General features: G+C 32.3%; 7 protein-coding genes and 1 long non-coding RNA gene across 18 annotated transcripts in view; 2 read left to right on the top strand and 6 right to left on the bottom strand.

Annotated features, from left to right (window-relative positions):
• Positions 1–23,742: 23,742 nt before the first annotated feature.
• Positions 23,743–31,608, bottom strand: LOC135134137 (glycosylphosphatidylinositol anchor attachment 1 protein). Its single transcript, XM_064062753.1, has 6 exons — positions 31,414–31,608; positions 30,995–31,364; positions 30,782–30,941; positions 30,335–30,729; positions 30,068–30,281; positions 23,743–25,151 (listed from the first exon to the last, which is right to left on the bottom strand). The coding sequence occupies exons 2-6, from the start codon at positions 31,352–31,354 to the stop codon at positions 24,262–24,264; spliced, it is 2,019 nt and encodes a 672-aa protein (XP_063918823.1). The 5' UTR covers positions 31,355–31,364; positions 31,414–31,608; the 3' UTR covers positions 23,743–24,261.
• A 3,364-nt stretch (positions 31,609–34,972) lies between these two features.
• LOC135134231 (zinc finger protein PLAG1-like) lies at positions 34,973–39,010 on the bottom strand. 2 transcript variants are annotated; one of them, XM_064062860.1, is made up of 2 exons: positions 38,713–39,010; positions 34,973–37,661 (listed from the first exon to the last, which is right to left on the bottom strand). In XM_064062860.1, exon 2 carries the CDS (start codon positions 37,633–37,635, stop codon positions 36,031–36,033), a length of 1,605 nt encoding a protein of 534 aa, XP_063918930.1. In that variant the 5' UTR covers positions 37,636–37,661; positions 38,713–39,010; the 3' UTR covers positions 34,973–36,030. The 2 variants fall into 2 exon arrangements, with proteins under 2 accessions (XP_063918930.1, XP_063918931.1); XM_064062861.1 differs by lacking the exon at positions 38,713–39,010 and adding an exon at positions 38,155–38,657.
• Positions 39,011–44,722: 5,712 nt separating this feature from the next.
• On the bottom strand, positions 44,723–165,141 carry LOC135134683 (uncharacterized protein). Of its 8 annotated transcripts, none has more exons than XM_064063444.1 (12): positions 86,541–86,769; positions 72,621–72,793; positions 60,831–61,044; positions 53,324–53,418; positions 53,145–53,272; positions 52,719–53,097; positions 52,434–52,661; positions 46,548–46,768; positions 46,011–46,487; positions 45,603–45,958; positions 45,348–45,553; positions 44,723–45,298 (listed from the first exon to the last, which is right to left on the bottom strand). In XM_064063444.1, the coding sequence occupies exons 2-12, from the start codon at positions 72,684–72,686 to the stop codon at positions 45,161–45,163; spliced, it is 2,508 nt and encodes an 835-aa protein (XP_063919514.1). In that variant the 5' UTR covers positions 72,687–72,793; positions 86,541–86,769; the 3' UTR covers positions 44,723–45,160. The 8 variants fall into 8 exon arrangements, with proteins under 8 accessions (XP_063919514.1, XP_063919516.1, XP_063919515.1 ...); XM_064063446.1 differs by having other exon boundaries at positions 72,621–72,748; XM_064063445.1 differs by having other exon boundaries at positions 86,566–86,769.
• A 28,121-nt stretch (positions 165,142–193,262) lies between these two features.
• On the top strand, positions 193,263–194,315 carry LOC135134506 (uncharacterized). Its single transcript, XR_010281328.1, has 2 exons — positions 193,263–193,354; positions 193,404–194,315. It is a non-coding gene; the product is annotated as an uncharacterized LOC135134506 (long non-coding RNA).
• A 2,453-nt stretch (positions 194,316–196,768) lies between these two features.
• On the bottom strand, positions 196,769–198,332 carry LOC135133890 (exosome complex component MTR3-like). 2 transcript variants are annotated; one of them, XM_064062421.1, is made up of 2 exons: positions 198,074–198,332; positions 196,769–198,024 (listed from the first exon to the last, which is right to left on the bottom strand). In XM_064062421.1, exons 1-2 carry the CDS (start codon positions 198,234–198,236, stop codon positions 197,336–197,338), a joined length of 852 nt encoding a protein of 283 aa, XP_063918491.1. In that variant the 5' UTR covers positions 198,237–198,332; the 3' UTR covers positions 196,769–197,335. The 2 variants fall into 2 exon arrangements, with proteins under 2 accessions (XP_063918491.1, XP_063918492.1); XM_064062422.1 differs by having other exon boundaries at positions 196,769–198,012.
• Positions 198,333–198,385: 53 nt separating this feature from the next.
• LOC135133889 (uncharacterized) lies at positions 198,386–200,384 on the top strand. The gene is made up of 3 exons (XM_064062420.1): positions 198,386–198,401; positions 198,504–198,706; positions 198,757–200,384. The coding sequence occupies exon 3, from the start codon at positions 198,757–198,759 to the stop codon at positions 200,287–200,289; it is 1,533 nt and encodes a 510-aa protein (XP_063918490.1). The 5' UTR covers positions 198,386–198,401; positions 198,504–198,706; the 3' UTR covers positions 200,290–200,384.
• Positions 200,385–200,457: 73 nt separating this feature from the next.
• LOC135133888 (DNA excision repair protein ERCC-6-like) lies at positions 200,458–204,230 on the bottom strand. Its single transcript, XM_064062419.1, has 8 exons — positions 203,869–204,230; positions 203,397–203,820; positions 202,944–203,340; positions 202,410–202,893; positions 202,186–202,359; positions 201,738–202,136; positions 201,478–201,681; positions 200,458–201,424 (listed from the first exon to the last, which is right to left on the bottom strand). The coding sequence occupies exons 1-8, from the start codon at positions 203,917–203,919 to the stop codon at positions 200,522–200,524; spliced, it is 3,036 nt and encodes a 1,011-aa protein (XP_063918489.1). The 5' UTR covers positions 203,920–204,230; the 3' UTR covers positions 200,458–200,521.
• Positions 204,231–244,994: 40,764 nt separating this feature from the next.
• LOC135134741 (uncharacterized) overlaps positions 244,995–247,886 on the bottom strand; it is a 384,863-nt gene continuing 381,971 nt past the window's right edge. For both annotated transcript variants that reach the window (XM_064063549.1, XM_064063550.1), the window contains exon 7: positions 244,995–247,382. In XM_064063549.1, coding sequence (XP_063919619.1) covers positions 247,276–247,382 — 107 coding nt within the window. In that variant the 3' untranslated portion in view covers positions 244,995–247,275. The remainder of the gene's footprint in view (positions 247,383–247,886) is intronic.

Genomic DNA, 247,886 nt, shown 5'->3' with positions numbered 1-247,886 from the left:
CGATATAGATACGGTAATCATGACCAAATTACTTTAAAAATTTATCTTTCATTTAATACATAAACTGTGTAAAAATATGTTTTTATCGAATAGTTATCACAGCACTAAGAGAAGTATCCTTCAAAATGCAGTAAATATTTTAGTTAAAGCGTATCTCACTCGTTCTCATTTTTACGCCGGATATTCTATAAAATGTACGGATTTATGGCACCATTATTTGACATCGACCTGCCATAAACATAACATCAATTTTAATGGTTTCAAAAGCGCCACATGCAGCTAGGTACATAATAAACATTTTTTGTTTACAACGTTTAGTAACATTATAGTTTTGACTCATTAATTATTGCGAACAAAATTTATAGAGAGGTCTGGAATGTTCTCACTGTTTGGTTTAAACTTTCCATGTTTTATTACATTGGCTTTTAGCGTCCTCTTCGTAACATGATAGCTTTGTTTGCCTAAAAACTGACACCTCTTAATAGGAACTGCAAAAAATTTTTACAATGACGCTATTATAAAAGTTATCATGAATCCATTACAATGTGGATTTTAAGAAAATATTTTCACATGACAAATAATAATCATATTAACAACTACAATAATGACAATGACAATGATGATGGTAATGGTAATTTGTCATGAACTGGCAACTTAATATCAGAGTTAGCTTTCAAAATTTTAAGCTAAATTATCTTGTAAACATTATTCAATTTATTAACAGTCGCCTTTATTGAAATCTGACTTTCAAAATAAAGAAAATTGATCCAAGGTTACTTGGACAGAACTTCTTTGAAAATTATAAAAAAATGTTGTTTTCTGTTAACGTTTATACAGGGTTTCTATAAATGATTATAGGGTCGCAGTAGGTCATGTAAACGTGCCGCCTCTCAGTTTTGAACTGTACCAAATGCTCAAGGACCAATGACAAAGACCACACGCATCTGTATAACTGGTTGGCTAAATGCTTTATATCTTTTTGAAAAATAAAATTAATTCATTACAATAAACAGAAACAAATATATAAAAATGTTGAAAGTGTTCATCACACATGTTCAAGGCACATGTCCACTCTCTTTTTAATTTCAAAAATGTTCTGTAATCCTTTCGTCAATGCCCAACTTAATTAATCCAAAATTAAATTAAGATATGGAAAATTTACTTTTTCAAGATAATGATTATTCTCACCGGTTCATATTAATCCTCACCTATAAAAATACCTACATTTCAAATTTCATAACAATCCGTTCAAAAATACCTGAGTTATTGCTCCCGAAAATGTTACGTGGGACACCCAGTATATGAAATATTTTCAAAAGCAAACAACCCACGGAAAACAGTCTATTATTATCAGTCTACATGCTTAACTTCGATTGTTTATGTTTATACATCGAAAGAATGTCACGTAGAGAATTGTTCAATTTGAATGAGTTGTCTCTTCAAAACAGAGGACTAAAATTATTAATTAAGCCACAATGGGACACAAAGTTTTGAATATGATTATTATTATTCTTATTTGATCATAATTAAATAAAAAGTTTTCATTTTTCTAGAAAATGAGGTTCTTAATTTGATTATAGCCGGCCTAAAAAAAAGGAAAATTGTGCCTCTTGGAGAATTAAACATTTAATTTGTCAACTATTCTATTGCCATTTTGTCTGGTAACTGGTAACTTTCAAATAGCCAACCAAAATTTGCTCCTGCGGCAAGGTCAAAGGGTGTCGCTATTTTGTAAATTGGATGGGCTATAAATTTGATCAATAAAAAATTGGTCGAAGACTATAGTATAATCCGACAAATCCAGCTATTTAAAAAAATTATAAAATTTGATTTTACTATTTTCGTTTTGTGATAGCCGCCGTAAAGTAAAAATCAGAGGCATAAATAACACCCCTTGTCCTTCAGCGCCAGGTAATAGCAATCTGTAGCTCAAGTGTTTATTTATGTTTACACATCGACAGAATGCCACGTAGAAATTAGTTTGATTTGAATGAGTTTGTCTTCTCAAAACAGACTAAAATTAGTAATTAAACCAGAATCAAACAAAATGTTCTGAATATTATAATAATTCTTATTTTATCAGCTTTATGTAAAGACGTGCGTATTCTTCACATGTTCAAGAAAATGGGGTGACTCGTTCTTAATTTGACGTCATTAACATGGATAATACTAGTCACAGTACAAAAGAAAAGTAGTCATAGCGTATTACCAATGCAAGAAAAAAAAAAGTAAAAATCCAAGTTCGACAACGAACCCACGACGGCAGATCGCATTCTCCCCGACTTTACCACTAGGCTACGGAGACTGATATTCAGTGCTGGTAACATAACATTATTACACTGTGCATGTTTTGCGAAAAAAACTGAACGCGGATTCGTACACCACAAGTATAGGAGTACAACATTCAACTCATTTTAAAATACGCTTCATTGAGATGGTGTCATCAAATTTTGGTTAGGATTTAACCATCTAGATGATATTTCTAATATACATACAAAATTTTACAACAATCGGTTCAGCAGTTTCGGAGATTACGTGTCTATTTAAAAAAAGGATACATACAGACAGACAGACAGACGGACGGACAGACGGAAACGGGAGACTACTTTTTTCGCTTAAGCTCGAGAAGTAATAATTTTAATATAACATCGGATTATTTCTATCTTGAAAACCAGAACTGTTACACAAGTTTTAAAACTAATTACTTGAACTTCTGAAAATTCATCGTGAAAAATCTCAAATGAGAATTTGCTAAAAAGCACCGTTTTAACGCCGTGTAAAAAGTTTATTAATAAGCCATGTACTGAAGAGTTGACAAAGAGAATTCCGACTGCCTTTTCCTTATTTATTAGGCATATTCCATTCCATAACGGACTCGTAAAAGAACTCGAAAATTCGGTTGTTTATTGATATGAAAGCTACACCCGAATAATTAGAAATCACTGACATTAACTTATGTTTGCACATTTACAGTATTTTGAAAGTTGCTATTCGAAACCTAAATGCAACCAAATTTTATGAAAAACAACTGAAAATAAAAAAATACCATTTAGTGTTATACAACATTCAAATTTCATAGATGAATAAAATCAGATCCTGCTTGCTTTAAAATATGCATTTTTACATTCTGTGTACAAATGTGCCTTCTGCAGGAAACCGATAACTACAATCCCGAGCTCTGCTGATAACTGCAGAGAACTACAGCACGTGCAGATGTCAATACTCATTGACCACGGCCAACAAAGCGGATAAGGTTGATGAGATGATACTTGCAAACAAAAGGCTTATTATATGTGATATCTTAGCAGAGTTAAGCATTAGTTATGAATCTGGTGGAAGACTCAGGGGTTTGTGTTTAGGCACAATACAAGGCCCTTTGCGACAACAGTTGTTATTCTCCAAGAGAAGCCGCTAAAGTTCGCGATTACGGTTCATCCTTTATTACGTACTGATTTAGGTGCCCAGCCTTGTATAAAGTTTCTACGCACTTAGTGTAAACATGACATTCACTTTGCTCAAATACTTAGCACCTAATCATCTTAACGCATTAAGAAGTTCACAGAAATTTCGATTAGCTATTTCCCTTCTGGGATGTTATATATTTAGTTGCAGATTGCTTTGAAACAGTATAAAAAGAAAATTTCAATATATCCGAAACCACAGAAAAACCCGTTGAGCGTGCCTGCGAGGTCGGAACGAGGTTTGAAATTGAATATGTTATGTATGATAATGACGTTGGTAAATAATGAAAAAATGAATATGAGGAAAAAACAATATCAGATTGTAGGAAAATTGAAAATATTCATGTAAATTTGCTTTACACTGGGTACTTTAACATTATTAAATATAATAGATACGAAAAAAAAAGTTATCGGCAATTCAGATTTCCACAGCCAATATTTTTTACGTACATAAGAAGCTACTCCTTTTTGTCAAGCTTTTAAGAAGCTTTTTTAAGTTAGTGTAACATTTAGCGCATTATGTATAAGATGTAATTATGTTAATACGATCAACTATTCTATATACCTATGTTTTAATTTTTTTGTTTCATTGTTCCATTATATCTGATACACACCGAGCATCAGCACAAAAAGAAACACATTTTTCTTTTCGCACGTGATCATTGCTTTTCTTTTCAGACCATTGTACAAGTGTTAAAAAATATTCAAGATTACCTAATATAGAAGATGATGGATTGGTACCGGTGCGGTGGCATTTCATTCTGACCCTTCGAAGAAGTTTTAGTAAGAATATCATTACTATGCAAGCCAAGCCATTGACTAAGGCACATGATTGGAATTGTTGAAGGTTATTTCCGAACTTACAACATTCATCATGTAACTCCGAATAAATTCGTTTATTAACTTTCCAAAAATAGGAAAAATATGTTCATTCACTAAATTAAAAACAATGGAAGTAAAGCGGCAAATTGAAATTACTAAGCCTCACTCGGATCATTTGGTGGGTTGTTGCCTCCTCCACATCCGAAACAAGCAGCAATAAAGTGGTAGGTGTGTGTAACACCGCGTAGGACGTAGGAGGGATTTATAAAAATAATCGCTGCCCTTAAACGCGCACATTTGAAGGTCTTCATTAACTCATTTAATCACTCTCAAAAGTGTCACCGTAGTGTAAAATGTCAAGGAACTCACCTGAACTTATTGAACCTTGCATTTTACACTTATTACATGTCTTTAAATAACGGCAGGATGACTTGCCTTGATTGCTCTAATCTCTGAAATAATAAACTCTAATGAAGCGTGTAATTTTAGGATTATCAATATATTATGAGCGCTTGAAAAAGGTCTGAAAATTATACGGAAGAATACTTTAGCAAAAATGTTCTTTTTATGAACGTGTTTTATGACGCAAAGCTTTATGTGTAAGAACGTTATTACTGAAAACGTAAAATGGAGAAAATCATCGATTCAGATTAATATTGACTTGTATGGTCGTAGTGTTTATGAAGTAAATAACCATTAAAGAAGATGTTCGTTATAACAGACATCAAAACAAATTAAATCGGTTATGGTTGTTCGGATACGTTAAAGATAAGTACACACATAAAGAGATACATAAATATAAAAATAAACATTTATAGGTGCTAATTATTATAAAATAGTAGGAGTAATTCGTAAACAGCTATTTCGACGGAGTTAAACTTTTATTTATATTTAATTTAAATATAGTGTTTTTAATTTGGTGGTTCACAGCAATTTCTACGGCCAAAGTAGCAATAAATACAAAAATTAACAACTTCAAGTTGTAAACAACGACGAAAGAATAAGCTACTTGTACCCTTGCATGGTCTATTATTTTCAAAATAGATATAAAAAATTTAAGCCGATTTCTCAAATCGCTTTTCAACTGCACAGGATGCGCCCATTCAAGCAACAAATGCACCAGTAGAAAGGCAGGGAGAAATAAAGAAAACTCTATAATGCATTCAATTGTGTCTGGTCCGTACTTGCATATTCGTATCGCTGTTTCAAAGTTTCAGGAAACCTTCATTATTTAAAATTTAGGTAAGTACATTTAATCTCAATCACTTTTTCTTTTTATTAAAAAGAGTTATAACTACAAGTATTCGTATATTTAAAGCCTTAAACAATTCCAACGTATTACAGTAAACTACCTACTTATTATGTTCTGAGTAGTGGTTTAGTACGCTAAAAGTTTACAGAAACTTGCATTGAATTGTGTCAAATGCAGGGTATTAAGACCCATTAAAACTCATGGAAACACGCCACAGTACTTTAGCACTGATATTATGTCGATAAACTGTAACCGTATTTTCACTGTCTTAATTTATAAATCACCCTAAACAGTTAGAACTTTTAGTTATCTCTTATTTAAGCGATTCTTATATAACTAAAAAAAGATCATACATTACTTAAATATTTTACCACTAAAAGGTAACAAGTAAACCCGGCGCCTCCACCAAAATTATTGCCAGAAGCTTAAAGAAATATTTATTAATTTAGAAAGTGTGATTATTCTTACATAATTATGATTTTCAAATTGGTGGAAGCTTTCTAAATCACACATTTAACTTAAATATTTTGAATGGTAATAACAATAACAGTAATAGAGTACTAACTGAATACGCAATAGCTCGAGCTAATTACGTACTTCGTTATAGGTGGTAAGGTATAAAGTGCGAAATTCAATAATAATAATAATACAATAATAACAACAGCAGTAGTAGTAATTAATCAACATTTGTTATGTACATAACTGGTAATGTAAATTTGCTTCAATTATTAGTAAAAGCAATTCCTTTTTTTAATCTATTTAACTACATAAAATACAGTATTATCACGTTTGAATAAAAACAGATTAGTGGATGCATAAGCTCCCCATTAAATACATATGCAAAACAAATTAGTCTCAATTAAAGCATTTGGTTAGATTAATTGCTTGCTACACCACTACAATATGTGCCGTAATAATAATTATTAGACTGCACAATACACATTTGCCATGTACGATTACAATTTAGATATCACTGCTTTAATGAATGCAAACTTCTCATCACGTTAGTTTCTTCGTGTTAGTTAATTATTTAATTTGTATAATTGCTTTAACCTTTCCCCTGCATCGTTTTTTTTATAAGCGGCTTTAATTATTTACAATATCGGGTGTCTGGAAAATGGAGGATTAACTCTCCGCTACGCTGAACAATCAACTGGTGAGTCTGGGAAAAATAGTAAAAAAAATTCTCACATTTTGGTGGAATTATAACAATTTTAAAATTGGTTTTTCTGTTACGTTTAACGACTAAACAATACACAATAACTATAGTAATAAAACTTTTAGTTCATATTTCCAACGCCCATGACCATGTTTAATTACCATTTCAGTTAGAAAGTACAAAGATATGGTTGTGTTGTTTTTGTAATATGTAATTTGATAAAATTCCATTTGACAACAATGTTTTCATGATATAAAGCGAAGGTACACCGTGTTTCAAAATGATTTTCATCTAGTTGCCTATGGTTGCAGATTTTCATCAAGGGAAAGACAGGAGTTGAAGCGATTTCAAAGCTAACTAGATGAAAATCACTTTGAAACACCCTTTACAAATCAGCAAAAATCGAGTAGGCAGTTAAAAATGTTTGACATACCAAAAATTGTCAAAGTTTTTAGATTTGTTTATACAGGGTGTCTTAAAAAAATTAATGACTGAGTCAATTTATTTTATTGTTTAAATCAAGAATTGCATTACTGAATACTTTGAAATCTTGCAGACGTTTTGAACTCACTGTAAGCATAGTGAATTGTTAATCAAAATAAATCTGCTTATTCCCCCCAAAAAAATTGATGACGTTATCTTAAAATTTTGCCGAATAAATTCTGCCCAAAATGTGCAAAATATAATAAGTTTTTACTTGTGATTCATCATTGCATTCATATTTTTTAGTGATCAAATTAAAAACGAACCACCCCATTTTCCCGAAAATGTGAAAATACAAGTGTCTTTATTTAATAAAAATTATAATAATGACATTCTGACAATTACTACTTAATAGTTTTGATCCTCTGTTTTGAGGGGACGAACTCATTCAAATCAAACTAATTTTCACGTGACATTCTTCCGATGTATAAACATAAACACTTTCAAGTTGTTTTCCTTATCGACGATAACCTAATGACGTACCGTAATGGAGTCCAGCGAGCAATTTGGTACTTTCATTTTTCTCGATATTACATAACCCCTAGACAAGGCCGTAGCTAGGGAGAGGCTAAGCGATGCTCAGCCTCCCCTAGACCTAGACAAGTTATAATAATTAACCAAATGTGAATTACAACATTGAAAATCCAAATAAAATGTAGTGTTTTATTTATTTTCTTATAAGCGGAAGTCAGAGCAATAAAAAAGTCTGGACCGCCGGCATTGTAATCGTGTAGACTCTTGGGTATCCATGGTGTGTTATTTTGGAAGCCCATGGAGACTTTTTTTGTAAATTATTTAAAACAATTTTGGGAAACTTTGGTGTTCTATTTTTAGAAACTTCCGACCTGACCTCTTTTTGAGTTAATTTTGGCACCCCGTTTTTTTGGAAAATTTAAAACAATCTTGATGTCCTACGTAAGTATTCCTGGTCGGAAAGAATTTGAAAGTGCTTTGAAGTCTCTAGTGTCTTTTCTCATCATAATTTAATTAAATTTCTTAGAGTGTATGTCATTTGCCAAAATCGGTTTTATTTTAGCAGGTACTAGCCCCGCCCACCCTTTCTCTCTTTTCTTAGAGGGTATTTCATTTGCCAAAAGTCACTCTTATTTTAGTAAGTACGAGCCCCGTCCACCCACCCTCTCTTTTCTTAGCGGATATGTCATTAGCCAAAATCAGTTTTATCTTAGCATGTACTAGCTTTCTAAGAAAGTAAACTGTGGGTAGGCGGGGCTAGTGCTTGCCAAATAACATACCCTCTGAGAAAATAAAGGACATATGGGTGGGGCTAGTGCTTGCCAAGATAAGGCTGATGTTGTCAAATAACATTCCTTGTAAAAAAATAAAGGGCGGGTGGGTGGGGCTAATACTTGCCAAAATAAGACTAATTTTGACAAATGACTTACTCCCTAAGAAAATAAAGCGTAGGGGGCGTTGCCAATACTTGGAGAGAGAAAAATCCATTAAAGCGTAACCCACGACACACTAGAGAAGATGTTCAAAATTCTTGCCTAATGTATATAAGTAAGCTCGTAATGTTTCTAAATTTTGATCATTTTTTGTATAAGTTAAGAGAGGGAGGGTGGGTGGGCGGGGCTAATAGCTGCCAATATAAGACTGATTTTGTCAAATGATATACCCTCTACCCTTCATTTTTTTTAGAGGGTATGTCACTTGTCAATATCAGTCTCATCTTAGCAGGTACTAGCTCCACCCACCCACCCTCTCTTTTCTTAGAGGGTATATCATTTGCAAAAATCAGTTTTATCTTGGCAGCTACTAGTTCCACCCATCCACCCTCTCTTCTCTTAGACGGTATCTCATTTACCAAAATCAGTCTTATCTTAGCAGGTCTTAAACCCGCGCACCCACCCTCTCATAACTTTTACAAAAAATGATCAAAATTTAGAAACATTACGAGCTTACTTATATGCACAAGGCAGGAATTTTGAACATCTTCCCTAGTGTTTAGTTGGTTATGCTTTAATGGATTTTTCTTTTGTTCATTTTGTTTTTGTTTATAATTTATAAATGTATTATTACATTTTTTTGGGTTCATTTATTAATGAAAAATAACAGCTTGTTTTATTAATAATAATACACAACGATTAGTGACTGGTTATTATGGTTATTGTCCTACAAAAATAAAAGGTGTATTTCAGCCACCATCGTTACTGAGAAATTAGAAAGTAAACCGGAGGTATTCATGCAGTGTTGCCAATTTTACTTTTCTAATTTTTTTTTTGGGGACTCCCGAAACCCCTATACATAACGTACTGGAGAGTTAATCCGCCATTTTCCAGACACCCGGTATATATCTTCTGATATATTTAAACACTAGTAGATTAAAAACCTGGTAACTAAGTGAGTTCTTACATGAAAATATACTACAAGTGGTAAAATTTGTATTTCAAGATTGTTAACATGACGAAACATTAATTTTATGATTTTACAGAAAACAATGTATATTTCGTGAATTACCGCAAAAGTTTTTCTCAATGAATTAATTATTTATTTACTTTTATACTCGTGTTTGGAGTTCTTGAAATGGGCGTCAATTCTGTATTAAAATATAATAAATGTTTTATCCAATAAATCCTGTATTACGTTCGCTCCAGTAAGCTTATTGATAGAGAAATGCTTTGTGATTTGAATTAATTCTCATACAAATCCTTTATGAAATTACCGTACCCTGTGGAAGTTTATTGTTACGTGAAATAAAATTCACATTAAATTATTCAGGAAAAGTATTTTAATTACACCATTACGCTGGTTTCATTTTACACATGAACCAATTAAATTTTTATCTTAGTAATAAGTATGTATATTATAATTTGATTGCGCTCCTAGCTTTCATGATCATTCACATTACGTGAATATAAATCAGTGTTAACGCAGCCGTTAATGTACTTCTATAAAATAAAATTGGTTATGCATAACAATAACATAAATGGTGGTTGTAGATTTTATTCTTGATATGTCCATTTTGAATATAACATAAATTTATTTTCTCTAGTCTAATTCTACACATGTCTCTCATATTAAAAATATTAAAACACCGAAAACTCGAAAATTCGAGTTCCAAATTCCTGTAGATAAATCTGTATTAAAACATACGTGCTAAAATCTGATACGTGAATTAAAATAACATTCTTTTATTTTTTACATTACTGAAACATGACATCTCACAAAAATTAATATATATGAACAGATTTATTTGATTATCTCTGAAAAGGCTCATTAAATGTCCCGGAAATTCAAGGAACATAATAACGTTGTGATTAATGTAGACTGTAGACATCAAAATTAATGTATATTTATCCCCATAAAACGTACAAAATGTCATCTTAAAAAGTAGTTAAATACGCACCCTAAATTATTAGGAAAATCTTGTTACCATTGTCTGCTATTATGAAACTACAGGAATGATGTATGTAGGGTACGTACGGTACTGTCTTAAAAATGAACGACTTCCTCCTGCACAAAGTATTAATGTTTTTTCGCTACACAATCTCTGCAAGTACACAAGTTGAAGTTATGTTAAGATCAAATTAAACAATTTGTTAGACTCAAGACAATGAATTTATTGCTAAAATAACACCAGTGATATTTCAGAACTTTAAAGTAAATACATAAGATAAATGTTGGTGTTCGTCTAACCATATCTAATACACGAAAATTCTCGGATGGAAAGTTAAACTGTTTACACAAAGATTAGTATGCAAAATTGAACAGTGAAAAGTAAGGCTTTAATTAAAGCAACCAGTTCAGAGTTCAATTCCTTTATTCGTCGAAAAACTGTCAAGAGTGGAATACTAATTAGACCCAGATTTTTTTCACAATCAGCCGTCATCGTAGCGCGAAGATAAATTCATTCAAAAAAGACATCCTCTCTTTGATCTGAAGAAAATCAATAACAATTGCTTACCCTCTTTTATAATAAAACAAAATTTAAATTGGAGATGGAAATGTCATTTGGAAATATTTCCGTGAGATTAACGAATATCCGACAATGCAGACATGCAGAATGCACAATGTTGCAAACAGACGATGTCGAATTACACTTTAAAATGCCACAAAACTATGCCGAGTTTGAAACTGAATGGCGGATCGATCACAACAAATCGAGAGGACGAAATCGTCGGGATACCGACGCCATAATTCTGAATTTCACACTTATTACCGAACTAATGAGGATTAGCAGATGTAGCCATTATCTAATAAGTGACGTTACGTATAAAACAATGTTCCACAATGTTGTAGATTGCAAATATATCTGTACGTGTTACGTTTTCTTTTTATAAAATACACATCAAATGATATTTAGTACACAATGATATATTTGCTTTGGCAAAACAAATGCAAAAATTCAACTATCTGTCAAAGTAAGACATCTTTTTATATTACTCAACTGAAAGGGATTTTCCTAAACGAACACCTTTAAATATTTCTTTTCGTAGCCGTTCCCTGTCCGTCCCTACTTTACTTTATTGGATTATTACATTATTCTTTTTTCTGAAATAAATCCATTCTATTTTACTACTAGAAAGCTTTTCTTTTATTGGAAACTTGATTTCGTTAGTTTCAGTTTAAGCCAGAAATTGACTCACTTTTTCCTGGTACACTATTGTAGTTTCTGATTTTATTAATCTCATTTCGGAACAAAAATTTGCTCAGAAACTATTCTAATAAAACATTTTTACTCGTAATTCGTTAACAAATTGTGTACGTTAATTTTCCGGTGTTGTGTGTGGTGAAAACCGAGTTATTCTCTAAAAATAATTGCTGAAAATGTGGGCGACAAAATACTCCAATCCGAACTGTAAATAATGCATATCCGCAATAACACAAAAACGAATTTATCTTCGCCCATTTCTCATGCATTTTACATTATGTCAGTAATCAATAAATTCAGACCGAATTAACTCAGGATCAATGACACTAAACAGAAAAGTGCTAATAATAAAGATTTCTTCTTTTTAAGTAGAGAGTCACTGCATTAGATTTTTAAATGTCAACATTTTAACCTACAATTAATGTACGCCACTGTGTAATCCTAACAAATTGAAACTGAGTTTCACCCACATTGTTAATTCTAACGAACGAATCTAAAACAAGCCTCAAGAATTTTTTTCAGCGAAAAGAAATTCAGAATGTTGTTATCTCTCTTTGGTGGAGGCGGACCTTAACCTGTAATTTTTTTCAAATTTCTTTGACTCTCAAGTAACAGCCATTTTTGTTATTTTACGTTGTTTGTGAGCGTGATGAAGTCTTAATAAGTGTGCTGCAGGCATTTATGCTGAATGGTCCTTCTCCAAATTTGTTCGTCAATTATTTTCTGTTCCATACTTCTATAACACCCACTGAAAAAATTTGTAATCTTAAGATGGGTATGTCAAATCGACATCATTTGTTGATTTGTTCTTAGTGCCTTGTTCTCTCTCATTTCGACACGTTTCACCTTCTTCTAGCGGATTCTTTGCCAATATTTTTAACGTCTCGTCAAGCCTTTTAAAAAAATTACTAAGCCCCATTTATAATCGAATATTTGGATACCACCAAAAAATGTCTTTTGCAATATTTGTTTTGGAAAAAAGGTTTCAGAAGCGATAAAATCCTCCACTTTTTACATTTTGTCTTAATTTTTCGGTGTTGAAAGCAAACTGCTCAAAATCTTTCCCTACAATAACTAAAGAACTTTAAACGATATTAACTTTATTTTTTATTACAGTGTCCTCGGCAACACCGTGATTTTTTAAAGTAGACACTTAATTGCACCTACTGGTTGAATTTGTAGATTATCCAGGTCGTAATGACCCAGAAACTAAGTTTAATTACCGAGCGATAGTTTCACACCTGGGAACCTAGAACTCTCGACATTAATGTTACACGACTTATTTTAGTGACTAACATAAAATAATTAAAAAACCATTTTAACGAGATAGCGTGCTTTCCACCATCCGAGACTTTGTTAGGATTTCAGTTGTATAAAGCAAATACTATTTAATAGAAAAATCTAAATCCGGATTATTGTTAAAAAACTTCTGGGACTAAATTTTTATCCAAATAACAAACAGTTAAATCATCAAACACTGTAATTTAATAGTTTTATGGCTACGTGAACACATTTCTTTTTATTAAACAAAAGCAAAATTTATAGTTTACTTATTAGAATGTACAAAACGAATATTTTTGTAAGTTTCATTTAATAATAATTACTGAACAATGTTTAAAATGTATGTACTTATTTATACTCTAAAAATTTAATAACCTCATCGCAAAAGATTTATGAAATAAGTATTAAAAATATTCTTGGTAATTCAAAGTTGTAGACGCTGTAATATATTTTAATTTTTATTGTACTAGGAGCGATTCGACGAACGGCTATTTTCATTACCCCTAGAGTACGAAAAAGTAGGTCTCGCATTTCCGTCGGTTTGTCTGTCGACTTTTATTCAACAAATAATAATGTCCGAAACTAATGAACCGATTATTGTCAAATTTTATATGTATGGTATATTAAGAAAATCGCCACACGAAATTTATCTAGTCATCTCCACCAACAACTAAGTGACGTCATCTTAAAATTTTGTTTAATACATGCCATGTAAATGTATAAAATAACATTTTCCTCTACATGTGGTTTATGAATTTGCCTGAAAAAATTAGGCAAGTTATCAAAAAAATAAGAACAATAGTAAACTGTTCGTAGGCCGTCTCCGCTTCCTGTTCTAGGTTTTTGGTTTCTTAGATTAATGCGTTTGTGTCAACGCAAAATTAAGTCATCGATATATAGGAATTCAATCCAATGTTTTTTTATACTTTTGCGAGTGGCACCTTATTGTTTATACCGAATGACTTAAAAAAAATTAATGAATAAGGCAGTTTGTTTTATTGATTAATTCAAGAGTGGCTCACCCGATTTCCCAAAAATTTGGGAATACACTACTGTTAAAGTACTTTAGAAAGTAAAGTAAGTATAGTACATCTAGGAACTCTAAGTAGTGTTATTGTTAGTACTACACTCCACCTATCTATCCAAATTGATGTGCGTGTCCTTACTAAAATGTTGACATCAGGCGAATAGCACGATTGTTTACCTAGTACTTGTACAATGGAATACTATTTTACAATAAACTGCTTAGTTACTTTAAAAATTTAGATAAACATATTTTCAAAAAAAGGTTGAAAGGTCTATTGTTATCTAAAGTTTACTACACATTTTTTAACGAATTTCTGTCTATTGCCCTGTAATATGACGTGTACAAAAATTGTAATATGTATTTCTATGTACGAATAAATGTGTTTATTTATTTATTTATTTATTTATTTGTTTCTATATTTCTTTATTTATTTTCCTTTAATTAATATTTAAAGAGGTTCATTAAATGTTTTCTCTTGATGCTTTTATCGTATTTTCCCACTCATTCTAATAAAAACTTTAGATAATAAATGACTTAACGAAAGGAAGATCATGCGATCCATTATCTTTATTTGAACTTATATTACGTTTTATAAAGTTTCAAAAGATTTGGATAAGTTGTACTTCAGGGACGAGAGAACTTCTACCTAAATAACCTTTGATTAATTTTTGTCATTTAATAATATGCAGTAGAGGTGTATTTGTGTAAATGAAACACTGTAGGTTTTTATTTCAAAATTTATTTAACAACTTAAATAATACTGTAGATTCGAAAAAGAGAAGTGACTCTGTGTTACAGAATACAAGAACTAATAAGCCCTTATTTAAATTCAAGATTCAAGATTCAAATATATTTCCTTATATTTGGGATTCTGCTAAGGCTTAGGGCCTTTTCAGTTTTTACTTAGACCAGCGTGATCCATATAGCAATCGTATTTTCTTCCCTGGACCAGAGTTGGGTTGCTAGATTGGACTACTTTTAGCCAATTGTGCTATCTTTTAAATGTGTTGGCTACTAAATTTTGTCAAATGATGACAGGCTACTTTTTGGGCTACCTGGTTAATATACTAACTTCCGAAATTCGGCTATTTAAATAGTCACATTTTTTTTTCTTTCAATCTGGTTGTTGGAGATTTTCAGATTTGTATTTTAGTTGAGCCATAAATATCATCCCCACAGTTTCTGCGCCATGGAAACGCAAATTGCAAAAAATTGTGCAAATTGCACAAATACGGACAATGTAAAATATATCTAAGGCAGATAACCAACTGGAAAAAATGGCCTCTCAGCAGTAAAAACAAGCGTTAATTTTAAGTGCTTGTTTATACATCCGAAAAATATCACGTAGAAATTTCTTGGAGTTAAATGAGTTTGTCGTCTCAAAACAGGGGACTAAAATTATTAATTAAGTCACAGTCGAGCAGAATATTCTGAATATTATTATTATAATTCTTATTAAATAAAGACGTACGTATTCTCACTCTCGTTCTCAATATGATCAATAAAAAATTTGTTATGATGTCATAAGCATAGATAATACACAGCGCGAGAAAAAAAGAGAAAAATAGAATTCTTAGAAATAACGTCTAGCTAGTTTTATCATCCACATGATTGCCTAATATAGCACGGGCGTAACCAGGGGGAGGGTTTGGGGGTTCAAACTAGAATTATTATCTTTCACAACGGGTTATAAAATGGATCTAAAGCATTTATATGAAGCTTTAAACGATCATGAAAATTTAGAATACCACAGCTATGCTACATTATCTTGATGCACGTTTGGTACTGGCCCTGACAAAATTTAAAAACGACGCGAAATCACATTTCAATAATTTAATTTGAAAAAAAATAATTCAATAAAAAAATCGTTAAACATTGGCAACCATGTGCACGTTAGCGCTTTTTGGGTAGTTGGTAGTCCTGGTGGGGATTTTTTGTTAGAGGGTTCGCCGGGACAAGATGGCGGCTTGGTAGAGGGAGGTGAAGTCACTTTTGGTGTGTTTGTTGTGAGTGTAACCACGTAGTGAATTAGCTTGGTTAGTTAGTTGCTTTGATAGTTAATAAGAAAGAGATAGCCTTTGTTTAACGAAAATTAAACGTAACGACGACGAGGCCACAGTTTCCCTAACACGCGCAGCTAATTCTTGCGGCTTTTGAAGCGGAAAAATGTGAATTTTTAACAGACGCTAACACGTATAAATTTGATTCATTGTTTGTAAATTCACAGATCAGGTTAGGATTTTAATCGTTAACTGGTGCTAACACAGTTTAACAGAGATTAGATTTATTTAGATAAATCACTTACTAGGAGATTTCATGAAATTCACTTAGTTAGGATGAATGCTCATAGTTAAGTGTTACATTATAACACTTCTTAATTCTTCACACAAGATTGCTAATAGTTCATTTACGGCAGTTAAATTAACAAAATTCGTAATATCGTGCACTGGCGAGGGGATTATCATCATCACATTACCCAGACATCATGTTCCTGGCACCGTGAACAATTACATCACCGAGGAGTTTTCCTCGCAACGCCTGATGCATTTTGTGTCTATTTATTATGTGTTTTGCTTGGGATAAACAGTTCACGATATAAACACTCAAAACAAATTGTTTTAAATAACCAATCACTTGGATCATGGCATAATGTAACATCATATAAATTCTTTGTTTGAATTGTTGATAAAGTGTGGCATACTTGAACATAATGTAAACTCTTTGTTTGAATCGTTGATAAAGTGTGGCAAATATTACTCTCATGTAAATTTGTTAGCTTTGCAATTTTCACCTCATACAATATTTCTCTATCTCACAATTTTAACTTCAGTAATTTTCTTTGTTGTATAATTTAAATTGAACGTAAACTTTGGTACTCTGCAGTTTCTAACCTCACGTAATATTTTATCTGCACAAGTTTATTATTATAAATCTTTGCTATTTTTTTTTATATAAATATTTTGTTGAAGAATGTTTCCATCATATAAATTATCTGAAGTGCAATCTTAATATCAAATAAGAATTATTTGTTATTTAAAATTTCACAAGATTCTATGGCGAATTTAAATGTTGTTTATTGCTCTTTGAAACTTTAACACTTGTTCAGTTGTCGTTCATATCAGAGTTACTTATAAGAATAGAACATATAAATGGAGCTGAGGTTAAATAACACAGAAACACGTGGTGGAAGCGGAGTGCGCGGTTTCTAGTCGAGCTGACGGGATTTATCGTGCCATCTGCACAAAAGATGCAGGGTAGAATAGAATTCAGGGGCGGTCGAGATGACGTAACGCTGTCGGCTTCTACCCCATAGCCGGAACCCAACTGCGAGTTTGCGACCGTAACGGCCTGCTCGTCTAGGCATGTTCTTCGTGCTGGCGGGCAGTGCTTGCAATAGATAGAATCACCGTCGTGGGTAGGAGAACAGCCACGACCAGGAGCCTCAAACTGCGCTGGTGCTACAACGACCCCTATGGGTATTTTTGTTATGCTCTAGAATAAAATTGACATAGTTCGATCGCCACACTCGCGCCCATAATAACTTGTGGATTTGCATCGATTTACTTTACTTGAGATTTTGCTTTGTTTTTATTAAATTTGTGATATTCAAATATTTGCATTGATTCAGAACGTTTAATTTGATTTCATTCCAAGTCATTCAAAGTTTTTTTCTTGTGGCTGTGCACTAAGAAGGTCTTCAACCTGCGCAACTTAGTCGCAGCTTTTTTCTTTTCTTTTTGTCAGTGGAGGAATTAATGATAAATCCATAAATTTTGTGTTTTATTTAGCGATACTTTTCAAACCTTGGGGTCCACCATTTGCATCTGAACGCATCCCGACATTTTTAAAAACGCAACGTAGGGTCCCATCACAGCCAAGGCCAAATTTTGAATTTTTGAATTTTTCGCGGGCTTTCTTTTCTTTTCACACATTTCAATTTAAGGAGGGATGTTTGGGTTATCACAGCAAATATAGAAATATTAATTTAACTTAATTTTGTAATAAACACATTGGTTTCTCAAAAACTTCATTTGATCACAACTTAGGCATGAGCAACCACTTTGGGTTACTTTTTGTTCTTACATTGCTTACATTGAGACAGGAAAATCTTGCAACCCTGACGAAAGCCAATTAGTGTGTTGGGGATGATACCTTAGAGCTACTTCACATCATGCCGGTATTGCCAAACAGCATCGTCACTAGTATTAAGGATATTTATGCTGCAATGGATAATAAGAATATGGTTACATAGTTATTATTACGATCTTTCTCTAAAAAAATAAAGGTCTCGTACTGACATTCTAACTTGTAGTTCTTATAATACTTGCACTTTCCTTTATAAAAATAACTTACCAATTAAAGTAAAATTTGCAGAATCAACTTTTATGATTTATCTAAAAAACCGAATTTGTTTGATTGTACTTCATTTTCATTTATTTCGCCTCTGTTACTGAATTATTAACGATATAAATAAGGGTTTGTTTTATCATCTTTGTTATTTTGTTAATAATAACGCCATTATTCATTTTAATTTTCTTTCTGAGGTTTGAGGCTGCGTTAAAAAGTTAAAATAATGTTGGACCTCGTATTTCCCCATTACTGATAAAAGAGGCTTTTAAGTGAGGTGCCACAAGATAGGTAGACCCGTTTAAAAAAATTGATGTGGTGGGAGTAACGCCACAATGACTTACTAACTACTACGCTGCCACATAAATATACTCCAGTTTGTGTTATGTTTCCAAACGAGTGTGTTCTGTTCCTAAAACGTTTTTTCCTGTTGTCATTAAGTATTTTAAGTCTACAGTTACAATAAATGTAATAATAACAAATAATAATGTCATACATGTAGACGTGGTACATGCAAGAGGATATAATAATATCTTGATGACGACATGCAAGCATTTATTGTACCTTTGCACTATATCTGCATAGATGCAACTAGTGAATGTAAATTTGCATAACTTTGTCCTTAAGCTCTCTGCAGTGTTTTTTTTATAAATGCAGTAAAACGGAGCAACATGCTTCATCCCCTTCTAGAATTTAATAAGAATAATTCAGCATAAAATAATATCAGTCTTATTGTGTGCAAGGGGACACTTTGTATGGGAATGGCCGCTCACATTCTTGACACAAAGCGTTTCACATTCCTCCCATTCGCAAAAACTGCTTTCCTAATTTCAACTAACAGAATGCAGATTGCAGTCATCCGGGTTGCAAATGCATTCGTATTTGACCGGTCGTTTATGCATGTCTTACAGCATACTTGACGTCTAGGAATTCAGTGTTGAGAGGCTATTGTCTTCAATATGGAGTTCCGCTATTGTCAGCGATGTTTGTTTCCACCTGCTTTCACATACAAACAGACTGTTTGCCGTCGTCAACAAGACCTTCAGCAGACGGTTGTATTATTTACAAATAATTGTCTGGTGATTATTATTATTATTATTATTATTATTATACTTTGATGGAAATTCCCATCGAAGTGATTATCGTATTGCTCGTATTCCTGCAGGAACAATGCCTGGCACTAGGTGAGAATCGATATATGGGGCAATCGCAAAAACCGCCGAGCATTTCTCATAACTCACCGCGCACCAGACTATTTCACCTTTATAACTAACCTCCTCGATGTCGAAGAAAAATAGTTTTAATTTTCTCGTCCTCTCCCGAAAACCAAACATAATTTACGCTCCTTTTGTTCACTCTTCTCTATTTACATTGTACTTATGATTAATGATCAACATGAACAGTCGTGTTTCCACCCAAAATATATCGCTTAATAACGCTTTCTTTATGAACCGCAATATGGCAATTTGCATTTTTTTGGATTCTTCTAATTTCATCTAGAATAAAAAAGATCGATACTCACAACGAAGCCGCAAAAAAATTGCTTCCCGCTTTCGGAAGTGAAACCTGGCCGGTATTTTATTTAATTTTACGAGTGGCTGCTGTAATTATTTTCAATTTAGTTTTTACCCGTCCTTAAAGTAGCCTCTCCTGCTAAAATACTATATTCTAATTAGACGCTCTTTAACTGTGCTAAGATGAAAAACACGACTGCTTTAAGTGCTATTAATTACACTTAAGGTGTTAACTTCGATGTGTAATGAAGCGTCTTCAAGTCTTGAAAAATGGAAAAAAGCCTTTCAAAATTAACTATTTAGCCGATTTAATGAGCTGTAAAATCCATCTTTATAAGCTCCCAACTCCTTTACTAATTTAACAAAATATGCCGAGAATTTATATCGGGGTTTAAAAAAGGTACCTAATGATCTGCAAATTATTGACAACGTCGGCTAAATGATTAATTTTTTCTTTACCTACGTAGACCTCGCTTCCGCTTAAAACTTTCCACTTTTAAAGGTTAAAATCTAAAGAGGTAATGGCTCTACATTAATATTAACTGCCGTGAGTAGAATTAAATCGTTTATTCTATTTTAGAACCATAATCTTATTTATAAGCACCCAAATGCGGGCTTAAATTGGCCTTTTTAGCACAAATCTGTCAAAAATTGCTAAGCAACAATTGATTGTTCATTTACACTAATCAATTAATTATTCAAACACGCTTCGATATTCAACGTTTTTCTTAAGTTAGAAAAATAATATTTTATCAAATCATTACCTGACCGACTTCAAATTCTTCTAAACTTTCGTTTGAATAAAGGTTTTCCACTTCTTTAATTTACATTTTGAAAAACGAATTATCAAATAATCAACGTGGTATCCATAACAACATCAAAATAATAGCCAGCTATGTATTAAAATTCGCATCGGCACAATTCACACATTCTTGCCGAAAATACTCAATATTTCGTTAAAAATAGTTTAGAAACTAAAATAGAATAAAACGTTGTATGTACCACGTGCATAATTGTCGATTGTGGCACTCGGGAAATTAAAAGCCCTCCTTCGTCGGGCTTTAAACATTCCCTCGTGCCACAATCTCCCTGATTATGCCCTTAATACATAAATAACTATAACATACTGTTCTCATCCAACCACGAAATGACAAAATTAAAATTTAAACAACATAAATTAAAGAAATCAATGACACTGGCTGGAACAACATTTCTTTGCGCATGAATGACAGATCTAACACATGCATTGGATTATTTACCAATGACACAATAATGATTTACTAATGCAGAGTATAAAATTGGCCAGAGGTATTTGACACGAACTGTGAAAATCTAGATGCTTATGGTTAAAAATCAAGGCGGACTCATAAACCACAAGTACAGGAGTATGTTATTTTATAAAATTTAAATAGCGTTTACCTTGCAAAAAATTAAAAAATCCAAATAAAATTGATAAATTAAATAAGTATTAAATATAATACAGAATAAATGAAACTTTTGTTGCAGTACAAAGACCGCAGCGGTGAAAACTTTGTTTCGATCCGTAATGCAATAAAGACCGTCATATTCGATTTTTGACCGAAGTCCACCGTAAGCAAAACTTTTTTGTAGCGCTCGATCTCAAATAAACCAGTATTCCCAAGATTTTATTACAGATAGCCTGTTCCAATTGTTCTGTGTTAATAACAATCGCAGGTGTGTCTTTTTGTGGTAATAAATCTTACAAAGCATCGGCATGTCTCAACAAATCAAACCATAAACAAAAACAGTGAATAATGACGTTACGCAGAAAAAACTTGGAGTTCTGCGTAGGTCTGAAACAAGCGTTAGAATCATTTGAGGATTTATTTTGCTCAACATCTATTATTCGGATTGTTTGATTTCCATTTATTTTGTCTTATTGCTTCTGGAAGAAAAAATAATGATATTAAAAGAAAATGCGTGCGTTACGAAAAACGAGCGTGCGAAATTTAACAAGAAGTTAGTTTTGAAAATAATTGGACTCATATTTTTCTTTTAGCGGAAAACGAATCGTATAAAATTGGAAACTTTATTTTTTACGTGCGTGACTTTAATAATCGCAAAAATAATAATAGCGATAATAATAAGTTATAACTAGATAAAATAATTTAATCTTAATTTGTTTACAAGCTTAGGGTGGTACGTAAATTTATCCACTGTCACTATGACAATAAAATACTTAAGTACTTGATAAAGAATCTCAGACATTTATACAGATTTATCAAATTACTTAAAGGGGGCCCAAAACATATTCATATTACCCCAATTTATTTCATTACAAAATATTTATAAAATGTCTACAACAAAACCTCCATACCAACTTATATATTTTATAATAATTTTATAACATTTACACAATTTTCCAAATATTTGTACAAAATAATGTTTTGAACATTGGTAATTTGCACAACTGGTGATTCTCATTTTTAGAACATGTTTAAAATTTATTGGGCTCCCGCAGGTGTCTTACCAAGTTAAATTCTGAACGATATTGGATGAATATGAGTAGGCAGTTTTCTTATAACTCGGGTCTGATCCTCCGACGTTATATACATATTTTGCGTAATAATTGTGACAGAAACATTTTATCAACGATGGCAATTTTTGGCTCTTCATATTTTAATTAAAAAATCTGAGCCAACATATCATAAAATTTAATCAATTTTCCGACAGCGTCGTAAAAAAGCCACAATTGCTCAAACACCGTCGAAATTGAGTTATTGAGTTTTAAAATTTTTACATCCAAAATATCTTACATTTTAAATTAATAAATGGGGAATATAACAATCTACTTATGAAACAGAAAAAAATGTATCGCTTGTTTTTACTTGGGTAATAAATTGTAAAACAGAAGGTTGAAATTACATTATCGTTCGTCGCTTCTTAAATATTTTTACGTCTGAAGCGTGGCGAATTTCATGCTTTCTCTTCGTTTCTGTCTATCTGATGGCTACTAACCATGTTATCTCCAAAATTACTGAAGAAATTGTGAAGATCATCGTGCAAATGCTAAAACATTAACCAAAATTTGTCTGATTATTCCCAACAAAAATGTGGTCATATCAAATTTGGCTAAATAAATCCTGTTTCTTGTATAAAACATTGTAAACTTGTACACTTGTGGTTGATTATAATCCAGTCTGCTTATTTTTAACATGCAATTATACAAAAAAAAAAGTGTACAGTTTACTTTATAAATGGCAAAATTTGACATTTTCCAGACGCTTTAGAGTTATCTTGCACCTGGTAAATCGCTAATAAAAATGTATCTCTTCATTCAGTCCAGAAACTTGATGACGTCATCTCAGGATTTTGCAACGTGTTTCATTTGAAATGTCCACTTATATCCTGTATATTTTCTCCATACACTTCGTGTTTTTAGAATTAAGTACAAGGAAATTTGAAAAAAAATTATAAATAATGCAATTATACAGGGTGGGGCACTAAGCGCGCGCGCTTCTCGATATTTCATTATCTCGGTAGAAATAGAAAAAAGTTAGAAACTAAAGGTGTGCCAATTTTCTAGAATTTTTTAGCAAAGAAAGTGTTCAAGGTTCAATATGAAACCGTAGCTTATTTCTAACATTTGTAATTTTTAAACCTCAAGTAGCTTAAAATGGCAGGAGGATCTTTATGTGCAATTGGTTCGCGAATCGTATTTAACTAACATTATACACAATTTCACTCACTCCTTACACACACAATGAATTGTAAATTTACTAACAGTATTTTAAAATAAAAACAACTCATTTTTTACGTACGCTTTATTGGTTGATCACTATTATACATATTTTGGTGTACACTTAAATCGCTATTGTCGACCAGATGACCATCACACAAGACATTACTTAAATCAGTTTATGTTTAAATTATATTTACAAATGTATAAAAAACAAGTACCTCGTTACAAGTAAAGAGACAAATAGTAATAGATGTTACTATATGAAATTACTGACATGCTCTAGATGTATTCAATGTTTACGCGTGCTCCTACACACGCACACACAAAAAATGAAGATAGGTAAGTCTGAAAATTCAGACATTAATGGCATCGGCAGATGACGTGAAAGGCGGTAAAATTAATCTTTATAAACACCCGACTTCACTCATTTACTACTACAAGTGAAATGTGTCAAGGTTTTATAAAGTTTACTTTACACACAGTTTTGTATTTGAAACTTAATAAATCTGTTAGAAATGTTTAATGGCGCGTATAATCTCATACGTCATTCTGATAAAAGGCAAATTTTATTAAAAAAGGGGAACCTATTATACATGAAAATTAATCTAATTTTTTCTTTGGAATGTTATCCTTTGTTTGAACTTTCGCGAATGCAACAATCCAGAAACACAACCAGTTGGGTATGAAGATACTAGTAATAACACTAAACAACCAATTTCCATAAATCATCGAGTCTACTACACTGAAAACAATGGCTTGCTGCGTCGCCGCTAATCCTCTGTAAAAATTATCCTCAAATTTTTCACCCGGAAACACCACGTACGTGTACGTCAAAACAGTGGCCACCAAAACAAACAGAGGGTGAGTTAGTAACCAAATAATTTTTTTAATGGCGGCCGTCCACATCCACCGCGAAATTCCAATAATCAACGCGAAAGGAACATATATTGCACCGCAATATAATGCCAGCGAGAAATTATTCATCGAAATACAAATTAAAGTGGTGCCTAATTCTAACAGCGATAAAATATTTAACGTGGACATACTCTTTTCACATCCCTTAAAAGGAATAAAAAGCGGAATTATTAATAATACAAGGGATATAGCCGTAAAGCCGTAAAAGAGAGAAATTTCGGTTGAATAATTATATTGCCCGCCGAGAAAAGTGATTAGTTGAGGACTATTCATTATTAAAACTCCTATGACGTGAGTCATTAGGAAGACAAAGAGGATGGGAATAAAATTAATGGAATCGGGATCTAAGGGTTTGTAGGTTTTGAGCGCCACTTTATATTTTTCATCCATCTCCGCCCAAAATTTTGACATGTCGTCAGGTTTTGTGCCATTGACTTTCTCTTTTTCTTTAAGCGTCTTATTTTTAGGTTCCGGGAACTCTTTCTGGGTTTGATTTTCTTGGAGCTGGCACCACTTCGCGCAGGCCTTGATAAATAGAGCTCCGGCAATCAAGCAAATAGCTGGCATATACAGACCTAAAATCACAATTCATCACGTCGAACAGATACTCTAAACTACTTAATCACATTACTTGCAACACAGTGTTTGCATAAAAATCACACACTCATACGCACACATACACCCACACATATGTTCTATTTTTATGACAAGTGATCAAATGTATTCCTAACACAAATACATATTGTATCTCTATAGATAGTTATCTAAAAACAGAAACAACTATTAACTCCGTAAATTACAACACCTTTCAATAACATTTTATCAAGGTTATATATCTTTGTTTAACCCATTTTTTTTTTAATATAAAATTCAAATTTTCAGAATTAAGATTACAAACAAATTAATCGGTCATTTTGGGGATTTCTTCGAATTACGATCCCCGATAAATTCACACGAAACGGCAGATAATATTGCATGTAACTTCACGCACTATATGATCGAAGTTGATAATCTGGTCCTGAAGTACCTACGGGTGTTCAAACTGTATTCAGCATCGATTTGTAACATCAGCAAGGTTCATTTATTATGCAAAAACGAAACTTTTAATGACCAAGCGCATAATTTAATAGACTTTTGCAAATTAAATATTAATTAACAAATACTACGCTCTCGTTTACAAGCGCACCAAATGTAACATCAGTTGTGTTTCAAAGGCGACGAGGGTAAAATCAAACAACTTTGCATTACTTTTTTACCCAAGGGTAAAGAAGTATTAGGGTCCACCGCCGAATGGCCGCTTTCATGTGTTCTCGACGTTTCATGACTCCTTGGAAATGTAAAAATAGGTGTCCCGTTTCCTTCTAGTCTGTCGTCTATCGTCTGTGACAATATTTACTACACCTGTAATCTCCGAATTAGACTAATTGCCAAAATTTATAGGTATAACTTAGCAACATGGTGTAGACTGTAGATGGTAAAATACTAAACAAAATTTGTGTGATCATCGATCCACCAATAATTTGACGACGTTGCCTCGAAATTTTGCATGATAAATGCTATTGTAACAACAGTTTACAATTTAACTTAGAAACTACAAATCCGAATGCTTTGAAATCTTACAAACGTTTTGTTGAATAGATTATATCTAAGATATGCAAAATAATATGAGTCTGTACTTGTGATTTAATGCATCCCTATTTTTTAGTATGCCCTGTAAACAATTTAAAAAAAACTAAGGCATATTTTTTCCAGATGAAGTTATTCACTTTTTTCTAGAAATAAACTATTTAGTTTAGGTTTATCTAGCTAATGCTAACTTTTCAATTTTTTTGTGTTTTCGGTCTTTTGGGCAATAAACGTTACAGCAATAAATACATATCGGGTGATTTTTTTTATTTCTGCTCTAGTTGGCCATGATGCTTCCGTCAGCCGTTTCAATTGCACTGCTGACGTACTCGTCATAATACGCAACTAAAGCAGAAATTTAAAAAATTACACGGTATATCTAATAAATTAATGCATGTGTTGTAAGTTGTAAGTCAACATAATTCTTTGGAAGACATGAGATTTTGGTTAGTATAGCCAAAATTTCAAAGCAATCAGTACAGTAGTTTTATATCTGCCAAATTTTTAAGTAATACACCATGTAGGTAAGCAGAGAAAAATGTTGTGCCTCGGTGGGATTCGAACCTCACGCCTGTCGCTCTCCGGGCAAGCATCCTAACCACTAGACCACGAGGCCACTTATCTTTCTCTGCTTACCGACGTGTTATTGTGCCGCCACACACCATAAAAAATGTGTGCTTTTCTGAAGTTACATAGCTGATACTCGCAGCAAATGTTCCCTGTATATTTGGTAGGCTCTGATCATTATCGATAAATACGATCACATTTCCATCGGTTTAAAATACCACTCGACATTTCGGTGTATGCTTTTGATAGATTGAAGCAACAGTCAGAAATAAATAAACTTTATCGGTAAAATGGCATGATTGAATTTATCTTAAAATTCGGCACATTCGATATCGTTCACTATTTGTGTGTAATATTGCGTGTAAAGCAGCATTGACAGGTGAGAATGTGAAATTTAAAATGTTTACGTTTTTTTGCAGGCTTACCTATGTTAAAAACAATATTATAAAGTAACTACGAAAATCTAGCAAAAAATCAACTTTTCTAACTTATTCCCCCTGTCCGAATAAATAAAATTCCATAACAAGATCCTTAATTTGACGATCATACAACTTTTTCAAAATTTCTTTCAATTTTTTGTTTGTGCTTTTTGACAAAATTAAACAGTGATATCTACCTGTGAAAGTCTTAACGCTTTATTCGAGCTATACCGGGTGTATGGAAAATGGCGGATTAACTCTTCAGTACGTTATGTACGGGAGTTTTGGGAATCCCAAAAAAATAACAAAAAAAAATCTTTATCATGTAGATTACGAAAAAAACGTAATTCTGTGTATGTAAGTACAGAAGATGCTCAAAATTCCTGCCTTGTGCATATAAGTAAGCTCGTAATGTTTCCAAATTTTGATCATTTTTTGTAAAAGTTCGTCATCAGTACCTGCTAAGATAAAACTGATTTTGGCAAATGACATAGCCTCTAAGAAAAGAGAGATGATAGCTAAGATATAAATTTATTTTGGCAAATGACGTACCCTCTGAGAATTGAAAGGGTGGGTGGGCGGGGCTAGTAGGTGCTAAAATATGACTGATTTTGGCAAATGAGATCTCTCTAAAATAGAGGAAGTCAGTGCCTGCTAAAGTAAGATCAATTTTCGAAAATGACATACCCGCTAAGCAAATAGAGAACGGCTGGGCGGGGCTAGTATCTACTAAAATAAGACAGATTTTACTAAATGACGTACCCTCTAAGAAATTTAATTAATTTATTATAAGAAGACACTAGAGGTTCCAAAGCACTTGCAAATTTTTTCCAAACAGGAATATCTAGAACAGCAAGATTTGATTTAAATTTTTTCCAAAAAAAAAAAACACGGGGTCCCAAAATTAACTCAAAAACAGGTTAGGTCAGAATTTTCCAAAAATAGAACACCAAAGTTCCCTAAAATTGTTTTAAATAATTTACAAAAACAATCTCCATGGGCTCCCAAAATAAAACACCATGGGTATCCAACAGTCTCCCGAATTAAAAAAAAAACACTGCGGCACTCAAGGCTTTTTCAAATTCGTAAAAAATAAAACACTAAAATCTCAAAAGATTTTTTTCAAGTTCATCTAGCAACAAAACACCAGATTTCTGTAAATTTATCCCAAAATTTACCTAAAATTAACTTCGAACATATTAAACGTAGAGTTTTGAAACCTTTGACAATTTTTAATACGTCAAATATTTTTAACTGCTTACTCAATTTTTGCTGATTTGTACCTTCGTTTTATGTCGAGCAAACATTGTTGCCCAATGGAATTTTATTAAATTATTACAAAAACAACACAACCATATCTTTGTACATTTTAACTGAAATGGTAATTAAACAGGGTCATGGGCACGAAAAATATTAACTAAAAGTTTTATTACTAGTTATTCTGATAATGAATGAGTTTAGTTGTTAAACATAGCAAAAGAACCAATTTTAAAATCATTATAACTCCACCAAAATGTGAGAAGGATTTTTTTACTATTTTTCCCAGACTCACCACGTGATTGTTAAGAGCTTAGCGGAGAGTTAATCCCCCATTTTCCAGCCGCCCGGTATTACAAATTTATTTTACATTTAGGTTTCGAACACTTTTTCAAAAAACCGTTAACTTTACATTTTACATAATAAATTACACAAGCATTTATAACAATTTTAGGACACAACAGATAAGTTTGTAACTGATATATTTTATTCAAATTAGTTTATACTTGGAATTATGTTTTTGTTATTTTTATAATTTTTGTGTTGGTTATTCATGTAAGTAATTATTTAAATTTGTCCTGTCACTAGGGAAACCTGTTGGACAATAAAATTATTATTACTATTAAAATTATTATTATTATAAGTTCAATTTATCCGTTAAGCCAAAAAAATAAAAATTTTATTTTTATGTTACAACGAATAGATATATACGGTTAGTTGAATGATAAAAAAATAGGTCTCTTTACTTTCTAATTTTCATCTATAGCTTATCCATCTAGTTTTGCGCTACTACAATTAATCACCACTTTTTTCTGCAATCATTTAAATTTTTCTATCAATTTCAAAATATTTATCACAATATAGCTCATTACTGTTATAATCCATATTTTTTGTCTTAAATTTTCACCTTGATTAACTCCAAATTCAAAAAATGTAAAACTGGCTCAACCAGTGACCCCGTAAATATTTTTGACAGAATCAAAGATCAAATCATCTAAATTCCGTAAACCAGATGTGAATCGTTGATACATACGTAAACCAATTATAAGATATTAGTCATCAATCCATAATCAAAACTATACAGCTTAAAAATAAATCAGCTGTAGTCGACACGGGTCGCACGTGCCCAGTTCGGGTACAGTTTAGGTTGGCAATGCGGTACAGAATCTGCAACTCATTTGGTAATTTGAATGAGGTGGTGTTGGTAGCATAATTTTGTTTCCTATTACTGATTTTACTTTTCATTCATTCATAAATAATTAAGAAACTGAAAATAAGTGACTGACGGCAGCTAACAATGACACTAGTCACTATTATGTCCATGACCTCACAAATGTCACCAGAAACCATATTTACACATTACTATTGACAACACTGACATTTACACTAGTGAAATTTCAAATAATTGAAGTTATAATCTAATAAATATTACTTTTTCTTTGTAAAAACTAGTTCTCAGTAACATATCGAAAGTTTGTTTAACAGACTATAGGCTGACTACCAATTTTTCTCACATGTTGCACTTTTAATATTACAATCATAATAAAATTTCACAAAAATCTCTGATTTAGTGAAAAAAAAAAATACTTATGTGTCAATTGAGTGTTTCAAAATATTCTTACCAATTGAAATAAATCTTTCCGACGACGGTAACAAATAAAAGAAATAACTTTGATGGAAACGTTCCAAGAGATTGTTTAAACTTCGAAAAATTCCCTCAATAATGCGACCTATAACCAAAAAGCCTGCCTTATTACCACCCCTCAAGTCTGAACTTTCAAGTGTCAGTGCTTGTATCCCAAATCTGTGATACAGTCCATGATTGCCATTAGGTATCTGTAATAAAACAAAAGTAAAAAAAATATTAAACTCAGAAAAATCTAAATTACCCCAGTGGCTTGTGTTGCAACCATAGCCATTAATGTTTGGAATGAGTAGTACCAATCTCTTACTGGATTGCGTAAATTTTTATTCTGTCGATTTTTAAACGTGTGTGGCAAGCTTTCTTTCAAAAGCATCTTTGCGGCTAAATTAAATAAATCTAAGTTAGGTAGTTGCCCATTTAAGCCTTCAACTTTAATATCAACTTGAGTAAGCATGGGTTCATGCAGTTCTAGATTAATGGCAGCCTGTATAGCTCCCGCACGTCCTCGGATGGTACCGTGGTCTAAAGTAAACTCATTTCCACAGGTTACGCCATGGTAGGCTTCGAGCCATGCTTGCATACCAAGCTGCTCATGTTCAGTGATTAGAAATATGATATCTTTGGCCCAGTAATTTTGTTCTGGAATTAAAAGTTAATAATAATTAATTTATTAATTAAATAGTTGACATACTTCTTGCAAATTTTGCAAATGCTAACATTACAGCAATAGATGGGGCCGTTGTTGAATGCACACTCACAGGAGGGCGATATGGGACACTCAGTACTAAAGTTTCAGTACTTGAGCCTCTCGGTGCTCTAACTATTCCATAAACATTTTTTCCGGTGAATTTCTAGAACAAATAAGTAGTATAACGTACGTTTTTATCACTAGCAATAACATTACTTGTGCTCTTCCAAGTGGATAATGCAATGTGAAGTTATGAGTGTACGTGTACAACCCTATTTGCTTCATTTTTGCTAATAACCACGGATATGGAATTCCGTCATCATATTTCTTCATTTCATCCAAAAGTTCTTCATGGTAGAATTTTGCTGTTCCATCTTCTCGAAATTCGGATTTGACTAGACCTGGTAAAAGGGCATTTTCAGAAAAATATGTTCCTGTATTCATCGGGGTGTATGCGAGGGAGCAAAACCACCCTATTCCAGCCAAATATAGTAATGCACACAATTTTACATACAATTTTACCAGCGCCTTCGTTACCTTGCCCTGACCGGCACTTGGGTCGGTTAATAAACCCATTGTTCTAAAACTTATTTCACTATCAAAAAACGTTCTGACGACGGTTTTTACTTACTTACCAATTACACTACTAGTAATTAAAAAAAATCACACACGAGACAGTCTTTTCGTGGAGGGTCGCCCTCGCCCACTTTGTTTACAGGGACATAACCTAAATGCACAGCCTAAATGTCTGCACGTTTGACGTTTTACGCAACATTACCAGAGACTTTAAATATGTATAGACCGGATATCACCCTAAATTCTAGTGTATTTTGTTGAAGCAGTGGCGTGCACATGAAACGCCGCCATTGCTGGTCCCTTTCTGTCAATCCTCAATCCTGACCCAACTTAACCTATAACCGGAACTATCCCAGTTCTGTTTTTAAGTTTTCGTTAACAGAAGTAGCAAAGTCTGTTTGTTGGATGCTGCGTGTGGCTGGTATTTGTTGTTTTTTTATGTATGTATTTACGTTTGTTATGATAGTACTTAATAAATTAAGTAAACTTTGAACGAAAATGCCAGTAAGCTGTGCTGTACGGTGGTATCGTAATTCGAAACAAAAAAGTCGTGGCCAAAAAGGTATTTCATTTCATCGGCAACACCTTACTTTTCCAAATAAACTTGTTAAGATCGTGTTTTTATAACTTTGAACTTGTTGAGATTTTAAATTTGGCGCGATTTATATGGCGAGTGCCGACTTCAAATTTTAGTTTAGGCCACATAGCCAGTCTATACATATTTAAAGTCTCTGAACATGACCAATCATTCTAAAGCGAAAGTTACTATTTGATATTACATACCAACCTTACAGAAACTGTAAAGGATTTAAAATTAAGCGCATTGACAAGTGGCCACAACCACTGTATACAGTGCATCTTTTTAAAAGTGGCCATAGGGATTCCCATGTTAACTTATGTTTGAGTAAAGATTCAGAGCTGAAATTTTTACTGGATGTAATTTGGGTTATCTTTTGTCGATTTTATTAAAAATAATGTTTTAAATTAAAGGATATTTCTTAAAAAAAATAAAATATTTGGATATTTTTGTCGCTAATATTATAGGCAGCCATGAAAAAACAGACATTTACCTGACGTTTCTAAACTTTGATTACTCGTTCAATTACTGGTTTTTAGTGACCGAAATTCGTTAACATGCCGTAGTACACAATTAAAGAAAAAGTAGAAATGGTCACTGATGGACACATTAAAGCCTTATCGACAACAGAGAAACTCCGCAAAATTTTGCTGCAGCATTCTCACATCGTTCCATATCCGGCAAAAGCACATTTTGAAAATTTTGTGGCAGATTTATAAACAGGTTTTTTCGATCTTGGACATTAAAAACGCAATTTCAGTGAAATTATATTTTATTATCTTCATTTATGTTTGCATTCCATCATTCTGTTTCTTTTCTAAAAACTGCAATTAAGGTATTTAATGATTAAATCAAAATTATGCTGTCAAAAATGACAAGTTAAAATGATAAGTCAAAACCGTCTATGATGTACCAAACTTTTTTAATCAAATTTTTATTTTTTAAAGCACAAATTAGCAAATTACTGCAAAAAGTGGTAGTGAAAATTAAAGTAGAACCCAGTGTGGTTATTTTCTCATCTCTGGGTTTTCACTCTAACAAAAGTTAACATATTATGTTAACTTAAGTTATATGGGGTCTAAAATTTAACATGGGAATCCCTATGGCTACTTTTAAAAAAGATGCACTAAATAATAAAGTAAACAAGAACTTTTACCTTCAAACGAAACATTTTCGATGTTTTAGCTATTGTTTGCCAAAAATTGGGAAGAGGAGTGTCAACTTGTCTGTGGTCGACAAGGTCGCCTTCTACACCAGAAAAAAATTCGAAACGCACTTTCGAATTATTTGTATAATATTAAAAAATTATAAATACAGTTTTAACATAATTTAACATTGTGAGGACAACGATACAAGTCCGGATAAAATGTCAAAAAAACAGAAAACAAAACAAGTTTAAATCTAAGCCTGGGTCTAATCCACGGTCTAATCCAATGGTCTAAGCGCTTATTCTTTCAACAGCATTGAATACGTGTCCTTTATTTACTTATTTTTTTAATAGAGAACGAAAAATAGTAATAAACATTTATTTTTTCTAGTAATTAGAAATTGTGATTAAATTGTAGGTTTAGGCAACACACAATACACATTCCCTTCATATGTTACCAAAATTTAGCTAGGACGTTTAGTGCAAACTAAGATTATCTTACCAATAAAAGTGCATTTGCTTTTTAAAAAATGGACACCAGGAGGGTAAGTACTAGTTTTTGTATTTTAGTACCATATTAAAAACGTCCCTGTTATGTTTTATGGTACCATTTTTTTTTGTGAAAATACTTGTTTTTTGTGTCGACTATAAGTTCGCACCTTGCTGGACTTACATTATATTTCAATTCTGTAGTAACAGGTAAAGTTTTCGAAGTAATTAGTTTAAGAATTTAATAAGTTAACGGTTAAACAACCTGCTTTCAAAATTCGATTTGCACTGGAATTTATTAATCAAGTCAACGAAATCAGTCTGCAAGATAACGACATATTTATATTTTAGTTACTTTTCTTTTCCAAGCTGCCATAAATCTTAACTTAAATCAGTTATCAAGGAATATATTCAGTTAACAGATTCTCTTTAAAACACAACAGTTTGAGGAAGGTAAATCATCGTACGATTTGAAAAGCAGAGCGCAGGTTTTCTCACTTTGATAAATTTGAAAAATCAAGTAAATATCTCTCTTGCAGTAGTATAATATTAATAAGGATAGTGTGTTTAACAATGACGCTGGCCCTACTCTATGCTTTTCTCGGAATAGTATTATGAGTAGTGGGGAGGGGGCGTGGTTAGAAATGTTTTGTTGCGTAATTAGTGTAAGATTTTACTCTTTATCTTCCCTTTATCTCTTTAAACATCTTGTTGATGTCAGGCAAGATAAGATCATGAAGTCATCAAATGGAGAATAAACGTTTTACACTGGTTAAGTAGCAAAGGTTAATGAATATTTTTGCTAACGTAGAAACGAACCATTTCAAATTAAGTGGCTATTTAATTTAGTTTGCTACTTATTTGTATTGTAGTATTTGTCCACAAAACAAATGAAAATTATAAATGAGTTTTAAATCATTTACTATCAGAATTTCATCACTACAAAAGTATGAGCCTATATAACCATGTGCAAAATTATTATTTATTAAACTGGAAAAATCAGATGCAAAATTTATATCTAAGCATAACAAATTCTGAAGAAGTAAATTCTTAATAGAAAAAAATGTTCGTTTAATTTCCATAACTTTGGCATCTTTTATGAAAAATGTGAAGCAGTAATGGTAATGCACACACATTTTACTTTTTTCATATCAAAACACGTTTTAGTAATAGTAATACTAACAGGAAAAGTCCGCTCTGTTGTACAACTAACATTTAAGTAAGTTGTTATGACACAGAACAGCCAATACTAGTCCAGACTAGTCGTCTTTTACTTTGATTAGTTTTAGCTTTAGAACTGCACGCTTTTATAATTAGGCGGGAATTAATTTCCAAGTTCAAGTTAGCATTTTGTTATTTTAGTAAGAACAAAGTGTCCTTTGTTCGTGTTTGAAATAAAATTAAATTTGAATATATAAATAATACTATAATTTCATGTATAAAAATAAAATGTACATATTTTAAAATAGACTCATATGAATAATTATATACATGGTAAAATATATTATGTAATATACATTATGTATAAAAAAACTATATTATAACATCATACAGATAGACTTATAACTATGACTAGCTGATTGTACAGCAATGAATTGTTGCAAAATGAGGTAGATTATTTCATTAGTATCGGAAAATGTAGACTGATAGAATTAGTGTCTCATCAACTTTTTGCTAGCTTGGATATCACACCTGTTGCACAATAAATTAAATTTAATTTAGCGAAAAGTCGATGAAATGTCCAATTTTGTACTTGATCGTGTTAAGTGGTGAAAGTACTTTTTACAGAGATATGCTTGAATGGTAAAAATTTAACAATGGAAAATATCTAATCTCTTGTAACATCTAACAATAATATACAATAATTGTCAATTGTTTTCAGATGGATTTAGCACCAGCGTTGATAACTTTGGAAACAATTTAACAAATAAATATAATTTACAACACAACATATTTTTAAGTGGTTCTCAGATCAAAATTACATCTAACAAAATAATGTTGCAACAAATCGCATATTAATAGAATTTGGAAAGATTGAATAATATAAGTACACTTTTAATAGGAAAAATACTTGAAAAGAAATACAACTAATAATAACAATAATAATTTCGAAGTGATGCAAGCAGATTTCTTCCTGTTTGCTTTTGATTATGCAAATGTGTTTTCCTTGCAATTTGTTACAACAAACACTGATAAATTTAGCAAATTATATAAATATAACATTTGAATTAATATAATGTGTATAAATCTCAACAACTTTTTACTTAATTTTATTTTGGCAATATTAACACAAATAAGCTGCCTGACTTATTTACAGAGAAAACAAACAACAATAATTTATTTAAGACTAGAACATATGTGCTGAAATCGTTTTGAACAGTTACATAGCTGTGGTAACTTTTAGCAAAACAGTGAAAATATTGCCAATCAAATTTATATTAATTTCAGTTGGTAACTAGAATGTTATGGAGGAGGGGGAGGTTGGAAAGTTTGACTGAACCCTGGCAGAGGTAAATTTTTTTCTTCTGAAGGTTCTAGCAGTCTTTGTAATTCAGGATTATTTAAAACACTTTGACCTAAAATTTCCTCATCAGGGTCGGTTAAACTTTCTTCAATCATTGAACTCTCTCCTATATCCTCCAAAATGGTGCTTCCCAAGTCTTTCAGTTCTTCTTGTGAGGATGTAGAGGGCAGAAACGTCAAATTACCCTCAGAATCTGGTTCTAAAAACGGCGTTAACGGATCGAAAGGTTCTTGCTGTAATATGCTACTAACTTCCTCAAAGGACAAATCAAATTGTTCTGGATTTGAAAGACTACTTTCGGAAAACTCAGTTTTAATTTCCGGATCGGATTTAATCATCACTAACTCAGGCTTGACGATAGTTTCCGGTATCTCACTTTTAATGGCAGTTTCGATGTCTTCTGGCGGTACGTTTTTCGAATGTGACTTTTTTATGTGCCTAACTAAATGATCCTTTCGACCGAACCTTTGTGGGCAGAATTGGCATAAAAAATCGCGCATGCCTGTATGTACAACTAGATGCCGTCTTACGTCCTTTTTCGTGAAAAATTTGCGTCCGCAGTGCTCACAAGTGAATTTCTTTTCATTTGGATTCTTTACTGTTCGACTTCCGGCGTGTATTTTTAAATGGTAGAGAATCTCTTCTTTCGTTGAAAAAACACTAGAACAAATTTGACACTGCAAGCTGCCTTCCTCTGCCGCGTGGAGAGCTTGATGTTTTCGGTAGCTCATCAGAGAGGTGTACTCTTTCTTACAATCGGGTTTTTCACACACATAAACTTTCTTACTAGGACTGTGGACTTTGATGTGATTCTTTAAATGGTCCTTTCTGTGAAAAGTCCGTTCACAAACTGTACAACTAAACGGTTTGCGGTCTGAATGAATTAAAACGTGCCTAACTAACTTAAATTTTGAACTAAATGATTTCTTGCAATGTTCGCATCGAAAGGGTGATGATCCAGAATGTGTCTGTTGGTGTTTCGACAATTTATCTATGGTTGCAAAGCTCTTTTGACACACGGGACACGAATGCCCCTTTTTTTGAATTTGTGACGACTTCTTTGTTCTTTTAACGCCCATTTTCTGTTTCGATTTTTGTGTTTGTAATCCTGATGGTCCTGGTTCACTTATGCTGAGGAATGTTTTTGATTTTGGTGGCATGACCGACTGGTATAATTGCAAATTTTCTGATACGCTAGGATAATACTTGGACTGGGCAAAATAATCTTCGATATGTGCTTGTTCTAGGGCGCCCATGCTTGTTGGATAGCTTTCTTGTTTTACTACCGTTTGCGGCAATGATGGATGTACGTTGATGGCAGAAAATGTTTCGAATTGCGGTAATCTACTGATCATCCCCATTTCTGTGGTTGAAGTGCTTGGTTGCGGTAGTTGCGGAATCAAGGTACTCTCAGAGCTTGTGGCTATTGAAGTTGACGCGCTTGGTGTTGAAGTTGTTGTTTGAGGAACGCTTTCTTGGTCTGGATCCAGCTGACTTCCTTGTACTACCTTTCCGATTTTCGCCTTATCGCCTGGTGTTCCCATGGCGATACCAGTATGGGCAACATCATCTAAAACAGAACGATTTTAATAAAGCAACCTTTCCATATATCGTACAAAACATTAGTTAAGTGCATTTATGGTTTTAGCAATATTAAAAATGTCAAAAAATGTAATCTAGTTAAATGAATTGTTGATAACGCTGATAACAACATTATGATTAGCATTTTTCAAAAACATTTCCGAGAACAGACAAAAATGTCTAATAACGGTATTTCATTCTAGCCTACATTCCAGATCAACTTTTGCCATGCTTTACGCTACATGGTTAATTTTTACGACTTCCAACACCTGTACACATCTGTCAATTTTACATAGTCTCTAATCAGTACTCCACATGACCACATGGCAAAGTATTTCAAACAAATTGCAAAGAACTTTATAGAAAACATAATGTTCTTTTCCTCGTAAGCAAGGTACATGATTTGTACAACGATTTAATAAAACTTCTCTTAGATCTATATAGCTATCTCAACTACAATAAAACTGATGAATAATAGTAACCTTGGGGATGCGAAGATTATCAAGACATGTGGAAAGCCTGGAACTGTTGCTGTCCTTGAAAGTCTCATATCAAACTCAGTAATAAAAATTTCGATTTTTGCTTTGCCAAGACCGACACAGCTGCAGAAAATTGCGACTTCCTGGAAGATGCAAACTTTCTGTGGCTCTGAGCAGGTTTGGCAGATGTAACCTAACCAAACTCCAACTTTAGCCACAACTTTCACTTCAATAATTAAAATTTTTGATTTTTCTTCCATATAGGTCTAAGAATATACTAATTTGAATACGCTTGTTAGAAATAAAAGCTACGACGACGTCTGAGAAAGTGATAGGATTAATGTTGGTTTGACTTCAATATGGTAACAGGAAAATCTGTCGGTGGGGTCGCGATGGTCCATTTATTAGTAAAAAGATAAAATTTGGCTATGTGATAATAAAGCATTATCTCTGTCTCTGGAATTTAGGTCGCAAAAACGGATCTAAACCAAAAGTGTACTTTCTATTAAAATGTCAGCTGTCATTGTAGCAGCAGAAGGAAAAAATTAAATTGGTACTTACAATACTGTGTTATGTACGGCAATCACTATCCAAACACTTTGTAGGACATGAGGAACAGCTTTTTTACTATGGATATTTAATTGAACTTACACTGAATACCATTTTTCACAGTATTTTATCTCGGATTGGTCGTCGATAATGATTATCATCTGATAAAAGATTGCAACAATAGATGTCATCCATGCACTTCTATTTTATTATTGAGCAGATATTATCCGTTTCGATTTTCTCGGCGTTTTAGCCACAATTTTATTATTACGAATACACGCAATTATGTAAACACAAACGTCACTGTCAAGGAGCCATATTGAATATTTTAGTTACTTTGTCAAGGTGAATGGAATCAGATGGTTTTTAGGTTGGCAGCTGGCTTGAAATCTGGTAAAGAGAAATTTCTTTTATTAATGTTGCTTGTAGGCATTATCACTGATCCTTTTAATTAATACAATACTTTAAAATAATAATATTTCAGCAGTGTGTGATAGTGATATTTTAAATAAAAATTTGAACAAACAACCGAACGGTACATAAAATCATTTGTGTTCAAATTAATTAATGGATTTTTTAATAAGCACTTCAGCAGAGTTTCAAAGAATAAAAAACTATAATCTTTGAATTTTTATATTTTTCTGTCGTCCTGTTTTACAAATTTAATTTTTTCGCATTCTTATTTAAGGTCCAGTGTTAGTTCTTATTTGCACTATTTATTTAAAAATTACAAATTTCACGTTATCAAAATACACTCACCGGCACGAAAAACGGGCCACCCTTATTTTTTTTTAAGATCCGAAAATGTGCAAAATAAAGTACGATTTCGGTTGTAATACTTTGATGTTGTTATGCAACGCTTATTGTAATATTTTTATCCAAAAAGAACTAAAAAATATATTATTTTAATAGAAAGTGATAAAAATTCAAAAATCAAACAAAGCTGAAAAAAAACACTAAAGTTTCCAAAAAAGCAAAATCAATGATCATTGGACACACTAATGACGTCACTAACGGGTATTTCCCCCACGAACCTGTAAGATTGCTGCCATTCTCCAAGGCATCCCATGAAATAAATTATTTATTTCTTCTTGTTGGATATTCTCTCATTACTTTAAAAGCACATTCTGAAGCTCATCAAAAGTGTGGGGTGCAAGTACACTCAATTAATATGTTGGTCAAGAAACAACATCAAAAATATGCGCAGTAAAAACGTTGGAGCACTGTACTCAGAAAAATATTAGCTGGCCCGTTTTTCATGCCGGTGAGTGTAAATGAACTATAATAATTGTACTTATACACCTATACGGCACAATTCATTTCAGATAATGATATATTTTAAGAAACGTATAGTATTATTATTATTATTATAACTATAATGGTACGATTCGTTACTGTTAAAATACCGGGTGATTGTTAATAACTGAAGTAAATTTTTGCGTTGGCAACTCTGAATTCTTGGCAGCAAATGTTAGTGTGTCAGTTCACAGTTGTCACCTATGATATGAGCGCACTTGACAAATATGATGGGAAGACGGCAGCTTACTGACTGTGTCATAAATTTCAAACTGACAATCAGGTAAGCCATAATAAAATTTAGAATTGTTGTTAACTTGACAAATAAAATCACAAACTTTAATAGTCACTCGGTATACACATTAAACGAAAAAAAGTCAATGATTTTTTTAAAGTCCTGTAGTAGATAAATTAATAATATCAACACGATTGCCAATACTTTCATTGTTCTAAAAGTTGTCCACTTAAATGAAATAACTATAACATTATACTTAACTGACATCAGAATAGCGTACGATAATACTGTTTTTAGCGATTCGGCGAAAGATGATACAAATATAACACTGACTCAATTGAGTGTTTTATGTTTTGCAGCTAAATCCTAGTTGAAATTATTTTGATAGAAAAATTGAACTGTGAATTACAAAAGTACTCCGGGATTTAAACTGCAGATAAGATAAATAATACATTTTATTGAAATACCATGTACTTATGGATACCTAAAGTACTACAGATTTAAATAATATTACTTTATTTTGGCTAAATCTGCTTCAACCCTATTCCTATCTTAGGTGTATTAATGAAGAGTTGGATACATCGATAGTAAATAAGGTCTTGGTTATGGTATCCCCTAAATTCACGCAGGAACGCGAAGAGAATAATCGGCTGGTTTGGAACCTAGAATCTTCGGCGAGCGATTATGGCCTATCCCCATCACCCATCGTTCCTGAGTCCCCAGAAAGGGACAGACGTTTTCCTCCTGTAAATTCACCCCCAGTAACTATACCTGTAAAGTCCTAGCTCTAGCAGCGCCGGGGGAGCAATTGGACGTTCCAGCAGAATGGCCCTCTATGCAGTCTGCCATGTCCGTCACCACCGTTCGACGCCTCCAAAGATCCGGAGAACCCGCATGAGGCATCCGATTTCTCTCTAGTCCTCCCAGCAGAATTGAGAGAAGCGAAGAAAAGATGGCCCAAATCAGCACCTGGAAAAGACGGTGTAACAGCCAGTGCGGTAACGCGGTGCTTAGCCGTCCTGTATAACATCTTGATAGCGACCGGTTACCAACAATGGAGTGGAGAGAGATGCGCACTATTCTCATTCCAAAGCCAGGTAAGAATCGTAGGGACGCGAACAACTGGCGGCCCATTACCATCGGTGCCGCTCTCCGCTCCCCAACGTCTCCTTCACCGGGTCCTAGCCAATCGTATGTCCAACGCAGTTTTGATGAATGTGAACCAGAGGGGTTTCGTTAGAAAGGACGGCACCCTCAGATTCAACACTTTCATCCTAAGTATGGATCTAAAAAAAGCTTTTGATTCGGTATCCCACCACGCCATACTGAGTGCACTTATGAAGAAAGCTTTACCTCCTCTCCACATTAATTATATACGGGCCACTTTGACATCTTCATCCACTACGTCCCTGGTAGGTCAAGAAAATTCTGCTCCGGTTTCTGTAAAGAGAAGCGTTCGACAGGGCAATCCGATGAGCCCAATGTTATTTAATATATATCGTTTTAGAGGACCTCATCAACGAATTAACATCCACCGATCTTGGCTGCCCGTTGAATCCCGAAACCCGTTGTCCTGTTCTAACTTTTGCAGACGATGTGGTTCTTCTCGCTGAGTCTGAAAAGAATCTTCAAGAACTGGTTGACAAGTGCATCGTCTTCTTTGAGAGCAGGGGAATGGCGGTAAATCCTGCAAAGTGCTATGCGTTAATAAAAAAAAAGAGAGAAAGGGGTTCTGGTGCCCATTACTAAATCCACAATTAACGGCGGTCAACAGGTTTCACACGTTACTGACTTCAACCCGGTAAGATATCTAGGGCACGATTACGACATCAGGGACAAGTAAAACCATGTCTTACAAATTACCCCGTTTTGCTGCAACGGCTTGTAGTACTTCCATTAAAACCAGACCAAAAATTCAACGTATTAAAGACTGGCCAGGATTCAGCTTCCAGGTTCTGGATTGATCGGCGCCTCCCAGGATGGAACGCTGTTGACTGGGTAAGGGCCGTGAATCTTCGCACTTCCAACCTTTCCACCGTTGGTATCATGCCGAATTCCAAGGAACTTCGGGGATGTCGGGGCGGATGTAGCGCTGTAGAATCCTTGAGCCACATTCTTCAAGGATGTCCCGTCGCGCACGACGAACGAATTCATTGGCATGATGCTGTGGTTAAGAAGGTGGCTGCGCATTGCATTCGGCAAGGCGGGACAGAGGAAGAGCCCCACGTCAGACATTACGACGGTACCCTCTACAAACCTGACCTTGTAATTTTTCAATCCCCTTATCGAGCCGTAGTCGTTGATGCGCAAGTCAGTTGGGTGACTGGACCCTCCATGGCAGACATATGGAGTAAAAAGAAACAGGTTTATGGCAATGCAAAATTTTCGGCCGCTGCTTCTTAATATAATTTCCTAATTTACTGCAATATGAACTTACTTGAATGAAAGGAAAGGAACTAGGGAGATTTAGGAATTGGCTACGCTAACTTAATTCTAATTTAATCTAGTCTATAACTAAGACTAAAAACTGGAAATTAACCCTAACCTAATTTATTTTAACTTAATACTAACTTAGTATTATTGACCTTAAACTAGACTACCAACTACACCTATATTGTATATACATATGTACTCTTATAGAGGTTATTTATCTTAGGTTCTACACAAATTATCATTTTTAAGTTTAGACCTTATTATTTAGATAGAATTAACATCTTTTGATTGGTTTTCTGTAATACAAATATTGTTCACTTTGTAGCAAAGCCAAAAATGCTTTAATTGTAATTATATACACAATAAAGTGATGCCTAGCTGGCCGTCTTCAACATGCACAACTTCCCTTCGATATGAATAATCCCTTGCTTCTTCCTCCAAAACACCGATTGACTGAACTGTTAACCAAATGCTGTTCTTTTTGTTGCGTCAGCAATTTTGGATCTTATCAGCTAAGACCATCATTAGATTGGTCATGTCACTTTGATTCGATGTTTTCGCACCCATTGTACGTTGGTTACCCCATGAGAAACCTGCCCTACTCACGAGTCAATCACCTCAAGCTCTATTTACATAAGGGCGTAAATATCGCGAAACGCGAACGATGAAAGCCTATATTTGTATTTTTGTGTGCATGTCTATAAAGGTGTGTGGCGACACCATAATACGTAGTAGTAAGTGAAGAAAGATAAGCTCCTCCGTAGTCTAGTGGTAAGGGCACCCGCCCGGCAAGCGGTAAACGTGCGGTTCGATTTCCACCGGAGAAGCAACATTTTTCTTCGCTTACCCTGCACGTGGTTGATCTTGAATTAGTATCCAAGTTAACTTATTTAACCCTCCAAGTGCCACAAATTTTGGTTAAAACCGACATTGAAAAGTTGAATATCTCGGTTAATGCAGTCCCTAGAGCAAAAATAAGGACATATTCGTGATCCCCCGGGCCGATTTGAGAAAATTTCAGCTTTTTTGTTCGAAAGCTGGTTCGATCGGGATGGTTCTTAATTATGTTTGATGATAAAAACTTAGGCTACTTGTAAACTTTAAAGCATTAGCTTTAGCTTCCAAACGGATGAACCTATTTGGATCCGGTGTTTTTTAGTTGAAAGTTGGCTTACTCGTGATGGTTTTTAGCTATGTTTGACGATAATCATTTCAATCATTTCAAGATCATGAATTTCGATGCTATTTCTTTTGTTTGAAAGTCGGCTTATGGGGGAAAGTTCTTATTACGAGGGTGGTTTGATAAATAACTCATTTCGCATCGTCTTGAACGGGGAAAGAATAAAAAGCAGTAACTACATAATATATTGTCTTCACGTAGGCTTCCAAGAAATGACGTTTCTACAATGTCAAGTCATTCTGTCCGGAATTCTTCGTTTAGGAATTAATTGAATACCAACGTGTCGACTGATTTTTATTTCAAAAAGGAGAACATTGCAATTCGTGGTGTGATCCAGTTCTTATTTTTGGAAGGGAAAACTGCGAAAGAAATCCATGAAAAGATTATTCCTACATTGGGTGATTCATATTCTTCTTATGAAGTCATTCGCCTTTCAGTTAATGAGTTCAACCGCAGGAGTACATCTGCTGAAAACGCACAACGTTCTGGAATACCAAAAATTGTCATACCAGAAATTATTGACAAGGTTGATATGTAGTATGGTTTTGACTGACGCGTGTAGGCCAGTTAGTCGAATCTAAAGGCGTGTAAGAGAGTTCATTTTATTAATCCCCAACGTGGTTGATGAATCGACTGTATTAACCAATTTCAGACTTTTTAAGAGTTATTTTGTTGTTGTCGGGGGTTTTTAAGTATTGCACTTGTTGAAATTCTAGTGTGAATCAAGGAATAAATGAATAATGTATTTTGGGTTGCCGCTAACCACAAATCACATTCGTCATTTAGACCGAATCTGTCCGTATAATGAACTGAAAACAGTTTTGTCACTTGTGGGTTGTGGGATAAAATCTGAAAAAATTGTACGAATAAAGTTAACATTTATTTGGCTTTGGTGTCACATAAAAGTCAGTACATATCGTACAAATATAACATTATTAACAATGAATATGATATCTATAGTTACATAATATGTTCAGCAACAAAAAAATATGTCATACTCACTTTAACGATTAACGATAAAGCTAAGGTTAGGCACATATATACATTTATATTCATATTATAAAAAACTGGAATGCAGCAACTTTCATTCTTATGGTCACAACTGCACAATGAACGATGACGTAAAAATACTTCTTAAACATATAACAAAATCGACTTCTAGAAATACAAAATATTTTCATTGCAGTAAAAATGGACGTTTTCTTCTTTCAAGCTTCAAGCACCCAAATTCCGAATCACTAACATCCGTTTTATCCAAGATGAAAACGTTAAATAATTTTCTCTTTATAACAATGATCATGTTTGGCAATAATAACTTATTGTATAAAGAAACTAGAATCATCGTTCCAGTCGTCCACCACGGGCCCGAAAGAATCGTTAAAAAATTGATCAATTTCTTTGTACATGTGAAGGAGAGCTTTCTTCGAGAAGTGATGTCGCTCGTCGGGATAAACCTTAAAGCCGCGTTTTAGAAAAAAATTGCAAAATCGGCGATAAAATTACCAGCTGTTGGAAGAGAACTTCTTGATCGATAAGCGCTTTCGCAAATAACAGCGCTTGTTGTGGGGTGACAGAAGTATCTGCCGTTCCATGAACCAACAAAAATCGACGATCATTTAAATTCCCCGCTCGCATGGTGAGATCGGCGTTATCATATTCCTGGAGATGCTTCGAAGGAACTCCCAAATATTTTTCCGTGAAATAGGAATCTAAATAAAAATGTTGAAAGTGTTTTTTAGTGAAATGGTTGATACTTACTGTGATATTTCCAGTTAGTTATGGGAGAAATTCCAACAGAACAATTAATCACTTGATGGAAGTCCTGTAGTAACATCATGGTGGCAACATACCCACCGTAACCTTTACCAACAGCACAAATTTTTGTCCTGTCGATGAATTTGAAAGTGTCTCTCAAATAAGTGAGAACAGCGAGTTGGTCTTGAACTTCGACAGATCCAACTTTGTACTTAATTTCTCTTCGCATTCTTACACCCTGAAAACCAGATCCTCGAGCATCTATTTTCGCTGCAATGTAACTTCTAGTGCTAGCTAAATACCACGGCCAGGACAACTCCCACTTTTGCGAAACTGTTTGAGAGGAAGGAGACGCGTCACTGCGAAGATTGATTAATGCTTTAATTTACGCTGGGTGTTTTCAGGACTTACACTAAGAGGATTAAAGGAAATGTCACCTCTTCATATTCGCGTAACACTGGTGGCAGATACAACCTTACTTGAGCTTTGTATCCATCTTCTATTTCTACTTGGATCGTTTTGATTTGTGGTGATGATAAGTCTTTAACTTTATTCCTTAACTTGATGCTACCGTCCAAAACGGCAAGTCTTGTATTAGTGGCAGTCTCTACTAGAAAAACTACCGGAATGTTTGGTCCCAGACACTCTTGTATGTAGTATTTGTAATTTTTACTGAAGATGACGTTGTTGAAATCACAAGCGTAGTTCACGAGCAAACTGTCATTGATCATCGATTCGTTCATAAAATCCGGATAAAAGAAATAAGTAACGTTCGGATCTATTCTAGGCTGACATGTCATGCACGTCCATGGCTGAGAAGAATTCGTATCTCCTATTTTGAAAAGATGCCGAACCCCGGGGGCATTTTCGTTCGTTGCCAAAGCATATCTGAAGAGGAATCGCTTTAAAGAGACGTCTAGATAACAATATAATGGTCTTGGAGCTTACATTAGGTTTTTTTGTTCGTCCCACGCTAAAATACGGCTTAGCTCAAAAGCCCCGTGTGTTAAAGGGATCACGTTGTTATTGAAGAGTAGACAAGCATGCATGTAATGACCATTATCGCCATCCTTCACGGGTAGTCGTACCAAAGCATGATTTCCGTTACGTGAGAAGACTGGGTGGAAAATTCTCTCGGTCCACCCTATGTGTTCCTTCTCGACGTGGAACTAAAATAAGTCCGGATTAGTACGGAAGCGATAAATTAATGTCACAAATTTAGATATGCAACAAACTGGAAACAAATTATTAAAATGGAAATTGTACACCTGCTACTTTCAGGTATACTTAGATATGCTAAGTTACATAAGCATCAAAAAATTATAAATGTTTGTTCATTTTGATGTCCCTTTACTTCTCTGCTAAAATTTCTTGATTGTTAAAGCACTTTTAAAAATGCACATTTCCATAACTAATATATGTACATTTTTTTTCTGTTTACAACATAGTTTACACATAAATAATACATATGTAATCAAAAACAGTAATAATTAGTGTCAATTTTAAAATAATCCTGGTGTAAAATTTTATGCTGATATATTTTCGAAAAAAACTGTTTCGTATTAAAAAATTGGTCGAAGGTTATGTCGACAGAACTTCCTTCGCTCCTGAAGTTCAGCCCAATAAATCTCGCTCCTTTAAAAAATTATATTTTTTTGTGATTTTCATTTTCTAATAACCTCTACAAAGGAAAAACCAGTGACATAAATAACACTCTCGCAGCCTATGCGCCGTGGGGGCGCAAATTCCAAGGGGACGTGGTCCGTACGAGTGTTGACAATATGAAATATATGTAAAGGGGAAAAATGTTTTTTGAAAAATTGAAATATGTATCGAGAAATCGAACATTGAAAAACTGAAATATCGGAGTGTCGATAAATCGAGAAATTTTAAAAATCAAAAAATTAAAACATTTCAAAATCGAAAAACTGAAAAATATGAAACCGGGAAGTCAACAAACCTTTAAGTCTTGCGAACGTCATTTAAAATTAATTAAATTTTAAAGCTTTCTGGAGAACTTTTTTTCGATTATGTGGTAGTTGACTGAGAGTATGAGATACTTAGATGCTCTGTATATATGTATCTTTCAATATTTCAATAAATGACATGATAAAGGACCGAAGTTCTAAAAATATTTTAAATTTAAAATTACAAAAACTGATGATTTATTTGTATATTTATTAGACAAATTATAAAATTTGATTGTAGAAAAAAATGAAGGTGAATTATTAAAACACAATTTTAAGACAATGTACTTAGTAAATTTTTTAGTGCCTTCAAATACATAAACTCGAAATATCAAAAAATTGAAAGATCTAAAATAACAAAAATCGAAAATTGAAAAATAGAAAATTCGAAAAACTGAAAAATTCAGAAATCCAAAAATGTAAAATTTAAAATATCAAAAAATTAAAATATCTAAAAACAGAAAAATCGGTAACTTGAAAAAACGGGAAATTGATACATCAGAAATCCCAAAATTGAACATCGAAAAATTGAGAAATCGAAAAATTGAAAAATCGAGAAATCTAAACTTGGAACAATACTTATAAAAGTCAAAAAATCGAAAATTTAAAAAATAAAAAAAATGAAAAATTAAAAACCTGACAAATCGAAAAATTGAAAAACCGAAAAATTTACAAATCGAAAACTTAAAGGGGAAAAATGGATAAATTTAAAAATTGAAAAATTGAAGAATCAGAACATTGAAAAATCGTAGTGTTGAAATATCGGACAACTGAGAAATCGAAGAATAAAAAAAAAGAGGATTCGGAACTTTGAGAAATCGAAAAATTGAAAAAATGCTTAATCGAAAAACCAAAACGCCGAAAATTCAAAAAATTGAGAAACCGAAAAATTGTTAAACAACTTTGTTTTTTTGCAAGAATCTCGATATTTAGAATAAAAACTTACCACGGATTAATAAACCACAAATGAAAGAGTACGTTATTTTATAAAATTTAAATAAAATTCATTTTTGTAAAATTTGGAGGTGATGTCATTCCTAACATACATACAAAATTTGACAGCAATTGGTCCGATAGTTTCGGATATTATCTGTCTAATAAAAATCAACACAAACAGCGAACAGACAGACAAACAGACGGAAACGAAAGACCTATTTTTTCGTACTTCAGAGGTCATGAAACGCCGAGAAAACATGAAAATAGCCAGTCAGTTGCCTGGTGTAATTTGTAATTTACACCATCAAAGTTGATCGCAAATCAAAAATTTATTGAATCATTCAAATCATTGCGAGCTTTCAGAATATTTCAAAATGAATTTTAAAAATAACATAAGACTTTCCAAAAAGCTTCTTTCTTTTATATTAAAAAACCGAAAAATATAGAAATCGGGAATTCGAAAAATCAGAAAATCGATAATTTAGAAATGCTAAAATTGAAAATGGGAAAAATGAATAAATTTAAAAATTGAAAAATTGAATAAAAAAATTGAAAAATCGTAATACTCAAAAATTGGAAAATTGAGAAATCGAAAAATAAAAAAAAATGAAAAATTGAGAAATTAAAAAATTGAAACATGGAAAAATTGAAAAATCAGAAAACTGAAAGAAATAACGAAAATGGTTAAAAATCGAGAAATCGAAAAATCGAAAAGCCGAAAATTGGAAAAATTGAGAAATCGAAAAATTGTTATATATTTTGATTTTTCTTTTCCAAAAATCTCAACACGGATGCATAAACTACAAGTGGAAGAGTACGTTATTTTATAAAATTTAAATATCATTTATTATTCTATTCTGGAGAGGACGTCATTCCTAACATACATACAAAATTTGACCACAGTCGGTCCGATAATTTCGGATATTATCTGTCTAATAAAAATCGGCACAGACGGCGGAGACACAGACAGACAGACAGACGGAAACGAGAAACCCATTTTTTCGTACTCTAGGGGTCATGAAACACCGAGAAAACATGAAAATAGCCAGTTGCCTGATGTAATTTGTTATTTACACCATCAAAATTTATTGAATCTGCGAGTTTCCAAAATATTTCAAAACGAATTTAAAAAATAAGACTTTCCAAAAAACGTCTTTCTTTTACATATATTAAAAAACCGAAAAATCTAGAAATCGAGAATTTGAAAAATCGACAATCGAAAACTTGGAAATGCTTAAAATTGAAAATGGTAAAAATGAATAAATTTAAAAAGTGAAAAAATGAAGAATCAAAAAACTGAAATAACGAAAATGGTTGAAAGATCGAGAATTCGAAAAACTGAAAAGCTGAAAATTCGAATATTCAACAATCGGTCTTGTAATTTCGAATATTATCTGTTTAATAAAAATCAACACAGACGGCCGATAGACAGATAGACAGACAGACTAACAGACAAAAGCGAGAGGCCTATTTTTTCGTACTGTCTGGGTCCTGAAACGCCGAGAAAACATAAAAGTAACTAGTCGCCCAATATAATTTGTAATTTATACCATCAAAGTTCACTGCGAATCAAAAATGTATTCAACATTTTGCGAGCTTCTAGAATATTTCAAAACGAATTTAAAAAATAACATTTCTTGCCGTTTTTGTATTATATTAAAAACGCAAAAATTTTCCAAAAAATCTTCTTTTATATTATCTGTGTACTATTTTTTTTATAAAAGAAGTTCTAAAACTTGCGGATTATTTTTTTTGCTGAAGAAGTCATCATTTTATTGATAAATGCTGAATAATTTTTTTAATTAATTAATTTTTTTTATAATAGCTACGAAATATACTTATATATATGTATATAAAGTTTCTTTTTCCATTTAGTAGTTGATATCTTGAAGTGATTGTTTCACTGCTTCGTATTTTAATACCATAATATCAATTATCAAAAAATTAAAAACAACAATTTAAGAACTCAATTTTGCGCCATTATTTAAGAATAATTTCCAAAATATTAATAAACTCAAAATTAGAAATTTTTTTGGGTATAAACTTACTTCCATTCTGTACTATTTATTTTTAAAGTATTTTTAAAACTAATAGAAAATAGCAGCGCATTTCTGTTCTGAAGTAAAGAATATATAAAAAATTGTAAGTGCTTTATTTACACAATTGTATGTACTGTATGATTGAAAAAAAATCCTCTATTAGGCCATGAAATTTATTTTTCAAATAAATGTTGGCATTACAGCTTAGAGTAGGCTATGGAAATGGCGGCTTTCATTTTTGGTTTTAACATTTTCAATTTGTTGATACTGATGACATTAATAATATTTCCATAGTCTATCCTAATCTGAAAAGTTTTTGATCATCCGATATTTGAACCTTTTGATAGTTATTTGACCGTAACTTACTGTCAAACCAAACAAGGAATCCGTTATAGTTTTGCGAATATCATTTATTAAGATTCAATTTTAAAGCCTTCTGGACGACTTTTTTTCGATTATATTATTACAAATGTATATTTCAATACAAGTTTTATAAAATTACAAAAATTGATTTTTCGATTAATTTGATTAAACAAACAAAAAAATAAAGGTGCATTGTTAAAATACAATTTTATGACAATGTCATAAATTTTTCAGTGGGAGCAAATATAGAAATTTTAATGTCTAGAATGTATCCGGAATCCTGCGAAAATGGGGTGAACCATTGTTGATTTAATCAGTAAAATAAACAGATTCCTTAATTATTTTTTTTGAGACATCCTGTATAAGCGATTCTAAAAAAATATCCAAATCTGCATACATTACAATACAATAAAGGGACATATTACACTGGAAATTTCAAACGACATTTGCTTAACAAAATTTAGAGATGACGTTACTGAATTTTTAGAAGAGACGATTAACTAAATTCTGGTTAGCGACTTAACATGTCTACACTCCTTTAACAGCGTCAAAATGAACGAAAAATTTCAATTTGTAATTTCTAGGATAAATTGTAAATTCAATTTTTTCCAAGAACCCACACGGACAAAAACAAAAACGGCTGGGTTAATAAATCACAGCTATCTTCTTCTGTTTTTCACGTACATCTAAAGTTTCAGAACAGTAAATTTAGCAATTGCGAAGATAATTATCTGTCTAATAATATTGCCAACAGACGATAGATAGATAAATGAAAACGGAAGATCTACTTTTTCGTATTCTAGTGTAGCAAAAACATGAAAATTTGTATAAAAAAAAATAGTAACAGAAATTAAATTTACCACTAATAAATGAAGAGTTATAGCGTGTTGACTCAGCAGAATGACTCAGTACTGACATATACATGTCTACTTCTAATAATTTAGCCTTTGTTACGAAAAAATAAGATGTATTAGGACTTTCTGGATTGTTTTGATTCTGACTGTATCATAAATTGTCAGTAATATTAAATTTATATTTAGACTTACGCAGCTCGTTAAAGCAATTCGATAATCCCCTGTTTATCAGGTCCGCAAGATTTTTATGGGATGTGCACGTTGACAGTAAAGATAATCGAGAGAATAACCGTATAGCACAATATCTTCGCTTCAATGATAAGATTTTTTTATGGATCTGGGCTGTGGTTTATGATTGAACGACGCCTTGTGTACAAGTCAAGGGTTACGTATTATAAACCAGACCAGTGCAGATCGTTATACATGGCGTCAAGTCTTTTGTGACATGATTACCTAGGACGGTCGGTATCGATTAGTTTATTAGTTCCAGATTGTTAATTGCTTCATGAGCCACTAGCCTAAAGCTCAAACACGAACAGCATACTCGTATTTATCACGTTGCATTTTGTCATCTTTTAGAAATTACGATTTGAATTTTGCAAATTCGAAATTTTGAGTTTTATAATGTTCAAAAAACGTACAATTAGAGAAAATCGATCGCTATTTGTAACTTACATCTGTGCAGTTGTAATTATACCGTGGCTTGCATGTTAATATCACCGAGACGTTCTGATGTCGGTTTAACCAAATGATAGCTACGTTCTGCTCCCCGAGGAAACTAGCGCTAGTTATATAACTTCCAGTTTCAACACTGTTTGTCGGTTTTAATTCCACAGGGAAAAGATACTTCGGTCTGGTTAAATTGACCATCCAGACGGTAACTTCGGGGTTGGGAGTTTCCACCTATAAAATTGCTTTTTATATTGCGCAGTTTCTTCAATCTGTTTATAGATTTCTTACCGTTGGAAACCGAAACGACTTCACTTTAGGATAAGTGATTTTGGGATTATTACTTTCGTACCAAGGGTACTTGTACTCCCCCACGGCAGTGTCATTGAAAGTAATATAAAGCAAATATAAACTGTTCGGAGAGAACCAAACTGTATGCGAAGTCCTGAGTATCTCGTTCTCGTATAACCAGTCGGGGACTCCGTTATACAAAATATTTTGCTTTCCCGTATTGGTTATTCTGCAAACTAAATCCTTTTCTACTTTCGGTTTGTAGTAAATGTCGTTATTGTAGACGAATACCACCGCTGTACCATCTGGTGACCAGGACGCATATTGCAAGAAAGGAGCTTTGTCGTCCAATTCTTTCGGCGATAAAGGCTTGCGGATCCTTCAAAACAACAAATCATTTCCTGAGATAGGAATAAAATTCCTTACCTCGTTTGTATTTCGTAGATGTAATATTTGGCCAAGGTCGTGTACTTGTACATTTTCGTTACTTCGCATATAAGAAGGACATACCTCAAGTCGTTTGAAATTCTGAAATCCGCCGCGTCATATTGTCTCTGAAAATGAAATTTGTGCAGATGTACTTGCGAGGGAGCTTTAAAACTTACAAACGTTGAATTCGTCATTATTATTCTTGTTGTTAAGTTGTCGGCGTTGTATAACGTAACTCCTCCATGCTCGTCTTTATATACAAACTCGGATTCTGAAAAAGAGACGTTAATTTAGTTTCAAGATTTCTCCAGCAGCGTCATAATTCAGATAAGTCAATTGTCTGATTATACAGAATTCGGAGAACTACGACTCTGTTTTCATGCGGGAAATGTTTCTGACTGGCTGCCTTTCTTTACCCTAGAACAACTACAAATAAAAATCCACACCATCAAAACAAGGCTATAACAGGCCGAATGTCGTAGGTTTTCCGTTTATTGGATTTTTTTATCTGAATTTTTTCAATATTTCATCTTGAAAAATAAGCCCACTTATGCTGGTAACTTGAAAATATTAATCGTATGAATACGATACGAATATATACTAAATATTGCGGTTAACAATAGTGTTAAAAATGTAATAATAATAATGAATTAGTTTTATGCGAAGCGAATTAGTTCAATCGATATATCGATCGACGAATATTAATGGAAATTTTTTCTGTATTGAGTGGAAAAAAATTGGTTGTTTCGACAGAAGTTCCGTCGCTCCTGAAGTACAAATAGTACAATGAAATATATCCAGCATTTTCGAGTCGAGTTTTTTTCTTTACACAATTTTGCGATGACGTCATCAACATTTTTGCAAGAACACGTATATCAAGTTGGATTGCTGCAGTGTATAAAACTAAAAATAATAGGATTGCATTCCCAAAATTTTCTGGGAAAATGGAGTGAGCTCTTCCTGATTTAATCAATAAAATAAATTAACTCATAACCAAAGGCATAAATAACACCCCTTGTCCTTCAGCACATGGTAATAAGAATCTGAAGCTGAAGTGTTTATTTATGTTTATACATCGAAAGAATGTCACGTAGAAATTAATTTGATTTGAATGAGTTTGTCTTCTCAAAACAGGACTAAAATGATTAAACCACAATCGAACAAAATGTTCTGAATATTATAATTCTTATTTTATCATTATTATATAACGACGTACCTATTCTTCACATTTTCGAGAAAATGGGGTGACTCGTTCTTAATTTGACCAATAGAAAATTTGTGATGGCATGGATAATTATAGTCACAGCACAAAAGAAAAGTATCACAGTGTTATACCAATTCAGGAAAAAAAAAGGAAAGCGCCATGTATAGCATCGAACCCACGACGGAATGTCGTCGGTTTACCCAGAATGCCGCTGAGCCACTGCGCCATAAGCTCACATCTTTCGTGGCGGTAATATAACGCTATTATATCGTGCATTTATTTTTGCGAAAATTTGAACGGAAAAACTGAAAGCAAATTCGTGTGCTACATTTACTTCATTTTAAAATACGGTTGATTGAGATGATGTCATCAAATTGTTGGTGGAGATGATTAACCAAATTTTGGTTAGCATTTAACTATCTACATAGACGTACAAAATTTGCCAACAATCGGTTCAGCAGTTTTGGAGATTACGTGTCTAATAAAAATTGATGTAGACAGACAGACAGACTGACGGACAGAAACCTGAGACTACTTTTTTCGTATGTAGGGGTCATGAAACGTCGAGAAAATATAAATGTGATCATTCGTCCAATGGACTCGATTACTATACTTCCTTAGCCTACGCTCAGGAAGTAAAAAGAATAGTTACTCGATTAATCAACAGATAAATAATAATTGAGCCTTGCAAGAGAAATATAGAATTCGTGTCATAAAATTTGCCTTTTATAAATAATCAAAATAATTTAGGCGCTGAATGTTTTAGGTAGTATTTTTTGTTTGAAAGAAATTTAAGAACTTCGTATGATTTTGCTAGCGGAAGGTGTAAATTTTTAAATGAAAATATTTGTTTGTCAATATAATAAAAACTATAAATAAAATATTTAAACTCTTATAAAACATATATAACAGATGAAACTGCTGATTTTTAATGGAAATTTAATAGTTATTTTGGAAAAAATTAAAGAGTATATTACTTTGTTGAATACATTTCAAAATGGTAAATAAAAAATATATATACAGCCTGTTATTGAAAGGTATGTACAAAATAAAATCGGCAATTGGTCTCGAAGTATGGGTGCTAAAAGTTAAAAAAAGTTCACGTAAAAGTGTTCTCCTTTTAGAGATAAAAATTATTAAAATTTATAGCCAAATTCGTTGTACGCCTCTGATAAAAAGACCATCTTTCGTTTCTATAGCAACATTTAGTCTTGACAAAAGTTTTATTGTTACAGTTGCTAGGATTTACTAAAATTAATTAATTTTACCTATTTATCCTTCAGTAGCGTCTAAAAAGATTGGATAAGGGTTAATTTTCCCCTTAAAATTTTGATAAGACAAAATAAGTTTTTCCGACTTCTTAGACTTCGCGAAGAACTGTCCATTTTGTTGTACGTACCTTTCAATAACACCCTGTATATTTAAATTCGACGCTTTTTGTTTGCGTCGAATAAAATTTATTGAACGTATTTTCTTTCATCTAAATTGTAAAAAAATGTCAGGTTTATATCCTAAATATTACTTCCTGAGCGTAAGGTAAAGACGTATTGTACCGGGTTTATCCAACGAATGACTATTTTTATATTTCCTCGACGTTTTATAACCCGTAGAGTATGAGAAAATTGTTTTCTCGTCTGCATTTCTCTGTTTGCCGTCTGTGTGTCGATTTCTATAAGACAAATATCTATTTGACAACAATCGGTAGTTTCGAAAATTAACTATCTAGCTACTACTATCGAAACTACCGAACCGACTGTTGTCAAATTTTGTCTTTCAGGAATATCGTGTAGATGATAAATCGCTAACCAAAATTCATTCCCACCAACAATTTGATGACGTCACGTCCAAATTTTGCATGCTATTTAAATTTTATATAATAACACATTCCTGTACTTGTGGTTTATGAATCCACTTTGATTCTAGACATCCAGACTTACACTGTGTTATACAAAAATAAATAAAATTTCGCAAAATCAAATTTTACAATTTTTCGAAACCGGATTTGTTGACGTGTGCTTCAAGGGCGAGGAGCGTTCTGTTTAAATAACTTTAGATCAATCTTTTTTCTTTGATGACGATGTAGTCAGATCGGAATCTAGTACATTTATAAAAAAATTGGTCGAAAGTTGTTTCGACAGAACTTCCCTCGCTCCTGAAGTCCAGTAAAACATATCCAGCATTTTCAAGTTGAGTTTGTTCTTTACACAATGTTGTGATGACGTCATCAACATTATTGCAACGACACGTATATCAGTTTAGACTGGTGCAGTATAATACTAAAAATAACAGTATTGTGTTCCAAAATTTTCTGGGAAAATAGAGTCAGCGATTCCTGATTTAATCAATAAAATAATTGACTCATTCTTTAATTTTTTTGAGCCACCTGTTTAAGCAAATCTAAAAAATATGAATGCAGTGATAAATCACAAGTAAGAACTCATCATATTTTGCACATTTTGGATAGAATTTATTCGGCAAAATTTTGAGATGACGTCATCAATTTTTTGGAGGGGATACGTAAATATATTTTGGCTAAAAATTTCTTATGCTCTTCATAACTTTAAAATATTTGCAAGATTTCAAAGCATTCGGTTGGGCAGATTCAAAAATTGAGTTGTAAACTGTTGTAGTATAATTTTGATTTTTTCGGGTAAAAACTCAACACGGACTCATAAACTACATGTGTAGGACTATGTTATTTTACACAATTTAAAACCCATTTACTATGTATAATTTTGAAGTGACGTCATCACATTATTGGTGGGGATAATTAGACAGACAGACAGACAGACGGACAGACAGACAGACAGACAGACAGACAGACAGACGGACAGACAGACACAGAGGCAGACGGAAACGGGGACCTATTTCTTCGTACTGTAGGGGTCATGAAAGATCGAGGAAACGTAAAAATAGAGAGTCGGTCAACGGACTCGATTATAATACTTCCTTCGCTTACGCTCGGGAAGTAAAAATAAAGAAAAAAAAGGCATATTCTGAACTAGATACTTCCCATATAGTTAAATAAAACGTGATCATTAATAAGTCTGTTTAGAGACAAAGAAAATTAAATGTTCATATTTAATGAAAAGATTCTCGTATACAGTCATTACAGTCTAGCTGCCATTCTGAATTGTATTTAGGAGACACAGTTATTTTGATTTTTTCTGAAAAGAAAATCAAACTTGTTTTGAAAATTCACAGCCACGTTTGTTATAACTGCAGCAGGTATATACAGCTTATTTTACTTATGTGGGTTTATAAAAAAAATAATATTTTTGATGCCTGATATGCAATAAATAAAATGAATAAAATAAGCTGATGTATCATGTTATATGAGACTGTAGTTTCGTCGTCAATTATTGGTGCGAGGTTATTTCGGTATAACTTTCCTGGCCCTTGAAGTATAATACAACATATCCAGGTTTTCGAACACTTATGAAATTTGTTTTTGTGATTTTTATTATGATAACCCCTATAAGTTAAAATAAAGGTAAAGAAGGTGATGGCCACATTTGATCAGTAATACAAAATGTCTCATTCATAATATTTGAGTCACCCTGAAGAAGCAATTTTAAAAAATATGAAGACATTGATAAAATATCTTATAATATTTTGCATATTTTAGATAGGATTTATTAGTAAAAATTTTGGTAATGGGTGATGGGACAAACTTATAAATTTACCATTACCCATTTACCATGGTTAAAATAGCCTTAAGGCGTTTAAAATATTTCAGAGCAGTTTCAAATTTAAATTGTAAAATGTTGTTATACATACTGTGTACATATTTTGATTTATTTTTAAATCTGGATATCTATGGTACCACCTCAAGACGGATTTATAAATCGCAAATGTACGTCACTTTATAAATTTTAAATAACATTTACTATGCCAAATTTTGACGTCATCACATTGTTGATGGAGATGCTCAGACAAATTTTGGTTAGCGTTTTACAATGCTTGCTTATGTTTCTAAAATATTTATAAAATTTGACCACGATCGGTCCAGTAGTTTCGGAGAACATCCGTATAACAGAAATCATCATGGTGACAGATGACAGACGGATGGAAACGGGAGACCTAGTTTTTCGTACTCTAGGGATCATGAAACTTTGAGAAAACATAACGGGGTCCATTCGCCGAATACAATACAATACGTCCTTAGCTTATGCTCGGTAAGTAAAACGGGGAATGATCCATATTATATGGAAAAGTATCTATTTTAAAAATATGTTTATGTTCTTAGTTTTTTAGGCAGCTATATAACATGAAGTTATTTTCTTAAATAGGATATGATCCACTTGAATTATATGTACATACTTATTAAATTTTACTAGTTACAGAAAGAAGGTCTCTCATAAAATTTTGTGGACATCATTATCGTCAATCTTACTGTATAGGTGAAGCTTTTAGTCTGAATATTCTATGTCAAAATTTATTTGATCATTTTTTGTAGTAGGATCATCAGTGTGGAAGAAACGAAAAAGTACAACGTTATTGAACTATAATCCTTAAATACATTTTAGTACCTTACCAAAATTTCGAAAAGGTATGTTACGTAAGATCTGAGATAACCTTAAAAATTTCTATTTCAACAAATAAATGAGCAGACAAATTCTGATTAGCGATTTACAATTCAATTCACAGTAACTTTCTACATACATGCGCAGAGAGGTGTACAAAAATGGTTAGTACTTATTTTACAATCTTAAAATGGCTCAAGGAATTTGATGAGGAATGTTAAAAACTTGTTAAGTACTGAAATTATACCTTTAGATGTAGTGTTATGCTATTTATGCTTCAGTAATAGATAAGATTTTATTTTTAAAATTGAAGACTCAGTATTTTTTAAAGTAAGAATTTAACTGACTACGCTGAATTGCTAAATTAAATTTCATTCCAAGTACCACGACTGAACTTCAGAAACGTCTTAAGGTTATATCTTCCTGCAACTTGTAGTGATAAGGTCACCTATTAATGTAATAATTTAGTCTATATAATAACCTTTCTTAACGTTTTCCATTTGGATAATGTCAGCTCCACGAAGTAACTTCTTAAACTTAAACTTGAAGTCGAGCTTACTTCATAATTTCCAATTCCTTTGTCTATATTATAACTGCATTTTATATTATAATGTCAGTTTGGTTGTGGTTATGTTTAAAAATATTGCTTACCAAAGTCTAGAAAGGAATCGTTGGACACAAATATTTACTATTATTCTCGTACTGTTATTTTGTTTTTAGATAGCAAATAATCCAATTTCTGAATGTGGCACAAAAATCTGAACTAAATCTGTAGGATGTTTCGCTCTAGATATTTTTTACATCAAAAAATAACATAAAGTAGAATAACTTGTTAAATGTATTATTTAACAAGTTATTCATTCAATATTAGAATCAATAGTTTTTAAACACCCACTACCGAAAGTTGTTTTTAAAATAACAATAATACCTTGAAAAAAATTTTTGGTAAATTACAAAATACCAACTGGTGTCGTGACATGAACGCAAAAATGTGGATTTACAAAAGAGTTCTCATTTTAAACAAAATGTTTAGATTTTTAATACCACTGTTTTAAAATACTGTCGTAGCAAAAAATCTTATATGTAGTTGATGTATAAAAGTGTCTTTATTTCAGGTTTGCCTTCCATTCGCTAACGCTCGTTCGTGATTTAAATTTTTCATTAATCAAAAAAGTGTCTTTTTACACACTCGTTACATAAATTAGTATTATTCATTAGCATAAATGGGCATTTCTTATTAAAAAAGTTTTGTGCCTCCCGAATGGAACTAAAATAAATTGGCAAAAATATAGCGGCTGTTAAAAAAATGTATGACCCTATTTGTATCCCATCGTGATCAATTAAGTTAATACGAAAAATGAATGTCTTGTTTACTTGGGGTTTTTTACACAGACCGAAAATATCGAAGTATCGGGAGTGTCGAGGCTCGGAAATCCTTTAATAAATGAACTGAAAATTGGTCCTGACATCATTACCACTGATTGAGCATCCACAAATTTCATCCTATAAATACCACTAAAGAGAAAAATCGTGGAGATTCCCAGGCGAAACGTTTCTATAAGTAATCGATAACGTTACTACGGTAACCAGAAACTGTATGTAGGTATTTACATCATCAATCTTGGACGCAAAATAAGACAAGAATGATTAATACGTGTTTTTCTACATATTTAAAAAGTGTTATTAGTGATGGACAGGATCCGCCTGAAAGTTCCCCCTTTATAAAAAGATCAGCCGAAGGTCGCCCATCAAATTTATCGGAAAGAAATTAAGAATTTGATCGTGACGTACCCAACTGCCGACAAAATTGATAATAAATACTATCTTGACGATGGGAAAGTGCGTTATCGGGTAAACGACGCGTTTAAGTGTGATGGGCTAATGCGGTTCACCGAGCACACCGACACGGTTAATATTTGATGAAAACCCACATCATGGTGAGACCGCATTTACCTGTAAGCCAAGTCCCATTGAACCGAGCTGGAGGCGGAAGTTTGATGAAGATGTCTTCGAGAGAAGGCTTGTTGCCCTTCGTCCTAGGCCCTTCTTCAGGCGGTGACACGAGTACAATACTGAAAATGATTAGGCCAAGAACGGCAACTATGACCAGAAGAGCTATGAAGATGCCCCTCCAGTTCCTCTCGTTGGGAGAGCTGACCACCAGTTCCTGAAATGATAAAATAACAATAATATTTGCTTATGTGGAGTTTACTGATGATTTAGGTCTAGATTTACCTCGACATAGGCGTACGGAGCGGCTATTTTAACTCGGTTGCATGGCTTAGAAGTAATTTTGGCTGGTTTTTCGTCAGGCTTTGCTTTGGTTTCGACGGTCATATTATTGTCGTAAAAAAATTGTGCGGCGCAGACTTTGTATAAAAATATAATTTCTTAACGTAGTATTGCTTTGATTAACACTTGTGGGTCACATTTGTAAATGCACTTACAAAAAATACATTCCTACTTCCTATAACACTGGCAGGTTAATCTCAACAATAAGCACACTTATCATAATAAACATCGAACATATAAGACACTTATTTCTTTTAAAAAATTAGGAACAACATTTACTTTGTAACAACATCAACCGTGTTCGTATACGATTTAAAGTCGACAACATCTGTTCGTAATTCCGGTTACAGTATTTAAATCATTTACAAATTATCTGTCGATTTTTTTTCTTAGTTCGTTTGATTTGTCGGCGAAAATAACGTTACGATGCATACGAAACAACTGAAACACCCAAACTGTACGTTTAATGTAAAAGCTCCTGTGGAAAGCCAATAGAAGCCCGGTTTACAAAGGCAAAACAAACTGTTGGTAGCATAAACTAAATATTCCCGACTGTCTCTGATTTTTTTCCAAACAACCGCATCGTAACAACACGTTTGAGCTTTTCACACAAAGAAATGTTTTTTCAGGACTATAATTAATCACCGCACCTACAGAAAATTGATCACGTTTTAGTTCATTAGACGCGTGGTGGCTGTAACAGCACTCATAAATTTCCCTTCACAAAAAAAACCTTCATAACACACCTTGATACACTTCACGAGCGATTTAAATAATAATTACAATAAAGTTCTTCTCGCCCTCATTGTCGCCTTCGTTCAAACAAAATTATCTTGTATGAATAATTAAAGCGCTGTTTACATTATGCAAATGCGGCCGTCTCGGTTTGGAAATTAAACTGGAAAATGAGTGTGGTCGTTAGGGTATGTGAAAAAGAGCTCATCTCAATTCATAAAGTCGTCAGTCCTTGACTTCGTATTGAAGAGAACTTGAAATTAAACCGCTCCTAGCACGTAAGCTCTAAAACTGAAACAGAGCTTTTCAATATCGCCCTCTAATGTCTGTCGGCCAAACAAACCGGATTCAGCTTTCAACAAAAGAGGGAGCTGACTCTGACTTTAATATCCTGCATTTTCAGGGATCTGCGAAGGATCAAATCGAGAAAAATGATGTGATGCGGTTTATGGCCACTTTTTCGTGTGTTCAAACGAAATGACCGTTTAATTAAATTGAGATATCGATCGAAGGATAAAAAACAAACGATGTGGTGTAATAATTTAATGGTTAATTTTAAAGTAGAGTCTGCCTTTGATTGAATAATAATTTAATTGAATTTACTTCTATCGAACGGTATAGGGGAAACTGTGGGAAAGTGATGAATTAAGAACTTGTTTTAAGTTCCAACGTATTAATGGTTGCAGGAACAGCGTAGATTTATTAGGGGATGTACAAACATTTGGTCAGTTAAATCTCGTCGCTAAAAAGGAACGGAATTACAAAATGTTATAAAGACAATCTCACTGGGAACACCCAGGATGCTCTTTTGTCTGTGGCTTAATAACTCACCCCTGTTTTAATTTTAAAATATAAGGATTATCGTAACCTATTTTTTATTATTTAAAAATGACTCATTTAGTTTGCTTGACATTTGTAAAACAGGGAAACATAACATAGTTTGGACTGCGCATATTTACATGAAAATTAAAAGTTTGATCCTCGTGGAAAATTAATCAGTCTTAAATGACGAGTGAAAAATTGTTAGTTCATTAAATCTTAGTCCAAAAAAATTAAGTAACGTGTATTAATTTTGAAATATTTTGTTGTTGTTAACAATAAGTATGAGTGGAAAAACACACAATCTATTGATCGATTTTATTGCCAATGAACGTGAGCTTTTTTCAAAAAAAGTATTGAACAATTTATGTGACAGTTCCGGGGTGTTATAAATTCGGTCACAATTGTAAAAAATACGTAACGTTGGTATTGTCTCTTTGCCCTGCTTTCATCTACGTTTTTAATTGATTTGCACGTAATCACCGAAAAAGAGATTATACTGAGTTTGGTGTTGGAACTTCATTAATTATTATTACATTGGGGATTAAGAGCCCTGATAATGTTTGTGTACGGTGAACAGGTAAACATTTTATTCGTCGTGGAGAATAGAGGTTTATAACTTCAAAAACCGACTGGCTAGTTGACCATTTGAATTAATTTAGGCGAAATATAATACTAATTAATGAAATTCTCTGCAAATTTACAAAGATTTAAGTTAATAACGAAAGAGTAGCCATTTCATAATATTTGCTGGGTTTATGCATAATAAAATAAACAGCACGTTTTAACCATCCAACGGTCACAGATCTCTGGCGTTCCGTAAATATTTAGTTAATTTTGGAGTTGCTTTGATCGACCCCATTTAAAATCTAACTTTTTTCTACTTATTAAGATTTAAATGGAATTATTATATTTGTGATTATGTAAGTTTTTCATTTGAAGTGGTCGTAGGAAAATGTAAAAATTGCTTGATTTTTTTCATTTTTTGGGATTAGACCTAATTAAGTAGTAAAAAGTATTCGTTAAAATTTTAATTTGGTGTTCACAATTTAGTGTTGCCTTTTTTACACTGTTTAAAAGAAAAAAAATATCTGTAGCAAACACTTAAAATTTTAAAAATAAATAAAATATGAGATAGTCTATTTGCATTATGTATTTCATTTTAATTTTCTATATATATTAATTTTATTATAGTTCAGCCCAAAAGTTAATTAAATGTTTGATGAAAATGACATAAGTACAAAAAAATCAGATCTTTAATAATTATAACTCTCTCAAGGGATCAATCTCTGAGCAGTGTTCTACTTGGAACTTTTATTACTACTAATAAAAATGTATTACCAGACGAACTGACTGTTCTCAAGAGATTCTCAATTATCTGTATTTTGAAGTTTACGATGAGTAAAGCGAAACTATAACACAACTACCAAGCAAGTGCAGTTGTGCTTATTTCGGATTTCAAGAAGTTTTGCAAATGGAATTTGTCTTAATTTGAGTTTTACAGAGTGCCTGCAAAATCGGAAGTCGATTTAATAAGGAATGAGTGATGAAATTTGGAAAACACTGCAATAAGTCAAGCGATTTTCGAAACTACTGACAGCTTATTACTTAAACTTACTATATGACAGCTGTTTTTAATTACACTTTTATATGTAAAATTTTCAGCGGTTCAAGATATCGAATCAATTAGAATATAACCATTTGAACACTTGACAAAATTCTCTGAACACAGTTTTACATTTATAAAAAAAAAAAAAAAATAATAATAATAATAATATAGCAAATGAGTTACTTCGACAGAACTTGGTTGATCCACAGACCGGGGCCCGCTCAGGCCAATGTCGACTCTAAGCGTTCAAAATTTCTACGGGAAATATTATTTAGATGCTTTTATTTAGCAACATAATATCACATCTTGCATGTTTCACTCGATTTTGACATGCAACTGTTTTTTTTTTTTGTTTAACTAAAAATTAATCCTTTAATTGTGTTTGATAAAAACAAAACGTCCTAAATTAGCAACATTAGTGGAACTGTAATCATGCAATAGATTTTTTTTTGAGTGCAGTTATTTTTATGTTTTAGAAGCACTGTGTTCTATTTTATATTAATTTTTTACATACCGAAAAGTTGAAAAATTTAATTATCGAAGAAACAAAAATTTTAAAAATCGAAAAATTAAAAAAACCAGAAACTGAAAAGTTTCCGAAACAAATAATGTTGAAAAAATTCAGAAATCGAAAATTTAAAAAATCGGGAAATCTAAAAATCGAAAAGTTGAAAAACTTCAAAAACCGAAAAACTAAGATGGCAAAATTAAAAAATCGAAAAATTGAAAAATGGAAATATTGAAGAACTGAAAAATCGAGAAATCTAAAAATATAAAATTTAAAAGATTGAAAAATTAAAATATCGAAAAATTGTAAAATCGAGAAATCCAAATATGAAACAATCAAAAAAATTAAAATTGGAAAATCTAAAATTTAAAGCTGGAGTAATCGAAAAATCTAAAATTTTAAAAATTGAAAAGTTAACATATCGAAAAGTTGAAAAAATGGAAAATCTAAAGTTTAAATAACGAAAAATTAAAATCCAAAAGTAAAAAGTCGAGAAATCGAAAAACTCACAACTCGAAAAATCGAAAAGTCGAAATACTAAAAAATCCTGAAAGTCAAATATCGAAAAATTGAAAAATAGAAGAAAAATTGTAGAATGCAACAACTAAAAATTACAAAATTGAACGAAATATCCAAACAATTGGAAATTAGAAAATTGAAAAATTGAGAAATCGAAAAGTCAAAAACGCAAGGTCGAAAAATCGGAAACTTAAAAAATCGAAAAATTGAAAAATTGAAAAATCCAAAACATGAGAAATCGAAAAATTTAAGAACTGAAGAACTGAAAGATCGAAAGTTTGGGAAGTCGAGAAATGGAAATATGTATTAAAAAATTGGTCTAAAGAGTTTAGACAGTACTTCCCTCGCTGTCGGAAACTTGACGACTGCATGCCTATTGTGTTTTTTTTCTCATTACATTTTTGTAGTGGGAATTTAAAAAAAAATTGCGATGACGTCATCAACATTTTTGCAAGGACACGTATATCAGTTGGGATAGATGTAGTGTAATACTAAGAATAAAATTATTATATTCTCAAATTTTCGGGAAAATGAATTGGGTCGTTTGAATATTGATTTGTAATAATCAATAAAATAACGAAACAATTTACTCACGTATACCTACGTATCAGAGGCAACTGAAAATCGTGTATGTATAAACATTGTTAATTTAAGATGACAGGCGTAACAGCATACGTGAGAGCCAAACACAGAAACTGTAAACAAAACGACCGTCGGTTTTATTGCTTCGACTTCCGCTTATTATATAAAACATTGGGTTTTATTTTAATTCTTGACGGTGAAATTCACAATTGGTTGATTATAAACATGTCTATTTCACATTCGCGGAATCAAGTGAACGCATAAAACAAATGCAGGTCTGTAATGTTAAAGTCGATGTAAATAAGCGTGCTACCCTTATGTTTCAACCGAGTTTTTCCTTTAACAAATTTTGTGTCTACCAAATTGGGTTGGTTGGGGTGTAATACTAATAATAAGTGTTGCCTTTAATTTAATCAATAAAATAAATTGACTTCATTAATTCTTTTGAACCACCTCTTAAGAAAATCTAAAAAATATGAATGGAATGATAAATCACAAGTACAAACTCATCATATTTTTTGCATTTTAGATAGGATTTATTCAGCAAAATTTAAGGGTGACGTCATCAATTTTTTTAGGAGGGATGAACAAATACATTTTGAACAAAAGTTTACCATGCTTATAATAACTTTAAAATATTCCCAAGATTTCAAAGCATTCGGTTTTGTAATTCCTGATTAAATCGATAAAATAAATTCACGCCTTCATTAATTTTTTTGAGTCACCCTGCATATGCAAATCCAAAAATATGAATGGAATGATAAATCACAAGTACAGACTTATCATATTTTGTACATTTTAGATACGATTTATTCGGAAAACTTTTGAGCTGACGTTATCAGTTTTTTGTAGAAGATAACCAAATATATTTTGACTAAAAATTTATTATGCTCTTTATAACCTTCAAACATCTGCAAGATTTCAAAGCATTCGGTTTTGTAGTTCCTGATTAAATCAATAAAATAAATTTACGCATTCATTAATTTTTTTGAGTCACTCTGTATATGCAAATCCAAAAAATATGAATGGAGTGATAAATGACAAGTACAGGCTCATCATATTTTGTACATTTTAGATATGATTTATTCGGCAAACTTTCGAGCTGACGTCATCAAGTTTTTGGAGGGGATAAGCAAATATATTTTAACTAAACATTTATTATGCTCTTTATGACCTTAGAACATCTGCAAGATTTCAGAGCATTCGGTTTTGTAGTTCCTGATTAAATCAATAAAATATATTTACGCATTCATTAATTTTTTTGAGTCACCCTGTATATGCAAATCCAAAAAATATGAATGGAGTGATAGATCACAAGTACAGACTCATCATATTTTGTACATTTTAGATATGATTTATTCCACAAACTTTTGAGCTGACGTCATCAAGTTTTTGGAGGGGATAAGCAAATATTTTTTGAGTAAAGATTTATGATGCTCTTTATAGCCTTAAAACATCTGCAACATTTCAAAGCATTCTGGTTAGCAGATTAAAAATTAAATTTCAAAATGTTGTTTTATAATTTTGATTTTTTTTCCAAAAATCTGGACGTTTCGGGTGAAAAGTCGATTCAGAGTTGTAAACTACATGTGTAGGACTATGTTATTTTATACAATTGAAAACCCATTTACTATGTACAATTTTGAAGTGACGTCATCGCTTTAGTGGTGGGGATGATTCGACAAATTTTGGTTAGCGTTTTACCATCTACATGATATTCTTAATATAAGTACAAAATTTCACAACAATCGGTCGAGTACTTTCGGAGATTATCTGTCTAATAAAAATCCGGGACAACAGACGGACAGACGGACAGACGGACAGACGGATGGACAGACGGACAGACAGACGGAAATGGGAGACCTATTTCTTCGTCTTCTAGGGGTCATGAAAGATCGAGAAAACGTAAAAATAGAGAGTCGGCCGACGGACTCGATTACAATACTTCCTTTGCTTACGCTCGGGAAGTAAAAATAGATTAATTGAGAAGTCGGAAAACTAAAAATTCAAAAATGTCAAAATTTGAAAAATTAAAAAATATTGAAGAACTGAAAAACCAAAATGTCTAAAATTTAACACATTGAAAAATTAAAATATCGTAAAAGTCAAAAAAGGAGAAATCCAAACATCAAAAAACCAAAAAAATAAAAATTCGAAAATCTAAAATTTAAAATTCGAAAAAATGAAAAATCAATAAATCCAGAAAATTGGAAAATTGGAAAATTGGATAATTCAAAAATCGGAACATTGAAAAATCGAAAACGAAAAGTAAAAAATCGAAAAACCGACAAATCGAAATATCGAAATATCGAAAAATTCAAGAACTAAGATATCGAGAAATAGAAAAATTGAAACATCGAGAAATCAAGGAGTCGAAAAGTCGAGAAGTCGAAAAATCGAAAAATTGAGAAACCGAAATAGGCCAAAATCGAAAAATCAAAAAGTTAAAAATGGAAAAACTGATAATTCGAGAGAACAATCAGAACATCAAAACATCCGAATCTCGATAAAACGAAATCCCAAATAATTGAAAAATCGAAAATTTGAAATTCGAAAATTGAAAAATTCAAATATAGAACAACTCAAAACTCGAGAAATCGGAAAATCTAAAGTTTAACGAAAAACTGAAAATCAGAAAAGGAAAAAATCGAGAAATCAAAAAAACCCCAAGAGTCCAAAAATCATAGCATTGAAAAATCCCAAAACTGAAAGAAATATCCAAAAAATTGAGAAATTAAAAAATTGGAAGAAAAAGAATTTGTAAGCTTAAAAATTCGAAAAATTGAAAAATTAAAAACTTGAAAAATCGAAAAATTTAAGAACTGAAGAAGTGAAAGATCGAAATATTTAAAAATTGTAAAATAGAAAAGGATAAAAACTGAGAAATCGTATCATTGAAACATTGGAAAATCTAAAGTTTAACGAAAAACTGAAAATCCAAAAAAGAAAAAATCTAGAAATAAGAAAAATCCAGGAGTCCAAAAATCGAAAAGTGGAAAAGTCGAAATATTGAAAAATTCCAAAACTGAAAGAAATATCCAAAAAATTGAGAAATTAAAAAATTGGAATTTTGAGAAATCGAAAAACTAAAACAGCAAAGTCGAAAAATCGTAAACTTAAAAAATTGAAAAACAAAAACCTGAAAAATCAAAAAATTGAAGAAATAAATAAGTGAAAAATCGAAACTTTGGGAAGTCGACATATGGGAAAATAAAAAAAAAAGATTAATTCAGAAATCGGAAAACTGAAAATTTAGAGACATCAAAATTTGAAACATTGAAAAATTGAAATATTTAAAAACCGTAAAATTGAAAAGGATAAAAATTGAAATATAGAAAAATTGAGAAATCTAAAGTTGAAAAATCGAGAAATTGAAACGCCGAAAAATCTGAATAGCGTATTTATAAACCACAAGTTCAGGACTATGCTACTTTTTAACACTTAAATAACATTTATTCAACAAAATTGTAAGATGACATCATCAATTCCTGGGCCGCATGAATGGATAAATTTTGACTAACAATTTAACATGCTTCCAATAACTATAAATTGGAAAATGTTGTTGATTTTTTTCCAAAGATCTTGAAGTCTAAGGTAAAAACTCACCAAGGATTCATAAATCGTAAGTGACCAATTTTGGTGAGCGTTTTGTCATTTGATAATACAATTTGAAATGTAAATTTTGTCATTCGGGAACATCGTTAAGATGTTCAAGAACTTTGTTCACTTATTCGTTCTAAATTCCGACCAGATGGTCGAAACGGGTTAGTTCGTCGTAGCGGATGTGTAATAGATTAGTTCTATCGGCTTATAAATAAATCGCTTAGAGTCGATATTCGTCTGAGTGCGCTCTGGTCTGTAGATCAAACAAGTTCTCAGACGATGACTGATATGTTTCCAAGTTTAATTTTTTTCTCAGTACAAAAATCTTTTGACCTGTTCAAGCAATGTTTCCAAATTTCGACAGCTAATTTTTTCACGGACCTGAGTAGATGTTTTTGGGGCACACTGTATATATATAAAATAGTAATTTTTAGTTAATATGCACAAACATTTACAATAGCATTTATATTGAAAACTTCAGTGATTTTTGGATGTTTATGTAAGTTTTCCATTATTCGTTAACCCGAATATTTCCTTACAGTAATATTGATTACATGGACACCCCGTCAGATCACAGAACTTTTATCCCCAGCTTTTACATGAAAACTGTTACGATCCCTCTTGAACTTGCCAAATATTCTTTTTCTGCAGTAATCATTCTGATATTGCCTGTCTCGGGATACCACTTTCTTGTAAACTGTTTGAAAGTAAAATTCTCAATAAAAATCTGTGTAAATAAAAATTCTCGTTAGAGTGAAATAGCAGTGTTAGTCGCTCGAAGACTGAGAACCAGCTGATCAATCTAATTGTTTAATTAATACCACTTAAAATTATTTATTAATTAATGTGTGTGCTCTATAATACATTCGTCCTCTTTGCTCGTTTTCACATAATTACGCGTGTTAATTAATTAATTAGGAGGTTATTCACAAAGCTCGTTATAGCCCGTTAAGCGTTTGCAATTTATAATGCCAAGACAAATTAAACCAAGTTTGTAAATTGTTAATAGTTATCGAGCTTCGCGAAATAATTAATTATGCAGAAACTTAACTAAATCGATTTAAAAAATGCAATGAAATGCACAGAATGCATTTTACACCATAGTAATCCGACGTGCTTTATTTTTATAATGAGCAGCATTTGTCACCTTAAACATATCTTATTTTAGTGTGAATTTAGATGTGCTCTGCATTTTCAATTCCGACTTTTCGAGACGCTTCAGATAAGCACTTCCTTCCTGACATAATGCAAAATGTTCTCCTACAAGCGAGCTGATTTGATGTATAATCCTACTTAACTGAAAATTGATTTTTTTGTATACTTCTTGGGTGATTTATATTTTTCGCAGGTATATTGTATTATGTTGAGAGCGCCAGTTTCCACTTTACAAGGCTTCCGCAGAATTTCACTGAATTAAAATATACTTGCAAAAATGTTGTGACATGTTGGAGTATTTTTAGATAGCAGTGTGTTATGTATTGCTCGTGAGATAAATAGGGAAATTTGAGTGTTTTTAGAATGTTAGTACCTATTTGTTTTATCTTATTTCAAAGTATTCGGTTTCTGGTCCTGAAGTTTATCTGGAAACAGGAAAACACACGAAACGGGAAACTTGCATTTTCGTATTTTCTAAATTCTCAAATTCCAACGAATTTTTAAAACAGTACATCTGGAGTTGGTTTGCGTTTTAATAGTAACCTTCTACATTTAAATTTTCTATGTATTTGTGATGTAGTATTTTTAATAATAATTTATAACGTTATAATTACTTATTGAAAATGTTTGGTTTAAGATCGATAAGAAACTTTGAGGTTAGGTTCTTCATTGTTTACTACTTCGTTATCACCTAAAATCTTATAAGATTTTACGAAGGACAGTTACGACTAGAGTCAAAATTCACAGGGGAAATCTTAGGAGTGCACTACATTGATTTTTTGTGACAGAATATCCAGAAATAAAAAAAACATAGTATAATAATTTATACTGTGACAATAATAAGTAATACTAATAACACACGATCATTTTTAACTTTGTTGAAATTATCACAAACATTCCTATTTAATATTAAACAATGTAATTGTTTGGTTATGCAGGTAACAATTTCAACCTTAACAAGCAAATTTTTTGTTAAATATTTGCGTATTCAACAAGCCAGAATACTTTTCCAATGAATTTAAATGTAGTCCTTTATTCTACAGCCACCTTCGGTCGAATACATTTTTCAAGACACGAAGTTGGACGGTATTGAAAATTTTATGAATGTTAGAATGATTTATTGTCGCTACAATAAATATGAAAACAAGTTCTTGCAAAATGCCGTCGTCGCAGAACCCGCGAGTTTCACTTACGTTCCAAAAGTTAATTGTACATTTTAAGCAAGTTATCCGACTTTGTAACGATCGCATAATTCGGTATCCACTGCTGTTCTCTTATCAGAAATTGTCTTAGTTAGTTTAAATACGGTTCTGGCATTCAGATTCGTTTCTACATTCGGAAACGAAAATGTTTTAATTGGGTTCGTGCTCCCAGCGTCCAGTGTGGAATTAGAAATAATTGTCTGCTTTGTAGTTATAATTGAAACCAAACGCTCAGTTTCCAACACACAAGTAACTTAGAAGTGACAAAAAAATTAAAGCAATATATGGCTGCTCTTTTAAAAAAGGATTTTTTTATTGTTTTGACTGTAACTGTAATTAAAATGCTTTGAAATGAAGTTATAAAACTTTTGTCATGATTTTAAAGAATAGTCAAGTACTGTTACTACTAGACTCGAGCATGTTTACTGTTTGTAAATATATATGTGTACCCTGGTTAATATATTTTATATTTCACTGTTTCGACTTTTCTACATCCCTGTCCTTTGTCCGGCATAAAATTTTTACGAGTTTAGATACATAGGTGTTTTCAATTTACAAATATAACTGTCATAAAACCTGAGAAAAACAGACAATATTATAAAACATTTCTGATAGTTTCTCTCGATATGTTGACGAAGCTTCCAGGTCTCTACACCAACACATTTTCAAGATACTATTTGAAGAAATGTAGTTCACATTAATATAAATTTTTATTTTACCTCATTTCGTTGGTCCTTCTTACTACATCCATGTCCACCCGTGCCGGTACTTTGCACGGTGTTCATTATTAACGCACAAATTCATCAAAAACCGAAATCCGCTTCAACACACCTTTCCTTGCATCGTTCTGTGGTTATGGTCCATCAAATTTGAAGTTATGGAATTAACTTGTCTGTGGGGGTTGGATTTAATGAAATGTAGACACGGTAGTACGGATAACGATATTTTAATATGTATAAAGTGGAAACAGGAATTGCGAGAGGGTGGGAATAAAAAATGTGATTTATTCAAAACATGACAGTTGCGTGTGGTAAGACTGTTTCATAGGTTTAACTCATTCCTTAAAATACATAATTTAAAGCGGCTAAAGTCACATTTCTGAAAATAGTTTGAAACTAAATTGCTGGCAACATGGCAGCATAATTCGACGAAAAAATCTAAATATGAAAACATTTATGATACGCAAGTGCGTAAGTTATCACCACGCTTGCAAGAATTTACGCAAAAATAGTCATCTGGTGTTAATCAAATTTAGAATAACCTAGTTTTCTGTTTTGTTTTAGCACTTAAAAATAATTAGCAGTTCTACAAAAAGTAATAGGTAGAGAAGTTTTACGGCAAAAAATATATACACAAAAAAACTTTAATACAACCATAATAAGTCTGACAACACAAGTTGTGATTATTCGTGTTAATTTACCAATTCCATTCAATGTTAACAATGTTTTTTATGTTGCTTGTAACGAATTATTGTAGCAGGCATTGCCGCTCATATAAAATTTTTTGCTACTCCTACAATAAATAACAGCATTAACACAAATATGATTTATATTCGGTACGAGTTGTGTGCTATAATTAACAGTGAATTAATTGCGACTCTTGATAACACTAGTTGTGATTAAATTGCAAATTTACCGTATGGTCAATAATGGAGTAAATGTTAGTTTCGTGTTTTTTTATAAAAAAAAGAAGTAAAAAAAATAGTGCTAATGGTTTGTTACTGACTATTTATGGAAAAGAGAATAATGCTCTGTCTGAATGAAATGCTGATTATTGATCCAGACGATTTGCCACACTCGCTTAGTGCTCGAATGGCAAACTTTGTCCTCATGAGTAAACGCTACCAGAACGTTCACATCGCATGAAAATTATTATTTTGAAAAATAAAAATTCAACCTTCAATGCAAATTATATACGTACACTACATTTTTTTTATTTTACTTAAAAATCTACTAATGATTTAATCAGAATTGTGATAAAAGGAGCAAGTGGGTTAATAGATATTGCAGGTATAGACAGAAATGTCAATAAAATTAATTAAACACCGAACACCGAACACCGAACACACTTTATAGCTATAATAACAATTTTACAGTTACTGATTTTAAATGCAATTTTCATCGAATTTACCAACTCTAAATAAGTATCGATTTGTAATTAACTACAAAAAAAGTATATTAGTTGGAAACGGCGTCCGCAACTAAATAAGTGTCAAATTTCGTTTAAATTTTGAAGGATGAACAAATTAGTTTGTTTGTAATTTGGTGCCGCAAGAGCTTCGCTGCTAAAGAATGATACCCTTAAAAAAATTATTTGACCCTTTATTTCACAGTTATTTGAGAAATTTTTTCGATCACATGGTATTATAAAATATTATAAAAATCATTAAATTTCTTAAAACTTTACAAATTTAGGCACGTACAAACGCACGCAAAAGTATTGCCGGTACCCAGCAGACAAGGTATTAATCTTCTCCGCCTTCTCACTGTGCATTTCCATAATCCCATAAATATTTAGGTAGAATAAAGTCGTCGGGGACCAAAATTTCCTTCCTAGTTTGATTACCGAAAATTTAGAATTCGAAACGAGAACTTTTTGAGATAATATTTTAAACTACACACTACAATAATTTTTTCAACAACTGCTCTATTTTAGTTATTTAGACAGAACTTCCCTCCACTCTGAAACACAGGCGAAAAATTATAAAATTTATTTTTGCAAAATTAATTTTTTTAACGATAACTCCTATAAGTTAAAATAAAAATATGTGTGGACTGTTAAAGTATAGATAAATAGCATGCTATGCGTATGTTTCAATAGCAAAATTTTCTGATGACGTCATCAATATTTATCGTGGACACATGTAATAATTTCAATAGACGCAGTGTAATACTAATAACAGTGCTGTAATTTTCTCAATAACTTTAAAACGTTTGCAAGATTTTAGAGTAATTAGTTTTGCGGTTTCGGAGTTAAATTATAAAATGTTGCTGTGGAGTTTTAATTTTTCTCCAAAAATGTGCAAGTTTAGGGTAAAAAAAAATGAAAAAGCTTTATGCACAATTACTGCAAGAGAATGTCATTTTATTAAATTTAAATAGGTATTCATTTGGCTAAATTGAAAGATGTCGTCACCAATTGAGGGAGGGGCTTAAACCGAAAATTTTTTATTAAGGATTTAGTATGCTGTAACAAGATTTCAAAGTATTCGGTTTGGCAATTTAAAACTTCAATTATAGCATATTGTTATCAAAAAATTTTGAGTTTTCTTGCAAAAATCCGGCTGTCTAGGCTAAAAACTTAATACATAAACCACAAGTGCAGGATTATGTTATTTTATAAAATTTCAAGAATCTTTATTCGGCCAAATTTTGTGATGACGTCATTAATTTTTCTGGGAGGGGATAAACACAAATTTAAACCTTAAAACGTTTTCAAGATTTCAGAGTATTCAGTTTATAGTTTCCGAGTTAATTCGTGAAAGGTTATACAATTTTTTTTCCAAAGATCCGAATGTTTAGGATAAAAATTGAACACGGATTTATAAACCACAAGAAGCGTACTAAGCGTATGTTGCAAGAAAGTTTCTCCAGAACGCAATTTTGTGGGACATCATCAACATTTCAGTAAAGACATGTATGTCAATTTGGATGGGTACAGTGTAATACTAGTAGAAACAGTACTGTATTCTCAAAATTTCTGGAAAATAGGATCAACCGTTCTTGATTTGATCAATAAAAAAAAGCAGCGACCCGGCATTGATCCGCGGACCTTTTCTTTTTCTAGTAAAGACAAAATTAGTCATTCGTCAGGGAACTTTACGCTTGGGAAGTAAAAAAAAATGGTGAAGGTTAGTTCGAGAGAACTTCCCTCGCCCCTAAAGTATTCTCCAACAAATATCGTTCTTTGAAAAATAATAGGAGTAAAATATTATTTTGAGGGTTTGTTTTGTGATAACCTTTACAAAATTAAAAACCAGTGGGGCTTGCTTCTTTAGCTTTACTTTAACACTACGCACTTATCGTTATTTTTTCTTAAGAAGTTATTATAAAAAAAAAACAATTAAATAACTGGGAGCATGTTTCATCATTTGAACGTTAACGTCTGACGTTATGTTAATTTTTAAAGATTTCATTCGGAGGCTTCGAATTGTGTGTATTTCTAATTGTCAATATTAGACAATTTTTCGATTGCTCAGTAGATCAAGCTGATCTCTTAATAAAAAAATACTACTTCCCATCTACCTGTAATAAATTGTTTAAATAAAGATTCATTTTTGTTTAATGTTAAAATATTATCTCAAAAAGTTCAGGTTTCAAGTTCAAAGCTTTCTGTAATTAAACCAAGAAATTTTGATCCTTGTCCACTTTATTGTAACTCAGTGTATTAGGGTAAATGTGTACAAGAGTGCGCATATGTATAAGAGTACGCACTGATGATTTCTGCTTATTAGTGCCATCTGGGTAAGATGAAGTTATACCAGTGACGGCTCGTGCCAAAAAAACGTGGGTCGGCCAAACATGAGGATGACTCTAATTAGTAAACATTTTTTAGTTAATAAAATGTCATTGTCATTCGTTAAATCAGTTTTACGCCGTTTCGCAGATGGAGGAGCTATATCAGCAATTTTAAAGTAGCAATCTCTTCAACATTAGAATATATCTTTGAAAATAATGATCTTCATTTCGAATTCTTTTTAAAAATTTTGCTAACTCCTTAAAGTTGACTTGATTATCCGAACCACTTGTTCCGTCGTTACCTCGAAATGCCATTTCTTGTGTTGATAGAAAAATAATCATATTTATTAAATGTTTTACCATAATTCTGTTTTCTGGAACAGTTTCATTGTATTTATTTATATATGTATTCGTGTCTGGCACTATCCAACGAATTCGCGATATTGTGTTTTCCGAACAATTTCAATTTTAGAGTCAAATGAATATGCTCCTTAGAAATTTTGCGTTTGGCCAGTGCACGATGAACTTCTTTTAAATTATCACAACCACTAGAATTATAAGGGTTCTTGGATTCTGAAAATAATAAACAATACCAGAAAAATAATTTGTTACGTGTTTCGCTGCCAGCTAACGAAGGATATTTACAGTAGAGTGTTTTAGAAAATGCACGATTATGACCAGGCTTCGTTTGAATCAAATTGATAATTAACGTTGCTTCACAAAAACTTTATGGCCATAAGTTAGTTCTTTAAATTTATGTATTAATAAATAATTAACCAAGTCGCCATTCATGTCAACTATATTGCGAAAAGTGTCCATCGTGAGTTTTTATACGAATTAATATAAATATATTTAATTATTTACCAATTCAATCAAGCGCTTCGTACAACGTGCAACCAACACTGGTCAAAAATATTCATCGTTCGTTAATCTTCGGTTTACTAATCGTCCAAGTACGTTGGATTGCTACAACCGAGCCGGCCGGCCGACCGCGGTTGGAAACTACATGGGAATTCACGGACTATTTTATGTAAAATATTTTTTATTACAGGAGATGAATACAATTTCAACACTCTACAGTTAGGAATATACCGTATTAAGATATATGTGATCAACAGATTGCAGTATTGTTTGAATCATCCAATTTTACCCAACTAAATTAAATTATTAACGACTTTCTTAAATTTTGAAACTTTATGCTTGACATGCATAATTCTTTAATCAGTTTTTAATAATTTATGAAATAATGAAAAACTGTAAATATTGAAATGAATAAAATAAAAGAGCGATAAGTAGAAACGAGCGCGCCGCATCCACGGTGTCGTCTGCGTCTGCGGCAAAATCGGCCAGAGCGCTATCGGCCGATGTTGTGTGTTTCAATCTACGCCAGAATTGTAACTTAACGCAGCCATATACCCATCGGAAAGCATAAGCCGTAGCTCGTAGATTACTGTTGGTAATTTTTCAACGCATCGGCCGGCCGGGCCCGTGTCTATATAGGCATTTGACATAGTAAAATAGTTTCTCTCCGGGATGAATTTAAAACATTAAATTGTGTCTTCATTATTAGAAATTAATAGTAATTATTTTTATTTATTTATGTTTATTAATTTTTTAATTTTTAAAAATTATAGTATCAGTCTTTCAAAAATGCTAATAAAAAATTTGAATTTCCAAAAAAAAATTGTTTTCTTATTTCTCAAATTATTTGGTACGGCCTGGCCGACCCTGCCGTCCCTGACGAGCCGTCGCTGAGTTATACCATTCAGAATTTAATGCTAAACCTGAGATAAAGGTGCACAAGTGACCTGAATATAGTTTATCGTTTGGTCGTACTGACGATTTTATGTTCACACGTTGTGTGGATGTAATTTTTACCGCTCATAGTCTTAGTTTTTTGTAAGGTACGTACCAGTTCTTTTATTTTACAGTAATAATTTTCATTACCTGTAACTTTTAAGGTCTCGTTATACACTAACAGTTTTATACTTTCTATCCATCAAAAGCTTTTAACTTTGAAAACATTAGGTTATGTACAAATGTACAAGAGTGCGCAGCGAGGTATTGTATAAGAGTGCGCATTGCTTGCAATACGTAGTCTAATAGTCTTGGAGATACATATCATACGATAATGAATTATTTAACTCTACTACTTTGTACTGCTTCTCAAGTTGTGTGGTGGTGGTTATGGTGACCTTTTTTTTATTTTTACTTCCTGAGCGTGTTGTAATCGAGTCCGTCGACCGACTCTTTATTTTTACGTTTCCTCGTCTTTTCAAGACCCTTAGAGTACGAAGAAATACGTCTCCCGTTTTATGTGTAGTCTGTAGTCACTTATTCCCATTTATTTTCACCTTAGAAACAAATATTTTTTCATAAAATGTAATGCGTACTCATAAGCGTTCAAATGCGCACTCTTGTGCAATGAATTGTCTAAGAGTGCGCATTTACACATCTTGACAAAAATTGAAATTACTCTTAAAATATAGTGGTGTTGGGACGTACAATTAAATATATCTGATCTCTAAATATGTATATAACGAACCTATATCATAAAATTGGTCTATCCAAAAAAATTAAAAAGTTGTTGACAATTTTACACTAAGTGCGTACTCTTGTACACATTTACCCTATAGAAATCCACAAAAAGAAGGCGGCCAATAATTTTGCGTGTTACAGTACTGGCAAATTTTTTGGCTATTTTTTATTGTCTTCCCGTTACAGTAGGACTATTGAATTTAAATTTTTATCATTCGTTATCGAGTTTTCTTTATTTTCAAAATAAGTTTCCGTAAAAACACTAATGACGTCATAACTGGACCAAAAAACTGAAAAGACGAAATTGACTTGTCCGAGATTTTTGTCAAATTTCATACTTAAAATTTTTTTATTCCAGGTTTTACGGATACATTGTACTTTTTTTTTATTTTGTATTAGCGTTAATATAAATCCGGTGCCTAACAAAAGCTTTCTCTAACATTATGTTCTTATTTTGATAGTTATGAAAATGTAAATTATTCTATTAAGCGTTGTATACTGCAACAGTTGCTTTGTATTCAACTAAATTCAATAGGGGATTATTGTTATTCCACGCGAGCATAGCAGAGCATGAGATGCTCTCTGTTCGAGTATTAATAATAATAACAACTTGATTTTAATAGTAATATTTGTTTTACAAGTCACGTGAAACATTTAAATATGAAAGAATCGCTTTATGAGTGTTTAGTTTTTCTGAATTATGTTTCTCCTACCAGCTATTTCTGTTGTGCAAAACCATATCGTGCTACATTAAAGCAGTCGACATTTTTTTTTTGAATGACAAAGTAACGTAAAAAACTAAACAATTTTATCAAGCTGAAGTGGAACGAACTTGTTAAAATAAAGTCGTTGCTTTTTTAAGGTTCACCACTAACCTGAAACTGGTATTTACTAACTATGAGTACCACAATTACGTAATGATATATACAGACGAATATGATCTAGCCTTATCTCATCCCTACGAGATTCGCATGACCACTTCATAAGTACCGGTATATGTTACTCTGATCTAGTCTATTTGGTGCCTACCAGCTGATAATTATCCTCAAATTATTCACAAAACGAACAATATAAGATGTTTCCAGTTTCCAAGGAAATGATTTTTGAATCTGTATAATTGTTGGCTCATTTAAATTTAAAAATTTTAGGTTTTTAAAATAAACTGTCTGGTAATACACCAGTATCTTACAATAAGATAACCCAAACCAAAACTGTCTAATTTTACGTCGAGTTAAAGTCTCCATGGACATCTGTTAAGTATTTGGAACTTTAGTTTTTTGTGTTAAATCCTTTCATCCTCATTTTTACTGAGAGTTCAACAGTTTCAACAAAGTATTATCGTCCTATCTTGTTGAGGTGCGAAAGTTTGTTGTCTGTAATTTTATTGAGATATTAAAAATTCTAAATCGTTTATTCTGATTGTTATCATTAAATTATTCTCATTTAATTCGGTTTTCAGACGTAGTTTTAGTTTTCCTAGTTCCTATTGTTTAACTTGCGCTTTGGTTTCGGTGAGTTCGAAGTGAGAAGATTTGTGGAAGCCCACATACTTGTACATATCTCTTCGTCTTTATCCCTGTCCTTTGTTCTCTGTGTGTCGAAGATTAGGTCATGAACATCTCGTGTGGTCGCTTACATTTTATATTTGTCAAACTTAAGCACATATCGATGTCTGCAGAAAACCGTTCCGTTAGATTTAACAAGTTGGTCAAGTGGTTCTTTGTAGCGGCCTATTAAGTCGTTCATTTACGGCAACGAATTAATCTATTCTCAGTTCTACGCTGGTTTTTGATGAAAAGCATTATTGTTATTCCTGTGTCATCGATTATTAATATTATAAAGGCATTCCAGTCATTTTGGGGGGTGTAAAAAATTTTACATTTCCCTGCACGAGTGAAATTCTTGTAATAAAATTGATCTTTGGTGGAAAAAAAGCTGTAAAGAGCAAATGTACGTAATATCAAAAATATATTTATGTAGCAGGTGCTTTTTATATTCATGAGATGTTTGAAAACAATTTAAAAGGACTCGGCGAAATTAAATCGTCTACATTCGCGAGAGTGTCTTACAGTAAACATAAGCTTTGCAACGTGCTCGCCTGTTACCTTTTTCTTCTTAATTAGAAAAGTCTCGAAAGAAATGAGAAAATATGTTTGAATTATCCTCTTCTAAGAGTTTACTTTAATTCTGCGTGAAGTGAATGATGGCGTTGTCCTAACCCTGTCCTGTAACAATTTAGAAAATAGCCGCAACGTGGTAGTTTCACTAAGAAATTCTCAGCTCTCTTGTCATAACGGAAAGTTCAACGCGTACCCTCCCCTAACAATGCTAATTTTGTTGTCCTGGAATTCTTCAAGGACTCCGCCTTATTTACTCTAGAAATTATGCGAACATGATCAACTCTTCTTAATTGTTGTTGCGGTGAGGCTTGAAGTTAGATTCAGTGGAAATGACAGCAAAGTACTTAAAACGATTTGCGTCACGACTTTTAATCCGTATTCCATTTAGCACAATTAAATTAAGGAGAAAAATGAAGCAAGAGCAAAACCGAAAGCAATAAAGTCTTATTACTGGGGAGCGGCATAAAATTATTGTAACCATTTGACTGTGACGATATTTGAGATTATCTCAATTCAGGTCTTTATTGTCTGATGGAGATCAATAATTCATAAAGGTGTAAAATTGTTGGAAAAACTGCTCGTTTAAATTTTATTAAGTTCAACGAGTTAGTGTCATAAAAGTGTTTGTGTCTTTGGATTCGATGCCTAATATGATTGATAGCGGGCGTGTAATCAATCAATCAAAAGATATTTTAGCGAATAAGATTCAGAAATAGAGATAAATTTCTCGGGCGTTCAATTCTCGACCGTATTAGGACGAACGAATCTATAATTGTCTGGAAATAACATCGGGGGAAGGAAGATGTTTTTTGTATTATCTCTTAAACCATCCCAAATGTTTGTGCCAATAATTAGACTGTTTACAAGAACCTCATTTAGCTTCGGTTCTGAACAATGCAATTTTCCCTTTGACCTTTAGTGAAAAATGAACAGCATGAACCGAACGGACAGAAAATACAGGCTTGAGAAAACGTCTTTAGAAATTAAGGAAACACGGTTAATTTGACTGATCACCTAAAATTATAAAATCGAAGCCATGAAAAGTGTAATAAGGGCTTAACTTTTGGTTTACTCATTCGTAAAACTTGTTCAGAAAGGTTTTGGGAAATAAGTTACATTCCGATCATGAAACTGTCGACGTAATTGTAAATTGTATTTGTCGTAGCATAAAAAGCAGCATAAAGTTTTATTACATAATCCCAAGACAATTTCTATGTGGTTAGTTCAGAGTAATTTAAGGAGACTTTGGGTTTTCCTGGGGCACACAATATTGTTTTTTGTTAGAGTTGCTTGGATGTCTGTATTAATAATGAAGCAAAAACGTGTAGGAGCTTCGCAATTTGACAAACAGTGACAAAGTAAAGTTCAGACGACGATTTGTGAAAATAAAAATCTATATCTAGCAAATCAGTGAAAATGTACAGCTTTGTATCCGATTTTTGAACTAATTTTGGCTAATGTGCAACGTTTTAAGCAAAGTGAAAATAATTTTTAGTCAGTGTTATATTATATGTAATATATACTTTTTTTAATTATTGATTATTTGCCTTCTTTAAATTTGAAACAATTCACTGTATATTCGATAAACCTATAATGACATTGATTTAACTGAAATCGAAACAGATATTTTGAAGTTCTCGTGTTTCAAACGTCATTGAATACAGTAGCTACAATGTAGAAATAATTAAAAAATTATTGTTAATATATGATAATGACCGCATTAAATTTAAATTTCATGATGAATTTTTGTGTATTCGAAAAACATATAGAGTTACGACTAATTGTAGTAATTTCCAGGTTTGCGGAAATTCAAAGCGAAAATTAACAAACAATTAATTATTAACTTATTAATTAGAGAAACGCTAGAGCTAGTTTTCATTTTGTATGACATTTAAACTGACGCACAGCTTGTTGTAATTTTCTAATTATCGTGGTTCAGTTAGTAGTTTAAATTCGTTAATTAAAATATTTCGTTGTGTCGCGTGTGAAGCACATAATAACAATACTATGTAAAACTTGGCTACTTTAATTTTTAACTTATTTCATAATATTTATTACTTGTATAAAGGAAAAATATTTAACGAAGAATCTACAATATGAAATGAAGAGATTACGTAATAAAATTCGATAAGAAATTTGAAATAAATGAAGAACCATCGCTATAGAAAGGTGATTAGAATAATTATTTTCAACAATAGTCAGTTTACATGGCAATAAAGTTTTGAGCATTGCTGAAAAGGAATCTTAGCGTCGTATTTACCTAAATATTTGATTAGTAATCTACTGTATACTGAATATTATTTTTTACGAAAATATCGGTAGTTAGGAAAGTGAGAAATTCTTTTCCTAATGTTTCTAAAAAAATTACCTTGTAGATTCTTCCTCATTTTATATTCTGCTTTTTACACAAGTAGTAGCTTTGAAGGGATATTCATTAATTATTATTTGCGATGAAACATTCTCATTTTTAATTTTACAAAACATTTGGAAACTTTTAATGGAATGAAAAATTAAATGAATAAAAAAAACTTATCATGTTCTGTATTATCTATATGGCTTTTATTATTGTTTAAAATTTGAAAGTAAAGTGTAGCAGATGTTTCTGCACTCTGTACTTTGATTTCTGGATGAAAAATGTGTGATACTGGTGACTTATAGTCAAGGGTCAAAAATAGTAAAAATATACAGGGTTGCTAAAAACTATGGATACAGCTAAATATTTACAGAACGGTTTTACAAAACTTATTGAAATTTGGATACAGGTAAAAGTATTTAAACTCTATCCTATGAAATAATATTGAAATTTTTATCAACATTTTTTTTGGAGATACAAGACCATCTTGATTTTTTAAATAGTACCAGGGGTCAAATTTAATATTTTTGAAAAAAAGCATTTGCCTATCTTTATTTGCACTAAAAATAAAAAAAAACATTAAAATAATACAATTTGGAAAATGTGAAATTTATTTGACACAGGAAATGTTGTCCTTATCTGGCATAAGTTCTTTACCATTTGTGCGTTTATAGAAAAATTAAATAAAAGTTAATAATAATTGTAAAAATAACACATTTAACCCAACTAAAACAAATTGTATTATTTTAATATATATTTTTTTTATCTTCAAGTTGAACTTGTATCTCTAAAACAAATGTTGATTAAATTTTGAACAATATTTCGGAGGGAATAATTCAAATAATTTTACTTGTGTACCAAATTTCAATGAGTTCTGATGGAAATATTTAGCTGTATCCATACTTTTTAGCAATCCTGTATAAGCAGTTAATTTAAAGTATCCAAAATATCTAAAACTAGTATAATAAAGCAAAGCTTCGTTCAAATGGGAGGTAAGCCGTGATGAGAATATTAAAGCTGTCATCTAAACGGTTCATATATTACATAGCATAATTCTGTCTTCATTCCAAATGAAAAGACTCGAAGTCTGGAGTCTATTTAGAAAAATTGAAAGTAACTTTAAAATTTACGAGTTAAGCACACATGCAAAAATATGGCAGACATTTTATAATGTTTGTATATTCCGACGCCGTAAGTGGAGTTGGCAAAGGCAAAGAAATGAAAAAAGTATAATTTACGTGTACAGAATAATATATTTCGGTGAAATTGCTTGTAGTTATCAGGAAGATGTTTTTTTCAGATTCTATTCCACATCTTGTTTGTGATTTGACAGTTAATAAAAATATAAAAGATTTAAACTAATGGTAATATCATGGTAAGATCTTGCTTAAAACAGATATTTGTGTGTCAAGGCCATAAAGTAGAACTTTTTCGGTCGATGTGAAGTTTGAGGTCGAGGCGTAGCCGAGGCTTACACATCAGATGAGACTGAAAGAGTTTTCTTTGCCCGAAATACATACTTACAACGTTCTTAGACGAACATACACAAAAAGTTCTGCAGATTTGATAAAAACTAAAGTGCTACTAAGAAAAAAATTGGTACCGTCATGTTTGATATCGACATTCAGTAAAGGTGGAGTTCACACAAAAGCGCTTTTGGCTTTTTTATTTACAAAAATGTCTAAAAAAGTAATTTTGACATTTCAGTACGAAAAAGTGACGTGATTGAGGACGTAAAACGATTTGTAATCGTCGTTTAAAAAGTAATTAAGGTGATAGTGATAAGGCGTTAATAAAAAACAAGAGACAGCAATAAGAAACTCAGGCATACGTAAAGTAAAACTTAAATAAAGTTTTTGTATGCTACATATTTTTAAACAATTTGTTATTAATCGACTCCAACGCTTCGTCTAAGTTATCCTTTTCGAATTAATGTCCTTAATGTTGACTAAGTTCATTGTTGCTATCTTTTCAAAATTCCTTTTTTTTTTCTTCTGGGATTAATTGTTTTCAAAATTGCGTTGCTTTTTCCATTATACTTCCCGCACTTTTAATGAAATTTTTAATCATCTCTGTAATGAGGGAAACACCTCTGAGCATCTTTAACCAAGCATATAATCCAATCTTTGCTAAAATTCATTGCAGACTTTACATTTTTTACTTCGTAGAATTTTGCTCTGCTGTTTTTGATTGATAAACTCTGCCGTCCGAAGATAATGCAAATAAAAGTACATATTTCCAAAGTAAACTCCATGACATTCGGGTAAAATGAAAAGTCATATTCCCGAATGTGGTTGAATTGTTATCTCAAATAATGAACCTGTGAATTAAAACAAACAAAAACGGTCTCATTTTATTTATCTTCGGGCGTACATTTTCATTACTGCCCATCGTTTTGCATTTAATATTCTTGCAGATCCACACCCTCTAAAAAAACAAGCATGCAATATTAATTTGATGTATGCCACCAGCTCGATAGTGTATTTTAAAGTTTCGCATTCGAACACGATAAATCCTGAATTAGTGAGGTGACACCTCGTCAATTAAGCGCTTTCACGGTAAATTTGGCTTATTATCGATAATATCGATGTTATCGTTTTTGGCAAGAGCTTCGCCAGAATCAGATGTGTCAACATTAAAATTGCGAAGAGACTTACGAATCAGTAAAGAAAATCCAGTCTGCCGGTTGGCACGGTGCCATGCTAACACAAAAAAGGCAGACCTAAAATACTGTGACTTCTGAATAGGACACAAAGAAACGAGAATGCTGCTATTTAGAACGGGGAGTGCGCGTTGAACAAGTATAAATTTTACCCAAAATTTTAATTTTTCTTGTTTGCGCTCTTGATTAATGTCCTCGAGGGATTAAGAGCTAACGTTTATAATTCGTTATCAAGAATTCTATGTAATTGAGCAAACAGTTTTGCGCTATGTAATTTATGCAGCGTATTTCAAAGACTGCGGATTTATGCATCGAGAGTTTCCGACATCAGGCATATGTGGAACATCTAGGTACAGAAATGCCAGCGACTACAAATGCGAGTATTAAGCTGAAATGACAACCGGAAAGTAGCACACAATCACTTTTAGAAGCGACGACTGCGAAATTAGCGGACAAAACGCGGCTAAATCTGGCGCAAACGAGAATAAAAGGGTAAATGAGAGTTTCACCCGAATTTCCTTTGATGTACCATACCAGCAGAACGATTCTACATTTTATTTTGTCGCAGAGTCGAGATTGCGGATGCACTTCCGGTCACGGCATTATTTGCGAACTCCGAATCGGTGCACTTTTTGATGGGCACTAGCGCAAATCCCGGGTGAAGAACGTGCGAGAAGAGCAACGAAAGCTCGTGCAGTGCGCGAGCTTTCTGAAGCTGCAACGTACACTGCGGTCTGCTGTTGCTGTTGCTACTGCTGCTGTAGGCGTGGTGGTTGTGCTTCGTCTACATTGCGGTACATGCGAACTAAACACGCCGTCGATGCACATTCCTAGGTTTAAACAACACCTAGGAGACCCCCGAATGCGGACACATAAACTGCCCTAATTGCAGATTGAAAGAAATTTCGAAATTTTCCGAACAAGTTAGGATAAAGCGAGCAATAGGCACGGGGTTCTTGTAATTTGCTAACGGACGAAATTGATAGCTCGAGGGGCTTCGAATAATTGGTAAATTACAGATTTAATAACGTGAGAATTTATTGTTCCAGAAGCAGGGTGATGTAAAGAATTATTTATTGGGTTGTACTTCAGGAAGTAGCTGCGTGTTTGAGGAATTTGCCAAGTTTTGCGGTTGAGTTCAAGTGTAATATACAAGCCTAATTGTTTGATAACTTTTCTCGGCATTGTTCCAAGTACTCTCATTTCCTTAATAAAGTTGTTAGCATGGTTTTAAAGCCTACTTATCCATCTAATTATGAGTGTGATTTACGAAACATCACATGAAGTTAGTGACTTTTTGTCACTAAGCACCTCTGGGGAACGAATTTAGTAAAACTTGTAGAAATTAAAGTTGTGTAACTTTATGAAGAGTAATATTTAGTTTACGAAAAAATTAATTTTGAAACCAATTTCCGACTATTTTTAAAAAACGAATTAAAAAAATAATGTTTATATTTTCTCACTTGCAACTGCTTGATATTTTAAGAAGAAATGAAGGCTTCTAAACTTCACCAATCAACTTTTCATTTTTTATGTAAATGAAATAGTTTTTTAATTTACTTAAAAGAAAAGTTATAATTTTAAATAAATATCTGCTGATTGTTTAAACTACTGTTTAAACTTTTTGGGTTAAAAATATTTTAATACGTTATCGATGCCTAAGAAATGATCCTGTTATACTTTTGTGCCTCATCAGACTGGTTAAGTATAGTGCACCAACGAAAATTGTTGTTTTTACGACATGCAGCTTATTAGATGCAACTTTATCCCAAACTTAAATAGCGGTTCTTTGTTGTAATTGGTTTGTACGCTTCCGCTAAACAGGGCCGGCTTATCTTTAACGGTATTAGTTCGAAATGTTCTTGCTTCGTAGACGAGGGATTTGGAAAAGTCACAATCATAAAACCACTATTTTTGTCGAACTTCATTTTTTTGTACGTTTTGTTGGTTGCAGAAAGTTTGGTGCTATACATAAATGTTTCAGAAGCAATGTGTCTTTGGGAGATAAATAGTACAATATAATGAAAAATATTATTATTATTATTAGTTATTATTATTATTAGTTAAATCTTTCCCAACGGGGTAATCCCAATTAAAGGGAAAGAGAAACAAAAAAAAACCAAACGATTAGAGAAGAAATGTGCAAATAATTATGTAATAAAAATAATGTAATTTTAGATGAAAGAATATATTGAAAACAAAAATCAAAACCCAGGAATATGTCAACTTTTAGGGAACAACTGCAGAAACATTGCCCCTACAGATAACTTAAACAGTAAAATATGATTTACGGATAGACATATAGCGTGTAATCAGAAATGACTGAGTCTGTTGACAATCCTGGATTTTTAATTGAAATTGGTATCATGATGTTTTCTATAATTTCCGGTTGTCAGATGTCAAGATTGACAGACTCTAATACATATATCCAAAACATAACTTAAATTTGTCTCACGCCACAGTTGATATATCTGTCACACAATTACTTCCGTTATGCCAACAAAAGCGCAAGAAAAGTTAATATTTTTGTTTGAAAAGTACTGCCAACAGATTCAGATATTTTTGATCACACGGTTGTATAAAATCTACGTTCCCAAACACAAAATATCTTAGAATAATCGAGGAACAAGTTAATAGTCTTCGGCCCTCATCGAATCTTGTAAACGATATCGTTGATCCTCGTCACGACGGTATATGGACCTTCCCAATCTGGCGACAAGTTCTAATAACGACCTTTCTTTTTTCGAGGGTTATGAAGCCACACCAAATCCCCTGCCTGGAATCCTATTGAATCACCCTTAAGATGGTAGCGTAACTTTATTTCTATCGCTTGCCACCTTAGTCTTGCGGGGCACCATCGCATGGACCCCTCAAAAGTTTCTCCTTCAAGTCATCGACATAATCTTTCATCTGTTGTGGTTCTTCATTTCAAAAGGTGAACAGTATATCACAAGGTAGACGAAGCTCTGTTCCAAAAACTATGCGCGTCGGTATTTGACAGCTCAATATGTATATCTGATGCTTAGCCACCACCTTCGAAAAATGTTACGATTGAACTGTTCTACCATTCCATCTGTCCGTGTCTTCCGTATTCTGAGTACCACAGTAACCGTTTGGAATAGGTTTAATTCAAAGTAGTGCCTTTTGTTCGGTGTGACATAAGGTCTAGACCATTTGTGGCGTAATCACTGACAACCATTACAGACGTGTTCGCGTTCTCGATCCACTATATTCATTGCAATTCTTTCCCAAACGTTGGATTGTTGCTCTCGACTTTAGAAAACCTCTGATGGCCAAAACCACCAACTTCATGGTTTTCTATCTGAGCTTTCCCAGTCCCGTTTCATCCCACTTCTGACACCAGTGTTGGGATGTACAGCGAATAATTTTCTTGTTTTCATAATGTGCTCGTATTCAAGATTCGGCTTAACTTGACTGACTCATTTCGGAAGGTGGTCTCTTTTAGAACGACCCGACTGTGACTGGTCATGGGCGGTGCATGGAGATGGTCCATGGGTTACTTCTCATAGTATTTCCATATATTGAAAAATTCTGTTTTTAAAAAGTTGTCTAAAAATCCACAAACATTCTGAGATGTAGATATCGACGGGTTGATATAGCGTGTTTATGGTCCTGGGGCAAGATTTTAGAAATATTAATTTTGAAATTCATTTTTTTTAATCCTAAAAATTGCTATATTTCAATGGGTGATTCTGGCAAAATGGTAGGAGATATCCAAGAAATAAAACCGAAAATAACTTCTCGAGGTCAAAATCTACAAGAAAATGTCCTTCAGTACTTGCGAAGGTGGTCGAAAAAGGGTCTAAATGTCCATTAATTAAAAATGTTTTGAAAGAGTTGCCTAACAATCCACACAAAATTCAGGGATATACAGGCTGATGAAGAAATAACGTATGTGCTCGATGGCACGTTGTTAAGATGGCTTTGAAAAACCCGAAAGAAATGGTTAAAAAAATCCCTGCACCAAACTTTTGAAAATATTGAACGTCAAAGTTGAAGAATTAACTTCGTAATTTTGTTGTTTTAATGAACTGATTTTCTAATAGATAGTTAAACAATTAGTTATCAATAATTTAATAATAATTTGCTAGAATATAATTCACGATGTCATTTTTTACTGTTGATAGATGTTATTTTTGACAGTCTTTACCGAAATTTTTGATTTTCAATTAAATTCACATAACATGTCAGAATTACGACGTTAATTCTTAAATTTTGAAGTTTAATACACTGCCAGAGAAAAAAAACCGGACAGTTGAATTTTTATGAGTACCTGCAATCGGTCGAACTTTTGAAAAAAACCAAAACATTAATGTATTCATTAACAGAAAATATAACTTTATTTTAAAACATGGGGAAACAGAAAAAAAGTAAAGACAACCGTAACACTAAACATTAGAACAAAGTTACAAATATTCAAGTGTCCAGGTACCATTGAGCAAATACCTCATTTTCATCACCCTGTAGATAATTTAAATTTTAAAAATTGTGGAAATATTATATTTAAACTTCATTTTTTTTTATCAAAAAACCTACTATATTTCAAACGGCGATCCTGGCAAAATGGTCGAAGTCATCAAAGAAATGAGGCCGAAAGTAAGTTTTCGATATCGAAATCTACAAGAAAACATCCTTAAATAGTTTCTAACCCTTAGGAGTATTAAAAAAAAGCTCCAATCAGGTCAGATTAAGATGGTCAAACACAAGAAGTATTGAAAAATTTTGCTTTTAAACAGTTACCTAAAATCCACAAATATTAGTTCTGGAATATATACATATATACATATCGACGTGCTGATTCGAAAAATATACCGTGTTTATGGTTCCGAGCAAAATTCAGTATCGAATTTATTTGTTTTTCTAAATTATAAGTATAAATTACCCTATTTCAGTCGGCGATTTTAGAAAAATAGTAAGAGTCATTGAAGAAATAACACCAAAAGTAACTTCTGAAGGTCGAAATCTACAAGACAATGTCTTGAGGTAAGTTTCGAAGATGGCCGAGAAGGTTGAAATTTTTTTAAGCGAAGAGATCTTGGGGCATTCCATTCAGTAAATCAAAACAAAAACATCACTAAAACTAGACAGTTTCAGATTTTTACTTCCTGAGCATAAGCAAAGGAAGTATTGTAATCGAGTTCGTCGGCCAACTCTCTACTTTTACGTTTTCTCAACCTTTCATGACTCCTAGAAGACGAAGAAATAGGTCTCCCGTTTCCATCTGTCTATCCGTCCGCCGTCCCGGATTTTTATCAAGATTGTACGTAGCAAGTGGGTCTTAAATTGTATAAAATAACATAGTCCTACACATCTAGTTTATGAAGTAGTGTTGAATTTTTACCCAAAACGTCCAGATTTTTGGAAAAAAAATCAAAATTATAAAACATTTTGCAATTTAATTTTGAATATGGAAAACCGAATGCGCTGAAATCTTGCAGATGTTTTAAAGTTATGATTAGCATGATAAATAAATAAATAAATAAATAAATAAATAAATAAATAAATAAATAAATAAATAAATAAATAAATAAATAAATAAATAAATAAATAAATAAATAAATAAATAAATAAATAAATAAATAAATAAATAAATAAATAAATAAATAAATAAATAAATAAATAAATAAATAAATAAATAAATAAATAAATAAATAAATAAATAAATAAATAAATAAACTTTATTCACCTTTATATTTACAAAATGAACTGAAATAATTAGGTTAGTCAATTTTTGAGTTTAACAAAATAGCAAATTATAACTTTAATTACACATACATAGCCATATAATTTGAACAGAATTATTACACATGAATAAATTCGTTAACACTATAAAAACATTTGTCAACTAGAAAATTTTTCACCATCCTTTTGAATATGCTAATGTTATCAATGCGTTTAAATTTTAAGTCTAGTTTGTTATATAGCTGTACACCTAGATAGTTTGGATGTTTTTGTGTTACATTAATATGAATTTTTAATCAAAATATATTTGCTTATCTCTTTCAAAAAAATGGATGACGTCAGCTCAAAATTTTGCCGTGTAAATCCTATCTAGATTGTTCATTCATATTTTTTGAATTTGCTTATACAGGTGTCTTAAAAAATTTTTGAATGCGTAAATTTATTTTATTGATTTAATTAGGAACTGCAAAACCGAATGTTTTGAAATCTTGGAGACGTTTTGAAGTTATTGTAAGCATGGAAAATTTTTAAGTCAAATGTATCTGTTTATCAACTCCAAAAAATTGATAACGTCATCTGAAAATTTTGCCGAATAAATTTTACTTAAACTGTGCAAAATATGATCAGTCTATACTTGTAACTTATCATTGCATTCATATTGTTTAAATTTGCTTATACAGAGTGAAGAACGAGGTAACTCCAAAATTTGAAATTTTACAGGAGAAGGAAAAATCTCTTTTATGGTTTGAAAGTTGATAATTCTATACTTTTTATATTTTGGTATTAATTCTTAACCATAAATACAAATTTAGGAATATGGGTAATTTTTGTAGCAACAGCGAGTTTAAAAATATAAAAAAAATAAAAATAGAGATACCTGGTTACTGCACAAGCACAAGAAATAAAAAAGTTGATACGTTGTGCTGAAAACATCTTTATTTTTACTTCCCGAGCGTAACCAAAGGAAGTATTGTAATCGAGTCCGTCGGCCGACTCTCTACTTTTGCATTTTCTCGACCTATCATGACCCTTAGAGCTCAAAGAAATGGGTCTCCCGTTTTCGTCTGTCTGACCGTCTGTCCGTCTGTCCGTCCGTCTGTCCGTCCGCTGTCCGTCTGTCTGTCCGTCTCTCTGCCGTCCCGGATTTTTATTACACAGATAATCTCCGGAAAATACTGGGCCGATTGTTGTCAAATTTTGTAATTATATTAGGAATATCATGTACATGGTAAACCGCTAACCAAAATTTACCTAATCATCCCCACCAATAATACGATGACGTCACTTCAAAATTGTACATAGTAAATGGGTTTTAAATTGTATAAAATAACATAGTCCTACACATGTAGTTTACGACTCCGTATTGGGTTTTTACTCGAAACGTCCAGATTTTTGGAAAAAAAAACAACAAAATTATGCAATTTAATTTTGAATCTGCAAAACCGAAAGCTTTGAAATCTTGCAGGTGGTTTACGGTTATGATAAGTATGATAAATTTTTAATTAAAATATATTTATTATCCCCTCCAAAAAATTGATGACGTCAGCTCAAAAGTTTGACGAATAAATCCTATCTAAAATGTAATGAGTATGATGAGTCTGTACTTGTGATTTATCATTCCATTCATATTTTTTGGATTTGCTTTACAGGTCGCCCAAAAAAATTAATGAATGACTCAGTTATTTTATTGATTAAATAAGGAATAGCTCACTCGACTTTCGCGAAAATTTGGAGATACAACACTGTTATTATTAGTATAACATTGCACCAACCCAATTTGATAGACACAAAATTTTGTAAAGTAAAAACTCGTTTGAAACATAGGCGTAGCATGCTTGTTTATATTTACTTTAACATTACAGACGTGCATTTGTTTTGTTGCGCTGACTAGGTTCCGTGAATATGGTATAGACAAGTTATAATCAACCAATTGTGAATTACACCATCAAAAATTAAAATAAAATCGAACGTTTTTTTATTATATAAATAAGCGGAAGTCGAAGCGATATAAAAGTCTGGACGGCCATCGGTATTGTTTGCAGCTTCTTCGTTCGACTCTCACGTGTACAATCTCAACAAGTGTTACCGATTGTTGTCTTAAATTAAGAATGCTTATTCATAAACGATTTTCAGTCGCCTCTGCTAATACACGCGACATACGTGAGTAAACTGTTTTGTTGTTTTATTGATTATAAATCAATATTCAAGACCACCCAATTCATTTTCCCGAAAATTTGGGAATACAGTACTTTTATTTTTAGTACTCCCTCTTGCCGAAAATATGGTACTCTCGCAGAATTTAAAAAATAAGAGATTTTAGAAACAATAATTAAATTAAATTAATTATTTATTATAATAAACAATAATAATATGTTATAATAATCTAATTTATTTATTTATTTAATTTTAAGTATAAAATTCCTCATCTTAATAAATCAAACTTCGTCGTGAGGGAAGGTTACCAACGAGATTGGTATGTTCTCAAGTAGCTCTAAATAAAGTCCCATTGTATATAATATGAAATGTATTGTTGTTATAATAGTATTATTAAATAAAGTTATAAATGTATACCATAATTTCGGACAAAAATAAATTTAAAATATATAGGAGTACTATATAACCATATTTTTGGACGGAGGGAGTATTACACTGCATCTATCCAAACTAACCTACGTGTCCTTGCAAAAATGTTGATGACGTCATCGTATTTTTTTTTTAAATACCGCGTTACAAAAATGCAATGAGAAAAAAACATAATAAGCATGGAGTCGTGACGTTTCCGACAGCGAGGGAAGTACTGTCTAAACTCTTTAGACCAATTTTTTGTAATCAAAATGGAATATAAATTTCTTCAAAATTTCAAAACTTGCACATTCCTGACATTTTCACCATACAGCACGTTAGGCATTTTCTAAAAGTCATAATAAGAAACACGATATTTAGAAATGGTAAATGCTTTCTTTTCTGTGGAAACCGTTTTACGAAATTTACTTAGAATAGACTTTTAAAGTCTAAAATAATATTATTACACAGTACGATGCGGGTTGATATTTCCATGCCGAATAAATTCTACCCAAAATGTGCAAAATACGAGTTTTTACTTGTGATTTAACATTGCATTCATATTTTTTAGATTTGTTTAAACAAGTGGCTCAAAAAAATTAATGAATGAGTAAATTTATTTTATTGATTAAATCAGGAACGGCTCACTCCATTTTCTGAGAAAATTTTGGAAATACAATACTATTATTTTTAGTATTATACACTGCACCAATCCAAGTGTATATAGGTGTCCTTGCAAAAATGTTTATGACGTCGTTACAAAATTGTGTAAAGAAAAAACTCAACTCGAAAATGCTGGATATGTTTCATTGTAGTTCAGGATCGAGGGAAGTTGTGTCGAAACAACTTTCGACCAATTTTTTTTTATTGTTAAGAAAACATTCCATCCATCTTATTTACCCTTTAACTGTTGTTATAAAATTTGAATTTCATCGTAAGTAAATTTCAGGGAATTTACATCTACTTTTCTGAGTTATCCAAAAATTATGATATTCATTAAAACAAATAAAAGGTTTAAAATAAGTTAACGGCTAGTAAAAATGAAACGAATATTTTTTAATGGTTAAGGTGGAATATTTTGCCAAATTTATGAATACGATGAACTGTAGGTCTACTAATATTTCAATAACTCCGTAGGTTGTAGTGATTTTAACAATAGCTAGTGCATGTTGAAAAAATGAACATCGTTAATCGTCAATATTCCCACTACAAATAGTAAAACCTCACCGTAGTTACTAGCAACGACGTGTGGGAATGCGTGATTTATACCGCAAATACCATGGTCTTCGTCCGTTCCATACTAAGCATCGTCGACTTTTTATTCTACAAAGCCAATTGAGACATACGCCTCTGGGAAAATACCGATTAGGATGGCCACTTTTTTTAATTTACCCACTGCAAACTTATACACCGGTCACTGTCTACGTAGATCTTCTGCAACTCTTTAAGCAGATGCTGATGCAAACTGTTACAAGTGACAAGGGCCAACTGTTAATCTAACTTCTAATAAGGATTCTGTTTCTTTCTGATATTCCTCTAATTGACTTTAATAATTAATCGTTTACTGCTAATAGTAATGAATTGTTGAGTTTGGAACTTTATTAAAAAAAGAGGACACAATGAAAAGTCCTTAGGGAAATTCTTTAAATATTATTTCTGTAGGGACCAATGCTTAGTTTCTGTTCCAGTTCTGGTATTTTAGAAGGCACGTATTCTCCCGGTCGAGTAAAAAGTATTTTTTCAGTTAAGTACCCGTATTAAAGAGTAAGGCTTGTTCTAACACCACACATATGAAATAAATTATGGCCGTAATGTTCACTGCATAGCTAAATTTTCATTAAAACGCGCTCCCGCAACTGAGACAAAATTAAAAACCTTTGTATATCTTCATTTTGTATTTTATTATGTTAGTTAGCGTGTGGCTGTTAATTAGTCAGAACTATTTTAATTGTGAGACACAAACCCCTCGTGTGTCTAAATTTTAAGAAAAAACAATCTTATCTCGGCAATCTTTTCAACGAATGGGTGAAAAGACGTTAAACTGTTTACTTTAACGAAATTTTTGTGTTGAGATTAGTCTTTCCCAAAGAAATGAGCAATGAAAGCTCGCACAATGCGCGAGCTTTCAGGGGATGCAAGTATAATGCGGTCTGCTTGCTTTTGTCATTGCTGTCGTAGGTGTGGTGCTATTTTGTCTACACTCCTGTGCTTCGTCTACGTTACAACCGCAGATGTTGAAGTAGATTCCAAATTAATGAAGCAAATATTCTGTATGTTCGAACAGGTTTCACGTAATACGAGATCACAGACAGAGAAAAAATTGCGTTTAGTTCTCTTATCATAAAAGTTAATTTTACACGAACAATAAAAAAATTAGTTAAATTATATCAGGAGAGAATCTTTTTGAATACAGAAGACTGTTTTGCATTGTAGAATGGTTCGCTATAACGACGATAAGATTTTCTACCTGCTCCGGCGGGACTGAGTTCGAGCGGATCCTGCTACTCAGTAGAGAATTAAAGCAATGGTTTGGAACTCAATTTGATCTTGCTTTGCTTTATATGTGATCTAAAGCCGTCGCCGATGTACATTGTTTCGGATTAAAAAACACTTCAGAGACCTCTCAATGCGGACACATGATTTGCATTAATTACAGATTCAACAGGATTTCTAAATCTTCGTTGCAAGTTGCCTATGCTATGAGTTTGTTTACTCGAGTGAAATTGATAGCAATTCTCTTTGGATTTAATGAAGTGAGAATTTACTGTTCCCTAGGTTGTATATCTGATGTAAAAGGATCATTGACTTGTACTCCGATAAGTGGCCACGTATTTCAAAATATACATTGGCCAAATTTTATGGTTTCTAGTGTAATACTTCAGAAGTCTAATTGTTTGCTAACTTTTATTGGCACTGGTCCAACTACTCTTATTGCTTTTATAAAGTTGTTAGTATGATTTTAAAGTCTGCTTATATTTATGATTATGAGTATGATTCATAAAGTATTATTATTTGGACTAAAAGTTGAGCGAAATTTAAAGTCGCTAATATCCTATGTTATAATTTATAAGAGACAAAATTTTCTTCAATATTGTAGTTTTTGTTTTTTAAATGATATGAGTTTTTCCTAACTTAATGAAAATTTTGTTGAGTAACTGTTATAAAAAACCTCGATATAAAATTACTATAACATTCCACAGTTATGGAGTGCGAAATCTGACTTTTAGAGTGTTGCTAACCTAGGCGTATTTGCTTGTTATTCAACTTTGTAATTTCATCCAACTATAAGTTTGTAGGTTAGGAAGCCCTGACCACAACCATAACACTGTTCGTTAGAGAAACCTCGTAAATCACGACGTAGAATAACCTGAATTTAGTAACTTTAGAACGATACGAAGGCACAATGTTAAAACAACATGTAAGTAAAACATACAATACCAATGTAATTGTAGCTTATTAAAAAAATAGGATTCAAATACAGCATAAAAGCGCCAGAAGTTACAAGCAAAATTTAACATGCATAATCATATTACAAATTTAATTAGTATTTGTAAAAAACATTATTTTGTTAAAATTATATTAGATGTTCACGATGATAAACATCAAAACAAGTTTGAGATAAAATTAAAAACTTTAGCTGGGCATTTTTGAAGAGCACAATGTGGTAAATAGGCAGGGGAAAATAATTCATTTTCTTGAATATGAAAATTATAAGAGCTGTTTTATTTGTAAATTCATTACAACTTTTAATAAGAAAGTTTAACGTTTTCAAAGCCTTAGGTCCTGTATTAAATATACTTTGTGTAACTCGAACGGAAATAAAATACTCCAACTTTTAATACTAAAGGTACACTTAGTGATACAGAATTTATAATGTATTCAGGCAAAATGTTAAAGTTAAGTATACTCGTTGGGTACTTTACGTTATTCTCGGTTGGTTTGCAGTGTAAGGAAGTAATAAAGAGATTTTCTAAAATCATCGACATATTTAATAAATTTTTCCATTGACGTCATTATCTTTCTTAAGATTTTTTACAATAATTGGTGTGCGGACCATTAACATTTGAACCTACTCTATTAAACTACAAATAAAACACATAAATTACAAGCAAGATTTACTTAACAAGATTTCGGAGTGACAAGAGGATTTGTTGATCGAATAAAAAACTTGTTTGTTTCTGAGAAGGAGATCAATTAATTACGAGTACAGCCTGCTTTATTATTATTTTTGGAGTTATTTTTTTATCTGCGCCAAATAATTCGATAATATTTAACTGATTCCAAAAATTATTTAGTGAAAGATTTCATGTGATGTATTTCCTCTTCATTGCAGGATATGCAAATTAAACACTTCGTTAATGGATATTACATTTTCTTAAACAATATTTCGAGACGTTTCAGATGCGAATATATAAACTGCTATAATTGCAGATTGAAAGAACTTTCCAGACTGAGTAATATTAGTGCGAAAATATAAACCAAGCTCGGCCTTGTAATTTGTTTAATCGATTGGATGGAGTGAAGTTAATAACACTTTCAGAGCTTTGAAATTCTGAGAAAACTTCGAATTAATGGTTTAAAGATAATTAAGTAACAATTTGTTCTTCAGGAGGCGAGCTACTTAAGGTAAAAAACTACTGTTTTATAATCAAATAAGCAGACATGTTTTTCAGGTTATTTACCATATGTTCCGTTTCACTTCAACTGCAACACAGAACCCTAATTATCTGAAAACTTTTCTTCATTAGATTTATAAATTTTCAAGTGAATACATTTTTCAGTAGTTAGGAAATTTTATAAGGTTGAATATGTTCTCTTAGTGTAAGACATTAAAAATCCCCCTTAGTATGAAATTTACTCCCCCTTCTAAGACAGCGCATAATAAAATTTGAAAAAAAAAAATACAGAAGAAATTTTAAATTTTAAATTCGCTATTTTTATTTGGTTGAAGGTATCCTGCATTTAAATAGTGTGAATGCAAAAAACTATTCAAACGAATGGAAGGGATTATTCCTTACTCAAATTTGCAGAATTAACGCAGTAAACACAAATTGGACATCGGACTACACTTTACTAACAATGATGAATCCCTTTGTCGGTCTGGGGATTTTCTTGAGTTGTGACATATTACATGTCCTGTTGTTGCTTTATTCATTTTACAGCTTCTGTGGAGTTGATATAATACATGTAGGAGCTGGCGGTAATTATTTATACACACAATGATGCCTTGTACTTTGTTAGAAAAAAAAAGTAAATATTAACAAACACATATTAAACCGTTTTATGGACATAATTTAGGATCTGTTATCTCTCCATTACCCTGAAGTTTCAGTAACTCTTCAGTTCTATCAAGGGAATTCATTAATTGTAATTTGTTGACTAATTTGAAAGGGATGTGTAACACAAAAAGCTTCTCTGGATTCTTATCTGATTCGGTACAACTTAGTTTCTCGTGATCTTATAAATTATAATAATAGCAGAGAATTAAGTATTGATAGCAACAATTCTATTTTAATAAACTCTAATCGATAATATCCAGACTAGACTGAACTAAATTGATATGTAAATTTTTCAGTGGCTTTAATTACTACAGAATTTTGTACTCTATTGACCTAGCATTTGTACGATGTTTCAATTAGAGACAAAATTATTTTTTGTTTAATTTTCGATTGCAGTAAATAATTTTTGCCTTTAAAAATATATATCATTATTGATAACTTATTGAAGAGGATAACGTTTAAGCATTAAATTTAAAATAATTATTATCAGTGTTACAACCTTGTCTTAAATGTATTCACACTTTTTTCGCAAAAAAATAAACAATATTGAGACAGTAATACCAACATAATGTGAAAGGCGAAAGATTTTAGGGTGTGTTAGTGATAACGAATACGGCTGAAAGCTTTTCCAAGTTGTTATATACATTTAATGTTATTGAACACTAAATATTAATCAATATGTGGAAATTTATTTTGCAATTTGGGTGAACAGTGTGATTTTTATATTTATTTTCATTGTAACATTATGACTCAGTTCATAGGACAGTGTGAAAAGGTCCTGATCTGTGTTGTGGCATTTATTATTATTATTAATTCTTTTTAGATTAAAAAAAAGCATTCTCGAAAAGTAATAGACAATCCTTACGTTGTATTACATTTTATTTTATTTAATTTTTAAAGTTAACAGTTAATCATTTAGGTAAGACAAAATTTACAGCTATGAACTCCGCATTGTACGGGTGTAATTATCTACAATGTATTAAAGTGAGGACCTATCGAACACATCCTACACAAGTTTATATGATGTGAATATAAATGACAGCTGCACACAGAACACATTTTCATTATCAACAATGTTTGTATTTTCCTTTTCCATTGGCGACGATTCGTCCTTAGTATCACGTTTCCTTAATCTTCTGTCATGCAGTTCTTTACGTCAGATTTTTTGCACATTTTTTATCTATGTTGTAAGGCGTCGTCGGTGATATTTTAAGTTATAATATTATAGTTTACATAACATAATAAGGAAAATTCAATCTAAGATAATGTACATTTGTAACATGCAACTTCAGAAACATTATCGGATTATTTGCTTACCATTATCATAATTGAATCAATAAAAATAGAAAATAAATTGTATATAGGGATGAAGCAGTGACAACCTTAATCTTGACTATTTAACACTTAGTAACCGGATTTTAACAACGAGAATAGTTTTTTCATAAATAAGGTAAATTTACTTTATTCAAGGAATTCAGGTAGTACACTTTCAACAAAATTAGTAAAGAATTTTCATTTTAGGTTCGTTTGTAATTACATTTTTCAATTAACTTTGTGTTTAATTTGCAATGAGAGTCTAGTAGTATTGATTTCGTTTTATTTAACCAAGTTGTTTCGTTTAATTACTGAAGTCAGTATTTTGATACGTTCCGTGCTTTTATGACTTCATGTTTTCCAAAGCAATATTTTAACTACTTCCAATGTGAAATTAAATATATATGTGCAGAAAATATCGTTCTTCTATAAATAAATAGTCCAATTAAAGTGAAAAATAATGCTTTCTTATGCGGATTCTCTGAGGGCGCTGGAAAAAATTCTCCTTAGCAGTTAAGGGTTTTACGCTGTGTAATTTCACGGTACAAGATTATTCCAGCAGTCGTATTTCTCCCGAACAATAAGTCTATTTCTTTGTATGTGCAAGGCAATTGGAGACGAAAAAAGCGTGGAAAAATTGTCAAACCACTAAGAGAAACAATTGTCTAATAAATTAGTATTCTAATAATCCTTTCAAGAAAATTCTAATTAATTAAGCGCCAATGCGGGGTTTAAGGTGGTAAAACCTGCGAAGACGGAAAAATGTTACAGAGTGTAGAATGAATTGATCTCAGCTCTGTTTTGTGTTTTCACTTACATCATGTTTTATGTAAGTTTATGTATGCTGGAAGAACTAGTTAAGTAAAATAACACTGGCAAACACAAACATTATCTAAACATTTAATGAAATCAAAACGTCATTTCTGTCTAACTAATATTAGTTTGTACTGTCATAGCTTAATTTTCATTATTCTGGAAATATTGTTATTCTTACTTATACATGGTTCATTCAAGATCTGTGCATATTCGATTGTAAGTAAAGTGCTTGTTCTCCTAATTCCTTCGAACATGGATAATATCTAAACTCAAAATAATGTCGATTTTATGGTTATGTAGGGATTAACCATAATAGCCTTATTTCGGTAAATCGTATTTTCATTAATGATATAATGATAGTGATTCCCATCGAAATTCTGGCAATCAGATATAATCCGCAAAACAAATGTGTTCTAGATGTTAACTATTTGTACACCCTAAGATTAAACTTACACTATGATTATTCCATTAATAAATTCAAGCTTAAATCTGTATCGATTAAATCTTTGTTCGTTACTCAACAAATGTAACATAAAAGTTAATATTGTTACTAGTAAATTCTATATGGTAGTTGATAGGTGTTTTATTTCTCGAATCGATATATCACAAATTAAGGAAATGCATTTGTACGCCACATTACGTAATGAACTCTTAAAATCGTTTCTCCGTTAGTGGTTTTAGATGAGCTGGAAATTACAAAACGCGGAAAAAGTGGATTGATGTTGCGGTCGTTAGAGCGAAAATGTAGATGTCGCCCTAACATCTCATCTTCTTGTAGCTCTGGCTGAACATGACGCTGCAGTATGAGATGGGTTAAATAAATGTTAATTAACTTTATTTATTATGTTTGTTAGTATGATAACGAAATTTATATACAAATTAATTCTAGTTAATTTATGCTGTACGGTGTTGTGGATATTATATTACCGAAAAAGGTAGGTATTTTCTAAAAATCTTGAAAAGTAAATAACGTTGAGGTAAATTTTAAATAAAATTGTCTGTTCAATCCAGCAGCAATTTGTTATATAGGTTAACTGTCGCTATATTTCAACGAGTCTCAATCCGCTTTAGTGAGTGGTATTTTTTTTTTTAGTTGGTGGTATTGTAAATTGTGCCATAATTTTACTTTTATCTAGTAAGATAAGAGAGACGCTGTGGGAGTTTACAGCGTGTAGGCAAAAATGTAGTGAAAATGATACAATATTCGTTCAAAATTTTTATTAAACATTTAAAATTAAATAATAGATTTTTAAAATCTTGAAAAGTCATTAATGTTAACATTTTGTTGTGAGAACTATCAAAACTAATAATACAGGATCAGCAGAGGCCAAAAAACACCTCAGCTAGACAGTTCATTCTAAATATTAAGTAGGATGTATATAAGGCTTACAATTCGTGATATCCCCAATTTTTTCTAGCGTATGTGTTTGAGTTCTCGTAAGTATCTAAAATTTGCAATTTTTACTTTTGAGCGGTAGTTAACCTTTAGTTAAATCGACGTTCGAGTGCTGGTAGAATATAAAAATGTAAATGTCAGTTTTCGGTTAATGTTAAATTCTAGTAATTTAAAATAGGATTTTTTTACTTTATTGAGCTATGAATTTATTCATGTTTCACGCTAACTAAATCCGCCAAAAAACTGCCGAAATCATCTCTAGATCTCGTTAGGCGAGTCTGACTTGAAAATGCGGTACAAGTGCTCCTTTACGTCTGATTCGATCCACTTCTATTTTAAAATCACGTACGGGCTATTCAAAGAGTTTGTACATAAAATCCTTAGTTTCCGAAACTACATCACGGGCTTCCTTAAAAACTAAATTTTGTTAAGACACTGTAATGACTCAGAAATTCTAGAAAATGCTCAAGAAGACAATGACATAATGCTTAACTTCAAACTAATTAAGCTGAATTGTACTTGATCTTAAATACAGTAACCGCCAAGTACATAGTTCCAGTCAGTCGCTTGTCAGTCGATTTTATATTGGAAAACTCCGCAAATTAAAAAAACAGTAATTTTGAAAATAAATAAATATCATACGTTCTTATATATTTATAAAATGTTAATATATGTAATGCGAGGTTATTTCCGTTTTTTCTTTCTTTTCTTTAGAAGGGAATAAAACTTGAATTGTTTCTCTGTAACTGTAACAACGTCTTTATTAAAGTACTTAATCTAATTCCTAATCCTACCTGTAACAACGAAACAACATTCAAAGTTATTATTCACAATCTTTTATATTATTGCATGAAATCTAACTTGCTTCGTCACTCATTGCGACATGCCATAATTAATCATCGCATTCAGAGATCTAACTTACCGACCTAATTGCGCGTTAGATTCAATAAGAGTGAGGATAATTAATCCTTATCCTTACATATATAATTTGGATTTTTTTTTGGTCAAATCTGGACACTCAATCACTCAAAATCGATTCATGAACCACAAGTACAGAAATATGTTATTTTATAAAATTTAAGTATTATGTACTACCTATGTAAACTTTTGACTATGACTAAATAAATTTCGGTTGGTATTTTACCATTTACACGATATTCCTGACATATATATATAAAATTTCACGAGAATCAGTCCAGCCTTGGAGCTTATCTGTCCAATGGAATATCGATACGTATGCACCCCAGACAGACGGAAACGGGTGAGCTATTTTTTCATACTCCATCCTTATAAAACATCGAGAAAACATGAAAGTAGTTATTCGCTGGATGGATCCTATTACAATACCTCCTTGGAAAATAATATTTTGTTGATGACCATGGCAATTTCTGCAGCTTATAAAAGTACCACTTCCTCGACAACTAATTAGTAAAAAAATGATGGAAGATTATTTTGACAGAACTTATGAAGTGTTGTACACTAAATACATACCAAGTACACGCAATCAGAAAAATTAGTAGATTTTATTTTGCGAATTTTATTTTTACCTCCCGAGCGTAAGCTAATCAGTACATTGAATTTGTCGACGTTTCATGACCCCTACAGTACGAAAAAAGTAGTCTCCCGTTTCCGTTCGTCTGTCTGTCTGTCTGTCTTTCTGTATCCATTTTTCTTAGGCACGTAATCTCCGAAACTGCTGGACCGACTGTTGTCAAATTTTGTACGTGTATTGGAAATATCATGTAAATGGTTAGGTAAATGATACCCAAAATTTTGCTATTCATCTCCACCAACAATTTGATGACGTTAATTCAATAAACTCCACTTTAAAAAGATTTCGTACGAGGGAATGCCTGTGTTAAATGTGTTATTTATGCCACTCATTTTTACTTTACAGCGGTTATGACAAAAGGAAATCGTAAAATCAAATTTTACATATTTTTTAAAGAGCTGGATTTGTTTGTCGGATTATACTTACAGTCTTTGACCAATTTTTTATTGATTAAATTAAGAACTTTATTTTCTAGAAAATTTGAGAATATCCACGTCTTTATTTAATTATGATCAAATAAGAATAACGATAATCACATTCAAAACATTTTGTTCCATTGTGGTTTAATTAACTTTAATTTATTTTGTTTAAATTTCTACGTGATATTCTTTCGATGTATAAACATAAACAATCGAAATTAAGCATGTACACTTTAAATAATACACTCTTTTCCGTTGGTTATTTACTTTGAATATATTTCGTATTATCTGTATGTCTGCGGACGGCACTCCTGTTTCCGTCTGTCTGTCTGTCTGGTGTCTGTATCCATTTTTATTAGACAAGTAATCTCCGATTGTCATCAAATTTTCTATATATATTAGGAATACCATGTAGATGGTTAAATGCTACCTAAAATTTGGTTAATCATCCCCACCACCAATGGGATGACGTCATCTCCAAAATTTATAATATATTTTTTTTAATTCAATAAAATAAGATACTCCTGCATTTGTGGTGTGTGAATCCGTGTCGAATTTTCAGCTTAGATGTCCAGAATTTTTGGAAAAAATTCAAAACTGAAGAACAGTATTTTGCATTTTAACTTTGAAACTACAAACCCGAATTATGAAATCTTGTAAATGTTAAGGTTATCGTAATCATAGTAATTCGTTAATCAACATTTACTCGTTTACCCCTCCCAAAAAACGGATGACATCATCTTAAAATTTTGCTCAATAAATCCTATCCAAAATGCGCATAATATAATGGTTCTATAATTGTGATTTATCACTGCATTAAAAGTTTTTAAATTTCTTAGACAGGGTGATTCATAAAAATTAATAAATTTATTTTATTGATTAAATCGGGAACGGCTAACTCCGTTTTCCCGAAAATTTGGGAATACATACAATACTGACATCATTGGTATTACACTGCTCCTATCCAAAGTGCAGTGCAAAAAATGTTTATGACGTCATTACAAAATTTTGTTAAGGGAAAACTCTTTTAGAACTGATTCTGAATTATTTTCGAAGTTCCCTTAAAATTTGCATTCTTCTCTAAATACTCTTCACAAAATTAATTAAACCATGATCTTCGGAATCTTCTGTTAATGCCATTTCAAACGTGCCACAAAATTTGATATAATGTAGAATCTACATGGACGCAGTAATCGTGATTGCCAAACACAAATCCTTGATTTTCGGTGGGACGTGGTCATTGACCACGCGGGGTTTAATTGCAAATTTGATGTTTCTCTACAAAAATTTTCCATTTTAAACATGTTTTAAGTATATTGTTGTGAAAAAAAGACCATGTATGTTATGACACAGAGTAAAATAAAAAAAAAATTAAAACATGTTTAAAATGGTACATTTTTGTTGGGAAATATCGATTTTACAATTAGGCTCCGCCCCACGTTTTGACAACGAAAGAAAAATTCATCACATTTGAGGTTAGGGGGGCGGGTGGGCCTTATTTCTTGACTCGTTTTTCTTGACTTGTGTAGTTTTCTTTCACCAACATGATACTTAATAAGACGTTTCCCATGGCAGTTCTTGTAGAGAAATAAACATTTTGCAATTAAGCCCCACCTCTCGAATCACGACGAATACAAAAAGTCGTCAGAATTGAGATGAGGGCGGGTGGGCGGGGTTTTATTTTGCCTTTTCTTAACATATGTTCGTAGTTTTCTTTTCATGACAGAAATCTAAAAATATGCTCAAAAATGGTAAATTTTGAGAGGAGTGTGCGGGATAAAATTTTCCATTTTAAACATGTTTTAAGTATCTTGTATGTATATTAAGACAAAAAGCAAAATAGAAGCATACATACATATCTTTATGTTAACTGATATAAGGGTTCTCATAAAAAAAATAAAATTCGCATAATCAAATTTTATAATTTTTTGAAAAAGCTGGATTTGTTTTATTGTATTTCAGGGGCAAGGGAAGTTCTATCGAAATAACTTTGGACCAGTTTTTTTGTATTATTTAAGATGAATTTCGATGCATTGGCTTTTCAATCAAATTAGTGGCCATTTTTACTTTCGGACGATAGTCAACCTTTGGTTAAATCGACGTTTCAGTGCTAAGTAGCAGAATATGAAAATGTAAATGTTCAATTTTCCGTTGACTGGTGTCCATACTCGTAAGTTGTTTTTTTTTTATCGGCGTCTGTCTGTTATGAAACTTGAAGGAAATATAAGGTGAACAAGGTTTGTTTACTAAAATATTTATTATAACATGTAATGCATCTTACGAGTTATTATATGCCACTTGTAAATACGAGTGGTCATGTTCAACCGCTGCAAAAATTTTATTTCTTCTTATTCATTTCTTACCATTTTGTAATACTGAAAAAATATGTACCTAAATGTCCATGTAAAAATACTTATTTCGTTTTAACCAACTGTTACTAGTGATTCTAGTTAAAATCAAGTACCTACTTAATTTAAAATACATTTTTTTACTTTATTACGCTAACAATTTATCCATGTTTCAAACAGGGTAATACGCTAACCAAATTCTTCAAAAAATTGACCAAATCATCTCTACATCTCGTTAGCCCAGTCTGACATGAAAAATGGGGTACAAGTGCTCCTTTACCTGATTCGATCTACTTCTATTTTAAAATCACGTACGGGTTATTCAGTGAATTTATTCAGTAAAATCTTTAGTTTTGGAAAATACACAACGTACTTCTTTAAAATTTTGGTTAAGACACTGCTTGGACTTAAAAGTTGTAGAATACAGTACAAAAATTTATTTAGTCAGCAAGACATAAGGTATGTTATATATGCCTAACTTCAATTTAGTTAAGCTAAACTTTATTTTGCCTTAAATACAGTAACTGCCAATAAGTACATAAAAAAATTAAATAAACACAGAGTTTCTTGCTGAATATCATTAACATATTGAAACTATTTAATAACAAATTAAAATAAAATTAAATACACAAACTTAAAGTAAACCTGAAGATCTTGAAGATCTGAATCATTCTGCTCTAACATGACAACACTCTGAAGGATGGTAATTTTCATTTATCGGAAATTACGCTTTTTCAAGTCACGCCGACAACGCAGAATGTGAATTACACATTTTTCTTGTAAAAAGTTTTAAACTTTTTTCGTACACCACAATTTACATTTTGATGAATACATACTGATGAAGCACGAAATATGCAAGCTTATAATTCCTGAACAAACATCTATTTGATTTCCATGTCGCAGTTCGTCAGTTTGCCCATTATTGTTATCGTCAGGAATTCAGCCCCCGTGATTACAGCCAAACACAAAATTATTTTCCCTCGGCGATATTGGAAGCCTGTTGATTGGCAGCATGCGCAATCACAAAGAGAGGCTGCGGCACGGTATCCATGGTAACGGCGTCAAGTGGGCGTAACGCACCACATGCTTCAGGCGTCGCGACGGGCAACGTCGTCTACAAAGAGACCTCTTCCGGCAGGAGGCTCAACTAATACATTTTTTATCAAAGCTCGCTGTTTCCTCATTTTTAAAGCTACCTTTGTCGGTAAAGCTCTCTTTTTGTGTCGCCATCGTGAACGACTCAGAGGCAATTAATTAAAGTTCGACATTACTGGCACACTATGAAAAAGTACACGTGCTTTGTAGTTCTTTGACGCAGATGTCCAAAGACGAGAACTTAACGGGGTTAGGAATTTGGTTAGCACTTGCATCGTTTTTGAAAATTAGGTTTTAAAAGCTTGAGGTAGTATAAAAGTAGTTATTAGAACTAATTAAAGGAGTGGAATTGGTAATGTATTGTATGTATGTTACAAGTAAACGAAGTTATTTGAAATATGAATGTTTTTTCAGCGGTGATCGTTTGAGGGTGTACGCTGGGTTGATTTTTTGAATTCAGTGTAGTGAAAGCGAATACTTCATTAAGGTCAGTTTTTATTTCGTTTTTTAAAATACACTGCCCCCACAAAATTCAAAAGCAGGTTATATTTCGCACAATGATGCTGATAAATTTCGTTTTTGGTTTTTCAGTAGGAGGTTAATAAAAGAAAGAACGATTTTTCAAGTGTAATTCTCGAAACGGAGTAATAATGTGGCTAGTATTACATCGTACATATTAACAGTAATATATTTATATTATACGTCTACCGGCTTGTAATTTTAGTTATTATGGGTTGTTGTGGGGCATTAAAAATTGTTTAACAGATTTTACAAAATATAATACAGGGAAATTATAAACAATCTTATGATGAAACTTCACAGTACAAAGTAACTAGGAAATAAGTTTAGATACATGACTTTTATGATCATAACTTTTCTTACATTGTAAAGTTTATCTAGAATGGAATCTAAAATATGTACTTTAATATTACGCAGTGATGATTCGGAGGATTTCTGGTACTAAAATCCTGGAAGTAATTGCGGTTGCGAAAAGGGTATGCAGTCTAAAATTTTGTAATTAATTAAATAAAAAATAACAAGCGAGTTGAATTAAGGCTATGAAGCGGAAAAAATGATTAAAACGTGTATGAACATTTTAATTTTTTTAATTTTAATTCTAGCATAAACAGTTATTTTTAAATGAACAAGCTCATAATTGAATTTCTGAACAACAAAATATATTCATTCATGAATTTTTTGCTAAGTAATCTTACAAAATATCAACCGACTTATTTTACAAAAAAGATGATACATTAAACGTGCTTAGGATTACGTCATCAACCCAAAGAAAATGAATAAATACATGTAATTAACCTCCTGTAATCTCTAAGTTAATGTAGGGTCTTACTAAAATAGTCTGCTGTATAATTTCGGAGAAATAGTATAAACTTTGAGAGGGAGAGAGAGAGAGAAATAGGGAAGCCGCACCTTTCTAGGGTATCAACTGCGAGATGTTAATAAAATACGAAATTAGAAATTCCATCCTGCTACCATACTTGCCTTAACTATTGCTAGTGAGGTAAAAATTACTGGGTCACCAACTGCTGGACGACAAAATGCACTGAAAAATGCACGTTTAAAAATAAAAAATGATATAGTACGTATTTAAATATAAAATTTACTGACAATGGCACTACTGGAAGTTTTTATCTTTTTAGTTACTATACTTACGGTAAACTAAAGTGGTACTTAGTTTGTAATTAAGCACATATTTATGCCTACACGATAATAGTTATTTATGTATTAAGGACATTATTAGGAAATTTATGGCACGAGGGAATGTTTAAAGCCCGGTGAAGGAGGCCTTTTAATTTCCCAAGGGCCATAATCGACAATTATGCCCGTGTTACATATAACGTTTTATTCTATTTTAGTTTTGAGTATTTCGGGCAAAGTTGTGTGAATTTTGCCGATTTAAACTTTAATACATAGCTGGCTATTTTGATGTTGTGTATTTGTTAAATAATTCGTTTTTCAAAAGAAATTTTAGAAGGATTTGAAGTCGGCCAGCTTGTTTAAATAACACAACCCTGCGATGGTTTTCCCCCAACAAAATCAAGTAGTAATTTCGGTAGGTCTTAGATACTCATGTATAAAAAAAATTGCAAAAATTTCTATCACGTACAGTTTCTGCAAAAAATATTTTTTTCAGTTTTGTTCTTAGTACTATAAAAATTAACTTCTAGATCTTGTGGTAATGATATGTATGGATAATGGTGTTGATATTTCATTTCGTGTTCAGCTTAGTAAGAGTTATTTGTGTCGACTATGCGCTTACTACCCTGAATTTAAACAAAAATTACTAATGTCTTCTCGGAAATGGGTTAATTCTTCAGATAACTTCTGTTACATTTGTAGAAGTTATTTAATCAAAAAACAACAACAAATAATTTCTGAATTTATCGAACAACTATGCGAAAGTTATTTTAAAGTTAATATAAAAAACCAAGTCAAAAATGGGTGCCTCATAAAATGTGTTCATGCATCTCGCAAATGGTCAAAAGGAAAAGAAAATCTTTAAGTTTGCTGACACCAATGATTTGGATGGAACCACAAAATCATGCAGATGATTGTTACTTTTGCTGTTCAAATATAAAAAGATATAATGCGAAAAATGTAACAGCAATAACGTATCCCTATCGTGAATACAAGAGAAAACGCTTAAATCAGAGCTTTTAAGAAAGAAAAAAAGAAGCTTCTTGATTTATTTGTTTTTTTAAGTCTTGTTTATAACTAATTTAGTTCATTTAATAAATAAACATTCAATTTTATATCATTTATATTTTATTTTTTCATAAAAATTATTTGAAAAACTATGAATATTTAGGCCTACATAAAAATAAATCTCGATGTGCTACAAAAAAACTAGAGTTATATTTTAATTCGGCATACATAAATACCTAAACAAAAAACAATATTATTTAAAAGGGAAATTAAAAGTTATATTTCGCAGGCCTGTGTAATTAATTAATGTAAATGATTAATCAATCGTTGCTTAGCAATTTTTGATTGGCCTGTGTCATAAACGCCAATTTATGCCTCCATTTGGGTTCTTATAAATACGATTAAAATTCTAAAATAGAATAACTAAATTTATTGCAAAGCTAATAGCTAAATGTATTGTTTATGGTAAGGAAGTTTTTAGCACACTGATTGATTACGCCTTCTTAGCCTGAGGAAATTGATCGCCGAAAGCACCGAGACCTTTCCGTCTTAACAACTTTACGAAGTTGTGAAGAACTGATTCCTAAGTTTTAGTAGTAGTTTATGCAACAAAAACTTATTAGAACGTGAGTAATCCCATTATTGCCAAGTAGTGGCTTTCTGGGAAATGTAACATTCGGTATCAATAATATTTCATTTTACGAGATCTTAAAGAAGTATCTTTTTTTCGTTAAAAAACTCCCTTTTATATTTTTGCGTAAACGGTATGCTCTTCCGGCACACGTCATATATTAATCAATTTAGTTCTAATACGATACTAAATTTAGTCTTGTGAAGTCATGACATGACAGCACAGACATTTTCTCTCAGAATTTTATTGACATAACTAACAAATTAGCGTAGGTGTACTTCACATTTTGAATTATGACTGGTTGGAATAACAAAGTGCGTTGATTGTACGACGGTATAAATCGACCCGATATTTTTTTAAAGTAATTTGCTCTGTAATGGCAGTGATACAAATGTTCATCCTAAATTTAATCGTAAATTAGTTTTTTTTGGATACAACTGTGAAAACGAATTTTTTTGTGTAGTAAAAAGGTCGATCCAAAAATGTTTTTATACTAGATCGCCTTACTAATGTATCATTTCACATCGTTATTCGAAATCAAAATGAATTTTACAAGTAACTACACATTTAGATTTAGTCAAACAAACCTGAGTTTTCCGTTTTTATATTTCAGGATAACCGTGCAGCTAAATATAAAAGTGGAGAAACATTTTACTCTGGTTTTCACTCAACTGGCATTCAGCGGTTACGAAATGTTAATAAAAAACATAATTTTTGCCTGCGTTAGCGACTTTCTTTGAACATCGTTCGCAATGTGGCTGTTGACGCTCTGAAGCGTTTGCTTCCTTCCTTCGAAATCCCTATTAAATTTAAAAATAAGCCCTAAATAAACAGTCATTAAAGTGACAGACACACGTTATACGGAAGGAAAACAAGAGAGCAGTAATTTCACGAAATTTAAGCACGATCGTGAATCAAGAGCCAAATTAAGATTGTTATCGCTAAAGCCAAGTTTTGTATGGTGGCAAATGAGCGTTTTACAACAAAACTAAATTTCACGAATTTCGCTCTTGCACACGTTAAATTCAGCATTCAAGAGTCTTGAAGTGGAAAAGCTTTTATCATCAACAGAAATTCGCTCATCAAGCGAAAACGTGATCCGTTTTGGCGAATGTTCCATTATTTGGCTTTAGCACACACACATATACACTCGGCAGTAAAAAATTGCAACATTTATTAATCTTTTTACGTGCTAAAACCATACGCGGTGAAATATGTAGCCAGGGTAATATATCTCGACTATTATTGCGTTCGGAGAATTTAGAATTTACTCTCTGTTCAGTTTTCCCACAACATGTTTGTTGCCTTCATTCAGCGAATTTTCACATTCTTCCCCGGGAATTTCTTAAACATTCAATGAACACAGACAGCTTTCGTGAAAAAACGTCGGCTTTTGTTGCGGTTTGCGAAATCTGGTCGACGCCGAAATGTCAATACGAAATCTTGTTCACTTTTAATAATATTCAATTTACGGGAACGGTAGGCTACGCGGTAGTTGCCATGGTATTGCGACATCATCCCACCAACCCTACAAACTGCCACCATATCGTGTTAAAGTTTCTACCCACGGTTCAACGAAATTACGTTCTGTTACTTGAAAGAAAGTGAGCAATAAATAATACTGTTATTCTAGCGGAAAATGTGCGCAAGGAAATTTAGACGTCATACTTTGCATGACTAAATATCAAAAATTTCCACTGTCATCAACGACGCTTTATTAATAAAGGCGTCCTTATAACGTTTTTATTGCTGCTTTTCTTCCCCCTTCTGATACATAAGTTGCCGCTTTTTTTGTTGAAGTTTATAGTTGCCCAGTCCATAAAAACGTCAGTTTTGTCTGGTTTATTTTTGCATCCTTGACCAAAGCTGCTTCATTTAATTTTCATAACTTAATTACTTAGTCTTAATTAAAAAGCTTAACAAGTATCATTAACTTTGAGCGTCTTCTCATGCGGATGCTTTGACCTGGTTGTACTTTTTCTAAGAAAAGATCTAGATTTTAATATCGTCGATGGAGAAGTTATTAAAAGAGAGAGAATCTTAAAACTTGAGATTTTGATCGCAGTATATGAGATTTCTTTTAAAGGAATGTGGGTTCTTGTCCAACGCAACTAAAATTGATATTGTATAAAATTTCAGATTTGGTAATAAGAAAGTGCATTTCTACAGTTTAAATTTAATAACGTTTCAGTGAAAAATGGAACAAAATATTTCAATATATTATGCTAAAAATCATACATATTTAAATATTGTACACTGTGAAAACTACTCGACGAATCCACACTGGTTACCCCTATTTTCAAAGATTATTACATTTTTAAGATCTGATTATATGGTTTATAGATACGCGTGCACTACTACCTAGATAGATAATGAATAGTGTTCAAATGAGAAGACGCAAGCACTATTACAATAAGTGCATTTTTTGAAAAAATATTGTTTTATTTGACGATGCATGATTAACATTTATTTAAATAATGCTTCGTAAACAACACAGTTATTTTCGAAATTGCATAGGTAAACACTATGCTTGATATTGTTTTTAATTTTGCGTATGCATTTATCCGCTTGTTATTATATTCTGCCATGTTACTCTGGCAACAATATACGTTCTTATTTTATAAACCATCAACGAAAACTTATTTAATTACATGCGAGTTGGTGCTTTCATCGTTTAATTTCGACTTTGTAGGATAACATGTTAACACAGTGAGATAAATGCATCCTTTAATCACGATTACCATGGACCCGTTTTTTTCCTAGGCACAAAAAGCGTGAATTGGGAACGTGTTAAAAGCTTAAAAAATTGTTAGTACAGCAATTTTACAGCTTCTAAAATGTTTTGCTATGTGTCTTGACATAATTTATTTTTAATGAGAAGGAAACGAAAATAGTTAAAGTAAATAAAATAAAATGTAATGAAACACCGAGTGGCCTTTGTATAATCTTAGTACCTTTAAACTACGTAAAACAGCCAGAAGAGCTAATTAGTAACAACATTGTTTTAAAAAATAAAAAACAGTCCCGCGGGCCACAAAACATTTGGGTAAACTTATTATAAATATTTTCGAATTGTATAACGAGCTTATATGTTGTTTGTTTAGTACAAGACTGACTCGTGTTGGCAATTTTACAGTTTTTTCATTGGCCAATTCTTTCAAATTCGCCTTGTTATTTAAACCAAAGTGGAACTGTTTCATCGATATATTCTTTCATAACAACGAAAATGTAGAGAAATATTCTACTTGAGACTAAATAACTGTTTGTAAATAATTTTATCAAAACCTGGTGAGGACAAAACGAATTTAATAAATAAATGAATAATTCTTTCTGTAATGTCCCAAGGGCAGCGATATTATGAAATAATTTTATTGCAGTTTTCGTAAGAGAAGTTTTCATCACACGATGAAAGCTCGAAGCCGGAAACGAAACGGTGTTAGCCAAAGAAACGTATTTAAGAAAGTTTGATGTAATTATAGCAATGCCCAAGCCAGTCTAGATTACCAACTTTGGCAGTGTATATTAGCAATATTTGTTGCAAATAGAACTAATTGAATTTATCAGGGTACATTTTCTTTTCTATTTAGGATCACTTTAGGCTCCGAAAATTACAAATTAGTGCTTTATTAAATGTTTAATTAAAGTTTAATTTTGTTCGTTTTGTGGCATTAAACGCATGGTTAAGTTAACATCACTTGGATAAATTGGAGTTTAATTTGGTTCTGAACAAACAAAAAAAATCTTCTAACTGTATAGACTTTGTCTCAATGAACGTATTTGTAATTTTTAATTTTAAAAGTAAAAATGTTTAAAACAAATAGAGCATGCAGAAGAATCAGTCGCTGCAGCTAATTCGGCATCAACAAAACTTCTTGCAGATTCTGTCATCCGAACAGGTATGATAAGAAACTAACTAAACAGCAACCTAAATAACTAGGCTGTGAACTAATTTGATCGTCCGTTAAGTAAATCAATGGAATGTTGCGAAGTCTAATCTAATTTGTCTGGATTGTTTTATGGGTAATTCTGCAGTATATGGGACGGTTTAAAGTTATATGCGTTAAATTTTATGTTTCTATTTATTGTGACAACTCGAGACAGTTAAAGTGTTGTTTGATTACGTTATAAATACTTTAAGGTAACAGTTAAAATTTCTAGGTTGGAACAATTTAGTTGTCGCAACTATTTTATCTATCAAACATTTTGTTTTATAATGTTTTAACGTCGTTATACCTTTTTATTTTGTAAATTTATTTTAAATATTACTTTGGTCATTTAGGTCGAGAAAGTAGGAAGTATTTAATCTAACCTGGTATATTCATAAAACCAAAATAGCATTTTTATGTTTCCCCGACTTAAATTTCGTGACTTTTTACTGCGTGTATCAAGCGACCATCCTAATTCTTATTTAAATAAATGACTAGCCAATGACTTGTTCAAATTGAAACCGCAAAATTGTTTTTTAATTAAATGTGGCCATTAAAGCTGCCTTTGCCAGCCTCTCGTGGTGGAAAATTTTATTCTAATTGTACATCAGCTAATCTTGCGCTGATTAGATTAGTTGTTGACGGACTACTGGAAAAATACATTTCCCCAGACAAAACGTATTTACTTGAAAATAAATGACATTATTTCTTTTTCCCGATATTATATTTGCAACGTGAATTTGGTCTTTTGGTGAATTTAATATCCTCAGTTTTTTATGGTTTATTTTTAGGCTTCGTTAGGTAAAGTTGCTGTTGTTGGGTTCTTGTGAGTTTTCTAAATTAAGGATTGTTAACTTTAAAAGCTTCCCAGTACATGTTCATTTAGAGTTTATTTATAGTAGCATCTCGTGAAGCAAGTCTATTATACATGATTAAATTTTTTTCCATCAACAAAAGATAAAAAGAGGCATTTTTAAACTAAAAAAATGTCGAGGGAGTCGCAGCTACTTAATACGAAGAATATTGGTATTATTGAGAACTTTGTTCATTTTTTCTGGTTTTTAAGAGGTCGGTTGTGTTATATCCAGTTGCTTAATTTTCATGTTTTTTTTAATTGGAGTGATGTATTTGTTTGCACAGTTTTCTTTCGAGAATTCATATTTATATTTTTAGGTTTTAGCTATAATATAAGGACAATATATTGATCCTATATCAAATGGTGGAAGTTAACTCATTTGTGAAAGTATCTTGATACAGGCTCCTAGTATTCATTTATGCATATAACTTGAATTAGTTTCAGTTATACGGCGCATATATATTATTTCAGTACCCACAGTCTTGATAAATTTGCTAAAAAATCTGCATGGAATTTAATAAAACCGCACGAATATTCGAGGACAACTTTTTTTTGCTAATAAGATGGAACGTTATCAATATTTATTTTTAATGGAAGCTCGAGATTCAGTTTTCTTTCTTTTAAAATTTGTGTAAAATCTAGGGTTTCCATCACGAACTAATAACTCTAACGTCCAAAAAATTTTCTCCTGAAATGTTGCCTGTGTAAAAGCTTTATCGACCGTGGCGCCTTTTTCTCAAATTTCCTGAATTTCTTTATCGAATTTATTCCCGACTTTACAGAATTGTAGAGCTGACTTAATAACCAATGATATGTATTTTCTTTGCATTTAAGCAAGTATAACAATTATTCTGAAAATCCTTGAAATAGGTACCTATAGGTATGTGTGAATTCAGTGGAAACGTAACACAATGTATAAAAACACGTTTAAAACTCTTGGATATGTTTTAAAAATCGCTATGAATATTAACAAGCAATAAAGTTTCAACGGTGTGTGTAAATGTATAATTTCCCCAATGTAAAATATGTCTTCCTCTCCTCTGGGTGCGTTTGTGGAATTTCTGTAGAGCTAACTATTATGCTAATTTTAGTTAGTAAGTACTAAAGAGTAGTTTGGAACTATTTTATTTTTGTAAATTCTTACGTGCTTCTCGTTGTTGACACGGTCAGAGCGTGAACATTCAAAATCATGTTTTTCGTATTCAGGAAAACTAGAGATCCCATCTGACATTCCCTGAATTACGAGATAGCAAATAATCCCGAATCTTATCTTACGTCCTAGAAATCGATTTATAGTCTTATCATGTTCCAGTTTGAAACGAGATGTGACAGGATATATTTTAACAAGTCGGATCTGATTCGTTGGGTTTTTAGTTAAAAAATAACCTAATTTACCTTCAACTCGCAAGAACATATGTACATTTAACTCGTTTCAAACTTTAATGCTTTTCTCGTTTATCCTCGAGAGGAAATTTATCCGAGAATTAATTTCGCTCTGTAAGTACCCGCATATAAGAAAAATTACTGTTTATTATTCCGAATGTACATATACGAGTAAGGAATATTGAATTTTTATTAAGAAAGCAAAAAATCTTATCCTATTCAAATATGCATTAGGTAGACTTGTCTAAAGGCAAAAGATAAAAGAGTGTTCCGGTACTTGACGGTGCAGAATCCTAGTGGGAATTGTTTCCTTCAAAATGTATTTGCTCATAAAGGTCGAGACACTGTGTCATTGGTTTAAACGATTTTTACGAGGTATAGCGCGTTGCAATCTTCCATGCACTAAAATATTAACATGGCTGCATATAATATAAAATTTTTACATTATGGATCGAAAGTATCAATCATTGTTGTCACATTGAAGCCTGGGTGACACGCAATAAATTGAGAAGATCCACGTGGTGGTTGGATGCGTCAATTAAACTCCCCTAAATTTATTACCATGAAAAAAGAAATGCTGTTCGTCTTATCTTCGATTCGTTTAAGCGACTCTTTTGTTATCAAAATTGAATTTTCAAACTGAATGTAACGTGGAAGTTTTGTTATTTAAATTTTAAGTATTGGTAATTCTGCAAATTTACCACGTTGGGTTAGTAATCTGTAAATGTGTAAATATTCATTTCTACGTTAATTATGTGAAAGCGGGGGTAGGACAGTTCAAATATTCGCACAAACTCGTAAATTTTTATTGCAAGTAAAAATGTTAATTAAACGAAAATTTTTTAGCACCCGAACTAATTTACATACATGAAACAAACTGTGCAACATAAAAATAGAGGATTTTAGTTTCAGCTGCATAAAAATATGTTATTTAAGAGAAAATTACCGTAGCAAACAGCCAAGAGCATTATAAAGCTGCTCGCAAGATTTCTGGTTTAAATGAAAACAAAAAACAAGCCTTATTATTTCCTGAGAATAGTAACCAAGGGAAAATTGTAACACGGTCTTATTGACGAATGTCTGATCTCAAGTTTCCTTGCTGTTTACGGAACACAAAAATTCAGGTTTTCGATTTCTATCTATCTGGTCAGAAAGATAAATTGAAGCAAAAATGTATCTCCACTTTTGACAGTTAATTCGTAGAATACGTAACAAACGTTGTAAAATAGTAAGATTGATTTAGGGATTGAAGAAATTCAACGGACGTATTATTTTCATTCTCCTAGAAAACTGATGAGGTCATCTCAAAGAATTCTTAATAAGCGACCTAAACCAAAATGGAGCCGGTTAAGACGGGAAAGTAAACATTAAAAAATGAATACTTTTTAATGCTGTTATTTTAGATTGTTTGAATATCTTGACTAGCATATTAAACAAAACCTAAAGCACTTTATAGTGTAACAATGATATCTAATTATATATAATTGAAGTTCTGCGAACAATTTGCTCTTCCTACTCGCTTTAATAATACATTAGAGCGATCATGCAAATTCAATTAAACTCACATTTATTGAAACGTTACAGCACATTTTATACGCGTCCGAGCACAGATGTGTCGATCACATGACCGCGAAAAGCCAGCATAATTTTCCAATACAAATTTGAGTCAGTAAAAGCTCGTTAATTCCTTTATTTATATAGATGGAAAAAAAATCTATTGAAGTTTAAAATAGACATCAACTTGATAATCAGTTTATAATCACCTAATATACTAACTGCGCAAAAAAACTTTGAAATCACTCTGATGTCACTTTATAAAATTTGAATATAATGATTACGAGTACGCTACACACCCACGATAAAATCTTTAAACCTGAAGACCATACCAGAACTAATTCTGTAAGATGAATTAAATCCTTCATTTTCTGTTAAATAAATACTCGATATTCGTTGCCATAGCGACGACACGACGGCATTTTTAGATTGTCAATTTTGTATCAGTCTATGAACCTGGTGATTGTCAGGTGACAGCGTGGTTATCTTTTGTAATACATTACTTACGAGCACGATGTTTTATCATTTTCTAAAATATTAGCTTGTAATTTTGCTCTTAAATTTGTTGGAATTGTATATTATAGAAATGTACCGTGCAATGTAATTTAAATAAATTAACAGATTCGATTTTCCAAGATTAAATTTAAAACAGGTTGTCAGCGTGGCAGTATGAAATCACTTTTTATGCACGTATCTCATCAAAAATGAAATGGAATATTGTTTTAAGGATTGTGGTACAAAAGTTGGCCATTTTCCACCTCAAGTTATCTTTAATTGATGGGGAGTTACTAAAGAAACCATTATTGAACAAATATTACAAATTTTATAAATTACGGAATATAAAGAAACTGAGGTAAGGGATGCATAACCCTAATACCATATCTTTTTTAACTTGAAACCCACATGTTGAAACTGAAATAAGTGTCATAACTCATAAAATAGTCAGATGTTACGTCTTTCCCAAAATTGATCTTTAATTAACCAACCAGAGTGAGAAAGATGACTAAGTGTAAAATTATGCATTGAAATTTTACCGAGTAATTCAAATTCCATACACTGGTCATTACTAGGTTATGATTGATATTTGTGACAGGCGGCCACTAATCATCAGTTATCATAACGAGGCAGTATATTCTACAACCCCGATATGTCAGGCGAGATATTTCACAAATATATTTGTCGAAATTAGGGGCTCACCAATTGAAAACAACTTCCGGTTTGTACCATTCGATCCGTGTTCAATGATCGTTTGGGCCGGATAAGTTATCCGTTCGGGTTTGAGAAACCGATAAAGCGGACGATGTCATTTTTCTATAGGTGACATAATATAAAGCAACAGTATAACCTATAGCAAACAAATCATGAAACTACATGAATTATAAATGACATGCATAATAATTTAATTTTGACTATTAATTTTATTTCCCTCTTAAAAAAAATCGTGGAATTTTTAATATACTTTCGGAATGTAATATCTTATCTCTGTTATTAACAGATCTACTGTGATGAAATTTAATATATAAATTATCCACACCTGTCGCTATATAACACAATAGTAAAAAACAGTTTATCGTCTTCTCCTTTTTAGTATTTTGGTGAAATTTTTCATCACGTATTTATGGAAATTTCGTAACGCCATTTTCACCACTGTTTTAACTTTATACGTTACCCGAGAAACGTTTCTATCTTTTTTGTCGGAAATGAGCTTGTATCGAAGAAGCTGCTTTTGTTGCACCTTATTTTCAACATTAAAATTGGTCTAAGACTACTTCGACAGAACTTCTCTCACTCATAAAGTACAGCTTGCCAAATCCAGGTCTTTCGAAAAATTAAAAGATTTGATTTTGCGAATTTTATTGTTTTTCATGGCAACCATTATAAGCTAAAATAAGAATATGTATCTAATGTTCGAGTAAAGGTGCCAACCGTTTGTTATAAGTGACTTTTTCTATTATAAAATTTTGTGTTGATTTTATCCACGTTTTTGCAAGGATGCATATATCAGCAGATGCATTGTAATACTAATAATAAAAGTATTGTATTATTGTTATTCTTGACTAGTGATTTATAATCAATAAAATAACGAGCCAATTTAATCATGTCTGCCATATGTAATAACAATAACAGAGGTGCGACTGAAGATTGAACTGAAAATCATTTATGGTACTCGGAATTTAAGACAAATAGCAATAACACTTATCAACCTGTAGACGTGAGAGTAAAACAGAAACTAAACTAAAAGACGTTTTCTACAAATTGCAATAACCGGATCACAATGCCGACGGTCCAAACTTTTTTATTGCTCTGACTTTCGCTTATTGAATAAAACACTACATTTTATTTTCATTTTCTCTCAATCTCAAACTTTTTATAGTCCACCATATAGCACAAACATACTATCTTCAGTAGCTGTTATGTCTAATAAGTTTAATGAAATATGTACTCATTGCGATATACATTACGATTCGCTATAGGTTGTAATCAAGTCCTTTCTTTCTATTAGTGAGTAGTAAGATATATAGTTTGTAGTTTTGTGGGAGCTGTTATTATTATTTTAATACCTTATGTTACACGTAAGTTCACTGACTTTGGAATTGCATGTAATTTATTTTACTGTTTGCGGTTGATTTGAGCATAACTTTTAGTTTTCCTTGTTATTGGGTATAAACTTGTTAGGAATAAAACCTTATTATTATTATTATTATTTTCGATGTTGTAATTCACATTTTATGTGAAAGTTAATTATGACTTGTCCAGATCTAAGGGAGGCTCAGCATATGAAATATCGAGAAAATATGAAAGTACCAAATTGCCCGATGGACTCCATTACTGTACGTCCTTAGGTTATCCTCGATAAGAAAACAACTTGAACGTGATTATGCTTATACATCGGAAGAATGTCACGTAGCAATTAGTTTAATTTGAATGAATTCGTGTCCTCAAAACGAAGGATCAAAACTATTAAGTAATAAGCTACACCGACAAAATCTTTTGAATATCATTATTATAATTCTTATTAAACAAAGACGTTTGTATTTTAACATTTTCTGGAAAATGGGCTGACTCGTTCTTAATTTGATCTATAAAAAATATTAATGCATGTAAAAACTCAGCATATTTTGCGCATTTTGGCTAAAATTTATTCGACAAAATTTTGGGGAGGAGTAAACAGATTTATTTTGAATAACAATTTATTATGCTTACAATGACTTTAAAACGTCTGGATAGTCTGGAATATTTCAAAGCATTCGGTATAAGCAAATCTAGAAAATATTAATGCGGTGATAAATCAGAAGTATAGACTCACAATACTTTGGACATTTAAGATACGATTTCTTCGGCAAAATTTTGAGGTGACGTCATACATTTTTTAGGGGGGGGGACAATATATTTTGATCAAAAATTTACCGTGCTTGTGATAACTTTAAAACATCTCCAAGATTTCAAAGCATTCGGTTTTGCAGTTCCTGATTAAATCAATAAAATTCACGCATTGATTAATTTTTTTGAGTATAGGCTCATCATATTTGGGACATTTTAGATAGGATATATTCGGGAAAATTTTGAGCTGATGTCATCAATTTTTTGGAGGCTACAAGTAAATATATTTTGATTAGAAATTTATCATACCTATCATAACCTTAAAACATCTTCAAGATGTCAAAGCATTCGGTTTTGCAGATTCAAAATTAAATTGCAAAATGTTTTTTATAATTTTGATTTTTTTTCCAAAGATCTGGACGATATTATGGGAAAAAAATTTGTAACGGAAATATGATTAAATGTAATAAAGTGAAAAAGGCAGGGACTCGCCTCAAACAGAGAAAATTTAATTATTTTGTACAAACTTTCTCAGATAATACAACCAGTGCACAAATTCCTCTACAAAAAAATATGGATCAATACAGAAGTAAAGCAGACTAAAGAAGTTTTAATCTTTACTTGGAGGGCCTATAAACCTACGTCAAACAAAAAATTATCAATCTTATAAAAGCAGTAGCGCTGGTTTCTGCTCCACAACAATACTATAAACCATACAATACTGAACATAATAAAAATACATCCAAAGGTATGGACATAAATAAATATTTCTCAAAAAACTGTAATTCAGATATTTTCAATATACATATATGTTTTTTGCAATGTATACATTGTATACAACATTTAACATCTGTCCCACTCCAGTTTATGTTTTTTTACAACCGAGAACATATTAAATATCAGTAATAAAATAATTTAAAAAATGCAGTGAATCCATCATGAAACAATCAGCAGAAATTATTAATGCCTGTTTATTACTGTATACTAAAAGGACACATCAATACATTTAAGAATTATAGATAAATGTCCACTTCTCCTGCCTTTTTTAAATTGTTGAGGTGGTTTCATCAAAATAACAAACCAAATACTTGGAAAAACATGATAACCTTGTTCTACAAAAATATGATTTTCAGAAAGAGCCAAGCAGTGTTACCAACTTAACTTCTACTTTTGACTGAGTCGATCGCCACATGTTATTATCATGATGGAGTACCACAAGTTGAAAGGAAATATTTAGAAATGTTTACACCATATTTATCAAAACACATTTAATGTGTCGTGACAAATGATCAGATTAGTCAGGAAAGCAAAATTACACGGGATGTCCTACAGAGATCGATAGCTGGTCCCATTTTGTTTCTCGTCTACATTAACGATTTAGCAATTATGTAATATGCCACGGAGAAATTAACTGGTTATAACGTATGCAGATGACACCTCGTTCTGTGTCAAATAAGACAAGAAAGAAAATGAGGATCAAGTAATCCAAGTTATAGAAGAACTGGCAGGTAGATTACTGTAGAATTCTTTTAACAAAAATGAAAATCTGTTTCTCTTATACCTATAAAGTGATTTCAAAAAATCTCTGAAGTAGGTTATTACATTTGATGCAATAGATGGGTTAGTGCATCACTATCATCGTCCTGTGACTATGTAACTCGGCCAGCGCCTCGTTGTGAGCAAGCCTCATATTCACCGATAATATAAATGCTTTTATTTTGCCTATCAAATTAACTACCAGCAGCATTAGCTTTGATGAGTTGCGATAATATCGTAGATAAAATTTCTGATATTCAAACAAATCACTTGTTGTTGTTATGCATATTTATTTTACAAATTGTGTGCATTAGATAGTCCTGTTGATTTTACTTTGTTTGTTTTATACTACGTACAGATTTTTTTATAATTTTAACGTCATTACAAAAAAATCGATAAATATTTGTTATTGAAATAACTCCCTTCTGTACAGTATTTGTTTTATTTTTTTATGAAAGGTAATGAATGTATGTGTATATTTTTTTCATCCAATATTTCAAAAACATTGTTTGTTTTTCCTGAAATTCATAATAACATGATACAACCTATATCATCATTAAAAATGCTATTTAGTAAAACTTGCTTTAAAAATATACTTAAATGCTTTTCTACTAATGCAGAAAGATAACTTTACAATTTTTTTAGAATTATATATTAAATATTTATTAGATGTGTCTACACTTCGCTGTAACATAAAATTTTAATATTATTTGGCTTCCGATTCGTGTAACATCATGTTCATAAACACAAGATCCTTTGTTTGACATATCCAATTCAGTCTAGCAGCTGTTTTTGTCATTTTGTGAAACGCACAGCTATATCGAACCCAATATCGCATCTAATTTAAAAAACCATAACCCCTCTTTGACTCGCATATTTTTTTAATAACTTCCTCGCTGAAAAAGCCGCGAAGAAGCCAGTGTTCTAATGGTGCGTTATTATGCCTAAATTAACTCATCGCCATTATCGGCCGCTTCATCTATTGCTATAATAACGTCGGCGTAATGTTTACACAAGCACCCCTACATTAATTTGCCGGCGACGAGGCGCAAAAACTACCTGTTTCGGAAATAAGTTTCACCGACTGATGACTCTTTCAGAAAAAAATTCTTACCCGAAAACCGCTTTATGCTTTTCCATTTGAAAATCATTTACCGGTTCCATGCAATTAACTTATCGACAGAAAATCAAATTAAAAATTCTCATCGCCTTTGCGCTGACAGAGACGTGCTGTCAGACATCAAAAGTCTTAAATGAGGCAATTTAATCTCGTTACCAAAGGGAACGTTTATTTTTAGAAACCAAACAAATAAGCAGGGTCGTATGATTTTTAACTCATCCAGGTTTGTGTTACACCAGGTTTAATTTTTTTCCTCCATGATTATTATTATTGTATCCAATTGCTAATGTGTTTTAAATACAATCAGCTTTTTTATGGTGTTTTTGTGCCGATTAACTTTTTAGCAAAAATGTCCAGAAATTTTTGATTCGGTGTTGATTTAGTTTAACGTAGTTTAATCCAAAAATGAAGAAATAATAAAGCTGCAAAAGTTCACCATTGCAGTTTTTAAAATGGCATTAAATCCTCTGCAGGCCTTATGTAGCGAATTCAGCAATTTAGTTAAATATTTCTGTGCTAAATATTTGCTTTTAAAATCAAAACGCAAGAAACATCGCTACGACTTGTTGACCAGAAATTATAGGTATGCGAGTTTAATACATTTTTTACTTCCCGAGCGTAAACTAAGGAAGTATCGCAATCCAGTCCGTCGGCCGAATTGGCACTTTCATATTTTCTCGACGTGTCATGACCTGTAGAGTACGAAAAAAATAGTCTCCTGTTTCCGTCCGTCCGTCTGTCTGTCTGTCTGTCTGTCTGTCTGTCTGGTGTCTGTATCCATTTTTATTAGACAAGTAATCTCCGAAACTACTGGACCGATTGTTGTCATTTTTTGTATGTATATTAGGATGGTTAAACTAAATTTGGCATCACCACCACCACCACCAATGGGATGACGTCATCTTCAAAATTTATAATAAAATTTTTAAATTTCACAAAACAAGATACGCCAGCACTTGTGGTGTGTGAATCCGTGTCGAATTTTCACCCTAGACAACCAGAATTTTTGGGAAAAATTCAAAACTGAGTAACAATATTTTGCAATATAACTTTGAAACCGCAAAACCGATTGCACTGAAATCTTGTAAATATTTTAAGGTTATCGTAATCATGGTAAATCGTTAAGCAAATTTTATTCATTTAGCCCCTTCCAACAAATTGATGACGTCATCTCAAAATTTTGCCGAATAAATCCTATCCAAAATGTGCAAAATACGATGATTATATAGGTAATTGTTATTTATCATTGCATTGAAAGTTTTAAAATTTCTTATACAGATGACTCATAAAAATTAATTAACGGGTCAATTTATTTTATTGATTAAATCGGGAATGCCTGATTCACTCCGTTTTCCCGAAAATCGACGTTTCATGACCCCTAGAATATACACAGATCTCTTGTTTCCGGCGTTTATGTAAATTTTTGTGTGTATATTAGGAATATCCTGTAGATGGTAAAACTCTAACCAAAATTTGTCTGATAAAAATCGATGACGTAATTTTACAATTTTGCGAATAAATTTAAAATATGCACAATCTTAATTCTAGAAATTAGAGACCGAATTTTTGAAAAGATTCCAAGTGTTGTGAAAGTCCCAAATCTTCTAACCCTTTCAAAGGTTTGAAGGCTTTCAAGGATCTAAGGACTACAAGGATTTTAGGAATTTCAAAAAATTTAAAAAAGCAAGAGAAGCCGGCAATTTAGAAATTCTAAAGGGATTTCAGGAATTTCAAAAATTCCAAAGATTCCACAGATTCCAAATATTTAAAAATTGGAAGGAAGACAAAAATCCTAAAGATCCAAAAATATTTCAATTCTAGACATACTGAAGTATCTAAAAATAATGAAAATCTGAAAGTTGTAAAATTTATAGAAATTCTAGTGATTCTAGATTCTAGAAATTCTAAAGATTGCAAAATTTCCAGTGGTTTGAAAGATTCAAAAAGTATAAAAGCTTTCAGGGATTACATACATTAGAAGTTGCGAATTGTAAACACACTTAAGATTCTAAATAAACTAAAGTTAATTATTAGAACATTAAGATCCAACAACCTTAGTAATTCCCAAAGTGTTCAAAATTTCCATAGACTGGAAAGGCTGTAAAGGATCTAAAGACTCTAAGGGGTCAAAAGCTAAAATTCTGTTTCGAATACTTGAAAGATTCTACAGATTCTAGAGAAATTCCAAAAACCAAAGATTCCAAAACTTGTAAAAATTCCAAAGACTTTAAAGAAAACAAAAAACTTAAAGACCTAAAAATCGCAAACATCGGAAAAATGATTTTTTTAATTTTTATAAATCCTAAAAGCAGTGAAAGCCTTGAACACCCTAAGTAATATCTTATAAATCTTGGAGACTGTAAAAATTCCAGAGATTTCAAAAATTCCAAAGATTTAGACTCTTGAGGTCTATACATTTTAGAAAACCTGAAAAAAGATAGAAAATGTGGGAAAAATGTGGTAGACCTTGAAATCTTGAAAATATTGGAAAAGGTTGAATTTCAAAATTCTGGTATAACTGGAGCCTGATAATTTTAGAAATTTTGGAAAATGTGGAAATTCTGGTCATTTTTAAAACTTAGAAAATTTTGCAAAATTAAAAATTCCCAAAAATTAAAAGAAAATAAAATAATATTAAATCTCAAAATTTCAAAAGTTTACACAATCTTAAGATTGTAGATATTCTAAAAATCCCAAAGTTTCCACAAGTTTGAACTATTTAAAAGGTTTCAAACTTTTCAAAAATTCTAAAGACTCGACACATTCTAAAAATTTTAAAGTTTTCATACACTAGAAATTGCGAATTGTAAAGACACCAAAGATGCTAAATAAACTAAAGTTTTAGGTTCTAAATAGAAGAAACATCCAACAAAATCCTAAAAATTGAAAAGATCTTGGAAGTATTAATGTTCCTAGAGATTATAAAAATTCTAAACTTCTAGTAATTCTGAAGTATCCAAAATTTCCAAAGATTGTTAAGACTCCAAGGACTCTAAAGATACTAAATACTCTAAATACTCAAACGTTAAAAAGGTATTTCAAATTCTGTTCCAAATATTTCAAAGATTTTATAATTTGTAAAAAACGCATGAACTCTTAACATCACAAAAATTTTAAAGATTCCAAAGACTCTAAACAAAACAAAAATAAAAAATCTAAAAATCGTAAAAATCTGAAGAATGCTTCCTTTAATTTTTATAAATTCTACAAGTATTAGGGGTTTTGAACACCCTACTTATTATCAGAAATTCTAAAGATTACAGAAATTCCAAAAATTTTAAAGATTTAAGACTCTTGCGTTGTATAAATTTTAGAAAATCTAGAAATATCTAGAAAGTGAAAAATCTGGAAGACCTAGAAATCTTGGAAACTGAGGAAAATGTTGAATTCTGGCATATTCGAACACTGATATTTTTATAACATTTAGAAAATTTGGAACTGCAGGAAATTTCAAAAATTTGCTCAATTCTAGAAATTCTAAACAGTTTACTGAATGTGTGAAAACATTCCAAATACTGTGAAAGTTCAAATTCTTTTCTAAATTGAAAGATCTGAATCCTAAATTGATATATGTGGCGTTGTTAAAAGTTAATGACGTTATCAAAAAAAAAAAAAAAAAATTAAATGGAAAACTGACTAAATCAATTCTCAAAGTTAAAGTTGACAATAATTTTTCGAAGTTGTATTTGTTAGACTGTACTTTAGGGGCTGGAGAAATAAGAGAATGAACTTCCATGAATTTAGTGATACGTAAAAGTTGGTAATAAATTTTCTCACATAATTCGAGTAAGTGAACAATTAAATACACTACGTAAAATAATTAACATAAAACGTTCTCAATAATGATGAGTAAATTTTTTCACATATCCTTTTGTGTCCAGCAGGCAATAAAAAACAGCTGTCTTGTCCAAGGCCAACTTGAGGACGCTTTCTATTGATCGCACATCATAAAAAAGCATAAATATTGTAATTAATTCAAATCTCGTTGTTAATATTGATATTGACTAACATAACGTGAAATTACTTTATTTTCGTTCTTCTTTGTTTTTTTGTTGGTTTTGTTGTTCTTAACGAGTCTATTATAAAAGAGTATTAACAAAAAGTTCTTTTAGGTTCGCATTTTTCACCTTTTTTTTGTTCTTCGGTAAAATGTCAAGCTCCTGTTTTCAAACATCTTTGAATGGAAAAACAAATACTTTTCATTCCGCTGTATTTTAACATTTTGGCATTTTAAATAAGGGTGAATTTATTTGTTTTCGATGGTAAATAGAAAATACGTCAAGAAGCACTTACCGGTTCAAGAGGGTCACAATCAAAACAAAGTTCTCCAAAACGATTTTAATTAAACTGTAGCAACAGAAGTTCGGAATACATTTTGTGACATGTATAAATGCAAGAAGGATAAAACTCATTGAGAAATATGGCTGATAAAATTTTACGATTTGATCTCCAGAAATCTACGATTTTCACCGTCGTTGTTAGGTGTTCTTTAATTCATTCAGAAGTCACAAATTAATAAATGATATTTAGAACCATATGACGAACAAGTTGAATGATTAGTTTCTTATGTTGTACCTGCTAGAATTCCATGTGGTTAGTTATATTAAGAAATTATGATATTAATTTTTGTTCAGTGATTAATCGGTCATCAACAAAAATTTAGTAGATATATTAATTGTTAATTAATTAACAATTTTTTTTCAAACATGTTATCAAATATATTCGCATATATTTCTTACAAGACTTTGAGTCATCCTTTTGACATCTTTTCAAAAAAAAATCTCACCCCATTTTTCTGAAATGCCATATACATATTTAAATTGTAGTAATTTTAAACTCGAAACATCAGTAAAACCAGCTAAAACCATAACTCTTTTACTGCCAGACTCGTTAACTACATTCTATAAAAATATATTTTGGTACTTAGTCCTAAATATTCATACGGATAAAATTCTTTTTTAAAAATGTACTCTACACAGACGTAAAACGGAGTTACAATTCAATTAAGTGTGCTTTACAATTAAGTAGGATTAGAAACTAAATTGTGTGGTTGACACGGAATGACCTGTATGCGTTTCGTGTCAAAGCAGTGGCCGTCTGGAATTTTTATCCAATTTGGAGATACCGTATTCGATTTATTTTAGTCACGTTTTTTGATGATCTTCAGTTAGACTTAGTTGGGATCAGGTTAAAGCATAATAGTGCAGTTACGGGCCCACAAAGCGGACGTTTTATGATTGTCGACATATAAATATTTTTATGAGTGAAGTTACACTTACCCGCGTTCTGCCGAGCAAAAGTGCATCCATTTCTCCTTCCGGTGCAGCGTGAATCGTACTTACGGTCGAAATCACAGGTTTTATGTCAGGCACGGCATTAGCCATTGTACGAAATAGTTTTGCACTATTACAGTTATTAATGAGTGTTTAGACATTTAGTTGAGTTACATTAAATATTTATTAAAGTACATTTACTTACATGTAAGAACATTTAATTTTAATTTAACAGTTAAGTTAAGAGTTTTTTAAAGTATATCGTGAAAAGGAAACTTCACGGAAAGTTTTAGAAGAGTTGTATTAGGAGTTTGAAAGAATTTATTGGTTCACTTTTATATTATTTTAAGAATGGCACTGGGGATAAACTTTTATTACAAAATATAGATGTATAAAAGTTGACAATTTTAAATCATGTGTAGTGTGTTTGAATAGGTTTGTTTTTCGTTAGGTAAATATTTGGCACTAGAGTAGTTTCAGATTAATTGGTTCTAAGTGCAATGGCCCCATAAATGTGTGTAAACATTCATTAAAATACTTTAGATATGCAACATTTAATTCTAATTGAGCACATTTATCACTAACAACTAAATTTAATAGGAAACAACAATTTCTAACACTTAATATCTAAAGACTAACTCTAGTATAAAATGGTCCCAAAATAACAATATCAAAAATACTACTGTATACTCTCCTTGTCAGTTAATTTTTGGCGATTTTTCGAAACGTCGTTTACTTGTTGATATGTTTTAGAAAAAAAGTTTATAATTTCTATTACATCTTGAATTAAACTTTTAACTTTGTTTTTTTAAAAGAAGCACAGCGATCTTTTAACTGTCAGATTTAGGAGACGTGTTTGTTAACATGTGTTCGTTCGAAAGCTCGAGAGCAAGTGTTTCCAATGACGATGTTTTCAGCTTTTCATTGAAACATTTTCAGATCGGCTCGTAGCGCCCTCGCCGGCACGAACACGCACTAAGCGCAATATTGATCCTTTGTTTATGTGGCTTTGTTAATCCTTTTGTTAATTTAAGCTCGGAAATCATTTTAACAGCATCAAGACTAAATCCAATTAGCTCTCGCATTTTAAAAAAAATTTGATTATGGGTTGGACAGCGGGTGGTGGTAAATTGTATTTAACACTCCCTTATTTCTCGGTCCAAAACAGCTGTTGGTAAAATGGGCACTGTGTTCACGATTCACTTGTTTTAGAAAAGTAACCAAAAGCTTAAATGTATAAAAACGAAACAATGTTTCCTGTAACTTATGAACGCAACAACTGGCAGGAAATCTGTAGAATAACGGTTATATTTGGGTTTCAGAGCGCTTTCTACTGCGCATTTGGTTCGAAACCCTGCTCCACACGTTGCGGAACTTGCAGCCCTTGTACCTACAGAGGGAGCGACATTTAATTATTTCTCTCGTTGAAAATTCGTGTAAGGAAGAAAAATGCTGTTTAATTTGTCATCGTTTAGCACTCAGCTAGGTGTTCTAATTTGGCACATTTTGCGTCATTTTTCCTCTAAATTTACTTTTTCATTATAGAGAGGTAAAATGTGAAGCTTGAGAATGAACTAACTAAGAAGATTGTGTTTCACTTTTGACAAATAACTTCATTTATGAGGAAAAGATTTTCCACTCGACGAGCTTATTCGTCATTGCCATATGTGACAAATAAATCCGGAAAAAACGCAACTGTACATGTCAGAAGTAAATCTTCCAGAAATCAAGATCGTGTTAAACACATATGCGAAAGTGTCCTGAACGCTACCAGGCGGAAACGTGAGAATGCGGAAGACGATAACAGAATTCTGCCTCAAAAATAATAACTTGAAGCAAATATTTACAATCCTTGAAAATATAGTCCTAACTGATTTAATAGTCAGTTGGTAAATGTTAAATCAATAAAAAACCAACAACTGAGGTTGATTAAAGTAAATTGAAGTTTGCACAAATGCGGACTTCTTAATGAATCCCAATGAGCTGAAAGAGTTTTTATTAGTTCTTTCCACAGAATTTGCATTTTTGGGCTATTTCGACACATTATTTTCATCGACATCTTCGCGTCAACTTAACGAATCAAAATTAAGTTATAAGTATTAAGGGATCTCTTTTTTTTTCAAGGAGGATTTAATTTTTTGCCAAGTTAAAATGAAAGGGGACGTATGCAAATAAACGAAATCGCTTTGTTGCTCTGCAACAAAAACTTCAATTGAACCTAGCCTAACGTGGACTTTTACGTATGGCGCAGCTGGTGATTTGTAAAAGACGGTATTTTGCTGAAATTCCAACTTTGAAACCATTGATCTTGTTTGTGAAAGTTATATGAAGAAAGAAATAAAAAAACAGATTACACATAAAAAATTAATAGCAAATTCGTCCGTGTTTTTCTTCGAAATTAATTAGCTTTGTGAAAATAGATTCGCTTCAGGTAACGTTCTGCCAAGTTATAAAAATGCTATTTGTTGAAAAATGCTCATTTAAGTACGTACAATCAGTTAACATCGACTCTTTTAAGACTTTTAATTTTCGTTACAAAAATAAAAAAAAAATTGAAGTTATAGAAATTAATCTTGTGGCAAATATTTTACCCGGCGCATCCACCAGTTTTGTTCATTGCCGAAAAATTAAGTGAAACATCACACTACTTAAAAATCTTAAATAAATGCCTAAAATTATCAAAACTTGAACTTATGTTAGTAAATATTAAAGCGTTTGTTTCTATTTTCTAGTTTGAATTTAAAATTAAATGGTACACCGAAAGGATTTCTGTTAGTTAATGTCCTGCGCATAATAATAACGTTTGTCGCTGGTTACATTAATTAGTCAAAATTCTGGATCCAAACAGTAGTTGTTTACCTCTATCCTAGTGTAAATGGATGCGTCTCTTGACGGGGCACTGAGCTAAATTCGCTCAAAACTAAACTTGCGGAGAAATAAATAGGGTTTGTTTCAAATTTGTCATGTGCCAACAAAGAGAGCATGGCAAAATTTATTTTCTTGTCAACGTTACACTGAGCGAACACATTGTTTATAATTAAGGCTGTGTGGTAGTAAATTAATTTAACGCAAATACATTTGTGCAGAAAACTTAAAAATCTTTAGGCGTAACACTGAGTTCACATAATTAGAGAGAAGCGACCATAAAAACAGCCAGATTAAAATTCAGCTTAATTTAGTGAAACTTTTATCGACATTTTTTTTCCGTTGTATTTCCAGAATACACATTTACGTTTGGATTATGAAAATCATGTGAATTTATTTGTTGTATAAATAACTAGGGCAAGTTTCCTTCTGGTTTACTTCTTAATATAGCGCATAGTGTAATTTACGACACACATTCTCAGTAGTCGGAATTAATAACGCGGAAATAATTTACGAAAAAGTGGCTAAGCTTGCTTTAAAAAGGCTTTGTGCACGATCATTTTTATATGAAGCTGTTTTACAAAGTGACTATTACCTAAAATAAAATACTTATAAGAGATTTTAAACAAAAATCTAAATGAATTGTTCATTAATGTGTACTTTTTAATATTTTCAAAATATTCTTTTCTTTATTTTCAATCATTTTTATGAAAGAAAATATTAATTTGGAAATAGATAACAAAGACATTTATGTGTCGCATGAACTGATCAATTTTTAAAACAACTGATACATAATTTAGTAGCGAGGGGATAGCTTTGTTAGAATAATTCATGGTGAACTTAATTTTTTTCATCACGTTTGTGCCATTTTGCATTGAAATAAATTTTACAAAATTTTTCCAAGCGATCATTTACTTTTTGTAAATTTCAAAATTTATTTTTTTTGCATTACGTGTAAGCATTTTGGTAACATAGATATTAATACCTAAGTAGATTCAGTGACGTATTTCCCAGTAAACCTCTATCAATAATAATAAATAAATTTCCGGACAGGAATAAATAAATCTTGTTTAGGTAGTTCTGGAATGTTTAATTCAGTCGTAAAATGTTTACGATGTTCGTTTTGTAATAAAAACTGTAGAATCTGATCGTCTCAAGTTATTTTTGGAGTTAATAAATTTTACTCAGCGCCATATCATCTTCTTGATAAACTTGACAAATACTTACTTAAATTTTCAAAATAATAATCGGTCCGGCAGTTATCTATCGAGTAGATTTCCTACGGACAGAGCACTACAGATAAAATCTAAAAGCGACTCTGCTGTAATTAATAATCTACGAAGCGTGAAAAAGCATCAAATTATACATTCATCCAAACGACGCCATTAAAATATTTCTCGGCTACAGCTGAAGAAGCAAAAAGTGTATACAGATAATATTGCAATTTAAGTCACCAACAAATTTAATATTAATATTAGAAGATACTTCTAATTTTTTATTTGTTAGAATTGTGTATAAGAAAAAGCTCTCTAAACTTACTAACACGTTTTCTACATTACTAACAATTAGATATTCTCGCCTCTGAAAGAGTTCGCACAGCATGAATTTTAGAGCTTATTTTTCAGTGTAGATACTTTCAGTAATTTTTAATGACGTCGTCATGTTTGTGGTGAAAGAGACACATTAATTATTATGCAACACTAGTTGTATTGCTACAGCTTTGTCTGAAATATAAGGAATCTGGAAGAATCATCCGTGAAATATTTAGTATTTTTGAGAAAATTATAAAGTTACATAATATATTTGGTCAGTTTAGTTTAGTTACTAAATTACAGGTTGAGGATATACCATTGCATAATGTGAGCATAAACTATTTAGCATGTTTTCTTCTTATTTTGATTAGTCTTTTTATTACAACAGTCTTAAAGTATATCTAAAATCTGAACGAAATTTTCGGAACAAGTTCTGATTTTGAAACAGTATATTGATATGAAATGTAATAAGCAATTTATCTGTCTTACTTATTAACAGAAATATTAGGCCAGTATTTTCGCATTCGGCAAGCTATAAAACACCAAGTAAATATTAAATTAATTATTTCTCTAAAACAAAATATTAAGAAAGAAAAAGAAACACATTAAAAATAAAAAGAGCAAACCAGAAGGAAGTGAAAGTATGCCAGTGTTATCAGTATTATCATGTTTTTGTTTCTCATAACCAACGAAAATTAACCAAAGTTTTAATCCATAAATACTCGTGTTAACTACAGTCGTATACTGTTTAAATTTGAATAATTTCTACCACTCATGAATTTCCACAGCGATATTTAATGAATTATTTCCAAGTTTTTAGTATACTTTTAATGATCGCGTGTTTGACCTAATGCAGCACTGATCTGGACTGATAACTGAAGCTGTACAACTTATACGACGGTTGAAACAACATAGAAATAATAATACTACTGATCATACAAAACTATACATAGTTTAAATGTTTGCTTATGGCCTATGTCATAAGTAAAAGGTTGTATTGCGTTGTTTTTTTTTCTGCAATAGTTTAACTGCGGAGCAGAAATGAAGAATTTCTTACATATATCAAATCTAAATGGAGGTTAAAAATGATGTAATTTTTACCTTTTGGGGTTGTTAATATTTTATTTAGTCAACTACTTAAAATCAAAACAAAAGCTTTATTAGCAGTAGGGAAATTTGCAAAATGCACCCATAAATAAACGAGTGACACTATCCAAAGGTTCATTTAAGCGTGTATACATAATTTCCGTTGTGTCAGTTGCTGATAACTGATAATTGTGGTAGGAGTTAATTAAACTTGTAAATTAAAGATTAGATGTCAGGCATGGTGAACTGATAGTCGTAATCGTACGTACACCACTAACACTAAACTTAAGTTTGTGTTTGGATTATTAGAATATCAAGAGATGTTTTGTTTTTGTTTAGATTATTATTAATAAATTCTCGGAAAATTAATTAACCAAGGAGATATTTAACGATAATAAACTACGAAAGATTTCCAATAACAAGAGATATTTGGACAGGAGGTAACGATCTATATAACGGGTAAAAGTCAAAGCAAGTTACGGTTTTAACTGCATCCGTCGAATTATATTTTAGTGTTTATTATAGCTTTGCAACAAAGGGAGTGATATTTCTAATTCTTTACAGCTGTTTGTTTTTAATTCAGTTCCAAGTATTTCTTAAGCTTGTATTTTTTAGAGGTTGTTTTGCGTTTATTTACTTTACAATCTTCAGTAAGCTCCGCGGTGTTTTTAAAGAAAGTTGAATATCGCTTTCACAATTATTAATTCAATTATAAATGTTTCGTTTTAATAATATTTCCATAAAAATATACAGAATATAGAAATTGTACAACCAGATTGACGTCTCACATTAATTTCACACATACTTCCCAAAGTATGTGAAGACGTTCACGTTTGAAGGAAATATGGGTACATTATCTACATTTTTATTTATATTAACCAACAAAATAAATGAGAGTTTTTAGTAGACGTAAAGGAAATCGAAATAAGCACAATTTATTCGTACTTTTTTCGATATATGTTTATATCGTATTCTTTTCTCATTTGAGAAAATGCATGCATTTTTTATGTCACAATCCTTTGCACTGTTGATAAATCCTAATAAAAGCACAGTCAAGGCATATTTTATTAAAAAAACTAAGTTGTATTTTGCTCTTTAAAAATAGAACACTTGTCTGGTTGAAAATGAATTTAGTTGATGATTCTCAAGTATCCATACAAGTCTGGTTTTTAATTTTTTCTACCTCGAATACTAATTAATTAAAGAGTAATAAAATTTGTTCATAAAAATCACAAATCACTGGGTTTTGACATATTCATGTTAATGCATCAATGAATACTTTAAGTTGGCCGCTCGAATCAGCTACAAAGAGCTTTGCTAATGAAATATTTGTCACTTAGAAAAATAACTCCAAAATAAGAGAGGATTTATTACTCTCGGAACAAAAAATTTAATTAAGAATGACACCTTTATTCTAAATCTTGTTAAATCCTATTTGAAAAGGTAAAATGAGAAAAAGACAATCTTAGAAATATTTTATGAAACATGCACACCGATAATGAAATAATTAAATCAAATACAATTTGATTACGCTATCATTTAACTCCGTCAATAAATTAGTGGCCTAAAGTGCATTGTAAACCGTTAAAAAATGTTCATTCTCTATGACTGATTAGTTATAATGGTTGCACAAATAATATGTAAATTATTTATATGGCTCGTATATTTTAAAGTTTTATACTTATTATTCCAGTTTAGTTTCATTTTAGTAGCGCCAATAATGTTGTTATTAATAATTCAAAATCTTTTACCGTTAAATACTTTTTGGCATGTACAGTTGGTTGCGTTTCCGGGGCAAAGATGACTCGTCTAAACAACTTGAAATTATTTTTTTTTAATCACCGGGGTATTAAAAATTCATACACTCATTTTCATGGAGGAAATCTTCCGGGTTTTGATAACATAAGTTTTTAAAAAATAATTGTGGATAAAACCAAATCGACATTATAAAAACCTCTAGAGATAAGTTTAGAAAATATGTGACTGCGACTTCCAAGAGCGATTTAGATTGAGTGAGAGACTTGAATTTAAATTTAAATTTTGATCAGTATTCATGATATGCTTAATATTAGTGAAAAGAAATAGTAGGACAGTTTTATATACTCGTTCATTTAAGAGATTAAAGCGTACTGAAAGTATTTGAATTATTATTTGGGGACTATATTAAACTCACCGATTTTTCTTTAAGTTATTTTATGAAAATTACTCCGGTTATAACAAGATCTCTGGTAAAACGTTTGTATGCGTCTCGCATAGCGTATTGAATAGTCCCTCTTCGTCGCATAAATATTCCATCGTGATCCAGACTTCTTCAAATTCTTAAATACGTGGTTCTGTTCATATTGTTCTTCGTATTATAATCTAAAAATGTCTTTCTTTAATATGTTTCTTTTATTTTTAAACATAAGCTCTAGAATTGTCACACAGAATTGAAAATGAATGTGTTTATGTATAAATGTTCGTTGCTTTTGTACAATTTAGAATTGAATGATAGACAATCTTCGAAACTACTGGTTCGATTGTTGGCAAATTTTGCTACTGATGAGTACTCATTCCCACAACAATTTGATAATGTTCCTCAAATTTTTTTTTGTAAAGGTCATTTAAGTTTTATAAATTAACATTCTCTCCTATACCTGTAGTTTATGAATCCGCATTGATTTTTTACCCTAGGCGACCAGATTTTGACAACAAAAAATCTAGTGTGGGCGACATGTGACATTTATAGAAGTTATCACAAAAAAATATACATATTATAATTTTTAAACAAGCAAAATTTGTCCGACTACACCTCAGGGGCTAGGGAAGTTTTGTCTAAATAACCTTGGACCAGTTTTCTAAAAATTCATATCAATATCATTAGTTTGCACCGTTTATGGATCGGATATCTCTAAGTGGAGGTTAAAAATTAATGTAAAAAATTTTGAGGTAGAACTCAATATCCATGAATTTAGTGTTCTATTAAAACAAGAACAAGATTTTAACAGAAAACAGAAAAGCATGTTTTATTATTGAAAGCGAAATGGGGTCATCACAGAAAAAATTAAATCCTTAAAGTTAAATTTGATAAGTTTTCGAAGCTGTATTTGTTCCACTGTACTTTAGAGGTCGAAATAACCTTCCACCAATTTTTTATGTCTGAAATAAGTTAAGTATTTGAAGTAAAATGCCAAATATCGATATTTCGCACTTCGTTGTGACCAGGCAAAGAACGTACACACACGTCAGCTAAAGCTTTTTTTATAGTATCTTTGCTGTTTTTTCGCCGACAATTCTAATTTCACAATAATCCCCAACGGAAGTTTCAACGATGCCACGCCAAATTCAGCAAAAATATGGTGTGCTATCGTGTTTGTCGCAGTTTCCGGATTTTTCCTTTTTCCGTGTTTTCTTGCTCAAAATTTTAAGGTAAATAATCTATGACAATTAAAAGTAGTATTTTTATAATATTGAAACAGTTGCGTAAAGGAAATATGACGAATAAATACACAAATAGTTAATTTTGCAAACAATTACCACTCTCCAAACAATAACAATATATAAACACATTAGTTTATAACCAAACGTCAACTCAAACCAACCAAATCGTTTCTGTGTGGCCATAACCAGTGTCGGATCGTGCCGCCGGGACACTGGGAAATTTCCCCGAAACAGTCTACTTCTTTTTTTTTTATACAATTATTTACATTTTTCACACATGCAGGATGTTACAATTACATCTTTTTACTTTCAGAGCGTAAATTCAGTACGAAACAATAGGTCGCCCGTTTCCGTCTGTCTGTCTGTCTGTCTGTCTGTCTGCAGTCTTTCCGGATTTTTAATAAACAGATAATTTCCGAAACTACTGAACCAATTGTTAAATTTTATATGCGTTTTACAAGTAACGTGTAGATGATCAAAATTTGGCTAATCATCCCTACAAACAATTTGTTGACGTCATCTCCAAAATTTACAGTAGTAAATATTATTTATATTTTATAAAATAAGATACTCCTGCACATGTGGTTTATGAACCCCTGCTGAATTTTTATCCTAGGCATCCAAAATTTTGGAGAAAAAAAATCAAAATTACAACAATTTAACTTTGAAACTGCTCTGAAATTTTAGAAACGTTTTAGGTTATCGTAAGCATGGTAAATAGTTGATCAAATTTTCTTCATTTATGCTCCTTGAAAACAATAATGACTTGATTTTACAATTTCATCCGATTTAATTCATATTTACCAATTATAATTTTTGGTGATTCCAAAACCATTGTTTATTATTTCAAATTCAATTTTCATCCGAATGACTCGGATTTAAGGATTGGATTATCGGACATTTTAGATGACATTTCTAAACTAAAATCAGTAGAAAGTAAAATGGTACGTTTAACTTAATTTTTGTTTTTTTCATCTATTTAAGCTTTTTTACCTGTTCTTTCGTCTATTTTAAGGTACTTTATCATGTTCTTAAGCAAACTGACCAGTTTTGACGTTGAACTTTTTTATTGATTTTTTATAAAATAAAAAAAGTCAATTTGTGTCGTGTAGTTTTTTTAATGGATGTTTTTAACATTTCACGTCATTTTTGAGGTTTTTGTTTAAAAAGTTGTGGAGATCTAAACATTTTGACAATGATTCCAGAGGATCCATATGGAAATCGCTGATTTTTAGATTTTTATAAAAAAAAATAATAAAAAAACCACTTCAACGTCAAAATTGGCCTGTTAAAAATGAGCACCTTATAATAAATTAAAAAACAAAATGTGGGGTGCAATGTACTATTATACTTGCTACTAATTTGTCACTTTTGGTGTTATATAATTACTTTTATAGGATTGCATTCGCCTACATGTGTGATTCATGAATCCGTGTCGAATTTTCAGCCTAGACATCCAGATTTTTGGAGAAAAAAAAAACAAAACTATGTAAGATTTTACAACTTAACTTGAATAAAAATTTTTTCGTGTATGGCCTCCTGAAAGTGATGACGTCATTTTATAACTTTGAAGAACAAATGTTTTTTTAATTTTATACAACCACATACTCCTTGTATGTGTAACTTAGAGTTTTTAGTTACCCTAGACATCGAGATTTTTAGGAAAAATTGTATTTTACAATTTAATTTGAAAATTGCGAAAACAAATGAACTGAAATACTGCAAATGTGGTAAGATTATAGAGTTCTGCCGAACAAATGTTCTTGGTATTTTATAAAATAACATATTCCTTCATGTGTGATTTATGAATCCGTGTTGAGTTTTTACCTTTAGCATTCAGATTTTTGAAAAAAGAATCAACATTGTATTACAATATTTTACAATGTAACTTTGAAACTCCAAAAACCGAATGATGTGATGAAATCGTGTAAATATTTTAAGATTATTTGAAACATGCTAAATCGTTAGGCAAATTTGTCCGTCATCTTACATTTCTACCGAATTTCTTCAAATTTATGAGTGTTTTTGAGAAAAAAACTGAGTATGAATCAATCAGTCCGCCTTTTCCTCTGCGTTGAGGACACAAAATCACCAAATTTATTTTTTTTAATCGCTGATGTTTGTGCTAGTAGTCGAATTCGGTCGAAATATAAACATAAACAGTCGAAGTTAAGATTATATTGAGAAATTAAAATTATCTACATTTTTCCTGTTGTTTGTATGCTTTAATTATAATTCCTATTTAAAGATGTAGGGGTTGCGGGGATATTAATTCCGCCACTTTATAGAGGTTAACAGTTATCACAAAACGAAAGTCGCAGAATCTAGTTTTATAATTTTTTAAAGAAGCGGAATTTATCGGACCATACTTCAAAGGCGAGGGAAGTTGTGTCAAAATAACCTTCTACAATTTTTTTACTAGCTTTGTTTTTCTTGATAGCGTCATCAAAATTCCACAAATAACATAATTTTTTCAATTATGCATTATATTTCACCACACAAATTCTAAATTGAAAATATTTAATGAAATTTATGTTAGAGGGCCATAAACTATTAGAACTTTAACATTAAGAAAATATTTCAAAGAAATGTTTGTTCAGAAAATTGTATTCAAGATCTGCATTATTTGAACTACGAATAGGAAAAATACAACAAACATTTACTTAGTTGTCAAACAAATTTAAGCTAAAATCTGTTTGTTAATCTGTTTCAGTCACCCCTTAAATCTCAAAATTAATAAAAAAGGCAGCTTTTAGATTAAAAATAGACATAAAAAAATAGCATACACGTATTTCTCTGCAGAACAAGCCCTGAATGTTTCACCATGAAGATAAGGGGCAAATCTCCTTACAAGCTGCATTCAGGTCTTATACTGATTATTCCCGAAAGCACAACTCTGGAATGATAATGTGGCTTTCAACAAGACCACAGCGGCCTGGATTTGTAACAAGGCAATTAAATTGCAAAAACATTCAAACAACAATTACAAAAAACCTTTTTGTCTTATTATCCCCTACCAAGTCTTAAACATATGCAGATTTAAGCCGGCGAAAATCCTTTTGTCCGCAGCTATTTATGAAACGCAAAACGTGCTCCAAATATCCGCAATAAAAATGATTTATTCGTTTTTATTTATGTGACGTTTTTAACAGTTTTGTCATACGTGCTGAGCATGAAATTGGGAGCAATACATCCTATCTGTCTAGACTCTAGCAATATAATACCATCATAGTTAAAGTGACCCTAAAGACGCCTTGATCAATCCTTTCAGGAGAGCATGTCTTCGGAATAATTCAGTTCTGCTTTTGCATAAGAAGGTCTTGTGGTGAATGCCAATATCGAACCTGCATTTAATTAATGACCACTTCAGCCATAGCATCCCTTTTGTAATAGGCTTATATTTTCCACCTTAAGACGATTTATTTGAAGCGGTCTCGGACAAGAATCAATTATATTATCACGGTTCTAATTCACTTAACTGGAGAGCATCCGAACACCACCACATCTAATTTTTAACAAGAGAATGCTTTTCTTACTTTAATTCGAACCAACTCGGTTATTTAGCGGGAGAGGATTTTTAGAGAAGAAAATTAAAGCTGTAATTGATGGCAGTTAATTAATTTTTATGGATACTTGTTACGGCGTCTGCGTGCTGGCAGCTCATTTTTACTAAAATATTAACAAATATATTTCATTTTATACTGTGTCGTCTTTATATATTGTTTGTAATCTAGTGCATGAAGTAAGAGTTTCTTTTACGGTTTAAACTAAATCCTGCTTTTTACCAACATTAAATTTAATCCAGATTTGGATGGTGGGCAGAAAACTAAAATATCTGCAACTGAATCAGAATTAGAGAAACCACCAACTCGTAAATGAAACGGAAAGGGTTAGGAAGCAGAACATATGAAGGGTAGCCAATTAGCCGTGTGCTTTAGATAACCTAAGTGATCTCATGACGTAAATTTTAGTAAGTAGTTATGCACTAAAATTTAGTACGATAATAAAATAAAATATTATTTAAATTTTTAAAATTATTATATTATTTAGTTTATTTGTTTTGCTAGTAAATGTCACAGCCAGCTTTAAAATCCTTAAACTATATTCAGTAGATACATGTCACAATTAAGTGATTTTGTTGTTCCCAGAATATTTAAAAGAGTGTTCACAGTTCATTGTTATGTTTGCCGAAGCTTACAGTTAAAACAAAGTCTGAGTTAACGTTGCAGGAAAATAATAAGTCTTCACAATCGTCCATTTTGAAAAAAAAAGACATTCGGTAGACAAATGAAACTAGTAATGGGTAAGTATACTACGGTTTTTCAGGCTTAAATTTTGAATTAATTCTCTATTTAGGAAGGTACTTGCAATATCCTCAACCCTATTTTCTGCCAATATTCGTTATGTTTGCTCTCCTATGTAAACCAACAATAACATCAGAAGCAATTTGATAATTGGAAGTTTTGTTTGAAGAGAAGTGGAGAGAAGTCGCTTATTGTTTAGCTTTACGCTATACTTTTTTAAAATAAAATAAAGTTTGTTTTTATAAAATCTCTATTTAATGAGTTAAAATCTTAACTCAAGCAAAAGCAACTTTTAATTAAAACATTGTAAAACACTTTGCCATTTTTACTTCCCGAGCATAAGCCTAGGAAGTATTGTAATTGAATTGAGTTCACGGGTGACTGGCTACTTTCATGTTTTTCGACGTTTCATGTCTCGGAAACTATCGCACTGATTATTGTCAAATTTTGTTTGTATGTTACGAATATCATGTCTATGGGCAATCCTAACTAAAATTCGTCTGCTTATCCCTACCAACAATGAAATGACGTCATCTCCAAATTTTACAATAGTAAATGTGATAAATTTTATAAAATAACACACTACTCCATTTGTTGGTTTATGAATCATTTCACTGAAACACTTTAAATTCGAGAAATCGAAAAATGAAAAAATGGGGAAACTAAAAATTTGAAGAATTCAGAAATTGAAGAATCGAAAAGCTAAAAGTTCGAAATATTAAAAAGTTGAGAAATCAAAAAATGGGAAAATAAAAAAATCGATTAATCGAAAAATTGAATATTTGAAAATTTAAAAATGTAAAAATTGAAACATTGAAAAATTGAAAAGTCGAAAACCTGAAAAATCGTAAAACTGACACATCAGAAAATTCAGAAATAAAAAAAGTCAAAAACTGAAACAGAAATAGAAATACCAAATTATGGAGAAGTCAAAAAATTGACAAATCGTAATACGCCAAAATCGAAAAATTGAAAAGTTAAAAATTGAGAAATTGAAAAATTTTAAATAAAAGAAAATTGCTAAATCGAAAAATTCAAACATCGAAATCTCGAAAAATTGAAAAACCGAAACCGAGCTGACAAAAATAGAAAGATGGAGAAATCGAAACATCAAACAACTGAAAGATCTAAAATTTCAAAATTCTAAGAACAGAAAAATTGAAATATCGAAGAACTGAAAATCGAAAAAACAAAAATTGAAAAAATTTAAAAATTAAACATCAAAAAGTTGAAAAATCGAGAAATCGAAACACCAAAAAAATCGAAAAGTCGAAAAATCCTAAAACTTGAGAAACGAAATATTGAAAAATCCCAAATCTAAAATGTCGAAAAACTAAAACACCGAAAAATAGGAATAATGATTAATAGAGAAATTGGAAAATTGAAAATTTAGAAACGCCAACAATTAAAAAAGCGAAAAATGAAAAAATCGAGAAATTAAAACTTTGAAAAAACGAGAAATTGTAGAATTAAAGAACTGAAAATTCGAAACATTAAAAAGTCGAGAAATCAAAAAATGGAAAAATCAAAAAATCGATTAATCGAGAAATTGAAAAATTGAAAATTTAGAAATGTAAAAAATTTTGAAAAGTCGAAAAACTGAAACACCGTAAAACTGTCACATCAGAAAATTGAGGAATGGAAAAATTTAAAAACTGAAACAGAGAAATAGAAATATCAAATAATTGATAAGTCGAAAAATCAAAAAACTGAGAAATAGGCCAAAATTGAAAAATGGAAACGTTAAAAACTGAGAAATCGAAAAATTTTAAAGAAAAAGAATCATCAGATCGAAACATCGAAAAATTGATAAATCTGAAATTTTTCGATCGCAATCTCGAAAAATTGAAAAATCGGAAAATCTAAAACCGAGCTGTCGAAAAATCGAAAGATCGAGAAATCGAAACATCAAAAAAATTAGAACTCGAAAATTTAAAAATTTGAAAAACTGAAAAATAGATATATCGAAGTACTGAAAATCGAAAAAACTGAAATTTTAAAAATTGAAAAATTAAAACATCAAAACTTTGAACAATTGAGAAATCGAAACATCAAAAAAAATCGAGAAATCGAAAAACTGAAGAATCTACAAATTGAAAAATCCCTAAACTGAAATATTGAAAAATTGAAAAATTTTAAAACTAAAACACCGAAAATACGAAAGCCGAGAAATCGAAAAGTCGAAAAATCAAACTCGCAAAGTGAAAGTTGAAAATCAACAATTTAAATAATCGAAACATTGTGAAGTCGAGAAATCGTAAAATGAGAAAATTAAAAAAATCGATTAATAGAGGAATTGAAAAATTGAACATTTTGAAATATAAATAATTGAAATATTAAAAAATCGAAAAACTGGAAAATCGAAAAATTGAAAAATCGTAAAACTGAAACAACAGAAAATTGAGAAATCGAAAAATGAAAAAATCGTGAAAATAAAAATTTGAAGAATCGAAAAATTGGAAAACAAAAAACTGAAAAATCCCAAAACTGAAAAATCCAGAAATCGAAAAACCTAAATCTAAAAATTGAGAAATCGAAATTTTTTTATACCTACAATTTTGAGTTATGAAATTGAGCACGGATTCATAAACCATATGTTTAGCACTGTGTTACTTTTTAACATTTAAATAATACTCCTATTTCCCATGCTTTCGACGAGTTTAAACGGTCTGCAAGATTTCAAAGCACTTGAATCTGCAATTTTAAAGTTAAATTTACAAAATTTTGATTTTTTTTCCAAAAATCTGCATGACCAAGGTAAAAACTCAACACTGATTCATAAACCACAAATGGAGTAGTGTGTAATATTTCGACTCTTCAATTTTTCAATTTTTCAATTGTTGACGTTTGTAAATTTTCAATTTCCCAATTTCTCCATTCACCTATTTTTTGATTTTCCCATTTTTCGATTTCTCGACTTTTTAATGTTCCGATTTTTCAATTTTTTGATTATTTAAGTTTTCGATTTTTCCACTTCCATATTTCATGTTCGATTTTTCCACTTTTCGATTTCTCGACTTTCCTATTTTTCGGTGTCAGTTTTAGAAATTTTCAATTTTTAGATATTTCAGTTTTGGGATTTTTCAATATTTAGATTCTTCAGTTTTTCGATTTTTCGACTTTCTGATTCTTTGATTGTGTAACTTTTTGATATTTTAATTTTTCAATTTTTAAAATTTTAGTTTTTTCGATTTTCAGTTCTTCGATATTTCTATTCCTCAGTTTTTCGAATTTTTAAATTTTAGATTTTTTTGTTTTTTGATATTTCGATTTCTCGATCTTTCGATTTTTCGACAGCTCGGTTTTCGATTTTTCAATTTTTCAATTTTTTGAGATTTCGATGCTTCAATTTTTCGATCGTTCAATTTCTCGATTTATCAATTTTTCGATGTGTCGATTTCTGGGTTTTTCGTTTTTTCTTTAACTTTTCGATTTTTCAGTTATTCGATTTTTAAATTTTAGATTTTTGAATGTTTCAGCTTTTAAATTTTTTGTTGTTTGGATTCCGATTTTTAATTTTCGATTGTCCGATTTGTTGATATTTCGCCTTTCCAGTTTTTCGATTTTTTGAAAAAAAAAATTTCCCGTTGATTATTATCTGCTTTGAATATATTTAATCTGGTTTTACGGGATTTGTTGGGTTGCACTTCAGGGGCGAGGGAAGTTCTGGCGAAATAATTTTTATTAGACAGATTGTCGTCAAGTTTTATATGTATATTAAGAATATAGTTTAGATGATGAAACGGTAAGTAAAATTTGTCACCAACGGTTTGATGACATGGCCTCAATCTTTTTTTTTTTAATAAACAGAATTTAATTTTTTTTTAGTAACGTATTTTAATCTTGTAGTTTATGAATCTGCCTTGAGTTTTCATCATTTTTAAAAATACCAGGAGAACGAGAGAAATTTACGAATATACTTTGCCCATTTTTATTTCTTCATAAAATAGATTTATCTATTTTGTAAATCGTTGAATGCATAAATACTTCAAATACTTTCCAAATTCTATATAAATAATTTTGTTTCTCAGAGTTGTGAGACCTCTATTCTGTTTAATTTGGTAACACGAAGGGAATTTTATAGCAATTTATTTCTTTCCATACAAACAACAGGGCAAAATATGTTCCTTTTATTACGAGGCATCCGTGAGCAAAATATTCGAAGTTTTGTAACTAACAAGTACTTCGACAAGCAAACTGATGAAAACAACTCTTGTAGTAAAGGTATTCTGTTGAGTACAGGCCTGAGGGGCTATATTGTATTACACAGAATCTAATCATATAGACACTGGATGAAAATGTTCATATGATTAAAGTTGTCTTTATAATAGGATTATAGGGAAACTATCTGGCTTTGTGTTGGAACAAATTTAGATTCTCTTGTAATTTGTTCATTATGCTAAAATTTAAAAACTCGGACATATCGGGAATAAAATTTTAATATCAAAAGTTCCAAAAAAACCAGTTTGGCGTATGGATTTCTAAACACCCTTTAGAAATGACCGACACTAAACTCATTTAATTTTAAAGATTGTGGAAAAATTGTTAGAAATTTTTAGATGCACGGCGTTTATTAAAATCTCATTATTACACATTTTATGAAAAATTTAATTTCAACTTTCTTGACTGTGTAAGCCTTCATGTGTTAGTAATTGGAGAAAAATTAAAAGTGGAAAGCAGCAGTTCAAATATAATTATCTACATGTCTACATTTTTTTCGACTTGGAAGTAACTGGATTTTGATTACAATACGACCTCGTTCCACATCTTGCATGAATCGAGAAAAAGAGTGAAAAAACTGATAATTTTTCATTCAAATCCGTACCCAACATTTCCTTTTAACAAAAGATAACAAGTTCTTTTTAAAATGTGTTGTTTGTATTTTATACACGGTGAAATAAAATGTTAACTGCGGAATGTTAAACACGATACGCCTCCCATAACGCCCTGAAGTTGACTTTTTACTTATTTGCATATCAGTGTTTATTACATCATGCCTTTACAGCGGGATACTGTTACATTTTACTCGGAAATAATTTGTGAAGCTCTTGCACACATTTGTGCTGTACAAAACAATACCTGATTTTAACTCGAACCGCAAACATTCTGGACAAACCGTAAATTTTTTATTGCTGTGAGCCTTTGTTTTAACAACCACGTTTTTAAAAGAATCTGGGTAAAATTCGAGAGCCTCTCCTTGTTTCTTAAAAACATCAATGCTTTGATTCTATCGGGTGCTCCTTTATTGGAACGAGCAGCTCACAGCTTGTGGTTTTAGGCAATTCGTTTTGGTGCGAAACTGATTAAAGTTAAGACACCAATTCGGTGAATTCTGGTTAAGGGTAACAGTGGTCTAACACACGAAGTTCGCATTTAATTATCGTGATATAATAATAATATGGGAAAATATGGTTGTTATAGGCGCATGGGGAATTAAGGTAATGGCTATGGCGTTAAGTAATTAAAGTCTACAAGCCTCTAACTGGTGTTTATTTACAGTCAAAAATTTCGCGTGGCTCACTAACTTGTATCTACGCAGACATAATTCAGCAATTTATTTAACACTTGTACGTACTAATTCAATTACAACATCCAGTTAAATAGTTTCGTAATGCCAGCTGTCGCCATATTTTATGGTACGGCGTGTAATAATGCAGGCGATATTTATTGTTTATGGATATTACAATTTCACTGCCAAACTGATGTGATCGAAAGACCAATAAACATTTTTTCGGTGAGCTTTATTGAGAATTCCGGTGTAATCGGGTCAGTTCAGTTTAGGATTTAATGTTTGTGTTAAATTCAGACTCGATTTTTGGAGGTGTAAACTTTATTTATGAAGGTGCAGAGATCGCTTGTGTTTTCTGGACGTATAGTCGTACGTTTTAACAAACTTAATAAAATATTTTTTGTTGAGGAATCATCTTTTATTTCTGGGATTATTACCTCCGGTCACCCCTCTGGATTCAACACTGCAAAAAATAATGTTTCATGGACGAATAGCGGATTTGTTCCGGTTTGTTACATTTAATGACACGAAATGAAATATGACAGTGTATATAACGTAAGATACAGAACAAAATTGTATATAGACAGATACATTGATTTTTATTGATATATGTAATCAAAATAAACATTAACAATACCAAAAATAAAAATTTCTGAAAAACTGTAAACGAGTTTAGTAGTGTTTCCTCCAAAAATGATTGTATCTGCAGACAATGTGGGCAAACCATGAATAAAAAAATTGTTCCAAAGTTGTTTTGGCAGAAATTTCTTCACACCAAAGTACCATGTCCAACATTTTCGAAAAACTATAAATTTATGTTGCGAATTTAAATTTTTGCCAGAATCCATATAAGTTGAAATAAAGACATGTATATAAGTTTGAAGTAAATGTAATGAAGCGTGCTACGCATATGTTTCAAATGAGTTTTTACTTTACATAATTTTGTGATGACGTCATCAATATTTTTGGAAAAATACGTATACCAACTTGAAGTGGTTAATAATAGTACTGTATTCCTAAAATTTTCTGGAAAAATGGATCCTGATTTAATCAATAAAATAAATTCACTCATTCATTAATTTTTTTGCTCTATGAGCAAATATAAAAAATATGAATTCGATAACAAATTACTCATCATATTCTGCACATTTTAGATAGAATTTAGTCGGCAAAATTTTGAGATGACGTCATCAAGTTTTTGGTGGGAACAAAGAGGTATATTAAAACGTCTGCAAGATTTCAAAATATTCCGTTTTGTAATTTCTGATTTACTCAATAAAATAAATTGACTGATTCATTAATTTTTTTGAGTCATATCTAAAAATATGAATGCAGTTGTCAATCACAAGTACAGACCGATCATAGATTTTAGATTTTTGGGCAAAATTTTGCGATGTCATTAATTTTTTGGTGTTAATAAAGAGATGCATTTTGATTAAAACGTTACCATGTTTACTATAATTTCAAAACGTCTGCAAGATTTCAAAATATTCAGTGTTGCAATTCTTGATTTAAATAATAAATTAAATCAATTATTATTTTTTTTGAGACACCCTGTATAAGCAAATTTAAAAAATATGTATTACTGCAGTGATAAATTACAATTATAGATTAATCATATTTTGCGCATTTAAGATTTATTTTAAGGATTTATTTGGTAAACTTTTTAGCTGACGTCATCAAGTTTTTGGAGGTGATAAGCAAATACATTTTGCTTTGAGAAGTAAAAAATTCTGTAAAGTTATTTAAGCAAAATTCCATCACCAATGCAATCCAAGAAATTCGAACATTTATAAAACTTAATTTTTCGAAATTTTATTCATTTTATGATAAACTTATAAGTTAAAAACATTGGTCTCACTCCTGAAGTACAATCAACTAACCTGTTTTTTTAGGAAAAAAATACCACTGTAAAAAAAATGATCAAAATTGATGACGTCATCAATTTTTGGGGGGGAATAAAGTGATATATTAAAACGTCGGGAAGATTTCAAAGTATTGAGTTTTATAATTTCTGATTTACTCAATAAAATAAAGTGACTGATTATTTTTTTTTTGAGTCATATATGTATAAGCAAATCTAAAAAACATAAATGCAGTGATTAATCACAAGTATAGAGTGATGATAGATTTTAGATTTTTCGCCAAAATTTTGAGACGTCATTAATTTTTTGGTGTTAATAGAGATACATTTTGATTAAAACGTTACCATGTGTACTATAATTTCAAAACGTCTGCAAGATTTCAAAGTATTCAGTGTTGCAATTCTTGATTTAAGCAATAAATTAAATCAATTATTTTTTTTTTGATACACCCTGTATATGCAAATCTAAAAAATATTACTACAATGATAAATTACAATTATAGATTCATCATATTTTGCGCATTTAAGATTTATTTTTGTACGACCATTGCTTTTTCGACCATTTACCGTACATGTTTCCATAGCAGTAAGTTCAGTTTACGGGTTGCTACGACTAACAACCAAGAGACGAACGGTAAGCAAATTACTTACTGTTCAGCTGAACGGTAAGTAATCACGCATTCAAGATTTTTTTAATTTTAAATTCCATGCTTCTTCGATTTCGATATTTTCGCTTTCAGAATCACTCATGATTGATATTTTAAGCAAATAAATCACTCACTAATAGTCGCGGAAAGAAAATTAACTCGAAATCAAGCCAGATCAAATCTAAATCGACAGCGGTCAAAATGGAAACTGATTTTTAAAATTGTTGTTTATATTAATCGAAACCATAGTAACAAATTTTAAATAAAAAAAAAGACCTTGTTGATGTTTGATATAAATTCTTTCAATTTATGAATTTGATAAAAAGACGCAAATCTTTTGATGGTCGTACAAAAAATAGTATAAGCATCACGAACGTTAAGGGGGTTTACTGGTCTCAGACAAATTGGAGACGTCGCTTCGCTCCGTCTCCAAACTTTTGTCTTCGACCAGTAAACACCCCTTACCGTTCTTAATACTTAATATACTATTATAAGGATTTATTTAGTAAAATTTTGAGATGACGCCATCAAGTTTTTGGAGATGATAAGCAAATACATTTTGCTTTGAGAAGTAAAAAAATCTGTAAAGTTATTTAAGCAAAATTCCATCACCAACTCCAAGAAATTCGAAAATTTATAAAACTTAATTTTTCCAAATTTTATTCATTTTATGATAAGCTCCTATAAGTTAAAAACATTCGTCTTACTCCTGAAGTACAATCAACTAACCTGTTTTTTAGGAAAAAAATACCACTGTAATAAAAAAAATTGATCGATACTTGTTTCGACAGAACTTCCCTCGCTCCTGAAGTACAATGAAACATATCCAACATTTTCGAGTTGAGTTTTTTCTTTACACAACTTTGCGATGACGTCATCAACATTTTTGCATGGACACGTATATCAACTTGGATTGGTGCAGGTAATACTAAAAATAACAGTTTTGTATTCCCAAAATTTTCTGGGAAAATGGAGTGAGCCGTTGCTGATTTAATCAATGAAATTGACACATTAATTAATTTTTTTAAGCCACTTGTTTAAGCAAATCTAAAAAATTAGGCGAAGGTTATTTCTACAGAACTTCCCTCGCTCCAGAATGGTAAATAACACCCCTCAATTCCTGCGCCTCGAGGGTGTAAATTCCAAGGGGACACGGTCTGAACAAATGCGGACAATATGAATTATATTTAATGACGTCATCAATTTTTTGGGGTTGATCCACAGATACATTTTGATTAAAAAGTTTGCTTACAATAACGTCTGCAAGATTTCAAAGTATTCAGTTTTGCAATTCTTGATTTAATGAATAAAATAAACTGACTGATTGATTAATTTTTTTAGTTACCCTGTATAAGAAAATCTAAAAAATATGAATACAATGATAAATTATAAGTATAGACTGATCATATTTTGCACATTTAAGCAATATTTTGAGGTGACCTGATAAATTTTTTTTTAGGGGCGCTGAGCAAATACATTTTGATCAAAAATTCATCATGATTATGATAACTTTAAAACATCTCCACGATTTCAAACCAATCGGTTTTGTAATTCGTGATTAAATCAACAAAATAAATTCACGCAATCATTAATTTTTTTGAACTCACCCTGTATATGCAAATCCAGAAAATATTGAAGGAATGTTAAATCACAAGTACAGACTCATTACATTTTATACAAATTAGATAGGATTTATTCGGCGAAATTGTGAACTGACGTCGTCAATTTTTTGGAGGAGCTAAGTAAATATATTTTGATTAAAAATTTATCATGCTTATCAAAACATTAAATCATCTGCAAAATTTCAAAGCAATCGGTTTTGCAGATTCAAAATTAAATTGCAAAATGTTGTTTTATAATTTTGATTTTTTTCCAAAAAGCTGGATGTTTTGGGTAAAAACACGACGTCATAAACTACATGTGTAGGACTACGTTATTTTATGCAATTTAAAACCCTTTTACTAGGTACAATTTTGAAGTAACGTCATCACATAATTGGTGGGGAGGATTATTCAAATTTTGGTTAGCATTTCACCATTTACATGATATAAAAATAAAATTTGATAACAATCGGCTCAGTACTTTCGGAGATTATCTGTATAATAAAAATCCGGGACGGGCGGACAGACAACTGAACAGACGGACAGACGGGCGGACGGAAACGGGACTCGATTACAATACTTCCTTCGCTTACGCTCGGGAAGTAAAAATTGGTCCATCAAGATTTCGAACCCATGACCTTTGCGTTATTAATTATTACTATAAAATGTTGTATAAATTTTTGATTTTTTTTGCATAAATCTGAATACTGTAAAACTCACGGCGGATTCATAAACCACAAGAGTACATTATTTTATAAAATTTAAGTAGAATTTGCCACGCAAAATTTTGAGAACGTAATTCGTAAAACATACGCATAAAATTCTGGTGATTTCGGAGTTTATTATCTATCTAAAAATAAACAAAACATGAACGGAAACGAAAGATCTATTTTTTCGTGCTCAAGTGGCCATCAATTTTTTGGATCCGGAAAAAGAAATTTTAGTTAGAGTTTTCGCATGTTCAACCAGTATCTTAGAGCATACGGTTTAGTAGTTTCGGAGATAGCCTATCATTCTAACAAAATCACCAACGACACATAGATAGAGTCAAAAGGGAAACTTGTGTTTTCATATTTCATCAGCTATGGAACGTATAAAGAACCTAAAATTGAATTTTCGTCGAAAGTTTCGTATGCTTATAAATTGATATTTGATGTGTGGCAGATCGGCTTAAAAAATCGTAAATTTTACAAGTCTCGTTGCATGACGATAGCATTTTATAGGATCGATGGAATGTAATGAACACAAATAACTCGAAAAGGGTTTCTGGCATTTATTATTCGAGGGTGGCGCGACAAATAATACTAACTAATGTATGATTACTAACAAATTAAAGCAAATATAATGTAATAAAATGAAAAAATTTAAACAAAATCTATAAGATGGTACTCATCCACACTCATCGAAAGTTGAAATTTCACACATAAAAATAATTCTAGAGGGATAGAACTGCACGTACAACGTTAGTGTATAATCTAGTTATTATCTAAACTTGCAACATAAATTAAATATTTAGATTCGCAAACATAATGAGCCGTGTGGGAGGGCCAAAGAACAATAGTTAATGCCCTCTGAAATCCGAGTTGTTTTCTGAAAATAAATTTATATAACAGTTCCAAACCTGCTTACTAATTCACAGCGTTTATAGTTTTAACTAACAGCAATATGAGACAAAGTTTCAGAGTACAATCAAGATAACCAAGTTAATTTTGTTTCTGCAACGATAGGGTGAAATTGTCATAATAAAAGACAGCACTTCTTATCTCTAAAAAGCACTGACGAATCTCTAAATATTTATCTCTTTTTATTTTAGGACAATAATAATCGCACAGTTGATTTACTTTGCAATAGAATTAATACCCAAGCGAACATTTTCTAAGAATATCTAGGTGTAAAGTTTTCTCCTTCAGTTCCACTTTCAACCACTCCAATTTGAATCGATTACATCCGCAAAATATCGGTCGACAGAATCTCCGTGTTGAATATAGCAGAATTTGCATTTATTATTCATGAAGTCGAAAAAAGAAAAAATAGTTTGTGTACCTCACATCTGACTATTTCAATATTTTGTTGTTGTTACATAATCGAACACTGTCAAACTTAAACACTAACTTGGAACTTTCGAATATCTGCTGTTAATTAATTGCCTCTGGAGCGTCATTTTAAATTAAAATAACTACATGAATCGAGCCTAAAAAATAATAAATCATGAAAGAAAGATCGTTTCCTGATACAATTTATCACGGTGTGGGGTATAAAACGTAGGCTGCGAAATTAGGATGGCGACAGTTTGGTTGATCAAATTATTGTAATTTAGGTTTCCGGTCAAATACTTATCAGTATCGATTATGACGGAAACTTTTTTCATTTGTTATTTTCAATTTTATGAATGATACGTTGTGTGAAAAACAGGACGACGATAATTGAAACATTTAAAGTGGAAACCACACATGTCCAGTTTTTTCACATTTTTAGGCTTTGATACCAGTTTTACAGATACGGTAATTTCGACACAGTTTTAATTAAGTCTGATAAAAACTTGATATCATGTACACCCAAGTCTTTATTTTATTTTTTCGTATTTATCCTTATTTAGTATTATTTCATTCATTGACATATTTCAAATATATGCTTGAAAAATATTCAAACCTGCAAGTGTTTTTCAAATCAGCTTATAGAAAGATCCACCATGGAAGAAAATCGTTAATTTTATTGAATCTTTCAAGTACCAAGGAGTTACAAAAAGTTTGCGAAGGACTTAGATTGTATACAAACTAGTTTCTTTTATTTGAAATAATTAATTAATTGGAAACTTAAATATCTACTTTAAAACCAATGCTTTCAAAACTTTCAAACAACTTTTAATAACATTTGACCCTTTGGAAATATGAGATAAATTTCGAGTTTTCCATTTTTCGCTCCCGAACTTGCAAACTCACTTTTTCTGTTTGTTAATTTTATCACAGTTTTCTATTCTCTTCATAGTTTTGTTTGCTCTGATTTTCACGGAAATTAACATAATGTATGAGTTAAGGATTCACAAGCAAGCAGACAGGCAAAGTACGATGGAAACGCTATACAAAACTTTTTCTTTGATTGTTGTTATAATGGTGTTTCTTGCATGATTTTCCTTCATTCTTTTATTTTAGAGGAAGCAGATTCATAAAATAAAAATACATGGCTCGTGTTTTTTTAAGGATACAAAATCTGTTTCAATATATTTTATTTTTTGCATATTATATATTCAGTAGTACTTACGCCAAAGATTCTTTTACCTTCTTAAGAAAAAAACAATAGGCGTTCCCAAGATTGTCTCAAAAATAGAACACCAGTGGTCCCCAAAACGTAAGCAAAGGAAGTTGAGTAATAGCGTCCATACAGCCACTGGCTTCTTGATAATCTATCCGTCGATACAAATATTTATCAAACAGATAATTTCCGAAACTACAGGACTGATTGTTATCAAATTTTATGCTATCTGCTTTTACCCAATTTATTATTAATAATTAATAATTAATAGTAATTACTAATAATGCGTAGATAGATTTTGCAATTAAGCAATAGAATTTTGGTTCCCCCGCACTTTAAACTTTAATGGTCAGCGATTATCTGGGCAAAATTTCTAATGTCTATTGCTCGGATTTGTGAATTATGAACAAATTTGCTTAGGTGCGTGCCATTAGCCAGCTTCCCTCTACCACTAACCACTTACAAACTTGCAACCCAACACTTAACGCAGCAATAGAATAATTAATTAAAATTTCCATGTTTGGATTTTACGAGTTAATCAACTAATCTTCAAAGCTGATATTCGATGGTTGTTACCTTCCGAACTAATCTAAGAACCTTCGTATGAAATGCGTCAATCGAGTTGAGTTAATGATTACAAAAATAATGCACTGGTTGAATTTCAAATCTTTTGAACCACATTTTGTCTAACGATTTTAAGTCAAGTTCTTTATAGTGAAAGCGAACTGTTTACCACATTTCTGTGTGTACTATTACGTTTACGTGCGGGATCCAGGCTAAAACTCCGTTAACTGTTTAAGTGGTCCTTTATGGACCACAGAATTATAAATGAGGTGTCATCGAAATATAGGGGTAATTACCATTAAATGCGTATTTGTTTGCAGAAATGGGGCCGTTAATAAAGATCGGTAATCCTTATGGAGCATTTCACTCTCAAAGGAAATCCCCTTATTGATTAACAAAGTTATCTATTCTCTTTGAGACAATGATAAATGAGAAATAACAATGTATTGCAAACGACTGGATCTCCCTAAGACCACTTACCGCAAATGAGCTATTCATTCAAAGTTAAGCGTGTAACACAGTAAATGTTTCTGCGTTACATTATAATTAAAAAAGAACATTTGATCATTTAATTTACATACATTTGCACTGCGAATTCAATTATGAATGTTAGCATATTTAATAAAATTACCACCACGGCAATTTTGCGGAATATGTCTGAAGTATCAGGAAACAAGGGAACAATATACCACGCTGTATTTGCGGACAATTTAGTTCCAGACTTCTGCCACATATTTTTGAGGGTGATTTCTTATTGTTTGCAAGAAAACTTCAAGATCGAGGTGTGTGAAAACTTACTATTTGTAACAATGTTTGTGATATGTGAAATTCTTGATAGTGAGAGAAGTTTACAAAAGGGTTCGCGAATTTCACAATGTATCGTTCATTTTTATAGACAAATATCAAAATATGAAACGCTGCATTGCTGCACAATAAGAACATGCAGTCAAGAGATGAACGTCCTCAAGATGGCGTCAGAAACAGGACAATTTTTGTTAAAGTACGTTATTATGTTATGTGTAAGACGCTTTACTTTTAAACATCAACGTCTTATTAACCTAATATTCTTGGAAGAAGTTACCAATATCTAAGATTTCTCATATGAATACAAAAGTAATGAAAGACGGTTTCAAAAAATACTAATTTTAATACCAATATTACTTATGTTTTCAATGATGTCTTTTTGGTTTTAATATTAAGTATGTTTCGCCTGAAATAATTTTAGCATATCGCAAATACTACCCACCTTACAGCCAACTCCTACATTTGTGTAAAAGCAACGAGAGCTTTTGATTTAACTTGTCTTAATTGTTAATGAGCGCTCTGGAGTAAAAAAATAAAGTCGCACATTAAATTTTGACTGATTATTTTAAGTTTTGATTTTACTTAATTAGGATTTGTATTTGGACGACCATATTATGACTCCGCGACCAAAATGTAATTATAGATCGTTTTACTTATGTGAAATCTACGGAAACCCTCTGTCTCTTTAGTTTCTCTCCATTTCTAATCAATTATTTATAAGGACTGTAAAGCTAATTAAATGTGAATGTTCTAAAATTTACTTACGTATTCACATTCGTAAAATCGTTGAATAAGTGGTTCGGCAAATTTATTATCGTTTGTAATTAATGTGGACTGTATGATTTATACTAACAATAAATTTCCTAGGTGATGATTCCTGTAGAGTTCTTAATTGCGTATTGAAAAGAACGAATCTTTCGGAATTTAAAATTATATTTGTTGTGGTACTGCTATTTGTAAAAAGGTATTCCACGAGTATACAATTTATTATACGCCAACGTATCTCCTGCCAACTTAAAATTAGTAAGTAACGCAAAATTTGCAATTTAAGTGGATTATCTACAGTGGAATAAATAACAGTTCTAAATTAATGTGTCTCTCTTCTGAATCGACTCCAAGAAACTCTCTATTTTTGTATAAAAATTTCCAAGTATGGCGTCACCGTTCTTATGGGGATGTTAACTTAAATGAAAATCTTTACTTCTGGTACAATAATTCGAATGTACCTGTGTCATTTTTAGTTTTTCCGAGCAAAATTAAAAAAAGTTCTAGGTTCCTCCTATACAATTCTTGTGTAAATTTTTACAGAATATGTTTCTAACAACAATCAACTCAAAATACTTACGTAATTGCAGTAGTCTTTGGATGATCAATTTTAGGACTGTCGATATTCCCATTTTATATAAACGATCACTTATCTGGATTTGGACGAAATTCTACTGTTACGTTAGATTAAAGATAATAAATTTAGGATCATGCGACACAATCCAGCCAATTGTTTCGATTTAAAAATTTTTTAAGCAGAAGAAGCAAAACCCTGTAAAACCCTGCAAAGAGATATAAAGCTCCAATAAAGCGTAAATGACAAGAGAAATTATTACACTGTCCTAACCTGATGATTTACGTAAAACTTTATCAAAAATACAGAGAACGCAAAAAAGAATAACATAACCTTTAATAAATTTTCCACACAATAATTAGTCCATTAAAATACGTAAAATCAAAATTCGCAAACAGTGTAATAACAGATTAATGAATGTTTACACATGTAGTGATACCTATTCATCGTTAAAATACTCCATCAGTTATTATCCGTGAAATTTTGTTTATTCTGTGCTTATTTCTGCCGTTGATGGAAACCAGTTCGCAAAATTTTTAAACAGAAACATTAATAACAGTGTTCTGCTTTTTCTAACATAAGTTTCCATTACTGACAGACTTTCATGAATAATACGGCATTCGCACCAGTTTTCGACATAAAGTCGGTTTGTATCAGATTGATTGCCTACCCTGAAAAAAGAAAAATACATTTTTAAAACTGTTCGTTATGTTGGCGGTACGTGGGTAGATTTTTACTGTAAACAAATATTTTCAATGTTGTGTAACATAATTGTCAACCAGACAAAATATATAGCATAAAATGAGCTGAACTTTTAACGTTGTCTGACCTATTTACTTAAGTTTTTTGTCATACTTGTATCGACTGCTGGCAGTAAAGCAAAACTCCACCACACATTATCTGAAAACTTTAATTTTCAAGAGTGTTTGTGATGCTGCAACTTGTCATGCTGCAACAGTTTTAAAACACCTATGTATTACAAGTACGCTTTCAATATGAGTAAATTTCTTGTAATCTCCAGTATCTTAGAATGAAAATTTTCCACAGCAATTTAAAAGGATTTGCTACTCTATTTATGCCGCAATTAGTGCAAACTACGCTTCACCACGCAGCTTAATTTGAAGTCCGAACGTAGAACATTTCTCATTAAAGTCAGACTCAGAAATTCATTTCTTCTGAATGAAATTTTTTACGTTTACGTGATACCTGCGCGTACACGAATGTAAATAGGTCAGAATACAATAAATGCCTACGATAATGTTTTTATTTATATCTGGAAGTCATAAAAATGCCTAAAACCCATCAGTAAACAAAAATAAGAGGCCGGAAAAGTTTTATTTTTTCCGTGAACTTTGCAAGGCTGTGGAAAATAGCTTTATTTACGTGCCGACGAAAAACTTCGTTGAAAACTTCCAATACACAAATCTGTTTGTCAGTATCAGGCTGAAATGTAATCGACAAGCTGGTATAAAGTTAATTAACAAGAACCGAGGGGTAGCAAGAACCTGCTCTTTCTGGTAAATTGTTTCATTTACGCTGTTTTTAACGGTATGATCTGCATACAAATTGTCAGATTATCCTACTTAATGCCCCCGGTAGCTTAGATTTGAAAAAAATATTTACAGAGCGAAATATACCGTCTCCTAGCAAATCATCTTTATTAAGGATCGATAGGTTAATATAGTATGAATGGAATTCGTTATCAGTAATACATTTTTTTTTCTATTATATATCTAAACCGGGATGGAATGCTGAAGACTTATTTATAATTCATATCACGACAGAAGTATCATCAGAACCCATTCGTGCCAAACTTGAAGCCGCCAAACTGCCAAGATTATAACACGATGTTTGTAATTGCGAATTTGCATGGCAGACTGAAGGTGCCAACCTTACTAACTTAATAAAGATTGCAGAAAATGTGTTTAATTCGTAGGAACTAAACAATGAAACAAGGGGCCGTTTCCACTGCAGAATTAGTAGATTTGCCGCCGTATTAACTTTACGATCTACCGTTAACAGCCAGGAAACTGAAAACGACAAGAACGGAAAGGTTTTTAATATGGCACATAATTCAACTAGTTTTCAGCTAATAGCCTTCGTTGTTATTTCGGTGTACAAGTCTTTAGTGAGGTGAAAGTGATTATTATGAATTGCGCGGAGTTTCAGAATGTTTCTGGCAAAATTATTTTATCCAAAAAACATTTCCAAACAATGTTCCACATAATTGAATAAATGATATAAAAACATGTTGGTGGATTAATTTACAAGCTAATAAAAAACAAAAGCAAACAATTAAAATCTACTTTACTAATAATAACTTAGTGTATTTATTATTACCTAAACCTGAAAGGAGTTTAAAGAATGGTTTCAAAAGACATCATTTTATTTGTAGCATCATGAGGTGTCATCAAAATAATTGATCGAGTTACAATCAGTTCTATTGTAATTAATCGTTCTTGCATTAACGAATACTAACATACCGTGACACGTTACACTATAGTTGAATTATTACATAGTCTGATGACAATATGATGCCTATAATACATACATTTCAGGTGAATAACTGAATTTCACAAATAAATGTACAATCAGATATATTTGTTTGACAGGATGTAATTGTCAACAGTACCTAAAATTTTGCCCTCTCTTATCACAGGAAACACTTAAGGGTGGCAGGCACGTTAACAAAATTTTGCTTCAAAAACTGAGCGTGGTAGAATTATGTGTTTGATGTGTGCCGCCTTTGTTGGAGAATGAGCACTGAGCAGGCATGGCTTGAATGGAATTAGTTAAAATTAATTATCTAATCTTAAATTTAGAGTGCACATGTAGCATTAATCAAATTATTTCATTTTAACTTTCTCTTACTGAGTAAAATTTGCAGCGCTCAACAACTGCTCTGATAAATAGGTTAACTTTGAACGGGTGGAAATTAAAATGAAATTACGTGCAGCATTCTGAAAAATTGCAATGAGCATTTCCAAAGCTGCGTTTAAATTAGTTTCTAAGTTTTTAACAGCAAATTGAACATTTAATCACATGGAATTCAAAATAACCGAATTTGTACAAAATATGGGACAAAGTTTCTCGGTTCCATTTCATTATCTTGTCTATTTACGCCTATGTTAAATGTAGTAATTTCTGCAATATCAAGCTTGTAAGATATCCACTTATTAGCTTTAATTTTATCTAAATTTACAAACTGCTAACTTTTATCGCATAAAGTTTAACAGGATATGCGTGCCAAGAAACGCTACGTTATTCAAATTTTAATCTTAATTAGGATGTTGCGCATATATTTAAGAATTCAATTTTAAAATATTAGTAAAACACCTAAAAAAGTTGCACTAAAATAAATTTCTTAAGCAGAGAACGACTATAAATTTCTACAAAGTACAAAACGACACTATAATAATCATTTTACCATTCAAGAAATTAGCCGAAGGTTATTTTGACAGAGCTTGTCTCACCTTTAAAGCATAATCCAATAAATCCAGCTCTTTAAAAAAATGATGAAATTTGATTTTACGATTTCCGTTGTCGAAATAACCCCGGTAAAATAAAAACCAGCGGCATAAATAACACCCCGCAGCCCCGGCGCCGTACGCACAATGTAAAATATAATTAAAGCACTTAACTAACGGGATAACATGTCCTTCAGCACTAGATAATAGCATTCTGAAACTCAAGTGTTTAGTTATGTATTTGCACATTTTTTACAGATATGAAATTTAATTACACACAATTGTATATTGGTGCAGGACTCTGTTAAAAAAAAAGATTCCTATTTAAAAAAATATGTATGAATGGCGTTATAAAATGTTCAATTTATGTAACAACAATTTATGCATTTATCAATTCCTATCGAGCTTTATGGATTTTATACAGACAAACATACGGCACTGTAATTTGGGTTTACTCTGTTCTAGAAATTTTATAATTGGAAATTAAGGCACTACTTTTCTAAATATAAATATGAATAACTGATCGTAGTTGCAATGATAATTATTTTTATATAAAAAAATAAACTTTATTTAAAGCTTGACTTGATGAGACGGAATTAAATAATTCGGACTACATTTGGAACAATTATCATTAAATAAAAAACACAGATACATACAAAGAGGCCAAGATCGTTATCGGAATCACCGCCATACAAAGAGGCGGTTTAACGGAGCATAATAGAAGGGCCGCAGATAAGAAAATAACAGAAATTACGCAATTTGTTTCGCAAACAACACGTTAGGCGCACCCGCGACGTGGAATAAATTTTTGACATAAATGTCAAAAAAATCAGTATCACACAGATAAGTGCGGTATTGTGTGCCTAGTGCACGAAATGGCAAACGTCAAGCTTAATAGGACTTTAACTATTTAACAAATCTAATGTGCTTCTATAAAATCGACAGCTTGTATAATTATAACACAAATTTAAGCAATGACACCAAATTAAGGAACACCTAACCTTCTGAAACACCTACACACCTTTAAAAATTTTAAACCCACATGAAAATATAGTATAAAAATAAGCATCAAGAGTATTTTTAAGACTGATTTTTCGTAATAATAAAATTACGAATTGGTTATGTATCATACGACATTTAACCTTTTTTCTGTTTGGAAAATTTATTATTTTTTTTATACTATTATACGTATCATAGAACCGAAAACAATATTAAATTCTTATTTTCGACCGTGGGCGTTTAATAAGAAAGAGAAAATTAGGAAACCTCTCTCTTATAACACGAGAGGTTGAATTCAAGACATGAATTTACTTTTGCTATGAACATATTTAGTTAAGATGAGCGACATCACATTAACATAATTTAGGATCCACCTTGCTTTAAGCTAATCAAATATGCGCAGGTTGTTTCTGCATTTTTTATTAAAACGTTCATAACTTTATTACCTTAGTTTTTGTATTGATTCAAACCCAAATCAGCTATTATTAAATCTTTACTATTATCGATCATTTATTTCAGAAGCCACGCTCTTGAATATATTAACATATTTTATGTAAACGTTTGCTCTAATTTGATAGTGGTTATACATTCAACAATTTCTGGCAAAAAATTATAGTCGTCTTATCACTACAACGGCAGCTTACGTCGAATGCAGAGAGAGTGTTACGCGCTAATGCATTTTCTATGGATAAAGCACTCCCATGTAAATTTATAATCGTGTCATTTTACGAGCATTCCCAAGTGAGTTTATGTTGTGTTTTATCGACTGAAACTAACATTTTTCTCGCGAAAATATTCAACAATAGGAAAATGTGACGAAAAGCTCGACTTGCAGCATTTTAAAATTACAAACAAGTTTAAAGTGAATGCGGACCCAATTAGTTCGAGTTCTTTGAAAGTTGAGGCGCGCTTCGTCATTCATTCGAAAACTCTAATAATAAAGACCACTTACTTCGATAGTCCTCTGCTGCCCCGAGCCTTTAATCCGGTGTTCCGGTGAGGGTCCCAAGTTTTTCGTGTCGATATGCACATTGGTCTGCATCTCTGCACTCCTACGTGTAACAGGTCTAAGAACAATACCATCGGATCACTGTTGCTGGCATCGTTTCGGAAAGCTTTCAACTACACTACTGAAAGTAAAGCTCCCAGAGATGTGCGCAGCTCGGCCGTTTTCGTAGACTTTCGTTTCGAAACTGGTATTTCGTGATAACATGCAGTTTATTTTTTTCATTGAGGATCATTGCCGTTTTGAGCTAACGCAGGCGGTGATTCTTAACAATGCCGCACCGGAAGCTAATGCATCCTTTGAGAGAACTTACCGACCGGAAACGCTTTCAAAACAATTGAATTTATGAGAGACGCTCCGCGTAAGAACGACTTGAAGCCAACTTGCCGCGGACACAAACTGCTGTCGGCACTGCATTAATTCGTAGTTCTTTTAAATGCTGTCGGATTGGTGGTGGTTAGTCATTTTTCACGTTGTTGTGTTGAAATATAGGTGCTTTTTGCGTGATCCTGAATGCAGCCTGAAAAATGGTTGATGCGATTCAGCTTTTAGCGGCAAAACTTACAGATAGCAAGTTTTTATGTGATATGGGACTTTATATATAATGCTTCAAAATATTTTGCTAAGTGTTTTATGATGGCAGCAATGTGGTTTTGATAAATTTATTTGAAGTGCTTTTTGCCCGGCGCCTCCACCATTTTTCGTAACTGAAAGATGCTTGAAGCGGTGCAGCTTTTTAGGAAAAATTTACATTTTACTGTTATTATGAGAAGAAGAAAGTAAGTGCTAAAAACGAAACAAAGCGAAGAATACATAACATTAATTCAACATTGTTTATTACTAACGCAATTTTTTAATTTCATTTACTATTAGTTGTAGAACACTAAATTCATACCCCCGAATCCGAGCCGGCGAGTCAAGCTTTCCTTGGGCGGTAATTTTCCGAGCTGACGTTGCATTAACCCTAACCCTCCTAAGACCGTAAATCCTATTTTATCTTGTGCTAGGTATTGCCAAGTTGTTTAGTTTATTCCGTGTTCATTTACTAGTACTAATCGTTTGTTATTTCGCATGTTTTCTAAAAAATACAAATTTAAATGTACAAAAATAAAAACTAAAAACTATCTTGACGAATGACAAACTACATGGCTAGTAAAATACGAAAATTTCCTGTATTAAACGGATGAATTGGGATATACTGAATTAATTGCAATGAAATTTTAATTGCTTCTTAAACTTAGTGTGAAGATCGGGGTCAACTACAATTAATAACCTATACGCCTGTTCCAGAAATGTCGAACGTCCGTATTTCAAGAAATGAGCTTTACTAGTCTATCGTATAGCAAGAGACACACTTCATAAGCAGATACTTCGATTTATCACAAAAGCTGTGTAAATGGTGTATTTTTAAAATGTTGTCAAGACATTAACTTTGATTTAGAGATCACAAAACATTAACTAAATTTTATTCACCCCTTGCGAAAATTTGATAACGTCTTCTCAGAAAAATATACAATGCTTATTAAAATTCATGTGTGCTATGAGATACGGTGTTACTTCGAATTTATTTTTCTTATGTTATGTTCTTTAGAATTGTTAACACTGATTAAAAAATTAATGCATGTTAATATCTTTTGTATAGAAAAAAAGTGCAAGATAATAATATTACTATTAATGTTACATTGTAGGTATCCAAATTAAGATATGTATTTGAGTTATCAAAAAACGATATTATTTCATTATTAAACAAATGTACAATTTTTTGTTCTCTTTCTTATTCGTTAAGTATTTCTGTATTTAAATTGATAGTTACTGCGATTTTTTACTTTCTTAACAGACATAACGACATATTAGAAGAATGAGAATTTTTTGTTCTCTTTCTTATTCGTTAAGTATTTCTGTATTTAAATTGATAGTTACTGTGATTTTTTACTTTCTTAAAAGACATAACGACATATTAGAAGAATGAGAACAAAAATTGATCGATATTTGAAAAGTATAAAGTTATAGAAATTTTTATAAACAACTCTGTATATTAAAATTTGATTTAATTCATACCACAACAAAGCGCATACCTTTTTATTCTTCCACAAAATATTATAAGACAGATTTTAAAAACAACCCTATTGCGATTTCTTTTGTGACAAAAAATTTCAAGAAAATTGGAATAACGCGGCAACGTCGCGTCCGAGTTTCAAAATTAGATAAAATACTAAGTTGTGTGTTACGCCTTAAAAATAGAACACTTAAAAATAATTTTAGAGTATAGTCCTGAAAGAACCATACAACTTCGGGCTTTGACTTTTTTCCATCTTTAATAATAATGGGATATCATAGACAGCGCGCGACTAAGCGCGCGGTCTTCGATATTTCATTAATTAATATTAGAGATAGAAAAAAATTAAAATTGTTCTCTACTATACAGAGTAATTTGTTGTTGAGACATAGCCAACAACTTTATTTACTTATTTATTTATTTAGTTTTTTACTTTCCGAGCGTAAGCTAAGAAAGTATAGTAATCAAGTCCATCGGACGATTCGAAACTTATATATTTTTTCGACGTTTCATGACTTCTAGAGTACGAAAAAAATAGTTTCCCGTTTCCGTCTGTCTGTCTGTCTGTTGTCTGTATCATTTTTATATTAGACACTTAATCTCCGAAATTGTTGGAGCGATTGTTGTCACATTTTGTATGTATATTAGAAATATCATATAGATGATTAAATGCTAACTGAAATTTTGCTAATCATGCCCACCAACAATTTGATGACGCCATTTCAAAGAATTATATGTTTATTTGATCTAACTTTAGTACAAGACGGTCCTATAAGTGTGGTATACGAATCCGCTTTGAGTTTTTCCCTAACCGTCCAAATTTTTGCAAAAACGTAATGCACGGTATAATAACAGTTTACTATTAGCGTAAGGCATCTCGGTGATGGTTACGAGTCAGGAACGCGGACCGGACGTCGTGGGTTCGATTTCAAACTTTATTTTCTGCTTTTTTTTTTCTCTCGCATTTTGTATTATCTATGTTTATAACGTCATTTTTTTTCAATTTTTTTATTGATGAAATTATCCCACTTTCTCTAAAAGGTGAAAATACGCCCCTCTTTTTTTAAGAATGTGAAACCTTCTCGGGAGTCCCAATTATCTTTTTTAAAAATGTAAAACCTCCTCGGGGGCGCTAAATTTTGAAATTACCTCAGGCGTACCACAGGGTTCTGTCGTTGGACCCTTTCTGTTCAATATTTTTATTAACGACATAGTAAAGGACATCAAATCTTCGGCCCTTCTATACGCTGATGACCTGAAGTTGTATCGCCGGATCACTTGTCATCAAGATTGCTTAGAACTTCAATCTGACCTTAATAAAATTTTCAATTGGTGTAAAAGTAACTGTCTCTCTTTAAATAATAAAAAATGTTACATCTTGTCTTTTAGCTTAGCAAAACAAATTATAGAATATGATTATAACGTCAACAATGTTTCTTTATTGCGCACATCACATGTTAAGGATTTAGGTGTTGTATTTGACGTAAAATTATCTTTCTCAGAGCATATTAATACCCTAATATCAGATGCTGTTAAACTTCTAGGTTTCATCATAAGAAACAGTAGTAGTATTAACAATGAAGCTATAATAAAGCTACTTTATTATTCATTAGTCAGAAGCAAACTAGAATATGCTGCTATTGTGTGGTATCCGCATTATACTAAGTACATCCATGATATAGAAAATGTTCAGCGTCGATTTTTAAAATATTTACATTTCAAGGTCAACAGAACGTACCCACCAAGAGGCACCACTCAAGAACATCTGCTTCAGACATTCTCAATCCCCAGCATTGATCACCGTGTAAGGATACAATATTTGTGCTTCTTTGTCAAGACTATCAATTCTGAAATCAATTGTTCCCATCTGCTGAGCCTGTTCAATTTTAATTGTTCAAAATTCAGGATTAGGTCTAATAATATCCTTTATCTACCTACACCTAGAACCAATATTTTGATGTATTCCCCTATCCACAATATTTGTCGAATAGTAAATACTGTGCACCCTAAAATTGATGTTTTTTGTTGTAAATTATCTGATATTAAAAATTAAATTTCGGTTAGTTATCTAGTTCCTGAATAGGCTTGTCAATATGACTGAATTATTATTATTATTTTTATTTATTTTTTTTTTCTTTCTTTTTTCTGTCTTATTTTATTAATTTTTAGTTATACGTAGTTATACATATGAGTTATCTAATTATCTAATTGTACTTCTTTTATATCTAAGTTTACGTTTAAATATCCTTATTTAAGTAATTTAAGTAATTTGTATTCATTAATTGGGGGTAACCCTGTTGGATGCAATAAACCACTTATTTATTTATTTATTTAAATGTGCATTTTTTAATGTGAAACCTTCGAGAGTCCCAACTGTCTTTTTAAAAATGTAAAACTTTCTCGGGGGCCCCAAATGTAGTTTTTAAGAATGTGAACCCTTCTCGGGGATCCCAATTGGCTTTTTTAAACAATGTAAAACCTTCTCGGGGGCGTCAAATGTCTTTTTTTATGTGAAACCTTCCCGGGGGTCCCAACAGTGTTTTTTTTAATGTAAAACCTTCTCGAAGGTTCCAAATGTTTTTTTAAGAATGTGAAACCTTCTCGAGAGTCCCAACTGTCTCTTTTAAAAATGTAAAACTTTCTCGGGAGTTCCAAATGATTTTTTTTAGAATGTGAAACCTTCTCGGGAATCCCAACTGTCTTTTTTAAAAATACAAAACCATCTCGGGGGCTAAAGCTTATGGCAAAAAAGTAAAATTCAATAAAATCAAATTTTATAATTTTTCAGAGAAGTTGGACTGTACTTCAGAAGCGAGGGAAGTTCCGTGGAAATAACTTTCGACCATTTTTTTTATTTTTTGGAATGTTTCAGCAATGCAAGGCTTCAAAAAAAAATGCAATAATTTAAAAAAATTAACAACGGTACGCGCTTTGATATGGTATCAATCAAACTAATTTTTAATATACGAAGTGTATAAAAAATCTAAAACGTACAATATTTCAGTTTTTTCAGATAGAGCACCGTGCATTTTATTACTCCGTCTTATTAATCTGTTTTTTATTCTATTTTTTCAATATGTCGAAGTGTCTTTTAACAAAGTAAAAAAATCATGTTGTTACTGCCAACTATAAATATAAAAAATACCGGGTATCTATTAATGATTGAAGCAAATTTGTGTATTGGCAATTCTGAACTATTGGCATCAGGTATACCATCATAAAATTTGAAATATTGTGAACCTATCAAAAAAAATCATAACCATTAATCATCTGGTACTTAATAAAACGAAAGAGAACAAAAAACAATACAATTCAATAATAAAATGTAATGTGCTATGTAAGCTAAGGAAGTATAGTAATCGAATCCATCGGACGAATGGCTACATTTATGTTTCCTTTCTCGACGTTTCATGACCCCTAGATTACGTTTCCGCCTGTCTGCTTGTCTGTCTGTCTCGCGTTTGTATCAATTTTTATTAGACACGTATTCTCGGAAACTACCGGATCGATTGTTGTCAAATTTTGTATGTATATTAGAAATATCATTATTAAACGCTAACCAATCCCCACCGACAACGTGATGCCATCCCGTCAAAATTTTTAACAAACATTTTTTATATTTTATAAAATCATATACTCCTACACTTGTATTTTTTTACTTTACAGAAATGTTTCTGCAATATTCGCTGCTTGCTGTATATGTATAACCGAGATCACGCGCGCGTGCAAACAACTGCGCTCTAGATGCTTAATCACCCCCTGGTTTAAGGAGACAAAATCAATCGAATGTCATTTTCTTTTATGCGGCCGCTAATACTTGTACGTGATTATACTCGAATTCTTTCGAAGTATAAAGATAAATACTCGAAGTTACGCATGTAGTTCTAGGGTGGAAGAGACCTTTGCTGCCTGTCAACAATACAGCCTCATTTTCACCTCTATTTTCAGAATTTCATGACATGCAGATATAAAGTTTTTAAAATATATGTATTCTAAGTGATTAATTTTTTTTCATGTATACAAAAATTAATGACTGAATACTCAATCAGAATAACATATACTTCAAAATTTATTCAAAAATTAAAAAAACACCACCTGTTGAATAAGTTGCTACCAAATAAAACTCCTCTATTTTTATTTTTCCAGTGGCAAGTTGATTATACAAAAAACTTCAAATTTGAAATTTCGTGACAAAAATATCAAAATAAAATAAACAAAACAAGGTGGTTTGAATTAAAACCATAATCATCCTAACCTCATTTTTTTGACAGCACATCTTGGCAACAAAAATCTCCTTTGACAAGTTGCCGGTTGAGTGGACTTTTAATTTTTGAACAGATAATATTAAGACATAATTTCATTTATACCACAACAAAATTCGTACCTTTATTCAACTGTGTTCAATAAAAATGAAATGAAATTTTTTTACAAATTAAATTTTGTTTGTCAAATGGGCGATTATTAGGTTAACACATGCCTCCTTTGACCGAAATAGTTGTTTGCATAACTGACATTTCAAAGACAACTGTTCAATTTTCTAACCTAAAATCTAACAAATGTTTTCAAACTATTAAAAAATCACTAAAAATGACAAATTGTCTTTTGACATTTTTAACTTTTATTACAGGCTATTCCATACAAAAAACTATGTGGTATAGGTATTTTACTCCTTAAAAATAGAACAGCCTGTACCACGTGTTTCTTTTATTTGATACAACCCCCGAAATTTTTTTATTTAAAAAAATAAACATATAGTTCTTTGACCAAATTTGTATCATTTTAAAAGATCACCTATCTGAATAAATGACATGAGTATCAATTTTTCAGGCTACTAGATTGTCATCAATTAATATGAATTTTTCGTGTATTTTATTTAATAACTTTTTAAGTATTGATTTTAGAAATATTAGTTGCCTGTGATTTTTAGAAAAAATCAGTCTTTCCCTTTATGAAAAAATATACCTAGGGTTCATTAAAAAAAAAAAAAGTTGATGTCATTTCCGGTTCTACCGGAAGTGATAATGTAAATGTGAGGTTGCCACCACATAGATCTTTTAAAATGATACATTTGCTCAAAGAACTACAGGTTTATCTTTAAGAATAAAAAAGTTACAGGGGTTGTATCAAATAAAAGAAACACCCTGTATAGTTGGAAACAATTTTAAAGTATGGTCTTCAAAGAACCATGCAACTTTTCAGTTTCTAATAATTAAGGAGATATCTGGGTCTCATCCTGTAGATAATAATAAAAAAAAATTTACAGAGACAAATATTATAACGTTTCAAAAAAAAATAGACTGACATTCTGTCTAAACAACGTTATATCCATTTTTTGGTACCAGATAGTAGATGCATTAAAGATAATAATCAACAACTCTGGTCTGCTGATTAGAAACAGCTTCAGTTCAGTTTGATTAGTGTGTGAAAAAAAGTTCGAACAACAAATCACAATTTTTATCATCACATCGATCATTACAACAGATACCAAGTTAGTTTGGCTTCTTAAAATCTTAAGATGGCTTTTCTTCTATTGTAGATATGTCAGTTACAAACAGAGAAAATTTATTGCGCTTACAAGAGACGGTAACTATTTACTAAACTATTGCGGACGTCTGACGTTCCCCTGGGCAAGATAATTGTTTAGCTGTCCACCAATTCCGCCAACCTTCATTTACGTCAGGATATTTATATACGATGTAATTGAAATTTGAAAAAAAGTGTTAAATCTAACTGACTTCTACAGCAAAAATTAATTAAAATTTTATGAACACGCAAAATCTCTTGAAGTTTATGTGATCATCGGTTTTCTAAAGCTTGTTTTAAAAACGGTCTTTATTATATAAAAAAAAATCACTTAACAAATGCAAAAGATTTTGTCATTTTCGCAAATCTTTGTTTTTTAGGATTTGTTTTATCCAGAATTTTGTACGACAAAGTTTTTTATCGCCTTCTAAAATATGTTATTTATCTTGTAAAAGGAATATAAATAAATTTGCGGATCCTTTATTTATTATCTCATTATCGAATTTATTTCAATTTTTTTTATTAGTTAGTCGCCACATGAAGCTTTATTGATTTAGAATAGGTTTCCCTCGTAAGGATAATACTGAAAAATACAACACCAATAAAGGATATTAACTATTTATAACACTGCTTGCTATGTTTAACACACCCTCCATGTGTAACTTGTAAACCCGGTATAAATAAGAAATAATATACTCTGGCACCACATTCGGGTGCTAACTGGACATTCGCATCTATACTAATTTTAATCTCACATAGATATTTTACGTTGTTAATCTCATTTTAATTAATCTTTATATAACACATTTTTTCCTATCACATCTTTTGTCCTAAGAACCCTTAAACTAAAAACCAACGCAACTGCAGACACAAAACTACTGTCAGCAGTGCATAAATTACGTAATCCTTTTAAATGCGCAACGTTATTAAGTTGACAGCAATTTTTCATACTAGGGTAAAATATGGACGTTCCCAGAACTATTTTTTGTCCGGTGCTTCCTCCGTTTCCCTATACGGCAATCCTAATGGAATTAGCGTCAAAAAGAGAGATGAATCTTCGCACAAGCATCAAAATTGATAATGAACCCCCGGAAATTGTTCCGGGACGATTCCCTTGGCCGTTGTTGTCTTCTCATTAGAGATCAAAGAAGCGTGCTCCAACGGTTCGCATATTCAAATGAATTGGATCTAGTGATGCGGCAGAGTCGAGTTAAATTTTCAATTCAAAAAAAATCTATTTTCGGCGTCGAAAATTGTTATCAAACAAGTGGCTTCGAGGTACGAAGAGCGTTGTCGAGTGGCATGCAAGATCGCTATCCGGGATGGCTTTCGGAGCATGGTGTTGCTAGGGTAACGTAGCCGCAAAACTTGAATGAGTACGTACGAGTGTATTCATAAAAAAATTATATAGAATTATTTAGGCAGAGCTTTCATGGTCCAGAAGCGCGGTCAATTAAACAAATTCATTTTTAATATGGATTACTTGGCAAAATTTTAAGATGACGTTATAATTTTTGAAGTAAGAAAGTATAAGACGTATAAGACGTCAAAAAAAAACTGACTGATTATATTTCGATGACCTATTCCGTCATAAAAATTTAATTCTTTCTATCCTTGGTAGGTTTTTAAGGTAATTAGCGCTGTTGGATAAGTTCAGCTTATTCACTATCCATTACTAATAATATTATAAAAGCTTTAATGATTATTATAGGAACAACACTTACAGAAAAGTGGAAAAATCCGACAGGTTTCTTGTCCATTACACAAGCTAAAAGTCTATCTGAGGAGGGAGTAATTTTAAGTGAGTCACCAGAATATTCCAAGTGAACTCTAATTTACTGCATCATATAACAGTACTCCACAAATCGAATAAACTTACATTGTGAATTTTATTATAAGCAAACGAAAAACGTCATTGTAAAAATTACATTAACACACTAAAAGTGGAATGTAATTCACTAAAATTTTTTACAGAAATTAAAAATTTTAATATGTTTACTGTTGGTCGTTTAAAACAAATCTTTTCTCAATTTTTAGGAAAATAATCCAAACGAGTGTACACAAAATGTAATTTCCCGCTCATATTGCGGTCTGAAAACTCCCCGTCGTAGCGTTTATTCACGATAGGTACATAATTGGGATTTTTATTGTTACCTAAACGGTTGTCAAATATATTTTTAATAAAACCAGTTCAAGCATTCCTTTCAACTTGCAGATTCTGTGTCTAACTTAAAATAAGCTTCCAAACATGGCACTAAAAACTACCTATTTCACTTCGTATGTAGAGTATGGAAATTTAGACCAAATATATTTCTTTCTGTTCTAATTTAATGCATGAATGCACTGTTTTATTAATATGACTGCGATAACCAAATGTAGTCTTCCTCTTCATTTACATCTCATAAATTTTCATAAAATGGAAGAGAGAAAATTTGTTTGGTATTTTTACAATTTCTCAGGCATATTATGCCAATCCCACGCGACAGTTTTTTATCTAACGTAAAAAAGACATTTTAATTTTAAGAGAAAATATTTTGAGAAGTTTTATTAGCTACAAATTATATACTTTACTTAAATTAGCTATTCATGGCATATATTGTCCAATTTTTTACGAAAACTTTATCACAGATTTGTTTGAAATTTGAAGGCTCTAGTGCTGGTTTAATAATTACAAAACATTAAGAAACATTTTTAGTAATCCTTCCAGAAGGGTATAATGTCATCTTAAAAACAAAAATTATTAGATATGGTGTTGTGTGCGATATTTTGATTTTAATTTTTACCATTTTTTGGACAAGTTCTTGAAAAAATAATAGGAGTATATCTTATAATAAACCATAACTATCTTAACAAAGTACTAGGAAAAGAGTCATGCACCATTTAAACTTTATTTTGAAAAATTTTATAAAGAGTTTCCATCCAAAAATCCATAATTATAAACATATGAGGGCAAAATTAGTCGAAGGTTATTTCGACAAAACTTCCCTCGCCCCTGAAGTACAATTAAACATATCCAGCTTTTTCGAAAAATTACAAAATTTTATTTTGCGAATTTTATTTTTCTATGGAAAAGCCTATAAGTTAAAATAAATATATATATTAGGGTGATTCAAAAAAAAAAAATATTTTTTTTTTTCGTGTCAAAGAGGTTCAAAAGTTTCTTTTCAACGTAAAAAAATACCAGTTAAAAGTTGAGCTCTTAATATTAATATTAAGACCGTCCGCATCGCGTTTTTCTATTTCCCATAAGAATAACATGGGAAAATTTTTGTTTGCACCTTCTGATTTTTATTGCTAGCCAGTCGTGTGTCGTGAAAAAAATTCAATCACATATTTTTATAGAGAATTGAACGCTCTACAAAAAGTGTCTCCTATGATTTTGCGAGAAACCTGACTATGATTTTTTAACCCACTGATGCTGAAAATGTTCGGAAAGAGTTTTACTGGCCTTATTATAGCATAAAATTATAAACAATTACTGTTTAAAAAACTAAATTTAAAATGTGTATAAATTTTTGTGGTGATTTATTCCAATAAGACCATCAAATTTATTGTAATGCATCAAAAACGTCAAAATTTGGATAAATTTAACTTTAGCCTAAAATAACTCTTCAACTATCAGGTTTCTCGCACAATCATAGGAGACACTTTTTGTAGAGCGTTCAATTCTCTATAAAAATATGTGATTGAATTTTTTTCACGACACACGACGGGCTAGCAATAAAAATCAGAAGGTGCAAACAAAAATTTTCCCATGTTATTCTTATGGGAAATAGAAAAACGCGATGCGGACGGTCTTAATATTAATATTAAGAGCTCAAATTTTAACTGGTATTTTTTTACGTTGAAAAGAAACTTTTGAACCTCTTTGCACGAAAAAAAAAATTATTATTTTTTTTTGAATCACCCTAATATATATATATATATATATATATATATATATGTAATGTAGATTAAAGGAAATATAAAGAAGCATGCTACGCGTATGTTTCTCCTTTACAAAATTTTGCGATGACGTCATTAACATTAATGTATGTTAAGAAAAAATACATATATAAGCCCCACCCACCCACCCTATTTCAATTGTAATGATTTTTTTTATTCGTCGTAAACCAGAGGGTGAAGTTTAATTGCAGTCCTCATTTTTTACAGGAAATTACCATGTGAAACATATTTTTAAGTAATCGTGTTATTCAAAGAAAACTATATGTACTAAGTAAAAAAGAAATCCAAAGATTAAGCTCCCACCTATACCCGACCCGACCTCAATTCTCATGAATTTTTCATTCGTTGTCAAACCGAGGGGCGGAGCATAACTGCAAAATCGAAATTTCCCTACAAACATTTACCGTTTTAAAAATGTTTTAAGTTTCTGGTTGTGAAAAGGGCACTACGTATGTTACTAAAAAAATATTTATAAAATATATTTTGCCAAAATAAGACTGATTTTGGCAAATGACCTACTTTCTAAGAAAATAAAGGGCGGGTGGGCGGGGCTAGTCTTTGCAAAGATAAGACTGATTTTGCCAAATGGCATATTCTCTATTAAAATAAACGGAGGATGGGCGGGGCTAGTACTTGCCAAGATAAGATTGATTTTGCCAAATGGCATATCCTCTATGTAAATAAAGGGCGGGTAGGGCTAGTACTTGCCAAGATAAGACTGATATTGCTAAATAGCATACTCTCTAAGACAACAAAAGGGCTGGTGGGCGGGGCTAGTTCTTGCTAAGATAAGACTGATTTTGTTAAATGTTTCTTTTTTGCCAAAAGTTTGTCGTTGTTGATCTACAATTTAAAAACCCTGTTGATGATCTGATAGACATTCCTATAACTTTTCACTACAGGATAGATATAAGAATGTAGAATTAATTCTAAAATTTTGAAAAAATTGGAAAGGAGGGAAATTCTTCTACAATTTTTAAACTTTAGGTGCATCACCGGTCTTAGATTCTTTCCATTTTGTAGGGAAAACTCATGTTTCAAGAGATTTATTAAATATTAATAGGAGTGGTTTAACAATTTGGAACTTACAATCCCTAATTATTAAGGTTAGGAACCTGATGTCGTTCCTATTAGTTTTAACCTTTTGATGGCTTCTATTACGTCTTCTTCCGTGATTTTAAATATATTTACGACGAATGAGGTAGAATTTTCATTGTCAGCTGAATAATATTCATCGAGAGGACCAGATTCATATAAGTTAATTTAAAGAAATCACTAAAGGCATTTACAATTTCAACAGGATTTCCGAACGTGTTATCACCAAAAGAATTGGCCTGGAATTCTATTTTTATCTTTTTACTTCCCGAACGGAAGGAAGTATAGTAATAGAGTCCATCGGACGAATGGCCACTTTTATATTTTCTTGACGTTTCATGGCCCCTAAGGTACGAAAAAAGTAGTCTTCCTTTTCCGTCTGTCTGTCTGTCTATCTGTCTGGTGTCTGTATCCATTTATATTAGACACGTAATCTCCGAAACTGATCATTAAATACTAACCACAATTTTGCTAATCATGCCCACCAACAATTTGATGACGTCATTTCAAAGAATTCTATGTTTATTTGATTTAACTGTTACGCAACAAAATAATCCTATAGGTGTGGTGTACGAATCCGCTTTGAGTTTTTCCCTAACCGCCCAAATTTTTGCAAAAATATAATGCACGCTAAAATACCATTAGCGTAAGGCATCCTGGTCTAGTGGTTACGAGTCAGAAATGCCTGGAACGGACGTCGCGCGTTCGATTCCAAACTTGGCCTTTCGTTTTTTTTCTTTTTTTCTCTATTTTTCTCGTATTGTGTATTATTTATGTTTATGATGTCATAACAAATAATTATAATTGAATGAACCGTTCCTGATTTAATCAATAAAATAAATTAACTCGTTCATAAGTAATTCTAAAAACTATGAATGGAATCATTCACAAGTATAGACTCATCATATTTTGCACATTTTAGAAAAGATTTATTTGGCAAAATTTTGAGATGACGTCATCAGTTTTTAGAGGGGTCGTAAACGGATAAATTTCATGGGTCTGTCAAATATTAAATCATCGCAAATTGATCCGGATAGGTGTCGGTCTATCGGAAATTTTCACTAGGATTAAACAGATTACCTAGGTCGTGAATAAAGCTTTAGAGCTGAGTAGCGTTTTCCACTGTCACGTTTCATCTAAATTTAGAAAAATATAGGTAAGGTATATTTTCTAAGTGCGTGGGTAGAAATTCATAAAATAAAAATACAAAATGATGATGAAATAAAACGGACAAGGCTTCTATTATATATTTTCACAATTCCTAGTGAAAATATATAATAACAAAATTACGAATAACCATGTACAAAAAAACTTTATTTTCTTTGATCAGGCAGGCGAAAAAATACAATAATAAATTAAAATGATGGATTAAACTGAATATTTCATCAGACACGTTTTAAAAATTGATAAAATATCCAAGAACTGCTAAAGTTTGGCGCTATGAAGGCCATAACTTTGACTTTTGGCTGGAAAACAATCTTGTTAGAAATTTATTTCAACGTCGAAAACATTACTGCTTCAATTTTTACCAGCAAATTACAAGAACTAACCGAACGTCGCGTCGTCTTTAAATCCAAGAATCAAAAAGTTTTCGTAAACAGAAAGCACGCACTGTATCGTACGCTAGAAGAGCTGCGTTTCCATTCTTTAGAGGTATTAAATACTGGTACAAAAGTAAGGTATACTTACTATTAAAAGACTCTGATATGCACTTTTGTAATGCTCAAAATGATAAATTTCAGAAGCTTTTATTATCGTCGGAAATTCAATAAAGCTTCTGCGTTAAACATCTTACACGAACAGCGTAAAATCAATGTCCTCGGCTATTCATATTTAATTTACTTCCACAGCCGGAATATCTTAAAGGAAAGGTTTCACAGATGATGATAAATTTTGATGCCAAGGCACTGCCAATTTAAGAGAACTTTCTGTCTAAAGTGAAGCATTTGTTAATTCTGCTTCTGCTTAAGTAAAAGTGTAATTTTGTGACTCGAAGGAGCGAGATAAATTGTATTTGTCGATAACAATAATTAATCAATCAAATTTAGCATTTATTTTAGATAGGCTTCCGCAAAAGCTACTATATAGATGCTAACCTGAATCCCTGAAGGCCTGGAGTAATGTGTTTTACGTGACGTGATAGGAAAACTCCGCAGTTTCGCCAGGATTCTACAATAAGTGTTTCCGGCGAACGTCTGCCGATTCTAACAAATCGCAAGAATTATAAGTCGGGAAACTTAGCAACAACTTCTTCAGACGTGTTCTTCGCAGGAAACCTAATAACATTTGGAAATAAAAGAATGGAAACATCATGGAGCTTATTTTCAGAAACACTCGTATTTTTTCATGGATTACGGTAAATACGCAGTTCTCTTTGTCCTCTCGCAGTTTTTAAAACAAGATAAAGCCTTTTAATTCTCTGTACTCGGTAGGAAAGAATTTTATAAATCCCATTTTTTTATTAACACTTGGTTTGGAGTCGGGTATTTCGTTAAAAATTTATGCAAGCAATTTTCCGTGTGGATACTTGAGGTCTTTGATGGAAAACAAAAATAAACTCCGAAGCATTTTTCTTTTAGAATGAAAGCCTTTCTCTGGGGAGTGAAAAAGAAGACGAGGCAATTAAGGGCGACTCTTGGGAGAAATAACTCCAAGTTGCAAGTTTATGCAGAAAAAATATATCCTAGGGAAGGAAAACACTGATACGTTGAAGAAATCACGAAAACCAAACTGTCGATATCTGCACATCTCTTATCGATTTCAAGCCTCCGTGGTCTATTAATAAATAAAGACTGACGTGATAATTTTCCCGGAAAATTCTGGGTAAACATCGTTAGATTTGCACATTTAGCTCAGGTGAACTCTAAAGCTTTAAATAATAGACGGTACTCGATTTAAATCGATCGATTGTTGTTGACAGTACTTTATGGATGTTTTCGGACAAACAAGCTTAGCTGTTTCACGGTTCCTGAACAACATGACAGTCTCGATGTTAAACTATAATGGGCGATGAAATTGATGAATATGTTCCGTCACGACCAGATATCCTTTTATCGAACCCAAATCCTCACGTTCACTTACCAGTCCAATAACAGAATTTTATCTAAAATAGAATTTCTTTGAATACTGATACTTTAAAATATATCATTTGTTTACCCGTCCCTTTTCGTTTTAACGTTTTTGCTGCTCTTCCATTCGATCAAAGAACGAAAACATATAAACTGTTCAACCTCCGCCGCGTCGTAGTATGGTAATAAATACAAGAGAGTGGAAGGATAAAAGCGAAAGGTTAACGATATATTGCATTGCTGGGATTTTGCGTAAAACTCAGCTTTTATTATTTTTTTTTTTTTGAAATATATCGTAATCAAAGCGCACCGATACGGTTTTGACAAAACCAATATCAGTTCTAGCTAGCTCTTTATAAAAGAAAAAAATTCTTTGTGAATAAAACGTGATCCTTGATATTGTATTTTTAAAGAAAAAAATGTTCCAAAATATGTCTATACTGACTGATTGTCATTAAGAATGACATTAAAATACACCTGAACCGAAATGAAATGAAAAATATATTTTGAAGTTGTCGAGATAATTAATGGTTAAAAAAGCATGTGTACATTAATTGTTTATTCAATCAGACAATTTTACAAAAACAGTAAAAGGTTTGTTTTTAAAACCATTCAAACAACGTGACCCTAATGATACTGCAACTAAATCCAGTTTTCGCCCAGATACAACCGTTGAAATGATTGATTTCAAATTTTGTAGTTAGTATACGGTAGGTATATTTGGTCAAGAAAAATGTTAGACACACTGGTAAGTATTTGTGGTGAGTTCTTGGGCATTTAATAAAATCCACATAAAGTGATAAGCGGCGCTCTTCCATGACCTTCTTCGACTCTATAAGCATTTATAGAAATACTATACAATATGAGGCTAATGATACTTCAACTAAATCCCGTTTTCGCCTAGATGCAACCGTTAAAATAGTTGATTTCAAATTGTGTAGTTATTATATGGTATATTTTTTCAAGAAAAACATTAGACACACTTGAGTCTGTAAAAGGGACATTATAGCTAATGTTATAAAATGTGGGAGGATTATCCCTTTGAGAAGTAATTTCACAAGAGGCCATTACTGACGGAAATCAATATCTAATAATTTTGAGGCAAAATCATAAATAAATTTTATTTGCCATCTATGAGATTTATGGCCGCAGTGTTAAAAACCGCCCACAAAAACCGCTCTCGGCGACCACAATACAATCTGCAGAAATCGTTAATAAATGTTGGTATGAATTTTTCATTTTCGACTCATAACGACTGCCATGCTAAACGAAAAATAAATACGCACGCTGGAATACATACTTGATGTTTCATTATTTTTATGACAACGCCTTAATTAAAGCTTTGCGAAATTAAACATTTCATTTGACCCAAATTTTGACGGGCAGAGTTCCAAACTTTTAAGCATATCTTTATAAGTACTGTTGTAAAACTGTATTAGAGCATTTGGAGCCAAGTAGCTTATTTTATTTACTAATTATCAAACTTTTTTATAAACCTATTATCATACTCGTAAGTTACTTCGTTAAAATTTTAATTAAAAGCACCACTGTGATGATAAAATTATAACCATAAAAATGGGCAATTGATAAATACAGATACATATTTGATAAATCTGTTGATGTTGTTTATTTTTGAATGCATAATTGCTTTCATAAATTCTAAAATGTTTCCTTTTAATAAAATGAATACGTGGAAATGCATATAATGATACTCAAAAATGAAATTTAAAAAAGGCGAATGAAAATAATTTGAGGTTATTTTATAAATTTTAACATTCGCGAACATTTTTATAAAGAAAACTCTTTTAAGCCACGTGTTTTAAAATTTAACTTAATTACTGCACCTAGAACTGTATTCGACTTCCTCACCATTAATTTTAAAATTAGTTCTCGCCATCTTAAAACTTTCGTCTTTAAAGCCCAAGAGTGAACTTCTATTAATAATAAATTTATATCAAGCCAGATTGGAGTATCTAAACTTGATACGTTTAAAATATCGTAAAATGGCTTCGTGAAAACTCAATTAAAATTTAAAAAAAAAAAACGCACACTTTTTACAAACCATGTACACAAGGAATAAGATAGTTATGTTACTGCACTAGTACAATAATGTTAGATTCATTTACTAACTCGAGTGGTTAAAGTGAATTTTAATAAATTCGTAAATAAAATTTTGTTAGATACTTCTCGTTTAAAGCATTATTATCGTAACTTGGGAGGTGTTCATGTGAACAAAATTCAAAATTCACACTCGTAGGTAATAATGCCTTTACCCCCTTTATAATGTAAATAACCGTTACAAGTCTATACATATTCATTAATGAACTTACTGTAAATCATAAATAACAGAATAAATACCGCCTAAGCGAACGTTTATTCTAACCAACATCTCTTTTCTTTAACCAACTTTGGCAAATATAGGCCTAAAGCGATCTTGAGCGAACTCGTTACCATTTAATGCCAATAAATAACGCGGCAAAAGGCAGTCACGCACCAAACCTGTCACATTCTTCATAAAGGGGTTTCGAAATTCTAAGCTCTAATGCAATATTCCAATAGCAGCTTTATTAACAAAAGAGTACCGTAATTTTCATAGGCATGTTGATGACTTTTGTGGCTGCGTTTCCTTAGCAACGACATGCTTGTAATGCAATCTCCGGATAGCGATCTTGTACGACATTCAACAACGCTCTTCGTGCTACCTCGGAACCACTTGTTTGATAACAATTTTTTCGTCGACACTGACGACCCCATCAAACTGAAAATATATTTTTTTCTGAATTGAAATTCATTTGAATATGCGGTTCGTTTGAGCCGCTGCTTTGATTCGGAACGAGAAGACAACAGCGGCCAGTGGAATTCATGTTTCTTTTGACGCTGATTCCGTTGGGATTGGAGTATGGAGAAACGAACGAAATAACGGACAAAGAGGGGTTTAAAGACCCCATAATTTGGTTAATTACTGTTGATGTAATCATTTTACTCTAGTTAAAGAGGGTGTATATTGTATAATTATGCATTGCCGAAGGTTATTTAGACAGAACTTTCCTATCTCTGAATTAAAGTCCAGCTTATTAAAAAATTATAGGATTTGATTTTGCTAAATTTGAATTTTTTTTTTACGAAAATCTGAATGCTTACGGTAAACAATCAAGGTGAATTCATAAACCACACGTTCAGGAGTATGTTATTTTACAAAATTTAAATAGCATTTACCATGCAAAATTTTAAGGTGATGTCGTCTCATAAAATTTTTGGTGTGGATTATTAGACAAATTTTGGTAGTGTGTTACTATTTACATCAGTGATTCCGAATCTTACTCATGTGGCTCACCACCCCCTTTTCACAAAGAAAATCGCCTACTTTACGAAACTTCAAGAATTTGGGGACAAGAAGAACGAAAGGTTCAGGAGGAGAGAGAATAAGTGAATGAATTTAATATACTATCTATATGTTATAAATGGAAAAACATTTAGAAACTTGAATGTATATATACAACCTGTTACAGAAAAAAGTACATTAATTTTAACTGGTAATAGAACTAATCCAAAGCAATTAAATTTGTAAATAACATTTTGTCGTAAACCCTTTCGTAATTGAGTTAAAATTAGTCAAAGATTTAATACAAATTCACCTAACCACCCATGTCTAAGAAAGCAGTTTCTTGCGGAGAGGGATAAGAAATGAACACAATACGGAACAAAAAATGTAAACATTTGAATGCAAGCCTGTAATAGGTAATGGAGACCTACCTTGAAATCGTCAAAAAATTCATAATAAATGTTCAAAGTGGCCACCATTATTGTCTAGACAACACTGAAGACGGCGACGAAATGAGTCTTTGACTCTTTGTAACATAATTTCATTGTTTCGAATTGTTTCAGCAGCACGTATGACTCGTTCCCGCAAAATTTCAAGAATATCAAAATTCTTTATACTTGCACTGCATTTTCCTGGGCTTCTCCATACACTAGCACCATGTCCCTGTATTCACTACTCGAATAGCGGGGCATAACTTCACAGAACGAAAAGTGAAAACACCGCAAAGGAAAGTCGAAAAGGAACTAACTGTTTTGAAGCTGATAAAACGTTATCGCCAAAAAAATAGGGTAAAAACACTTTCCACCTGATGCATCGAAAGTGAAATTCACGGTCAACAATTGAAGAAATGCATGGTCGACTCGTTAAATAATGGGGGGGGGGGGGTAAAACTGTGACAAAAAAATTCGTTTTTGAAAAAATGCCAAATAGAAAAATGATTTCTGTTGACGAGTTCTGTTCGTGGTTAATTTTAATGTAATTTTTTCTGTAACACGTTGAATACTTATTTTTATAAAATTTGAAAAGGATTATCTACCAATAAATTACTATTTAGTGAATCGGGATTATTTTCTTTTAGAAACAGCCAAACTGGTGGCAGAAATATTTTCCGTAAAGTTCGCTGGTGCTGTCGAGTGTTTTTTGAATTTTAAAATAATACCGATACAACAGCGCTGGTGCTGTTAATATTATAATCAGAATCAGAAAGAGAACTGCGCAGATTTATATACCTACATACTTTACTGGTTCAGCTCTACAATTGGTTTTTAAGTTTTATATAATCCTGATTGTTTTGTAAGATGGAAAACACTCGGATTTGAGAATAATTGTACGTAATATACGTATAAATTTAGGTTTCCGAAGACGAAGTTTTTCACATTTTAAACACGTTATAGCTGTCAGAATCAAATTTCTAAGGCAGTATCTCCAACTGCGTGGTAATGGTGAAGATTTACTTTTCATTTTCTTGGATGAGACATGGATATACCAAAACAGATCCATGGGAAAATTGTGGATCCATGATGATGACATCAAAGCTTGTCCTCCTAAAATAACTAGTGAAGAGAAAAGATTCACAATTTTACATGTGGGTTGCTCTTTAGGCTTTTTAGAGGGATGCGAATTGCTCCTTGATTCAAAGATAGATTCAACAGATTACCACAAAACCATCACATTTTCGATATTTTGACATTTACTTACTTACATACACGGTGATTACATATCACATTTTTGATACCTACTTTCTGATACATTATACACTAGAACAATTATGTCCGCAGTTACACAGCTTAAAAAAAAATTACCAAATCTAGTTACATCTACATCTACCGAACGTGAATTCTTTATATAAGGCTGATAAAATAGGGGAAAAAGAAATAAATTTACGTGAAGAAGAATTTATTAGTAACATCGACAGAGGTTACTGGAGCAAATTTTAAATTCTCTGTTATATCTGAATCTATATTGTGATAACCCAAACTTCCCGCCTTTAAATTGACCTTGAAAAAGTTTGAAAGGCCCGCGAAAAATTTAAAAATTCAAGGTTTGGCCTTGGCTGTGATCGTCTAACAAATAGGAACCTACGTTGTTTTTTTTTTGTTTTTGAAAAATGGCGGGAAGACGTTCTTTCATACAAGTGAGCATATACTGCATGTGAGTTGAGAACGCAAGAAATAATATACAAGATTAGGGACGGGTCGAAATCCTTTCTTAGTAGGACAAGAAACGAAGCGCGAAAGTGACTCAGCGTGCCCTTCTGGTGGTTCCGCAGGGCCAAGGCGTCATCGGTCTTCATTCCCAAAAACCCCCTGGGCTTTTATACACCGAAATATTACATTTCAAACACCTTAAGATATAAAAGAAAACACTCGCGAATTAACAGATATACATATATGAAAAACGAACAAACGGAAAATTCTATACATCTGTTTGGAATCAATGCAAATATTTGAATATCACAAATTTAATAAAAACAAAGCAAAATCTGAATTAATAATAATAATAATAATAATAATAATAACTTTATTGCCCAACAGTTTCCCATTAACAGGACAAAATACATATTTGTGTACATGTACAATAAAATAAAATTCAATTCAATTAAATTAACTTAAAATAAATTAAATTACAATAATAGAAGAATATAAACTTAAATATTACAAAAACATAAATTAAAAAGTTATTTGTTTGATCCCATTAGCAAAAATATCATCATATAACTCATTAGCACAACGATATAGGTTAGTTACTGGAGATTTTTTTAACATATTAGTCTTGGGTTTGGGTAAATAAAATGTCACCGCATGACGATTATTCAGACGTGGCACATAGAAATTGATCATCGATAGGATGTGAGGACAATCAACTCTATTATGTACAATTTTCCAAAGAAATTTCGCAGAGTGCATATCTCTTCGCATGACCAAAGACTGAAACTTATGCTGATCAAGAAGAGCACTATATTCCATAGTTCTTTCAGGAAAATAACCATACAGCTTAAAAGACATAAACTTCAGAAATCGACGTTGAATACGCTCAATAATAAGTTCGTATTGTAAATAAATATCTGGTTGACCGAGTTTCACTCGGCTCGTTTGGTAGTATTAGATCAGATTACGACAGATAAATATGCGTATAGTATGCATTTTGAAGTACACGCGCTACTTAAAAATACACATTAAAAAAGAAATTCCATAAGCAGTCTTTGTTTTAAACACTGGTAAGTGACATGTAGAGATTAAAGAACAGAAAACTGGAATTATTGTTTGACATCTCATTTGTTACCCAAGTTTTCTCTCTGTCGTTCTTTTTTTTCCTAATTCTCTCTCTCGACTCTAGAAAAAGGTCACAACCACATTCTTACTGCCAGAAGAGTTTCGTCTCTGGTGTGGTTAACATACTGAGTTACCGTGCTCTTTTGTGTTATTCCTAATTTCTCAATCTCAACCCTGCTCCCGAAGATGCCATTTACGAAAGTGTGCGAAACGTTGAGCCCAAAAACTCAAATAACACGGTCCCATCCCCGAAAACGATCACATTTTGACACTGACCGTGGAACCTCTGAAATGAATGCTTGACAAAATAATCTCAATTCAACACACTTTCGTGTGCCTTTTATCCGCTCACTGTTTAGTTTTTGGTAAATTTTCTCACCTCAGGAGGTGAATTTCAACGTCCTCTATACAGTGGAGTATGTTTCTGTACGTACAATTGAAGATAAAAAGATACGTCAAACGTACTGTCAGACTGGCACCCAAACTTCTCTTATAAAACAATCTCGTGTTCGTGTAGTGTCATCTGATGTTGCCTAGCAACAAACATAATTCATTGCCTGAAAATTGCTGAAAATGCATGAAGCTGTAATTTTCAGAAGTTAAAACTATGATCAATCGATTTCTTGACCCAAAAAACCCCTAACCTGTAAATTTCATCGAAATCGTTAGAGCCGTTTTCGAGAAACCCATTACATATATATATAAATATATATATATATATACAAACTTTGCTCGTTTAATAGTATTAGATAAGGTGACCATATTACTGCAGCATATTCGAGTTTACTGACTACAAAACAAAAGTAAAATGATTTGAATAAAGCTGGAGTTCTAAAATATTTCGAAATTCGTATTACAAATCCCAGAGATTTTGAGGCAGATGATACAAGTGTTTCAATGTGCTCTGAGAAAGTTAACTGTGAATCAAAGACTACGCCCAAGTCTTTAACAATGTCATTTTTAATAAGATTTTGGTCATTGATGTAATAAGCAGAAAACAAATGATTTATTTTGCGAGTAAAAGTCACAAAACAGCACTTAATAATGTTCAAAAGAATTTTATTTTCTACAGACCATCTGTAAATCATGTCTAGGTTGTCCTGAAGAAGCTTCATGTCATTAAGATTATCAATGGAAGAATAAATTTTTAAATCATCAGCAAATCCAAGTCTAGGACATGTAAGTGCCCTCAATAAGTCATCAATAAATAATATAAAAAGAAGAGGTCCCAGGTTGGAACCTTGAGGTACACCTGACGTTGACACATACTCATGTGATAAGTAACCATTATAAAAGACATAGTTAATTCGTGCAACCAAGTAGGATTCAATAAGTTTGATAAATGATGGAGACATGCCAAAAAAACTGAGCTTATTCAGCAGCAAGTTGTGATCAACACGGTCAAACGCACTAGAAAAGTCCGTGTAGTGTAGTGTAATTAAGTAACTGGATGCAAATACACAAGTTATTACTGGCTGATTTTTAAAGTTACGGCAGTTAACAGGAGCACAACAAAAGTACCCCTTGGGTGTTGTAGCATAAGTGGAGTTTGGGGCTACCGGTCTGGAGCTGTTCTCTCCCCACGACGGTGATTCTATCTATCACAAAGCCTACCCACACACATATCTCCATTACGAATGTGTCCTGCGGAAGTAGGCCATTACGGTCGCCAGACCCGCAAGAAGATCTAGGCTAGCACGAAGCCAAACCTGTAGACTTGTACAGGTGACACGCTAAATCTTCGCCAACTCGACTAGGAACCGAAGTTCGCTTCTGGCACGTTTTCTGTGTTATTTAACCTCAATTCCATTTTTAAATATTCAATCTCTTACAACTTTGATATTAACAACAACTGAACAAGTGTTAAAGTTTCAACGAGCAATAAACAACATTTAACTTCGCCATACAATCTTGTGAAATCTTGAACAACAAATAATTCTTATGTGAGATTAAAGATGGGACATCAAATAATTTATATGATAGGAACATTCATCAACAAAGTATTTACAAAACAAAATTTAGCAAGGATTTATGAAACAAAAGATCTGGTGTGAAATAAACTTGTGTGAAGAATTTAGAAGTGTTATAATATAACACTTACGTATATGCATCCAGAAACCTATTCGTAATTAAACAAGGTGTTTTTCCTGACTAAGTGAATTTCATGAAATCTTCTAGCAAGTGGTTTATTTAAATAATCCTGATTGTTAAAATGTGTTTGCACTAGCTGACTATTAAGAAAAACTAACTTGATTGGTGAATTTACAAAGAATGAAACAAATTTACAGCACGTGTTTCGCGTTGACCGGAAGTACGCATTTCTCCGATTAAAAGGCCGCAAGAATTAACCGCGCGGGTTGGGGACGACTGTGTCATTATGAAAGTTACGATTGATTGTCGTTAAACAAAGGCTTCCTCCCATTTTATTAACTACCAAACCAACTAATTTAAATCTAGCGCTTACCACGTGTTTACACTCACACAAGCACATTCATAATGACGCTACGCCATGCAGCTTCTCTACCAACCCTCTAACCCTGTAACTAAAAACTCCCAAACGATACCAAGCCGTCATCTAACTCAATCATCATGCAAAACTACCCCTAAGAGCCACGTGCATATTTGGTTGCCTATGTTTAACGATTTCCTTTTTGTGATTGAATTTTTTTTCTCTCAAGTTCAAATTATTCAAGCGTGATTTCGCGCCGCTGTTAATTAATTTCAGCGCGAAAACTTTGATTTAAATTCGGTCACCACAATATCCACATTTACAAATTGTTCTGTGTACTCCCAAAATTTTGCTCAGAAACAACGACGTATTAAAACCTACATTTTTTTCTAAAACAGACTTAAATTTCTGAAAAACTTTTTCACCTATTTTACCTTGAACATTGGATAGTTTTTGAAAACAATTTGTTACTAGCTGAATATAATCTACCAGTGCTAAATTGTTACATTCAAGTTTTAAAATTGTATCAGTAACTATGGAAAAATTAGCTAATTTATTTTAAATTCTTTAATAGAAGCAGCAGCATCTGACAGATTATTAACAAAATTAATCATTTTCCCCACCTAGTTACAGCAGGTTGTGGAAGTAATGGAAAAATGAACAACGCATTTCGATAAAATTGTACTCTGAAAGATCACCTAAAAAAAATTTTTAACATTATTGACTAAATCATTTACTATTGGAAATAAATTTCTAATTTGCTCAGGCTCTCTATTTATACTATGAACTAAGCATGTAATGTGGATTAAGCGAGGAAAAATATTTTTAGATTTGATGAAGCTTTGCACATGTACGTAGCATCTGATGATGTTAATATGAGTTTTTCAACTGGAACTGGTTCCGGAAGAAAAAACTTCGTTAAACCTTCATAAATAAACCTTGTAATGGTATTATTATTTGTCTTATCCAAAACTTTCGTACTAATCAAATATGAAGTGCCACATTTTTCACCGGTCAAAGTTCCAATCAACAAATTTGCGACATAACGTCCACATGAATCGGTTGTTTCATCGACATGAAAATAAATTAGATTATCGCCTATAGTTTGACGAACATCCTGCTTTATTTTTTGAAAACACTTTGTCCGCGTAGTTTTTTCTTAAAGTACTCTCATCGGGAACTGACTTCGTACACTTTTTAAGAAATGATGATCGTCGGAATGCTTCACACAATTCAAAACAATATTCTCGTTGATCTGTCATCTTCTGGGTGTTAGAGAAAGATTCTGCTAGCAGACTTTGTAACCTCACATTAGACGAATTCTTCAGCTTATTTTTGTGAAGGCTTGTCCCAATATGCCGAGTTATCAAAAAATTATTTTCACAGGCAACCTGAACAATAAAACTAATTCATATTGTGCATGCCTTACTTCTCGCGTTTAATTGAAAGCAATAAGATATCAATAAATCAAAGCAGTTGTTTCAAATTGGAACTAATAAAAATAAATGTAACAAATTCAAAAATATAGCAATGATAAAAATTTGTATACCGTACTTACCTTTTTAGAGCACACTCTGCAAAAAACATATTAAGAATTTTCATCTAACACTAGTTCGGGATCCTTTTTTATCCAGTCGTGGACACTTGCAGAAACTTTTGGCATTTTGGATTCGAAGTTCATTTGTCAGTGCTAAAATAAGGACTGACAAAATTAAGAATGAAACTGGTAAATAACAAAGTGAATAATTGCTAGAAAGAAGGATGCTTTCTGAAGAGTTAAATAAGGGAGAATCAAGATAATTTTAAGGCCTATGCGGCCTATTCAATATACCAATAGACGGAATGTCTCCTAATAATATAATATTAAAATATGGATGTAAGAGGGAAATACTTGTAAACTTAATTAAAGATATATAATTATATTTGTTGCATTATTAGATATATTCATTCCCATTACAGCTTAAGTAGATTTTATAATTCATTTGTTGTTCAATCAATGACAACGCCGATTTTTTTTGGATTAAAATGATAAACATCTCATAACTAAACGTTTTGTACCTAAAACTCAAATTGTTCTGAATAGACCCCCATGATTTTGTTCTGTAAATTTTTATCAATTCTAATAACTGACATTTTTTTTTGTCTAGAATTCGTTTAATTAGGTGTGACTGACTTTAATAATTATAGACAAACTTTAAATAAATAAAGTCAAGCCTTAATAAAGGACGCAAGAATCTTAAAGGGGGAGGTATTACGTACTAACCGCCGCTCGCTATCCTTTTGTAGCAGACCTTTGACATCGTCTGTAGTTCAAACCTTAGCACGTCAAATATCGCAAATGCAAACATAGATTCGTAACCCTGAAAAACATTTGTTTTGGGACTTTATCAAACGCCTTATAAAAAAAACAGGTAGGAATACCTATTATATCTAACGTTGGCTCAGAATCAAAGTTTTCTGTTCACTCCGACAAACAGCAGAGGAGGTTTGTTTGAGCCGACCTCCTTGGCAGAAAGCCGTGCTGTTCATCTGGGACGAGATGGTGATCCAGTCGAAATTTCATTACCTGATCAAAAATAACTGATTCCATAACTTTCATCATAAGTAAAGTTAAACCTCGAATTTGTCTCCTATTTGTATCATCGTTAAAATGTGTTGAACATGGTCTCTAAGTACACCCAAGAATAAAAGTAGTGTAACTATTTGACACCTTATTCAAATACAGGGAGTCTATACCACCTGGCTCACAGTAGTCTTTCTAAGTGAAACCAGAGAGTCCGCTACTGAAGAGGTCAACAAAATTATGGACGGTCCATTGTTATTTGTCGAGTTGAAAGCTAACATTTGAAATAAATTTGAGGTAGGAGTATCATTTAAATTTTACTTGATGCAGGTTCATTGTGTAGTAAACTGAGGTCAATAGTTATTTCATAGTTGTTATCACTCCTTTTTCTATCGATTATACCGTTTTCGCTTAAATTTTTGCTACTCTCGCAGGCTTTTTTTAATTTTCTTTTGAACTTTACGAAACCTATTTTCATTTATAATCATACATACCTAAGAACTAAGACACCTTCAATATCGTCAGTGTATTAACTCTAAAATGTCTTTTTCGCCAGAGGCTTTATCCATTAATTCTAAAAACTAAGATAATTTTAAGCCGGATGCGACCTATTCGATATACCAGTAGACGGAATGTCTTCAGTTCGGACTAGGAGGTCTTAATTGCTGGTTTTTGCAGGTAAAGATTCTACCCAAATGCAAAATTACAAAAATATGCATAAATCTGTACATATGCAACAAAATTGAAAAGTATACAAAATATGCATATTGTTTAAAAAAAGAAGTTATACGGCCAGAAAACATCTTTTTTTGCTGAATATCCCACATTTTAAGGAAGCGGCTGGGAACAACACTGCGCGGTTGCGCTGTGCATGCCTTTGGAATGTGGTGCATGCTCTACAGCTGTCCCTACACTACACCCCACTACACCGCTATAGATCTGCGACATAGTGAACAGCTGTAGAGAGTTTGTGTTCTTCCTATAAACTCAGTGCTCAAAATTTTCAGCTTTGAAAAATGGCAAATCGTAAGAGCATATAAACCAGCACAACTAAATTTTAACTAAATTGTTCTAGAAATCATAGGTCACGTTAATTGTCCCATCGATAATGGTAATGTTCACGACATGGCGGCAAACCACGAGGCCGCCTTAAATTTATTCACCAATCAGTGCCCCGTCGGAGCACGTGTGGCGGAAGTGACTGGTATAAGAGGAAAACCAAAAAATAAATGTACCTGGCGAGTTCTCTATATACTATATGACTTTGATCCTCAATTTGGAAACATCGACCACACACAAAGATCTCGTGATTTTTATAGTAGGAAGCCTAATAATACGAGAATTCTAATGCAAGCTTGGGAACCTTTTCCCCCCACTGTAGAAATTGTATATTTGATTCTTCAATGCATGTGTGACGTACCGCCAAGTGTTGAAACAATTAACACAGATTTCCTTAATTTAAAGGTGGAGTAGAATATCCAAGAATTATTGTTATTTTTTTATTCCACCTTTAGTGTGAGGGTCAATCTAGATACAATTAGTGTTGAAAAATAATAATAATAATAATAGGTAAATTATGGATATAAGAAGGAACTACTTATATTAGTTAAAGATATATAATTACATTTGTCGCATTATTAGATATACCTACATCTGGTCATCATGCATCATCAAACTGCATATAGGTAGATAGGATCGAATCTGTCCAGAATATCAAATTCATAATGCGCTTGCTTCCTTTGCGTGTTAGAAATTCTCCGGAACTGTACAAAAGTTAGGATTAAATAATTTATGTGATCGTAGAATTTTTTTTTAAATTTGTTTCATACTGTCAGCGTGCAATCTAGTCTCAGATAAGGTAAATTTTTTTAATGACAATTATGGTAATCTTAAGGCTACTCTTCGTTGCATTTTGTACCTACAATTAATTTTATGCGTCTGTATGTAAAGGCTACTTTTTTGCCGTAAATAAATTAATTATTTTTAAGATACCTATTCATACCTACCCATTACAGCAGTAGATTTTGTAACCCATTTGTTGTTCGATCAATGACAATTTTTTGGATTAAAATCATAATTCGATAGGTTTTCAAGTTGGTTAGTAAAATGTTTTTTATCCTATATTGTCTATCGCTGTAAATTTTTTTCAATTTCTGAGAATTGATAGTGTTTTCAAATTGATATTGCACTTAAAGAAAACGTACCAGCTAGCACATTGAGATGTTTAGACCAAAGCCTCAACCTTAAATAATAAAGTCAAACCTTAACAAAGGACTCAAGAATTTTAAAGCAGGGGGCTGTTACGAACCAACATGACCTTTAACATCGCCGGCAATTCAAACCTTAGCACGTCAAACCTTAGTAAAGATGATTATGGACTTAAAAATAATTTTAATATTTTGCCAAACATGGATTCGCAATCCAGAAAAAAATTTGTACAAATCAAATCAAAGAATCAAAGTTTTTTGTCCACTCCGATAAACAGCAGAGGAGGTTTGTTTGAATCGACCTCCTTGACAGAAAGCCGGCTGTTCATCTGGGACGAGATGGGGTGCTCCAGTAAAAATTTCATTACTTGATCATAGATAACTATTCCATAACTTTCACCACACATAAAGTTAAAACTCGAATTTGTTTCCTTTTTTTAAAGATCAACCGTACAATTGCCGTCTTCCATTCGGAGGGAAGAAAACCTGACTTCAACGACTGCTATTTTTCTATTCTTTAAGACATTGGTCGTTCGTAACGCCAATTTTATTCAATATCAGGTCTCTAGAAAATTCTACTTGGGAAATGTAGTTCGGGTTAAAAGTGCCCAACAGACTGGAACGTCCAAGAGGAGGTTCTTTCGTAAAAAATTCTGAGAATGTCTGCACGAATACTTCTGTCACATCTTCGTAATTATTGACTACTGTACCTGAGGCATCCCTAACGTGAACGTTCCTCACTGGACCCGAGACCTTCGTTCGGTGTTCTTGTGCAGGCGTTTAGGATCTTTATCTGCAACAATGGAGTATTCGTATTTGAGCCTCTCTAATGCCAGACAAAAGATGGTTCGAAAAGTCTGTGTGTTTTATAGTCGGATTTAGACTTCGTTCTTTTAAATTTACAATCCGTTTAACTGTAGGGATTTCAGACGCATCAGTTGTGGATGTGCTAGGACAATCATTGGCAAAATGTCCAGTCATTTTGCATTTAAAGCAAATATCGTCGAAGGTGAAAAAGACGCGATAATTTCATACTTTAATACCAAAGAATCTGGAAAGTTTAATTTAGCTCACTGCACAGTAATCAAATGACCTTATCACCAATGGTCAAAAACAAGCCGATAAAGAACGTTGTCGCGAGACCAATAAATTAAACATTATTGCTACTTTTGAGAATTATTCCCGGGAAGAAAACGTGGAATATTGCTTATGCAGGCTTCAACAACAATTCCAGGGTAGTTCAATAATAAAATATTGGAATAATCTTACCAAAATCGAAATAAAACCAGAGCAGAAAACACACTGTTCGCGCCTAAATTCCCACCACTCAACTTTTGGATATATTGGAAATTCTTTTATATATATAAAAAATTATCTTACGGTTGTTTTTAAATGTTTAATATGATTAGTTGTTGCACCAAATTGCTAAGTTTTCATGCCTGTAATTTTTTTACTAGATTATAGAGAAGAAAGTTACTTTTTTATGTCAACTTAAGTTAAAGCTGGTAAGTAGTATGTACCACCCAAAGCTTGGTCAGCAACTCTACTTTGTTTTATTTTCGATGGCACAGTATTTTAATTATTCTTTAACTTAATCACTTTCTAGGACTGATTAATTAATGACGCAGCAAAATATGTACCTATATAAGTAACACAAGTTCTTAAAAATGCAAATTTTTGTATAGGTAATCCTAGTACATAATTCTAATGTGAGGTCATAAAGTCTGCTAGCAGAATCTTTCTCCAACAACCAGAAAATGACAGATCAACAAGAATATTGCTTCGAATTGTGTGAAGCATTCCTACGATCATCATTTCTTAAAAAGTGTATAAAGTCAGTTCTCGATGAGAGTACTTTAAGAAAAAACTACGTGGACAAAGTGTTTCAAAAAACAAAACAGGCTATTCGTCAAATTATAGGCGGTAATCTAATTTATTTTCATGTCGATGAAAGAACCGATTCATGTGGACGTTATGTCGCAAATTTGTTGATTGGAACTTTGACCAGTGAAAAATGTGGCACTTCATATTTGATTAGCACGAAAGTTTTGGAAAAAACAAATAATAATACCATTAAAAGCTATAGTTAGATTATGTACTTTTAACTAGGAACCAAAATATCACATATATTAAAACCTGCAACAACGTAATGTAGCTAATAAATTGGCCATTATAGGATCAGTTGTTGTTCAGTGTTATATCTAAAGCGATGGGTTTTAAAAAAATAGTGAAACACAATATAAACAGTTTAATCTTATAATTTAATACTGAATGATTTTTTAAATTTCTGCCCTAGTTAGACATGCCGCTAACGTCAGCCGTTTTAATTTCACTGCTGATGTAAGCGTTATAGCTTACTAGACCAGAAATTTAAAAAATCACCCAACGTAATACTAACAACTATTCCTACATAGGACAAAATTATTTTTAGACGTATAGACTTTATGATTATTAAAATTAGTCATAATTAAACGAAAGAATTTTATCAAAAAATACCCGTCATAATATAGATTTACAGTTGTTTTACTACATAAAAATAAAAAAGAAAGGAATAAGGATACTAAATCTAAATCAAAGACTATGTAAATGTATTGTTGGTTGCGTTACGATTTTTTTTTTTTTTAGGTAAAACCACAGTATAGAGATCAATGATATCCATACTGTGGTAAAGCCTCTCGTGAATAATGCTATAAAATAACGGGTAATTTTTTAATAAAATTCGTTTAATTATGACTAATCTTAATAACAATAAAAAATTCAAATAAAAATCATTTTCTCCTATATAAGAATATTTAAGTTACTAATCTTCTACATTTCGAGCACTTTTAATCACATGCCTAACAAGACACTTCTTTACCAAAACAACAATATCCTTAGCAGCATTTGTGAGAGTTTCAATTGCAGAAGTTAAATTATCCATGGCCAAATTTCCAGTCTGATAAAACTGTGAAACTTGTTCATGTGTAGCCAGCATTGATAAAACAACAATTCCATGATTAGTGTTCTGTTCATCTTTAAACAACGGCACTTGGCACAAACGTTCCTCTTCTAAATTCGGATCAACTAATACAAATTCCCCTTGTACTGCCAAAGTAACAGATGTAATTAAATCATACATAGGTATCCCAGCATGTGCTAAAGCAACTCCAGCTACAGTTATTGCTGCACTTAATGCAGCTCCATCATTGTGTAAAACCAACGCATAAATGTCAACTTGAAAATTGGGAAACTCATGTCGGGATACAGCAGACTCCAGTGCTTGTTTCATGATAGCGCTGTACTGCAGCTCCTCTGGATCTTGTTGGTGCAGTCTTCGCTTGTGGCAACTAAACGGCGCATATTTGAACTCGCAGTATATTTCACCCTTAGAACTGTACTCAGATTTGTTGGGTATTTCACGGGGATTGAATACTGATACTATAACTTTTGTTTTGTCTAGTTCGATGTATGCAGAACCTTTGGCTTGACTGACAACACCTGTTTTTAAAACTAAAATCATCACGTGAAAGTATAACTTTAATGTAAAGTGCTAACTTACAAATTTTTCTGTGGTCGTTCGCTGATCTCCCATCGATGCGGACTCCGTTGGATTTTACGAAATCCTTAAATTGAGACTTTCCAGACTTGGTATTTAATTTGTCAAATAACTGGTATGGAATTGTAATTTCCGGTCCGTTGATTCTCTTGTGATCTATTGGCATGGTGGCATGTGCGTTTTTCCGTAAAACGTAACACCTTTTTTTTCTAGAGGTTAAATTATATTAGGTTATGTTTTGTATTGTGATGTGTTACGTCAATTATGGTAAGGACATTTTATTACTATAAATTGGCGAACCTGATATATTGTTATCTAAACAAAAAAAAATGTAAGTTTATAATATTGATTCAAATATATATGAAAATTTACAGTTTTATTATTTATTGTCTGTCTGTCCTTTCAGAAAGTTAAAATTCTATTAATTTTTTAGTCAATCCAAGGGATCAAGAGCTATTCCCACTAGGGGATTTTTCGAACCAAATCAAAAATAGTGGTAATTGTCAAAATCTTGACGTTTGTTTCAGTCAGTCCTGCTGTCAATTATTAAAAACTTGTCGGTACATGTTTTGGCGCAATTTTTCTGTTAATTGTGGAAGATTCTATTTTTCATTGTAAATACCCTAACCAGAAACAGTAAGATATCAGAACAGAGAAATACTAATTATTACATACTGTTTTTGCAGATGTCAGACAGTGAAGATGATTTTGATTCTACCGGCACCAATGCCTTTTTTAAACCGTCTTTTGTACTAATTGCAATTGACACTGATCCAGCAATGTTCATCAAAGGAGAAAATGATAACACACCTTTTAGAAATTGCGTAAATGCTTCCTATGAACTTGCAAATTCATTAATGTTTACCCAAAGCAAACGAAGTTGGAGTCCTTTTGGAGTGGTGCTAGCCCGTGATGACGTTTCAGCGTCATTTGTTAATTTTGATGATAATGTTCTGAACTCCATCAAGTTTCTGAAAGAAAAAAAGGGTACATCCGATGATGATTTGAGGGACTTGTATCAGAGAAAAGGTAGCGTTGATTTGAGCGCGTTTTTTTTGTTTTGTAAAAAGAAATTTAAAGAAGTGAATGCCGTATTTTATAAAAGAATAATCATTTATGTTACTAATGATGATAATCCTACAAGAGGTGACAAAAATCAAAGGTTTGCAGCCATTAATGAAGCTAAGAATTTTGAAGCCAATGGTATTAGTTTTGAAATGGTCACAATGAACCCAAATTTTGATTATAAACACTTTTATAATGAGTTGTTTTCTGTTATGAAAGTTCCTTTGGTTGAAACCATAGTGGAGGATGAGGATGGTCTGATTGAGAAGTTGTCCTCCTCAATTTTGACAAGATTTTATCAAAGAAAACTACATTTTTTCCCGTTTCTTGGTGACAATTCTAGATTTCTCAAAGTTAAACAGAAAGTGTTCATCAGAGAAGAAAAACTGTACAACAACGCCTATGTTTCTACAGATGGAAAAACTTTGAAGAAAATTTCAAAGAACGTCGCAGATGTAGTAAAGACATATCGTCTAAAAAATGCTCCTGTCAATCTTGAATTTGATATGGAAGAGCAAATGGAACTATTGAATAATAATTTGCCTGTTGGATATACTTTACTTTTTGTCTCAGATCGAGTTACAGAAGTTGGTTCAATTTTAATAGACAATGTGCTTCTTGAGGTTGATCCTAAAGAAGATTTGCCATTTTTCAACAGTTTCTGGCAATACTGTGCCGATAAGAATAAAGTTTTAATCTGCGCAAGAAAATTAAGGCAACTTGATAAGACACGTTTTGTTGAGTTTATTCCAAAGTTTGCTAATAACGCTAGAATATTTTTAATCAAAGCTATACCATTTAATGATGAGAATAAACTCCCATCGAGTAAGCTTGAGGCAGCTGATGACACTACACAGTATTCTCAAGAAAAAATTAAAGTTACAGATGAATTAATCAAAAAGCTGACATTTGATTATGATCCTAAGATGTTCACGAATCCTTGCAATGCAAAAAAGAAAGCATTCTTGAGGTCAAAGTTCCTTGATGAACCTAAAGAAGACATTGAGGATGTCACTTTGGATACTGAGGGTTTGGATAAAACTCTAGGGCAAGTTGGAGAAGATTTTAAAAAGCTGTTTCATTTAGAAGAAGAGGAAAAGGGGAAGAAAAGAAAAACTGCTTCTGCTTCAGCAAGCTCTAAGAGGAAGAAGTAAAACAATAGATGTAAGGAGAAAAGTATTTTCAAATAATTTGTTTTTTTTTTACCTATTTTGAAATAAAGTAGTATGCATTCATATTTTGAAAAATATGGTAGGTAATTTTAATCTATTGTGACTGACAGAACAATTAATTTTCTATTTTACGTTTTTATTATTCAAATGTTTCATAAATATTTATTAATTACAAAAATACAAAATTTACATAATAACGCAAAAAATACCTGAATCACCAGCTCCAATTTTTCAGACGCGATTTTCGTAACGCTTCTAATGCCTTATCAGCTTTCAATTGAGCCTCTGTTTGTACTTTTAAACCATGTTTCTTAACACCACTATTTACAACAGAATCATGTTGCAACGCTCCTGAGACTCCTTTTCTCGCAAATAATTTATGCAAGATGTATTGATCCTGGTCATCACTTTTAGTACTATTTTCACTTTTCTGGACTTCCTTAATTTCTGTTTTTACCAAACCATCAACTTTTTCTCCATCAACTGTACCACTTCTATCCACAACGCACTGTTCTTTTTCTTTAGATTTGCTATGCTTCTTCTTGCTCTTCTTTTTGACTTCTACACTTTTTGTTATCCTGTCTCCTTTTAATTCATGATATAACTTGGCATTTGTTTCAGAGTATTCTAAAGCTGTAGCAAAACTCACAGTTGCATTACAATCATCAACTTTATTGACAGGAGATTCTGGTCTTTCTTTATCCTTTTCTCTGTTCAAATTTCTTAATTCCATCACAGTCAACCTTTTTAGCTGTTGTCTTTCTTCTAGTTTCTTCTGTCGTTCTTCTTCTAAATGGAGCTGATATGAAGTTTTCTTTACTTCTTGCTCTGGTGGCTTTGCTATATTTTTTGCTATTTCTTGTGCTAGCTTTTTCATAGCTTGGATTTTGTCTTCTGAAAACTCAACTGAGCTTTTTTTCTTTTTTTCCTGCATTCGCTCTTGCAATTTTACTCTAGATTCACGAAATATGTTAGCTGTTTCTGGACCTGTGGCTGCATTATCCGCGGGAAGAGAAAATAAATCATGCAGACTAGAGGATTTAAAGAACTTGTGAGTTTTGGGATCTAGTAATATTTTGTTACTTAGTAGTTGTTTCCAAACTTGTCTTTGATACATCTGCAAAAATAATTCTTAGTCTGTAATAGGGTAAAATGCGTTTTCTGTTTTACCTTTTCTTCTATGGTTCCTGCTGATAGCAATCTGTAAATAGTAACCTCTTTATCTTGACCAATCCGCCATGCACGTTCTCTGGCTTGAGTGTCTGTGGCAGGATTCCAATCAGGATCATAAATGATAACCCTGTCAGCGCCAGTTAAATTAACTCCTAATCCTCCAACTCTAGTAGTTAATAAAAATACATCATAACTAGAGTCCTAAATGAAACAATGAATAACGTAATATGTTAAAAATGAAATCATTTTATACTAACTTCATTAAATTTATTTATAAGTGTTTGCCTAGAGCGCACTGCTGTACTTCCATCCATTTTTAAATACTTATATTCTTGCTGCTTCAAAAATTCTTCAAAAACTGTAATCATTGCTCTACTTTGTGTAAATAACAAAACTCTGTGCTTCTGTTTTTTCCAAATTTTTAATAATGCAGAAACTACAATCATTTTCCCTGATTTTTTATAATAACCAAATTGATGTTCTACAGGCTGTTCCTCAATGTTCTTCTCTGCTTCATCAGCTTCATGTAAATAGATATCAGGATGATTACAAATTTTTCTCAATGCTGTTATAGCTATAAGAACATTAGCTCTTGTTTGATTTTCAGAAAACCAATTTTTCATATTCTTCCCTAATATTGAACCAATGTGGTCACTCTAACAACAATATATTAAACACAAATGTGCAACATTGAAATAAACCTACCATTAAGTACCCTTTATATAAATCTACTTGTTCTTCTGTTAAAGAACAGAACAAAACCTGCTCAGTTTTATTTGGTAGACTGATATGACTTTGAACCTCATCTTTTGATCTTCTCAGTAAGTAAGGAGTAATCACGTTTTTGAGTGTTGTGGCCACTGACAACGCAGTTGCTTCCTTAAATAAAGTGTGAACATATGCAAACTTACATTTAGTAAAAATCATACTTGCATTGGGGTTGAGTTCACAAATCCGCCTTGTACAATTGGGTTATTGAAGTGTTCCATAAAAGTGTTTAAATTTCCCAGCATGCCTGGGTTAGTAAAATCAAACAAACTCCACAACTCTTGCAAATTGTTCTGCATTGGGCTCCCACTCAACATCAACCTGTGAGGAGTTCTAATTTGCTTCACAGCAATGCTTATTTTTGCATTGGGGTTTCTAATTTTATGACCTTCATCCAGAATCAAGTAATGCCAGTCATACTGAGTGAGATAATCAATATATTTCAAAATTCCACCATAGCTTGTTATCACAACGCCTTTACTTTTGGTCATTTCTTTAATAAGATTGGGTGTTTTACCCTGATAGCTACCAGTTTGATGAAGAACTGCCACTCTGAATTCAGGGGCCCAGTCATGAAAGTGTTGGACCCACTGATGTATTACAGTGACGGGGCATACTATTAAAGTAGGTCCTAATCCTTTAAACCTATTAATCTAGTATAACTAATATGTTTTTATTGTATTAAAACAGATTACCGGTCATGAGAGATTACTTGACTGTATTCTAGACCTGCCAGAAATCCTATCACTTGAACTGTCTTCCCTAAACCCATTTCATCACCTAAAATGCCCCCACTGGACTGCCTGTGTATATTCCATAACCACCTTATACCTTCCTGTTGGTAAGTGTAAAGATTACACCAAATTCTTATGGGTATTTTTAATCCACCCTTAATAGTGTAAAAATCTAAGTTATCTGGATCATCTTCAAGAACATTTTCACTTTCTAAATGCTTATAATATTCCTCCAGACGTTTTTTAAAAAAATTCAAGCAACCATCATCTTTAACTTTCACAAATTTTGTAGTGTCTGAGGTGTTTTTCTTTTTTCTGGGTTGGAGACAATTACTTGGTACATATTCAGATTCACTCTCTGATAAATTCATTTAATTAAAAATGATATACAAAGTGTGAAAATACTGTAGTTACCTTCAGATGGTACATATTCACTTCCAGAAGAATGCGCTTTTTCATCGAGTGTTTCATCCAACTTCACTTTTTTTTCTACAACTACTTTTTGGTGATTTTCGTTCTTCCGTTTTTTCTTCTTTTTGTACTTATCTGAGATTTTATCTGCAATAACTTTACTCTTGTTATTATTCACTTGAAGTGTCTTTTTGTACTCTTGGATTTTTCTTAGCTCTTCCTGTCTTTGGATGTATGAGTTAATATCTAGGGAAGAAAAGGTAGCTTCTTTTTTGTTTTCGATTACTTCTCCATCTTCAGTGTCTTCTGTTGTGTTTTGTTTTGTTAAAATGTTAAGTTCTTGGAGTGCTTGTTCTTCCAAAGTTTGTTGGTTTTGACCCCAAACACTAATTCCTTGTTGCAAAGCAAGTTGCGAGAGTTCTTCATCCTTCAAAAATATTTTAAGCTTTTAACAATATTTACACATTCTGGTTACCTGTGCTGTTAAATTATTGTTGGTAAATGAGCACTCTCCACTCTCTGCCATTGTGTTTAATTATAATAATTACAACTCGTACATTTTCGTACTACTCAAAATACAGTAGCAGGTATCTCTTAATTATAATAAATATCTTTACAATGTCTTTACACAAACAGGTTATGACAGGTTGAATCTTGTTAAGTTTCTTGTTTTAATTGATTTGCAATTACATTTGTTTAGTATCCTCTTGTTTTTTTTGCATGTATTTTGTTTGTTCAACTTTATAATGAATTCTACAAAAGCCAAAAATGAACAACTCCACCTAAATCCGGAATCAAGACATTTGGCCTACGCACACCACATATTCACTGCGCATATGGCGCATGTGCAAAATCGACTAGGGACTTTTAGTTTAGAGGTACAAAGAATAAGAAGAAGCTCATTTTGAATCCTTCAAGCAATTCTGATTTTTTTTTATTACCAGTGCTTGTAATTAACGAATGGTTGGAGTAAGTAGGTATACAATATTGTCTTAATATTTGCACATACAGTATTATTCTTTTCACAGTTGGTAACTCTTATTGATTTCAAGGTTATTGCCTAAATTTCAAAACTTTTAACAAATATGTCTAATTTTTTTTACAATGCGGCCTAGTACGTAGCTTAAAACTTAAAATTTGTATTGACTATAGAAATTGACGTAGGTATATCAATGGAACTAAAAACTATACAATATAACCTCTATAATCAGCACAACATGCACCGACATGCAAAAATGAATTTCTTCTGGAAAATTTCATTTTTGAAAAAGTCGTTCAAAAATTGTCAAAAAAATCAGGGTTATTAAGCTTGACGTGCTGATTCCAAAAGCATACCGTGTTTAGGGTCACGGAGCAACATTTTCGACATATTCGGAGTGAAATTCGAATATTTTGAAATTTTTAAAAATTGTGATATTTCATTGGGCGATTCTGGAAAAACGGCTGGAGTTATCGAAGAAATGAGGCCGGAAGTGACTTTTGCCGCCCGAAATCAAGAAAATGTATTAAGTTAAGTTTCGAAAATCGTCGAAAATGGGTCGAAATTTACATCACGGGAAAAGTCGTCTGAAAATTCTCAAAAAATTCAGGGTTATAGATCTTAACGTGCCGATTCCAAAAATATAGGGCGTTTATTTGATGTGGAATTTGAATTTTTTAAAATTTTTAAAAATTGCGATGTTTCAATGGGCAATTGTGGAAAAACGGTTAGAGTTATAGAAGAAATGGGGCCGGAAGTAAGTTCTGCGGCCCAAAATCTGCAAGAAAATGTATTTTGTTAAATTTCAAAAATCGTCGACAATTGGTCAAAATTTGCATGGGGAGGGGGGGGATATACATAATGAGAAATTTCACTTGTGAAAAAGTTGTCTAAACATTCTCAAAAATTTAAGGGCCATAGATTCCGACGTGCTGATTCCAAAAATATAGAGTGTTTATGAATATGGAGTAATATACAGGGTGTTTTTGAAATACACTACCAAAAAAGAGCAGGTAATTAGTGATGATAAATAGAACCAATTGACAAAAAATACTTTAGAAAATAAATCGAATTTTCGGTCAAAATTTCCAGTACGCCACTGTATTAAAGGTAATTCAAAATGCAATCTTGTTCGCTTAGCAACAATAAAAATTTAGGGTACTGTTGTCAATTTTGTGTCAGTTGTATTACAATGGTTTACACAAATGCTGAATTAACTGATAATTATTTTGTCCTACTGTATGAAAGAATTGACAAATAGGATTCATGATGTTGCGGCTACTATCAGAGTAAATCCAGACATGATAAGAAGAGCGCAAGAATCATTAATTCGTCGAGCTCGGGCATTGCGAATGATGGTCGGCATTTTGAGCAATTTCTATTAAAAATAAATCGTTTTCGTTTCACTACTCGCTTCTGTAATTATTCTATCTTAATTTAAAAGGCAAGATTACTTTTCAAAATCCAAGGATTTTCGACTTGTCAAATCTGACTTTACCTTTGCTTACTATGCATTTTGATTCAAAATAATTTTAAATTCGTTGCTAGGTTTATATTCAAATTAAATGCAATCAATTTACCTGGATATTTTCATCAGTGGTGTTCTAAGCAGGTGGTTAGAGGTGATTTTTTTCATCATTAAAAAAAAATTGAGACTTACTCAATCCGATTCCTTAAGGATGCCAAAGACCTTCATTAATTTTTGGTAACGTATTTCAAAAACAGCCTGTATATGTTTGAATTTTTTTTAATTTTTTAAAATTACGATATTTCAAATGGGCAATTCTGGAAAAACGGTTGGAGTTATCGAAGAAATGAGGCCGGAAGTGATTGGTATCGATATTTACAAGAAAATGTATTTAGTTAAATTTCGAAAATCGTCGAAAATGAGTTGAAATTTTCATAATGGAAAATTTCATTTATAAAAAAGTCTCAAAAAATTCAGGGATATAGATCCCGGCGTGGTGATTCCAAAAATATAGAGTGTCTACTGTCTATAGATACGGTGTAATATTTTCGAGAAATTTGGTGTGAAATCCGAAATTTTTGAAAATTGCGATATTTCAGTGTCAATTCTGGACACACGGCTGGATTTATCGAAGAAATGAGGCCGGAAGTGACTTCTGCGGCCCGAAATCTATACAAAAATGTATTTAGTTAAATTTCGAAAATCGTCGAAAATGGGTCGAAATTTACATAATCGAAAAATTCTCAAAAAAATTATTCAGGGATATAGATTAAGACGTGGTGTTTTCAAATATTTAGCCTGTTTATGGTTACGGAGGAATATTTTCTAAATATTGGGAGCGACATTAAATTTTTTGGAAATTTTTAAGAATTACGATATACAGCGTGTTATTGAAAGGTAAGTAAAATAAAATCGGCAATTGGTCTCGAAGTACGAGTGCTAAAAGTAAAAAAAGATCAGGTAAAAGCGTTCTCTTTTTAGAGATAAAAATTATTAAAATTTATGTCCAAATTCCAAGATCATCTTTCGTTTCTAAAAGGCAACATTTAGTCTTGACAAAACTTTTATTGTTACAGTTGCTAGGATTTACTAAAATAAATAAATTTTACCTATTTATCCTCCAGCAGCGTCTAAAAAGGTTGGATAAGGGTTAATTTTTCCTTATAATTTTGATAACACGAAATAAATTTTTCAGGATTCTTACTGCCCATTCACAATGGACATAAGACATAAGAACGAGCGCATAACATAATTTACGTTTTTGGTTTGTGTCTGGCTTATGCTTATCTACGTTCACAGTGGACAGAGTGAACTCTGTAAGAATTGTTAAACTGCGCAAACGCAGAACGGTATAACTCCCGGCTAAACATAGAAACGGCTAACCTCAAACTGAGTTAAAAAAAATATCTAACCTAAAATTTCATACGATATTCGAACTTGACAACTCGCAGTACAGAACAGACTCGCCGTGTGAAGCTTTGATTATAATTGTTATAATATAATCAAAGGTGTGAAGTGCCAAGTGCCAACTGTCAAAGGGAATTCAATAGCAGCATTCAAAAGTCCCTAGATTTTAACATAATTTTGACATAATTCGTGCACAAAGTTGAACTTATTTCAACTTTGTGTACGCACACAAGGATTACATAAAACGTTCATAAGCATAAGAATTACGTTCGTCCACTGTGAACAGGGGTACGCGTTTTCCATAGTTTCAACTTTACGTATTTATGTAAGCTTTATGTACTTGTTATGCCTTATGTCCATTGTGAATGGGCAGTTAGAGTTCGCGAATAACTGTCAATTTTGTTGTACGTTCTTTTCAATAACACCCTATATAGTTAAATTTCGAAAATTCTCGAAAATGGGTTGAAATTTGCATAAGGGGTAATACGTAATGGAAAATCTAATTTTCGAAAAAGTTTTCTAAAAACCTTCAAAAAATTAAGGGATATTGATCTTGACGTGCTTATTCCAAAAATATAAAGTGTTTATGGTTAATTTTTTGAATTTTTTAAAAATTGCGATATTTTAATAGGCAATTCTGGAAAAATGGTTGGAAGTGACTCCTGCAGCCCGAAATCTACAAGAAAACGTATTTAGTTAAATATTTTACCGGTTTGTGTCTATTAAATGCCCGTTTACATTTATAAAAATTGGCTGGTAGGAAAGCCATAACTATATCCTGTATGTAAAATCGGTAGAGTAATATATTACCTTACCAAAATGTCAATTGTCAACATCTCTCAAGGAACTGAAAAGCAATGAATGTAAAAAATCAATAATGTAAGTAACTTTACCGATTTTATTTAAACTGTTTAATGCTTGACTGGCTGCATTTTAACATTTTCGGGCAATACGTTGCCTAAATCCATCATTTTTCTAATTCTGTTCACAAAATTTTTTTGAATAAACAACAAAATGTAACTGTGACACCGAAATATATCATGCAAACGTGATCAACCACATTTATTTATTTTCTAATTAATTTTTAATTATTGGATTAAAATAGGCAGAAACCGATAAAATCTTGAACACACCACGGATGTAAATGGTGCCATAATCGCCTTATAGCCGTCTTAAAATCTTCGCTAACGGTCGGATTTCAAACGGACGGTTATGGCGGTTATGGCACTCTTTACGTCCTGGGTATGTTTTATCAATAGCTAGAAAATCGTCTAAAATGGGTCGAAATTTGCATACATCGTCGAATATTTTATTTTTGAAAAAGTCGTCCGACAATTTTCAAAAAATTCAGTGTTATAGACCTTGACGTGTAGAATCCAAAAATATAGCGTGTTTATGGTTACGGGGGAATAGTTTCGAAAAATTCGGTGTGAAATTCGAATTTTTTCAAATTTTGAAAAATTGCGATATTTCAATTGGCGATTCTGGCAAAACGGTGGGAGTTATTGACGAAATAAGACCTGAAGTAAAGTCTGTGGCCCGATATCTACAAGAAAATGTATTAGTTAAATATTGAAAATCGTCGAAAATGGGTCGAAATTTACATAAGGATTACATACATAACGGAAAATTTCACTTTTGAAAAAGTCGTCTAAAAATTCTCAAAAAATTCAGTGGTATAGATCGTGCTGATCCCAAAATATAGCGTGTTTATGGTTACGGAGTAGTATTTTCCAAAAAAACCGGTGTCAAATTCGATTTTTTTTGAAATTTTAAAAAATTTCGAGATTTCAATGGACGATTCTAGAAAATGTTTGTAGTTATCGAAGAAATGAGGCCGGAAGTGACTTCTGAGTCCCGAAATCAACAAGCAAATATATTTAGTTAAATTTAAAAAATCGTCGAAAATATGTCAACCAATTATTGACTACAAAATTGCCCATTTCAAGAGTCTAAAAATGTCAAGGGCATAAAGGCGTATGATTTCCAGTGTCCCCAATGTTTAATTTGTTTACTCTTAATAACTATAAAAAGAGAAGTACTTTATGACAACTTGTTTTTTAAATACGTTTCCATCGACCAACAGTAACAGTGTTAAAAGTTCTTTGTATAAGCGTCTGTGTAATTATAAGCAGCATAGCAGGAATTCTTGAAGGCAGAATTTAAATCAAAATGAATAAATAATTATGTTAAATTACACCAGTGGCGAGAAATTCGTCAAAATGGTTGTCCGTTAATCCACGAATTCCCAAAAGAGCAGAGGGCGTAGCAAAGTTGACTTTTGCCTGCTTACTCTCTCGTTATATTTGTTACCAACAAATCTATACTAAATAAATCATTAGCTTTAGTTTTAATTTAAGAGTACCGGGGTTTATTTCTTCAGTAGCACAATCTGTAAAAAAATTCAATTGTATATTTGTCTGTAACACAGAAACAAATATAATTAATAAATATTACTTTAAATACTTACATTCTTGCAATATTTCACCCGATCGATATTTTAAGTGTAATCTACATATAATGAAAGCAAAAAGTTGTTGAAAATGAAAAGTAGTTGTCAGTTGGTGGTACGTAGTGACACAATATTAAAGCTACCGCTAGCCTCTGAGAAATTATTATGGAGTGCAATTTTTACTCTACTGTACTGTGTTAAACTTTTAATCACAATGTTCCTTTGTTTTACGACACATGGTGTTCCTCTAAAAAATTTATAACAAAATTGTTTTCTTCAAAATAAAATACTACTGAGTGTATTTTGTCTAGCTATATAGAATTTATGAAGTGACCCATATACACCGAAATGTGGCAGACAAACGATAACGTGATTAAAGTATGCCTTTCAGGAAATGTAATTTTCGGGATGTTTGGCTATTTTTTATTGTTTGAATTTACACAGACGTCGCTGGAATCAACGAATCGTGTGTCGGATTCGTTCTACCAAACCGTACAAACCAAAGGGTTTCACGTTGGCTTGTTACACGTCTCTTAATTGGATGTGATGGTTTGCTACGGCTGCAGTTTTTCCCAATCTGCACGGATTGACTACTTTGCAAAGTGTAAATGACCCACTGATGTAAATAACAAATTTGCAGCCAGAGGACAAATTAATTTATTTCAGTCCTGTGTTAGAAGAATTTTAAGTGAGTGCGGAACTATTCTCTTCCGTACCTATCTGCACACAGGCATTTTATTTTAATCAGTTTTAAGCGATCTACCGCACAGAAAATCTAATTGCAATTGCCTGTAACGTATTGTAGATTTCTTTAGAATCTAGTGGAATTTCAAAGCATATTTTTGAAGTAAATTTCAGTTGGAAAGGGTTTTTTTAATGTTATAACTATGTCTTTTATTGTATTTTATTTTTTAAACTATGTATAGAATAACTTTAAATCAGTATAAAAATTGATGAGCAAAACCTAATTTTAATCAGGGTAGTTTTGTTGGAAGTTGAGTTTGTAAACTTCGATTTTACAACATTTTTTTCGTTTTCACTTTGACATAGTTGATAGGACGACATTACATTTTTTTAAGAGAATGTATTTAGTAGATTATTTCTGCGATTACTTCAGAACCGACATATGTAATTTCCCTGAAAAAATAGATGACATCATATATAAAAACATTAAATAAACTTCAATTAAAAATGTTCTCTAGGATGCTGTATTGCTTGTGCTTTAGTAATGTTTTCTTATTTTTCAGAATTGGTTGAACGTTTTACGTCAATGAAAGAATGTATGAATTAATTTGTGTTATGGATTTTGTTAAAAAATACATAAACTTATTTCCACTCAAAAATATTGTAAAAGCTTGCCGTGATTCGAATACTTAAACACTAAAGGCTGATTCCAATTATACAACTAATTAATGTAATCACTTTTAACTCTTATTGGTTGTCCTAATGATGCTAATCGTGTTAATGAAGTGTTAGTTTTTCGATTCCGGCATATTTATCTAACTGTGATACGCGCAGCAAGCGATCAAAAAGCTTGTAACTAACGAACGATAAAAAAACTCTCTAGTTACTAGTTAAGCGCACAGTTCACACGGCCACAACTCGGCTCGGTGGTGACTCATCACCATCGGCGGCGCTCGACTAAAGAAAAGCCTGGAAGCGGAAGTGGCGATGGACACTCCGGAAGAACCTCGATCGCGAAATATCTAGAAAGGAGCGCTGGATGTTTAAATAGGGACCACCGCCGGGAACGGGCAGTGAAGTCCAGTCAATGAGAGAATATGAGCCTATTCAAATCCATTTCAGTGGAGTCGGAATCATTCTGTACATAATTGCTGTATAACTATCTAGTCGGGTGAAATAAATGGTTGAGTTTTACCCAAGCCGATCTTAATTATCCGTATATCGTAACATTATTAATTTTACAATAAATACGACTAATACGGTTTCTAATATTCACATCGAACAAAAACTCAGTTGCATTTTTGGAAAGTAAATTTTAAAAGCAATTAAATCATTGATCTACCCCTTCCGGACACTTTTTTCCGTAAAAAGTTTAAAATTACCCTTTTATTTCTAGCGAAGGTGTAAAAAAAATTCTAATTGCGTAACTAAATCATTAATCTTAATAACGGCAAATAATAAAAGTTTTGCGAAGATCATCGTTCCTTTATTATCCGAAACAATGAGGAAAAATTAGTGCAAGAAGCTTGTTTTTAATCAAGAGCATAAAAAGGAATTAATTTTTCACAAGCAACAATAGAAGAAAGTGAAAATGGAACAGATGACTTTGCTAAACAATATTACAGGCCCTACTTCGATAACAAAACTCGCAAACCTTGGACAAGATAATCTGACTATTGTTACTTTGTCAGCTGTGCCTTTGAATCTTTCTATGACCCTCGCAGAAACGACGACAAATATAATTCACGAAAAGTATTACAACGACAATAATGAAACTGTTGTGCCTTTAAATGTATTCTATACTTCGAGCAGCTGGTTAAATGTACTGAAAACGAATAAATTAAATGTTTTTTTAGCATTTCCTATAAATGCACTAGGAAATAAACAAGATGGCGTCTGCTCTAAAATGGTCCAAGTTTCGAGTATTATGACGGTTTACTTAGTTATCGCAGTTTCGCTGTTTTAGATACGCCACATTAAATCTAAAACTTTTCCCTAACCGAAAGATATAATCTTTCTTTGGCTCCGGTGTGTTTTTTCCCTTACCGGAGTTTTGGTTTTTGTTTTCCGGGCGTCAAACGGCAATTGTTTGGAACCGACACGGATCGCGCCTTCTTCCTTCGCGCACTGTCTGCTCTTTTTACTTTATAATAGTTGGGGGTGTTATTTTTGCATTATATTTTTCAATTTTGCTTACGCTGCTATAAAAACAACAGTGAAAATCTTTCGCATAATCATTAACCTACGACAAACAAAGCCCTTCAGAATCAGGATTGAATATTTTTTTGATGTTTTTACAACAAACGGTTTATTTTCACGATGTACCGTTGAGGCATACACATATTTATTTAGTTGCTGTAACAAGTTAAAAGCTTTGTTAATTGGAGAAGTCAGCTGAAACAGAAATGATGTTACTTTTGTGCTTCTGGTGACAAAGGAAAAAATCATATCCACGACAGAAACACAGATTATAAAAACTATATCTGCCTCTTTTAAATAATTCACTTTTGTGTGAAATTATAATTGTTGCTTTGTCTCTCTTGTTTGTAGTTGATTAATATTATACAACGACATAAACCCTTTTAGTGCCTGGAGACTTGTTTTACTGCGAGTTGGTACATCTTTACGTCGAAATATTCAACATGAATACAGTTTTCACAGTCGCTCCGCTGGGATCCAATAAAATATAAGCACAGAGAAGTTAGAAAAATATCGCTTGCTATAAGTTTCCCATATATCTGTCGTCATGAGATATTCCGACTTATTTATGTGTCATATCTCAAACTTGTTGGCCGACTTTAATTAAATTTGAAACACGATGGAATAAAAATTGCAGTTTAAACTTAATGGAATATACGTTTTCTCAAAATAATAGTACCAGTGGAGTATAATATGTCCGTTTTAACTCAGAAAATATTGCTTTAAAACGTAATCTATCAGAAAATTTGTTTAATACGAGTATATTTTTCACATTCAAAAAAATTCATTATTTAAATCTGTTCTTTCATCTGGAATGTTAACTTTTTCTTCGGATTTATGTCAATTTTAGACATTGTACGTACCTATATAGGCATATAAGGTAACTATGAAATGAATCGAGTGGTGCAGGAAGCTGCATAAAAAAGTGAAGAAAAAGAAAGACAAATCAGATTTGGCCTCTTGCCATCCACATTCGACTCCGACTCTTGTATCCTTTAGCAAATTGAATAAAGTTGTTTTAAAAAAAATGTTTTTGTTTTTATACAAAATGGATTAGATTGTGTTTACTAATTAATTGAATTATTATTGTATTGTATGTGGGCGATCGACGCATGTTTTCTGTGTTTTCGTTACACCTAATTAAATTTTAAATACAAAAAAGTTACAAAAAAGGAAGTAATATTGGATATTATTTAGTTTATAATATTGTTCAGTCAAATTGTAAGGCGAAAACACTCATGATGACGAACTTTTTGTAATTTTGTGCGTGGTCACAATGCGTGAATATAATAAATTGCTATTCAGAAAAATTAGTAGGTAGTGAACTGCGTTATTAAGCAAGAAATATATTTCATATATTATTAAACAGGAGCAGAAAGATTTTATCACGGTCGAAATTAGTAGCATCGACAGAGTATGAATTAAACTTTTATATTTCTACGGTGATTTCTACATTTTATGATTTTTTTCAGACTTCAAGTGTCACTACAAATACGCAGCAAATATAGAAAATAATACCAGGACTGATCCTAGTAAATTTTGTATTCATGTTAATATATATATCCCCATCATTCCTAGGAGGAACATAGGGCTTCCACAAGTGTTCTCCATCGGGTTCTGTCCTTCGCAATAAGTTTTATTTCATTCCACGTCTTGTTAAGGGCATTTGTTTCTTGTGTGATTGTTCTTCTCCATGTGCTTTTTGGACGTCCTCTAGTTCGCTGTCCTTGGGGGTTCCAATCAAGTGCTTGTCTGTCTACGTGATTTGACGGTTTCCGAAGAGTATGGCCTATCCAACCCCATTTTCTGCGTCTAATTTCTATTCCTATTTTTTCCTGTCTGGTTCTTGACCATAACTCCTCGTTTGTTATGCGGTTTGGCCAGAAGATACGTAGTATTTTACGTAAGCAATTATTTATAAAAGTTTGCAGTTGACTTGCTATATTCTTTGTGATCTTCCAGGATTCCGAGCCGTATAAGAGAACTGACTTAACGTTCGTGTTGAAGATGCGCAGCTTAACCTCACGGGAGTAGCTACCTGACTTCCAGATATTGTTAAGCATGCCAAACGCCCTTCTGGCTTTGTTAATTCTTGCTCTTACGTCTGCTTCTGTACCTCCAGTCTCGTCGATAATACTACCTAAATAAGTGAACTCCTGTACTTGTTCGATTACCGTGTTCTTCAAACGTAGTTCTCTGTCGTCTTGAATTCGCATGCGCATCTCTTTTGTTTTCTGGATGTTAATCTTCAATCCTATCTTCTCTGCTTCATCGCTTAATCTGGTTAGTTTATGTGCCATCGCTCGTACGGACTGTGAGATGAGACAGATGTCATCTGCATATTCTAGATCGCCGAGTCTGCTTACCATGCCCCACCGAATACCGCTTGCTGTGTCATTTATTTTCTTCATGACATGGTCTAAGCATATGTTAAATAGCAGTGGTGACAGAACACATCCTTGTTTTACCCCATTTCTTACTGCTATTTCTTTACTGATATTGCCCTTGTGCATCACTCTGCAGTTTGCGCCACGGTACATCTCTTTTATCAGGTTGACGATCTTTGCAGGGACTCCTCTATTTTGCAGGATTTTCCACACTGCCTCCTGATGAAGCGTGTCGAATGCTCTTTCGAAGTCGACGAAACATAGTGCTAACGATGTTTGGAATTCTTGGGATTGTTCTACTATAAGGCGTAAGGTATTGATGTGGTCTATAGTTGATCGGTGTGGCCTGAAACCTGCTTGTTCCCTTCGTAGGGTTGGTTCTAGTGTATCCGCGAGTCTGGTATGCAGAATGGTCCCGACGAGTTTGTTTATTACATTGAGCAGTGTAATGCCGCGCCAGTTCTTGCATAAGGTTAGGTCACCTTTCTTAGGTAGTTTTACTATGAGCCCCTCTTTCCAGTCATCAGGGAGTTTTTCCTGTTGCCAAACATTTATTATAAGTGGGTAAATAACGGTCTCGACGATGTCCGGGCAATGTACCAGTAATTCTGGAGGAATATTGTCTGGGCCTGCTGCCTTGTTACATTTTAAAAGTTTTATAGATTTCTTGACCTCTTCGTAACTTGGTTCAGTTGTGGGAATTCTTGCATCGTTTGAGGGATTTGGAGAATCACTTATATCTTCGTTTCCATCGGGGAGCGTACTTAAGCTAGTGTTGAAGTGTTCATACCATCTGTTTATTTGGTCAGTCGTGGAGGTGAGATTTTCGCCATTTTTGTCTTTCACAGTTGAGCAGTTATTGGCGAAATTCTTATTCGCTAATTGCCTGGTGATTTTGTACAGTTGTCGCGAGTTGCCTTGGACAGCTGCTGTTTCGGCTTCTTGGGCTAAGTTTGTTACCCATTGTCTTTTGTCTCGTCTGGCTAATTTTTTCACTGTTTCGTTTACTGCTCTATATTCTTCCCTCAGTTTGTTTTTTTGTTCCGTTACACTTGTGTTGTTCATGCTGTTGTGTATTACCTTACGAAGTCCGATTTTGTCCCATGTTTCATAGGTAATCCAGTCTTTTCTGTCGCCTTGTTTCCTTCCCAGAATTTGCTCGGCGGATGCGAGCATTGCTTTTCGGGCCGTCTCCCAACTCTTCCCACTTTCTTCGCCTATGCTTATATTATTTGTTTTTTCTAGGACCGCTTGTTGGAATTTTTCTGCCATCGCTTCTTCCTTGAGAAGGTCAACTTGTATGTGGGCGATCGACGCATGTTTTCTATGTTTTCGTTACACCTAATTAAATTTTAAATACAAAAAAGTTACAAAAAAGGAAGTAATATTGGATATTATTTAGTTTATAATATTGTTCAGTCAAATTGTAAGGCGAAAACACTCATGATGACGAACTTTTTGTAATTTTGTGCGTGGTCACAATGCGTGAATATAATAAATTGCTATTCAGAAAAATTAGTAGGTAGTGAACTGCGTTATTAAGCAAGAAATATATTTCATATATTATTAAACAGGAGCAGAAAGATTTTATCACGGTCGAAATTAGTAGCATCGACAGAGTATGAATTAAACTTTTATATTTCTACGGTGATTTCTACATTTTATGATTTTTTTCAGACTTCAAGTGTCACTACAAATACGCAGCAAATATAGAAAATAATACCAGGACTGATCCTAGTAAATTTTGTATTCATGTTAATAGTTTTCAAAAACGCTTTGGTATATCATTCCAAATGATCTAATGATATCTTAAAAAGTTTTTATCCAGGGAGAATTCTTAGGAAGCCGAGAGAATTCGGAGATGATCCGTGAGAATTGGAAAGAGTTCGAATGAATCCGTGTGGACTGTGGATACTATAAAATATGAGATAATCGAAGGGAATTTGGGAGAATAGAAGAAAATTGTGGAGGATTCGAAAGAATACGAGAGAATACAAAATAGTCCGAGACAAAATGAAAAAATTCCAGAGAATCCAAGAGCATTCCAGAGAACCCAGTGCATCTGGAAGAATCAGAGAATTCGAAAGAGACCGGAGGAGGACGAGAGAATTCGACCAATTTTTGAGAATATCTGCAAGAATCCGAAAGAAATAAAGAGTCTGAGAGAATCCGAAAGAATCCAAGAGAATTCATGGGAATTCTCGAGAATCTGAGAAAACTCTTGGAAATGCCAAAGAATAGGAGAAAGTCCGAAAAATTTCGACAGGATTCGAGAAAATCCGACAGAATCCGAAAAAGTTCAACAAAAATATGAGAAAATCCGAAATATTCTGAGAGAATCCGCGAGAAATTGTGCGAGTTAGAAAGAATCCGAGTGAATCCGAGATAATTTGATATATTTCCACAAAATCCCGAAGAATACGAAAAAAATCCAGAAAATTCGACAAAATTCACATAAGATCCAAGAGAATGTGGAATCCGAGAGAGTACGAAAAAATATCAATACAATCTAAGAGAATGCATTTGATTCACGAGAACCCGTGAGAATCTGGGAGAATTCTGAAGAATGAAGAAGAATTCGAAAAATTCCGAGAGGATGTATGAGAATCTGGAAGAAACCGATAGAATTCGTGAGCATCCGAAAATAATTCGAGAGAATTCGATAGAATATAAGAGAATCCGATCAAATTCTGAGAAGATATGGGAGAATCTTGAACAATTAGAAAAACACGAGAAAATAGAAGAAATTCAGAAGAATCTCAGCGAATACGAGAGAGTATGAAGAAGGTCCGAGGGAATACGAAAAAATTCGAGAGAATCCAAAAGAATTCCGGAGAACCCGGTGCTTCCGGAAGAATCAGAGAATCCGAAAGAAACCGGGAGAGGACGAGAGAACCCGACCAATTTTTGAGAATATCTGAAAGAATCCGAAAGAAATAGAGACTCCGAGAGAATCCGAAAGAATATGGAAGCATACGAGAGAATTTGACCAAGTTTTGAGAAAATTCCAGAAAATCTGGATGAATTCAAAAGAATCCGAAAGAATTAGAGGGACTCCGGGAGAATTCAAAAGAATCCAAGAGAATTCGTTAGAATTCGTGACAGTTTGAGACAACTTTAGGAAAGACGGGAGAATCCGAAAGAATTCCAAAGAATAGGAGAAAATCCGAATAATTTCGACTAGTTTCGAGCAATGGAAAAGAATACGAGAGAATCCGAAATATTCTGAGAGGATCCGCGAGAATCTGGAAGAATTCGAAAGAATCCGACTGAATCCGAGATAATTTGATATATTTCCACAGAATCCCGAAGAATACGAAAAAAATTTAGAAAATTCGACCAAGTTCACGTACGATCCAAGAGAATGCGGCAGGATTCGAACGAATTCGAGAGAGTACGAAAAAATATCACTACAATCCAAGAGAATGCAAGTGATTTTGAGAGAAGCCGCGAGAATCCAGGAGAATTCTGAAGAAAGAAGTAGAATTCGGGAGAATCCGAAAATAATTGGAGAGAATTCGATAAAATACAAGAGAATCCGATTAAATTCTGAAAAGATACAGGAGAACCCTGAAGAAATTCGAGGGTGTCCAAAAGAATTCCAGAGAACCCAAATTAACACCTACTTCTAATGAAAAATTTAGTTAATTTATAACATTAACTTATCAAGTTAAAGTAAATATAAAATATTAATTTTTAAATCCATCCGGAAGAATCAGAGAATCGGAAAGAAACCAGGAGAGGACGAGAGAATCCGACCAATTTTTGAGAATATCTGAAAGAACCCGAAAGAAATAGAGACTCCGAGAGAATCCGAAAGAATATGGAAACATAAATAATAATAATAATAATAATAAACATAGTTTCGAAGTTTTGAGAAAATTCCATAAATCTGGATGAATTCCAAAGAATCCGAAATAATTAGAGGGACTCCGAGAGCATCCAAAAGAATCTAAGAGAATTCGTAAGAAATCGTAACAATTTGAGACAACCCTAGGAAATGCAGGAGAATTCGGAGGAATTCCAAGGAATAGGAGAATTTCCGAAAAATTTCGGCAGGATTCGACAGAATTCGACAGAATCCGAAAGAATTCGAAAAAAATACTAGAAAATCCGAAACATTCTAAAACCGTCCGCGAGAATGTGGAAGAATTCGAAAGAATTCGACTGAATTCGAAATAATTTGACATATTTTCACAGAATCCAGAAGAATGCGAAAAAATCCCAGTAAATTCGACCACGTTCACATAAGATTCAAGAGAATGCGGAAGGATTCGAACGGATCTGAGAGAGTACGACAAAATATCAGTACAATCCAAGAGAATGCAATTGATTTCGAGAGAAGCTGTGAGAATCCGAAAGAATCCTGAAGAATCAAGAAGAATTCAAGAAAATATGAGCGAATCCGAAAAATTCCGAGAGGATGTGTGAGAATCTGCAAGAAACCGATAGAACCAAGAGAATTCGGTCAAGTTCTGAGAAGATACGGGAGAATCCTGAAGAATCAGAAAAATACGAGACAATAGAAGAAAATCCGGAAGAATCTCTTTGAAAGAAAACGAGAGAATCCGAAATACTCTGAGACGATCCGCAAGAATCCGGTAGAATCCGAAAAAAATCTGAGTAAATTCTAGATAATCTGAAAGCAATTCAAGAGAAAAGGACAAAATCCGAAAGAGTACGAGAACATATGAGAGAATCCAAGAGGATTCGAGAGAATCCGAGAGGATATAGAAAAAATACCAGAGAATCTAAGAAAGAGAAAGAACATTTTTGAGATCAGTTGTCATAAGTTCCTTGTAGTCAACATTCGTAAAATTTATTTCAAATTTAAAAATAAATCTGTGTTGTCTCACTTATTAGTTCATTTCAATAGTTTTAATAATCAACAAGAAATTGATATTGATGAATATAAGTTATTCTGTTCTATTTATTAGTAAGATTGTAAGTAGAACGTTGACGTTTCCGAGCATTTGGAAAGTTAATAGAGTCTAATTGACCCACAAAATTCAATATATCAAGTGCCTGGTATATGGATCAGAACAATTATGTTGTTTCTGGAGTCCTCCAGTTTTCGGTTTTCTGCTTTTGGTTATTTGTAATAATGATGTTATAGAATACACCAGTTCCAGTATATTAATGTGTATTGACAATCCTAACATTATCTAATACGTACCTACTCGACTGTTTCTTCTTGCACTATAAACTCTATTACGTTTCGAGTTACCAATTACATCTGTTAGTACATAAGTATTTACTTTTGCCAAAAGAGGACGATTACTTCTAGAAACTAAGAAAAAAAACTTCTAGCATCTTTTCTCATAATTAATGGTGATTCCGCTACCCAGCAAGGTGAGAAATTTTGAAAAAACATTCGTATTTTAGCTAAAAATCAGTTTTCTGTCAAAATTTATGAAATTTGAGAATCTTGAGATGCCAAATCCACCTGTTAGCTAAAGAAACACCTGTTTTTAGGAGAACGTAGTCATGCATATTATTTTCGTGTTCTGGCGACTGCAACTATTTTTAGCAAATTTTCTCGCAATTTCTAACAATTCCACCATCCTACGAACTGAGGCGTTTTCTCAGATTTCTGGAATTTAGATTAGACGGCATTTACCCGATTAGAGAAACCCCATATCACTTCTTGTTAGCGATATTCGGTTTCAACGCCTTGAAATTTCGGGCCTCCAAGGCCTCGTCATACTTCCTTAAAAACATCATTGGTTACAAAACTGACTGTCTACATTCGACAGCTTCTAAGTACCGATTTATTAGGTCAAATCGTTCCAGACCTTACATTTCGTCATTTTTTTTTCGTTTTACTTACCGAGCGTAAGCTAAGGAAGTGTTGTAATAGAAGTTCATTAGGCGAATGGCTATTTTCATGTTTTCTCGACAGAGAATATCTGAAACCACTTGACCGATTGTTGTCAAATTTTATATGTGATTTAATAATATCGTTTAGGCGTAAACAAACTGCTAATCAAATTTTGTCTAATTAACCCGCCAACAAATAAATGACGTACATTCAATTTTTTCCATACTATTAACAATTTATAATATAACATTCCTGTTCCGGTAGTTTGTCTTTTATCATAATTACTTTACAAAAATTTTTCTGGAAATTTGCCACGAGAGTCATGTAGCTAATATTTGGGTTACACTAAAACAAGTACCAATAACAACATTAAAATTTTCAGAAACATTGAACAATTTTTCGTAGAGACTGTATTTTTTATCAACACATATTATATTAAACAGTAAAATAAGCCACTAGAAGTAAGCACTACCAATAAAAAATGGTTAGAAGTTGTGGCAGTGCATGAGTTTATCTAAATAGCATTGCAATATTTCAGAGTGCGGAAAACTGTCCAGCATCTTCTATTAGAAGATTAAGTTGTGCGCCGCCTATAAAAGAAATAAATAAAAAATGCACAGTTACGTACTTTTATGTAGACATATTTTATAGGAATATTGACATAAAATTTATCATTTTATTTTAAACGATTTAGAAAATATCGTAAAATTTATCACTATTGTATCATGCCGTATATTTTTCATATAGAATTCTTTAATATAGGGATAAAAATTTACCCCACACATTTTGATAACAAAACTTACGACGTAGCTTAAAATATGCTTTGAAGTATATTTTACATGACTGCAAGCTAAAATTGCATAACCTCGTAGAACAAAGAACAGTATGTCATAAACATAACCTTTCCGGGCGTTTTATTACTTTTAAGATTTTGGGAAAGTTGACTTTGGGCGAGTTTCTTATAATGCAATAGCATTTTACGTATTTACGAGCGTACGGAGGATGAGAAAAGGTTACTAGCACGCTATTAAAGACGATGTATTTTTTCGGTTTGTTCATTCATGATGAGTAGTACTAACGCAATATTTTACCACTGATAACTTTCCATTATCTTGTTATCGTAAATAATTTCTCATGAATTCTTTAAAGTGATATACATCAAAAGTTTGCGTACATAACAATAAATTCAGTAGCAAATTGAAAAGTTAGGCGCAAATTAAAAGGCGTAAGTTAAGACAATAAACTGTAATTAAAATGGTTAAATCGGCCCATTACTTAAAGTTCCTCAAGCGCGTAAAAGCTTTTTCTCAAACAAATAATTGATTCCTTCCAAACGTTATAGCGTCTTTGTAGTAACGTATATCTTGAGGAGATAAAAATATAGCTTTGATTTTCGTTCAAGGTCGCACTGATATTTCCCCGTTCAAGAAAAACGGTGGCTAACAGCAAAATTAATTTACGTGATGAAGCAAATCTAGTTTACGTGTTTGCTAAGAAAAACAAAGATTTAGCGTGGCGTTCAATTTTAAATAAGTAAAGCTGTACAATCAGCGGAGAGCTTGTCAATAATAAAATAAGCTCAACAGAAAATTCTTCGTTCCACCGCTCCATCACGTGCATTCGGGATTCGGAGAAAATGTTTCATCACATGTACAGACTTTTTGATGTAAATGTTGCACACATCATCATTGTCCTCTGCTCAAGTAACATGTAGTTTGCAGGAAATTGCAGACCTTCGTCATTCGCAGAGAAATTCGCTTTATTAAATTTCCAGGATAAGTTGCATCAAAATTCATTATTTAAAACGGTTAATTCAAAAAAGTAACGACAAATTTATCTGAGGTTGGCTGAATATTAATCAGATTTCTTGAGATTCCGTGAACGAAACTACGCCCTTTAAATCTTTCCTTTTCAATTACCGACCCTCTAAAAAATAAATTAAATTCCCAGGTCCCGGCCTAAAAGTTTTTGTAACTTCACTTGAGTGTGTTTTAGATAAACCTTCGTCATTCAACGTTCTGAGTGACAGAATACATCCTTTCGTTAAACAAGGAGGACTGAACGGTTTAACCTTAACGCTAACGAAGTGAGCGTTCATTACAAATACTTTCGGATAAAAATGCAAATTGCTGCTTTTGTTAATCATTGGTAACAATTCCGATATGATGTCGACACGTTAACGCAGGACGAGTTAAATAAATTAAGCAAGTTAGTGGTTAACGGATGGCTTCGCTTTTAAACGGACATTGTAATTTGCAAGTTGGGAAACTCTTGGCTACCGGACATTTCTAAAGCCCGTTCTTCCTTTCAGCTATATAATGTTTCATTTAATTAACGCCTGGAATAACGGTGGTCGCCTTCACAACTGACGAGTTTTGTTTGTTATTACATTACGTAATTAATCTTTCATCTTCTTAACTGGAAAATTAACCGAAAATAATCAACGATTTTAATTGATGTTGTATACGCATCTCAAATTTATTCCATAATATTATAATCGAGTAACATTTGCATTAAATGCAAATTATGTGTAACGCCAAGGGGCGGATATTCTCTACGGGAATTTCATAAATGTTACGCTTCAACTAATTGAAAAAGTTGTGTTGTCATACCTACGGCTAAATGCAGTAATGGCCACTTATTGATATTTTGTTAACAAAAAAATGTTTCCACAGAAATTAAATTAACCGTTTAAACACCACCCCAAGCTACACAAAATTTCTTTCCCGTGTTTTCGTAAAGAACCCCAATTATTCATTGATAAATACGTATCAATCTTACCAACTTTTGTTATCATATTTAAATTCACGAACATTTGAAAACCAATTGCCACTCGTGATGAGTGGGTGGCATCAATGCGAACTCATCATTCATTTTCAAATCCCCAGTCTGTTATTATTTTTAAAAACAGTTATTTTCGTCACAAGTGTATGGACGGTTGGTAATCAAACTGTGACATGAGCGAATACTGCAACGGCAGGAATTCATAAATTATATTTTTACAGGTGTTACGTAAATATAACATTTTTCTTTTTTAGTATCAAGTATCCCAGAGAGCAGGTGTAAAACCTGCCACTTTTGTTATTTCATATTTTAAATTATCAACTCCAATATTGTGTATAAGTAGTTATAATATTATTAGATAATTTTTAATCAGAAAACGTTGGCACTCAGGAAAAGACGCCTTGCTATAAACTTAAAAAATGGTTGTTACAACGCGAAAAAATGATTTTAATATTATTGGTAAAATTGGAAGCGATAAAAATTGTTAGATTCAATTAAAAGATATTTTATATCAGAAAATTGGTTTTCTGAAAATCTAAATGGTTTAGTATTTCATTTGATTCGTTGAGCTTACACAGTGTAATATCTTGTTGTTAGTTAACTGTTACGGAAAATTTATCTGCTCATTCTCGGCTATAAATTTTTAAAGTTTCGTTGCGTCCTTGTAACTGTGGTTTTAAGAAAATAGTGCAAGTTCTAAACACGGTTAGTTCCTAAAAGCATGGATTATTTATTCTTACGCTGTAACAAAGATTATTTGTTCAATCGAGTTTGAGTGCAAATCGCGTGTTTCGTTGTGGTTTCTTATTGCAATCAATTAATTTCGCATTTTTTTGTAATAGTAGTTGAGGGCATTCATCCCTCATCTCTGTGAAAGTTTGCTCCGCCGAGGAAACATCTAAGTTTGAGATAAGTATTAGTCCATCTAATAAACCGACACCGATTGTCTCTTGCCCCAACAACCTGGATATTCTTGTTTGATTTGAGGATCTTTATAGTTGATGTGATTTTTAATTTTCTTTATATTCAGTAATTTTGAAATTGTTTGGTGTTGCAATCATGTTTCATGGGTGGCTGCTTCATTTGTTCTAAAAGAATCGGAGCTAAAAATCTCCTGTAAAGTGCGAGAAACAGTTCCGCTGGAGTTATGTTAATATACCAAAATATGATTTGGAGGAATTTAGCGTTTCGCGGATGTGTAATACTTGCGCTGCGATTGTAAACCTTGACACGTTTGTTCCTGTTTTATCCGACCGCTTACAACTTTTCACTTTAAACTGCTCATGAATAAAATCACTCAAATAACTGATGATGTTGGCACCATAAGGATTAATCATGACAAGCTTGCTACCGACATTGTGAAATGTAGTGCTATGCTTGAGGCTCGTTTTGAAATCTTTAATGAACATTCGAACGTATTCAAACTGCATTTTGAATCTATTGTTAATTTCGCAAAAATTTAATTTGCAGATGATGCCTCAAAGGTTTTAAACGCTTAAGGAAAATATGTTTCAACTGTGCGCATCCACTATTTTTTGCGAATTTTTAAAACTGCTCAAATCGTCCCAGAGAGACCTCTATCTTCTCGTAAATTTTCTAAGAATAACGAATCTGTCTTAATTTTACTATATGCACAAATTGCTTAAAAAAAAAGAAGTCGATTTATCCCGGCGCCTCCACCATATTTTGAGAAATTTTAGGACTGTTCAAATTATCCCGGATAGACATCTATCTTATCAGAAATTATTTCAGAATCACACTTCGGTGCCTATTTTTGCTGCACATTCACAAATAACGTAGAAAATCTGGAATTTATCTGGGCTGCTTTCACAATGTTCGGTCCAGTTTAGTTATTTTCAACAACTTTGAAATTGTTTGAAATCTTCTGTATGGCATTTCCATCGGAATTTGATAACTTGACAAAAATATTTCCCAAGGGCTTCATAAACCCCTAGCTTTGCAAAGCTCTGGGAAATTTAATAAATGAAACTAATTTTATTTCATCGTCTGCAACTGTGATATGTATCTTCCTTCCTAAAAATGATTTCCGCTTTCTATAACCGTTAAAATTTTTTCTTCGTTTAGACTTCTGAGCACATTTCTTAAGAAGACGGTTCCGTAGTGAGAAACATCAAATAATCAAGTCCTTTAGATAGTTTTCAATTCTAAAGCATTTTCAAGTGACCTAAGATTTTCAAAAGTTTGATTAATTTCAACGCAGAGCCTAAATTACTGAAGCTAGAAACATGAAGTTTCGGCAGTAGGTTTCTTTTGTAAAATAAGCACCCACTAAGAAAGGTTTTTTGTTGGAAATTCAGCCCCTAAGGGTTTAAAATAGAGGATAAAACTTTGTAAGTTTGTATGGGAGTCCCGTGACTTTTTAAGTTAGACAAGTTCCAGGGGGGAGGGGGTAATTGAACAGGGTGAAAAATGATGCGTCCCAATTGAGAAATGTACGCAAGCGGAATTGCGGGCAACAACTCTTTTAGCTTTTAAATTCTCTTTATTATGTGTCCTAAAAATATCAAAATCTGCCTTTAATATCAGTTTTTACTTTTTGAGTGTAGGCCAAGGAAGTACTGTAATCGAGTCCATTCGGCGACTCGTTACTTTAATGTTTTTTCGACGTTTCATGACCTCGTGAGAGTAGGAAAAAGTGTCTACTTTTTCCGTCTGATTGTCGTCTGTCATCTGTTTATTGTCTGTGTGAATTTTTATTAGACAGATAATTTTCGAAACTACTGGACCGATTATTGTTAATTTATATAGATATGTTAGGAATATCGTGTAGATGGTAAAAGGACCAACCACAATTTGTTTAACGATCTGTGGGGCAACAATGGGATGACGTCACTTCCAAAATTTATAGTAGTAAATGTTATTTAAATTCCATAAACTAATATATTCCTGCATTTGTGGTTTATGAATCTTAAACTTCCAGATTTTTTAAAATAAAAACAAAAATTGTATAATAACATTTTTCAATTTAACTTTGAAATTGCAAAACCGAATACTCTCACACTTTGCAAACGAAATTTAAAATATATGGCCATAATTGAAGATCAGCCTGGGTTAGTTAAAAAATATTATGATCTCGACTGCATTGAGTTTATTTTAAAATATGATTTGTTAAATTTTGTGATCGCAAAATTACCTAAAATCACCCAATTCATTAGAATGCATAATATAAAAACTTTAGTAAGTATTCAGAAGTTGTTAATATTTAATAATAATTGTTAATATTGTTATAAAACACAATGATAACAAAGAAATAATCACCTTAATTCTTAAAAGAAATATATTTGAATATTTTTTCAGTGATGTAAAACAAAATATTAAAACATAATGGAAATTATAAATGTACAAAATAAAATATTATACATTATATAAACATACAACGTAATTATAAAAAAAGTAACAACCATTGTAAATGACTATATTTAATATTACAAATCACTAATTATTTTACTATTTCTTTATCGGATGATATTGTCGATTCCGTTTCCTCGATATCGCTTTATTCCGTTACATTTTTCAAAAGTTAGTGAATGTCTGGTAGTATTTTTACTTCCCGAGCGTATAAGCTAAGGAAGTATAGTAATCGAGTACATCGGACTAAACACCACTTTTATATTTTCTCGACGTTTCATAACCCCCAGAGTACGAAAAAAGTAGTCTGTCTGTCTCATGTCTGTATTCATTTTTATTAGACACGTAATTTCTGAAACTGCCGGACCGATTGTTATCAAATTTTGTATGTATATTAGAAATATCATGTATATGGTTAAATGCTAACCAAAATTTGATAACGTCATTTCAAAGAATTCTATCTTTACTTGATTTAACTATTATACAACAATATAGCTATAAGTGTGGGGTACGAATCCGCTTTGAGTTTTTCCCTAACCGTCTAAGTTTTTGCAAAAACATAATGCACGGTATAATAACAGTTTGCCATTACCTTAAGACATCCCGGGTTAAATTCCTATAAATTTTATTTCCTCTCCGCAAGAAATTGCTTTTAAATTCACAGAAAATTTATTAATCAAAATTTCCGATATTCGAATACACATTTTAAAACCAGTTTATAAACGTGATGACGGCAACCAAAAAGTACTAATCCCCTTCCTAGTTTCTGTTCTAAAAATACACAAGCCTCGTTCAATCGCCCTGTATTAGACGCTGTTGTGTCACAACACATTATTTGTACTTTGTCGTCTAGGTTCCAATCATAAAGTGCGTCTAACACAGCTTTAGCTTGATCTTGACCGGAAGAGGTCTCCAGTTTGGGTACAGCCAGAAGTTGTTCCTTTTCTCCAAACGAAATTAAAATAGGCGTTCTTTTTTAGAACTTCTCACGTCCAGTCCAGGTAATAGTTTCCCATCCCAGTGAAAGGTCTCCATTTCAGGCATACGATTATGAAAATCTGGTTTTATAGGGAAATCATCACAGCTAAGACCAAGTCCTTCTACAACAGCCTGAAGTATATAGACAGAATCCCTTATGCTTAATTGACATCTATCTAAAGCTGCAACTAACTTAGGCGTGACAAAGTCTTTCCTTCCTCTTTTTATAGTAATTTCAGAACTTACTGTTTGTGAAGTGGCTTGCATTTCTATAAAATCTGGTGTAGTACGAGATGACTGTAAACTCCTGAAACGCATTTGCTCATGTCTTTTTTTCTCTTCTTTTAATTTTCTCTGTCTTGCCCTTTCTTCTTTCTCGGATAACTTTTTGTCCACACCCGCCAAACACCCTGGACGACCCGGTTCTCTTTATTTTTGTAAAAATAATTTATCTTCTTCTATTTTCATCCGTTCCAAAGCATCCGCGTGTGCTATATCGAATAAATTATCTAAATTGTTTTGAAACTCCTCTTCAAGGCGCTTGTAAACTTCGCGTATTTTTTTGGAATTTTTTTGCAATTCCCTCCCGGCATGGTGAAGATCCACGAGTTTTTTTACACAGTTAGGTACAGCTCTGGTATGGATTCTAGCTTTTTCCCAAACAAAATATATCTATATATAATACACTCTTGAATGACGAGATTTGCACTTTCACTAACGGTCAACTTAACTTCTTGTATGAATATGATTCGCTGCAAGTGGGCATGGGTTATCGTATTGCAAATGAGGTAAAAATTTATTTCTGAGTATTTTAGGACCAAATGAACAAAACTAAGATCTATGCATTAGAAAATAAAAACTTCGAAAAATAAGGGACATCCTAATGTATATGTATCGCAAACATTGTTATGCGTGTTCTTAACCTCATTTATTGCAAGCCATCTCCGTGTAGCTGTGTTTTATGTACAGCATCCATTTGGTAAGCTGACTGCTAACTAGGTGGAGATGGTACAAAATGATGGGAGCACTGGACAGACAACTTTAACAGTGCTTGGCATAGGGAAGGCAAGCAGCCACTTTCATCCTAAGGATAACCTGTGAAGACGAGATGTCTCTGGAATAGCTAAAACAAACAGTGCGCTCTGTAAGACCCTTGTGGGAAAGCGCACAACTTAACGTGGATACCGGCACCACCGGTGGATGCAGAGGTCGTACTTCGCCGCCTGGAGGGACAGAACCAATGGGCTCGCGTGAAAAAATGGTTTCTTTTCCATCACGAGGCTAAACCCAAGGCTGACTCTCCAGGCAACATCTTTGTGTTTGCTCTTGGGATGGATGAAGCCAAAACAATCAGGGAGAGAGAGGGCAGGATATGCTGTCCTCTTTCAACCTGAAAGTTAAGAGGAACGAGGAAGGGCAGACCCTTATAGAAGAGGCAGAAACCGCAGGGGATGAGGCCTCTACCAGTGGAGGCAGGCCCGCCTGAGACATAATGCTCGTGTCGCCTAAGACAAGTATGAGATTTTTAGTTGCATAGATGGCGCTGTAGCAGATAAATTTCATCCAGATCAACCTGCAGCATTGTCGCACGGCGACGACTGTTTTATGTCGTCACCTAGACAAGATGCAGAACATTATAGCAATATTCCAAGAACCATGGATAGTAAAATCCAGGATCGCGGGGTTGAGCAATTTAAATGGCACTGTTGTTTCAGGTACCACAATAGAATCTCCAAGGACATGTATTTACATTCCCAGGAATATTAAAGTCGTTCTCCTACCTCATGTCAGCTCTAGGGATGTGACTGCGGTAAACGTTAAGTGTAACATAGGAAGAGGAGAAGAGCAACTAGTAGTAGCATCCGTGTACTTAAAGTGCTACGAAAAATAATTGTAAACGCCGTCAATTACTTTATGAGGGGTCTTAAGTACTTTGGACCGCAACCTGCAAGAAAACCATTACGAATCCTTCGCACCCGAGGTACGGTTTCAGCTAGAGCCGGATTTCAAATTTTGGAGCGTTCATATATGAATCATGGTCAGAGGTAATTTTTATTGGGTTTTTCTAGGAAATATGTATTTGCAAAGATTTAAAAAGTTTTAAGAACCACACTTTCATGTGTCCTTAAATTTTAAGATTAAATTCCTTGAAAGGTAAGGGTGGCGAGTAATCTTGATTGACAGTTTTATGCTGGGTGCACTTTCCGAAGTAGTCGGAAATTTTACAGCTGCAATTCCCATAATTGGAGTCATTTGCAAATATCTTTCGTCGTACAATACCATAAGGAGCACATGAACCATGTCCAACACGCGAGATGGCGAATTTAGTGAACCACTGTGACACTGGAAATGTAAACCTCATCATCGGTACCGATGCAAATGCCCACTGTCTACTGTGGGGGAGCAAAGATGCTAATGAAAGAGGAAGAACACTAGCTGAATATCTTTTGGCAACAAATCTAGAGATTCTCAACCGAAGCTGCGAACCAACTTTCGTAACATCACGTAGTCAGTCGGTAATGGATATTACACTGGGGCTACATGGGATATCTCAAAATTTATAATGGAATGGCACATCTCTAAAGAGGCGTCAGTGTCAAACCATAGATGGATTATGTATACGTTAAGATGTATAGACATAGAGACAAAGACGTACAGGAACCCTAGGCTGACGAACTGGGCTTTATACAACAAAGAACTGGAAGACAGACTGGGGACCTCCGTACAGTCGATACCAATAGTATATAAATCGACAGAAGACATAGAGAAAACTTTGGCCATTATCAACGACTCTCTGAGGTCAACTTATGAGAAAAGTTTCCCTTTAAAGAAGGAAGGCCTGTGAAAAGGTACACCATAGTGAAACCGAAGACTCAGCCTACTTCAATAGGGGCCAAGAAAAACTTTTCAATAGAGTAAAAAATACTAAGAAAACTGAAAACTGGGAAGCCTATAAAGAACACCGGAAAGAGTTTAAGAAAGAATTAAGAAAGAGGAAACAGGAAACGTGGAGATCCTTCTGCAGCGACATAACGTCGACTGTTTCGGCCGCAATTAGGTTTCCTAAAGAAAGAAGATGGCACGTTTATAGCCACTTTAGAAGAGTTCGCAGAACTTTTGCTGTAGACTATGTTTCCAGACAGCACAAGGCCTACCTCCTATTCCAAAAGTGATGTAGCCGGTACTCAACCTTCCCCGAAGGACTGGGCCCTGGCGGTAAAGTCACGGAGGCAAGACTTGAGTGGCTAGTTGACAGCTTTTCCCCATGTAAATCTTCGAGAGTGGAAGGTATTTATCCCTCCCTTTTGCAGAGGGGAATGAGCAGACTACGCCGTATCTTGTTGCCAATCCTTCGGGCGTGTCTGGCTTTTAGTTACATACCGAGTGCATGGTGGAAAGTAAAGGTTATCTTTATTCCTAACCCAGGACGACAAGATTACACCTTGGCTAAATCCTATAGACCAATTAGCTTAACATCATTCTTGCTGAAAACGCTAGAAAGACTAATTGAAAAAGAGATTCCGCTTTGAGCAAGCAACTTCTACATCCGAACCAACATGACTACGTCCAAGGAAGATCCACGGATACGGCCTTACACACAGTAGTAAACCGTGTAGAGTGGGCGATGGAGAATAAACTCTCCACCTTAGGAATGCTCTTGGATATTGAAGGAGCGTTTGATAAAACGACCTTCAAAAGCATAGGACTAGTCCTACAAGAGCACGACGTGAACGGCACCCTGACTAGGTGGGTGACCGGGATGCTGAGGAATAGTGAAGTACTGATCAATTTAGGTGACACTAAGATCGAGGCTGTTATAGACAGAGGATGTCCCCAGGGAGGAGTACTCTCTCCTGTACCGTGGAATACTGTTGTTAATAGCCTGATACGATGCCTCAATGATGTTGGCTACCGCACAATTGAATACACAGATGATCTAGTCATTTTGCTCACAGGAAAAAACTCAGAGACATTATGTAAAATAATGCAAGCTTCAGTAATAATAGTCGAGGAATAGTGCAGCAGGCATAACCTCTCCGTTGATGAAGAGAAGACGAAATTAATCCTGTTCACTAGAAAAAGGAAAATTGGCACACTACAGATACCAATAATAATAATAATAATAATATTAATAATAAAGGATATATATATCATTACTTGGTCTTAGTACCCGTAATGATAGAAGTCTTGCCTGAATGCCGGTCATTTCCGGGTCAGTGGTGGGTCTTAATAATAGGAACATGTCATATTGTTCGTAAGTTTCTTGAACAGTCTGATCATGTCAGTCAGATTAGATTAGCACCAGTAGGTCAGAGTAGTGTAGGTCACTTTTCATGTGATGCGCGGATAAATGGTCGGTAGTTACGCTGGACTTTTGGGGATGGGGTGAGATTAGAGAATAATAGCAGACTAATTTGTATGCTGTAATTCTAGAATCTCGAAAGTTGTTCTGTTAATCTAATCAATGCATATCATTACTTGGTCTTAGTACCCGTAATGATAGAAGTCTTGCCTGAATGCCGGTCATTTCCGGGTCAGTGGTGGGTCTTAATAATAATAATAATAATTACTTGGTCTTAGTACCCGTAATGATAGAAGTCTTGCCTGAATGCCGGTCATTTCCGGGTCAGTGGTGGGTCTTAATAATCTAATCAATGCATATCATTACTTGGTCTTAGTACCCGTAATGATAGAAGTCTTGCCTGAATGCCGGTCATTTCCGGGTCAGTGGTGGGTCTTAATAATAATCAATGCATATCATTACTTGGTCTTAGTACCCGTAATGATAGAAGTCTTGCCTGAATGCCGGTCATTTCCGGGTCAGTGGTGGGTCTTAATAATAATAATAATAATAATTCTACAAAGACTTAGAAGAAAATCATGTCAATAAGAAGATGTCATTGATTTGGTTAAAAAAATCAAGTTTGTATGCCGAAACAGAAGAATTTGTGTTTGCTATTCAAGACCAAGTAATCAATACCAAGAATTATAGAAAATACATCATCAAAGATCCGAACATAAAAAACGACTGCTGTCGCCTATGCAAAGCAAAACCTGAAACGATCCAGCACATAATCTCTTCTTGCAGCATCCTAGCACAAACTGATTACAAAGCTAGACACGACAACACAGCCAAAATCATTCACAAAGAATTAGCAACATTTATGAACTTAATCGAAGATACGACACCCTATTACACTTACATTCCGTCTCCATTCCTTGAAAATAACAAATACAAATTATACTGGGATCGCACAATACTTACAGACTTAAACATTAGAGCTAACAGACCAGACATCATACTTATCAAAAAACACACGAACGAAGCCATTCTCATTGACATTGCTATTCCTAACACAAACAACATTATTCAAACATACGACAACAAGATTTCAAAATATCTACAATTATCGATAGCAATGAAATCCATGTTGAATCTTAAAAAAATTTCAATTCTACCCCTAGTTATCTCTAATGTAGGTGTAGTTTCAAATAGCTTAGTTGAGAATTTAAAGTCTTTGCATTTGAATGATTCAATAATTGTCAAAATTCAAAAAGCTGTTTTGTTAGGAACATGTCATATTGTTCGTAAGTTTCTTGAACAGTCTGATCATGTCAGTCAGATTAGATTAGCACCAGTAGGTCAGAGTAGTGTAGGTCACTTTTCATGTGATGCGCGGATAAATGGTCGGTAGTTACGCTGGACTTTTGGGGATGGGGTGAGATTAGAGAATAATAGCAGACTAATTTGTATGCTGTAATTCTAGAATCTCGAAAGTTGTTCTGTTAATCTAATCAATGCATATCATTACTTGGTCTTAGTACCCGTAATGATAGAAGTCTTGCCTGAATGCCGGTCATTTCCGGGTCAGTGGTGGGTCTTAATAATAATATATTTGTGCTTTTACATAATATCAATAAATGCTTGCACACGTCATTTCTTACAGATGTTATAGAATATAAAGTGACACCTTACTTAAGTACAATCACATCATTCAAAAATTCATGATAAGAGTAGTAACTTTTTGTGAGCAGAAACAAAAATATTTAACACAACGCTTCAATTTTCGGACGGAGTCAAATACCTGGGAGTTATATTGGACTGGCGACTGATTGGAAGAAGCATGTAAATGATAAAGTGGAAAAAGCACCCTCGGCTCTTTGGCAATATCGTAGGGTGGTGGGAAGGTCTTGGGGTTTAAACCCCAAGATCTCCCTCTGGATCTACATGGCGATAGTCAGACCGTTGCTGTGCTACGGAGCTTAAGTTTGGTGGCCAGAGCCAGATAAAAAACATGTTCAACTTGAACACGTTCAGAGAATGGCGTGTCTCAGTGTTACAGAAGCAATGAGAACCACTCCCACATCGGCTATGGAGACACTTCTTTGCATAGCACCTCTTAACCTTTGCATAGAGGAAGCGGCAATGATGACATCTCTAAAACTTCACTCTCTGGGAGTATGGAACAAGCAAGGCCGCATAACGAAGCACACTCGTATCTTAACGGAAGCATTCAACAGAAAACCCTTGTTAAGGATGGGTTGTGACCGAATGGGCATAAAATTGATATATGAGAAGACATATAGAATATTAATGAATTATAATTCAGAAGGAAAGGCCGACATCGGCATCTATATCGATTGTCGATGGTCCTAAAACAGAACTCCGAACTGAACGCACAAATCAGTGTACCTCTCGGCACCCACACGTCTGTCTTACAAATAGAACTAATGGGAATAATGCTGGGAGCTAGAATCATTGCTGAACGAGAAATCGGTAACAAATCAATACGCATACTTACTGACAGTAAGTTTGCACTACTAGCCCTGAACAGCTGCATGGTTCGATCTGGGCTGGTTTGGGAGTGCAGACAAACGCAAATGTATATAACGCATAGGAGCAGTGTAGAACTTTGTTGGATCAAATGTCAGATGAGATGGCGAAGCGAGCCGCGCGCATGCCCTTCTGGGAACCCGAACCGACGATCACCACTTCGCCCTCTCGAATGAACTCGTAAAGCAATATACCAATAGACGCCATGAGCAAATAGGGACGACGTTGAGCAGCTTTCGGCAGAGTAGAGCTTGTATAGCGACACCAGACCGTAAGTTGACGAAATTTTATCTCTCACTTTCAAGGGACAAATTGCGCAAACTGGTAGGATTCCTCAAGGGATATTACCAGTTTGACAAACATCTACATACGATAGGAGTGGTAACAGACCCAATCTGTCGTGGATGCAATGAAGAAGAGGAAACAGCTGAGCACAGTCTTCGTGAGTGTCCAGCGCTAGCCTCCTACAGGAAATCCATACTAGGGGACATCTGGCCTAGTATGGCAAAAATCAGGGAGTTCCCGCCCTCTGCATTACTCAAGTACATTTAAGCTGTTGGGTGGCTTGACGAGTTGAGGAACGGGAAAACACCCTGATATGGACTTGGGGAAGGTACAATGGGCCCAAAGGCGGGACCCAAGTGCCGGCTAGCTTCGGTCAGCACCCAAAATGTAGAATCCAGAATCCAGAACCTCACTTATTTTGACAAGGTGTTAAATAAGATCTTCCAAGTTTTTGGGAGTTTTTTCTTCAAACTTAACGGGTACGTTTCCTATTTATACAAGATGGAGCAATGTAAGCTTTTCCTATAACTTACAGCAAATATACAAAATTATTTCCAAGTTAGCAAAATTTACAACACAATGAAAAATGTTGTATTTAATGTAAAGTGTAAATAACTATAACACAATGAGTTTTCGAAAAAATACTGACGTATATGTGAGTATAATTTCAATAATTTCTGCTTCATACCAAGCAATAACAAATGGAAAGTTTGTGATAATTAATGGTACCCAATCTTTCAGCCATCTGAACGTCTAGAGCAGGCAATATTATTCCGAAAATCATATTTATATTTTACTATTTTGGCCGCGTATTTTCAGTTTCGTTCCACTGTGCATGGTAAATCTAACCTAACCACACCTGACCTGACAGGACATGACCTGATCTGATCTGACCTGAGCTGACTTAACCCGACCTTGTCGGGGCTATTTTGTTGGGGCTACTTTGTCGGGAGCTATTTTGTCGGGAGCTACTTTGACGGGTCACGATATTAGTACATTTGTTTTCACTACACTCAACTTCTTTTCTATTAATTAATACGTTTAAATAAATATTTAATAGAACAATAAATTTTTGTCCTATCGTATATATCAAATTTTCATTGCAACATTATTTTTAATGAATTGAATTCGTGAGTTGTAAATAGGTATTAACGTAAAGTGTGTAGGCGGATGCCTAAAGATTGTAATGTTTAATACATTTCCATATAATAAAAGTTCTTTCCGACGACTGAAATAAAATAATATTAGCATTTTAGAAATGCTTGGCAAGAATGTCTTGCAACATTAATGTACCCGTTTTGAATATTACGCTTGAAAATTTTTAACTGGTTTAATCTAATTTGTGTGCGCTTTGATACGACGTTATATAAATTCATAAACTAATTCACACGCAGCGGACAACAAATGAGAAATGTATTTCATTTAAATTACATGAGATACATCAAATACATATTTAAAGTTGGTAAAGTTTAGAGCCGAAGTGTAAGACCGAGTCTGCTCGAAACTTTTTGTTCCTTTTGGGTGGCCTACCGCGTTTGCCAGCGTGTTGATGCCGATGTCCATAAAAACTTTAAAATATCTTCAAGAAAATTTAACGATTCTAAAAAACTTTCTTGTTTCCTTGCGTTTTAATTATTTCAGACTTTAAGTTTTCATTTCCTTATTAAAAGACAAAGTAGTTCAAAACAGCTAAGTTAATTTCTGAGTGCTGGCTGAAAGTGTGTAGTTGAGCTTTAAGCGGAACAAGGGTCAGCTTATTAGTATAATTTTCACGGAATTACATCTACACTCGTGTGAGTTTATTTTTCATCTAGCTATAAATAGCAGGTGTAGTTATTTATGAATGATTCTTGTAAATTTTTTGTACGATACTAACTTATTAATGCTTGTTACTGACAGAAAACACTCGAAACTGGCTAATTTAACTATTATTCTGATCATTGTTCTCTTGCGGCGAACTTATCCATCTACGCAATACATAATGCATCTGCCATAAAAACTGAAATATCTAATTCATATATTTTGCACGTATCCCAAATGGGTTCCGGTGAGTGATTGCCTTGAAATTATTAACAAAATGTAAGCCTAGAAGAAAATGTAGTAAATTTTCCCTGAAAATGTGATTGTTCCAACTGTTGGCTTGTATCTGTGAAAATACACCAGCTGTCAGTGAAACCCGTTTTCTTATATCTTTCATATCCCTATACACCGCACAAAAACCAAGGCCGTTATCTGATTGCATTAACTTTCGTTTTTCAGATAGGAAAAGACGGAAAAATGTGTTATCTTCAATTTGAATAATTTTTGACGTATAAAAGCGAATAAGTTAAAGTAACGAAATTTAGAATCAGTTTACATCAGTAATTTAAATATTTATTTCACTTGACGTGTTTTGAATGTAATTGTGTCTTTGCAGAGAAACAAAATGAAAATCGACGTTTCATTTTAACGATAAATGAAAAATTCAATTTTAAAACATAAACCTGAAAATGTTTCAGCAGTATCTAAATGATTTTTGTGATTTAACGATGTCGGAATGTTTCAAAAAAGAGAGTTTTTCTTTTTAATATATAAAGGGTTTGTACTTAAAAGAGTAATTAGTCTTGATTATCAGCGTTCCACCGTACATGTAGAACTAATTTAATTTCGTACATCTTTTGTCTAATGTTGTTGATATTGTTACTGTTAATTTTTTGCCTGATCGTATGCTAGCACCGGACGACTGAAATCTTCGTGGTGTATTACAAACCACCCAGAATAGTAAGATGTCTGCTCTCGACTGTTGTTACTTTGATCTCTGTTTAAGTTCCAGCTTTCCGAATACCATGCAAGCTTACCTGGTTGGTGACTCTAAGGTCAGTCAATATGATCTTTCGCTGCAAGCGGGTTAGCTTGAAACTTTATTTCTCTGAACTCTACAAGTAGGTAGCTTTATTTCTTATGAATTAATACTTGTTGTTTTAAACATTTAGGATGGTTCGATGAGCAATTCATGACGAATAATCTTGCCGTTGAAATTATTATCCATATATTCTGTTTTTTTTTTCATTAAATGTTAAATGATTAAAATTAAGGTATCATCCAGCAAAAATTCATAAAGAGATTTAAGAAGTTCGGACAATTACTTTCTTGGAAAATATTAATTATAAAGCTGATTTCCAACAAATTTCAAAAGTCAGTTTTTCTTTTGGAAAAATATGTCGAATGAAAGTATGTACTTTAAGAAAAAATATTTGCCTAATTTACATAAAAAGTCCTTAATTAAAATTAAGTAATATATAGATAACGATTACATGTACTGTTTAGTGATGGAAATAGCGATTTTTGTGAGCGTTATGTTCTAAATTTATTAATATTATTATTAATAGGCAATTTAAGTAAAAATCAATGGAGCTTGTAAGCATTTAAAAAAATTAGCCACGTATATTTCTTAAAATGTGTTAATAAAAGTTTTATGCACTTTTTTCCACCTAACGTAGTTCCAAGAGAAAAAAATTGTTTCTTACGTCTTTTTCCCGTTATTGTTTGATTTACAATTGTGCTTCATTCATGAATCTTAATCTAAATTTGTAAATGCACTTCTTAACGATAACAATTGTCGATGGTAATCAGAATCGTTTCCGTATACATGAAATGAAACGGAAAAACCCAGTTTTTCTGTTAAACCACAAATTGTGCTTATTATTTTAAAATTGAGATTTTCTAGGTTATTTAAAAATCTGTCTTTAATATTAATAATTTTTTAAATATTATTTTTCTTTCATTATAATTCTAGGAAAAATCTGTTTTTACTTCCCGAGCGTAAGCTAAGGAGTCCATCGGACGAATTGCTACATTCATATTTTCTGGACGTGTACCTCTAGAGTAAAATAGGTCTCCCGTTTCCGTTTGTCTGTCTATCTATCTAGTGTCTGTGTCCATTTTCATTAGACACGTAATCTCCGAAACCACTGGACCGATTGGTGTTAAATTTTGTATGTAAGTATACTAGAAACATCATAACTAAAATTTGGCTCTCTACCATCAATGGGATGACGTCATCTCCAAAAATTAATAATAGCTGATTTTTGGAAAATAATTCAAAACTGTATAACATTTTGCAATTTAACTTTGAAACTGCAAAACTGAATGCTCTGATATATTTTAAAGTAATCATGGTAAATGGTTAAGCAAAATTTATTTGTTTACCTCCTCCCAAGAAATTGATAAATTTTGACATGAAAATTTTGCTGAATAAATCATTTCTCAAATATGGAAAATATTATGAGTGTATACTCGTGGTTTACCAACACACTCATTAGTTTTTAGTATTACTTATACAGGATGACTCGAAAAATTAATGAAAGAGTCAATTTATTTTATTGATTAAGTCAGGAACTGCATAACCAGTTGCACTGAAATTTTGCAGACATTTTAAACTTATTGTAAGCATGGTAAATTTTTAATCAAAATATCTGTTTATCCCCCTTAAAATACTGATGACGTCATCTCAAAATTTTGTCGAAAAAAATCCTGTCCAAAATGTGCAAAATACGATGAGTCTATACTTGTGATTGATCACAGTTTTTAAATTGCTTCTTATACAGGGTGACTCATAAAAATAAATGAATGAGTCAACTTATTTTATTGATTAAATCGGGGACGACTCGCTCCATTTTCCCGAAAATTTGGGAATACAGCACTGTTTTCATCAATATTACATTGCACCAATCCAAAGTGACATATGTCCTTGAAAAAAATTTTGTTGACGTCATCGCAAAATTTTGTTAAGGGACAACTCATTTGAAATGTACGCGCGACACATTTCTTTACAGTTACTTTAACGTTACATACATATCTTATTTTAACCTTTATAAAGGTTCTCATGAAAAAAAATAAAACTGACATAATCAAATTTTATAATTTTTCGAAATAATAACTATGGACCAGTTTTTTTCACCTATACTTCAGGAGCGAAGGAAGTTCTGCCTGAATAACTTTAGATCATTCTTTACAATCTTAAGATCCCTCTTGATATATGAAAAATTTTATTTTTTTAATTTTTCCTTTTTACTTCCATAGCGTAAGCTAAAGAAGTATGTATTGTAATACAGTCCATCGAACGAATGAGTATTTTCATGCTTTCTTATCGTTTCAAAACCCCTAGAGTACGAAAAAATCGGTCTCCCTTTTCCGTTTGTCTGTCTGCGATCTCTCTGAATTTTTGTTTGTATGTAGGCATATCCTGTAGTGTAGATGATAAAACGCTAAATAAAATGTATCTACTCATCCGCACCAACAATAGTCATCTCCAAATGTTCCAGTGTTAATGTTATTTAAATTTTATTAAAATAATGTAATCCTCCATTTGTGGTTTATGAATCCGTATTGAGTTTATACCTTCGGCATTCAAATTTTAGAAAGAAAAAAAATTGTACCTATAACAACATTTTACAAAATAACTTTGAAATTTCAAAATCGAACAGTTTCTGTTAATGCTCCCCCCCCAGGATAATAATTTTGTCAAATAAATGGTATTTGATTGTTAAAAAATAAAAAGTAATATATAATCCTGAACTTGTGGTTTATGAATCAGTGTTGAATTTTTGTTCTAGACATAGTGATTTATGGAAAAAAAATCAAAATTGTTGATTTACAACGATTTGTCAATGTATAATATTTGCCAAAATTAAAAAACCACCAACGGTGCATTTTATCTTGAAAATACATCTGACAACACCGCAGCATTAAATCTGAAGTTTGACATGGGGGGAAAACAAAAATAGGTTATAAGTGTTATAACTAATTTATACTCAACTGCAGCTTTTGGAAGAGTTTTGACTTTTTAAAACCTTTTAAAGCGAGATAGTAAGCTCAAATTCTACAAACGTTATTGACTTAATTTTGTTTCGTGTTAACAACTTTGACATTCGTTGAAGTTTCAACGGTATAGGTATGAAAATCACCACTGGAGTTTTTTTCTTAGCAACTGAAATCAACAAGTGGTGGTTTTTTAATTGTCGCAAAAACTAAAGCAGTTTTCCAATTTTTCGATTTTTCATTTCTTCTTATTCTTCAATTTTTCGATTCTTCAAATTTTCGATTTCTCAATTTTCCGATGATTTTTTGGTCTTTAAAATTTTTCTATTTTTCAATTTTTAAATTTCTCGATGTAACAATAGTTAAGTTTTGGGATTTTTCAATTTTTCGTTTCTTCAATTATTGTTCTTCGATTTATGAAATTTTCGATTTTTTAGTGTTGGATTTATCAATTTTTCGATTCTTCAGAATTTTGGCTTTCCATTTTCAATTGTTTTTTGTTTTCAATTTTTTAATTTAAAATTTTGCAATTTTTCAATTTTTGGTTTTTTTAATGTTTCAATTTCTCGATTCTTCAAATTTTCGTTATTTTAATTTTCCATAATTTTTGATTTTTGGGTTTCTCAATTTTTCAGTTCTTCAGCATCTCTATTTTTCAGTTTCAATGTGCAATTCACTGATTTTGTCATCACCGTATTACACCAATATGGACTGCAATTATTTAAATATTGTTAAAGTATCTAAATGATTAAAATTAAAGATGTAATTCATCAAAAATTCATAGAAGTTGAGACAATTAGTTTTAAGGGAAATATTAATTATAACGCTGATTTGTGCGCACATATCTGCTACCAATTTCAAAAGCCAGTTTTTTCTTTGGAAAAGTGTCGAATGAAAGTACTTTAGGAAAAAATATTTGCCTAATTTACATAAAAACTTCGTTATTAAAATTAAGTAAAATGTAGATAACGATTACATATATTTTTTAGTGAAGTAAACAGCGATTTTTGTGGGCGTTATATTGCAACTATAGTAGGCAACTTAAGTTAAAATCAACCAAACCAATTATACTTTGTAGCTGAATTTTTTTTTAAGATTTGCTAATGAATGTTTTATGCACTTCTTTCCACCTACGGTAGTTCTAAGAAAAAAAAATAGCTCAGACTGATTTATCCTAACTTGGTTCACGTAACTTGTTTAGAACACGGATTTAATCGATTAGTAGCGGAGATTACATGTCAGTTTCCTAATGTAAACAGCCTCGTTAACAAAGTAAAAAAATTCTAAAGTTGAAATTAGAAATTCAATTGCCGCCAGAACTAGTTCTAACGCGACGCTATATTTAGTTATATAAAACAAAGTCCATCTGTGGAGGATGAGCTTGATTTCATTAAAATAAATAATAGGTTTATCGTGAAGACTACAAATAATTTAGGAAAGAAAAATATACCTTCAACGGAATAAAAAAAAAAGATTGTAAAAGTTGCACGAAAAGTGGGACAAACAATACTTAAAACATGTTTGGGCATTTTAGAAAAAAGACTCTTTTGGAAGTTTTAATAAATATTGCTCAAGTTTTAAGTGGAAACTTTGATGTCGGTGTAGGGATTAATCCTACACTAATTAGGTTTTCAAATATGCTCCAATTACTCCAGTGGTTATAGAAAGGAGTTTTTCTAAATACTATTTTTCGGTGAAATACATCTCCTCAAGCCACATTTCTGCTAGTTCTAAAATTCTTCCTAAGTTGATGGCGTACACGTTTCTAAATATTTATAAATCAGAAGCTCACAGGAATAATACATAATATTCAGTGCCCAACTGGGTAATTTAAACTCTCGTTCGAGAATGGCGACCGTAATCGATAAAGAAGACCCTAAAACTTCCTAAACTCTGAAATTTTTATCAACGTTATAAACAAGGTTTTAACACAAACTTATTGTGTACTATGATATTCGAGGTAATGTTAGGGGCGGAAGAAGTGTATACATAAGCTTGACTGGTGTCTCTTCAACAAAATGAGATGCTTATTTTAACACGTAGTGAAACGAAACGAGTACGAAACGGTTTAATTAAATTTCTTGTAAGCTTTACTCTAGATATTACCCACCGAGTTGCATTTGGGGAGTTTAAGAATCTTTTAAAAATGTTTGTTACTGCTTTAGACACGTGTTACATTATAGAGGCGCTTTCCATTATTCAGCCTTAGTTAGACAAGTAGAAATCGGAATGTTTCTTCGTCTAAACCTGGATCCATCGGCGCCGATTCAGTGGGGACAATGGAATATCTCCCTCTACAGTCGTTAACGATAGAGACAAAACTATTTTTTTTATTGATTAATCTTATTTTGTCACTTCAGAATTGTCTCATTGTGACCAAAATTATAATCTATAAGACATTTTCAATTCAATAATATCTGGTATAAAATATTTTCACTTCTATATATGTATATAGTGTAACGCAATATATTTTAATGATTAAATAAAAATAGTTTTACCTCTGGTTCAACATACGCATAGCCTATTTAAAAAAGGTAAATCTGTACAATATTATTTCTCATCTAAAGATACCCTGTATATAGATTGACTAGTATTTTCGCCATATTTTTCTTACTATGAGTTGTAATTAATGTTGGATTATTCGTATGCCCCTATGTCAATTTTGTAAAGTCGGCGCCTATGCCGGATCCTCTCGACTTCCAAAAGGGATTAGAAGAATCTATCTGCTTTCTAGACTCCTGAGAATTGCTCGGAGGAACGGTACTGCCAACAGGCGACACCGAAATCCGCAAACGTGTGCCGAATACATCCATCACTTAGTGTAAATGTGTCAAACTCCGAATTTTGCCTTAACTTTGAATGAGCTAGGAAGAGTGAGGGAGCGAATAAAACATTACATGTTCAATAATGCACATTGTTCTTTGTGTAATCATGAGTCTTCAATCATTGATTGGAAGAAGTCGGATTGATTTCTCGAGAGCAAAATAATAAGACGCTTGCAGTTGGTTAATTCCGTTGGGCTAACGAAGCAAGATATAATCAAATTTAAGCCCGAAAATGTACACACACATGTACAAAGCTCATGTTAACTGAGTTATTTAGCATCTGTAATGAATAAGATGAGTTGAGCATGCAAATTACAACAAACAGGCGAGCACAAAAATAAAAACAGAAAAACACGCTTTCCTACCTTGTTTTTCACAAACGAATACCATTATAAATCAGTGGCTTTTAAAATTCCGAGCAGGGATTTTTTTCATAGATGTTGTCGTCAATGGGGAGTGAGTGGATTTTTAACGAGTTTGGTTGATCAAAAAAGAGACCGTAATAAAAAACGTATAATCATTTATTAACAATTATTACTGTTCTATTACACTCATTCTTACAACTGCTGTAATGCTGGAATACAAAGTTTAATAGAAAAACACTTTCAAATTAAATTACCGCAAATATATAAAAATAGAGCCGTCACGTAATTTAGATTAATTTTTGTTTTCTGTTCATGGAGTTTGTATTCACGATATCTCTGCGAGCAATGCGTCCGGTATTATGACAGCATTATTTTTATAAATTTTTACATTTAAAAAGATCAAACAACATCTCCTTTCAAACAGAAACACACTGAATTCGATGTAATTTCTAAAGCTACAGAATTTACCAAATTATGCCATTTAATATTTATTTAGGTAGTAATAGGTATATTGTGGTTTGATTGTTATAATGGTATTTACAGCTTTCATCTAATAATTACAATTCATTACAACAAAAAAAAACTGGATCCATATAATCCTCAAACTACAGCACTTTAAAATATCGTGATTAAAACTGATCCTGTTTCAGAAATAAAAATTTGTGATTATTGTGTTCGATAAGTTTGTTTACCACCGGTGTTGATTTCATAGTGTAAAAACTAATTATCTGGTAGAAGTAAACACAGTCATTAATGTAATTGCAGTCTAAAATATTGTTTGTAAAGTAAGTGATGAATTTTCTGAGTGGTAATTCTTAATTAAATTACTTTCGCTGTAGTTTATGGATTTGTGTGTTTCATCATGACGACATTGTCGTCAAATGCGATCTTCATTAACTTTAAAAAATCCGCTAATTAAAAAATTGCATGCTATATAAGAACTAATAACGAATAGAAACTCAAGTGATTACTACGAAGTTATAAGAAAACATTTTGACACAATTTTCCAAAAATTTATGAAAATGTAGATGATATTAAAATTTGGTTTTAAGAAAATACTCACATATTAAAATACAGCGTGTTTACGTAATCACCGCAAATATTTTTTACCACCATGAACTCTTTGAAAGTGACTGTCACAAGTTAATTTTTTAAAGCTTAGAAAATATTTTTAATAATTGCTATGATCAAAACAAGCCATGTAATCAAAACCACATACTTCAAATTCGTCATTTTAATAATTGCTATGACAAAAACAAGCCATATAATCAAAAACACAGATCTCAATTTCGTCATTAATTTTATGCACAAAACATCCAATCGATTGTTTTTGTAGTTCAGATTTTTACTCGTAGGTAATACAATTTGAAATAACATAGGGTACATTTTCCAAACAATTAACCTGAGTTATCTTCCACGTTGATACATAATTTTCTAGATATCATCAGCATAAAACATCTCCGTGGGTTAAACAGGGTTAAGATTTAAATAACAGCGTACATAAATTGTTTTAGATATCATAAACGCCAAGCGGTAAAAAGGGGTGGATTATAACTTTATTTAACAGGAGTAACAGTTTCAAAGCTATGATAATAATAAAGTTAAAGTGGACTAAACAATCACATAGCTGTAGTAAGAGGCGTTTATTATGCTTCGTACTTGCCGAGAGTGACAGGATACGTTAGTTATACGGCAACTTGAATTTCGTTGTCATCAAACTTTGTTTATATTAATAAGCCGGTGTTGTAGTTTAGTTCCTCAGGTTTCAAGTTATCACAGTTTAGAGTTATGGGCCATTATTATTTGACAATTGTAGAGAACGGAAGGAACCGTGCAGTTTGTAAGGAAATACCCAGCTTACGCAACTTTGTTCTACATAGCAGTTTTTATGAAATACTTGAAACTATCACTTGAAAAAGTCATCAAGTTGACATTGATTTTTTATCAACATTGTGACGTATGTCTACAATAAACCTAAAATTTAATCGATGCCAGCTGACAACTCAGAAATACCAATTATGAGTAACAGTATGGATTAATAAAACACATGCGTTTTCGCCACCTTTTCTTTTATCAAAAAAGCAACGCCAACTTGATGACTTTTTCAACTGAACATCCGTTACTTTTAAAGATGTGTTTCACACGTCACTTAGGCTCTTTTTATATTATTTGTGCCAACGGACTCAAATCAACGATTTACATGAACGATTGTCAGGTTAATTAAGATCGATTGAATACTTCCACATATTTTTAAGACAGTCGTCGCATCTGTTGTAAACTGTTATTATTAAACATTGCTCCAAAACTTAACAATGAGCTCAAACTGAAAGAGGGAGAATTTTTCCTTATCGTGAATTAATCACATTCGGGAAATCTTTATTTAGTCTGCGCTGTCGCAAAATCTGTGAGTATTTAAATTGATTACCTCCGGATGTAGCGAGTCAATGAAAATCGCATTTTACACGAACTATGTCACATTTTCATTAAACGCAGATTTATCATTCTGTGGAAAACTTTGTCTGTACGATCTTCAAGGTAAACAGAAAACGAGAAGTGTGATCTTGATCCTACGTCTACCTAAAATATAAATTTTCACGTTGTCGGTTATTCTATATAATATTTACATATAACGACCATAAATTTTCAGAACTTCATAATACAAAATTTGTTTTTCCCCTTATGTTGCAAGTGTGAATATTCAGTATGGATTTCACGTCATATACAGCACGTGTAAATAAACGTAAACAAGTTCGTACAGTTATTACAAAAAGAATATTCACACCTGCTTTTCGAAGTACGTTCGGGAAACCGTCGTTTGGAGTCAATTTCCTGAAAGTACCTACCCACACTAAAAGAAAATAATTTAATTAAAGTAAACGCAATTTTGAGCAATTCAGGTGTACGACAGGATTAATAGCAGATGTAAAAGAAAAAAAATACATTTGTACAAAAAATAGTTCAATTAATTTATATACTTATCAAACAGAAATTTTAAATTTTGCTATAATTACACTACAGTTATTGCGCCGCATATTACATATACGTAGTTAAAATGTTACGGTAATCACACTGATTTGGCATTATCATACACAACTAAATGTCTCGCATACTTTGGGCCAGTTCTTTTTTATTATCTAAATCGATCACACATCAGTCTCCACACTTCAACCCTCTGTAGTTTATCACGGTTTATTTTAAACACTATCACTTTTTAAAATCATTTTACAAGTCTCTCGATATTGTGTTTATTGTAACTTTCTTAACCAAGCGTGTAGGTGAACAAAGTATAACAAAATTACCATGAAGACGTTGGTGATGTGGATCTGGCCGGTTCCGCTGCTGAAAAAAATTCCTGCAACAATAATACAAGCCATGATTGAATTCAGATCTATGGGAGGGAAGAAATCGTTACATTAGAGGAATATATTAGAAATGTTAATTTTTGATTCCCCTAGCGGGAAAGTTATTACAACGAAGGTTTTCGATATCGACAGTGAGTCTGCATGTTTTGAGGTTCACCGAGTTTATACATTTATGTTAATTTTTGAACATGATTTTCCTTTGCTATTTTTCTATTATGTTTTCATTATGACAATATAATTGGTGCGTAGTATAAGAAGTAATAAAATTTGCTTTACTTTTTTTTTTGAACAGTTAAGTATTGGAATACTGCTTAATTTGAATAACTTTCATTGCTACTTTAACACTGTGAATCTGTTTCAAAGATTTCGGAATCACTATCGTAACAAGATCGGTACGGAATATAAAAAAAAACATGAATATTAACCACGTAGGCATGAGACTCTTTGTAAGAAAGAACGGTTTCAATTCCACGATCGATTTCAGTGTTGGATTA

This window comes from Zophobas morio, unplaced genomic scaffold, assembly GCF_036711695.1.
Source record: "Zophobas morio isolate AGI-343-1 ecotype UQ-CSIRO unplaced genomic scaffold, CSIRO_AGI_Zmor_V1 ptg000023l, whole genome shotgun sequence".
Taxonomy (NCBI): Eukaryota; Metazoa; Arthropoda; class Insecta; order Coleoptera; family Tenebrionidae; genus Zophobas; species Zophobas morio.
The sequence above is the reverse complement of the archived record's forward strand: the minus strand, read 5'-3'. Positions and strand labels throughout refer to the sequence as shown.

Excerpts from the sequence above, each read along its gene's own strand:
- LOC135134231 (XM_064062860.1), bottom strand. The coding sequence starts at position 37,635 with ATGGGAACACCAGGCGATAAGGCGAAAATCGGAAAGGTAGTACAAGGA.
- LOC135134137 (XM_064062753.1), bottom strand. The coding sequence starts at position 31,354 with ATGGGTTTATTAACCGACCCAAGTGCCGGTCAGGGCAAGGTAACGAAG. Across the intron at positions 30,942-30,994 it reads ATCCACTTGGAAGAGCACAA|AAATTCACCGGAAAAAATGT; the intron begins GTAATGTTATTG and ends TATTTGTTCTAG. Across the intron at positions 30,282-30,334 it reads TTGCAACACAAGCCACTGGG|ATACCTAATGGCAATCATGG; the intron begins GTAATTTAGATT and ends GTTTTATTACAG.
- LOC135133889 (XM_064062420.1), top strand. The coding sequence starts at position 198,757 with ATGTCAGACAGTGAAGATGATTTTGATTCTACCGGCACCAATGCCTTT.
- LOC135133888 (XM_064062419.1), bottom strand. The coding sequence starts at position 203,919 with ATGGCAGAGAGTGGAGAGTGCTCATTTACCAACAATAATTTAACAGCA. Across the intron at positions 203,821-203,868 it reads ACAATAATTTAACAGCACAG|GATGAAGAACTCTCGCAACT; the intron begins GTAACCAGAATG and ends ATATTTTTGAAG. Across the intron at positions 202,894-202,943 it reads CAAGTAATCTCTCATGACCG|GTTTAAAGGATTAGGACCTA; the intron begins GTAATCTGTTTT and ends CTAGATTAATAG.
- LOC135133890 (XM_064062421.1), bottom strand. The coding sequence starts at position 198,236 with ATGCCAATAGATCACAAGAGAATCAACGGACCGGAAATTACAATTCCA. Across the intron at positions 198,025-198,073 it reads GAACGACCACAGAAAAATTT|TTTTAAAAACAGGTGTTGTC; the intron begins GTAAGTTAGCAC and ends TGATGATTTTAG.
- LOC135134683 (XM_064063441.1), bottom strand. The coding sequence starts at position 130,890 with ATGGCTAATGCCGTGCCTGACATAAAACCTGTGATTTCGACCGTAAGT. Across the intron at positions 45,959-46,010 it reads TTTCCTTTAATCCTCTTAGT|TGACGCGTCTCCTTCCTCTC; the intron begins GTAAGTCCTGAA and ends CAATCTTCGCAG. Across the intron at positions 45,554-45,602 it reads AACTAACTGGAAATATCACA|ATTCCTATTTCACGGAAAAA; the intron begins GTAAGTATCAAC and ends ATTTTTATTTAG.